The sequence below is a fragment of the Orbicella franksi genome, chromosome 3 (assembly GCF_964199315.1).
Source record: "Orbicella franksi chromosome 3, jaOrbFran1.1, whole genome shotgun sequence".
Lineage (NCBI taxonomy): Eukaryota > Metazoa > Cnidaria > Anthozoa > Scleractinia > Merulinidae > Orbicella > Orbicella franksi.
In genome coordinates this window covers 7,994,239-8,278,108 of record NC_138147.1, presented here as the reverse complement: position 1 = coordinate 8,278,108, position 283,870 = coordinate 7,994,239, and the positions used below count along the sequence as shown (strand labels likewise).

Genomic DNA, 283,870 nt, shown 5'->3' with positions numbered 1-283,870 from the left:
CAAAGCGAAAAGCTAGAAAGCAGCGCTTGAGTTGAAACCCAGACACTAAAGCCTGGAAAGAGACCTTAGAGATCTTAAATAGACTATATAAAGATCTTAGAAATATGATATTGTGCGCAGCGTGGAATCACTATGCCACAAGGACAGCAACGCGTCTCATCGGATCGTGAAAGTTAAGTCCTGTTCGGTGGGATTAATGCTTGGTTAGCTGATCAAATAGAAAATACCTCGTGTTGTAATGATTTCTTTTTTTTTTTTTTCCTTCTCTTTCTAAGCAAATATCGGTAATTGCAGAACTCGCAACCCTGTGAAATGTCTTTTCTTCTTTTGATAAACCTTTTTTTTTTCATTTAAAGGCATTTGTGATTGTTTTCCACAAAAGCACCACGGCTTATGGAATATGAACAAACTATTTGTTCATATCATTTCGCCATGTCCATATTTATTTACTACAGTGCACCCGACCCGCATAAATTGTACAGCGAAACGCAGGGTTCGAATTCGCCTCAATATCCCTGTCCTTTCCCGTCTAAAATTTTCAATCCAGGCTTAACCTAGCATAAGGTTGGCGCGGCTACAAGTTGACCAATCAAGATTCATTAGGCGAGAAAAACTGTGCTGTCGTGAGGTCAATGTTTGTTACAAAAAGGCATTGCAGTTGCGTCACGTTTCTTACTAGATACCGCATTGAATATTAACGAAAAGGGATTTATAATTCCAAAAACCATATCAAATTGCGAAAAGTGAAAAACATGAAACATTTTGTTCCTCGAAGTTTTTAATTTGGCGCCCAAATTGGGTCGCCAGCTTAACTGGTAGTCGAGTGTTGCCAAATGGGATTACAGTTGTGTTATTTCGAACAAATTATGTTGTTCCTCGTGAAATTAAACCCAGAATTCTCGAGTAAAAGTATTATAAAAGGCCAAAGCAACTTAAGCATTGTCTTTATTTTTGTCAGCTACGAAGAAAAAGACTGCTATGGTGTCGTTTCGGTAGGTCAGTTCAGTTTTCGATGTACTGCGGGCGGAGTCGCCATATGCGAGGAAATCGTGTCACCTCCACCTCTGGGGGTTACTCTCTATAATGACCTACACGGGGAGGCTCCGCCCGAAAAGGGTACCTTTTTCAGGCTACAAGTATACAAAAGGGTTGGGATGCCACAAGTGGAGGTATATGAAAGAGTGGGTAAATCTGTCATTTAGTTACTTAAAAGAACCTTTAATGAAAATATATCGAACAGACGCACCTTGTGGCAGTGTCATTTCGTTTATTGGGCACTACATGAAAATGACAAGAAGAATTCCTACGTATAACAGTAGCAATTTCGTTTGCAGTCCCTTGCATCATTTTATTTCCTTTTTTGAAAGGGATACTCTTTTACAATTTAAGGTATACGAAAGGAGTACTTTTTCTGTCAAAATGGTATACGAAAGGGTAAGGGGTTGGAACTCGGGGCGGAGCCTCCCCGTGTAGAACTTTGTATACTAGCTCCCCCACTCCCCACCCCCTCTCTCCGGGCTTCCACTTGAAAAAGCTCAGCAACGACATACCTGCAGGATCAGAACCAGCCATCAACTCACTCAAACTTCGGCGCGACTTTATATTTTTGTACGGAATTTACCTGAGCCTGCTGTGCTACAGCGTTTCGGTACACACTACTGACCTATTTTATCAATATTCTCCTCTAACTTTTATCGTGATTGTAGATGCGGGCGTTTGGAGGTGCGAGCAAATCCCTCAGGCAGCAATAACTCCATTTTTTCATGTTGTTGCTTTTTGTTTGTTTTTGTTTCGTTTTTTTGTCTTTTTCAACGCATGTTTATGTCAAGAAACTATTTACCGAAAGGCAGTGTTTGTCTTTTCGTTTCTTGCGCTTAAAAAACTCATCTGGGGCTTTCTATCTTTCGATAATTTGTCGACCTTTCGATTTCTTTCGAACTCGCTATATGCTAGCCTTCGACACACCCTAAGTTATCACTAGTATCACGTAGGATTGTGAAGGAAAAATCATGGAAACTTTTTCCCGAACAAATGAATCGCGAAGGAAGAAGCAAGAAGTCTTTCCCGTACAATCAATACATTGTTTCACTTTCTACCTCTCGATTAACTTGACACGAATTCAGAGTGCAAGCGACTGTGAAAGCCCTAAAAACACTGGTCAGCGGATGTTCAAAGTATCTAACAGGAAACAAAGGGGTAATGGAGTGATGGTGTGAATGTCCCATCCAAAAATATTATAAAAGATAAAAATGACGATCAATTAATTAACGAACATTTTTGATAGAAAAACAGTCTTATCGGAACACAAGAATTCCGAGATCCGAGATCTGGTAAATTCTCTCCGACATCGTTGAAAAATCCAAAGATTTGTATTCCCGAAGGGAGTGAGTAATTTTTTGGGTTGAATTGAAATAAGCTAATTTGTTGTAATGACCGTTAATCTCTTTTACGAGGGTCCTGAAAGGGGAACTGGGATTGGCCTGTTTTTGCCCTGGCAAACGGGATTTAGGTCTCTGGGAATGGGAAAATATTTCAAACTGGGAATAGGATAAATATTTTGTAACCATAACCAGTAGCGGTTGAGAAACGTCAGAGAATTGTTCAAGCACCTTGTTAGCGTCAATTTTTTAATGAGCTGTAGGTTGTGTAGTTATATCAGGGTGATTAATGAGATGTAGGCTGTGTAGATATATGTGGGGGATTAATGAGATGTAGGCTGTGTAGGTATATGTAGGGAATTAATAAGATGTAGGATGTGTACGTATATGTGGGGGATTAATGAGATGTAGGCTGTGTAGGTATATGCAGGGGATTAATGAAATTTAGGATGTGTAGGTATATGCGGGGATTAATGAGATGTAGGCTGTGTAGTTATATCAGGGTGATTAATGAGATGTAGGCTGTGTAGATATATGTGGGGGATTAATGAGATGTAGGCTGTGTAGGTATATGTAGGGAATTAATAAGATGTAGGATGTGTACGTATATGTGGGGGATTAATGAGATGTAGGCTGTGTAGGTATATGCAGGGGATTAATGAAATTTAGGATGTGTAGGTATATGCGGGGATTAATGAGATGTAGGCTGTGTAGTTATATCAGGGTGATTAATGAGATGTAGGCTGTGTAGATATATGTGGGGGATTAATGAGATGTAGGCTGTGTAGGTATATGTAGGGAATTAATAAGATGTAGGATGTGTACGTATATACGGGGATTAATGCGATGTAGGATGTGTGGGTATATGTGGGGGATTAATAAGATGTAGGCTGTGTAGGTATATGTAGGTAATTAATGAGATGTATGATGTTAAAATTTTTAGAAATAACACAACGTTTTTAAAAACATGTTTCAACAGAATCTTCAGTTTAAATTACAAAGTACAGAGTTGAATATATAGTGTACGCAAAATGCTAATTGACTATAAGAACAAAAGGAGACATGACGATGTAAAATATTACGACGAAAGTTTTAAATTAACATGATAAAGTTCATGATTAAGTGTAGGTATATGTGGGGGATTAATAAGATGGAGGCTGTGTAGGTATATGTACGTAGGGAATTAATGAGGTGTAGGATGTATGATGTGAAGTTTATATGAAATAATTCATATATGAACTGCGGTTGTAGATGAAAGTGAAGGATGATCATCGCAGTAAATTTTCCAATTTAAGCAATTGGAAAGAGCATCGCACCGGTATCGCGGAGGTCACGGGTTCGAGTCCCGTTGAAGCCCTGATTTTTTCAGGCTTCTTCTTTCCAATTGCTTAAATTGGAAAATTTACTGCGATGATCATCCTTCACTTTCATCTACAACCGCAGTTCATATATGAATTATTTCATATAAACTTCACATCATTTCACTCCTCACGGGAAGATATGAACTCAATAAAATGACCTCGCTCCCAATGTGTGGCTTCATAGCTCAATTGGTAGAGCATCGTACCGGTATCGCGGAGGTCACAGGTTCGAGTCCCGTTGAAGCCCTGATTTTTTCAGGCTTCTTCTTTCCAATTGCTTAAATTGGAAAATTTACTGCGATGATCATCCTTCACTTTCATCTACAACCGCAGTTCATATATGAATTATTTCATATAAACTTCACATCATTTCACTCCTCACGGGAAGATATGAATTCAATAAATTGACCTCGCTCCCAATGTGTGGCTTCATAGCTCAATTGGTAGAGCATCGCACCGGTATCGCGGAGGTCACGGGTTCGAGTCCCGTTGAAGCCCTGATTTTTTCAGGCTTCTTCTTTCCAATTGCTTAAATTGGAAAATTTACTGCGATGATCATCCTTCACTTTCGTGTAGGATGTATGATGTGTAGGTATGTAGGGGATTAATAAGATGTAGGATGTGTACGTATATGTGGGGGATTAATAAGATGGAGGATGTGTAGGTATATGTAGGGGATTAATGAGATGTTGGCTTTGTTGCTATATGTAGGGGATTAACGAGATGTAGGATGTGTAGCTATATGTGGGGAATTAATGAGATGTAGGATGTGTAGGTATATGTAGGGGATTAATGAGATGTAGGCTGTATAGGTATATGTAGGGGATTAATGAGATGTAGGCTGTATAGGTATATGTAGGGGATTAATGAGATGTAGGATGTGTACGTATATGTGGGGGATTAACGAGATGTAGTATGTGTAGGTTTATGTGGGGGATTAATGAGATGTAGGCTGTGAAGGTATATGTGGGGGATTAACGAGATGTAGGATGTGTAGGTATATATGGGGGATTAATGAGATGTAGGTTGTGTAGGTATATGTGGGGGATTAATGAGATGTAGGATGTGTAGGTATAAGTAGGGGATTAATGAGATGTAGGCTGTGTAGGTATATGTGGGGGATTAACGAGATGTAGGATGTGTAGGTATATGTGGGGAATTAATGAGATGTAGGATGTGTAGGTATATGTAGGGGATTAATGAGATGTAGGATGTGTAGGTATAAGTAGGGGATTAACGAGATGTAGGCTGTATAGGTATATATGGGGGATTAATGAGATGTAGATGACAGTGAAGAATGATCATCGCAGTTAATTTTCCAATTTAAGCAATTGGAAAGAAGAAGCTGTGTAGGTATATGTGGGGGATTAATGAGATGTAGGCTGTGTAGGTATATGTTGGGGAATAATGAGATGCAGGCTGTGAGGGGATATTGGGGGATATTTAGGGGGTTGGTTAAGGAAGAATACTTGATTACATATCCAGGAGGATATATAATTAAGAGATTAAGAGAGCTGTGTATATTGCGGTGGAGTTAACTGGCCGCCCGACCATCCGGGTGGTGTCGCAGTTATAAAGCGAAAGAACAAAAGACTTGGCTGTGAGCCAATGAGAAAGCACTGACGTCATAGCCAAACTGGACAAGCGAGTTTCTGATAGCGGCTGGATTTGATTATTCAAAATGGCGGACATACCTTAATTTAAGGCTATAATATGCTAATTTGCTGAACATTCTTTATATGCACGCTTATGTTCTGTAACGGCTTTCTAATTTATGCTATACGTACAGTTATATATTAAAATACGCGTTCACTTTGTGTATCTTGAGTTACAGTAGCCAGATTAAGCCTTGATTGATGAGGTTCGTTTAAGGTTCTCTTTGCCATCTTATATTACATGTTGCAGCGAAAGGGTAGTTCAAATTCGTCGACAACGTCTACCGTCTACGGATGCCTACGAGCGAAAAAGCTTCCGGTGCCTCACCGCCTAACGCATCACAATTTTCGGTTATGTCCTGGTGTACCGGTACACAGAGGGAATAACCATTGTACCCCTTTCTTTACGAACCTTTGTTTAGCTGTTGAACATTGTTGGGTCTTTTGTATCGGTTCTTGTGAACCGGTACAAGAGGACAGAACCCAATTTTCAATATCATTCCACCAGATATCATTGTCTCCGCAGCATTTAGATTTGAGGTCAATAGACCATTTTACAGTTATCTGCTCAGTGACCTGGCCTTTGTATGGCAGCGAGGCTAGAGTCGACCTTGTTTTGATACAGACCTCACTGCTTTTGTCATGTAAATGCACCTAGTTAACATCAGAACAACTTGTTTTACACAACAAAAGCAGTGAGGTCTGTATCAAAACAAGGTCAACTCTAGCCTCGCTGCCATACGAAGGCCAGGTCACTGAGCAGACAACTGTAAAATGGTCTATTATGTAGCGAGATCCCTGAGAACTGGAAGCTATGGAAAGCGAAATACTGTAATAATTACTTGATTTGGAGCGGGAAAGGTCCGAGCCAACTCGCCTTGTTCAACTCCGAAGTTATTGATGACGATGGCGTTTAAGTGTTCAAAGCCTTAAGCTATACTGAAGAAGAACTGAAGATGCAAACGATTGCCGTGTAGTGCTGGGGAAGATGAAAAGGTATTGCATCGGCGAAGTAACGTAAACGAGATTGTTTCAGCAGGAGGGAAAAACTTCTTACTGTAATGCTCGACAACTTTATCGCTGAATTAAAAACAACCTTGGCAAAGAGCTGCAATTTATGTGATTTTTTACGCTTTTTAACACGATACTCTCATCTGCGTTCGATTGGTCTTGGGATAAAACATGAGCAAAGCACGAAGCAGCCACTTAGGATGACAGACCCCGCGTTAAACAAGTGTATCGACCTTCCAGCACCCGAGATGGAAATAAAGGGATCTTAACAATGACGACGGCGGTGCCGAGGACAACGCGTTGTAAAATTGAATTTGTCCAGGATACCTATGGATCTAAAACCTCGCTCAGGCTAAATATGTAATGACAGCGTTAAATTTTGAATGAAAACACGAAAAATTAGCTGTTCAACTTATCGTTCGCGTTCGCGGTCATTTTGCGTTGTGTTGTTTTGCAGAGGACGGCTATGTAATATACAAAGGTTTACTGAACACACTTGTACAGCCTTTGTTTTGCTCATTAAACCTTTTGTTTGGTGGTGCTCATTGACGTCGTGGTTTGCTCCAGACTCCGTTCACATTACGCCGGAGGAATTTAAAAACCCATTCAGCTTTATTCCTACGGTTAGGCCTATGGTCCATGTAATATATTCGTAACCGGAAGTTGTGTTAAGCTGTTGTATTACCCAAGATGCTTAGAGAATAAAGTTGTTGTGTTGAGCAAGCCTAGTCAACTTGTGTTGTTATGTCACCGAGCCATACTTTTGCTAGTATGTTTCATTTTGGCGACGAGGATGGGATCCTCTACATGCACGAAGACGCATGAGAAATCCAGTGAAGTTTTGATTTTCTCTGTGTGAGGAAAAAGGTTTGTTTTCGACCGAGGCAACTTGATCAAAGTTTGAGCACGTGCTATCAAAATGGCGGGAATTGGATTGTTTGGTCGTGTCGGCGAGTTCAGCCCTGAGCGAGAGACTTTTCGTTCCTATGTGGAAAGAATGGAAATGTTCTTCATGGCAAATAATATCATAGAAGAAACAGGCGAGGGTAAAGAGGAAGCCAATCTCGCAGTTGCAAATAGAAAACGTGCTATCTTTCTGACTGAGATTGGACCCGAAGCATATTCCACCCTGAGCAATCTGCTGGCACCAGTGAAACCAAAAGACACTCCTTTTGCGGACATTGTCAAAGCATTGGAGAAACATTACAATCCAGCGCCATTGGAGATAGCAGAGAGTTTTCATTTTGGAACTCGCTATCAAAAACAAGACGAATCCATCAGTGACTTTATTGTGGCCTTGAAGAAGTTATCGATTCATTGTAACTATGGAGAGTTTCTCAACCGAGCTCTGAGAGACCGTTTTGTGTGCGGATTGAACAATCCCAAAATACAGAATAAACTTTTGAACACCGAGGATCTTTCTTTTGAGAAAGCGTGCCAGATTGCAAAGTCAATGGAAATGGCAGAGAAGAACACCCAAGAATTCCGTCCTGTCAGTGCAAGTGATGACAGCCAAGGCATAGTAAATAAACTGGAAACTGTAAACACTAAGGAACCCTCATGTTACCGGTGTGGTGGTAAGCATGCTGCACCTAAGTGTAAATTTAAGTCAGCAAAATGCTACAAATGTAGCAAAGTAGGTCACCTTGCATCAGTTTGTCGCAGTAAAGATGTTGAGTCTGGCATGAAAACAAAACAACCAGGAGCTAAAGGTACTGTTCATAGTGTCTTAGAATCAAACACAGAAGGTTGTGATGATAATGATGAGTTAGGTATTCATTCCATGTATGCAGTTGGTACAGATAATCCTACCAACAAAAGTTATACTGTAGAAATGACCATAAATGGTTCACCATGTGCAATGGAAGTAGACACTGCAGCTGATTACTCAATAATGAGTAAGAGCACACATTCTCAGAAATTCAGTAATTTTCCACTTCGTCCGTCAAAAGTTGAATTGAAAACCTATACAGGTGAAACCCTTACAGTGTGTGGTGAAATGCTGTGTGATGTAGTGTACAAGGGCCATGAATATACATTGCCAATTATTGTAGCTGATTATGAGAAGACGCCTACTTTGCTGGGAAGAAATTGGTTAAACCAGATAAGGCTTGAGTGGGGTGAAATATTTAGTTTAACAAGATCCGAGTTGGAAAGTGCCAAAAGTCAACTTGATGGATTACTAGTTAAACACAGTGAGTTGTTCAAAGATAGCTACGAGGGCATGAAAGGGTTGGAAGCACACATCACCATGAAAGATGGTGCAAAGCCCATATTTATTAAGCCACGTAGAGTTCCATATGCACTAAAAGATGAAGTCGAAAAGGAGTTGGATAAGTTAGAGAAAAATGGGGTAATCGTTAAAACTGACAGATCAGACTGGGCAAGCCCAATAGTAGTTGTGCCAAAGGCTGACAAATCGGTTAGAATTTGTGGGGACTACAAAGTAACCATCAACTCAGCTGTTGAAGATGAGCAGTATCCCCTTCCCACCCAACAGGACTTGTATGCTGCCCTCTCGGGATCAAAATTTTTCAGCAAACTTGATTTGTCGCATGCATATGCTCAGCTAAGTGTTGATAAAGCAAGTCGTGAGTACCTGACAATTAGCACACACAAGGGACTCTATTCCTACACCAAATTACCATATGGGGTTAAATCAGCACCTAAAATATTCCGAGCTAAAATGGATATGATTTTGCAAGGAGTAGAAAAATGTGTGTGTAAGCAGGATGACATTCTTATTGGTGGTGTCAGTTGGCAGGAGAATATCAAAATCCTGGCTGAGGTATTGGAGAGGTTGCATAAATATAACCTGCATTTGAAGATGGCAAAGTGTGAATTTCTGAAGAGGGAAGTTGTCTATTTGGGTTTGAAGATAGATGCTGAAGGCTTGCATCCAGTTGAGGAAAAAGTGGCTGCCGTAAAAAGGGCACCAGTACCACAAAACGTCAGTGAGTTGAGATCTTTTTTGGGCATGGTCCAGTACTATCACTCATTTCTTCCAGGTTTAGCAACCACACTAGCACCATTACATGAGCTCCTCAAAAAGGGTGTCCAGTGGACATGGACAAAAGAGTGTCAGGAAGCATACGACGCTTATAAACAAGGTCTCACCAGTGATGCACTGTTGGTGCATTATGATGGAGACCGTGAACTGAGACTTGCTTGTGATGCGTCCAGCTATGGAATTGGAGCAGTTATTAGCCATGTGATGGATGATGGCCAGGAGAGGCCAATAGCCTATGCCTCTCGGACACTGAGTTCAAGTGAAAAGAACTATGCACAAATTGAGCGTGAAGCATTATCAATTGTTTTTGGTGTAAAAAAATTTCACCAGTTTTTGTATGGGCGTAAATTTACCCTGATCACTGATCACAAACTATTGTTGGCAATTTTCAGTCCAAAATCCGCTATCCCCACACTAGCAGCAGCTCGAATGCAGAGGTGGGCTCTAGTACTTTCGGCGTATGACTATGAGATTGAATACAAAAGATCTGAAGACCATGCCAACTGTGATGCTCTCTCAAGGCTACCACATGAGGACTCCACAGTGGGAAGTGAGGGTGTGGTCTACAGTGTGAGGGTAATTGATGATAATTTTCCAATCACTGCAGAAGATATCGGAAAGGCAACCCTTGTAGATCCTGTACTTGGTAAGGTACATCAATTTGTGATGTCAGGTTGGCCAGAAGGGTGTCCTGATGAGACCCTCAAACCCTATCATAATAGAAGAAATGAGCTGTCCTGTGAACAGGACTGTGTCCTTTGGGGCTCTAGGGTGATTATTCCACCAATCTTTAGAGCCAAAATGCTGGGGCAGTTGCATTGGGAACACCCTGGTATATGTGGTATGAAAGCAATTGCTCGTACATGCATGTGGTGGCCAAAAATGGATCAAGAAATCGAGGAAGCAGTGAGAGTATGTACAGTATGCCAAAATGTTAGAAATGCCCCACCCAGTGCACCCCTGATCCCATGGAAGTGGCCAACTAGACCATTTCAACGGATCCATATTGATTTCTGTCAGAAGGGTAATGATTACTTCCTTGTAGTAATCGATAGCCACTCAAAGTGGATTGAAGTGAAACATATGAGCTCTACAACTACTGAACGGACTATTGATGAGCTCCGTTTAATTTTTGCTACTCATGGACCACAGTTTACGTCCATTGAATTTACCGAATTCATGCGCAAAAACGGCATCAAGCACACGTTGGTTCCACCCTATCACCCTCAATCTAATGGGGCAGCGGAGAGGTCTGTGAGAGTTGTTAAGGATGCTTTAGTTAAACAGGTGCTTGAGGGTAAAAAGGGCATCTCTATGAAGCACAGACTTGCTAATTTTCTATTTCGGTATCGCACAACCCCTCACAGTACAACCGGTGTGACCCCCGCTGAGTTGATGGTGAAGCGTTGCCTGAGAACAAGATTAAGTCTGATTAAGCCTAATCTGGCACAAGTTGTAGAGAATAAGCAAGAGAAACAGAAAATGTATAAGGATTTGAAATGTAAGAGGGAAAGATCCTTTGTAAGAAATGACAGGGTGCGGGTACGAAACTCGAGGGCCAATTCTAAGACTGATAAGTGGATTCCAGGCACTATAATTAAAGTTTGTGGGCCCAGAACCTATGTAGTTAGGACAGGACACAAAACCAGATATATGCACACTGATCACATGATAAGAGCACATGATAATGTACCAGATGATGTCAGTGAGCCAGATGTCGTGGTGCCTGAATCAAGTGGTCAGAAAATAAATGATGATAATGTGAATCCTCTCGATAGTACTTCTGAACCACATGTAGATCTGCCTGAAAACGAGGATACTGTTGTATCTCCTTTAGTTGTAAGTAGTCCACCTACAGTTTTGCGAAGATCTCAAAGGATTAGAAAACCAGTTGTTAAACTTAACCTGTAACTGTAGGTTATCACTATGTCTTGAGTATAAGTGCATCCTGAAAATCTGGGGGAAAGCAGTGTAATATATTCGTAACCGGAAGTTGTGTTAAGCTGTTGTATTACCCAAGATGCTTAGAGAATAAAGTTGTTGTGTTGAGCAAGCCTAGTCAACTTGTGTTGTTATGTCACCGAGCCATACTTTTGCTAGTATGTTTCAGTCCAGAGTAATCCGTCACGGAAACGGAGCTTTTCGAAAACGCTTTTCAAACCGGAGGAATTTGAAAACGCCGGCCTTGAGTTTTCGTGTGGACAGAAAACATTTCAGTAAAACGGACCTTTTCGAACACGATAGGATCAGGAGAGCCACGTGATTTCCCTGGCTGAGATTTCCTCAAACAAAAATATAAACCTACCGGTGATTGTTGCGTTTTTAAATTGCTCCGGTGTAGTGTGGACCGTTGGGCCTAAGCTTCCTAGGTTCCTAATGAAGGCAATAGTCAGACAGCGTTCTTCAATGAGTCCAATGAGAAAAAAATCGGAGGAGGTCCCGCGCAAAGGAGAAATACTCCATAAATAAACACCGTAAACAAAACAAATGATTTAGGAGTGAAACTTCTTAAGGACCTCGATCAAGTTTAATATTTTTTACATGTTACCAGCATTATCACGAAGGCTAACCCGGCGGCTAAATAAAGTTTTACTTTACTTACTTTTATTTACTTTCGGATTTATCAGAAGGAACCTGGAACACATTTAAGAAAAGCTCTTGTTATTCATTAGTAAGAGACCACCTGTGTGGGATTCACATACCCAAAAAGAAAATCATGACATCCAGATGTAAGGTGTACAACGACAAGCCGCCGGTTTCGTTAAACATTTTTATTATTCCCCTATAACACAATCGGGAGCCTGTTCACAGGCTGAGTTAGCAGAGATCTTCTATACGAAGTGAAAAGACGCCTGCGCCACCTTTGCCATGCTCTAATACAGGGGTAATATTTGTGTCAGAGCTTTACACCTGCAAATCCTTTTCTGTGTGGCAACGTTTTTATGTCTGTAAAGGATATAACGTGGCTTTTGAATTCAGTTAGGTCTTTATGACGACCTTGACCTTCATTAAGTGGCGCACAAACGTTTCCCCTCAGTCACGGTAGTCTCTCATTGCTTACACAACTGTCTTCTCGACCGGTATAAAATGACGTCAAACTCTAACGTGTGTTATCGTTTCAGCCCTCTTGGACGAAATTCGTTCAGATCTTTTATATACGATAGCCGGATTCGGATATTCTCTTGGTCTGATGCACTGCGAAAAATGAGCGGTCGGCAAAATGAACAAAAATAACACTGAAGCTCTCAGTCCTTGTGCAAAGTTTAACTATAGCTCGTTCCGAGAGGTGCGTACTGCCTCTAATTTGTATCACAATTGTTTGGAAGGGGGTGAATAGGGGTATGCAAATCCGCCGATCCGTGGCTTTTTTTGGCCAAATTTGTCGATCCGCCGATATGTTTGTTCAAATCCGAAAACACAACCACATCCGGAAACAGAAGCATAAAAGTTCAAAGGCAAACTGGTAAATGTGAATGCCATTGTTAATTTCGCCCAAATAGTAAAGAAGGCAACATGCTTGATGACTATAACACAGTACAATTCCAATAACAGTATCACACTTGAATTTAAATGAGCTTCGTTCGAAAAAAGAAATAATTTGGATGAACTCATTAGCATACCGACCAGGGACGAAGAAAGATCTATGATCCAAATTTCGTTTAGGAACATCCAGACAGGCACAATCCGGAATCTGCGTTAAATTTCACGGCTGATCCACGATCCACTGTGTTTTCAAAATCCGCGAATCCGCTCGATTTACCGCAAAAATCCACTATCCGTGCGCTTTTTAAGGCCAAATCCGTCGATCCGAAAACCTATTAACCTCCCTCTTTGGACCTATAGTACCATGAAGATGCGCGAAGATCAAAGATATCAGAGGTCAAGAAAAACGAAAAAGACCAGAAAATCGTGTCACGTCTGCCACGATTTGATGATCTTTTCTAAGACTCTATTTACTATTTACTTTGAATGAATGCTATCCTTCTAGTTCAAAGAAAGTTCACTTATTACGGAAATCTAATTGGTAAATCACGTATCACGTGCTTGTAAAATAGTAAATCACGCATCACATTATGATGTCCTGTCCCGCGTCACGCTGCTAATTTGATCTCAATATAATCCCACATCACGTTGCTAAGTTTGGGGCGATCACGCGTCACGCAAAAACCCTTTGCCACCCTCTGTAGAGCAACGGATGTAATAACACACAACTGCCTCGAAAAAACATTTTTCGATTTTTGTTTTGTAAAAGCAAGACGATTTTGTTTTTGCTTTCCTCAGTTCATTTCCTCGTTAAACAGACGGCAGACAGACTTGCGGCGGGAATATTCCCGCCATGGTTGGGAACTAAGCATTGCCATTGACGGTTTTAACTGGCACATCGAGCAAAGTACACACCATTCCTTTAACAATAGAGTGGTAGAAAAATTCGCTTTCGAGTTCTGGGCATAGGAAATCGTTTGTTTGTTTCAAATTATAAAGGACTTACTATGGAATAAGCTGCTTTGTTCAAGAAAAAGTATTGCTGTAAAGTAATTGCTGACGTGTTTGTCGTAAGTCTGAGTAATTATAAGAAAACACCTGGACATCTTGTGCGAGATTTATCAAGACTTCTTTACAGAAGCCTCTTCGACTGAAGAGGATATAAGATATAGAATTAATTTTCAAATTTTATTACTTACTTTCAAAGCCCTCTATGGCATGGCACCTAGTTACATCATTGATTTAATTCATATTAAGACTATTACACGCTATTCGCTGCGCTCTACTGAAGGTGTTTTATTAAAGCATCCTTCGGGGAGAATGAAAAAGTCATTTGGTGACAGATCCTTCAGTGTGGCTGCGCCCACTCTGTGGAACGCTCTTCCTGTTAGCCTCCGCATGATCAAATGTATTTCCACTTTTAAGTCAAATCTTAAAACTTATCTTTTTAAATTAAAATTTCTTAAATATGTATATATAAATAAATGATGTAGTGTTTTTTATTATTTTTAAGTTTTATTGTAGATTTTTAATACTTGTATAGTTTTAGGTTATTTATTGTTGTAATGCGCTTTTAATCACCTGGTGTGTTAAAAAGCGCACTATAAATCAATAAATTATTATTATTATTATTATTATTATTATTATTATTATTATTATTATTATTAGAGATTCGCACAGCTATTGATGATATTGAAGCTGGTTTCGTCATTGGCTCCGGGCAACAACAAGTTGCCTAGGGAGGCCAAGAAACACCCCTTGTTTGCTTTTTCTCTTCTTTCTACATCTCCAGCACCTTTCTAAGAATTCTTGCCGACCCCAACAATGCACATCTCTGGATCAGTCCAACAGGAATGCCAACCTCTGTGGCTCTCAGATTGTCCTTCAATCTCAGTGGTATTATTATTATTATTATTATTATTATTATTATTATTATTATTATTATTATTATTATTATTTTTATTATTATTGAACTCAAGTGTGCGTTGCGCAAAGTGCAAACCTTGAGCAGTGGATGAACGGATAACATTTTCATGAAACTCGCTCTGAGGTGAAGTTGTGACAAGGCCATAAATGTACCGAGACGAATTTTCTTCGAATCTTCGTGGTTACATACAGTTTAGTGCATCAGGTTACTTACTTTTGTCAAGAGAAGATCAAGGTAAGCACTTTGTGTTTTTTCTCGTTCTTGTATTTTTCGCTCAGGGTGAAGGACGTCGATCCGGGGTTAAAAGGCTAGTTCTCTTTATGTATTTAAATTTCAGTACTGATGGTTTTTCCTTTCATGAAAGTTCGTTGTGTTTGCAAGGTGAAAGATTTTTTTTTCCAGACAATTGTCTAATATATCTGGTAAACCGTACGGTGACGATGTCAATAAATCTGGTTGTTTGGATGCAGTGGGGTCATACTTCAATGTGTCTGTTTTCTCTGTCAGAATTTCTCTCAAGTTTGACATCGTGTTAACCTTCTTGAATTTTGCGAATTTATACCTGGATCTGCGAGATCTTGGCGAGATTCTTGACAAGTTGAAGGCCGCCGAGATTTTGATATCACGTCGGGTTAGATGTCGGCGGCCAAAAACTCACCAAGAATCTCGGCCAAATCTCGTCTAGATTCCTTGAAATCTCGCCGAATTTTTTAACAGTTCTGATCTTTTAAATAATGGCTATCGTTTCGCCCTCCTAGGCATTTAATTATCCAATTATGCTGTTTGTAACTAATTCTGCGAAACGTCGAAAAAAAAAAAAGGTCAAAATGTCGCCACTTTCCAAATAGCTGATGATGAACGATAGCTCAGCCAATCAAATTGAACGGTTTGTATTAGTGTGCGAGTAGAATTATACTAACACTCGATAGATACATGAAAAATGTTTTCTTTTTCTTAAATGTTAGTTTACCGCCGAATTTATCATCATCTTACACACAAATATACCAGCTGCGCGTACCCGATGAGGACAAGACTACCCGGGCGGGGGTGGCGCGGAAGACTCACATATCATAGTAAAAGGGTGGGCATGCGCACCTGAAATTTGAACTAAATCCCTACACGAGACCAATCTGGGCGTTTCCGAATTTGAATCCCAAAACCTTACCAACGGCGGTCAGACTGAGTCTCACAGAGCCTAGCAGGTGGGATTCTCAACGTGTTTCATTACGATGTTTTCTTTCAAGTCATTTGCTTTGACACTCTAGATGAAAAAAGGTAAAGAAAAGTCTTCCTCAGAACAACAACATTTTTCTTTCTCTCTCTTTTATGTTCAAGTGTTTTTCATCTGTTCCAGATGAATTTATTTAAACTGACGTTTACACTTATTTTACAAAAGAAGTTAATCAATTTCAACACAAGCGCAGCAAATAAAGCATTCGCTTACATGAAAAACAAGAACGAAGGCTTAGCACCGAACATTTAATAAACACTGTTGGAAATTTTAATACCTAGAGCGGTCGGAAAGCTGTCTCTCGCTTGTCACAAGCTTGTCACAAGCTTGTCACAAGCTACTTTTACATGTACTACGATTATCAGTTTAGTAAGGCACGACAAAAGTTTGGTGACGAAGTTTTGGCCCTAAAATTCCGGTGTTGTCACGGGCAACTTACCTCGTTTCCATTGGTAACAATATCAACACCCGTGCGTTGCCTGTCGCCTCGCCTACAATTTCGCGCGCTTCGCTGTCAATGACGTCAAAGGCCAACAAGATGCCACTGGAAACGGAGCCAATTGCCCGTCACAACAACACGATTTTCACGTTAAAACATGGTGTCCATCCTTACTTAAGTGATAATCGTAGTGATGTATCTCGCTGCTTACTTTACTTTTACTCAGCACCCACGCCGTTAAACTTAGGAGTTCGGACATTTGGTTTGATAACTTATCCACTGATTTCTGTTAAGACATTTGTCAAAGTGGTTCCTTAAGCATGTTAAGCTGGTTTCCTAATTTATACCTAGCATAAAATTTTGATGAACTGCTAAATCAGTTTTTGTTGTGTATACACTGCGCAGTTGAAAGAAATGACCAAAATTCGCACTTTTATGTCAGATACATGTACATCGCCTGCTAATACGTTGCATCCGATAATTTAAGGATCCAATAAATTTTTTTAAAAATGTTTATTAAAACCAGCAATTAGAATTTGTTTGCTCTGTAGCAAATTTTATGAGTTTAAACGTCGCTAGCCCTTCAACAAAACTTTTGTTACAAAATATTACAATTACAAAATAGTTGAGGCGAGAAAACTAACCGTTTTAACCACTAGCAAGCTGGTGGATGTTTAGATTGTAGTTACTTGCATTTATAATATTAACTTGTCGCATTTCCATAGCTTTTTCTACCCGATTTCTCCTGTAAAATATTTGTTACTAAGTCTGCGTTTCCAACATATCTTTCGCAGCAAAGCAAACTCTTAAAAGCGCGTCGAAAACTTTGGTTCATCAGGCCGTAGATTAAGGAATTCATAGCACTGTTTAACATGGCCAACCAAGTGGTCAATACGTAAAAAGAGTCATTGAAATTACACCTCGGGTCCAGAAGGCAAAATACACCGATCGAATGGGGAAACCAACTAATGAAAAAGGTTCCGACCACAAGGGCTATCATGACCGTAGCCTTGTGTTCCTTCGCTGTCTTTTTGGCGCTATTTAGACCGTTTTTTGCTGACCTTTTTGAACCGGACTCCGCTGTTGTAATCTCCCCAACCTTAATGACCTCGATTCGTCTTCGTTGCTTTATGGCTGTTTGTAGAATAACACAATACAAAAAAACTGTCACAAGAAAAGGCACATACAGAAACACAATCGCGAAGACCAGTGTGTAAGCGATATTACGACCCCAGTCCACTGTGCAGATCGACTCGAATTTTAAGAAGGTGAATTTGGCGAATATGAACGTAGAAGAAGCGCACAGAGCCGCTTGCAGCCAAATGTAACCAATGACAAATTTCACACGTTTTGGCGTGATCAGAGTTTCGTATTTCAGCGGATACACAATCGCTATAAATCTCTCCAAACTTACAAAGGTCAGAGTCATGATAGAAGCCTCGCAGAATACAGAGTTTAAAACACCCACGATTTGGCACATGGCTTTTCCAAAGATCCACTCGTATTTTATGGAGGAAACCAACGTGAACGGCATGGCGAAGACGGCGAGAAACAAATCTGCGATGGCCAGGTTCAGCACAAATGCGTTCGTTTTAGTATGAAGACAGGTGAAACGGTACAGAGAAGCCAGAATTAATGTGTTCCCGATCACGGCTGCGAATATTATCATGCCCAAAGCAGAAGCTTCAAAACATATTGTTAATAAAGAACGCGGGTCTCCTTCTGTTGCCATTGTTGAATTTTTTCCCTGCGAGATGTTCATTTTTTTTCTTTTTCTTGCGTAACCGAGGTCAAAAATTCAAGTATTTCCAATCTCACTGGTAAATAAGTTCAGGTTACGGGACAAATATGGTAAGAAAAGGCTATTGCATTACGCCAGAGCGATCAACCCGTTTGCTTTCTCGTGTTTCGTAAGATGTGAATATGTTAAACGTAATAGTAAATTAATATTTAATTTTGGGGACTTCAATAAATTGAAGCCCGGACGGAAATCAGACGTGTTCTGAATAAAATGAATCAATTTTTGCCAAGATACATTTTATTTTTTTGTTTTTCGCCGCACTTCTTTTGCCCAGTAAAATTACTTGTCGAAAAACACTGATCATGTTTTCAGGCCGTTGCACTCTCTTGACAAAGAACCTTATTGAGATGAATATCTGACATCGTTAGTCCCGAAGTGTTAAATCATGCTTAAATAGAGGAAATTTTGACCCATGGTGTAATTGCATACAATTATGTTGTTTTCAACGAATAACCGTTTCTTTTTCGTTGAGTTTTGTAACAGCCTTACGTGAACAATTATTTACTTTTCTCCATGGCAGGAAAAAATGAAGTCCTCTCGCAATGCTAAATTCCGCTTCTGAAATTAATTATCCGTTCTTAAATCGCTCTATTTGCTCTCAATAATACAGTCAGCTATAGCCCTCTTTGGCAAATGCAACATATAAAATTTGAATAATCTCGAAATTATCTTTCGTAACTTAACGGAAGGTCTAAAATCTCAGTTCAGTATTAAACTAGCCGAGCTTTGACGCGCGATGTTCGAACGCCGCCCTCAGTTTTGTAACCGTTTAAATCGTATGGAATTCTCGCTGGAAGATGTTAATGAATTTTAATATCCCTTTCTTAGAAACGACAGTTCTGTTTTGAAAACCACTATGAAATAAGACTACTGCTGCAGTTAGCCTGGAAAACAGGGCTTTATTGATGGCCAAAATTTTGTTTTGATGCCAAAGTTTAAACGCAACTGAGCAAATTTTTCCTCTTTTCAGACTCTTAAAATTTGAATTCACGTCGTTGGCAGAAATTGCTTTGCTGTGTAAATAAGGCATTGAGATCGAAAATTTTGTTTGGCAAAGATTGCCCAACGTTTTTGATCAAACATACTCATTTAATTTCGATGTTTGGCAAATCAATATTATTGCTTTTACAGAAAAGAAAAAAAATCGCTCTACAAAGCCAGGCGATACTGTAGCGGTCGAAAAAGATTTGCTATGAATTCGTCAAAGCAGCTTTTTTGTCTAGCTTTAAGGAAGTAATCAATTACCTTCGCAAAAATGATACAAATAATATTTAGCAGTGGCTTGCAGCTGGTTATACACCTCTTGTCAAAAATTTGCATTTTGACTTTCGCGGGCGTCGTATTTTGAATCAATCACAAAGCCTTATACACAACCAATGCATTCCAAGGTAATACAAGAACAAATGTGAAATTTTGCTAGCTGCGTTGTGCGAATTGGCAAGAGAGAGAGAGAGAGAGAGAGAGAGAGAGAGAGAGAGAGAGAGCTGACTGTACATATGTATTTCACGGGGTTTTGTCAGTATTTCACAAGTCCCGCATGCGCAAAAGCATGGAGAAAAAACAACAAATGAGTAAAGTAGTAATTGCCTGTGCAATCAAATAAATGATTAATCTTGTGTATCATTTCTCTACATTTTTGTTATTTTAGCTCTGCAGTGGCATACATGTAATAGGCTTCTTCTGTTCTCTTTCACATATATGGTCAAAAGAGGTGGTCATAATGGAATAACGCAAATAAATATATGGCTCCTGATGCTATATGGTAACGGCCTTTTTCACGGTAAGCCTTTCTCATTTGCATTGTAACGTAATCCAACGTGGATGCGAGGCAATTTCGGGCTGAAACTACAAAATAGCGCGAAATTGCTTCACGTACATGCTGGATTAAATTGTAATACAGATGAGAAAACAAGTTAACCGTGAAAAGCTAACGGCCTCTGTTTCAAAACGAGTCTTCGTGCAAAACCATTTATATGAAAATGTGTTCCGCCTACAGGTTCATTTTCAGGCAAATCAAACTCATTTTCGTAAGAAAGATTTTGCATGCACGAAGACTCGTTTTGAAACAGAGGCACAAGGTAACTCGGAAATAACCTATTGTGGTATTTAAACCCCCATTAGTATCGAGTCTAAGAACTGAAACAGGTTCTTATTAGATAAACCAAGTCGCAGTTTGCTGAACATAAAAATCGTGAACTAAATCAAGGGGCCTAGAGCTGGGTTTGTACTGTATGTCTCTCTTTTGGATCCTAACTATGTGTTTCTCATAAATAAGGAAGGACCACCCTCATTTCAAAATCTTGTAATCTAAATCTTAACCGTGCGAGAAACTCCCCAGGTGGAATTTATGGGCACAGGGACAGGGTTAGCAGTTACTTAGTAGCACATATAGTGGTGACTTCTACATCTGCGGTCATTTATGTCTAGTCTGGGGCCCGTATAAAGGAGGCTTTTAAGCATTCTCAATATACGGGGGTAGATGGTTCCACTTTAGGATGGAAGGTGGGAAGAAACATGAACTATAAAAGTTCTTGAGTGTCTGGACGTTGTTAGTGTGGTACTGCCCTGTAAATTGTCAGGTGACCGTATTGGACATGCAGTAAGTACCTTATCCACTTAATGATATTTGAATCCATCTGAGAGCTTAAATATCGAAAATTCTCACTTAAATAATGAACCTTGTAATCTAGCAGTTCTTCTTTTTTTTTTTTTTATGAGTGGATGTTAACTGTACTCCAAGTCACTTTGTAATAGAATAAAAACCGGAGAATAACGCCCATCTGGTTAGCCATGTTAGCTTGTGGGCACTGTAAGGGTCCCTTGCAGTGAATCTCGACCCGTATGTCTGCATTTCATAATTTTATCTGAGAACGAAAAACAAATTTAAAGTAGCTTCAGCATTTGTTTATTTTACATATCAAAGTTGACAAAAAAAATATGATAAGCATCCCACCCCGCCAACAGCAGTTTAGAGGCCGGTGTAATATGTTCATTTTGCAAAGCATGATTTTCCCACACTTTATGAATAATGTGACTGAATATAGTTGATTTGCTCCAAGGGGTTCAATCCCATCACTCCACGCGCACCCACCAAAATTATTTAATTACAGCTAAGAATTTATGACCAATAAAAGGGAAATATTTACATGATTAGAAAATTAAGGCGGCGTTTGTGTATTTAATTAAGTTTTACAATGAAGCGCTCTTTTTAGAACTATGTTATCATTAAAAACAGAACCTAAAAAGTGATCCGATTTTCCCACAACCAAGGTAACACCAAAGGCAATTATTCCAGCAACTGAAAGAACAGCATGAGGATTTGAAACGTGCGACATTGAATTTCTGTACCTGTACCTGTTTTCTGTTCATTTGGACTGGAAAGAGTCTTTTTTCGACTTAGACTTCATTTATGATTCACCGACTAAGCTTTCGTAGAATTCGAGGTAAGAAGGATAATGCAATGGAGTTTGATTGAACCACCCCACCATTTGCCCATTGCTCTTCTTTTTAAAAACTAATTTATAAAGCTTAAGATGTTGCACGTTTCAAATGCCATCATGAGTTTGTGGAGATTTCCAGCCATGCTATTTTTATATCAGTACAGCAATGGATAACATTGAAAATGCTAAACTTTTAGCTGATCCTGGAGGAAAATATCAACTGATGAAGCACTTAGTTCTCATAGTAAGGCCTGGCTCCCACTAGCGACATAAAGGGCATAATGACTTCACGACAGATTCGCTTATGTCGACAATGTGAACATCGACATAAGGACGAAAGGAAAAGATCTTCCTTATGTCGTTATGTTTATGCTGTTATGTTGCTATTATGTCATTACGCCAGGATGTTTACACTGCAAACATAACATCCTTCTTATATCACTATGCATGTTATGTCACTATGTCGTTATGTTGCTAGTGTAAACTAGGCTTAAGACTTAGATTATTTAGAATATGAATTTCAAATGCTATAAAACAGCATATTTGCATAACGCGATAATCTGCCATATACAGCCATACCTTAACAGAGCAATCTGCAAAACTGCAACCATTTATATATTGAATACACTTCTAGATTAGTTCCACAACCCCAGTAGACAAATGTTGTGCAAAATCCTTATTTACTTATCCATTTTTAGAATTTAACTGTTATTTTATTGTCTTTTAGTTAATTCGCCGATGAAATCAACTTACCAATGTGGGAATAAATCTTTTCCTATCCCAGTCGCTACCAAGGTTCCACAGATAAAAAAATTTCTTTAGCAACAAAACTAGCTCTCTTTTGCTTATATATTCTTATTTCTTGCATTGCCTTTCATAAGCTGACTGAATTTATATTTAATTTGGTAACATGAACACATTTGCTTATAATCCAAAATAAAGATTAAATAAAACAACGCGTGGAAAATGCTATGATTAAGAAACAGTTAGTAGGTTAAGACAGACAGTATAAGAAACATTTCAGTTAGAGGGTTTTCCGCCAGTGTGGAGAGAAGCTTTGTGTTTACCAAAGCTTTGTGTTTGCTGCGTTTTCTCATGACAATTGATCTTAAAAAAACGTCAACTTTGGGCGTTAACCAATCAGACAAAACATACCATTTCTGTGATCAACACGGAGAGACTCTTAAACCAGTCGCTGTTTTCCCGCGCTAGCCACTTGTCGCATGCTTTGTCTGATTGGTTGATTAAATTATTTACGTTTCTTCTGACTGACCAGACGATTTGTCCGTCTGAAAACATTCTTGGTGGACAGTTGCCAATAAAGTAAGCATAGGACTCAAACGAATACCCAACGGTAACTCGTGGACTGACCACAAATGCGTTTACAGCGTAAAATAGCATTTGAAGCTGCCACAGGGCATTTCAAACTTACCAAAGAAAGGTAAGTTGGTAAAAATTTATTTTCCACGTTTCATTTTCAGTACATTGCCGCTGATGACCATATCATTTGAGTAATCATGTGTGGTTCTAAACCAATTATTGAAAAACTTGAGTAAATTCTTTCTCATTCAGGGATTATTAAATTTGAAAGTTTATTAGCACTTGATCAGTGCTTTTCGGTGTAATTTTCTCCCAGAAAATTTAACATATTACATGAAAATTAAATTAAGCAACTAGTATTACTGGATCACTCGTTCTTGAACATATCACTCAGCAGTCTCTCTATAGGAACAGTTCCAATCGTTTTCTTGAAGAAAAGGTCCTCGATTTCCTTGGCACTGATTCGTCTCAAGGCTGGTAGGAGAAGCAGAAGGCGGCCAAACCGAGCCAGTTGAGCGGGACACTGGGCACGAACATATTCACCAAGCATGAGCTGAGCCTGGTCCTGAGTGGACTCGACTTGTTCTGGATCCTTGAGCCCGCAAGCAGCTGAAAATCAAACAGTTATCGATTTAAACTAGCTGGCTAGACAGCAGCCCGCTTCCTAGGAATCATTTTAGATTTGTATAAAATAAAATAAGATAAATAAATCACATTATTTTTATTATTAAAAATCCCAAATGGTTGGAGGGTGACCAGTTGCCTATAAACAAGAGTGGTGGACTGAGGGGTTGACGTCGGGACTACCGAGCACAAATCCATCCAGCGGCAGGGAGGAGGATTTGAACTCGGGACCTGCAACGTCCTGACCACCAGGCCGCCTCCCTGAGGCGTGAAGCATGAGTTAAAGTACCAGGAATGCGACTGACATCAGAATCCGAGCCCTTTGACAAATTAAGCCCGAGATTGATGAGAAGACAATTCCTCCCAGATACTGAAAGATTAAGGCAAAGCACTAGCATAGCTTAAGGGAGGCGCGGTGGCCTCATGGTTAGTGCGCTCGTCTCCGGATCGAGCGGTCCGGGTTCGAGCCCTGGCCGGGGACATTGTGTTGTGTTCCTGGGCAAGTCACTTTACTCTCACAGTGCCTCTCTCCATCCAGGTGTATAAATAGGTACCGGCGAACTTAATGCTGGGGGTAACACTGCGATGGACTAGCATCCCATCCAGGGGGGAGTAGAAATACTCCTAGTGGCGTCATGCTACAGAAACCGGGATAAGCTCCGGCCTGATGGGCCACTGGACTCGTATGCAGACTTTACCTTTACTAGCATAGCCTAAGTATTTACCAAAAGTTGGATCCTATAAGAGGAGAACAGTTCAGTTCAGTTGTCTAAAAAACGATAGAATAGCGAGTGACTATTTATTCTGAAAGTTCCTATGATCATTTATCAGAATTTTGATGAATAAATTTCAAAACAGTTATCGGAAAAAAGAACTTGCTACTTACTTGGCTTGAACAGCACAATGGCCTTCAGACATGCGTACTCTGTCGAGTCAACATTAGCGGCTTTAAATTTGTTGACCGTTTCTTGAAGCAGACGCACTGTTGCCATGACGTCAACGATTGTCTCGGGTGGTGTGGTGTCCACGTGCAATCCTGCCGCTGACAAAATTGGCGCGATTTCCAGGGGCATGGACCACTGACTCGCGCCTAACAGAAACAGCTCCCGCCAGCCCTCCTCGAGCAGAATAACCTGGTGGAAAAAACATGATTTTATTGGAATTTAATGGATATCATTTGTAACAATATATATCTAAAAAAGTGGGAAAAAAGAAAAGAAAAGAGAATCATTCTCAAAAGGGAAAGCACGAAGGGACGAGAGTACCCATGCAAGGCGCTCTCAGAATGTTAGATATAATGTATAATAAGATGAGCTATTTACAAGGCATATAAAAAACAATAACAAAAATAAAAAGAGCTTTTTACAAGAATATTAAAGCTATAACAAAAATATAAAATACTGACACTAAACAGAAAGAATAAGAAAAAAAGGAAAATTAGTTTCTGTGACAGGAACAGTCCCTAACTGATGACCAGGTACAGGGATAGTCTATACTCTAAGTTTCAATGAGTGTCTTTCGTTTGCACGTGTGTTGCACCTCTTCTCGCAAAAGCATGATTTACTCGTCAACGAGGAATAAACAGTTCGCGATAAGTAAACTGCTTTAGAGGCTTCACACTAGAAAAGCGACCTGCGCTTATCTGTCCTGACCCCACACACACACAATCAAACAAATTCACCGAGCTTTTAAACCAAAAGAGTGTCAATCTTGGGCAAGACCACTATAAATTTACAATATTCAGAGAAGACGCTTCGTCAGCCTTAGCTGGTTTTCATGCTGGTCCTAGATCTATCCTGGTCGAACTGGAATTTGAAGATGTTGGTTTTTGTGGGAGGAAGAAAACCGGAGAACCTGAGAAAAACCCTCGGAGCAGGGCGAGAACCATTAACAAACTCAACCCACGCTTGACACCGGGCCGGGATCAAATTCGGGCCACATCAGTGGGAGGCGAGCGCTCTCACCACTGCGCCATCCGTGCTCCCCAAATCCCCTATCCTTATTCTATCATCTTTTCGTTTCTTAATTTTCTTTACAGGAAATATTGGTCGACGAAAAAACAAAACAAAAATTCCTCTTGTAGTAAGAAATCACGACAATAAGCCCACGAAAACAGTGTTTGAAATATAAGATCGGTATTTTAAAGTATACAGCGCCTTTACCTGATCTCTGAAAGGCAAACTCATAAACGAAGGAATATTCCTGGCCCACTTGACAGACATGAACAGCAGCTTGGCAGCCGCTTCGCACACAGCCTCCGGATTGGAATAATACATAGACACTGAAATATCAGACTGAAATCTGATTGGCTTAAATTCCAAGCCCAGGTCAAAATCATTGGCTGGCATCTGGCAGCCTTCCATGCAGGTCTCCGCTGCTAGCAAGGTGTTGATGAAACCGCTTGCGTTGTGCTGCACGTGCGCTGCAGTGGTAACAATCTCCATTCTGTCTTGGGCTTCTTTGAGCATCTTTTGCTTGCGTAAAGTGGAGCTTCTAGGCCCACGTTCGTGCTGGACAGCTGCAGAAATTTAATAGACTTGTTAACTCCAAGCGTCAGATCCTGTATGTAAGAACTTGTTCGTCCCCGAGACAATACCTCCCAACTCAAATACATTTTTTCCGATTGGAGGAGAACGTGTCACGTGTCGTGGGTCAAAACTCACTATCTCCCTCGGGCGAACAAAACTGGAAACGACAGCTTGAACTTTCGACTCGCACGTGATCAGGTCGTGTACAAATTTGTCGGCCAGCCGGCGTCAAGCAAACAATTTTTTCGCAGTTTTCACTATTTTTGAGCTGGGAGGTATAACAAAACACTTAATGATTGGTCCGACGGAAATAAGGGTATTTTTTTTCCCCTCCACCCTCAATGTTGAACATTGAGGATCTTGCAGAAACATAATTGCCCCTTGGAGCCAGTCATTAAGGGTTTATTCTTCGCAGAGGTACTTAGAACGAAACTTATAACTTTTCGGGTTTCATTTTTTAAGTTGATTCTGTCAAATGAACCTGTCAGAAAGTGATAGAAAACCTGTCTATTCTCAAGTTCCTCATAAATGCAAAATTACTCACTTTCCCACAGAGACGTCAAGTGACAGATGGCAAACGCGAGAAATTTGCAATTCCGCGTGGGCAGGAGAGGATAAAAAAGAAAATAATTCGTTTGAGTCTTTGATGATTTACAAACTTCACTAAAAAACATTGCCGCCTGCCACAAACATTAAACACGATACGAAAACTTTAATCTTTGCTGTCATCTTTGTAAATGTGATCATCCTTTTACAATTTGAAGAGAACCAATTTGAACTTAGTTGACAAATATTAAGTTATCAATCAGCCACACGTTTTAAAAGTTTATGTAGTAAAATTTTAAGCCGCATGTCCACCAACACTAAATACCTTGGTTTAAAGGACAGTCTTACTTCGTCTTTAATTTCAAAGAGAAGGGAGGGATTAACCGTTATGTTTAGAGTGTGCTATAACATCGTTTAACAATGATATGGACTTAATATTAATGAATTACTGAGCAATTTGGAGTATCTGTCGCATGACGTTTTATACATAATGAAATTGGCTTCTTTTCAGCTAATCTTATTGTTCAAGTCATCATGTCTAAAAATCTAGTTCCATAACGTCTTTTCATATTACAAAATGGCAAAAAATCCTAGGAAAATATGATCTAATTACTTTTCTTGGCTGGCTGGCTGGCTGGCTGTACTCAGTTGAGGCGTAATTCAATTCATTTTTCCCTGATTAAATTTCATGTTGTTTTTAATTCATCTGAAAAAGAAACGAGTCGTAAACCAATCCAAGTGGTTATGTCTCGGTTTCAACCGATAACAAAGTACTCGAATGATCAAAACAACGATGTAATTGCTTTAGAAATAATCGTGTTTTAAAATGAGGAAGCGTGCCTCTGACAAAACCATATGATCAAGGTCATTTTGGGATAAAACCGAAATTAAAAACACCCAAAGAAAAATCACAATGCCTTATTCAGATACAAATGAGTTTTACACGAGCCAAACCCCGCGTGTGTTCAGTCTATGTTATAAAACATTTTTTATCACACCTTTTGATCTTCCACGTGCCCAAGAAATTATCATTAAAAATTCATCTTCTGTCAATTAGGAAGGTCATATCACCACGATAAATCAAATCATAGCCTATAATCTGGAAGAATGATGGAAAAATGCAAGAAAATTACGCTCAATTAAGTACAGATTTTTTTTAATTCCAAAACTGATATTAATAAAATTATACCCGATAAAAGCGTGTTCCCGTAAACTTTCAAAACTTATGTCACCAATTATTATAATTGGAATCTTAGTAAGTTCAGTGTAATAAAATGAAATATTTTTCTTTGCCATACAACTGCGTTCCGAAATTAAAATATGAACTTAAATTAAACAAAAATTATTTGGGATGTTTTGGGAATCCTCTCTTTTTGGTGAAACTGTTTAGCCGGCGGTTCTGAGTTAAATAGAAAGCAGGGATGTTTGTGTTTCTGTGGTCTTGTGGCTTTCTAGCTCGGAGGGTTTTTGACAAAATGATATTTTACTTCACTAAATGATGCCCGCTCTGTTTTCAAGAACCTTCTATTCAAAGGTTGAGTGCAGGTGCTGTGCAAGTTGTTTTGCGTTGAAAGATAGTTTGATCTTCAGCTTGTGAGAACTCACTGCTGTGAGAAATATTCAAACAGTATGAAATATTAATGCGATGTTGACTCCCTGCTGGGAAATCTTCGAAAACTGTTACTTAAATTATCACCTCCGCAATGTGATAATCACGGGTTTGATACCAGTTTTCTGAAGGCAGATTTTTGATAATTGAACTTCAGAATGCATTTAAAGAGGTGTTAGTATCAAGAGGCTAAAACGGCCGAAGAATCTTGCTATCTACATTTCACGTGTATCGATTTAGACTACGAAAAATGTTTACATTCAGGAATGTATAGAATAAAAACTGCTGATGTGGCGCTATTTTGCCGCATGCTAGGGATTTTGAAGATGATCGAAACTGAATCTTTGATATATAGAATCGAATTTAACAGCAAAAATCAAGGGAAAAGTTGATAAAGCAGTCACATAAAAAGAACTTAAGTTTTTTCGCGCCAAACACTGACGAAATTAACAGAAAAAAAGCTAATTCAAAATAAAATCTCAACTCAAGGGAAGTGCTAGCTGAAAGAAAACAATTCGGACTAGGAAACGCCCGTTTACATTGCTACTGGCACTTATCTCGCTGATAATTATTTGTGATAAATCTAGTTCATTGATCGCGCACCATTGATTTGAAGATAACTTGGCCGAAAATTTCCATTTGATTAAATATTTAGGAACGGTTGGCTTCCAAATGTGTTCCGTTTTGTGCAAGAGAGGGTGTCTGGTTTCAGTGAATGTCTGGCGAAAAGTTTATGCCTTGACTAATTCATTGGTGTGTTTGTGGAGATGGCCGGCAAATTCTCAAATCCTGGAAAAACTTTGCTGTCTAGCTTTTACTAAGCGTGACAATTAAATTTGTTGCTTATTATTTAAGTAATAATAAAATTTGCTTGCTTCAAGTCGAACGTCGTTAGCTCATCAGTGCTACAGACTGAAACTCCAGTTTCCTTTCAGCAACTAATAAATGCAGTTTCCTCGATTTATGCTTAACTATTACTTTCTAATACAAGCGTCGACCTTTATCGCTTAAATTCTGAACATTTATTAAATTCAGATTACTAAAAAATTTATCCAATCGGTTTAAAGCTATAACACAGGACACTTTGAACTAATTTTATTCGAAAACAGTATCATAACAATACTTTTATCGACAGGAAAATTTGTTATATCGAAAGCGGTTAGCCAAATTTTATAGGTATCTTCTCTGGTTCTTTCGTTTCATTGCTTCTTAACTTTTTGATCTGTTTTGTAAGCCACAAACCTAAACCTTCATCCATTAAGAGACGGCTCACTCAAGTTAAGTCGCCATGCGACCTTCTCTGGTGTCTATGTTTGTTTTGTGTACCTCTGTGTATCTACATGTCGTGTTGTGAATTATCTCCCTTTTGAGCAAGGAATTTCTTCAGGCCGTCGCGGTGGGAGACTTCCCCATGAAACTTAGACACAGAAACAAAGAAAAACTCATTAAAAATTAAACTATAATATACTTCTGTAGCTGATGTATCATGATTTGCCGGGTAGTAGAAATTCACATGTCGTCATTTTTTCCTCGTAAAAAATTGTTGCCGCAATAGTGATCCAGGGCGTCTTGCAAGGTACAAGTTCACTTCAGTGCAAAGAATTAAGTGTTTGCCATGAACGTGATTTAATTATAGGAGCTTGACTCTTGGAAAATCATTTACCTATCGAACCGTTGGGACGAAGCACGAATTAGGGCGGATAAAAAACTTCCATCGTGCTGAGTAATATCTTTTCTCATTAAAGGGTTTAAAAACAATCTTTTCCCGACGATTTTGTTTGGTTCGTTTCGTTTTTGAGGACGTGAAATGCGAAAGAAAAACTTATCTCCTATGGAGTCAATATCTTTAAATAACAAAGTTTAGACGTTCGTGATGCGATAAATCTTTATTTTAGGGAGAGATTGTTTTCGGGTAATAAGTAAGCCAGTTGAAATCGTAAATCCGTTTTTATGGTTTACTTCACCGAAAACGTTTATTTATTATTATTGTTTTTTTTTTTCGATACTTATATTTGTTTGTTTCTTTTTTTTTTAATTTTCATATTTGTAGCTCGGAGAGTATTTTACTATATGAGATAAGAAAGAAAACGAAGTAGGAAATAGTCACGAAAAATGTTACAATGTTACAACGTTTCTCCGGAATTAGAGGTTAAAAAAATTGAAAATAAGATAATAAAAGCACACGACAGACCCTGCATCCCGCTCTCTAAACAAGTCCAGTTAGTTCCTGCACGAAATCTTTGCAATCGAACTTTAACTTAACGTAACGTTATTCAACAAAATGCAAAAGACCTTAACTGAACCTGATTACAGTGAGCAATGTGTTTTAATACGTTTTAATCAACAGCAAACAGATCTTAATGCTTAGTTTAACCAATTCTTATATTACTGACAAGCATTCATGCACTTTCTACAAAAATAATATTCATTGCACCTTCAGAATTGTTCTTATTTAACCTCGCTAAGCACAGAAATATTTTCGACGTATAAATCCTTATATCAAACCACGTTCATGTTAAATTAAAATAAAATGAAATGTCCTTGGCCATGTAAATTTTGAAAACATTGCACTAATGGGTTTCTTTTTGGAGGGTCGCGCGACATTCTCAATTCCGTTTTTTTGTCTCTACGCGTTTTTGAATTAAACATGAATTTTCAGAATTGTACCAATATCTCACAATTTTGAATGATTGGAAATACCTTGAGTACTTAATCCACTCAAGGTGAACCATTTTAATACAGGTGGATTTTAATTTTTTTTTTTTTTTTTTTTTTTTTTTCTGATTGCATTTATAAAAGCAATAAAGAATCCGCCCAGAAGCTTTCGTTTCATCTTCGCGCTTTTGTTGCTGAAAAAAGTTCAGAAGTTGAAAGCCGAGTGATTTCCTGTGGCTTTCTGGCCTTAATTACACGTTCTTTTACGATTTTGCCAGCTAATGAACTTATTGAAACTCGTTGCTCTGGGCTTCCTGCGTGAAGGAAATTCTCCATACCTGGTTTTCAAAGAGTGTAAAGAAATTCAAATTTAATTTTATCCGGTGTCAAATTTTGGCAGCATTTTCAGCATCGAAGAAAAAGAGAGAATTAGAAGCGAATCCGGGAAGACAGAACTGGTATACATTTTTGAAATCATGAAAGGATTAACTCAAATCCCATTTGAACAAACGAACCGGCTGCACTTGAAAATTTAACTGATTATGTGTGAGAAATAAATGCAGTTTAATTCAGTCCCAAACATTTTATAATTAGACGCTGCTGTTAATTTCTTTCCAGTTTGTTTGTGAAAATATCTTAAACATGTTTGATTAAGGAACCTACCCGAGGCTTTCTCGAGATCCACTGAGGCATTTGAACACATTGAACTTTCGAAATGTAAAACCTTGAAAGAAACCTATTCCGATATAAAATGTCAATCTGCGACAGCGTCCACCTGATTGCCTACTCAAAAAATGAAGTTAAAACGCGATTTTATTGATAGTAAAAAGCTTTTCGACAGCTAAAAAGAAGACGATGTGATAGATATTAGTTTTTGAAAGAGACCCGACGTGAAAATGACTTTTAAATGACTTCTACTTCAGCACCACAACTGCGCGAAGGAGTTAAAAGTTTGCTTCGAAAATCAATCACTTGTTCTTTATGTTGAATACAGAAAAAGTCCTTTTAACGTAATTTTGTTATAATGCTTCGTTTTGCCGTCCGCTCACAGACAAAGAAATCAACCATTACGAAGTAATGTTTTAGCGAAAATTGATTTTATCTGGAAGCAAGCGAGCACAAAAGAGAACCGCAGACAAACACTTTGGCTACTGAATCAGCCACTGAATTTTCTTTTCCGAATTTTTTTTTTTTTCTTAAATTAAATGAAACTGAGGAAAGGTTTACACAAACCTATCTATAAACTTCAGGTTTAACACCATTTTTCAGTTGAGTAAATGAATAAAATTACCATCTAATCTTTGAAAATCGAAGTGATTCGAGGTTGGTTACTTCAAGAAGGATTGTAAGATGGCTAAGACTTCCATTCTTTTCGAACACGAAAGTCAAACGGATTTAAATAACGTGTCCTTGAAGAATCCGATTAACGATTAAACGGTCGACTTTGGTTGCTTTAGAGGGTGTTAATAAGAGAAATGTAAATACGCGAATTAAAGAACCTTGTTGATTTAGAAAATTCGCAGTTCTATAGAGTCGTGTTGACGTTATCAATAAATAAAGCTAACAGTTCATAATATCTCGAGAGGAAAGCTCAAAATCAATTCCATACGAAAAACTATTTGTTTTTCCAAGTCTTAAAATAATTCCCCCACCCAACACCCAAAGCAATTAAGCAGAAAGTATTGATCTGCCTACCATCTTTGTTCATTGTGACCTCGAAGCATTTTTTCAAGCGGCACGATCGACATTGGTTCCTATGGATTTTATCCACTGGACAGTTACCCTTGCCATTTGTTGCCCTGCAAGTATAGGAACGGTTTCTCCGAATGCTTCTCTTGAAAAAACCACTGCAGCCATCGCAGGCGTAGATTCCATAGTGTTTACCCGACGATCGATCGCCGCATACCTTGCAGGGAATATCCAGAAGGCGCCCTTTGAAGACAAAATTCAAAAATGAGTTCGGTGGAAGGTTAGGGGAGTAACTGAAAAACAGACATAGGACCCAAGGTCCCGAATCGACAACTTTTATCATTTAAAAGGAGCGGAAAAGATATCTATACCGTTTGGTTTCGATTTGTCGCATTTGTCAATGTCCATTTCGTCTAGATGAGGATCAGCGTTCATTGCGAAAGAATATACTGTGTTGTCCTTCGTGCACATCCGATTCGTTTGCCTAATAGACGACGTTTTAGAAGAATCGTGCACCTTTCTGCGAGAGGCCAGATTAATAGCAAATGTCAGTAAGCCTTAGTTATAACTCACCGGTGATTGGTCGAGAGAGGCCCATTACTGTTTCATTTTATATTACTCGCGAAACAACAGATAGCTTGTTGATAGCATCTGATTCGTTGAGATACTTATAAGCATTGTTTAGTGGCGATTACTCAGATGTGCGAACAAATCAAGTCCACACAGAGGCACCACTTATTTTGCACAAACTACATAATTTCTTCTGTACTGTAGACGCGATCTCCGAGGCATATTCTGTGCTTCTCGCCTTACGTTCGACGCCGGAATATAAGGACATGCCGTACACACTTAACTTTGAGGTGACTTTCAAAACACTGTTTGAGACGTTGATAAAATATTTAGCAAACGAATACAATCTGAATTATTTAAAAATATATATTACACCCAGAAATATCAGGGTTTTTTTAATCATTTAAAGGTATTAAATCAGAGATAACAACCAGACGGGCAGGAATTTCTTTTTTTTCCCGCCAAGTTACTTTTTCGGGGCTGTGATGAACGACAAGTTGTTGACTCTTGGAAGACGCGGTGCTAAAAAGCAGGCCAGATCTGAAAGGAAACACACAGAAGAATGAGTCAATTTCAAAGGGCTATGACACTTAAGCTTCAACAAGCCAATCGAATTCGCAGCAAGGTTGTGAGTGACACGTGGGATTTGCAACAAAAGAAAATGGGTGGTGAGGCTGTCGATTAATGGGTTTTTTATTCTTTCTATTTTTCTTCATTCCACCCAGCTGTCAATAAAACAGGAATCGTTTGATATCACCTGTCTTTGTCTCCTCGGCCACCTGGCAGGGGAAATATAATGATCGTTTTGAAAAAGCTAGAATATCTCACAAGCTGCCATGGGTTTTAGCATCGCCGGTAAGCCCTCTCTATGCAGCCTGGGAATCCATTAAAAGTCCTCATAGACCCGGTTTAACTTTCGCTCCCATAGCGTCGATTGACCATAAAACTTAACTATTTTCCTTCCTTGTTGAAAGCGTTTTATCTGAAATTAAATCGTTTATAGTTTGCCTATTGTTCGGTCCACAGCAATTAGCAATGGCAAATAATTCAGCGCGTGGTTCTTATTATCACTTAGCAGACGGCAAGCAAACCGAAAAAAAAGTTGTAAATTGATGCACAATCATTCGATGTAAATAATAGGGTTTAAACCGGATGTTATTGGTCCTGAAAAGTACTTTCGTGTTCCGCTTTTCAGCATTGATGTTTCTTCGCCAGCCGAGAAGCTGATAAATTGTTAGGTGTTCAAAGTAGTCTTTCAAATTGCGCCTCAGTGTTATTTACTTCGCGCCAAGTCAAGACATGAAACATAAAAGCTGGCGGGTGATAAGTGATTTATTTCATTAGCAGTGGATAGTAACTGAAGTGCCTTTAGTCAATAGCATTATTTTATATACCTTTAATCTGACTTATCTTTGTAAATATTTACTACTGTAGAGCCATTAGAGAAAAGAGATACCAAATGCAAATATGACTAACTTGTGTCCAAAAAAATTATAGCACTGCCTCTTTGGACTCTTTGATCTTTGATGAGAAATTGCCTTTGGCTTTTCGGTTCCACAATTGCTTTCTATCCTGCGGTCTTTTAAGATCATTAAAGCGTGGAAATTCTTTTTAATCTCTGACTATGGATTGCTGTAATGCGGGCGAGAATAGAAAACAAATCAAACCTGTATAACATTTCTAGATGAATTGCTCTGCGGTAAAATCGTGCGCGTGGAGACCAAATTTAACTCAGCGAGGTTTTGTTCAGAATCAAACTAACTCAAGACTGAGATTTGAGATTGAGCAATGTCAAGAGCCGCAAAAGCCGTCGGCCATTCCGGAGAGGTTCGAGGTTTGATTAATGTTGGTTTTATAGCCAAATCAACCTCGGACTTTCAATCAAGTAAATGGGAAGAAATATTAGTGTTAAAGAAAGAACAAACCAACCTTAGGGCTGTAGACATCATGTCCCCTTAACTGAGTGTAGCTTTGGCATATAAGAACTCCCGTGAGAAATATATCTTGGATAGCGGTTAAGCGATTCTCTGACCCATGCTTTAGGGAAAGGCACTTGGCTGTGATTTTGTCTACATACAGCGTTACTGAAAAGGCTGGGTAATGTTCCTGTTTTCTTTTCGTCGCTAATACTTCCTAAATAGTAACAACAGGAACTTGATTTTAGAAAATTCTTTGAACAAGGGTTTTTTAAAAATTCTAGGTTAGATTCAAATCTTCCACAGGTTTTTCAGAGGGTCTTTAAAGAATTTTAGACAGGAATCCATTGTTACATGAAAAGAAATTCAGGAAATGAAAAAGACGTTTTCAAATTGATTTGAACGCTTTGACATCAAAAATAAATAAATAAAATAAAAAATAAGGGGATCTCTTTATTGCACACAGTTTAGCTCTGTCCCATAATGCCTTGGAGGAAGATAATTTCATATATAAACAACTTTAACATCACTTGGCACGTAATCGCTAAAAAGACGACAAACCTTCTGAGTTTCATGCAAAGCACAAATTTGGCAAATAATCACAAACTTATATTTGACTCCAAACAAGCCAGACGATAGGTAATAGAAAGTGCAGTGAACCAGTGAAAAAAATATAGCAGCTAATGTTTTGGCTACCTGCCTTGTCGCCCCGAAAAATGCCATAGCTATTTGGCATAAAAGCACAAAATATTTGTGTCTCCAAAAGTCAAAGATTAAAACCATCGGCGACAGAAGATATGCGAAAAGGTGAAAAAAAAGACTGCTGCTAATGTTTCGGGTCTTAGCCTCGTCGCTCCTGACAATCAATTCAATTGACAGCATTTTTTTATTCTAATTAAAAATCAAAATGACTAAAGAATTTTTAACTGAATATTCTGATAATGGCAAAGAGAAAGTCATTTGTCCCGGGTAATAAAAAATCCGCCTCCTCAAGGTTTGCCCGAGGGCCAGTTGAATAACACGTTTCTGAGGCAATTTTTGTGTTTTTGAATGTGAGCTTCCAAATCCTCGACGCAAACTTGACACAAGAACTTTTACAATACTTGGTATGTTACGGCTCTAGCAGAAGGAAAATATAGCCACGATTATGCCCTTTTAAGTGTTTTAAATGCCATATTTATGAACAGGCAAACAGGATATCGGAGGAAGTTGAGCTCTTTATTATTTCACATTTCATTTTTTTTCGCCATTTATCCACGGCTAACTAAGGAAGCTTTAGTACAATAACGTTGTGTAAACAAATAAAACACGTGTTGTTTGAAATACCGTGTAGGAATTGTGACGAAACAGAGCCGTTTACTTTAAAAACCGATTATCAGAGTTAAATCACTCTTTTAAATTGATGGCACGGAATCAAACTGCTTATTCCCACGAAAGGATCGAGTTTCTGGCTCTGCAAATGACAAATGAAAGGTAACTGTTGTGGGAATGGTCGAGCACTTAACCGGGCACTTAATGCGCGCGTTTTCCGGAATGAAAAAGGACCGGTCATGATCTAATTTAAAATGCTATGTTAATATAAATTTTTGGCTTTCAATTTCAGGGCATCGTTCCGCCCTTTATGTATAGGGAGATGTGCTCAGTGAAATAAAGAAAAGGAAGTTCTCTATGAGGTTGACAAAACTCACCATCAAAATCAATGAAAAAATTCGCATACAGCAATGATATGCATTGCATTTCTATTGCAAGATAAATAACATGGACCGTATTGTTTTATGTTCCTTTCTACTTTTCTGTACCCTTTCGTTCGTAATCTTTTACGATCTTTATGAATTATAAACTTGATCAGCTTTCCTTTAAGAAGAAAATATTAATACTGGAATCTGTTCAGCTGCGAGTAGCTTGAGAGGTATATAAAAATCTCTGCACAGCGACAAAATAGATTTATTGGACACGAATAAAGCAACAAAACTAAATCTTAAAATGATACGCTTTGTCCTAGCTTTCGTTATCTGAATACAAACTTCCTTTGGGAACTTGGGTTTGATTTTTCATGAAATGACTACAATTGAAATATACAAACGGAATTAACTTGGTTTACAAGCAGGAACAGCTAGACACGGACGCAAACAACTCGTCACGTCTATTTATAACATAAAGTTCGGACAATGTTTTCTCAATGCATCACAAAGTACATGAACTTTACCTGTACATGTGGGCTTTCCTAACCGAATTCCTGTTTATTACGCGATAATTCAAGTGGGACAAGAATTAATCTGCCATTTAGTACCACTAAGTGGTCAAGTTGATGGAATCTAAGGGAAGTCAAAAGTGGGTCAGTTTTGTTCAGTCGTTGTAGGATCACACATCTCCAGCGAAGAATGAACGATGCTTATCAAAGCGTTCAGATTAAGTCTGTCCACTGACTCTAACCTAAGGTACGCTATCATTAACTTCTAGCACATTCACTGCGCTCGACCACATAAACCAGATTCTGTATCCCACACGCTCTGCGAAAGAAGTTACAACAGCATTTGTTTCTTAACTACTTAACTTAGCTGTGTTTTCCAAAAAATTCAAATGTTGTTGTTTATAGTGGTCAATGCGCTTAGCTAAACCTAACTAGTTCACAGGCATGCCACTTTAAGTGAAGGAAACAAATATACCAACTAAACATAATAGGCTTAAAATCCCAACCGGCGGGAGGCAGACCAGTTGGCTATTTACAAGCATGACCGAGGAGTTGAACTAGGGTCTACCGAGAAACAACTCCGGCTAAGTGGTCAGAGCGGGACTTGAACCCGCGACCTCCGGATTTCAAGTCTGGCGCCCTAACCACTCGGCCACGCTGCCGCCTTTTAAGGAATCAGATGCGCAAAAATGCAAACAAATGTGCCCAACATTACTTACCGTATATGCATTGAAGAAACCAAACGCACACTGAAACCAAATGATATTAGTATTTACCTACTAGCGTTCTATGTCGTTCTCTGATTGGCTACGCCATTCACTATCTATTTAACAAATGGATTCCATGTTGCCGTGCGTCTGTTCAGTAATAGATCACAGATGACGTCAAAATGTGGTAAGAACAAAAAGTGGCACACGAGGCGATAGCCGAGTGTGTCACTGACGTTCTTACCACATTTTGACGTCTTCTGTGATCTGTTACTGAACAGACGCACGGCAACATGGAATCTATTTGTTTTATATAATAACGAGACAAACTATTACAGATAAAGCTTTTTTTTATTTCAAAATCTTTCAACATAACTCGAAAGCCGGCCTTTGCCCACTATGGCAAGCCGTTTGTAGCAAAATTAAATCCTTGCAATATATGTTTAATCCTTTAAATAACGGTTTTATTTAAAGATAGAAAAAGGCATTCAATCCAGTGGTAAATAAAATTTTTGGTTCAATTCAATCTTTTAATTTTCACGATTCAATCCAATACATGGAATATTGATTCAATCCAATACCTAAAATATTGATTCAATCCAATACCTAAAATATTGATTCAATCCAATACCTGGAATATTGATTCAATCCAATACCTAAAATATTGATTCAATCCAATACCTGGAATATTGATTCAATCCAATACCTCGAATATTGATGCAATCCAATACCTGAAATATTGATGCAATCTTCCTGGGCCGAGCGCGGCCAACAGGAACGAGAGTAACTGAGCACTAGAGAGCACTGAAAACATGGCGGGCGAGGGAGAACTAGATTTAGAAGTTTAGTTTCCTAAGTTTCTTGCAGACATCTTGGATAAAACGGAAATAATTTTTGAGAATTTTGACTCAGAAGTTGGAATCATGGAAGACCATTTCGTAAAATTCCTGTTGAGGTGCTCGAGGAACTTTGAGGACTAGGATTCATCTGTACAACGATAACAAAGATGATTGGAGTTTGGAGATGGACAATTCACAGAAGATTGACAGAGTATGGCTGAGAAGATATGAGGGGTTTCAACAGCTTACCTGATAAGGAACCGAAATCATTCAAGAGTATGGATATAATTTCATTGCAGGTTTCTTTAAGTCCATTGGGTTACGGGTTCAACGGAGAAGAATAAGAGAAAGGCTAGCAAAATTAGATCCCCAAAATACTGTCTTGAGATGGGGTGCGTAAATTCGCTTTGGCATCTGGATGGACATCACTCTCTGATCCGATGGAAAATACTAATTCGGCTGTATAGACGGATTTTCTCGGAGAATAATGTTTTTGAAATGTAGTGCCAACAATAAAGCAGAAACAGTTCTTGAATTGTTTCTGGATGCCGTTAAGAGAGACGGAGAATTTTGGCCTTCCAGAGTACGAGTAGATCATGGTGTTGAAAACGTTGGTGTGTGCGATACAATGGAGCAGGTTAGAAGAGAGGAGAGGGGCAGCTTCACTGCAGGGCCATCGACACAACCAACGAATTGAAAGATTGTGGAGGGATGTTTCCGTTGTGCTTCCCACTTGAACTTTTACACTTTTTGTAGTATGCAATTGTCAGGCATCCTGGACACTGATAATTCAGTACATCTTTCCACCTTACACTTAGTTTTTCAACCAAGGATAAACCTTGCTCTTTGCCAGTTCACTGAAGCTTTCAACCACCAAAATGTAAGAACAGAAAAAAAACTGGTTGCCATACCAAATGTGGCTTAATCATATGATGCAGCCTGAAAACCCCCTTTCAAATGGAAAGTCATATGATTTTGAATACTATGGTGATGATCCTGATGGTCCAACTCCATTGGACAGTGATAACAATGTTGTAGTTGAAGAAATTGACCTGGGACAACATGATTCAGTGCAGTCATTTGTATTGGAAAGGCTAGATCCCTTAAGATAATCAAGTCAAATAGGAGTAGACATCTTCCAAGAGGTTCTAGAACTAGTGACTGTTAAACTTGGGCAACTGACAATTGCATAATACTACGTATGTGTGGGCTGGGTAAAGAAGATTATGGCCCTTAAAGTATTTTGGCAACTCAGTTCACAACAGAAAACCTCACCCTGTATCAAGTAAATTATTTTCTCATCTTCCTTTTCATTGATATACAAAACTCAGAAACTGCTTGAATTACAGAATGCCTAACTTCTAGCAACACAACTAAACTGAAGAGAAATCAGGGCATTTGATAACTGCCATGTGCACTACTCTGCCTTGTAGATTTTTCAGGTGCTTATCAAAACAGATATTAAAATGTTGCAAGGTTAATTTGTTATCTTATTTTCAAAAGTACCCAGGACACAAGACTAACCTCTTGGTGCACTGGCGTAATGGCTACTAACAGGACTCATGTCACTAGCCAAAACTAACTTTGCACCAGCCAGCCTTTTTCATACACAGCTTCACTGACTTTTTTATAAGAGTGGTCAATCTTGGACATTTCTTGTTGCATCTAAAATGTTAATAATAATCACTAAGAAAATTTCACTCCCACAAACACGAATCCTGCTTTTCTTGAATATGCTTATGTTCAATCTCTGATGTACTTTTATCAGTGTTGCCATTTTCTTTTATCTCCCTTTAATAGTTAAATATTTATCATATGCTTATTAAGGCAATTATTTCCACGAAATCCACTCATAGTTTCCCTGTTTTCATTAGTTTCTATTCTCTTCAGTTTTACTTTGTCAGGATAATTCTCAATTTTGTTTTCATCCAGTAGACCAGTACTCCATTCCATCATGATTGTCACAATGGCTAGTGAAAGTGCAAAATCTACTATTCAAAACTGAAATGTGTGGCTAGTTGGCAGTAGTGTTAGCCTTGAGCCCTTGGTACCCAATATTATTCACAACAAATTGGTGCCATGTTTGTCATAGAATATCAAGAAAAACATCGTTTTTACGAAAGAAGTACCACGTGTGGGTTAAATAATGCAAAACATGAGACAACAACATTGAAAAACTTAAAACACATCCCAATGTTCAATGATTGCTGTCTTGTAAAATGTAAAGGTTCTTATTTCAAAAATAACTTAAAGCCAGGTTTACACAAGCAGTTTTTGTGAGAAACATGTTCGACTGTGCACACGGCACAGCAAAAATTTTGTTTACAGTTCAAAGTTTAGTGTGCCAGTAATGATTGGACAGCAGAAATATGCACAATACCAAAGACCAATGTGGTAGCAAAATTTGCCACAGTTTATGTTATTTGCCACAAAAAGCTAGCACACACAGCTTTTAATAAACAAATATGTTTGTCACATAAAAATTGGTTAACTTACATCTACAAAAGCGGCAGTAATGGAATCTAAATTTTCCGTGTCCCTTGTGTCTCGGTTGTAGCAATGTCTCATTTACCTAAGCACACTAATGGTTTGATCAAGAACTTCGGCGTGCGCTTCTGCAACTTCTGAGTCAAAATTCCCAAACATTATTTCCGTTTTATCCAAGATGTCTGCAAGAAACTTAGGAAACTAAACTTCTAAATCTAGTTCTCCTTCGCCCGCCATGTTTTCAGTGCTCTCTAGTGCTCAGTTACTCTTGTTCCTGTTGGCCGCGCTCGGCCCAGGAAGATTGCATCAATATTTGAGGTACTGGATTGAATCAATATTTCAGGTATTGGATTGCATCAATATTCGAGGTATTGGATTGAATCAATATTCCAGGTATTGGATTGAATCAATATTTTAGGTATTGGATTGAATCAATATTCCAGGTATTGGATTGAATCAATATTTTAGGTATTGGATTGAATCAATATTTTAGGTATTGGATTGAATCAATATTCCAGGTATTGGATTGAATCGTGAAAATTAAAAGATTGAATTGAACCAAAAATTTTATTTACCATTGGATAGAATGCCTTTTTCTATCTTTAAATAAAACCGTTATTTAAAGGATTAAACATATATCGCAAGGATTAAATTTTGCTACAAACGGCTTGCCATAGCCCACTATGGCGAACACGAAAAAAGCCATTTGACGTAATCTACTGTCTATACAAATTGAAGCAATCTCATTGGTTGCTATGCGTGGCAAAGAATTGTGATTGGTCCAGGAAAATCACGCCACTATCAAACTTGACTCGAGCGTTACTTCTCGTGGAATGAAAACTTACAGCGAAAGCTGAATTGAACTGCGAAATCTACAAATCTTAAAGAAAATGCTGGATAAGTCAAGTCAGTTTTTGCCATCAGAGCATCTCTGTGAGCCGAAAAGCTTAGATGTTGCCTCGAATATTGCAGGAGTTGAAAAACTACGCTCGGAAAACTTGCGGTTACGGTCAACCTGGAGGCCATTCGATTCGAGTTTTGAATGAAAGGAGCGTAAGTGATGGTGGAAATTTGTGTCCTCTGTGGTTGGTGATTCTCAAATCAGTTTGAAATAGTGTCGGAGACACCTTTTAGCTGCGATGCAGTTGGCCGTGAGCTCTAGTGAGCTATACTTTGCTCGCTGCTGTGCCATGAAACGGACTGGAACATTCGCATCAGAAAGCAAGGTTATGTGCTTATTTTAACTGATTTTAAGAAGTGGTTTTGATGTTTCATGCCAGACAATCACTGTGGCAACAATTATTTTGAGACTGAGAGAAGTTCAATGTTTTAAATAAATTAATCTCATAAACATTTTGTTTATTGGGGTTGTTAAATTCGAGATAAAGCAATGGTTTTCGGCTTACCAAGACCAATTTTGTGTTTGGTTTAGTCTCGCTCGACTGCCGACTGAGACTGCTGTAGTATTTTTTCTGAGTCATTTTCTAAAACAGAAACGACTTTATCTTTATTCTTCCTGCTAGACTATGCTTCTGGTACCTGTTCAATGCCTAAACAAGACTTTCTTGTACCTTATCTTTTGCCCAGTCATGTAAAATATTATCTAAATTCTCAAAACTTTCCGCCATTTTAAAACACAGAGGGAAAAACTTTGAAATGATGACGTCAATCGTGCGTCTGTCCTCTAATAGATCATAGGCGAGAACCAATCAAAATGCGAGAATAACTTGGGTTATTATATAATCTTTTATAGCGAGTAGCGTAACAGTGTGCAGTTGTTAACAAACTGGCGGCCACTTCTTTGTGTTTTCACGAAGTGACTGTGAAGAGTATTTTGTTCCAGTTTTGAACGACTAGTAGATTTATACTAAAACAATTAAATTATGCGCTCTCGATTTCTATGCGTGATAACATCAGGACTTAATGTCTTGTCAGTTCCCCAACCTGCTTTACCAATAAAAAATAATAAATAAGCTGACTCGGGCGGCGCCCTCGTCAACCGACTATCACGTGATAGCAATCCGGCTATAATCTAATTGTTCAATATAAACTTTACCACCTTGCAGAACTCATATCACCTAAATTACCTGGTATTCTTCTTCTTATCGGCATAGTTTGCATGATATGCTTCTTATCCGAGGCGACGCGAACTGATACATAGTATAACAATGGCTCAGGAAAGCAAAGGAAGTTTAAGGGCGACATAGAGAGGAAACTAGAACAGTATGCTGCAAATATCTTGCTATTGGAACTTAAAAGTTTCAAGCATCTCTAACGTACGTTCTCAGTTTATAGATTTAGCCCGCGTAGAATGTTTGTATTTCAAACCGAAACTAAATAGGTAAGAATAAGTAAGAGTAACAGTACATCAAATTCGGCTGGATAAGTTTTAAAGGATGAAAAAAGTAAAATTAAATAACCTTTATTTATCCTCGGCAATGTTTATAGCACAAGTGCTAGTGGGGCCGAGCAAACAACTGAAACAAATAATTCAAACTGAACATAACATAGAGATTGTGCTGAACATAACATAGAGCTTGTGCTGAACGTTTCTTGGCGTTTAAAAATTTGTCTTTCCATCCCGTCGTCGTAAAAGATGGTCTTATAGATTGTCCGGAAAAAAGCGCCAAGTAAAGTAGAATTGTTCTAATTATTCTGCCAATTTTTACGAACAATTTTGCTATATTTGGTCACGCTGACTTCATAAAATATCAGAAAGTTATTCTGAATTTTCTTGTGAGCGGGTGCAGACAATTAAGTGGAAACAGAAGCCCATGACCCGGAGACTCCGTCTCCCATACTAACCGTTGGAGTCAACCCTTTCCCGTATCGTTTTATTTTTATTTGACCTCCTGCGAGTTTTGAAGCCCCGCCTTTGAGGCCCCCTCCACACTATGCCAGAGAAAATTGAAAACACAGCTTTAATGATTTCTAGGCCTTTTTCTAGGTTAGGCCTACCGTTCACACTAACCCGTCTCGAAAATGGAGCTTTTCGAAAACGCTCTTCAAACCAGAGGAATTTGAAAACCTCCGGTTTTGCATTTTAATGTAGACGGAAAACATTTTGAAAACGGAGCTTTTCGAAAACGATGACGTCACGGTAATCATATGATTTCTCTGTCTGAGTTTTCCTCAAACACAAATCCAAAATGACCGGCGAGTATTGTTGCGTTTTCAAATTTCTCCGGCGTATAGTGTGGACGGAAAACATTCGATGCATTTTCAGAATGAAACCTCCTTTTTCAAATTTCTCCTCGTAGAGTAGACGGGGCCTGAAATGCCCGATGAGAACACAGTTATAGCATTTCATTGTTGTTAGGCAAGCCGCACTCGCGCGTTTAATATAATGAATATCAGGAGCCCATGAGAGCTCTGGTGAAAGATATTCCTAAGAAGGTGTATGTGGTGGCAGGAATTCCTTGCCCACCTGCGCTCCTAACTTAGGTTTGTTCCTGAAACTACAACGTTACATGATAGAAAGAAGTGATTTGCAGTGTTGAATGACTAATGAACAGCTGGACCGAATCGTCTGCCAGTCATGTTAGCCTACTGACCCAGATAAAGTAAATCTTGCCAGTGGTCTCGATATTTTGGTTAAATACAGGAAATCGTTGCTACTGGCAATGCTGTTAAATGTGCCTACCTGTGGCGGCCTAATGAGAGGGTCACGGCACAGGGGTATTCTCATGATGCGTGATTAGCTGGTTTTATTTTCCGAGCAGGTGATTAAAAAGAGAAACTTACTTACTTCGGGAAAATGAAATTTTGATATCCGTGATTCGCTATTTTTTCCGTTCGTGAACCGTGCCAGAGACCCCCTGTGCGAACCTCTAATGGGCTGGCACGGTCAAGGTTACAAAATTTTACAACATGAACTTAACACAGTACAATTTAGCAAAACAATCATCAATTCTGTCTACGGAAACACCAATCTATCGTATTTCAGATGGTAACAAAAGGGTTACGTTTATATTTTCATGGCGGATGCAGTCATAAAACTATAGGGAGCCTTCTTAACATCCACTAAAGAAGCTATCATGGTTCTATTAGCGCGGTGTACATTTACTATAACATAATTACATCTTATAAAATCCGGTTTATGGAATTCCAAGGAAACATAGTTTAACATTGAAAATAGGCTTGAGATCGTCCCTTTTCAAAAAAAAAAACCTATGAAATTTATGTAATATCTTGTACAATTAATATTACTTGTAAATTGAACAACACAGACTCGAACAGAGAGTTAACAATTGATTCATGCTTTCACGTGCATCGATCATCATAGAGTTCTGACGCACATGCACGCAGGAAGTTTGGAGAACACCGAGGAAGATTAGTAAGAATTGCTCGAGGCGCAGCCGGAATTGCCACTCTAGTTTCGTGAGCGCTCTCCAATCTTCCCAAGGATATCATAACATACCACTTGGGCCCCTTGAGCTGCCTTGATTTCTTTTCGGGCATGTTTTTGCAAATACGGTCAGATATGATGTATATCGTGGGCGCCAGTAGTCTAAATGGACACACACTAGGCCCCGACGAACTGTAAGCTTTATCTTTAATGCAAGCGAAATCTCCCCGTAACGAGAACTAGATACAACCAAGATGGCGGACGAATGAGGGCTGATCGCGCGGGCTTTTATACAACAATGAACGCCGCTGACCGACCGACTACAGCGGAGTGCCGCTGGACAACCAGCCTACTGGCGGGGGATTTTTAACTATGTTGCTTTTATTTGAAATATTTGTTTCCTTTGCTGCAGTGGCACGCCTGCAAACTAGCTTAGCCTAGTGCTTGTATAGCTAAGTGCATGACCACTATAAATAAGATTTAGATTTACATTGTAGTGCTTCTCTATTTGGGGGCTTTTTTTTAATCTATCTTAATATTTTTTAATTTTGGCGGTAGCCTTCTAATTCAGCAAACTCTGACAGCTTTTCCGGCGATGTTGAGTGTTTGAATGTTTGAGCTGTGTAATGAACAGTGACAACAAGCCTTATTGTACTCGTACTTGCAATTAAAGTACATTTTGAAAGAAAGAAAAATTACCGGTTGTCTGGCTATTGGAGCCAGACAGCCAATTTAGATATCAAACGAAGAGGGTCGTACAGGTGGGGTCTCTGGCACGGTTCGCGAACGGAAAAAACTTGAGGATCACGGATCAGGGAAATAAAAATTTCATTATCCCGAATCATGAAAATAGGCAAGTAAGATACTCTTTTTAATAACCTGTTCTTACATTAGAAACAGTGTTTGAAGAAAGCAAAATCGCGAATGGTTATTTCAAGGCTCCATATTGCAAATCGCATACCTAAGTCACTCTCGATAGACGACCCTGACCATTCGGAGGACTTACGTCACAAAATCACGTAGAATAGAGTGGTAAAATCACGAATATCGGTTAATAATTCAGGTTCTTCACGGGTCACGCAAAACCTTCAGGTCACGAGTTACGAAGAATAATTTTTTAAATCAAAGTTTCACGGAAAATAAGATCAGCTAATCACGCATCACGAGAATACCCCTGTACGACCCTCAATGAAGGGAATCATTAGTTTGTCAAATAGGGTTTTGCTACTGGCAGCTTACCGGAGACCATCTTATCTAGCTGGACCCTAAATTAAAATTGATGTTCACTTCCGCTACCGGAAGTGTTGTTGCATATACGGGAGTACCCTGGTAGCAGAGCTGCTTCGATCTTTCCTAGATCTAAGAAAGATCGAAGCGGCTCTACTGGCAAGGTAATAGGGGAGTTGTAAGGAAGGCAATTTTTCAAGCGAAAAGGATTTTTTTTTTTTTTGCGATTTTTGCGTTTTAGGAAAATCGTGAAAAATCAAAACTACCGAAAAAAAAAGAGAGGCAAGAGAGCACAAAAAATGAACACCAGAATTTTCATACCAAGAAAGTTATATGTGGATTTTAATGTTATCAATCACTGGGTCGTTGGTAGTTGTTCTATTTCCGTCCTTGAAAATACACAATCTTTATGGTCTTGTTTTAAATTAGTCAGCACTCTTCCCTCGATGTGCTGTTGTCCTCAGCTTGTAGATCCACCAAAACCTCTTTAGTGCAGTCATTAAATTTTCTATTTGTAGGCTCCATGTAGTGAAACGGGGTCCTCGGATCAGGATTTGGGAGACTAAGGTTGTCTGGCTTACCGTATACCTTTAGAGCACCCTTACAGGTGTCTCGCGTGACATCGCGTCTAAGCAAAGGATGTAGGTCGTAGAAAATTCAAAAATTCATTTTATTTCAAAATTCTTGTCATATATAGTTTGATAGCCAGCTCTATGAGTTTTACTTTTATATAGGGGTTTAGGTACCTACAGTTTAAACCGGACGCGCTACATCGCTTGGACGAACGCGCGAAAACTTACCCGTCATTCTTTGGGATATGGAGATGAGTACATCCGGGAAAGCCCAAAATGCAAGACAAAATGGCGGCACCAAACAAGGTGACAGATACCAGAACAGAATTGGCCGAACTCATCAAGAAAAGGGCAGAGATCGCTGTAAGTTGTCGTCAAACTCTCAACTTATTTCTTATGATCAATCCATGTGCTTCCCTTTTGAGTTTTTGTTCGTTTTTTGCGTTGAATCTTAAGAAAGATGGTCGAACGATACATCCATGACGTCAGAGCGATTGGGCGCCCAAAAATATACACGTTTACTGGATTTATCGTCAAATATGTCTTCAAAAATGATCAACACTCACATATGATGTGACGATTATTCCTTGAATATGATTTTTTTTTCAACAGTTTTCGATTCCTGTGTACTTCTATCACTGCGTTAGCCGTTGTAGAGATTTGCAACTTTGATCATTCGGGAAGGGTTTTCCCTTGTAAGATTTATTTTTGAATTGTAAGATATCTTTATGTGGCCTGTCTGGGACTGTTTTGCGGGGTCCAGGAAAGTAGCCAATTCAAAGAGAATGTGGGAATTTCCTTTAAATTTCACTGACTGCTAGATAATTTGTCTAGAATTTCAGTTTAGAATGCAGAAATCTCCAATCCCTATTTGGTAAATGGTACTATATAACCAGGTCGTTTAAGAGTTTGCTCCAATTTTGTGAATAACTCTCTCCAAATTATGCACCTTGTGTTTAATTCTATATTTTCTGTATAATTTTTTTCAGAGACCATAATTTGTCCAACATCCCCCAAAAACCATATTTTTGATTTTTGGTAACTTTTTAAAGGAGTGTAAATTTATATTAAGAAAAAAGGTGGAACAGATGAGGCAGTGTTGATTTAACCTTAAAACCTAGAAAACATCCCATTATAGGCCCTAAAATTGCCCAAATAAATGAAAATAAATGGTAACATACTTTAAGAGATCTAAAGATCTATTCGTTCATCTAGGAGATTTGGCAACATGTCTGGGAGACCATGAGATTTTGAAATATGTCTGGAAAATGTATGTTAGAGCGACAAAATAATTTGAGATTCTGTGATAAATTTTGCACAGTATTTTATTCAGGTAATTGGTAAAGGATAATTTGACTGGTAATTATTTTAGAGACTATATTGTGTTGTCATTACCATTAGTGGGAGTTAACCCTAAACAGCCTAACCTGGTAACTTGCATTTAGCTGTCAATAATGGTTAAGCTAAAACTTTGCAATGTATTCTGAAGGAATTACCAGGTACCTGTTTTCCTTTACCCATTACCTGTTATCTGTTACCTGAAAAAATTTTAAACTGTTTAAATTTTTGGATGTTGATCTATACTTGACTTTTTTGTGTTGAATCTCAGTCACGATACATGTGAGGAATGATCATAGCCAAGAAAAATAGACAATTTTTATCTTTTTGCTACTATTGCTTTAGACTAAGAGGTTTCTTTCCCCATGTTTCTGTTATTGATTACTAGGAAAGTCTTGCCAATCTCGAGCGACAGATATATGCTTTTGAAGGAAGCTATTTGGAGGATACACAGCTCTATGGAAACATAATCAGAGGATGGGACAGACTACTCACAAATAAGTAAGCTAAACTGAGTATTGCTCAGTCCTATACATGTATGTAGTACATAGGTATCAATCAAGCCTGTGGATTTGAACTCAAGCTTAAAATGACTCTATATTTATAGAACTACCAACACAAAAGTTGAAAGAAGAAACAGAAAATTCAAAGATGCAGAGAGACTTTTCTCCAAGTCATCCATAACATCACATGCGGTAAGTGCATTTGTCATCACTATAACTGTGAAATAAGAGGGATTTGTTGGTTGCATGCTTATTTTTCCTTTTTCACTGCCATGCATTAAGCACAGATATAAGCATTTTGTGACATTCTTCAGTGATATAGCTGTCACCAGATCTCAAAATGTCAGCAGATTGTCAGTTTAAACTGATAATCTGCACTGAGCTTGATCCGTTAAGTGTCTAATTATTCTAAATTGCTATATTTTGTTGTTTGTAATATTTCTTGCAACGCTCACAAATATTGTAGGCAACCTCGCACCCTTGTTGGCTTAGTGTATTTCTTGTTCCAGAAAAGGAAGGCTTATTTGACAGGGCAAGGCTGTATAGGGGATTTATAGTCTTTGAACCAGACCTTTCATTGTAATGGTGTTTGTGTTATTAGGCAATTGCAGCTGGAGGAGGCCTGACAGAACCTCTTCCTGAAAAAAGTAAGTAGAATGACACTGCACTGCTTATTAATAGGTAGCCTGTATCACAGCTGCCCTCCTGAAAGACACTCTCTGGTTTTTTCTATTGGGGCGGGGGGCTGTGACATAGACTTATTTGACCGGAGACAAATGTGGTATGTGCATGCCTATACAATTAAGACTTTCGCACCCATTGTATATACCAGTATGCGTCCTTACTGTGCACAAAGCTCATGCTGCAATGTCACAGCATGTCATGTGTGGAGCGCATGCATGCATTAAGGAAGAAATAGACACAATTTAAATGCTTGTACAGGTTGAGTTAACTTTGCCTAAAGTTTACTCTAGTGACCCCTCCCTCCCTCCCCCCCCCCCCTTTTCTTTTTACAGTTTCACAGATCACTTCCTTTACTGATTCTCTCTGTTTTTTTAATGAAGGAAAAAAAAAAAAAAAAAAAAACACGGGATGTGAGCAGTGTTAAATATTCCACTTTTTCTTTTGGCAGTTGAATTTTTGTAATAATTTAGGTGTTCAGGACTAACAACTCTCCTTCTCTAGAACGGTACTACTTAATGTTTCACTGAAAACAGAGGAGGGGTATCCTATTGTACATTATATGACCAAAGCTTCTTGAAACAGTACAATGTACATTCTTCAAAACGCTTTACCCCAAAACAAAATTAGTGACATCCTAATTTTTTTTTTTTTTTGTTCATTTCTGACTTGAGTTGGTCATTATCTAACTAAAGGAAAAGTTTGAAAGAAAATCTGAATATGAGAAGATTTGGGCACAAACACAACAAAGTAATTAACTTTGAACTTGAGTATATGTACTTATTATAGCATGCATGGAATTTGATCCTCCAAAACTGGGAATGATTCTTATCAGGGTGCAAAGAAAACCATTAATGAAGAACAAAATCCAACAGCCTGACTGAAAATCCACTAGCTCCATGCACAACTTTCTGCATGTGATGCTTATTTGTTAATTAGAAATCTTTTAAGGCAAGTTCTCTCTGGTCTGTTTCATTTTGTTTATGTGAGTTACTATAAATACTATAGGCTTTTTTTAAGAAAAGCTCCCTGCAATATCCGTGATATTTGAAATTTCCTTGGTTATGTGTAGGAGTACACAATCATGCATTTACCCTCAAATGTGATCATTATTTTAGAGGAGCCATCTCACTCGGACCAAATCCATCATCAACATGGCCACATTGGGCGTGTTCACAAAGGTGAGATGCTTTAATTAATGCCTACTCCAAGAGAAACAACAAAGAGCTTCAAGCAACAAAATTTATTTTACAAGAGACATTTTCCCAAAGCAAAACACATTTCCTACATGTAGTTGGTGCATATTGCTGTCATCAAAGAACTTGCAGTCTTGTAATTCCTTTATAATTTATTGTTAAACAGTATTCAAACTTTTATCTGTTTGAGCATTAATTTATTCTTATTATTCAATGCTTTAAATTTTTTCTTGTAAAAGTAGAGTGAAAAATACTACCAGGTAGCTTTCCAGTTTTTTTTCCAAGTTACAAGCATATTACACATTTTGGCCATGTTAAACAGCATCAAATTTTCAATGAAAAAATTGTATTTTTCCTTTTAGGTTCCCACAAGAAGAGAAAACATAAAAGACACAGGTAATTTGACTCATGGATTGTCAAAATATTGTGGTGGTTATATCACCGATGGAAAATGAGAGTTGTGATATAAAAAAAATACTAGTGTAGGGCTATAGAGTTAGGTATAAACTAGATGTCTAATGGGAGAGGGAGAGTGTACACTGAGTCCGGAACGAACAGTCAGGCTTTGATCTCTGGGCTGGGCTATGATTTTTTGTTCCTGGATGATGTACTGTGTTCCTGGATGAGGTGCTTCAACACCCCCACCAGGTGGGAAAGTGGGCACCGACAAATAAATAATGGGTGTAACCATATGACAGCCTAGGATCCCATACTTTTCGCTTAATGGAGTGGAAACAGGAAAACCCTGGCATTGTGGGACAAAGACTTCTCTTTAAGAAATTAAGTGTATTTCTTGTTCATTTCTAGGATTGAACTGAGAGTGAAAAAGGCTGCTGGTCATAGATCTAGAGAGCCAAGCTTTGGAGAGGTAAAGAAAAATAGAATATCATTAACAAATCTTTATTTGTCAATTAAAGTGGCAGGGTGCAAAAAAAACCACACAATTTTCTTGCTTGCCTGGACTACTGTATGATGAAGTAGCTCAAAAGTCATTTTCACTAGCCCCCCTAAATTTCGTCTCTTGCGAAACTTCTGTAATTAAATTTCCTTTAAAATTATGCTTAAAACTCCACTTGCCCATCAGGCAGGTGAAAGACAGAATCTACTAGGCCCACTGGAAAATCCACTAGAAAATCCACTAGCCATGGGCTTTCTTTGCACGCCGAGTTGACATTGTTCTTGGGTGAATATCTCAATGCGGTGTAGAATAAATTACAATATTTAGAGAGGAAGCCACATCAGCCTTAGCTGGTTTTCATGCGAGTCCTCTATCCTGGAATTGAAATTTGGAGATGTTGGTTTTTGTGGAGGGAGGAAAATGGGAAAACCTGGAGAAAAACCCTCGGAACAAGGCAAGAACCAACAACAAACTCCTCACACATATGGCACCAGACCAGAATCAAACTCAGGTGACAGTCGTGGGAGGCGCCACCACGCCATCCCTGCTCCCCTGTGTATATGTAGTATATTGGTACATACATTCTAAAGTTGGTCTCCCTTTGTTTTCAGGATGAACATGAAGATTAAGAAAATCCTTCCAGCAATGTTCTTGAGAATTTTCCTGCAGGATATGTACTAGTTTTTAAGGGAGAACTCTGGGCTGAAAGGCAGTGGGGTGGTGGTGGGGGGGGGGGGGGGGGGTGGAATTAAGTTGGACTGGGGTAAGAAAGATTGGTACGTGTAGAGCTTCCCTTCTTCAAACTAATGAAAAACAAGATTTATTAAGAAGTATGCATTAGTGCATATATAGTGTTTTTATGGATGTTAAATGAGAATAGGCATACTGAAGCAAAAATATCCAGCACTCTTCAAGACAATTTTGTCTGCAATTGGTGTATTGTTGCAGTTTTCAACAGGAAATAAATTAACCTGTTATTATTTTTTTTCCACTTCATTGTTACATATTGTTATATATTTGGATTATCCAACTTCATTTAGTAATTTCTTTTTCTCTGTGTTCATAAGAATTAATGAATCAGTACATTGTTTTTTTCCCATCAATTACATGTAAATAATATTGTTATTTTCAATTAATTTTGAGTATAGAGGTAAACATTACCAAGAGTACTCTTGGAAAAATAACTGCACTCGCTTTTCACAAAATATGAGTGTTCATAATGTAAATAGGCAAGTTTCTCTTGTTTTTCAGCTCTTAGTCACTGAGTTGAAGGTACAAACATGTTCTTCCATGGAAGGCATATAGCTAAGAGAGTATGAATTAAAATGGAATTTAGACTTGAAATGTACCCACAATTTGGTAATTTAAGCTCATAAAAATCATGTTTGATAGTCATAATTTGTGCTTACAAATCAGCATTGTAAATTACTGTGAGCTTTCCGTTTATCATGTGCTCTAGTTTTAGTGACATCTTGTAGGTAAACTTAATTTTATGTTCATAAAATAATAACTGTGCTTGCACGATAATGAAATAATAAAAAAGAACATTTTTAAACTGAGGTATGTGTGAATGTGATATTAAGCCTCCCACAGGAGGGCACCCTTGGTCCAATCAAGTGAGATGTCTGTATGAGAGGTTAGTAAGTGTTCCGTTCATCTGGCTGGAATCATACCTGAGTGTTAGGACACTCGGACGCCTACTTCTGTTTCTCTCTAGACCACTGGTAGTCTTTTTCTCTCGAAATCAGGAAGGGAGAGTTTCAGACTAAAAGGGACTGGAACAAGACATAGGCGTGACACTTACAAGGTTCGTTTCTCGCCGCTCTCTCGAGCAGCGCGGGCTCCTTTCCTGAACGTGACGGCGGCTGGTAATCGACTGCTAGGCACCCACAATCCCAGTTTTGTAGTTTCTGCCCGAAATTGCCTGGCATCCAGGTTGAATTACGTTGTAATGCAAATGAGGAAAGTTAACCGTGAAAAGAGCAATTGTTTTTCCCTCGTCTCGCCCCAGTTCCTTCTCATCCATACTGCCCTTTTTGGTTCGCGTTCACTTCACGGATAAATAAGACACCAAGACAAAAGATCGGCCGCCAGCAGTTTAATTTCTCTATTCTACTGATTCCTATACTTAGTCCAACGTCACTGCTAAGAAAAGTGACCGGGTATGGGAGGTGTCCACATGCCCTCAAGTGCTGTTAGTGGGTATTGACTGCACCAAAACTTCAGGTGCCATTCTGAAGTTTGATAATTGCAGGAGGGGTTGATTAGAGGGGTGGAACACACCAGTCATTTCCACTCTCCTAAACGATAATTTTGTCCGGAAAACTAAAAAAAGGCCTTTTCATGGATCATTGGCTAGCGCACCGGCAGATGAAGCAGGAGTATTTTCAGGAGGCTGGCAACAGTTTCCAGCACTTTTTTAACAGCTATATTTTGAAGGATGAACACTACCACTGTTTAACAAGTGATGCTACAATAATGGGAACATGCAAATACCCAATTATTGGTAAACAAGTTGCAATCATCTATTTTACATAACAGATCACCACAGGAATAATATGACCTGCTAAAAACACCCTTAATTTTAGCTTTAAGCGCTTATAACTCAAAAACGAGCTGGGTGACCCCTATTTTTTATTATCGAATTGTGATAAGCATGATAAGATGCAACTTTTTGCAAAGTTTAAAAAAACTTCTGTGGAGTGGGTTCAGAGCCACGTTCGTTTTGCGAAAATTTCGTGCATTAAGGTAATCAGAAAAACATAAATGCCATGTACCAGCCATAAATGTAATAAAAATTGCCCATAAATGTAATAACTTTTAACCACAAATGCAAAATATCCACTAAACATAAATGTGATAAAATTTGACCATAATGATGTAATAAACTGAATAACCATAAATGTAATAAGGCTTAACCATAAATGTAATAAACTGCCCAGTACCTCTGAGAGTCAGGGGGCCACAAACCCATCGAGGGAACGACCGCGCTTGGGGTGAGCAAAAAATAGGGAGAAGTCGAGAGGCGGTGACTGAGAAGGGAGAGGGTAGGGAGGGAGGGAAGGACACCCTTCCCCCTCCACCTGTTCCTTATTTTCTCGCACTCGCTCTCCATTTCGTTGCCTTCGCGTGCTTTTGGAAACGCTTGCTACGTAGGCTAAGATTCAGATAGTCTTTTAAAATTAAAAACATATTTATATCACTGCGTTGAAAGAAGGAAAACGCTTAATTTCGCTAAAAGTCTTCTTCCTAACTATTCTAAAAGCGCGATAAAATCTAAGTATCATATATCATATTAATCAGATAGTGAAAAAAAACGCCAAAAAAAAAAACGAATTTCCTTAAATCTGCTTACATGATTTAAGGTTGTCCATTTGTTGGAGATTTTGAAACAAGCTGATTTCGAGATTTGGGACTGCCTGTCTCCTCCCTACCCCCGACGTGCGAGTCAAGCGGTAACCTATCTGGGGTAGAAAACGCGATTCTTCCAGCCAATCAGTGCCTGTGTTCAGTTGAAGTGTTAACAGCTGTTAACAAACGATTTTATCTTTACCAACTGGGGAAAGCAGACCCAGTGGGGAGTGTTGTTTACAACCTGAACTTCCAGGCCTCTTTGTTTCAAATGGCATGCCATGGCACGAGAGAAAAGAGGAGGGAAAATTGTTGGCGGGCCGCCGTGCACTCCACAGTTGCGCGCCACATTGCTGCAACTTGATTGGTCGAGAGTTGCCTGGCGCGGAACTCAAACTTGTCGAGCAGCACGAAGCACTGCAGTCCACTGCGATGTTTCGTACGAACAGCAAGGTGGCTAGAAATATGGCTTCTTTCTTCGGAAAACATCTGATTTATCCCTCGTCTGGCGTTCCTAAATCCATGGCTGATCTTCGGAGATACGAGGGATTTTTTCCCAACATGAGTGGAGCAACGTATGATCCCATTTCCCTGATGAACGAAGAGAAGAATCTTAGCCGTGAGCCGAACAGTAGCTTTTCTTCAGATTCCACAACTCCATCCCACGATGATGACATCTTTTCGAACGCTACCTTTACGTTTTCAAGGTATTTTTTAAATGTTCATGACATGGAAATTGCATGTTTTGGTCCGACAAAACTGTTGCTGGTTTAGTCGAGCTGTTTACTTGTGTATTTCTATTCTCAAGTATAAACTTGCGACTTGCTTGTCCAAATTCTTAAATATTTGTTTCTTTCCAGCAGTTTGTCTCGACTAGGAAAGCTAGAATTTTTTTTGAGATAACGATTTTAGTTAGTTTTCCACAGCTACTAGAAATATAAACATCCAGCAATATCAACAAGTGCTTTTTCGTGTGTGAGAACTTTTCATTTCTCACCGAGAAAAGCCAAATTGGAATCATTGTGACTAGATGATTTGCATTTGAAAGCATGGAGCAGCGAAACCAAGCGTTCTTTTCTTCTCGCGACAATAAGTGATAATTGCAAGACTTGCAAAAATTTGTGATCATATGTGCAAGGTGAAAAATCAGCTTTTGCATTTGGTTTCCCAGTTTCACCAACGCCAACCGGTCTTGTTTATTTTTGCTGTCAATTTTATCAAAGTTTGTTGTCAATCAGTTTGATATGAATGAAATTATTAAATTAACTCAAAGTTGTAAACGCCACTATCTAATTTGCTGCACAGCCACATATTAGCAAATTCTTCAGCCACCTGTTTTGAAGGATTATTTTGCGCTTGTACCAATGTACTTGTTTTGCACCCTCAGCAGTGGTGATGACAGCACAGGATCGAGTCAAACATCCAATGACGTTTATAATGAAGGTGAGCAAGCAGTGTTGCTGAAGACTCCAAAGAAGAATCTAGGGAAGCGAGTGAGTCCAAGAAAACCTCTCAAGCCCGTGAAAAGCGTAAATCCTTGGGATCCAAGCTTCAAAGGCGTCACTCTTCACATGAAAACGACGCTAAAGAAAGGTAAAAGGGGCCTAAAAACTCGATCCGAGGCGCAACTGGTGATCGATTGTTGCTTTACTTCCAAGAAGAAACGTCGCTGCTCAAATCCAGAGTTCGATTGCAAGACATCGAGAAGAAGGCTTGCTTCGCCAGGGCTTAATCCTTCAGTTTTCAAGCTGCAAAACTCTCCGGAGTCGTTGTTTAATGACAGAAGCCCACTGGACGTGGATTTGGGAACTGCGCCTATCCAAGTCGAGAAGGAATGCGCATCCTGCGGAACTTTCAAGACACCTCTGTGGCGTGATGCGGAGGATGGCACGCATTTGTGTAATGCCTGTGGAATCAGATACAAAAAGTACAGGATCCGTTGTGTCCGTTGCTGGTATATTCCTAAAAAGGAGGAAAAAGCTTTACCCTGCTGTACTAGCTGCGGGCATACCTACAAAATTACTCTTAGTCGCAAAGGAAACCCATTTAGTTGTAGTGAGTAACAAAATCTTTCCCTGTTTGGTTTTAGTCCGCTCACTGTAACGGTTTTGAGTGTTTTACAAAACATTAACATGGTAGCAGTGGAACATGGCGATGGCTTCAACATGGTAACGAAACTATGTACTGTCAGATTTCAGTTGGTGTGAAAATCTGATACCCTCAACCACAGTTCTGTGTTCGGTTTACTTGTATCAACTCTTGTGTTTTAGTGTTTTAGTGTCGCCAAACGAATACTTAGTATAGAACGAAGTTTTGAAGATGTTAGGAAGCAACCAAAGCTTTATGCTAAGAATAATAAGATTTCCTCTTGCACAGAACAAAAGTTTTGTTTATGTTTTGTAGGGTTTTTCCAGGCATAATTTCCATAATCTGCGTAATCTGATGTGGTGCCATTTGAAACTTCCTGTCGGTCACGATGTACAATTACTGCTTAAACAGTTTAAATAACTAACCTATTAGTTTGTCTCTAAAGAAACTTCATTTTACGTGTTTCTAGTTTTTGCAAGGTCATTTCCATTTTATTTACTTTCTAATTTCATAACATGGCTTCACAGTTTACTATATTTCTTTGCCTCATCAACAAGGTTGTAAGTAAATTTAGGTTTTAGGCTTTAAATCAGAGATCAGATAATTTTTGTTCAGACTTCCTTTTTGAAAATTTATTAAAATTTTCAAAATATTATTATTGTATCTACAAGCCAAACTTGGAGGTGTTTTTTTCTAGTCTATATTAGTGGCAGATTATCAGTGTTCCTTTGTGAAAAATTTAAAGGAATATAATTTGCAAAAAAAAACTTTTTTGTGGCGAAAAAAGTTATACTTAGCTTGTCACAATCCTTGATGTTTGCTAATTTTAACTTTTAGTTAATACAGTGCAAGTTGTTTTATGGATGTCTCTCTGACAACACATGCCACAATTTAAAATTCTTCAGCATAATTTTGATAGTGCTTTTAGCGAAACTAAATTTGGTTCATAAGTTCCTGAACAATTTAGCAAGGAGTGAGAGGTTTTTGAGTTTGTGTTCTCATTTTCCATTGCCTTTCTACTAATTGCATTGTCATCAATTGTATATTTTTCCTCAGAGTGCAATATTTCACCTTCACTGAAAATTTAAATTATCTTAGAGGGGCTTTCGGCACTTTCAGGATGTAGAGTCAGAATTGAGGCTGTTTGTTTACCTTATTTATTAGTTGTGTATAGAATCCTGAGAGGTGCCATATGCATGTACAAGCCAGTCGATCTGCCTCAATGTATTAAGTTCCTGTCCTACTTAATAATATATTAGACTAACCTAGGAAGTTAAAAGTTAGTTGTATCATGTATATCTGTTAACAGATGGGCGTAAAGTACTTTCAAACCAGGTTACTCTTGTAAATAGTATATGAAGGTATGTATTAAACTATTAATTACCTCATGTTCCCAGTTATCATGACAAGGACAAAATCAGCAGCATATTGTGGGTTTTAAGGGTACTTCACTCTATACCTCTAAGGGGCTATGTTTGCAAAAAAAACTAACGAACAAGCAAAAACAAAAAACAAACAAAAAAAACAATTTCAGATAGATAAAAAAGTTCACTATTTGATTGAACATATTCAAAAACGAATAAAATCTTAAAACGTGTGTAAGTTGTGGAAAAAAAATTTTTTTCATAAATTTACATAATCCAAAAAGTGATATAACCAGCCAAAGGTTTTCAAAACCTGTAGCAATTGATTGCCTTTTGTTATCTCTTTTTCCTGTTTGATCTTTTATTTTAAACATGTTAAATTTTCAATACCCATTAAGTAAGAAAAAGTTACCAAATTCAGAGTATAGCACGCAATCCAAAAAAAAAACAGCACTTGAAACAAAAATAAACAGCCAACAAAAACACCGCTAAAAACGATAGTCAGAGTCATTGCACGCAAGTGACCTGGAATACTCTGGTCAGAAAATTCTCTTCCACAAATGTACACCGTTCCAAAATGTATTTTACAAAATGAACACTACGAACATCGTAGCGTCAATTTTCTTTTTGCCAACACCTTTTTTAATTTTCGTGGCCCATTGTCCCGAGGGTTTTTTCAGGCGTGGCGGAAATACATCAGGATAAGGTATTAAAATAAGTCGGAGATTTTGCAGTTCTCATTCTTCGTTCAAGGAAGGAGAGCTTTTATTAGCTCTTGAAATGTTCGGTGCTGATTGATATCAAACACACCTTTTCTTCGTGAAACTGTATGCTAATCAAGCAAACTGTAGACAATGATGTCTTCAAAGATTCTTCTAAACAAAAATCCGCGCCCCGTCGTTTCCGACTTTGTTTTTCGCTTGAAAATACGAGCTTCCAGTAAACAGATAAACCTGCAAAATTTTGCGGTTTAAAAATCGCTTTTTTAACCTGTTTGCAGCTGTCATGAGTTGTTATAATTCATGCCCATGCCATTTCGAATAAGTCCACGTGCTCGAGGCAACGCCCCTTGCGCCCACGGTGTGTTGAAACTAATAAATGACTCGATCATTCTGACAAATTTTCGTAAGAAGTTTGGGAGAACTCGAAGAAGCTATGGAAACACTCACCTACGGCTTGTGGTCAGACAGCATTTCTCGTTCTCCAAAACGTCCAATCCCGTCTCTATTTAACAATTACTTTATGAGCTTGAGATTTCTATGAGGTGATCATGATAGTTGTTCTCTGTAACATTTTCAATAACAGAGAAGATGAAAAAATCCTTTACAAGAATTGAAGAAATGGCGTCTCCGTCTGGAATTCCATCCCACTTTCAGTGAAATTACTAATTAAATCTAAACAACGAAATAAAATAAAGGAACTACTCCTCGATGTGTTACAATGTGTAGATGACTATATTGAAGTCTTCCAACTGATACAAAAATTATCAATAATATTATTTTCTAGTCGCTCATGTATTCGCACATTACACCGTTAATTTGTTTTCGGTTACCTGTAGTTTTTCCTATTGTGAAAATCTAATCTAATCTGCTAGGCGTTCAAAACGTTTTATAAATCCTCCTCACAGATACCTCGAAAACGCAAAGAAGTGGCCGTCATTTTTTTAACAAGCGCACACTGCTACGCTACTCACTATCTGTCACAAAATAGCGAGTAAGTAGCGGAGCCACTCAGAGAACAGCATTCGTGATAGAACGCTAGTAGATTTATACTAATTAACAATTAGACCCGAGGCCCTTGGGGGCGAAGGGTCTAATTGTTTTAGTATCACCCAACTAGTCGGACAGAAAAGGCAATAATAAAGTTAGCAAATTCAAGTTGAAGAAATATTTATTTGGGAGTAAAACGAAAGAAAGCGTCGCGCTCGATTGGGCCAAAATGCAGGATTTGCATTAGTCCACTAGTTGGGTGATACTAATCTGTTTTAGTATCACCCAACTAGTGGACTAATGCAAATCCTGCATTCTAATTGACTACGCTACTAGAGGACTGTTAGTAATAGTCCTCGAGTAGCGAAATTGGCCCAATCGAGCGTGACGCTTTCTTTCGTTTTATTCCCAAATAAATATTTCTTCAACTTGCATTTAAATGCGTGTACCTTAGTGCTAAGGGAGGCGCGGTGGCCTCATGGTTAGTGCGCTCGTCTCTCTCGAGCCCTGGCCGGGGACATTGTGTTGTGTTCTTGGGCAAGACACTTGACTCTCACAGTGCCTCTCTCCACCCAGGTGTCACTGACTGTACATACGGAGTTTTGATTTCAACAAATAGCCTAAAACTGTTCAGTTATATTTATAGAAAACTAATATTTACGAATTTTTCAGCCCGCTACAAACCGCATTGAGCTGACTGTTAATAAAAGCCTTCTGTTTAATGGGACTACCACGATATCGATATCAGCAAGGAAATGAAATCATGCGTATACCATCACAAATCACGGAATTAAATGGTTATTTAGGTACCAGTATAATTATAAAGTCAAAAAGTTTCAGTACAAAGGCTTGTCATGATCGATTTGGAACATACAGTCGAACCTCCGATATGGCACCTTCGATATCAACCGATCGGTATAAAACGCAGATTGCGGACTGGAGACTGGGGTAAAATGCAGACTGCAGACTACAGATGACAGAATTTCTAATTATATATATAAGTATATATCGACGGTGTTATTTCCATTATCGATTTCTAACCGGAAACAAGGTTATTCGGGCTAATCGTAGTGAAAGTTTGCAATGCTCCGGTTAGCCTGAATATCACTCAGGTTGGCTTAAATAACGCTTCGGTTTGCCTGTTTACGGTTAGCTCTCAATGATGGAAACGGTAACACGATTCAGTTAAAAAGTCTACAGTCTGCATTTTACCCCAGTCCGCAGTACTTATTTTACACTGACCGGATATCGACTGTTCCATCCGCAACTGACCTTCTCTTCGTGATACTATGCCAACTGGAAAACCTTTTTAAACTTAGCAAACTACTGTGCAGCCCCTTAGTTCGGGTAACGGATCTTGATTACCTCGAGAAGATTTTCATAACTATTATTTTCCTCAGTAAGAAAACGGCGGACAAAGACTTTAACAATTAGACCCTTCGCCCTCAAGGGCCACGGGTCAACAACCCATTCGGCTTCGCCTCAAGGGCTATTGACCCGTAGCCCTTTCGAGATACGGGTCTACTTGTTAAATAGATATATAGTGAGCAGCGTAGCCAGTCAGAGAACGCCATTCGTGATAGAAAGCTAGAAGATTTTTACTAATGACAGATAATTCTACTAAAACTCTACAGAAACATGGAGAATGTTTCCCATTATTTCTCAAACATGACTTCCTACAGGGCCTAGTACGTTCAGAAATGAATCAAACTTGTCTGAAAATCCTTTAATTAGTGGATGATAGTCTTTGCATTGCCTTGTCTTATTCCAGGGTTGTTTTAATCTTACATTGTGGAAACGGTAGCAGACTTCTGACATCAACCCGGGCATATGGTATGGAAACAAATCACAAAATGGAGAATATCTTTGAAAACTATTAGCTACGTGACTGTTTGCACATTCTGAAAAGTTTAGCCTAAATTTTTCAAATTCGCCGTTTGTAATCCGCGTTAATCTTCTCTATCCTTAACCATCCTTGTTCCTTCAGTTTATGGTTTATTATTATCTCTTGAGTGGTTTTCTATCTTAGATAACTATTATTTTTCAGGTTTTCTTCAATTTTAAGGTTATTTCGTACGTCGCCAAAATACCGTGACTGAGCTCCTTTAAAATACATACAACTTTGCACAGATATTGTCTTAAAGTAAGGTAACGAGCAAAGTTTCATGGATTTTGACAAGCCTCTGAGGATAAATGAAGACGTGACTTTCCAGAAAAGGAATTCTATTGTAATACCCTTTTGTACATTCAACAGTAAATGTTAGAAGAATTACAGGCAATGAAATAAATAATATGTACAGAAGTGATGCTTAAAAAAAATTTGCAACCTGTCTTGCAAGGTGATACAAACTCTACAACCGCAAAAAGGTCGTGAAAGTCTTCAACGTATTTGACCTTGGCAAATGTTCTCATCTGTGTAAATACATGTAGAATCTCTTCGACTTTCTAATTTTTCCTATTCTATTGTGTGGCCAATGTTTGCAGCATATTGTTAGTAATCGGCCAATGTCGTGGACTCGTGTAGTTTTCTGGTCTCGATCCGTCTCCGGAGTCTGGTAAAGCGACAAGTTCATTCACTTCTTGGTCTGCATCTAACGGGTGAGGGAGAACTCGTTTCTTTGTTCCGATTACAGATAAAAGCTGTAGTTCCATTGGCCCAAGGCGAGGCGAGTCCTGCAACGAAATTTGATCAACATGCAACTTCAGTTTAATCTAAAGGCCACAAATTTTTTGTTGAAAGTATATATTGTTAGACAATTATGTTCTAGAAATTAACAGTACATTATTAAGAAAACAGGTTATCAGAACAAAGAAAACCAAATGGAAGGCAAACTCAAAATCCAGATCTCTTCGACTCTCCTGGAGCTCCTGTTTTTTTTATTTTATAGATGCTGTCATAGATGGCATATCTTGAAAAATATAGACTAAAATTTTCAGCTTTGATGATTGTAATCTTCCTCAGTCTGTCCAAACCAGGCTTAACAAATTGTGGTCTGTTTTAATTGTTTTTTGTTATTTCAGCTTTGATCTTACTAAGCTACTCCTTGGAGGTTCTCGTCAATTTAAAGGCCACTTCTTTCAGTGATTCCAACTTGAAACTGTGATGTAGTTTACATTACTGACAGTACACCCAGTGTGTAGAGTAGAAGTGATGCTGTACCTCAAAGTCATCTTCCCCAGGAAGGAAGTAATTATCAAGCAGATCATCAGGCTTTTCGTGTTGTTCTGCTAGCACTCCATGTGCCTCAATCAGCTCTTCTTCAAAATCATCTTCAACATTGCCTTCATCTGAACTCTCATCATCATCTATACAACTCAGATAAAACTTCCTGAAAAGAAACGTTCAGATTATTCAAAGCCCACCAATGTATAAAACCTTCTGCACCAGAATTTGCAGCAGCCATGATACTCCTTGGTGGAGAACAATGTTTCTTGCCAAAGAACACAAACTGGTTTGGTTTAATTCTCAATTTACAGACTGAGGGAAATGAAGAGAGGGGGGTGTCTTGCATAAGAACACAACACAATGACCCTGCCCCTATGCACTTATGTCCAGGATTGAACGCTAATGAGATGCATGCTCCTTATAATGAGAAGCACCACAAAGTGTTATTTTCATATTTGAAATTATTATGTGTTTTGGTGGCTTTCTTACAAATGAGGAGGACACATTGTGATGCTTATCATAAAGAGCACGCATCCCATCAGCGTGCATTCCTGGACATATCTGTCTTATCTTGGAGTGTACAATGGCTATTATCTTCCCAGACTAACCATAAAAACCATCAGAATTTAGCTTGGACAAAAAGGTCCAAGGTATTATAGGGGTATGTAATCATCCAAGATGGATAACAAAATACTGACCTGGTGAACTTGAGGTCTTCAACTTTACAGTCAAACATTTCACTCATAATTTCCAAGTTTCTCTTTTCTAAGTCTTCTACACTTTCTGAGAGGTCAGCATGGCCTTCACGATGAATAGAGACCTGAAACAAAAATAAGCATTTCCAAAGTAGTTCTTACTGTGTGTCAGAATTGGCTTTTTCTGACTGGAGTTTTTGTTAAGCCTCTATCAGTGTGCTAATTAATCATCACTACAGGTAGGACAGATACTTAAACCAAAAGAATATGCATGGTAAACAATAACAAATCAATGAATATGAGTTTTAATATCATAATGTTACAACTGAATTTACAGACATAGCATCCCACGTGTTAAAACACTTGCCATCTCTGTTTTGAACAACCAACAAAAGTCTCTGAATACTAACATGTTAGGAAAGCAGTAATTGTTGCAAGGATAGAAAAAGGTGTCAAATTCATCATTTATACTGCTGTCACTTTGCAAACTTATCTCTGTCATCAGTCATGTGATGTTATTTAGGGCTTTTTTTACACACTGGGTTGTTAGACAATGTTATTTGGTGTACCTACTCACACAATACTTCCCCCACTATAAGAAGGATGAAACACTGTGGCAACAAAATTTTAGCTTGGTAGCAGAAGAATCTCCATGATACTGTACCTCTTTTTTGAGCCATCTGTTGTCCAGAATTTCACCACAGCTATCCTTGTCCAAGTTATTGGTGGCTTTCTGGGAATACAAATTTTTCAAATAGTTTTTTTTCAAAACAAAAGCTAATAAAAATATATTATTTAATTAATACAAAATGTTACTCTATAAAGCCTACTAAGCATTTACTATCAAATAAAATGAATTTAAAGTGAAATTCTTAAAGTTAATAAGTCAAGTAAAATGTTCAATTAAACATAGCATGCTAACATTGTTTGTAATTTCTTGTCAGATAATTTTTTTAGGGGGAGGCATGGTGTTATACTGTACACATGGAATCAATGAAGAGAAGAAAAGCAAGGGTTTTTTGGCTGTACCTCATTTGCTATGTCCTTCTGTTTTGATATTGTTGATTCAGTATAAGTTTCGATTTCATCTCTAGCTATCTTCAAGCTTCTTTCTAAATGAGCTGTAAGTGGTAAACAGTGTCAGAAAAGAAAATAACATATTTATTAAAATTACTAAAACAGTAGCTGCAAATACACACAAGACCTCCGCCCTTTAACATCTACAAAATTATAATTATAACTAGTGACAACAATTCTCCTGGGATTCACGGGCAATACAGTACTCACTGATCACACTTAAGAATTTTATCCTTTGACGTGTTTCTTAGTTCTATTGACACACAACTGTAGATCTTATAAGTGCAGACTGATCCAAAAATTCCAATATGTAAAATATAATGAAAAGGAATGCCAATGAGGAGCAAGAGGGGTTGGAATAAACGAACACTGTCAGGAAATTACCAAATTATCTTTGGTTATTTGTTATAAATGCATGCCATTTTAAATTAATACTTACTGACAGAATTTGGTGTTGCTTTTATGTAGCCCTTTGATGTTGACATATAAAATAATTATTTTTACTGGTGTCCATTTGTTTTCCTACAGCACCAGCTGAGAGAATTCTAATAATTTATGGACATATCAAACAATAAGAAAAGCAGCATTTGGCATTTCTTTCCTTCACTCTGACCTGCGTGTTCTAAAATTAAGCTGCCAAATAGTCACTCCTTACCTGCAATGTCATCATGGGAATCCTGCATTTCTTTCAGATCTTGTTTTAGTATTACTATTTGCTTTGCATGTTCCTCAGCACCTCTGTCCTAACATTACAAGAAATATGCAAAAAGGAACAACAAATTAATTTTCTTGGTCAAGATTTATTCAAAAGTGCTAACTAAAAGTGTACATGACTGTATAAATTTGTATGATTACACTGTCTTATCTGTATAAATGAAATGGTCTCTGGGGCCGATACAGGATTTTAGAGAAGGAGTTCGAGAGCATCCTCCCTCGGAAAATTTTCAAAATTGAGGTCCTTGGAAAAGGGATAATTTCCAGCATTCTGAGGCCAAGTCAGTTATTTGCCTTTATTCACAAAACATGGTCAGTAGTTTCATTCCATTTAGGATCAAATGCATTTTTTCATATTAATTTTTTACAAGTCCTATGACATTTTGCCTAGCTGTTTTAATTTAGGGGGTTCGACTGGTCCCCCCAAATCCCCTAGGTCCGCCCCAGGATCTCTTCACTGGTCGGGTATTGACCTACAGTAGGTAGAATACAAAAATTTGACGCTTTACGTTCATGAGTTTATTAGTGCATGATTTAGTAAAAGCTAGCAAATGTGGACTATTCAAAACTTTAAGAGGCTGATTTTTTATTAGTGTGTGGTTCTAGCAATAGCCTACATGGAAAAATTAGTGCATTGAACTCCAGACTGAGTAATGCTGGGGATACCTCTGTGATGGACTAGTTAGCAACCTGACTAGGTGGAGCTGAAATACCCTTACTTGATCACTTCATGCTGCCGAATAGACACAGTTCAAGGCTATTATTTAGTATTATTAATAATACTGTACCCGATACTCTTCAAGCTTCTTTATATTTCTTCTCACATCTGCTATTTCAGCTTCCTTCTTTTCAATTTGATCATTGAGTACTAGAGATGAAAACCATTAATAAAAACCTTTAAACCAGAATTTGTTCTTAGCTACCTTATACCTTATTCAAATGTTAAATTATACATGTTATTGTAAACATTATTATATCAAATAATATAGATAATATTTACCAATAATTTTTGATTGTGCAATTTGATTCAAGTAATTGCAAATGGAAATGAGAAGATCAAACTCAAATATAAATTATTTAAATCAGTTTACACATTGTAAGATTTATGTTATTAGAGTATAAGAATCATCATTTTTAAGAACATTAATTTAATTTGTTTGCTTAGCCACTTATTTCAATCTAATGTTGTGGGAACTCAAGGAAATGGCTAGTATCCTTTTCAGTACACATTTCCTATGCAGTAAAATAAATAAATAAATAAATAACTTACAATAATTTCCAATGTGGAAAAAAAAAATTATTTCAGTGTACCTTGAACTTCAGCTTCTTCAGCCTTCATTGTATCAAACTTTCCCAGCAGTGCAACCTCGACTTGTTCATGTCCCACCTCAGCTGTTTTCTCAACTTCCTTGTCTTTCTCCTTTACTTGCTTTAACAAAGTTTTGATGTGTAGAAGCTGCTCTTCCTTCAGTCTTTGGTTCTTTAAAATTATTGAAAGAGACAATAAATACAATGGAAAAAGGATTACATTTTACAGTTAACTGGAGTCCTAGAATTATTGAGACTTAAGTTCTTAAAACTTTGCTGTTTCTCATAAATATTTGACAATAATCTATGATAAACAAGTGGACATGTGGTGGCCTCACAGTTAGTGTGGTCGCCTCCAGATCGAGCAGTCGACCTTGTTCAAGCCCTGGCCTGGACACATTGTGTTGTGTTCTTGGGAAAAATGCTTTACTCTTGCAGTGGCTCTCTCCACCCAGGTGCATCTTAAAAAAAATCCCTTAGATGGAGGAGGTATGAATATTTTCTAGAACTACACATTGGATGTTAGAACCCTTCTTGCTGACAAAATAGCTAAAACTAACTAGATCATTCTATACCCTAACTGGCTACAGGAAAGCAGAGACAGAGATTTGTCCAGGTCAACCCACCAAACATTGTCAGCCTCCCAACCCCCTAAAAAAATTATGGCAAAGTGTCACGTGCCAGGGGGAGGGGGACCGCTTGCCCCTCTAGTATACATTTCTTTATAACAATTGGCTAGACTATGAGTAGTCCCTCTTTCGCTTAGTCCGTCGTGTGTGACGCGAAAGAAAACCGCGAGAAAAAAATGGCCGCACGAAATCCTGGAGGCGAGGAGCATGTGAAAGGAGGGACTACCGCCTAAGCCCAAGAGTTTGAATTATGCGTTTCTCTCACAACGCAAAAATATGATTGGCTTATGTTAGGAGCGTTGACAATGTGTTGTCAACATTCGAGATACCTGTGACGTCTTACAGGAATGTTTTGGAACCAGAGCAAATTGAAGCAGTACCAGAGCAAATCGAAGCGTTGGAATCGTGCTTCGCAAGCCGTGATGTTCTTGCGAATCTGCCAACAGGCGATTTGGAAAGATTTAAATTTATCCAGTGTTTTGTTTGGCAAAGCTTTCTGCCTCCAACCCGACTGCGAGCGTGTTAGTGATTTCGCCGCTCAACAGCATCGTCTAAGTCAGCGAATATAAATTCACTCAGCTTGGCCTTTCTGCCGTCCATTTGAAAGATTGAACCGGACTCTCACTTGACACTGGACATTCACCTGAAATTTTCCGCTGCTATCAGCAAACATTTCACCGCAGTTGGATGATCTCCTATGTATAATGTATAATGTAAATTTTCGGTTGAAACTCTGTTGAAATTTTCGCAATAAATTTTAGACGTAGCAAAAATCGTTACAAGAGGCCTCATTCGTCGTCTTCTTTTTAAAACTTCTTGGACAGTTTCGCTGAACGAATACTGAACGAAGATATACTTCTCACGGCATATGTTTTTGCCTGGCTACTTGAAGAGTGGAGTAGAGCAATTTTATTCAGATCTCCCAGAGGACGTCAAGATGAGAAATCCTACACCAAAAAATCACTCGGCCGTGAAAGGGCAAACTCTTGGGCTTAGGCAGTAGTCCCTCCTTTCGCGCGCTCCTAACCCCCAGGATTTCGCGCGGCCATTTTTTTCTGGCGAATTTCTTTCGCGTCACACACGACGGACTAAGCGAAAGAGGGACTACTTGTAGTCTAACAATTGGCAAATTTGGCATCCCATATTTCCATGCATTTGCATTGTCAGATTCTTACGAAACTTTGCAAGTTTATTAAATTCAGCATGATAAATTGATCTACGGGTTTTTTTTCTTTGTTTATGAAAAATATGAAAAACTGTACTTTGAGATATTTGTATGAAATTATGGAAGTGGTTCATATATCCCTTACCCTGTCTTTAAGTCTTTCATTCTTTTCCTTGAGGGATTGCAAATCATACATTAGATCATCAAAATTCCTTTGTTTTACTTCTATCCTGTAATTTAAACACAAAAATAATTGCATTACTTTCTGCAAGCACATATGGGTCACTGACCCTCCATATGCCTTTTGTCAATAAAGGAATATAACTTGATTACTGTAAATACTTAAAACATAGCTGAGCATGTTATTACAGCCAGATTTAAGCTTGTGTTGTTAAGATTCAGGAAATCTATAAAAAGCTCTTAGAGCTTGATTAATTTTTTAAACAGCATGGTGTTTGTTGCTTAGCAATTTATTTATATGAGGATAAATAAATCCACCTCTACAAAGAACTGTTTTGCAAATACCGTCCCCAAAAATGTGCAAAGGATTCCCAAATAAAACCAAAAGCAAGGTAGAGTAATTCGTCGCAGTCTACCAACTATGAAAGTGAACTCACTGAAAAGCAACGATGGCTTCTTCTACCGTCAGCTTGGGCTCCTTCGACGCGCCACTTTTCTTTCCTTTCTTTTTCTTTCCAGAAGCTTTCTTCTTTCCAGATTTCTTTTTAGGAGGCATATTTAAGTATTTTCAATGTAAATGGGGGTAGAAATGCGTTTCCCCGGGTTGTAAGTTGTGCATTTTCCCCACTCAAATTACTGTAACTACCTCTTACAGCAAAATGACAACATTGGCGCTGAAGTTGATCGCCAGGAGTCTGGTTCTAGTTGATGCGAAAAGGCCACTGGGAGTTACTTGATTGAGCGGACATCTTGCTTTGGTAGCGATGATGGCGACGTCTACCGAAACTGGAGACAGACAAGACACCAAGAGGCTTGAATCAAAGAAGCAAACCTTAGATGATGCTTACGCAGCACCAGCGAACTTTTTAGAGATCGATGTTGTCAATCCCGAGACACACGGAGTCGGTAAAAAACGTTACACCGACTACGAAGTCCGCATGAGGGTTGGTACATTTGTAAATCTGCGCTTAGTTAAAAATATTTATCTGCCGGAATTTGTTTTAACACATTCGATGAAATCATTTGTTAGTCATCCTTGTTTTAGTGATCTTATTCTATTATTCTGCGTACGAAAAAGTCATTGGCATATGCCCTTGTTGTTACGGGGATCGATTGGTCACCGGGAAATACGAGTTCATTTAATTGACGCCTACTTACTCACACTGTAAGGGTTTGATTTACGTTTACAATCACTTTTACTAACCGATCGTGATTAACTTTGGTAGCGCTACAGATTACACTGCCAGATAAGAGCACATGGTGCACACCGGAAATTTTCGACCTGATTTAATACCAAATCATTTTGTTTGTTATGGAGTCTTTCCTAGAACGAGGCGTAGAACAGTAGACACTTCTTACTCAGTGAGATACACTTAACAAGGCCTGTATTCTGGAATTTAGCTGAAATCTAGAATACTTACATATGCAACAACAAGGGTACCAGACAGCACCTGCCTCATCCAGGGCAGCACTGCAGGAGAGGTACATCACTACAGCTTCTACATGTATACTTCACACAGATAATAAATGACGGCTTTCATGCAAAAAGGGCATATGTACCATTTTGGGTCGATTTTTACTTTTTGCAAGATCGAGCTTATTTTTGGCAGACTGACTTGTTTTGAAATGAAAAGCATCTTTGGGTAATTGTTTTTGTTGATTTGCGTTTCATTTTCGAGAAACAACATTTGCAAAAAAACTCAGTTTTCCAAGGATATCTTTTGGAGATCTTTTGTTGAGCGAAAATCAAAAGAAACCTTTGTTTTGTTAAACGATGAAGTCACTGAAGCGTGGTATTTGCCGCTAGTTTTATTATTTATGTAATTACGCAATTCTCTTACTGTTGCTTCGTTAGCACAAGCGGATAAGGCACTGAACGGGCCGCAGCTGAGTTTGTTTTGTCGTGACACCGGTTCAACATGAGGTTGGGCGGTACTTTTTTCCGGTCTATTTCTCTACTTCTTTCAAAAATCAAAACATCTATATAAAAAAAATCGTGCTGTCGAAGCTGCTAAACGTAACCCTTTAAGTTCGCGCTGCGTCAAAATCCACCTTTGAAGGACTTGCTCCAAAAGATGCCGCTCAGAAAATTGAGTTTTTTTTACATACATTAGTTCTCAAAAAGGAAGGGCAAATCAACAAAAACAATTATGCAACAATGCTTTTCATGTCAAAATGAGTCAGTCTGCCAAAAATTAGCTTGATCCTGCAAAAAATAAAAATTGACCCAAAATGGTACATACACCCTTTTTGCACGAAAGCCTTAAAAATATTAGGGGTTGGAATGCACTACCACTGCCACCTGGACATTAGATGTTGCAAAACAGTAAACATTTTAAGTCTGCACTCTTTGAATGACTGAGGACCTATTTTACTTACCTATTTGTTTGTTTTTCATTGTCCAGTTACTTTGTACACCGCACAATTTTAGTAGTTTGCAAACCTGGGTTGCACTCGGGATGAGATGGGAAACAGTTGTCCTGTAGTAATTGTTAGATCTGTTGCTGGGCGACATGTATATAACAATATCCCTACCTTATTTGCATTATGCAGACCTGTCACAATTTCAATATTTTTCTCCTATGGCAGACAAATCTCCCAGTTTTTAAGGTCAAAGAGTCATCTGTAAGGAGACGGTACAGTGACTTCAAATGGCTAAGAAGCGAATTAGAAAGGGACAGCAAGGTAATAACAAACTTACTTTAGAACTTCATTTATGGTTTTTCCTTCTCCCTTCACTCCTCCTTCCCTCCACTGCCCTGAAAAGGAATTAAAGCTCTCAAACAACTAGATGATTGATTTATGATTGCTTTTACTTTTGCTTAGTACTGTAGTTGGTTGGAAAGATTCTTGCAGGCTATATTATCCAACAAATGAATGTTAACTGCAACCTTGTGACCTAAACTACCAAAAAGAAGTTGATTGTCTCCAGAAGGTCACAAATTCTGCTCCAGCTGCGAGGTTGATCTACCAGAACTGCCGCTTGATTTGGCTTGGGGGCAAGTAACGATTATGTGCTTACCTTTTCAGATTGTGGTACCTCCTCTTCCTGGCGATGCATTAAAGAAACAATTACCATTCAGAGGAGATGATGGTAAGGGGCTGTTGTTTTCTCTTGAGATTAGAGATTTATAACATAATATGACCTGCCTTGGTCATTTAAGACATTTAACTCAGGGGTTTCATTAATGTTTACAGCAGGATCGGAGGGCAACTGGTTTTCACTGGCAGGCAAAACATCTTGAACAGAACATCTTTATAAGAAAAACTTTCCTCTTGATGGTCAAACCAGGCAGGCAAAATCATCCTCACAGCTGGTCAATTTGCCCAGTGCCTGGCCCTTAATGAAACATGTCTTCTTATTTGTTACTTTAAGAGTTTCATTCATTTTCCTTCTAGGAATTTTTGAAGATGATTTTATTGAAGAAAGAAGGCAGGGCCTAGAAGCATTTGTCAATAGGTATGAACAAGTTTATAACTCTTGTATATTAGACTCAAAATATTTGTATGCAGCATTTGAAACACAACAGACATTATCACATCTCCAAATAGTGTGGAGGGATAACAATGTCATGCATGGCAGAGCAATTTTGACAAACTTTGAAGTGACAGTTTGGAAATGTGATGATACACTTTTTGAGTCATTTAGATATAAATCTTGTCCATAAAAACTAAGGTAAACATAAACAATCCAAAAATATCAATGCTAACTGAGAACACAGTTCTAATTAGTACTCTTGGCTCTCTTAGTCATGTAAAGGTAAAGGCAGAGTCTGTATATGAGCAAAAAGGCCCATCAGGTCATCGCTCAGCTCTGGTTCTAGTGGCATGAAACAACTAGGAGTATTTCAACTCCCCCCTGGCTGGGATGCTAGTGCATTGTGGGGTTACCCCACAGCATTAAATTTGCCAGTACCCATTTATACACTTGGGTGGATAGAGACACTGCGAGAGTGACGTGTCTTGTCCAGGAACACAACACAATGTCCCTGGCCAGAACTCGAACCCAGACCACTTGATCTGGAGTCAAGCGCACTAACCACAAGGCCACCACACCTCCACGTCTTAGTCACATACTAAGTTAGTTATCATATTAAGTCATTTTTAACTCATATCTTTGTTTATTTCCAGGGTGTCTGGACATCCCCTTGCTCAGAATGAACGCTGTCTGCATATGTTCCTCACAGAACCCATTATAGATAAAAGTTATGTGCCAGGAAAAGTTCGAACCACATAAAATAGGATACAATATTGATTAGGAAAGCCCAGATGTGAACAATGCCTTGGGACTATTTCAACAATCAAACATTATCAATGGCTTTAACCCTTTCGGCCCAAGCAGATTAGGATATAATTTCTTGTAAAACTTTAAGTACAAAATGAGACATTTAGGTCAGGAGAATACAATGAGTAATCACCGATAATCAAAGTTACTGCTCTAAGAATTGTATGTACACCATTTGTATGCAGGTATCAGGTGCGACTTAGAGGGTTCAAGTTTATATTATATATATTATTTTTTTTAGGAAAAAGCCAAACGATTTGATTGCAAGTGGTTTGGTCCGCAACATGAAATTACTGGCGTGCTAATTTGGTTACAAAATTTAATAATGAAACATTACACTCCTGATTGAAAACATTGTTTCTTATATTTTTATATAAGAACGCTTAGTATAACCAACAAACCTTTTGCAATTACTTCAAGTGGGCATGCCCAGATGTACACAAAGCCTAAGAGAATTTTATGCAGGCCACTGTGACCATATTTGCAATTAGGCAATTCGAAGCCATGTCTGTGCTAATATCCTGCGATTTGAAATAACTGACCTGATGTGGCTACAATGTCGTGGTCACTTGGCTGAATTTGGGTATGGTAAATATGTCATTGTACCTTTTTTGGTACACTTTGGCAGCGTATCAGGCTTGTTTGGCCTTGCCATGAGTATTTTGGCTCAATGATGTATCGCCAAAGTAAAACCCATGGCTCTACCAAACTCCCCTAATATGCCGCCAAAGATTATCAAAAAGGTGATCGTACTTTCCAAACGAATGTTTGATTTTATTTGTGCATGGTTAGTTCGTGCCTGTGCTGTGATGAATAGCTCAGAAACTAGCGATGTACATGTAGGCGTGTTTTCCAATGTTGTGCATTTGACAATTCAAGGTTACCAAGTGATATTAGCATTAAGAAACTAATTGTTCGGTAAAGCCAAATAAATGTAGCATTTTGTAGCCCCAGAACGGTAATGATCAGAATAAACTGGACTGTACATTTAACAATCTTTTAAGAAATTGATAAGAGTAGGCAGTGACAGCATCATTGAAGTTACTAAGTTCCCATTGAACCTAGACAACCAAGCCTTTATCATTACCACTACAGTAAACTGTTGCAGCAAACACAGGCACAGACACACCTAGTTGCTTAATAATTATGCATCAGTCTTATTGTTTTGGTTGTCAGTACCACGTAATCACTTATTGGGCAAGTCCAGTTATCCAAAAAAGAAAGGGGCATTACTCATAGAAACCTGTTAACACTGGCTAGCTTTCCCAAAAAGTTACTGTCAAGCTCTTTCATGAATCTGTTGATTCGATACAATTGCTTTTATTGCAATTATCAGTGGTTTGACATACAAACCAGGCAGAAGGGTCAATACTGCTTTGTGCTGACCCTCATGCCTCATTTCTAAACCTTCTAAACAAAGAATATTTGACCACAGACTCAACTACAATAACAGCTACTCCTCAAAATTTATCTGGGACCTTTATGTTTGTCATAACAACGAACACAATAGAATTGTTGCTTTTGTACAATTTGTTAGTGTGTGGATTGCAGAAAGAAAAATTAATTTTTACATATGGTAGTGTGAGCTTTTGTCCTGGATGCATTGCTACTTTTTATTAGTCTTAAAGCTCCATGTGTCGTATTACAAAGAAATTTTCTGGGCCATGTGCAAATGGTGACAGAGCAGTAATTTCAAATGCCTATTAGCAAAACAAGACTGTTTCTTTCTTAGAATTTACTGTTAACTTTTTAAACAGAGGATAATAAAATTGAGTAATGTAGTAGTTTACTTCTGTTCAGTAATACCACAGCAGTTATATCTAGCTTACAGTTTTTTAATAAATCAATTTTGCTATAAAACCTTGAAGAGTTTTGTGAACTACCACAATGGGGAATTCTTTACAGCAAAGACATGTAATTAAGTTAAATAAAAATAATGTCCTAACACCCAGAGCATTTGAATAGGCCTAAGTGAGGAAAATTCAACCCTGGGCAACATGGCCACATTTGCTTCTGGATGCGAAATTCAAATTGTCTTGTCTGGTCAACTAATGTATTATTTCATTTAATTTCATTTTTTTATCTTTTTTTGCTGCAAGCAGACACTTGTACATGACTTCAGCTATCAAGAATACTAACAGTACTTTCAATTTCTGAGAAACCTGAAAGTGAACACCCTTAGGACTTGACCTACTGACTGTTAACAGAGACTTCTCTTATGTGAGGTTACAAAATAATTCGGTGTTTGCATGTAGCTGGGACAATGACTAAGTGTCCAGACATTGGCAGTACCTTTTCCTAGGAAACTGGTCCATTAGCTGCAGTTCAACTGTATTCTCATAGCCTAAAAAAACTGAATTGCTTGAGAGCAGGAGAGAGAGATTTAAGACTCGTCCAAGAATATTTCACACTGATAAATGTAGCTGTTCTGATATTATTACAAAAACAGGATCAAAGCCATTTAATGGACAAAACAGTGGCCTATTCAGATTAAGATCAGTTCAAAATATTTCAGGTAAGATCTCAACTCTTGCATTTCCGAAAACAGATGCCTGCTAACACCTGGCTAATTTTTTGCACAAAGCTTATTTAATTAAAAAGTCATTTACAAAATGATCTGTTCAAAGGGTAACTGAAGCCTGCGATATTCCAGTTTCATCCTTATCTCTTCTCTTGGGTCTTTTGTGGATACCAATGTCGTAGCAGTGCCAGGCCTCCCCTGCCGTCCTACCCTCCCAGCAAGATGTAAATACTCATCAATATTCTTTGCGACTTCCGTCAAATAAACATGGTTCAGCTCTTTAAAATCCAGACCCCTGACAGTTTCCTCTGTGCCAACCACAACATTTATTTTCCCAGTCCGAAAGTCAGTAAGGAATTTTTTATACTCTTCATGATCTTGATTAGCAACTTGTTTGTAGAGAGCGACGGCATTTATGCCTAGCTCTTTTAACTCCCAGACAAAACTGTCGACTGATTGGAGACGATGAATAAACACCAGGGCTGACTTCTGGCCTGAATCCATGAAAATTCTAATAAAAACAGATTTAATGTTGACCATCAGTGAAAAAGGCACTGTGAGAGTTAACCCCAGCAAGTGCTTTGTCCCATAACAACACAATGGCCCTGGCTGGGGCATAAACCCAGACCTCTCAATCCAGAGCTATCCAACAGGCCACTGAATCTCCCACAAATTTTTTGATATTCACATTATATTACCATAGTTTCTTTCATTGATGCCAAACCAATAAAATTAATTATAAATTAAGTTTTCAATCATAACAAACTGAATTTATGGTGAACTTAAATATAAAAAGTCTGAAGATAACTAGGCTCGATTTCCAGCCACTGTTGGGGAAATGAGCCTGTGCTCCTCTCCTGAACTCACAGCATTTTTCTTGAGGAGGAACAAAGACCAGATGCAGGAGACTAGTAGAAATTGAGCCTAGACGGTAACACGTTTTTAGCTTGTAAATAACAGGACTCACCTGGCGAGAGCCTCAGCTTTGGTAATACCAAGTGAGTGATCACAAATGACATACTGGTGCTTAATGCATGGCGGAACATTACGATGTTTTCCTTCAAGAGACGGAGACTGTATGACTGTCACATGGTCTCCCCAACCAAGTTCTATTAGGTCTTCTTTGAGTTCATCATTCACAGTTGCAGAAGCTCCAATAAGCTGAATTGGTTTGACCTTAAAAACATTCATTAAATTATACATTGAGTATATTTTTTCAAGGTTTTCCTGAACTGATCTGTTTTTCTGTTCTGTTCAATAACAGACTTCATCATTACAAATGCAAGAAACAGGTCCACTTTCTTTTCCTTTAAGTTCATGCATGTTACAATTTCCAGATCTATATATTCAGTGGTAGAGCCCGCCTTCATGTGCAAAATCTCTTCTTTTTCATTCATTTTGCAATTGGCATGCTCTTTGTGAAAGATGTAAATTTTCCAGGGACTACACGACCAGAAGATTTGCACATTCTGTTTCAATTTGGGGACAAACTTAACAGTTCCGATTTTTAATACACAAGACAGGTTATGCTACTGTTTATATGCACATATGTAGCACAGTGTTACAATTAAATAAATTGTCCCCCTCCCTAAGTTCAATAAGCACCATCTGCCTTATGCTAAATTTGAATTAAACCCTCTTGGTACATTAAGCTTTTAATAATAATTATTAATAGTACCTGGATGTGCAGAACAGTGTTGGAATAAAAAAAGTCTGCTTACTTTAGAGGTCTTAAGGATCTTCTCCACTAACAATTTTGCTGGTCTGGGATGGTTCTCTCGGTGGGTTAGCTTCTTAAATGGAGTCTTTCTATGAAGCGGCAAAAGAACTTTGTCTACTTCATCAATCACAATAGTTTTTGTGTGCCGTACAAGAGAGGGATCCTTGTCGACGATTTCAAGGATCTTCTTTGCAGTCCCAATGACTATCAAAGGTTTTCTTTTGTTATCTTTCAATCTTGCTTCCTGTTTACTCAGATCAATACCACTCACCTAAACAGAAATTAAAACAACAGAAAATGAGTGAATTTAAATTACTTATGCATTAATAACAAACTAATCCTGTATCAAAGCCCTATCCCCCACTCGGGGGCAAGGAACTAAGCTAAGCTAATCCTGTATCAACGAGGAATCTACTAAGAAAGTACCGTAGTTTCTCGGTTATAAGGCGCACTCGGCTATAAGACGCACCCCAAACTTGGCAACTTAATCATGCAAAGTTCCCAAACTGAAAATTATGTGAAAATACTCGGTTATAAGACGCACCAAGAAATGAAGAGTTCATAAAGATAAAATTTTATTCTCTTGGCACAATTAGCACGCGAACTCTCTGTAAACGTGAACAAAAGTGAAAAAGTCACACAGTTAATGATATACACGAAAACAAAAGCTAAAAGTTCGCACCTCTAATGATAAACTTGAGTGTAAACAAACAACGCATACACGTTAATTTCAGCTTCCCTGCTCAGGAAACATATTTCGTTTTTTATAAAGATTCTATTAAATATTCAACGATCCGAGTTTGTATTATAAAAACATCAACAAGCCGAACTTAAACACAGTTGCAAAACTTACTGATACGTTCTCATCGTAAACAGTCAAATCTCAATCGTAAATATGCCAAGCTCTCGCCGTCATTCGTATGACCTCAACTTCAAGTTGAAAATCGTTGCAGAGGCCGAGGCGGTAAACAACAACCGTGAAATCGCAGGATGCAGGTCTCCGTTCACAAGAAGGGCTGGATGGACGAAGAAGGTAAGCTAAAACACTGTTTATTCTGAGCAGCATCTTTTCGACAAGCGAGCGAGACGAGTAAACTTCTTGTTTCTCAGAAACGAGATTCGAATTTCATTGTTACCTAGCACGTGCTGTTTAGCACGTACGCGCGTATGCAAATTTCAGTTTGTTAGCTTTTCTCGTGCAGTTGTTTAACACAATGCGGCCTTGATAATAAAGCTTTCTAGCATTCTAAGACTGTATTTCTTATTAATTTCTAGGAGTAATGGAGTGGATTCGACGCAATCTTCGGTACACCCCAGACCAAAGAGCTCTCCTCGTGTGGGATTCATTCCGTGGGCATTTGACAAACGCCGTCAAAGATCTTCTGGCGAGGCGAAACGTAGAAGTCGCAGTTATTCCTGGTGGACTTACGCCCGTGTTGCAGCCCCTGGACAAGTGTATCAACAAACCTTTTAAGACCAAGGTGCGATCCCAATACCAGACTTGGATGGTGAACGGTCCGTTCACTTACACTCCGTCGGGGAAGAAGCGTGCGCCGAGCAAAGAACTGGTTTTGCATTGGATCCAAAAGGCATGGCAAGAGATACCCGCTGATTTGATCGCGAACTCATTCAAGTGCTGTGGAATATCAAATGCTCTGGACGGCACCGAGGACGAAGCTGTGTGGGACGAAGAAGAAGCTGGAGAGGAGGAAGCAGATGATGAACTGGAGAACGAGTTTGACACGGATAGCGAGGAGGAAGACTAGACATCACAAATTTCAAAACAACAACAACGGCTCTTTTCAGAGCCACCCGGTTCTTTTCAGAACCACCAAATCTTAAAAAAGTCAATGACCAATGTTTAGTGTCTTTTATTTGTCTAGTTTTAACTGTAAGTTCCGGTAAAATTGCTGTCGTTAGATTTTTTTGCGCGAAAATATTCGACTATAAGGCGCACCCCAATTTTGGCAAAAACTTCCCACGAAAAAACAGATTTTCCTCGAAAAAACCGTGCGCCTTATAACCGAGAAACTACGGTAAGAAAAAATTCTAATGTGCTAGAATGTATCATATCTATTGTAGTTGTTAATGATCACATTATACAGATCACAATTTAAACCACTAAACAAGAATAAAAACTTGCTAATCCTCAGTAATACTTAGGGTGATAAATATGTAGATATATGCAAGCCCTAGATCCTTATAATGCCCTGGTGTCCACAGAGTACCAAATAATGCCAACAGAGACTCCACCTGACCAGTAAATTATTACATTATCACATGGAATTGAAATAGTCTTGGTCACAGGAAAGGTATATATTTAACACCTACATATGTCTTTTCTTGTGTTCAAAGGTATAAATTAAAACCAATTTCTACAGGATTATTGTTTTACTCCAAGGGGAGAACAGGAGGACGGGGTGGGGGTTCACCAGCTAGACAGGTATGAAATTCATAGGGAAAAGCAAAGGATTTTTCAGAGGGCTCGAAAAGAGTGACTTTGGTTATAAATTCTCATTGGTATTTTTCAGTTGAGTCATGCTGTTAGGTTGAGTTTGGATCACATCTTTGTTAGTAAGTTTCATTTTGAGAAATTTTAATTGCCAGGGGGCACTCCCATATAAAAGACAGGGATGCTCTCCAGAAACTTTGAAAAGAAGTACCAAGACCCTGAGCGTGGCTTGAAAATTTTTCTCCCCTAAAAGGTATTCTAAAGCAACATATTAACTGACACTGGTCTTATTTCGGCTCAATACCCTTTAAGATACAGCAAAAGCTCCTGCTATAGACCCTTAGAGGTACCAAATCCGCTTTGTTAACCCCTTAAAGGTATGACAAGCAGCCCATCCTTTTAATACGGAAGTCCCCCCTGGGATTTTAACCCTAAGGGGGTGACACTCACAAAAGACTCCACAATAGTTTTGTCTCCAAGAAGACGACGTGTCTCAAACAGCAATTGACTGGCCAATTCTCTAGTGGGTACAATAATCACTGTACCAAATGCCTTTCCAGGAAATTGAAGAGCAGGCAACAAAAACACCAGTGTTTTACCAGATCCTGTCTCTGACTGAATTAGGAGACTCTTTCTTTTAAAGATCAGTGGAATTGCTTGTTTCTGGATGGCTGTTGGCATGGTAATACCATCTCTATTTAGTTTCTCAACAAGTTTTGGATGAAGATCAAAGTCTTGAAAGGATACGATTTTTGAAGTGTCAACAACATCAGATTCTTTCTTTGCATACTTGTCTTCTTCCCTCTCAAGTTCATTACCTTTTCTTTCCAGAATTTGTTCACTTTCCTCTTCTGTCAATGACTTGTACACTGGGGTTAAACTTGCAAAATCCCCCGCTTCGGGGATTCTGAAATCCACTGACCAGTCATCTTCAAGAAGTTCCTCTCTTTCTTCCTCCGTCAGTTCACTGGCTAGGGGTAGTGTGCTTACATTTTGAGTCCAAAATGTACTTCGCATGGGTTTTTTCGTTCCTGTCTTTGCTTCCTTGTACATAGTTTGAATGTAGCCTTCTGAAGTACTCCACAACTGCATAAAATCAATATCTGGGCCATGTTTCTTTGTTTTCTTCCTAAGCTTAAAATGTGTCCTTTTAACATCTGATAAACCATTGAGAGTTTCGTCCTCTTTGGGTTGCTTTGAGCTATTTGAGGCAAAACAACGCGCGCAATTTACATGTCTTAGATGTAAGTTGTTCCGTAAGAGCTGCTGGATACCGAATCTTTTTAAAATGACAGATTGCATCAAGGAATGTAAAGCGATTACTCTCACTGAAAAGCCGAAAAAGATTCACCCGGATTCAGGCGAGCACACACACATGTGTAATTTTCTACCAGGCGTTGCTACCCTCCAGGCTACAAAGCGGAGGTAAGCTGGTGACTATTGAACATTTGACCTCCCTGGGGAGGTGTAAGTGTTAGCAAATTATGTATTAAATGGGACTGTGTTAAATAATAAAATAGCTTCTCTTCTATTCTGCGATTATTAAAAGATCAGTAAAGGTACATTTTAAAGAATAAATATTTTTAAAGAAGAAGCTTTGAGGGAGAATGTAATCTTTATGAAAATATTTGATTTCTTTTTTTTTTTTGTCCCACTACCCACACAGTTAACATGTGCGAGCAATCTTGACATACTTGACCCCTTTTCCGTTGTGTTTCCCGCTTGTTCTGTCATGCAAAACACAGCATCAGCATACATGCGGAACCTCCAGCACAATATATGCGGCGTCCACAGTGAACGGTCTTTAACCTTGTTGCTCTACACGACTTCGCAGTGGGTAAGTATGCCTTTTTGATCCATATGACTACAGACTGAGCTCTACTGTAAGAATTGAATACTGTTAGCTTTTTGTGGTACTGTGTTTGCGGCCCTAAGCTTATAAACAAAGTGACAGATTTCACGCAATCCAATCGAATTTCGAGCAGGTAAGCTCACCAGTTTTGCGCAATTTTTGTACATAAGAATATTCATTTACGGTCTCTCTCTCTCTCTCCATGCCTATCTAGGTCAAGTATCAAAGTGAAAGGTACAGTTGTAAAGAGTAAGGTTGTACAGGGGAACAATGGCTTTTTCGCGAAACGACATCGCAAGATACCTCTTTGTGGTATGTACGGCGGTATCAAAGTTGTGTTGTCTTCTCTGTTAAAAACGCAGTAGCTAATAGATTTATTGTCTCTGCAAAATGTCGTTAGTAAAGCTTAAAGTTGTTGATCGTGTATGATGTCAAGCTTTGTTTAAATATAAGCGCTATGTAGTTTTACTGAACCTTGCAATCAAGGGATTAATTCGTTTTCTAAGGACTAGCACCCTCTACACAAAAGATTATTCTTGATTTTTTTTTCTTTGTTTGTTTGAGTTGTTTCATTATTGAAGATATTTTTGTGAAGGTGAATCATTGATTTAAGGTTTCACTTTCTGGGTAAAGAAAATACTTCATTTGGTGGAAGGGAAGTTAATTTTTTCCGGGAAGTCTTAACGTCAGATTTTAGATGACGTGTGTGTTGTTTGGTGATTCACTCCATTATTCAAGAGGCTCTTATAAACAAGAGGCTTTTATAAACAATTGTATTGATGCGATTGGAAAATTCATTCTGACATCACTAATGAGGTATGACGTCAATGTTTTGTTCCAAAGCACTCAGCCGTCTATAAAAGAGATAATTTGTTTTGAACACGAATTACTTAAGAATGATAATGCAGATTTTTATATCCAACTTTATTGTTAGTCAGATTTTTGGAGCTGAAATATCCAATATATAATTACATTATATAACAGTTCCAATTGAGGACTCAATATTTTTTTGTTAAAAATCCAGACCATGCTCTGTGAAACAATATTCCTAAATGGTGTTAATGATGTTGACATCTTTCTTTTACGTCATTAATTTATAACTGCTTTTTTAATGTACAAAACTGTAGCCTGTGTACAGCCATCTAATCTCCGGAAGAAAAATTCAATGAGGAAGGGCATCCCTGATTACAAGTATAATCAATAATCCTGTTCAAGGTCACACGATTTTTCCCGAAGTGTCCGGAAGACAACGTGATTGGTTCATTGATCATGCATGGGTTAATAAAGTGTTACTAACATTTGTCGGTTTTACTGACGGATATGATGTAGAAATCTCAACGGAAGTCTTGTTACATTTTTGAGAGAGATTCACATAAGTTTTAGAATTTTGTAGCTTTAACCAGTTTAATGGAGTTATCACATTTTTATGTCAACAAAATTATTCCATGAGTGATCTATTTTTGATCTGCAATTGTAGCAAAGGTCTTATATTGTCTCATGATCATGCAGTGATCACGTGCAGAGAATTAATTTCTTTTGTTGTCTCCACTTGTTATGATAAATATTGTGACATGGAACGTGCTTTAATGCGTGGATAACTTATACTAGGAAGATGATCATAAACTTCAATGCAAAGACCTCTCTTCCTTGAATTTTTTGATTGGAACAGGTGGCTGTACACAGGCTATCAAAGCTGTTGCTCTAGGCAATGTTTCAGCCTACTCCATGCATGCCTTTAATTGATTTCTATAACATAGATAATATAAGACCATATTCTTTTTTATAAGTAATTTATGAATAATTTCTTTATAGATAATTTGCTTATAGTGTGAATAAACTGTGTGACTTTTCCAATACCATGAATTTTAATTGTGATTGCATAATATTCAATGTTGTTTTTTTATTGATGATGTTTAAATTATTGATTCACTAATAAAAATATCATATTAATATTTAACAATTTTCAGATAATATGGATGTCTATAAATGTTGCCCTGTTTGTATCTACATATTTAAATTATGGGACAACAAAGAAGTACCATTACTTGAGAACAATTATCAAGGTATGGTTAAAATCATTTACGAAATAAATTAACTTGTCAATAAGCAATATTCAAAATGGAGGGTAGGTGCCAATTGACAGCAAAGCAGGCAATGAGCAAGCAAGTGAGGGCAAAATGCAAGTAAAGGGGGGTAACTGTGGCAACCTCCCACGGGTCACATCCCCCTGGTACCTGTCACACTGAACTCTCATTGGAGAATAAGTATGCTTACCTGGACACAAGGGCTCACCATGAACCAAGAGGTGGGTGGGAGGGGGTAAACCAAAGGCAAAGCGGCAAAGCTAGGCAGAGCAAGACCACGAGGGCAAAACTACACAGCAATGGCACAACCACACATGCCCGCGACGATCATCCCCTGGTCAACAGCAGATCTCCAATATCAATAACTCTGATTATTGATAATCTCATTCAAATGTGTTTATGACCACTTTTAAATTATCAATTTGGCAAGCCTCATTTTTCATGAACATGAAGGAACAGCAGGGAAAGAAAGGCAAAGTTTTTTGGGAACAATTTGCTTGTTCATATGAGTCACGTGAAAAACTTCAAGCCCTTGTGTGAAAACATTGACCTGAAGACATCAATGTTACAGTCCTCTTAAATCATTGTAATATTAATAAATTATGCTGATGTATAATCATGTATCCCCTATATGCTATGAATGGACCATTACATAAAGGTGTTGGGGGGAGGAAGCAGGCTAAGAAACCATGTTTTGACTTTCAAGGTCATTAAGCAATTTTGGCGAAGTTCAGTTAATAAATCCATAGTTCAGACGTTTCAGCATTATACATGTCACTATTTAGGCTGCTCATAGCATGAGGCTATTTGCCTTGTGTAGACAGAGCTAAATATCCTAGTTTTCTAACAGTGAAGTGATTCTAGAGTAGTACCACCCTTCCTGTGAGGAATGCAAGCTACCCTATCCTTTGCAGTTTTGTCAGGATGGCATTTGCACTGTATAATAATATTCATTTGGTAACAATTATACACCTAGCTGATACATTGAGGGGTACTGAGAGGTTGGCACATCTTCCTTGTCTGCATTAGGCTAGGGAAAATATTTAGTCCTGTTCTACTGATTAAAACATTCTTATTGTTGTTTTTTACTACTTAGGGTGGATTACCTTTTGCTCGAGGTGCAGCAATGGTGTTGAACTTCAACTGTATGTTAGTCCTACTGTCCATGTGTCGTAACATCATCTCTCTCATCAGAAGCAATCTCAAAGTACGTATTCCAGACAGTACATGCCTTGTAGAAGTTATATAGAATCATTGGTCACTAAGTACTTTCAACTGATTAAATTAAATGGTTGTCATTAGTAAAGAAACACAGATTCCAAAATAGTGAGTTTACTGCAAACAGGTAATATTGCTAGTTTTTAATAACTATTGTCCATTTTGATTGTTATTTTCTTTAAGTGCGGCTGGTGTGGAAGTATAATAAGCCTGTTGGACAAGAACATAACTTTCCATAAATACTGTGCTTACACCATTTGTTTTTTCACTGGTAAGTAAATTGTTTCCAAACAACATATGACTGAGTGGTGTTTAAATTAATTGCTAGTGAGGGGTTTCCTTGCTGTCCTAGCTTGCAGTTGCTACAGTATTATAAGCAGTAGGATCATCTCTGCTAATATATAGTGTCATCTCGTAGAAAGATATGTCCTGTAAGCTTCTCTCTCAACCATATGGAAACGTGTAGTTCAAGTTTTAAATGTTGCTTGATGTTTTAGGCAAAGTTTGACTTGAGCCAATTTTCAGGGCAACCATGCTCGGAGGGGTCTTATACGGGGTTTTGTAGGGCTTACGTGTTTTGCTTCCCAGCTGTGTGAGAACATGCAGTTTGCTTTGAGTGCCATTTGTGCTTGTAGCTCCCTCATCTCCCACCCTTTTGCTGGTGATGATAAGTACTTCAGGTGATAAGTATCTCCACTGACTCTATCCATGTGATGGTGCCTGGTGTTTGCTGCTCTCAGGGTTGCCATGGATACCTGCATGCTCTGCACAAGGCTCATATCTTGGCTCCACCATCCCAAAGGCAACTTCCCGAAACTCATCAATTGGCATTGAGTTTAACCTCCTATAGTATGACTGTCCAGACACCTCTCCTAGGAGACTGTCCTCTCTAAGTCCTAAGGGCAGTTCTCATGAGAAGGTTGACTCTATTTATATGCACAATAGTACATCTGTGCTGTTACCAGTGATTAATTGTGGCCAGAAGACGATCTTGGTGCCAGAACTCAGTGGTCTTTTGCTAATTTGTAAAGGATAATAAACAGCTATATGTTCTTTCCCTGCTTGAGGCCATTACAGGCAATTTCCTATTAAAAGTGTTTTAAGTGTGTGCTTGCTCTTGTTTTTAGTGATTCACATAGCCGGTCACTGCTTCAACCTAACAAACCTTACAGAGAGCAGCTCGAAAGCTGAAACAGAGATTGAGCAGCATCTGAGTCAGCTGGATAATCCATGGCTCAATCCTATCAGAGAGTCTGGAGTTGTGAGTATAAACACTTCTTGAAAAAGAGTTTTGCTAAAAAAAAATTGTCAAATAGTTAGCTAGCTAGCCTGTTGTTTGTAATTGGAATTTTTGACAACTTTTCCATTGCAAAAAAACTAGCTGTATCATGGGATATGATGATTCCTAATTATTTCTAATCTGAGATATATATACATGTATTGATTCAATTTAGTTATTTTTGCAGTTGACAATAGTCACCACAAACGGGTTTACACTGAGGATCAGTGAGCTTTCCTTGTATGTGGTACATGTAACTGTAATTTCTTTTTTAAACTAAAAGTATATATTTATTATATTATTCATTTGATCTTTCACTAATAGGATCCTGTAACTGGTCTCTTTAAGACAGGTGAGAGGAAATGTTTGTTGTTCAACAGTCATAAACTAATGTTGCTACAAATTTACAGTGATGTAATATTGTTATTGGAGGAGGCATAGTGGCCTAATGGTATAGCAGGGGTGGGGTGTACTCCCTTATATGGGCTATGTAGGTATGTGTTGTCCCAAAGGGTATGGTTTTCAGCTGTTTTGGTCATAAATAGGTTATTGATCAATTTTGGCCATTTTGGTCATAAATAGGGTATGGTTTTAGCACTCTAGTCTTGAATTGGGTATGTTTCTTAGAAGAAGTTACTTTTTCATCATTATCAATAAGACCGTTGCCAACAAAAACCCTTGATAACTCCTGTTTAGGGCAATTGTGTCAGCCGCATCAGTCATAAAGAGGGTATCAAATTTTTGGTCAGGTCATAAATAGCCAAGGGTTGTAAAAATCACAGATTTTGGTCATAAACAGGATAAGGATTTTAGGAAGTGGGCCGCACACCCCCACCCAACTTTGATGGGAGTACCCGGGCCCACCCACCCCAGGACCTAATGGTTAGTGCATTGGACACTGGATCAGTGTCCAGGTTCTAGTGCTGGCTGGGGTCATTGTGTCAAATGCGTTCTCTCCACCCATGTATAAACATGGGCACATCCGATTTAATGCTGGGGATAGTTCCGTGATAAAGTAATATCCCATCCAGGGAGACATAGCAATAGTCACTTCATGCTGGGTCATTAGGCTCAAGGTAGACTTAACCTACCTTGTAAACCCTATCTGTTGCTGGCTAAGCCTAGACTTATGGGTTATTGAACAAGTCTGAGGTCAAGATGTCTGGGTATTGGTTAAGATCTTTTTTTTCGCATGTTTATAGACTGAGACATATATAGTTGAGGTGCTAAACATGCAATACACAACTACTTTGTGTTCACAGTGGCTGGTGTGACAGGTGTATTCATGACATTATCATTAATTCTCATGGTATCATCAGCAACAGAACTTATCAGGTATGAATGCGATCATTTTTATCGTGTCTTCTCCTTCATGTCGGGTTGGGTAGCAGCTTTTGTGAGGTCTCATGTGAATGGCTCGATACCCTTTGACAGGACAATAGAATAAACAACAGAAACAATACCTGTTAAGAAGACAGTTCCGAAGTGGCGTGACACGCGAATAGCGCACGCGCATGGAAACATTTTGAATTTAAGTTACGCAAACGTTAGTTACGCTTACAAATTTAAGTTTCGTGGACGTTTATCGGCAGAGTTTTAGACAGTTTCTAGTGAGCAGTTGTTGTGCCTATTAGAGAGTTTTGTGCCGTTTAGAGTTTACCGTTTTACTGATTTTGAAGTGTTTTGGTCGAGTACCATTTCCGTATACCGCTCATGAACAATACCCCTAGCCCCAAAACAACAGCTGAGAGCAAACAAAAGAATTACAAGCTTACAAGAGCTGCTACACCTATGCCCAGAACATCTGTAATCTAACATGCTGTTCATCTTGCCTGCAGGAGATCATACTTTGAGACATTTTGGTTTACCCACCATCTATTTGTCATATTCTTTGGCTGTCTTGTTGTGCATGGTATTGGGTAAGAAATGTTTAAAAATAGTTATTTCTTTACTGAGAGTAAATTAAATTAGCGTGAACTTTTTCTATCTAGTATTATAGACACGTAATGGGTTCAATGTGCCATCAATGATGTTGTAGCCCAGGGCTTTGTACACAAGTATTGAACGCCTCTGATGTGAGGTGGCTCTCGCTATCATTCAGAAAAAACTCCATGATTTTAGCAAACTTTAGTTTACGGTCTGCAGTTTCATCAAGACTTTGTCTCAGTTACGTCTGCATAATCATTAACTGCATGCTTCTACATATCTGTGTCTTAGTTACATTACTTCATCTCCTTTTATTTATGAACTGTACACTTCTACTGTTCTATATTTTACTCTTGACTTTGTGTGTAAAACTGCATACCTCTACAGCTCTATGTTTTAGTATCAACTTTATCTGCAATATGTAGGATTGTATGCTTGGTAATCATGTGAACACAAGTGTAATATTATTAAGGATTTACACCACTCATGGAATTTGAAAATTCTCTCTAAATTTGAAACTTTTTCATTTTCATGAGTAGTGTAAACTGCTCTTGTTTACTGTCTATAGGTAGTGGTGGTCAACACTATCGACTGATACATTGACCAACACTCAGTCAATACATCGGCCATGTAATGGCGTAGCATTAACCGATACACAGCTGATATATCAGGTGACAGTCAGTTGAGTGTCAGTTGAGTATCTGTCCAGTGTCGGTCGAGTGTTGATTGAGTATCAGTTGAGTATCGGTTGATATGTCGGGTGATATCATATCAACTGATACTTGATCGACATTCAAGGGATACTCCACCAAGACTTGACCAACTGTTGGCTGATATATCGGCTGTGTATTGACCAAGTGCTGACCGATACTTGGCCGATGTATTGACTGACTATCAGTCTATATATCGGTCCATATTGTCGGCTGACACTACCTACAGTAAACATGATCCTTGTAAACTTTACTTACAGATGAGCTAGTGATATTTACTCCTAATTTTATTCTCCTGATTAGGGATTTATTACGTTATCAAACCAACATGGATGAACATGACCCTGAGATCTGTGATGACGTCAATCTTTGGAGGAATAAATCAACTAACTGTTACAAAATCAGGCCGGAGCTCACAGCGCCAGGGGCAATGGTAAATTGCATGTAGATAAGCCCCTCTCCCACCCACTAAAAAAGCCTGCCCCCCCCCCCAGTCCACCTGCTGAAAATTTATTAGTTTTTGATTTAGCTTGAATTGAAGATTATACTGCAGTATAGTTACTTCAGTCTCCATTTGTTGAATTTCACTAGTTTTGCACTTTGTATATTAGTTTCTTCAGTCTCCATTTGTTGAGTTTCACTAGTTTTGTACTTTGTTTACAATGTACATTGTAGTTTAAGCAAGTGTGATAATAATAATCAGTGTATAATAATTAATAGTGTATCTTTACTTCCTTTTTTTCTCACACAAATTCATAGGCTGAGGCTGAAGTACAGCTTTATATTTTGATATTAATAAAGTCTATCTAATTCATTTTTTAGACATGGAAGTTTGTGATTGCTCCTATGATCTTTTATTGTTTTGAACGCCTGTTAAGGATATACAGATCTTTCCAGAAGGTGACAATTTTGAAGGTGAGATATTAAAATATTATGGGTTTTTTGAAAAATTTCAACTGATGCTTTGGTCAACATGATATTTTAGATGAATTAGCCAGTAAGTGCAGCCAGGGAATCAGGGATCAAAATATCACTAACAGAATAGTGATGTTTCATTCCTGGGGGATCAGAATTGGTATTAACAGTACAAGCATGTAGTAAATAAATGTAATAAATATTTATTTGTGCTTCAGGTAATAAAACATCCTTCAAAAGTACTTGAGATTCAAATGAAGAAAGAAGGCTTTAGATGTGAAGCAGGACAGGTAAGGCCATAGAAATTCAGTTTCTTATTATTGATTTTTTAGTACACTTTGTAGGCTAGTTGTCCATTTAATTATTTTTAAACTTACCATGATAATCATTCTGTATTTTTTCAGTACATTTTCCTGAAGTGCCCCAAGATCTCACATCTGGAGTGGCACCCTTTCACACTGACATCAGTAAGTCTTTTAAATATCAAGCAATTGCTCAAATTTATGTTTAAGGTAAAATTAATTAAGCAGTATTTTCTTGTTGCTCATTAGAGTAGGTTTTTTTTCTAAGGCTGAAGAGGTCTAGAGAGTAAAATTGGGTATTTTTTTTCTAAGTGACTAAATTACTCTCCATTCCAGGCCCCAGAGGAGTCATATTTCAGTGTTCACATCAGAGCAGCAGGAGACTGGACAGGTATTAAATTTAGTTTAAAATTGCAGCAGTTACAGGTCAAGTTAGCATTAATTAATAAGCTAGAATTGCTGACACTGTCGGGGCTTGTGATAGTATCCAGCATGAAGTAGAGGTATACAAGACAGTATCGCTATTCTCTTGCATGAGATGTAAGTCTTTTTATTTGGTGGCTTCCCAGCCCAGCTGTTCGTTTGCACTAGAGGAAAGCATTTGGGAAAGACTATAGTATTGGCCAAGTGTATCGAGCAAGGACACCCGGACAAAAAACCTGGGAGACAGACATAAACTTTCATAGCTGAGTACTTACTTATATTAGCTAGGAGATTGATTATTGATGCTGCAAGTCACTCCATACTACATGCTTTATGCTGGACACAGTTCATTGCAGGCATCCAAATTTTATGTGTTAAGGATTGTACAGTTTTTACAATGTATGTAAAACTAACGATTAACTTGTTACTTTAATTTATATACTTATTCTATTAGCGGCTTTGCATAAAGAGTTTGGAGTAAATGACAGTGGAATGAAAGATATCGGTGACTGTCCAAGGTAACTGTTTGTTAGATAATAATAATACCAGAAGTAGATTTAATTTCCTATTTTTTGAACCTCCCAATTATTCAATGCTGCAATATTTTATTCCTTTGACGAAAAAATTAGAAGAAATTAATCACCCGTAAGAATGAAAACATGATGTTCAAACCTTACTCAGTCTGTTTTAAGGCCATGCCAGAAATTCCAGAACAGTTTTCCTCTTTGACATGAATTTGTCTTAAGTTTCAATATTTTATACAAAAGTGATTAAAATGCTTAGACAGTATTTAATTTGGTTTGGAAGTCTCAATATATGATATGACTAGATTAAAAAATTGGTTGAGTCTCACACTTTATAGGAACTGCTATCACAAGATGGATTAACAAATTGGAAGTAAATGGGATATTTTAGCTGTTTTAACACTAACATTTCATGCAACTGAACATACAAGCTGTTTTCTGAGATATCTATCTTCAAGCATTATTTTTTTCTTTTCTAGGCTGGCTGTAGATGGGCCTTTTGGTACATCAAGCACTGTAAGTACCTTGTAAATCATTCAGTTCAAATTTCAAAATGAGCAATTCTCTTGAACTGATGGCCATTCATTCCTGCTCTAAAAAATATATTGATGTCTCTATGGGTTTAGTTGTGCAGTACTTACATTAGGGGGAGGAGTGGAGGGGGGAGGGGGGGGAGTCTGAATGTCTCACATCCGGTTAGTTTTTGGTCTAAATATGATCTGTATCCCGTTATTTACAGTTGCAAAAATTAACAATAATTTTTTTACTTGATATTCTGTTTTATCTCATCTTAAAACCCCACATCCCATTTATTTTTCCTCGGAATATTCTGTATATATCCAGTTAATTTCTTATCCCGCTTCCCAAAAACTCGTTATAGGGCCTCACTATACTGAGTCTTGTCTTTTTCCAGGATGTGTTCAAGTACAATGTCATTATGTGTATTGGTGCTGGTATTGGAGTAACTCCATTCGCATCCATCCTGAAGTCTGTCTGGTAAGCATTGTGTTTGAGAATAAACATCTGTTATTTGCTGGCTGGTGAGAATAAACATGTTATTTGCTGGCTGGGTGGTCCGTAAAGTTAAAACCTGTGACTGTGGTCTTGAAAAATGCAGCATTTTGAAGTCTAAGTTCACAGTTTTTCAGCAAATGGACCAGCTCTAGTATAGCTGGTAAATAACTTATATTTATTTTTTCTATTTCTCCCAAATCACTTGTTAACCTTAAATTTCCACACACATTTTGTTTGCGTTACCGTGACTGTGGACAGAGATAGGAAAACCTGGACCGCGCTAAGAACCAATCAGATTGGAGGATTCGTTGCCGTGCCCACTTGGAAAAAATAAATGAATATATTTTCTGTTTATTTGTTTGTTTGTTTGCTGGTCCATCTGTTCATCCATCCACAAGACTTTTTACACCGTTCCTTTTTGTGTCAGGTATCGCCACAACCAACGTTATGGTGACCTGGCAATCAAGAAAGTGTACTTTTTCTGGATCTGCCGGGACACAAATGCGTTTGAGTGGTTCACAGACCTCTTGAAGCATTTGGAAATTCAGGTAAAAATGGTGCACCGTTAGTACTGATTTGTATTTCCCTTGGCTTGGCAGCCTCAAAATTTACCCAAGTCTGTTTTCTTTTGAAATTTCTACCAGATTTTTCTTTTAAATAAAACAAGTAGGCAGCCAGCCCTTAGATACATTTAACATGATCCTGTGTCAGAAAATTAAATGCAACACCTAATGTAACTGCATATGCATGTTGAATATATTGAAAGCAAAACGTTTTCAGGAATGTCCTGTTGTTCAAAACAAATTAATGGATTGTTTTGGAAACCTTTGTGTGTATATCCAATTTTGTCAATTAGATAATATAATTATGGTACGGCAAATGATTATATCGACCTCAGTTTATTATATACATGGTCATCTTAAAGTTTTAAATTATTCATGTAAATCGGTGCTCAAAAAGCCACTGCAGGGCTCGAATTAGGCCTTGTTCACTAACTGATCAAATAAGAGATCAACACAGATTTGAGTAGATGTTCTCAAAATTAGAAAAAAGTCATCCTTGGTTGAAATTCTATGTTTACAAGATCCTGTATGAACTCATAGGATCCCTCTGGAATGGAATTAAATTCTAAAGAATGTATAGGATCCTTGAAAAAATCCTATAGGATATGGTGCAGAATATCCTTGTTTGTATAGGATCATGTAGATTCTTATTATGCAGGATCCTACAAGGAAAAATTTCTGTTGTGGACAGGCTTTTAGCCAGACAGGTATCCAGACGTCCTGTGGACGCTCACTTTTCAAAGAAAATTGCTTTATTTTTTCACATGTTGCCTTCTCAATAGTTCATTTGGGAAGAGCTTGAAGCACATTTTTGACACTCCATTTTCAAATCTGGGCTCTGGCCATGGATCCTTTCATTAAAGTTACTAAAGGTTAGGAAATTACTAATTTCAATTCAGATGGCTGAGATGAACATGACTGACCTTGTGGAGTACAATATCTACCTCACTGGATGGGACACTAAACTGGTGAGCCTTGGTACTCATAACATAGAAGATAACTTCCAGTTAAAATGTATACAAAAGTTGTGGAGAGGTGGCCATTGAAGAGACGTTAAATTAAGAGTGAATATATGAACTGTGTGCCAGGACAGAAAAAAATGTGGCTGATGTAGAGAGGTAGCATTAGTGGGGGTTTGACTGTAGTGTTTCTAATGTGAACAGGCCTAGGTATAGTCAGTAGAATATTTATTCATAGTGTTTCCTGTAATTTCCGAGCTCCAAACTATGTTAACCACAGTGAAGAGTACTTCATTGTCATGTTTATTATATATTAATTATAAGTTAAAGTATGTGTTACACTAGTGCATATCCAGGACCTTACTTGTTTTTTAAATAATATTACATGTTTACCGTTTTATTTCAGGCTATTCAAACCACCATGCACCAGGGTGCAGCAGATAACATCACACATTTGGAAGCTAAGACACAATATGGCAGACCAGCATGGAACAAGATTTTTAAAGACATTGCTGACAAACACAAAGGGTGGGTAGGACTGTAAAGATAAACAGTCAGGGCATCATTAAGCAATTTACAGCAGCTTTTGTGTAAAGTTTTCCTATATTTTCTTCCTCTGTTTAGGACTGAAATTGGAGTATTCTTCTGTGGACCAAGTGTTTTGTCTCATGTGTTGCACAAAACCGCCAACCAATGCAGTGATCAGAGCACTGGAGTGAAGTTTTCCTACAACAAGGAGAACTTCTAATCAACCATGGCCAGCGAAGACGGTGTTAGTCATGCATATGACTAATTTGAAAATCTTTGTGTTGTCAGTATTCAGTCTTCATAGACTGAAACTAATGTTTCCGCACAAGGCATAATTAGGATAAAAATATTGAGCTATCTGATGTACTTCAGGCTCCAGTTGTTTTCGAAGGATATTAGCTGAATAAATTGCGATCCAATGGATAAGTGCTGATAAAACAAACTAGTGTGTTTATCATCTAAAATAATAGTGATTTATCAGTTGGATAGCGTTATCCAGCCTTTGAACAACGGGAGCCTGTTTACTTGACTAGTTACTGACAGTAGTTTTTTTACACCATGCAAGTCCATACATTACACATTCATACTATGTACTGCTTACTTTTTCAAGTTACATTGCACCTTTGTTTTTTCAGCATAATTCTCTTTTTTTTTTTGGAACCCTTTTGAGCAATATGGTGTATTAGTTATATGATTATCTTTCATGTACACACATTTTATCTCTTGTATTTTGTGATCAATGTCTTGAGCAGTGAATATTTTTTGTTTTACACCACTGGTGATCACAACACCAAGAATTGTCCCAGGCTTCTTCTTTCCACAGTACCTGCAGTCTGCAGTAAAAGCTATTTTCATGCTGGGATTAATTATTTTGTACGCCATTTAGGATTTTGAGCATCACAAAACTAGTAATGTAAAGAGGAAACAAAATGCAGGGAAGTATGAATGGGAGTCAAAATTAGTGTTGATTTTACTTCTAATTAGACAGCAAAGTGGCACAAGTTTTTAAGTCAATCACTTATAGCATGATAACTTAAAACCAAAGCTAAATGAAAATTACTTTAGACACTCAATTGAGACCAGTGGCCCTGTGGCCACTATTATTTTGGTCTTAATATAATTATAGTTAAGGTCATTCCCCAGTATTGCATTGCGCATCCCTACTGTGCATAATTTCGCGCATGATTAGTGCGCGTGCATTAAAAAATGGTGGCTTTTTGTTTACAGCTGGACCTCGCCATAGAGGTAAATCGTCATTTTCTCGCAAGTGAGTATGGGGACCTATCATTTTTTTCTGTTGTTTTGAATTGAGTAATAAATTTCTCTGTGTAAGATAAATATGGACCAATTCTCAGTGTAGAACAAAAAGCAATCATTGGAAACGTGAATTTAGCAAGCAATCGTGACTACAATCATGGTGCTATTATAAGGATTTATATGGGTATAAACAAGGTGCTGTTGCTCCTAAACAAACATGGGGACCCCTCATTTTTATTCCAGAATTTAAGTTCCTATAATATAGACAATCAACAGGTAAAGTTTCACAAAAATCTCAGTGCAGGTTCTATTTCAGTGGAATGACCTTAAAAGAGTAAAAGGAAATTGTCATTGCTATACCAGGGAAATGTAATTATTTTATCACTGTTATAACTTTTAAGAATTTAAGTTTGCACGTTAAAAAATAGCTAGGTATTTGAATTTGAAAAGGTGAAATTAAAAATAAAAATTAAAAATGTTCAACATACAGTTAGAGTGCCATTTTTCAGCAACTTGTGAATTTTGTATTACTATAATAAATTGCAAGAGCTGTTCTTCTTTATAGAGTGTTAAACTTGTAAATAAAATAAATAAATAAATAAATTTTGTTACCACTGGACAATGAAGTGGAATCTCAATTTTTTGAACCTCCAAGGGGGAATAATCAGTTAGTGTGAGAAATCAGGGGTAAAAGTTAAGTTTTCAACAGAGTTGGGGGGGGGGGGGGGGAGGCAGCTTTTAGTTCGAGTTATCAGGATGTTGGAAAAATCGAGGGTTCGAGAAATAGGGATTCCGCTGTAGGTATTTTTCATATTGGTAGTTATTCTCACTACTGGGCCTAAGTGAAGTGGTTAAGTATCCCAGGAATTGGTGGAGCCAGCTTCATTCCGATTTCTGTGGTAATATGTGACTTGGAGTTTTCCATGAATGGATATTCACAGAACTTGTAATCCATTGAAGAATCTTTTTTTTTTTTTTAATTTATCCATTATCCATTGAAGGATCTTATTTTTTAATTTATTGATGCCATGTACAGTTATCTCAGTTTCTGTTCAAATTGAAACTACTAAACTTGTGGTGGGCTTGACCAACTAAAGATAAATGAGCAAGGCATTCCAACTTTGGATCACTTGTTGTTACTGTGATCTACTCTATCACTGCTTCAGTCTATCCACCCATACCCTGAGAAGGGAAGAGCAGATATTGTGATAACCTGTCAAAAAGGCCAATGTAGTGTGATGGCCTGATATATCCCATTTAGAAAATTAGACCTTACTCACTTCACACTTTGGAAAGTGTAGTGAAGGAATGACAGTGGTAAGTGCTCAGGCTCTTCCAATCCCTAGGATTAGAACTAAAGCACCAGAAACCACAAGACATTAACCTTGGTCAGTGCTCACACTGTGGAGCTTTTGATTCAAAGTTTGTAGCACTAGCCTTAGAACCTAACAATCAGTCCTGAGTTTAAAACATCGGCAATAGAACTAGCATTTCAGCTTGGCCTAGTAAGAATGCTTTGTTTTTGTTCTATGTTAGTGGCTTTTGTGAGCAGTATTTAGGATAGAATATTGTAATCTAATTGGAGAGCTCTTCACAAAATGAGCATTGACTACTGTAAAAGAGCACTTTGCTATGCTGTTATGGTGCGTCTCAAGACACTTGCCGTCTGAAGTATGATGTGCAGTTATGTTATTTAGTCAGAAATTACATTAATTTTTGGTAACTTAAAGATAGATAAGTTTAGCTAACAATAAAATTTCAGTTAAAAGTGTTCACCGTCTCTTGTTTTGTGAAAAAACCCACTTTCATCCTCCATGCATTTCACACCAGGTGAATTTTACCTATACTACAAACAATGCACCACAGTATAAAATGTGAGCTGGTGGAATTCTGTTCCTCCAAGGATTTTAAATTGTGATGCATAATTCTTTATGGTATGAAAATATTAATTTTGTTTCATATAATGTTATATGATATAAGGCATTGGTTTGGACACTGACCAGAACATTTTAGTTGTTCAAGTTTTTATCTTGAGTGGATTAAGATGAAATATCATTCAGATGTGGGTAAGATTTTAGGACCAAGCAGATCACATGTAAAACAATGAAATTTGAAAACAAAAACAGGTGACTGCAAAGAATGCAAGATGAAAGTCAGTCTGTCTGTTTAAAACACAGCAGAGGAAGAATATTTTGTGTTATGGTAACTCCCCAAGTGGGCTAGATAAACCAAATCCCATTCTGTGATTGGTTACCAAAGTGGCAAAGATGGGGGCTCTCTCCTCCACCATGCCAGTTATCCTTACCACAGTGTATAATAACAACCAAGCTTGTACAGTCAACATGACTGGATATCGGCATCGCTCTCACTTTTAAGTGATGATGGATTTTGACATTTTACGGACTTCAGCCATGCAAGGAATTGGCCAACCAGCCACTTTGACTTCACACTACCAAGGCTACCAAGGCCCAATTTCCCTCAGTTATGCCTGCAGGGGTTACAAGTGATTTCTTGCTGGTGAAAAAAAGATATATAACAATTTCAGCCATTTACTAATTTTGGACAAAAGTGACCAAAACCTGTTTAAAATTTGAAGCAGGCAATATTTACATTACAGTGTAAAAAGTTAAATAGCTCCAAACACTTGGTTTCTTTTATGGTGAGACACAGCTCGAGACACGCATTAGCTTGATATAATGTTCTTTCCTTGTCAGCAGATCTGCAACCCTTAATGCAGTATCATTTGTGTAAGTTTACTTAATTGTCTGAAATTTCTTCAAAATGAGTAGTGTCTGAAAATTAAAACATTCAAAATTTGCTAGACCAGGTTCAGAGACATCATTACATTTTGTTAATTAACAGCTCAGCTTCATTGCAAGTTTTGGAGGATTTGCAGACAAATAAAAAGCTGGATAATGCAATGACCCTATAGGGAAGAACTGCTATATTGAGGGTGAAGTCTTTATGCCAGTGCCAAGTCAATTATTAAGGCCAGGTGATTTTGGCACATGAACACCACTGAATGCAAATTCTAACTTCAAATTAAGACATCTTTTGCCCAAACAGAAAAATTGGCAGGATTTTGTAGCCTTCTTTACATTTGGGAGAGAATTTCATTGCCCTTAAGGACATTAATGAAAATGTACCATCAAGGTAAGTTCTCAGGAATGGATACAATCTTTGGCCAAAAATACTACCATCACATGTAAAAATTTGTTGCCAAACTTAAGTGCACTTTGAAAATAATCAAATGAAATGTCCCATCTAAAAATTAACTCTAAAATCTGTGCAAGACATTACAACACATTTCAACAGCAAATCTTTAATTAAACAATTCCAGTATTCCTTTTACAATAACTGCAAAGTCTCACGAGGTCAAAGGAAAAAAGAACAAAACGAAAGAATCCTCTAACAATTTTTAAACATAATTTTGCCTTAAGTGTTACATAGTTCCTGTTTTACTCTTTAAACTAATTAAGTCCATTAGCAAAGTCGTTTTACTGTCCACCACGCAGACGCAGCACAAGATGAAGGGTCGACTCCTTCTGGATATTATAGTCGCTGAGAGTGCGACCATCCTCCAACTGCTTTCCAGCGAAGATCAGCCTCTGTTGGTCTGGTGGGATGCCTTCTTTGTCCTGGATCTTGGTCTTCACGTTCTCAATGGAATCACTGGGTTCTACTTCTAGGGTGATGGTTTTGCCGGTCAAGGTTTTGACGAAGATCTGCATGCCACCACGGAGACGCAGCACAAGATGAAGGGTAGACTCCTTCTGGATATTGTAGTCGCTGAGAGTGCGACCATCTTCCAACTGCTTTCCAGCGAAGATCAACCTCTGCTGGTCTGGGGGGATACCTTCTTTGTCCTGGATCTTCGTCTTCACATTTTCAATGGAGTCGCTTGGCTCGACTTCAAGCGTGATGGTTTTACCAGTCAGGGTTTTTACGAAGATCTGCATACCGCCACGGAGACGCAAAACCAGATGAAGGGTCGACTCCTTCTGAATATTGTAGTCGCTAAGAGTGCGACCATCTTCCAACTGCTTTCCGGCGAAGATCAGCCTCTGTTGGTCTGGGGGAATGCCTTCTTTGTCTTGAATCTTTGTCTTCACATTTTCAATGGAGTCGCTCGGCTCGACTTCGAGCGTGATGGTCTTTCCGGTCAGAGTCTTCACGAAAATCTGCATTCCACCTCTCAGACGAAGAACAAGGTGAAGAGTGGACTCTTTTTGAATGTTGTAGTCGCTGAGAGTGCGACCATCTTCCAACTGCTTTCCGGCGAAGATCAACCTCTGCTGGTCTGGGGGGATACCTTCTTTGTCCTGGATCTTCGTCTTCACATTTTCAATGGAGTCGCTTGGCTCGACTTCAAGCGTGATGGTTTTGCCGGTCAGGGTTTTCACGAAGATCTGCATACCGCCACGGAGACGCAACACCAGATGAAGGGTCGACTCCTTCTGAATATTGTAGTCGCTAAGAGTGCGACCATCTTCCAATTGCTTGCCAGCGAAGATCAGTCTCTGTTGGTCGGGAGGGATGCCTTCTTTGTCTTGGATCTTTGTCTTCACATTCTCAATGGAGTCGCTCGGCTCAACTTCAAGCGTGATGGTCTTTCCGGTCAAAGTCTTAACGAAAATCTGCATTCCACCCCTCAAGCGAAGAACAAGGTGAAGAGTGGACTCTTTCTGAATGTTATAATCACTCAGAGTACGGCCATCTTCAAGTTGTTTGCCAGCGAAAATGAGACGCTGTTGATCGGGTGGGATGCCTTCTTTGTCTTGAATCTTCGTCTTCACATTCTCGATACTGTCGCTTGGTTCAACTTCAAGAGTGATAGTTTTACCGGTCAGAGTCTTCACGAAGATCTGCATGATGAATTTCGATGTGTAAGCGGGCTTTTTTCGCCGAATAAACGACGTAAACTCTAGTGCTGTTGAATTTCTCAAACGCAATGGCGTCGAAGGCAAAGGGCGCTTTCTTTATCGCTCCTGCGGTCATCTGATTGGCTAAAATCTCGCCAAGTCATACATCACGTGATTAGATTTTATGATGTCATAATTACGAAGATGAGAAAATTGAAATCAATCAATCACGATTACTGTCGTTTTTTCGTCAATCCTGCCTTTCAATGAAATGGTAAAGATTATTTTCAACCGCGATTGATGAATATCACTATTCTTCACTACCAGTGACTTGAAACTTTTCATTTGTCTCAGTGTACGTGATTTTATAGTTCAACTTATCATGCGCTATTTTTAGCATCACTTCATTTTCATTTTTCCGCCTGTTTCTGCTTATGTCAGCCGACTCAGCGTATTGACAACTTACCGCTATGAGAAATATGCCTGTATCATGCCTTCCAAGCGTGTTGTATGTCTGATGATCGTGTCAAACGTGTTTATTTTTTGCTGACATGTATTGTCTCTGTTTTTTCTCTCCAAGGATTAGAGAACTTTTCTCTAATCATATTTTATTTACTCTGCTTTTTACAGACGATAAGTTTCAGCTCAAGCGGATGTCGATTACTTACTCGCGGATGTGGATCGATACTTCTCGAACGTGCGAGATGCAAATCATAATTGCACTAGTTTCGAAAGTGTTTGACGCATATTGACACGGTACCGGCACTCACGGAATTGCTTATTCCAATACGCTTTGCGGAGTACGTGCCTTTAAATCGATACGAGCCTTAACAAACCCTACAATTCTTGCAAAGCCACTTATTGACCTTACAGTTTCTCTAGTGATAATCAACCTCAAAAAGTCTTCTTAAATAAAACAAGCTTTGTTTGTGGTAATCAGAGGAAAAAAATATGCAAATGTTTGCATGTTGTTGACTTGCTCACAGTCCGTTTCCAGTGTTTTGTTAGTCGGGCGAAAAACGGTCGACTTCTTGCGACCTCGTGGCTCCTTTTTGAGAATTTGACTTGTCACAAGCCAACACTATACAGATCCTGTACATGATAGTATGTCTTTAGCCATGATAAAGTCGAATTTGTGAAGTCGGATGTTATTATTTTTTTTGTCTGAGATCTCGAGACTCGAGAGGTTGAGATGGCTGCGAAAAGACTGGGCTTCGTGGTTTTTTATCCCAACCTGAACTATGGGATATCTGAAGAACCAAGATGGCGGCAACTGTGGCTGGTTTGCCTCAAGCGCAAAATCAAGTAAAACAACAAGCTGGTAGTGCGTCAGATAGGTCATTACGTTCAGTTTTCGGTACGTTACGTTTAAGAGCTCATATTTTCTCTTAGATCTTCAACGACTATGGTGTGGTTGATTCTTGATTCACGATCAAGTTTGGCGGGTCTGGCCAAGCATCCTTGAGCCGGTTTCTGTACGTGTACTTGATTAGAGACGCTTTTAACTTTTACTCTGTGCTTTTCTTAACCTTTAAATGTTACTTATTTAGTAGTTTAGTCAGATTATTAAACAAACAGATTAAAACTCGTATCGAGTATTTATACCCCCCCGTTTGAAGCCCCAAACAGTTCATTAAATTAACATTATTGTAAATGCCTTAAGTGATAGTTGCCAAAGATTATATTTCTACCACATGCAGTTCTAAAGTTTGCAACCCTGGTTGACAATTCACCATATTCTTGTCAGTTCGTCTGTTTGTTGGACAATGTAAGAATACGGTAGCTAATTCTTGGATACGTTAAAGTGATACCATAGTTGCTAGTAAGAATTGCCACTAGTAATACTTTTTAGGACATATTTCCAATAGGAAACCTGCATCCACTGATGTCAATGCACATCTAGTAGCATTGTGCACTGACAACAGGTGTGTTATTACAGATCTTTGCCAATGGCATACCTCCTAATTTGGGTTACACTCAGCTTTGATTTGTTTTGTAATCATGTGCACATTTTGATGTATATGTGGTCTAAGATCCATACCTGGTTTTTTTTAATACTCACAGTTGGAAATATTCCTTATGAAGCTTCAGAGGAGCAACTCAAGGAGATCTTCTCTGAAGTCGGACCTGTTGTCAGCTTTAGGTCAGTTTATTTGCAGTGATACACTCCAATGTGGAGGCGTGGTGTCCTCATGGTTAGTGCGCTTGTCTCCAGATTAAGCGGTCCAAATTTGAGCCCTCGCCAGGGACATTGTGTTGTGTTCTTGGGCAAGACACTTTACTCTCACAGTGCCTCTTTGCACACAGGTGTATGAATGGGTAGTGGTGAATTTGCTGCTGTGGGATAACCCTGTGATGGTCTAGCATCCCATCCAGGAGGGGGAGTACATGTAGAAATACTCACTTCATGCTACAGAAACTGGGATAAGCTCTGGTATCATGGCTCACTTGGCTTGTATGCATACCTTTGAATACACTGTAATATACTGTCAGTTCTTAATCAAGTTATGATTCAAATTCCTGTTTTCTTGTTCACTGGAAAGAAAATTAACAGAAATCAAACATTTTCTACAAAACTCTTTTTCTGTTACAATACATAATTTGTATTGATTATTTTTTCAATGAAAATGGTAAGACAGTATCAGAAATTGTGTTGAAATGTTTTTTTCATGAATGACTGTCAGGTGAGGTGTTTATAAAAGCAATCAAGGTTTAAGACAGAGGTGTTTGCTAATTTTCTGTGGCATTCTAGGGGGGCAGCTTGGGCGAGTGGTCAGCATGTCGGACTTGCAATCCAGCGGTACTGGGTTTGAGTCACGCTCTGACCACTAGTCACCTGGATTTGTTTCACAGTGCCTCTGAGTTCGAATCCTGGGCTACACTTTTAAATAGCCAACTGGGTTGCCTCCAGCCAGTTGGGATTCTTAACAATGTTATGTTCAATTTGAGTTATTTGTTTCAATTGTTTGCTTGGCGCCACTAGCCCTTCTGCTATAAACACTGCCAAGGGTAAATGAATGTTATTTATTACTTCTTCTATTGGTTTTCAGACTGGTGTTCGATCGTGAGACTGGAAAGCCTAAAGGATATGGCTTTTGTGAGTATAAGGACCAAGAAACAGCCTTGAGTGCTATGAGAAACTTGAATGGATATGAGCTGAATGGAAGAGCCTTACGAGTCGACAGTGCTGCTTCAGAAAAGAACAGGGAGGAAATGAAGGGTAAATGCACTTATTTGACTACAGCGAAAATGAAATGAATTTGTGACATGGAATTATCATCTTCATCTATCATATCAGTGCCTAGTTGGCACACAGGGCTCCAGTGTTTCTTCGCCACTTGATCTAGTGAACGGCCACTTGGCAGGCACCTAAAATGTTATTTCTACATGTATGTTTAAGTATTAGGTATGGTGTTAACATTGATGGATGTTCCATTTCTTATAGAGGGCTTGTACTAACAAGGTACTTCCCTTTCCTTGTACTAGGTATAGAAGGCAGCAGTCGTCCTGAGGCAAACCCTTATGGACCAACTGTCAACCCCGAGGAAGCACCTGAAGCCATTACACAAGCTGTGGCAAGTTTACCTCCTGAGCAAATGTTTGAACTTATGAAGCAGATGAAGGTAAATGTCCTTGAGACTGATAAAATAGACTCTTGGTTACTAGGAATGATTATTTTGGGAAGGAGATGTTTTTCCCTTTAAAAATTCAAGTAGAAAAATTTGAAGCATTGGAGAGATTATGTTTTCATAATTTGGTTTATTGCTGTGGCAGGCATATATTAGGGCATCTTCTGAATAAACAAATCTGCTAAATATCCTGGTGGAAGCTCTTTCATAATCGTATATTTCAATAAGAACTTATTAAGAATGTTCTGTATGATTTGATTCATTACCCTGGCATATAGTTTATTTTAGGAGCTCAGGGAAGGGAATTTGTTGGCAACATTGTGCTTATTGCACACAGGATGCTTATTTCTTTTTTGATGTAAAGCATCTCACGATGTAAAATGAAAGACAGATCTGAAAGGAGGGGTGATTTTTACAAAGGAGGCATTTCTTAGAAGGAAGGCACTATAATCAAATTGTTACCACAGTAATTACCATTTTCAAAAGTTTACAAGTTGAGTTTTTTTTCAAACGATCACTAGGGATACCTTCCAGCAGGTCTTGTCTTCAGTTAACCCTTACATTGCCAAGCTTTCTCTTTCACGATTTGAGGTAGTTCTGGGTAGTATATCAAGTCATGAACCTTAAGTGAAGATTTTCTTTACTTTCAACACCTGTCTGCTTTATGTTGTACTGATATTGTTTGGAGAGGTCAGATGTTATTAAATCACAAGTCTTAAATTATTGATGACATGGTTGTGATCCAGATCTTTATAATATTATGACAAAATAGTTAATAGTATATAATTTTATTGTGTTAAACTCTAATTTTTATTATCTTATGTTTGGTATGTCTCTATTTCAGATTTGCATCCAGAACAATCCTGAAGAAGCTCGGCAGATGTTACTCCAAAACCCACAGCTTGCTTATGCTTTACTGCAGGCTCAGGTCGTCATGAAAATTGTTGATCCTGTGATTGCTCAGGTTGGCTAATTCACTGCTAAATGATTTTTTTGTGTGTGTCTTACTAATAAATTTTATTTTCAGCTGATAATTGGTTGCCATGATTTTCTTGCACTGCCTAGGCATTCTATTTGAAAAAGATTATTTTTTTTGGATGTTGCAGGGCATCTTGCACAGACCTGCTGATCCAGTGGCGCCGATACAACCAGCAGGTACCCAGCAGCCACCACCATTGATGGGATCAGGACCCAACAATCAGGGCCCTTCTGGACCCTTCCAGTCAGGCCCTGGACCAGCACCAGAAATGAGAGGCCCTCCAGACATGAGAGGTCCATCAGACATGAGAGGTCCTCCTGACATGAGAGGCCCAGGTGATATGAGGGGACCACCTGATATGAGGGGCCCAGGAGACATGAGGGGCCCACCAGATATGAGGGGCCCACAAGACATGAGAGGACCAGGTAGGGGTTTTATTTGCAGTATAATTAACAGTTATTCCATGAGCACGCATTGAATATTAGATGGTAGCTAGCCAACGAGGCGCGTTGCGTCGAGTTGGCCATAACCAACAAGCATGAGTGGAATAATTGTTTTATTAGAATGCCCCCAGAATATAGAAAACTAACAATAAAAAATAAAAACGCTCCTAAAAATTTTGTGTCCACTTACCATATTTGTAGAGCATGGTATAATGGCTCATATACCGAGATGGCTAAGCCAGTGAAAACTCTTGAATTGCATTATTCAATTTACCAGTTTCTAATAATGTCCACTATAATTTATAGTTATAATATTATAAACTTAACAACATGCACACAAAAATCTCTCAATCAGATTTCTTTGAATTTTTTTACTGTCACAGTCAAGTAACAAGTTACTTACAAGTGTCAAAAGTGCAAAAGTGTTACACAATACAAGTAAATGCATATTTTTCATTGTTTATTTCTTTTGTTCCAAAAACTTCTCTAGGTCCTGAAGGGCGAGGTCCTCTAGACATGAGAGGAATGCCCCCAGACATGCGTGGTCCTCCAGATAGAGGTCCAGTTGACATGAGGGGGCCACCTAATCGAGGACCAGGTGACATGAGAGGTCCCCCTGACCGAGGACCAGGGGATATGAGAGGCCCCCCAGATAGAGGTCCAGGTGACATGAGAGGTCCCCCAGATAGAGGCCCAGGTGATATGAGAGGTCCCCCAGATAGAGGCCCAGGTGATATGAGAGGTCCCCCAGATAGGGGTCCAGGAGATATGAGAGGTCCCCCAGACAGGGGACCAGGAGATATGAGAGGTCCTCCTGACAGAGGTCCTGGAGAAATAAGGAGCCTTCTTGGAGACATGCATGGGCCAGGGCCAGATCCAAGGGACTTCAGAGGTCCCCATCCAAATGGGTCTAGAATGGCACCAGACATGAGAGGACCTGATGGCAGAGGTATATAATGTTAAGTGCTCTTGAACATTATCAATCTACTACCAATACCATGGGCAGAAAAATTTTTCCATATCAATGGATTCTTAAATGTTAGGAAAATGACTGTCTAAGCTGTTGTTCAGGACCAGAAAGGGTAGGAAATGGGAAAACCAAACCTTTTTGACTTAAAATCAAGTCACAAAGTAAGTGATTGGCCTGATGACAACTTGATTTTTAGTTTAAAAAACCCCTTTGTTTTTTTTTCCCTATTTTAGTGTAGCCTTGTAAATAGCATATTTTTTTAAATATGAAGCTTGTCTGAGGATTTTTTCCCAAAGGTTTGTCATTGTGATGAAAACTGATCAAAATTGTGTCGTAACAAATTGCACACCTTCCCAATAAAGTATAACAGGGTTGCCACAGGCCAGGAAATGGTCAGGGAAAAAAAAAATTCTTCAAGGTCAGGGAAAAGTCAGGGAATTTTATTCTGAGTCAGGGAAAATTGAAAAATTTTAACATGGCTGATTTAATGCCATTGAAGGCTGGAAGAAACATTTGGAGTCACCATGAGCTCAATGATACTTTTCCTTACGAAGAAGAAATATTTGTTGCAAACGTATTAGTCTAAATGAATGAGTAGAAAGGAGTTGACGTCAGAAGCCGATCTGACATATTTTTGTATTTATTTGGTCAGGGAAATCTTATTTTTATCAGGGATAAGTCAGGTAATTTTGAATAGTGAGGCCTGTGGCAACCATGTATAAATTTGGCGCAATGTTTGTTGCATATGACTAAAATCAGGCTAAAGCTGCATGGCCACCAGTAAAGGGACACAATATTATTGTAGCAATTTTTCTGCTTTTCTGTTCAAAACAATGCTAAACATTAGGGATGAGTACCTTCACTGGTACACAAAGTGTTCTTAGAATGCCAAGATGAAGGTATCAAGTGAATTGTTGAAGGAAGATGAATAATTTAGTTTTAGTGATTTTTCAAAGACCCACTGACAGGACTTGAAAAAGTCTGCCAGACTTATGCCATTTTTCAGCTTGACATCACAACATTGAGCATGTGTAACACATTATTTCACTCCTTTTATACCTTCAGTGCTTTTACATGTACATGTAACAACTCTAAACCAGTGAATTTGGATCAATGAGAATATGTCTGTAGGATTCTAAATTTTTTTGAGTCCCAGTTTCAATTTCTGCACAGATGTTTTGAGGTCATGGTTACATGTATTATAGTTCAAAGTGCCATTAACAGCTGTCAAACACAATAAATAGTAATTTATTTAGTAAACAGGCAGCTATATATTTCTGTAACTTAACAGCTCCAAGTAAGGAGAATTCATGTATTAGTCTAATCCTGTTGATTTCTAGGGCCCCAGGGTCCTGACTTTAGAGGCCCTCCACAGGACCAGTTTGGAGACCCAAGAGATCGCCGCATGCCATTTGATCCCAGAGATCCGAGGAATAGAGAGCCGCCGAGAGGTATTTTTAATTAGTACTCCTTGTGTTTAAAGTTCCAGTTAGATCCCACTCTTTCAAACTCCCATGGGATACGTTTGCGATTGCTTGGGAAAGCAGGATTATTCTCTCATGACTAAAAACATGGATTCTAAATATGCAAAGAAAATGACAGTATTTTTTTTGTCAAGATAAGTAAGTTCAAGATGGCAGGTTCATACATGTAGACATTGTGTCGTGGATTAGGCACATGTTTTTTTTTTTTTTGATCAAAAAAGAGGAACATTCAACATGCCAAACCCTTAATATTTACATTGCAAGTCTTTTTGTACAACCACTTTGTTTATTTACTCTAGATGATAGGCGAGGTCCATCAGGAGACCCAAGAGATCAACCAAGGGATCCCAGAGGGCCTCCCCCAGATCAGCGATTTGGAGCTGGTGGCCCAAGGGATCCACGTGCTGAACGTGGTCCACCAGGCCCCCCATCTGATGGACGATTTTCAGGGCCTACCCATTCTCCACAGCAGCAATGGGCACCCAACCAAGGGGGACCTCCTCCAAGGGGGCCGCCAGGTGAGATAAGTGATCTCAAAGAATGCAAAATGTATATGTAACACCATTTCCATGCTCATTGTCTGGATTGTCTCTCTTACCATAAAAATGGATTGTCTCTTGCCATAAAAATGCTTTTGAGTTGTTTTATTTTGTCTTGTTTCTAACATTGCTTAGAACCAACCTTGAATGAAAGATTATGCCTTGTATTTTGTGTGACACATATGACTAGATTCTTCATTCAGACTGTACCTTTTGTGTTTCTAACATGCAATACCTTTCTACAGGCTTTAATCCTCCCCAAGCAGGGCCCGTTCAACAGGGTGCTGATGTCACAGCACAGGATCAAGAAAAGGTAAAAACAGACTTTCCTTTGTTTTAACTTGATTTTTGCAATCTGCTTGTCCTGGGAGGGGGGGGGGTACTCTGTAAATCATCGGTAGGGGTGTGCCACTGGGACACTCACCCTATACTAGACCATGATCAGCTTGATTTTGCAAGCCTATTCTAGACTATCAAAGACTAGCTATTTTCCATGCGGAAACTTTATCACTCTTGTAGTCCAACATACACTATAAAAACTAAGCCAATATCTTACAAGCTAAGGTCACTTTTGAGTTTCAATTTTGTATTTTAAACCCTGGGTAAAGAACCCTGTTCTAGACTTAATGATTCATACACTGACCACTTTTGCGGTAAATTATACCCTGATCTAGACCAAAACCATCTGATTTCTATACCCATCCCTGACTAAACTGCCCTTAACAGCAGCACATACCATATAACTTATATATGGGAGTATTCCCCCACCCCCACCCCCAGCTGCTTGTCAAAAGTTACATAGGAATGATCTTCAGAGTATTCTACTGGTTTATCAGCTTACAAAGAAAGTATAAACGTTATTTGTTTCCTTCACAGGCCGCCCTTATCATGCAGGTGTTGAGCCTCACTGATCAACAGATTTCGCTGCTGCCTGCTGATCAGCGACAGAGTATCATGGTACTGAAGGAACAGATAGCTCACAGCACGCAGCCCAATTAATTTATGATGGCAATAGCATTCGATTTGTTCTCTCTGCTTTATAAGCTTCATTAAACTTGTCAAAGATGCTGTTTGTGAAATTTCATTTCCAGGCTTGTATGGCTTCCTTTTAAAAGAGCGTGCGAACAATGACGTCACTGGACGGTCACTCGCCCCATGTTTCACACTGCTGGCTGTCTTGGGCGCTTTCCGATTATATGGGAAAACTTTCTTTCCGCCTGGAGTAACCGAATAGCAGGCTGGAGTTTTTTTCTGTCGCCTACTTCCGGTGGAAGTGGAAAGAAATTTTAAGAGCTGGTTTTTTAGTGTAATTTTATGACGAACTGGTGGTAAAGAAGCGCTGAAATGTGTGTAGGGGAAAACAAACTAAGCCGTTGTGGTAACTTATATTTTCTTCCTTGTTTCCCCTTCTTTTTGTGCGGTTTTTGAGGTTACGGGCTCAAGCCAGTCACCACTATGTCATCGGATATGTAAAGATAGTCCGTCACTTATCAGAAGCTTTCGGTGAGACCGAAATTCCTCGAGATTTACTCGAGTTCTTTTTATCTATTTTCGCCTTTAATTAAGATGCGGGTTGTTTTATCGTTTATAGTTGGTTCCGTTTCATTGGATATCACATTTCGAGTAAAAAATTCGAGTTTACCAGCAGAAACATGGCGCTATGAATGTCTTCAATGACAAATTATGTAACCCAATTATACTGGCCTTCGAACCCAGGAGAACGCCAACCTCGTTCCTAGGGTCCTGTCAAGTTGGGAGAAGGCAAACCTCATGGTGTCCTGTGTACGCGTAATACTGGGGAAATGCTTTAGTCGAAGCAAATTATGCCCCCGAAAGTTTTTTCAGGTTTCATTAGATCCCTCCGTCGAGACCATTGTATTTTTACTAAAATTCCCCCTTTTTCCCCATGTAGGCGTTAGCTCTTTTGACAACTTTTAACACTCTTATTGGATCAATAACAAATCATACAATCCTTCAATTTTCAGTCACTCTTGACACTTTTCACTTGAAACTGGAGATTTCAATATTGGCAACCTTAAAAAGTTATCACACCAAGAACCGCACTCACGTCACTCCATCTCAACAGAATGAACTTCTTAAAATATTACTTATTTTCTGAGCAAAACTTTTTTTATTTCTGATACGTGCCAATGTTGTACAAGATTGCAAAAATATCTGTAGTTACAATCTGATCCGGCCTGAATTTTGAAATATTAATTCCTGATGATGGTACAGTGCGTCAAAACGAAAAATAAAATAAATTTGATGAATAGCTATTGAGCAACACAAGTAATGATGACCACAACCTTGTCATTCAAAAAAATGTTCCCACATAAAAAAGTCGAAACCCCAGTTCGTAAAATGTAGAGTACTTTTTCACTGGTGTTTGTATGGAGCGGTTTTCATTTGAGTGAGTAAAATTAATCGGTTTTGCATCAACTACGCGACACGATTGGCTTAAAAAACTCGCGCCACTTTTTCTTCCAATTAGAAGTGAAACCCAAACCCAACCGTGATTCACATGCACTTGTTTTCCCGCGCTTTGCGTTAGCTATATGTCATTACTTCGAGTTTTGATTGGTTCACTGTATTGTCTGAGTCCTTTGTGATTAGTCAGTGATTACTTTGGTTTTGGTTTTACGACACTCAACTGAAAACAGCTCTAGTAGAGGAAGGTAAAAAATATTTAAAATTATACTACAAACAAAGTTCTGAACAGGTTAATAATTATAATAGATAAATTCGACCCTTTGCCTGTAAGTGGCCATTAACAGAACAACCATATATTACACAATAAATATTACAATATTTCCATTTCTTGTGAAACATTCTTATCACCAATTAACATGAAATAACGTTTTGTATTGTAAAATGCATACATTATAATCCCGGTTTCTCGAACCCTCGATTTTTCGAACCTTCCGATAACTCGAACCAAAAGTCATATTTTTCCCCAAGTCAAACACTGTTATTTTACCTCCGATTTCAAGAACTACTTGATTTTTCAAACCAATTTTCGTTACCTTTTGAGGTTTCAAAAATCGGCGTTGCACTCTACAGTATTCTTACCGTTTAAATATGTTTCAAGATCGAAAAACTTTAATGTAAAAAGCGAAGTTTCCCTCAGTAATAACCTTATCTTACGTAAACCTGTTACGAAATATCAACGTTAAAAAATATGATCCAGCATCACGAAATATAGACATGCATGGAACATTTCCATAAATATCTTAATAATATTCATTCTAACTAATGAGAACATGGTGGGTCCACCAATACTTGTACCCATGTCTCCTTGAAAAATATGTCTAGTTCAGACAAGAAAATATATTAATTTAAATAATTTAAATTGATTTTGTATATTTTGAAGGCCAGTGGCGAGGTGACTGACTTTGGCCAGTCCATAAATCTAAAATTCATACCAAAGAACAGTGGCGGAGCTTTCCAATTAAATGTGCAAAAGTGTGAGGTAAAAGAAGATTAAATTAAAGCGATTTAACAATGTCCAAAATAGATGTAAGTTGCCAATGAATTTGGCGAAAAGCGAGGGAAAGTTCTCCCGCGCGAGTTTTGGCTTTGAAATCGTCAAAAGAATCTTATATGACATTTAATATTAAGCTCAAAAAATTGAATAGAACTGTTGGATTATAAAACTTTTAAGTTTTAAAACTGCATTGATTTATGACAAGAGACGCTTTGTTCAAAACAGATCTTCAAAAAAGGCTTTAACTATTAATCCGTCTATTTGACTTTCCGCCACACAGTCAAACTACCCCTTTCCTAAAATTGCATTAAACTATAAAATATTTCCCCGTGTCAACTGCTAAACACTTCCCACGATTTACGGAAGCCTTGCCATTTCCAGTACTGCTCGGTTTGCATCTCAGTCAGGCGAGAAATGGTGCGTTCAAACGCGAAGATTTCTTCCTCGGCCGTGAATATGGCGCTTGAATGAGCATCGGACTGTAAAATACAAAACGGAGAAGAACAGTCATAGCTACATACTGCGATCGTCCCCACAGATATCATATGCCGTAAACACTTTCGAAGGCAGCAGATTTATTAGCAGAGTCGTATCTTTTGGGTGTGGTTAATGGTTAAAAGGAATTAAAGGCGGGAAAAGATGGTTTGTGATTGGAGAGTGATCATCTTCTCATTCACTTTCGTGTAGTTCTCCCCTCCCCTGTCTGTCGCGCAACGCTACACTCTCGGGAGGGAGGCTTGGAACCTCTCCCGAGAGCGTAGCGTTGCGTGACAATGGAAGGGAGTGCAAAACTGGGCTACGTTCACTGTGGTAGTACGGTTTGTTTGCTGCTAGAAGAGAGTCATTGCTTACAAAGGGTCGCTAGTTTTATGAAATTACTAGGGAGAAGTGTGCCAGTCTCTCTATCCTGCAGTAAATCTTCTAGGAAAACACACACGTTATTTAATGTGGACTTTCAGACACCCGTCAGTTCAACTTCTCCTCGACCCTCCAACATGTACCCTGTGTGCAAGTGGAGTTTTCCCCAAGGTCTAAGAGAACGCCGCGGTGGCGAGGTCAGGGCCGTGTTAGCTCAGGCCTTGAAAAACATTCCTCTAGCAGCCCCCTGCTAGTAGTAGTTGTTGCCACAGCAACCATCTTCACCTGTCGCTTCGTTTATACCACAATAAAAGTCAGTCAAAAATCAAATTATCTTACATAGGAGTAAAAGAGACATAAAAATACCAACAAACAAACGGAGATGCTTACAGCTGATAAGTCCAGGTCGTCCATTAGTTTTCGTTTGAAATCATCATCATTCGTGGCTAGAGGAGTTGCAAGGAAAAGATCTCCGACTGAGGTCGCGGCTGAACATATAAGACGAATCTAGGCAAATTAAAGGACACTTTAGTTACAGCAAACAAATTTAACTACAAAAGACAACACTGTCATAAAATTTAATGTAAAATTTCAGCACTGCTCAAACACTTTTATCCAGACTAAACCACTGAAAAAAAATATAGGGCTTGTAGTCAGTGCTTATATAAAATAATGCATCGACTTCAGGAGTAAATACAAACAAAATGTTTATATCTAAACAAACCACCACGCATACACACGATCAGATCAGTGCAATGAAAGAGAAGAGGTTAGGGCGCAAATAAACTCATAGCTTTAAAGCGGGAAAACAGCACATAGGATGTAACCAAATCTACAAGGCAGTCTAAATATTTGCCTCACCCTGTTGTCATAGAGAGCGTCAATGAGGGTGATGAATCTCCTGGCCTCTGTCTTTTGAAACAATGTCATTCTGGGAATGTCTCGTAAAATGATAACATCGAAGTTCTCACACAAAGCCAAATAATCCGCTGCTCCTAAAGGCTAAGGGAAAAGGAAAAAATTAAAGTTTGTCAGAGGTTAGAGTCCTAAGAATTTTTCTGTCGGATTATTTTGATCAGAATTGGTCACGTGGTCTAAACGCGATTAATCCCTAGTTTCCAATCAATTGTCCAATCATAAATCAAGCTAACTGCTCTCCGGGGAAATAGCGCCTGTGTGCAGCAACTGTGCGATGCCAATAAAATGCATGTGATTCCTTACCGCTTGACTGGCTAAGCACTTCAGAAAACCAAGAAAAAGACTTTAAAAGTTGTATGTTATCGTATTGCCCGCGTTGAAGGACTGGAAAATATGTTAACTACGGTCAACAGTAGCCAAAACACAAGTGATATCCGTTTTAATTAGTGGTTACCTGGGCACAAAGCTCTTCAAACATGAAATCAGCGACTCTTCCACAAGTTCGCGGTGCGGTTAGCTTTCTTGTGCCAAGCACTTGTATTGTTTTAGGACCTGGATTGCATTCAGCGTCTTCTGTTTGTGAAACAATACAAACCACATTGGTAAGGTTACGGTGGCTTTTTTTCTACAAAGATTGCTTTTCCAGTGAATCAACCCTGCTTCACCGACACAGAACAACAATATAAGTCAAGCTGGCCTGAATAAATGGACTTTCTCTTCACATGCTAAATCAAATTTCCTCCTTAGTTTGACAGTCCTCTGGGATTGCAGCCAACATACCGGGTATTCCATACTGACGATCTACTCTATTCTAATTGGAATGCCTGGTGTCTGACTCGTCCCCAGTCGTTTTGATACAACACGTGGCACAGTGCAAGGTTGGGGAGCAATGGATGATGGGAAGGGAAAATAGAAAAAGACACTGTCTTGCTCTCTCACTTTCTCTCTACCCATCCCACCCTGCACTCCCACCTCGCCCCATGCTGCACACCGTATGAAGTTGAAGACTGGGGACCAGTCAGGACGAGTGTCACAACCCCTTAAAAAGTGTGCACTGTGACAAAGTTAATACTTGCTTTCAGCAAAAGGTCATCTAAGGCTTTGAAGTAACGTACCTTGCGTTTGTTGTTGAGCCAATGTAGCAAATATCCAGTCCAATTCACCAGTTGTTTCTGGAGTAAGAGAGCTGATGTACAAAAAAAAAAAGCTTTCTGTTGATGTATGATTTATTAAGCTTTAGTTGTATATATCTATATTAAAAGAAAAATGTCACAACAGAGTGGGATCGTACACTGTAAATGTGGCAGGGTACATTGGCAGTATTTAAGCAAGAATTTAATATACACCAGACAGAAAGGGAAAACTATTACACATACCTAAAGAATACTTTGCCGATGAAAGCCATATCTGTAAATTCAAAAAAAAATCAAAGTAATAGTTTAGAATTCAATTTATTGCTGAGAAAGGCAGAATTGCTCTTTTTTTTTAAATTGGTTAAAAAATCCTATTTTGGGATGTATTTAACAGATATTATGACCTCACCCGTTCTGCGATAATCTATTCCAGAGTCAAGGCTGAGAACTTTGCAGTGTTTCTGAAAAGACCAAATACTTAGTTATTTATTAAGTGTTCACAATATTTTCTGTCATGATAATGTACATACATATAATTTATTAAGTTTACCAAACATTTAACCCATGATCAGTCCAGTCGATATTAGCGTTGTACTGCAAGAAACATTAGTTGAATACACATGAGCTCGCTCCTCACCATTTTCCATCATTGTACTTGCAACTGGAAGCGGAATGCGAACTGACGTCTGTCTACTCAGGTGAGCTTAGTTTTCAGTACAAAAGATTGCTACAAACTGATTTTGCTCTTGTAACTGGCTATAATTTCCTTGAGGTTTAATTTTGTTAAGGCAAGTTCAAGAAAACGGTTGGTCTGCCTTTTGAATTTCTTCTATCTTCTTGAATTTTCTCTGATCATGTACAAGTAGTAAAAGAGGTTTGTAACCATTTACCTAATGTTATGATTGGACCAGTTTCTCACCTTTAGAATAGGTATAAAGGGCAGGAAGTTACTTCTTTGAAGACCATTTTTGTACAAATCTAAACAACAATTAAATTATGCAACAAAGTGAATCATTCAGATGTTATGTGTTCATGTTAAAACAATGCAACATTATTTTTTTAAGCAACAGAGCACTTTTTCCGTGTTTACATAGCCTCATCTAAACAAGAGAAGGGTCGGGAGAATTCGAGACAGTTATCTAAAGCCGAGACATAGTTGAGGGTTTGCATAACTTTGAAGAATTCTCCCAGCCCCCAAGTTTTTAGATGAGGCTAATGTAAACATGGAAAAAGTGCTCCTGACTATTGCTTTTATAAAATAATTCTCAAAAATATGGGCAAATCCAAAACGTCACAACCGTGTTTATATTCGATCAATAAGAGAGTGCGTAGTAGCTCAGTTATTTTATAAAACCTGTTCAGCAACACAAAACCAAAGTTGGAAGTTGGGTGCAACTTTACCCTTTCCGTTACAAGTTCAAACTGTAAATTCTCAATACTGACTGCCATACATTTCTTCTAATACTAGTTCTGAAAATTTGATAGTACATAAACACAATATCTAAATTGATGATTTTTTTGTACTAATTAATATCTGATCTGTATCAGTTGGGAACTAAGACTGAGTTTGGAGATCTGCATACCGTCTGGATGTCTATTTGATGTAGCAATCATTACAACTCCTTGTTCAAACAGTGCAGTGAATAATCTCTTGAGTATCATTGCATCAGCAATGTCTGTTACCTGCAAAAAAAAAAAAAAGAATGCTGATGCAATCAAAGTAAATAACATAGCACATACAAAACAGCACCAGATGACACCTATTTAAGTGTGTGTAGCTTGCTACATTTTGTAGGAGAACGAAGTTCTGACTTCTCACAAAACTAATTTCTGTACACATTTTTTTTTACAAAAAAATCATTCTACGAAATTTGACAATTCGAAGAAATATAATAAACTTGCAAATGTAAGCCTTTAGAATTTTCATGTTTCTCGATGGTACACTTCATTAAAATGTCCACATCCTCATCAGTTTGCTACTACAACTTTTGTATTAATTTCCTGTTAATTTTCTTACAATCAATTATCTAGTAGCAGAAATATAGGCACACAATGCATTAGGGGCTATTTCAATTATCTTTAACATGCAATGTTCCTATAACGGCTGTCATTAAATTTTGAGTCAATTCTAGCCTTGATCTTCACACTCCGTAACTTGCTACCTTTTAGGTGAATTAATTGTTTCATTAAAATGTCCACATCCTCATCAGTTTGCTAGTGCAATTTTTGTATTAATTTCTTATTAATTTTCTTACAATCAATTATCTAGTAGCAGAAATATAGGCATGCAAATATGCATTAGGTTCACCCTTCTTAACATGAAGGGCCTATCAAACATACTCCAGCGGTTGTTATGGGTTACTGCCCTTATTGACAGCCCTGCCTGTGATGTTACATATTAATTAAGGTCATTCCCCAGTATTGCATTGCGCATCCTTACTGCGCATAATTTCACGCGTGATTAGTGCGCGCGCATTAAAATATGGCGGCTTTTTGTTTACAGCTGGACCTCGCCATAGAGGTAAATCGTCATTTTCTCACAAGCGAGTATGGTGACCTATCATTTTTTTCTGTTGTTTTGAGTTGAGTAATAAATTTCTCTGTGGAAAATAAATATGGACCAATTCTCAGTGTGGAACAAAAAGCAATCGTCGGAAACGTGAATTTAGCAAGCAATTGTGACGACAATCATGGTGCTATTATAAGGATTTATATGGGTATAAACAAGGTGCTGTTGCTCCTAAACAAACATGGAGACCCCTCATTTTTATTTCAGAATATAAGTCCCTATAATATAAACAATCAATAGGTAAAGTTTCACAAAAATCTCAGTGCAGGTTCCATTTCAGTGGAATGACTTTAAAATGTTACCTGGAACTCATCAAAACATAAAAGCCACCACTTAGAGCTGATCTGTTCAGCAACTGGAGGAATAGGATCATATGGCTGGGCTCTTATGGACTTAGGGTCTCGTGGAGGAAGTCTGGCTTTAAACTTGTGGATACCTGCACAAGACAAAGCTCTTTGAACAAGATCTCCTAAATAAAATTCTTGGTTATTTACAACACAGCCCATATAAAAAAAATATTTGCTCCAATTGACCGTTCACAGATTGACGATATAACACCAAGAAAATAGCCAAGTAAAATTTGGTTCAGAGCATATTTAAGCAAACTGCTGGACGGTATAACATAGAATGATAGTATCATGTAGAGGAACTCAACAAAAACTGAAGAGAAATATTTATAAATAAATTGGAACCTCGCACTGATATTACAGTTTCCAAGTCAAAGGTTTTCACTTTTAGCACTCATAACTGTTTTACTCATTTCTTGTTGGCAATTAAGACACTTTACTCTCACAGTGCCTCTCTCCACCCAGGTGCATAAATGGGTACCGGCAAAATTAATGCTGGGGGTAACCCTGTGATGGACTTTCATCCCGTCCAGGGGGGGGGGGGGGGAATGGAATTACTGCTAGTTGCTTCATGCTACAGAAACCAGAGATACTGTAAGCGCAGGCCTGATTGGCCACTTGGCTCGTATGCAGACTTTACCTGCATGTTTAATATTGTATAACAAAATATAGAAATAAATACTCAAAGACTAATGAAATGTTTCACAGAAATAATTATTATTAATATTAAAAACTGGATCACTGTATAATGCAATTCGAGAGTTTTCATTGGCTTAGCCATCATGGATTATACCATGCTCTACAAATGTGGTAAGCGTACGCATAATTTTTGGGGCATCTTTACTTTTATTTTAGTTAAGTTTTCTCTATTTTGGGGTGTTTTTAAGAAAAAAAAATTATTCCACTTGCGTTTGCTGGATATGAGATGATTATAGCCAATGTAACGTCTGCAGCGACTGGCAAATTCCAAAACGAGACGAAACAAAACAAGCTCTAGGCGTGTCGCGACAAACTAGTGGGTGGGACTACTTTACAGGTCGTCTTCAAGGGTAGACAAGTAAACCACAGAAAACCAAAGTTGACGGTTATCGGCGATTTATTACATCAACATAAACGATCGTAAACTGAAATAACAATATGTAACGAATTTCTTTCAATTTAGCAGAAAAGTTGCATAACAAATAGTCAAAACTTACACGAGACAAACTAACGATTTGGAATCGACAACATAACGAAATTGAATAACAATACATCAAAAATAGCCAGCGTAAATACTACGCTAAGATACTAAATAAGATTCAATCACAGAAGTAAACAACAAAAGGGACTAATTAACAGCTCAATGCTTTCGAGCCTAAAAGGTGGGTGTTCACTCTAGTAACGTTCCGAACACTTTCTAATTTAGACAATTATAAATCAATTAATATTGTACAAATCTTTCTATGTATTCCTTCACCCATAGCTATAAAAAACGTAACCTAACCAAAATGACAAAGGTACTCACATATTGGTCCCGCTTGAGCCAAGGGTTAGGAAATCAAAAAACATCAAGAGTTCAAGGTTGACAAGACCAAACGAGATGGAAAGAAAAACTACTTTAAAGGGACGCTAACTCAGCTTTTATATGCGCGTGGTGACGCTTAAAGGTCCGATTACAAAACCAATAAAAAAGAAGTCAACATTGTAACTACGTTCGTAACTAAGATAAAGAGACAATTATTAACTAATCAAAATTGACCTTTGTCTAGTGTCCTTAACAGCCAACTTGGTGCTACGCACATTGGCTGTCTACAATCTCATATCCAACACACGCTTGTTGAATAATTGTTAATGAAACATTTGTCAAAACAGGAATATAGCTGAAGACTGAATTTCTACATACTTGAGTGAACATCCAACATGAATGAATGAAAGTGAACTCTTTGTTTCTTTTCCACAGGAATTTCATCATAAAATAAATCCATCAACATTGTCTTGCCACAGCCTTAAACAAATACAATTTATGCAATATTTTAAAACCTTCAGGTGGGACATGCATTTCTCTAAGTGGGCCATATATTGAAATTGCTTTCAAGACACACAATCCATAAAAAAGGTCCCTGCCATAGGGATTGGGGGGAGTACAACTTATAAAAGAATATTTCCCACATGGGAACATCCTCCTGCTATAGGACACATTTCATAAGACTAGTACTCAGGGGGCATCACCTATGACTCTTCAAACACCTCCCATTTTAGGGTACTACCACCAACAGTACACCTCCCATGAGGGTAACAGGCCACTTCCTATGCCTAAGGGGTACAGAGTTGCAACTAATCTTTAGGTGGCACTAGTCATTAGTTTGGATAATGCCTTGTAAGTGATCATCTCCCAAAAAATATTGAGTTTACCATCAAGGGTGAGCAGTTCAAGTAGGAGGAAACTTAGAGGGACAGAAAGAAGGAGAGAGGGAGGGAAGACGAGCCAAAAGGAGGAAGAGAGAATTACAAAGCTTTAGAGGAAGAATACACATTATTACCTACCTACACTGCCATGAAGATAAAGACCAACAGGGGCTTTTTGTTTGCTATTGACTCTAAAAAACTAACAAACAAAATAAAGAAAAATTACCATGATGATGTACAGTTCATGGGTAATTTAAAAGGCCACCCTAAGTTGAAAAAATTGTCATTGATATTGCTTCGCCCTAGCTGATTTGCGTGAAAGAAAAATCTGTCTAAGTAGAGATCATCAGGCATAATGTAAATTCAGAATTTTTTTAAAAAAGTACCAAGCTCCCTACCTTACTAAAAAACCCAGAACTAGTTGGCTGATAGTTAACTACATCATCATGCAATCTTTGTAGATGCTCAACAATCTGCCGTTGATATCTGTCAAGTTTCAGCTTTCCGCTCCTGACTGTTTCATCATACTTTTTAAGAGGGCCTGCCTCTTGGCTAACAGTATGTGAACTTTGAGTACCAAGGAAGTCATCTGAAAGTAGGTAATCCAGTGTAACGTGACAAGCTTACAGACCATAACCAATTGACCATTATAACAAGTCCTAGTTAACTGTACATTTTCTGTTGTTGTTCAAAAATGGTCATGCATCACTCCTTAACTAGACAATGAATTATTGATTACAGTGAAGCCATAAACTATTAATTCACAGCTACCACTCATAAGAATCAACTATGCCCAATTCTTCAATGGCCAATACAATTACACTGACAATAAATAGCTACATAACTGCACACTGGAACCTCATCAATATGATGTTGACCATGTCACAAGGGGTTTACGCCAGCTTCACTACTTCTCAAGTTCACTATATCCGAGTTCACTACATGTTCGCTATCCATAGGCTGAGTTTGCTCCCTCACCTAACCAAGTATGGCTTGGGAGTAGATGAAAGAATGAGGAATAATCTTGCACAAAATCTTACGTCTATATATTTTTGTTTTGTGAAGTTTTAGTTTTATCAATAGTAGCGAATGAGCATGAAATAGGTAGCGAACTGGCAGTTGTGGGTAGTGAACTCGAACGTAGTGAACTCAACAGGTAGTGAAATTGGCATGTTACCTGTCACAACAGTAGGTTCCCAGCACTACAGAACTTCCAAAGTGGATTTTGAAGAAAGAAAACTTATCATGGTATGATATGATTCATGTACAATTCACCAAGTAACAAACTAAACAAATTTTTTCGTGTGAAAGAACTATTTTTGCAAGTGTTGATTTTTGAATGACTACATGTACAGCAGGTCAGTCCTGAATCTGTACTGAATAGAAGGAATATTTATTTATTTATTTATTTATTACAATTTAATGGCAGATATACAAAACAACAAACAACAAAAAAACAAGCAATAAGGATAACTTCTAAAAGAGTTATGTGACCCCATATAAAAACAAATCACCTCGTAAAATTATAAAAATTACAATAATTTGATGTTGTCGCTATTACCAAGACCTGGCTTGATAGTAACTTTGGTGATCATGAGCTTTTGATGGATGGCTAACTTAACTAAACTAACTTAATCATCCCCCACAGGACACAGGTCACAGGTCACAGGTCACAGGTCGCACTTAATTAAAACTTTGATTATTAAACAGTGAATCTTGTTACAGAAAAATGTAAGAAAAGGAAATACAATTCTAGGAAGCACTGAGAAACGCTGTTCTTGTGCAAAGAATTATCTGCGAAAATCTTGAGACTCTAACCCGGCAGTTGAAGTGGAAATATCCGGGAACTGCGGGAAATATGCAATTTCGTTATGGACCCTGCGTACAAATGCGCAATACCAGGCAATACCAGAGCAAGTTTAAAAGGAATTTCGATCTTATTATCACGCATAGACGTATAATAACCAATATACTTACTAGATGTTCCGGTTAACGTCGAAGATCTCCTACAAATCTTGATCGAAACACGGACAAAATTTCGTCTAAAACTACATCTCGAAGCCGCCATTTCTTGTATGACGTCAACCTATGTAGTTTCCGGTCCTCTGCGGTTGCGATTGCGTTGCGCGTGGTTACAAAGAGCTCGTTTAGTTTCCAAAAACAATTATTTTTGAGCGTCGAGCTGCAAATATAGGCGATCATGGGGTTTTTCGACAGGCTGGGGAGGTTGTTGGGCTTAAAAAAGAAGGAACTTAATGTCCTTTGTATAGGACTCGATAACAGTGGAAAAACCTCAATCATAAATAAGCTTAAACCTGACAAGGTAAGTGAAGAACTTATGGCATGGCCGCTGGCAGACATGAATTGATGTGGTTGCAGTAAATCAATTCTCTCATTAACGCACGGCAATCTTTACATGGTTAATGTACCTCTCTTTACTAAGTGTCAGGCGCAAGATATTGTTCCTACTGTTGGGTTCACAGTAGAAAAGTTTATATCTCAAAGGTCAGTGTTATTTTAATTTAAAGACGCTTAATATATATTTTTCAGTCTGCTATAAGTTTATTTCCTGTTTAAGCTTAATTTCTGAAATGTACTTGATCATTCTTAGATCTGAAATACTTAGATCTTCTTTGTTGTAACTTAAAAAACAAAAAAAATGAACCTGGGATACATGCATGTATATTTCTTGGTTTTAACCTGATCTTGTCGAGCTACACTGTGGGAAGGAGGGGGCGTATAATGTGTGTTTGCTAAAAGGCTGTTTAAGGCGGGATGCGACAGTATTACCATCTGCATCTGCTAGGGGTAATTAAAGGGCGATCTCTGTGGCAAACAATTAAACAGGAAAGTGTGAGCACACGGATGGGCCAATCAGGGCGAGCAGGTGCAAGCCAGTTGGCTGATCATATATTCAGTCGCTGGTTCACTGGTAGAGTTAATTAACTTGCAACTTATCATGCATGCACCTTCCATGTTGACGCTACATCCATGATGTTATTCAAAGTAGAATTAACTAAGTTCATCTTCTTATACTTATAAAATTATGATACAATATTTGTGGTATATTTGAACTCTGTGTGAGCTGTAATTAATTGAGTTTCAAATATTTGCAGTCTTCGCTGAAATTTTTCACTCATGATTATAGGAAATATATTTTAAAATTCAACCAATCAAAATCTCTGTGTAACCTGCATTAATAGCTTTTGAATTTCAGACATCTCTTCCGGGTGAATTTGTGATTGGGGGAGACCGCCATTTTTAAGATTAACTAAAATAGCTCTATGTTTATTTACAATTATACTGTTATACAACACCTGTACCAATATTCATTGTACTTATCTTTTCTTCCTTTTTTTAGTCTTAACTTTACTGTATTTGACATGTCTGGTCAAGGAAGATATAGAAATCTATGGGAACATTACTATCAGTAAGTTTAGGAATAAAATGATGTATATTGTGCAATGTAAATTTCAAATATATAGTTTTTGTTTGTTTACTAAATAGTTAGTATGTATGTCTTGTTCCAGAAAATATGGACCATGCCCCTCTCATGGGAGGTTTTTTACTTTGAACTCCCTCACCCCTATGGAAGTTCCCGTTTAGCTCCATACTGTCCTTCGAAAATATTTGCTTTTAACCCCTCCCCCCCCCCCCCACCCTCTTGGGATTTCTATTCACCTTCCATGGGATGGGCATGGATATTTCCTAGAACTGCACTATACACAGTAGTTGGCAATTAACTCACTCAAGAACTGACAAGTTTAATTTTAAATAAAGCAAAAGATAGTGAAATAAACAGAATTGAAGTCAATGTTAACTTTATCTCTCTGACTTCCATTGATTAGAAATGCTCAAGCTGTAATATTTGTACTGGACAGTAGCGATCGACTACGAATAGCAGTAGCAAGAGAAGAGTTAGAACTTTTATTAAAGCATTCAGGTATGATTTATCAGAAAAGAGTGAATTAATGTATATATATGTTGTAGCATATTCATAAACCAGTTGAGCATTTATAATTGTCTCTGTTGTTGTGTTCATTGTAACAGCCTAGTGATTCTGTGGCAACACAAAACATCAGATGTTGTTCGCTGGAAATGACAACATTTCTGCATGAACTTGAACAATCTTTTTCACCTTAAGATTAGTAACCTTAGTTAATTTTGTTCCCTCAGCACACAGCAGTATGTAATCAATTTTTTTCAAATAACCTTTTAATAATAAATGAACATTCAGTTTTCATGGGAAAACAGTACAGGGTACACTTTACATTGTGTACTGGTATATTATGACACACCATCTGTCAGTAAACTTTATAAATGGCATGGAGCGCACACCAAACTCTGTTGTAAAGCTTGTCTCCTACTGTTCAACTCCTGCAGTTTGTGACATTTACATTTGCCATTTTATTTTGAATTTCGATCTTGTTTTTTAGTTTTATGCTTCACATTTGTTTTTGAAGGGCTGTGGTTTACCGTGTTAGGAGGACTTTAAAGTAGAGTAGAGCCATTTGACCGAGCAGCGTGAAACTGCTTTCAGCTGTTATCTGTTGCACTTTTTAGAGTATGACACCTCAGTCTGTAGTTTATCATCAGATGTGTCTTAGTTTGCTTAACCCTATTTTCTATTTAACAATTAGATTATGAGCTCGCTATTTCTATGAAGTGATAGTTGATGAGGCCAAAGGCCAGTTATTTCTTGATGTATTAGTAAACTTTGCACCTGAAAAAGATCGCTCGGATGGACTGTTTACAATTGAAGTTGTGTGTGCGTACACATCAGTATTTTCAATAATTTCAACTTTTTAAAAGTCAATAAACTGTAAATGTCCTTTGTTTAGACTTCTCAGGAATTTAATTATTCATTTGCATCAAAATTTCCCTCCAAAACTTTGAAAAAACGAAAAAAACGTCAACATTTCCTAGGCGACCTCCAGGCACTGCACACTAATGGCTGATAGTGTTCAATGGCTCAGCCAATCAGATTACAGCATTTGCATTAGTATACTAGTAGAATTCTACTAATACAACATAGATTCGGTATTAAACAAGTTGGTTCCAAGTTGGTTACTAGAGAGACTGCCCACAGTCTGATCCATACCCACCCCAAGGGGGGTTCCTAAGAATTGCAAGGGGGAAGGGAGTCTCAAGAGCCAAAATTTTTAAAAGAAATTAAATATGAAACCAAACTGGAATTTCCAGGGGTATGGGGGAAGGGGGAGGGGGTTCAAACAAAAAAAAAACCTTGTGGGAGGGGTAATGATAACTTCTGAAACAACATGTTGTAGCAGTAGGTGTTTTGACACTGCATGTGTATGTGTATGTCTTATGTCTACATTAATTTCTCTCCAGAGATTGAAAAGAAGAGGATACCTATTCTATTTTTTGCCAATAAAATGGATTGCGCTGATGCTATCACTCCTGTTGAGGTAGGATATTAAAGGAAGTCCAGTAATAGAGTAATTGACCACTGTAAGTTATTCAATCATATTCATTAATACATTGCATAGTATGTTGTTATTTTTTATACGTGTAATTTAGGCTTGTTTTGCCACTTGAATCAGATACATTTTGTACAAATCAAAACAAATTAATATGTTCATGATTTTTAAGGAACTATCAGAATATTGATCTAACAGTCAAGGCTTAAAAATGATATTTTGATTTATATTATATTGATTAGTCAAGAAATCAGTTGAGGAGTACAGTACAATGAAATCAAATTTATATTTAATTAAACTCATCAACAATAGATGAACTTGGGGAAGGTGCCTGGAAAGGTAGTGGAGCCTCGAGCACAAGAGCCGGGTGCATAGGGTAACCATGACAACCCTGTGAGTGGCAAACACCAGGCACCGTCACACTGCAAAAAACAGTGGAACCATGATACCTACCTCATACTTACCAGAAAGGGAGGGAGGGCAGGGAGCGAAGTCGCCAAGCACAGTCAAAAAGGCAAGAATGCACGTGAGAATGAGCTGACCTCAAAAGCCGAGCTGTAAAACCACGCGACTCCCTGCAAACCCCAACCACTGTGCATGTCCACAACAGGGGACGCCGCTGACCAGCATTGTTTCACATTTAACTTAGCTTAAATTGCATTTAACCACATTTCCTTATTAGATATATAATTTTTTTAATAGCTGAAATATTTGATAGCTTTGATATTAATAAAATTATACCTTTATTTCATTTCTAGTGTACCCAACTAATGCATTTAGATTCCATAAAAAATAAACCTTGGCATATATGGTAAGTTGCGCTTGTATACAGGCAGCATGGGTATTACCATCAGATAGTAGCAGATTGTCTATTAATTAATTAAAGGAACAGTGAAAGTTCTGTTCCTAAACATGTTGTATTGATAAATGTTACCAAATATACAAATAAATTGAACAAGAATATTCCACAGAGGTAAATAGAACAGTTTATTTTTGGGAAGAGGTGCAGGATTTAAAGGACAGAAGTGGATAGCTTTTCATCAAATTTGATGAAATTTGATACTAAACCATTTCCTCCATTTGGCACAAAAATATGCTCAGACGTTATCTTTTCTGAGAATAGGACAGTTTTTCCAAGAGTGCAGTTCGAGGAAAACTGTGAGCTTTGTGGAACAGATAATGTCCAACAGAAAATTGTTTCAAGAATTAAAATTGTCATGTGAAGTTTATATGAAATAATTCATATATGAACTGCGGTTGTAGATGAAAGTGAAGAATGATCATCGCAGTTAATTTTCCAATTTAAGCAATTGGAAAGAAGAAGCCTGAAAAAATCAGGGCTTCAATGGGATTCGAACCCGTGTCCTCCGCGATACCGGTGCGATGCTCTACCAACTGAGCTATGAAGCCACACATTGGGAGCGAGGTCAATTAGTTGAGTTCATATCTTCTGAAGAATGATCATCGCAGTTAATTTTCCAGCTTCATAGCTCAGTTGGTAGAGCATCGCATCGGCATCGCGGAGGTCACGGGTTCGAATCCCGTTGAAGCCCTGATTTTTTCAGGCTTCTTCTTTCCAATTGCTTAAATTGGAAAATTAACTGTGATGATCATTCTTCACTTTCAATTAAAATTGTGTCACCTAGTAGTATTCGTCATAATCAGACAGGTCACGATAAAGATTGCTTTATAGGTGAAACAATTCGATCTCTCTATAATGTAATGATTTTAACATTTTAATTTTATTACAGTTTGAGCTATAAAAGGGTTGTAAATAAAATGACTTTTAAGAGAATAATCCAAGCGAGGTAGATTTTCCCATTGGCACTTAACTCACCTGTAGTGTGTTTCTTATAATAGTGCTAGCAATGCACTTACTGGAGAAGGACTCGAAGCTGGAGTTAACTGGCTTACAGGTAAGAAGTTACTGTAGTGCATTTTACTGATTTCTGTGTAAATGATTCGGCACCCTCCTTCCAAGTTCAAATAATTAAGTATAGTTTTTATGATAAATAATAGTAATTGGACTGAGTGGAGTAACAATTCAGGGAGTAATCACACAAGTAATTTCAAAATCGGACGAGCATGAAGCGCCAGGCCAATTTGAAATTACAAGCGTGATTACTCCCTGAATTGTGTGACAAGAGGTCCAACTACTAATTAATTGTATCTATGACAAATTTTGGAATTAGAACTTTTTTTGAGCGAAAAAGTCTGTAGAGCTTTTCATAAGTTTTTAAAAATGTACAAAACATTGCGAAGAAAGCCATTAAAGCATGCGTAATTGATGTGCGAATCATGTGGGTATCCAATTACAGGTATCCAGTTACAAAAAGTTCAAATTGGATACCTGTAATTGGACACCCACATGATTGCGCACCAATTACATGACTAATCAAAACTATAACAAAATTCTTGAACGTGATTGGCTATCAGCAGCCCGATTTGAGCATTGATTGGACAGTGTATACGTGTCATGCTTGTAATTGGACAGTACGCGTCATTTTGCACGCGCTGTTGCGGTGCACTTTGTTGAGTACACTGCTGTGTTTTTCAGCATTCATAACGACGTTTAATCAGTCAGCGCTCAATTGATGGTTTGTTCGTTTCTCGAATTTTGTCATAGTTTTGATTAATTGGTAACAGGACATCGTGTCGTCCAATTCGGTCTGTAATCATACTCGTGATTAACAAATCAGACTCCCGCTTTGCGGCTGTCCGATTTTGTTTATCACTCGTATGATTACAGACCAAATTGGACTCCACTCAGTCCAATTACCATTACAAATAGGCGCACGGAGAACTAACCACGATGGAGAATTTTGTTATAGATACGATTAGTTCTCTTACTGCAACAAGTGCAGTCAAAACATTGACATAGAATAAACTGATTTGACAAGTGGATAAATGTAGAGTGAGGTCCTTACAGGAAAACCTCAAACTGAGACCATTGCTCAGTCAATACGGCAAGGCTGAGGTTTGAGATTTCCTGTAAAGACCGATCGTTCAAGGTTAATTAAGTTGTTTATTATATGGCTTTTTACTTTGTTTTTGCAGGCCTGTAATAGGCCTGTGGGCAAATTACGAGAACTTAATGCCTAGGTAGAATAAGCCGATCAGAGCACGCATTATATTGGTTACAATCACCAGCAATATAATAAATATTAATGATAGTGCACCACTAATGATTCCCCCTAAATTAGATGATCCTACCAACAATCCAAAATAATGATCCCAGTGCTTTAAGGTATAATCCTTCACCTGTAAATAGAATGAAACATTTGTGAGATCCTTTAAATTTCAGAAGGGCAACCTCTTCTCCCTTACATTGTCTGTCCATGGAGTCTCTCTTTCCCTATCCCCAAGAGGGTGGTAAAGGATTTTTGCATGACACCTAACAAGGATAAAAATTAGTGTGTGACCATTAAAAGCAATGAAACGTTTAATCCAGCCAAGATTGTAATGTACTTTTAGAGTGGTTTTCATTTGAGTGTCGAAAGTAACCAGAAAATTACATGTACTTTGGTTTTGGTTTTACTACGGTTTGAGATTGACTGAGTAGTCTAATTGGTAAGTAACTGGTTTGGTTTTGGTTTTATGACACTCAATTGAAAACTGATCTAGCTGTTTTTAACAATGTGACGTGTAGCTTTTGTTAAAATTCAGCTGTGAAATGGAATCACCCTCCCCAACCCCCTTTGCTACCCACCCTAACATTGAACATTCCAAGGGTTTCTTTTTGGGAGAGGAGTGACTCAGGGAATGAGGTTGTGCGTCCCCCAGAGAGTAGGGGGAATGCAAATGCTAAAGCCTGTAAGTTAGAGTGGTTTTCAATTGAGTGTTGTAAAACCAAAACCAAACCAATTACTTACCAATAGACTACTCAGCCAGTCTCAAACCGAAGTAAAACCAAAACCAAAACCAAAGTAATTGTCTAAATACTTTCGACACTCAATTGAAAACCACTCTATAGCAGCAATTAAGTTAATTTTTAGTTTCTTTTGTTTTCCAGATCAGATCAGCTCCTCGTGAAATAATGCCGCACATCACAATACGATTGTCTTTGAACAGAGTTTAATAGCACACCATTTTGTTTTTATCATAGTCTTAGCCTAATATTTATGTGACTTCAATGTAAATGTGCAATTAGTCACCTAGACAGGCATCCTTTCAGCTCACTATCCGTTCAAATTTCCCTCCTGAAGCTGTGTGATAAAAATTCTGACGAGCTAAAAGAATTTGAGAGACTCTTAATGATTTAAACTAAACAGTTTACCACCATCTGACAAACTGTAAAGGGTCACTGTTGAGCAATATTGTATAGTGTACATACATGACTGTATGATAAAAACTCATAACACCTGCCACGGGTGGCAGCTAGCTTAAGTACAGGACTTTTGTCCTCTTCTGGGACCCTTTCCATTCAAAATTTCCAAAAAAATTAAAATAGGGAAAAATGGTTCAGACATTTTCCTGGAAAGTTTCCAGAAAATCTAGAAATTGTTTAATTCCGAAAAGCATTTAAGCTACCGATTCAACCGAAAATTCCAGGAGGAAGATTAAATGGAACAGAAGTTTCACGTTAGAAATGTCTGAAAATTTGGGTATAGCTTGCAAAGTTGACCTCTTTTCTGGGAATTCTAGAAAACATGCTGTTCCATTTGTCACTGGAAATTCTGGAAATTCAAATTTTTCATCGGGTGGAAAGCGCTCCTGGCCTGAACTTTTTAACCTGTGTATGCTACAGTGTAAATGTTTACTAGATATCAGGTCACATTGTGCGTAGTAGCACAGTTATTCAGGAGACTGGGACCTATCATTCTGTCTCTGTCAGTTGAGATTCCGTGAGAGCTGTTGCTAAGCAACTTGATCGAATGTGACATCATTCTGATGACGCTATCGGACAGGTGTGCCTGCAACTGGTTGTGCAAGAATTTTACGGCGCAAGGTACCCTGGTAACTGGAAGCAGTGTAAAAAGAGCGTGTAACACTGTCATGCGCATTTGCTGTTGCGATTCACGGGGAAGGTTTTAAGTTGTAAACCAAGCGCCAGAAGACTTGAAAGAAAGTAAATGTAAAAAGTAAATTTTTAACGTGCTGTAGTGTATTATAAATCAGTGAATTAGCTTGGCCATACCATCGTTTACAGTTCACTATTTATAGACGATGAGCTCAATGTTTCTATCATAGAAAAAATAAATGAAATTAAAATTAGTTTTTCTTCACCTACGCGTATTTTTGCTATTTTCTCTTCAATTCGCCGATGTTTCAGTCAAAAGCTAGTTTTTCGTTCTACCCTCTAACTAAAATCCACATAGGTAAGAATATAAATTTGGCGCTTTCCCTGGATAAGCGTTGTTTTGTAAAATTTGTATTTCTTGATCGTGGCTCTTACGAGCAGGCTTAAATTTACACATATTTGACAGCCATAAATCTTAGCTCGCTTTAAAACCTGTATTCGAAAAAATGATCGAGGGACCAATATTTACAACTTTATCTTGAAGAACTAGCGATTAATCGAGAAAATACACTAAATATGGTTAGCAAGATTAAACTCTTGCCTTTTGCAAATAAGAAAAAGACAGTTTGATTTTTAAAAATTCGTTTTAATTGGCATATTAAATAAGTGGTACATCAATTGAAATAAGATTAGTGGACATGAAATAAATGTACGATAAATACAAACATGTCCCATGTCTTATATTGTAGCAGCTGGGCGATTAAATAGAGAGTGCAATCATTATTTCATACAGCGCTAACCATTTAGCATTATTACATAAATAATAACACTTTCCAGACTATTTTTTCACTGGACGTTTCAAAAAGAACATCAAGCCTTTATCAGTTTATCTGAGATGTACATATTTACGTTTACATCGAGTGACGTCTCAATATAACAGTTTCCTAGGCTGATCACGTGAGTAAGATTGGCTTATTGTAAACCCTATCTAAGAGTAATTTCTTGGTAACAATAAACCAAAAAGCAACGACGATGGTTAAGATGGTCAGTTATTTACAGAAATTCTCAAATATCTACCTGCCAGACATGTAGCCAAGGAAAAAAAGTAATAATAAGTAGCTTATTAACAAGCTTAGCTGGCTTTTCTAACCAGTACACACTAAGAATTACCCAAAGTGAAGTGAAATTTCAGCTGCCGACATTACAGCCGGGTAAGCTCTTTTTCTGCCGCAAATTAGCTAATAGTGGCTCTACGCTACATCCATGTTTGTCCTGTTTGCGCGTCAGTGTTTGGAGTTCAAATCCCAGTTATACTTCATGAAGACGACTTTAAAATTGCCGCTGATCAGGAGCTCTTCCAGCTGATTTTTCTTCTGTCCTTGTCCCATATGAGCCAGGACAAATTGAACAAGCTGAAATGAGAAAAATACAAAATATGCTGTAAAAACCCTTCACAAATGGAGAATAATTTCTTGAATACCGTTACAATAACTTTGAAAGGAACCACTATTCTATGGAAAAAGATTTTCCTCTCCGAAGTTTGCTTTGAAAAATCAATTCGCTTTATTTCTGCGGTCAGGCCTACCGTCCACACTAATCCGTCACAAAAACGGAGCTTTCGAAAACGCTCTTCAAACCGGAGGAATTTGAAAAAGCCGTCTTTTCGTTTTCGAGTGGACGGAAAACACTTTGAAAACGGAGCTTTCCGAAAATGATGGCATCACGGTGCCCCCCCCCCCCCCCCCCCCATCACGGTAATCACGTGATTTCCCTGACCAAGTTTTCCTCAAACACAAATCCAATATGACCAGCGATTGTTGCGTTTTTAAATTTCTTCGGCGGCGTGCGGTATGGGCGGAAAACATTTGATGCGTTTTTAGAGTGGAACCTCCGTTTCCAAATTTCTCCGGCGTAGTGTGGACTTTCGTCTCGCTCGAATTAACAGCCACTGAGACTCTGACGATAGTTCCGGTATCGGTCGATAAGCGTTCTGAATACAGTTGTTTTTGAGATCTTTTTTAAAAGATCTTTTAAAAGTTGGCTTCCCGTTGCGAACCAAACCAGTAGAAAACGGATTCTACATGCGGCTCACGGCCCAGACCCCTATTCTGACCCCATATTAGTCAGCCTCGCTTCTACGCACATCGACAGGGACAGACAAAGCAAACACCAATGGTGTATACGAAGTAACTCGCTAAACTCCAACGATGTTTGAGGTTTCTGAGATTCTATTTATCATTTTACCCTAGGCCCCCAAATGAAAGGTTCTTGGATAAAAAAAAAAACCGCTTTACCTCTTCGTTGTCTGAGCCAAAATCTTCCTTGTACCACTGGAAAATCTTGCTCAGTCGAATCTGCAGATAAAATAGGTGCCCTCAAGTTAACCACACCTTTCATATTTCATTCGTTTTTATAGCTTCCTGGCTTTAATGGAAACTGTTTGTGTTTCCAGATTAGTCTGTGTTGTGCCAAAGTGTCCCATACTGCCGGAGTTTATTCCAGTGTTCGTGGCATTAAGCGGATGGGAGTATTTGCACTCCCCCTTCGATGGAATGCTAGTCCATCGTAGTGTTACCCCCAGCATTTAATTCGCCGGTACCCATCTATACACCGGGTGGAGAGAGGCACTGTGAGAGTATTCAGAGTTAAGTATCTTGTCCAAGAACACAACCCAATAACCCCAGGGCAAGGCTCGAACCCAGACCGCTTTAACCGGAGTCGAGCGCGCTAACATGAAAGACAACAAACTAAGCTCAATTTATTTTGAAGTATTTGCACAACTACAGAAAGATTTACCTCTCTTTTTGGCATATTAAGCACGCAGCCGTCTTCCCCTTCCAAGAATGCCTCAGCAGCGAGGGACAACTCCTCGTCAATTCCCTGTGAAATCCGGAAATACATTAAGCTATAGATCTCAGTGAAAAAAATAAAGCCAAGTCCCGCCCAAGCCTGCGAACAGGCTCCCCGCGAGGACGGAAAAAACAAAATTCGGCGAGCAAAGCGAGCTATTCCGGCCCTTGACCAATGAAAGGCCAAATCCTGTCTAGAAACTGACGATAAATTCTAATGAGATTGCAAGTGTGATTGGTTAATCTGAAACCGGGCTCGAACACTTAAAAGATGATTTATTTTATCGAAAAAAATTGCTCCGCAATTCACCTCAGAACTACTCTGGAAAAACTTCATGCAATCCTGGTCGATGTTTCTTGGAAAACTTCAACTTCAACTAGCAATGTCGTTTGCGTAGATTTCAACAATCGAGGGGATCGAAGAACATTGAAAGGGGGTGCGAAGTGTCCAAATTGAGAAGTTTTCTAAGGCTTATGATTAGAATTGTAACTTAAAAGCCTGGCGAAAGGATAAATAAACGTAATAAAAAAAATATTACCGCCGATGTATAGGTCTTTATCGGTGGACAACTTTTCGCTCCGCACACGAGAGCAAAGTGAATCTTGGGCTCTGGCGCCGGTAAGGCAACTTTTAATCTTGGATCACTCTTTGAGAATGGTTTTGTCACAGCACCAATGGCTTTACGGTTTGAGCGAAGGACGCCATTTTCGATCTCGTTGAGAGCAAACGAGTAACCTCCGATGGTGTAGGATATGGTGTTGAAAAACTGCAAGAAAAATAATGAAAATTTTCAGAAGAAAAATTCATCTTTATCCCGACACAAAAAGTCAGCGAATGCAAACGTATTGCCGGAAGTCGCTTAACTCGGTCGAAAATAAGACTAGCGACAGCCGGAAAAACGTCTGCGTTCGTAGCAGGCTAAACACAACACTACTGAAACAAACTGCACTACCTTAAAGCTACGTCACTGTTCTTGCCGGCTGAAAACACAGAGGTTAAGCATGACGTTAACGGCAGGCGGCAAACGGCAAAGATAACTTCTGATTTTGAGTTCTTTTCTTCTAATCCGTAAATAAAGCACACAAAAATGGAATAACGTCTCCTACTATTCATTGCAAATACAAATAATTTCACTCTACTGTGCAGCTGAAGACAGACGGCAAAAGTTGCATTTTTGCCGTTTGCCGTTTGCTGAAAACGTCATGCTTAACCTCTCGGCTAAATTTAAAATTTAGCTTAAAGTTTACACGTGTGTCGTTCCGGCAATCCGTGCCAATCTTTTCGAATCTTAGCGGCAATCCATATTTCTTTCTAGCTTATTGTTTTTCCTAACCTTGCTCGTTCTTCTGTCTCTGTAAATCGTTCATTTTTTATTTCCCCGGCCCTTTGATTTAAAGGTGATCTTGCAGAACGTGAAATATACCACGTAAAGTCATTTCTTTATGTCGCGTTGGGGTTATCTTTTAGAAGCCGAGATTGCTACTTTCATTCTTGATATCGCTTTATTTCACGTGGAATTTGACAAATTTTTTTGTAGGGCAATCTGCTTTGCCGCGCCTCTAGCCTTTTTAACTTTACCTTATATCTCTGCCAGAGGTTAACCGGGGGTCCTCTCACCACATTAGCATGGATAACCAAAGCATTGTAAATATTAATAAAAAAAGCAAGAGTCTCCTCCCGTGTCATTCCTTCCAGTTTAACGCGCTGTAGTTCAGCAGTGTGCTTGATGTACGCCAGGAATTCTTGGCTCTGTGCCATGGACCCATAGTCCACACCCTGTCCGAAATAACATAAGGATTGTTACTATTCTTAAAGTAAAGCATGTCCTATGTATTTTAAATTCTTTGGAGTCTTCGTTCACTCCGTATTCGCATTAAGCTGTTAGAAACTAAAAGCTCAAAAGATGGATGACTTTTCTTTTTTGCGTTTTCTTGTTTGTTTGTTTGTTTGTTTTTTCTGCGAAAGAGTTTAATGCTGAACAATTTCTTTCTCCTTTCTCCAAACCACTCGTCTCTCATAACAGCAGAATGGTTTGCTTTTTTTAAACTTTATTACCGCGTAGAAATGTTTAGCCGAGAAGAAACACCCCTGCACTAATTGGGGACACTTAATGTAATTAAAAACCTACTAACTATTGTCTAATAAATTATCTTTTGTTTTCCTTCCACGGCTATCCTGGATAAACACCGAATCTTCCGGATATGATGAAAAAGAAACGAGATTTCAAAGACAACGATTCTCTTCTCTTTCTGCTCACCAAGCAAGTACATTCACGGAGTAACTAACAAGTCAGTTTCTGATGGGATCAGCGACGGATAAGCACCTTTCACTTTATGAGTCCATAACACCTTTCATTTTATGAGTCCATTAGCACATTAGATCCTTTATTAAACGACCCCACAAGTTTTGTAGCTTTGAATATAACTATCGTTTTAAAATAAAAGTTGATTGATTGATTGATTGATTGACTTGACGCTAAAGATGATTTACTTTTACTGAGATGTCAGTCAATTTAAGCTCTACCATAGCTTACTATTTATAATCGTGATTACCTTTCCATCTTTCGACAAGAATTGGCTGTATAGCTTAAGAATCAACCGCCTCAACTCTTCGGCAATTTGGGGGGCTGGGCGTGGTTCACACAGGGAGCTCATCCCAGAGTTCAATGCGGTGGATTCGTCATCTTCAAGAAGACGATAAATGCTGTCATCATCCCTGAACTCTGTGTCCTTTCCTTTTTCCAAACTATGACCAAAGTTGCGCTCGACAAGCTCACGGCACATCTCTATCGCTCTTTCTCTTTCTAATGAAGACATTTTGAGAGAGAAATACATTGTAATCAATGTGGATTGAGCACGTGATCCATTTAGGCATGTGATAAGTTGTATACAGGGACCACCGCAAGTTTGCAAAGCCCCATGTTCAGCTCAACCTGCAAACAATCTGCAGATCTGATCCAAAATAGATACATCATCTGTACATTACTTCAGACAATACAGTAATATGCTATGTTTAAAAGTAGCTCCTTATACCTGTCAAGGGCAAACAGTGGATAGAAGAAAATTTTTTACACTGCCTTGTGTGGGCTTGAATCAGTGGAAACTTGCTTAGAACGTAGGCACAGATTAATGTAATGTCCAATTGGACAAAAATCCATTCCAAGCAAATGTTTGCGCCAAATAGAGCCTATTGCTTAACATGCAGTTTAGTTAAACAAAAGTTGCCCAAGGCCTAGTTTGCAGAATAATACTTGCCTACTTTCTTTGATGAGACAAGCCAATCTACAGCTTCCTTGCCAATGAAGGAGTTCTTGTAACTGTGTATGAGACCTTTACGGCGATCTTTTATAAGACCACTTTCTTTGAAGTCCTTGACAAGCTGAGCATATTCATCCAGCTCACAGGTGAAATCGATTTCTTCCCCCTCTTTTGCTATGAATAACAAAACATATTCAATATTACATAGAATACTATTATATATATGACTGGATTGAAAACCGTGTCAAGACTGCACCAAAACAGCCATCAAATGCACTTTGATTTCACAACTCCTAAAGGCCTTAAAATCACTCCAAGCAATGAAAAATACAACTATAGAGAGAGAAGAGCAAGAAAAGGAAGATAAGAGAGTGGAGAAAAAAAAGACTGACATTCATTTTAAATTTTATACCGTCTACTTCGGAGATGCTTAAGCAGGGCATGATTTCTTTAACCCTGAATTGATAAATCCAGACATAAATATAATAATTTGAAGATATCAAATGCTTAAGTCAATTAAACTCCATTATTGATCAATGTCTAAGTTTCCCATGCAATATCAATCGGCATTTTGAAAATCAAAATGTTGACAAAGTGTTGCTTGAAGCCAGAGTGTCCATATTTATTCTAATTTCACAATATTCAAGTTTTTGCACCCTTGCATTGTTTTCCGTCCCACCCCCAACCCCCACTTCGTGATTGTTGTCACATTGCACTTGCCTCGTTGCTGTTATTTTGAGACTGTTGTAAGTATATCAGCTTATATCACCACTCAACCCAGGAACAGAAAATTTGCATGACCATGTTGAGTACTTGTGTGTGCAATATCACAAATGACAATTATGCCAAGTTTGATCTTCAAAAGGCAGTGTAAGAATACCTGTCTTTTTACTGACAGTACAGGTCAAAGGGATTGCAGCTTACACGCTTATTACATGCATTGACAACACATTTTACATGCACCAAACATGCAAATGCATGTAACTTAAACTGGTTACATGCCGTGGATTTGATATTGCATGTAAAATTGCACGCAGTTGTTCAACTGGAAATCATTAGGTGCGTGTAAAGAAGATAGTACAAAATTATACAAAACCTACAAGTCAAGTCTGGATTTTTTACTCGTCTTAGCCTAGCTGGCTACTCTTAGTCAGGAGAACCTTTCACACATAATGATCACAATCTGTTCTTAAGTATTATTCATTGCACAGTCTCAGAGTATCTCTTACCATTTCCTGAGTCTCCTGGGGAGGGTGGTTGAGGAGCATTTGCAGGTGCTGGATTCTCCTCCACTTCTTTGATTAACTCTTGAAGTTCAGCCTCCGTCTTGGAACAAAGCAGAAACAGACAGGTGGTTCAATAAATAACGAATAAATTGCCAGACGAGATGCAGACAATAAAAATTCATATACTTATGAAACTCCATTAAAAAAATGCTTAATGTTTTAAGTCACATACATGCATTCTAATGTCACCCCAATACAGTAACAGTTACTCTTTGCTTTGAGAATGATGGTAGAAATATTTTCGAAACAGTGGATAACTGTTATTAAGCTTATTAAATAATTATAATTTTAACACAAAATTAGCGAAAGTAATAAAAAACATTTTGACATTGTCGGGACGTCATTGTCAAGTAAACATGTAGGTCAGTTTGCATTATAAATAGATCTACAATTAAATGACAAGAAAACAGGAACAGGCTAGGTGACTAATAGGAAACTATGTTAATTAAAAAATTACACAATTTTGTTCTGTTTGAGCCTGACTGAGTACTGGCTTATTTAGTTCTCTGATATATATTACATTTCATATATCAGACAGTCAAGTTCACTGCTGCATTTCCTCAAGATGGTAAAATGGTCTTTGATATTCCTTTTCACACGTAAAATTACAAAATTGCTATGGCAACATTTAGCACAAAATTTCTGGATACAATAAACTAGTCAAAAACCCACAATAATAACAATTTTGTGCTAAATGTTACCATAGCAATTTTGTAATTATTGTAATTATTGTAAGCGTAATTTGTCACCTATGACATTAAAAGGTGATCAAATGGTTTATTCATGAAATTAGGAAATAATTTCACTTGCGCTTTGTCAAAATTTTAATAATATCCTACACCTTTTAGAAAGGCTTGGGAAATTATAGGAATTTCCAGAAAATGCACGTGAAATTGTTTCCTTCACTCATCACCATTTGATTACCCATACCAATCGGCAAAGAAAGTAAGAAGTGTATTTAATGGCATTTCAATTTGTGTTGAATCATGACTAGGGGAAATTATATCCAGGGAGGAGGGGGCAGGCAGAGGATGGGGGGAGATGGAGTGGGGGGGTTATAAGTGGTCAAACAGAATGTTTAGAAATGAGCAAAGAAGAATGAACAAATTTTACCAGATGTGGGATTTTTTAATTTGCATTGATTCAAAGCTGCACTGTTTCTAATTGAAGTTTGGTGTTGCTAATATGCTAGTAAGTAAACGGGAGCAGGGTTCATATCTATGGTTGCCAGGGAGGGGACATATAACCAGATTTCGTTCAAGGAGGGGGAGCGGCTGAAGGGGGTTATTGAAGGGCATTTGTAACTACAGCATTAGCTGGGTGACGTTTAATGAACTCTAGTTTGTCACGCTCGAATGATCATTGTTTGTTTAAGGTGATATAAAATAAATGCACTGTCACCATGATATTAGTGTTGACTAACATTTTAGCTCGTATTTTGATAAACTACCAAAGAAAGTTAGCAAGCGGATTATTTTAAACTTTTTTCTGTACATTAAGGAAGAAACTACGTTCCAAAATTCATCAAAAACCCAGAATAATCCGTAAAACTCCATGTTTGATAAGCTTACAGCAAATTATAGAATGAGCAGAACTTCATCGGCTTATGTTTATTTAAGTTATTTATTCGCACGAAGTGTTCTGGCAGCGTTTCTAATTATTAGCGGGTGGTGTATATTTTAAGCCTCGGCAATATTTCAAAAATGCAGATCATTCAAAGACGCCGAGAAAAAAGTTAAAAATTAAAATTACAAATTCAAGTGCAAACTAAACTTTTTCCGTGTTGATATGCTCTACTGGAAAATCTTGACTTAACGGGACTTGAGTCTATTTTATTGAAGCCACAAACGGCAGTTAACCCTAACCGTGGTTTTTTAAACTTGATAGTACAAACTAAGAAAAAAGTCTTCCCTTACCAATTTATCAAAGTCGTCGAAGCCGCCGATGTGTCGGTTGTTGAAGAATATCTGCGGCACGGTGTTCCTGCCCGATCGTTCCTTCGCTTCTGCTCGCCGCTCGGGATAGTTGTCCAAATTGATGTCGATGTAATCTATGCCAAGTTTCTGCATTTTGTCCTTGGCTCGCATACAAAACGGACAGCCAGTGATCGAGAAAATAATGACTCGTCCTTTCATGGTTGATGGGTGGGCAAAATAATGTAGCCAGTAAGTTCTCTTTTGACAGGATATATTGAAGTCTCGAGTCTTGTGAAAAACACGACGGTCGACCCCAGGCCTGGGTCGGCTCGGTCTGCGCACTCTAGGGTGACGATGGAACACAGTGAAACTTCCGGAGCAAAAACCCGTGTGACCTACATGGACCTACATTTTTTGAAGTCTGGCATAATGGTTCTTGTATTTTGGGATAGTTATTGGTAATTTAGCCCAAGTAGGAGATAGATAAACTTTGGTTTGGTCCTTACAGCATACACTCAGTATACTGTCCACAATATTTATTCACAACTCGTGACAACGGCATTATATGACAAGTCTAACACAACTGATTACCGAATGTATGTGTAGTTTTGCCTCTATAACAACAGTTCATAATCTAACTGTAATTCACATATAAGGACCTGCTCGGATCTTGTTTGGCTAAACGGGTTCTTCCATCTTTGGGTTTTAAATGGCATATTTCTGCCAACCAACGTTACCAAAATTGCAGTGGTCGATGAGTTTGAGCCTTTTACCGATGTCATACACTATCAACAATTTTTCGTATTTTTCAAATATCCAAAAAAAAAAACCACCTCCGTGGTTCAAATCATCACGCCGGGTGTAGTAAATCTGCGAAGGTTTGTAATAATCCGTTGCGAACTCAGGGACCCCAAACTTAAAAGGTAATGTGTGCCAGGGGGAAGCGTTGTCCCCCTGGCATACATTTCTTTGTAAAAATTGGCAAGTTAGGGATCCCGTATACATATTTTTTTGCTTTTGCAACGAATTATTATTAAACTTCACATATTTACTTAAGTCGGCATGATAAATTGAACGGTGCGGTATATTTTTTTGTTTGAATGAAAAAAAAAATTGGAAAAGCATAACATCGGTAAAACATAGTGCAATGTTTCAACAGTGGACCGATTACCGGACAATAAACAAGAACAAAATTAAGACTACAAAAACTAACCCGAGCGAAAAATAGAAATATATGATCATAGGAAGAGAGCGTTAGGCGCACGGGAGGGCTCTTGGTAAGAGCTTACACCTCCTCCGAGACTGTAGCCTGCACATCACTGAAAAGCGCATCACTGTAAAGGTTGTTACTTTAATAAACCGCTTTTCAAGTTCAAAAAGGCGGGTAATTTCCTTAGACTGCACGCGAAAACAAATTAAAATATTTCATAGTCAGTGCGTTCACAAAGCTGTCGCTCGTGTCAAAGTCATTTGCATAACCCTTGAACTCGGTGAAAACCCTTCTTCTGCCGTTCAAATTCATTTTTTGACCTCCTGGATAGTGCAAAATAGCTTCACTTAACATATACTTGTCTGCAATACAGGTCCATTGCCGAGGTAAAAATTGCGTTGACGTCGATCAGTTTCCATGGCGTGCAGGACTCAAAAGGCGAAGTTTTCTCGTTTTTGCGAATTTTTGGAGGAACATTTGGATGCTGAAATGGATAATTGAATTGCTGAGAAGACTAAAGGAAGACATTCATGGACTTGTTGTTAAAAAACTGATGAAAGCACGTCTGCTAATCTGACAGTTCAGTTCGCGCGATTATTCTAAAGCTGCTCTGGGGAGCAGGGATGGCGCAGAGGTGAGAGCGCTCGCCTCCCACCAATGCGGCTGGGTTCGATTCCGGCCCGGTGCCATATGTGGGTTGGGTTTCTCGTTGGTTCTCCCCTTGCTCCGAGTGCCCCTGTTTTCCTCCCTCCACAAAAGCTAGCATCTCCAAATTTCGTATTCGACCAGGATAGAGGCCTCGCGTGAAAACTGGCTCCTCTCTAAATATTGTAATTTATTTATTTATTTATTTATTTATTTATTTTATTTTATTTATTTATCTATTTATTTATATTACGAGAGAAACAATTGGAAACCGTCATGTGAAGTTAAGTTCACTTAAATCATTTTCTCTCGATGTCTATATGGTGATACCTGATTCGTCCTTCGGCCTCACCAACTATCGCCTCGTACAAAAGTAGAAATCTTGAGCTTGTTATCTAACATCTAATTACAATCCCGGGGGGACTCCCATATAGAAAGGACAGGGGTGCTCGTCGTACTTTTTAGAGGTTAAAAAGGCGGTTTTGGTACCTCTTGGGAAATCATGCATGCATGTCCCGTATGTTGTGTTGTGCATGTTGCCAGCGCAACCACCACCTCTTCTCAGATGGAAATATTTTAGCTTTTTCAATCTAAATTCTAAACCAAATAGAACATGATGTTCCTCTATGTTTTCCGGAAAATGATGCACTTTTGAGGTCTAGAAAAACTAGCGTTCTTCTCAAGCGTGCATGAATTTCTTAGAGAAAATGGAACACCATCTTCTTTTATTGGGTGAATAGAACATGGCTTTCCATGAATGCAAAGTATTATAGAGTGTTACAGAAACCGCTGCAGAAAAGGGTATGAAAATCAACCTTGCATCTTTTTAAAGCTTATTTGTTAAGCTCGAGAGACAGCGTGTCCGAGTGGTTAGGGCGCCAGACTTGAAATCCGGAAGTCGCCGGTTTAAGTCGTGCTCTGACCACTAAGCTGGAGTTGTTTCTCAGTAGACTCTAATTCCACTCTTCGGTCATGCTTGTAATTAAATAGCCAACTGGTCTGCCTCCCACCAGTTGGGACTTTAAAGCCTATTGCGTGTATTTGAAATATTACTTTCTGTCAGTTTAAGTGGCATGCCTGAGAACTAGCTAGTTGTAGCTAAGTGCATCGACCACTATAAACAACAACACTCAACAAGCTCATTGCTGATCCCGATCAACAACAGCTTTGCTTGTTCCATGTATCCAGGTGGTTTTCTTTCTTGGTTAGACACCTTAGATGTCACATTTCACAGCACTTTAATACACCATCAGTGCTTAAGGTAAAGATGGGATAAACCTATCGACTTTTCTTAATTTATTTCTGGTGTTCTGTTTGGTCTATAAACGTTTCTAAACCATCAGGTTTTTAGCTGTGTTCTCCGATTTCTCCTGATAACGAGCTCGAAGGATGTTGAACACGAGCCATTGAACGTCCTGCAGATGTATTGCATTCCTTCCTGGTTTCAGAGATAAGTACCATAGTGTACACTCATGATTAAAAATGTGCGTTCCCTAACTCGGCCACTTTGTGCAAGATAAATGAATGACTAGCACGAAGATTGACATGGCCGCTGACCTCTTGCCAGTTGATAACCTGTGCCCCATCCTTGGCCTTAAAGGGAAGAAAAGGCAGTGGAAAGATTAAAATGTGCGGCTGTTAGATTATATCTTTTCTAGAACTTTGTTGCGTGGAAATACTTTGCTTATAGCGAAAATGTTCAGGCAGCTCTTCTGTGTTAAAAATGGATGATAATTCCTTTATCGCCTCTCCTTCGTATTATTTTCATTTGCAGGATTGTATGGTCTTTAGGAGCATTACAACCTACAAAAAGCTTCTCCACATGTCCGTACCTCTACATACCTGAATCGTTTATACCGTAATGCCCATATACCACCCATCCAAACCCCAGTGCCTATTCTACACCCCTTGCCTCTCTACTTTCACATCTTTATAGCTCTGAACGTACATCCAGACTTCCGTGGCCTTGCTCTTCCAATCTTTACCCACCAACTTCGTCCCCAAAGGCGGTCTGTCGTTTCTCCGCCCACTGTTGTGGGAAGAAGAAGATCTGGAAACCAGTAGGTTGCTGCCAGTCTATTGCCGAATTACTAGCCCTCCCCCCACCCCTCCCCCCTCGCCGTTTCAGAATTTTTGTAACGTTTCCAATCTGCCACGAAACATTTGTGCTTCCATACGCATGCCGGGGAGTTGGGGGGGGGGGGGGACTTTCCAGCTCCATACAATACGGTATCCCCATAGCTATGTAAGATCGTAATAAGCGAAGGCATTTTAAACAAGGGTTCGCTACTGTACCTCAAATTCAATATCACCGAGTATCTCTCTAGTTTCATCATGAAAATGCAGTGTTGTTGTTTCCATCCAGGCATTATCTGTATTTCTAAGGGTATCCATGTATCCTTTATAAACCTAGAAGGATAAATGTGAAGTCAACGGTTTAGGATCGAAAACATCATTTACTTGGAAAGGGCGGCGCTATTTATTCCATATCGTAACTCATTCAGCTGTCCCATCCCCATTTGAGTTAAAAGCGCGTCTCGTCCAAGTGATAAAGGTTAAGTGTCATCGATAAAACTGCGTTTTCTCTCACTGGGCATTACTGGAGAATAATACCCTAGAATTAGCCAATCGGATCTCGCGTTATATCGGCTACAAACACAAGCCATACAATAAAATGCTTTATAGCAGTCTGCATTTTTCGGTGGGTTATTTAGGGAAAACAACCTAAAACATGAGGCTCTGGAAAGATCGTGAAAATTTCGAAGGCCCACAAAGAACAGGAATCATAGTGAAATTTCAAGACTTGCTAACTGCATAACGTGCTACTAAAACGACGCGTAACAAGACGCACCTCTGTAGCATTTTGAATGATTGCGTCGACTCGTTCGCCTAAGTTTCCTATTTCCTCCGCGATAGCGGGTTTTACAGCCGCCAGAACTTCTTTAGTGAGAATTCTTCGTAACGAGCTCGGCACTGATTCGCCAACTTCCATCAGGCCCTGAAAAAAAAAAGCAATCAAATTATGCGCAGGAAGGGAAAAATGAAAGAAAAACAACAACGAAAATAAATGAGATGATTTAAGTGGAACAATGGCAGAGGAAAACTCGGATAAAATTTAGCCCAGACTGATTCAAAACTGAATTTTGAAACCAAGGCAGACGGTAGAATTGCAACCTTAAGGCCAAGCAATGTGAGAGGGGTGGGAGTGGGGGGTTAATTAGATAACAGTTGCACAGTATAGTTATAGCTATCCTTTTCAGTGAAATGGAATATATTTAAAAAGAAAGATTCGTATATACAGCGCACCCCAGGCATGGCCCACTTCAAGCTTTGAGGACTTTTAACAGCCACGAATTCCAGAACGTTCTTATCTTGCTTTTGTACAATCAGTCCATCTTCACCAATCTTCCACCTGCACAAAAAAAACAAAACAAAACAAAACAAAACAAAACAAACAAACAAAAAATAAAGATTAAGCAAGGAGTTAATCCTACTCAAAAAAGAGGGAGCTTTAAGGGGGTGCATTGTTTACACAACGTCTTAAATATTTAAGTAAAAGCTGCCAAACTGCAAAAGAAGTCTAGAAATAGAAAAAAACATGTTCCGACCATGAATCAACACTCATACAGTCAAACAGACACAAGCTCTTTGCTGTTGAATAACATAGAGCTTAATTGATCTTAAAAGACAGAGACTGGTTCTCCGCTTATTTCCATAGAGTTCTGGTAACACAACTGGATAATGAATTACCTTGTAGCAACAATATGAGTTGCGTGATTGGGCCCCCATCGAGCAAGCAGTCCGCGACCTGCGACGCCAGTCCTGCCAACAGGATTTCTATAATGATAAAGACAGAGTTCACATGAAAATCATACTTAAGTCATTGTGAATGGTTGATAACTCCAGTCTGATAGAGCGGTTTTCATTTGGGTGCCGCAAAACCAAAACCGAAGTATTCACTCTGGCCAATCACGAATCATACAGACAATGCAGAGAACCTATCAGACTCGAAGAAAATATATGTAGCTGACGCAAAGCGCGGGAAAACGTGTGCAAGCGAGTCACGTCACGATTGGTTTTGGTTTTACTTCGATCTGATTGGATGACAGCGAAAGTGGTGTAATTTTTTAATCCACACTCTTTGCGCGGTAATGCAAAACCAGACAAAAGAAAATACGAATCTCTTTTGACACTCAAGTGAAAACCATTTTAATTCACAATAGCTGTGGGGTGCTCACGCATCTTTGGTATATAGAGTAAGTTCAACTTGAGTTCAAAAAAAAAAAATTCACTCGAAGAAAAAGGAAGACTCTATATTATCGTTACCTAGGCAATTGATCGACTACGTCAATCACCCCAGTATGACTTCTCCTGTTTATCCCTTCGTCAAGGCAGTTAAAGTTGATGAGTACACTTGTGTTGCTAGGACTTGAAATAAAAACAAGTAAACATAACATGAGACAGCGATGTCTGTACTGTCAAGATGACGCATAAGACAAATAGAGCAAGTTTCTATCTTCTTCCATATTACGTGTGCCATCGGACGAGGAAAACAACAGTTGGTTAGGCATGTTAGAAAAGAGTCCGCCTGCTTATTTTTTTGTTTTTCTTTTGGCACTGTGATTTCACCATAATCCGAAACAACAGCAAAGCTAGGACTCATCAACATTGTAGTGATTTGAGAAGCATTATGTGAGATTTTACAAAATGAACACAAGACATCTGTGGTTATGGATTCGTACTGTATCATTGGCTTAAGTATTTGCCGTTTGCCTCACGTTTGTTCCAGAATTTGAATCATCCCAGTTTAGAGTGTCAGGCGCTTTTACGCATTATTTAGATTCCCCCTTTCCAACGAGTTTTTTTAGGCTATCGGCTACCGATTGGATCTGGTCTCTCGAACTGAAGTAACAAACATTATTTCGATCTTGCAATGATAGATGATCAATAATAATGATGAAACACGTTGTGAGAACAGCAGCAGAACGTTATCACCCACTCAAGTATGTCAGGGTCTGCCCCAGGTGGTGAAGCTCGAACTTCTTGCGCGGTATACAGAGGTGGATCGTAGCCTGGGAACGACTCCTACAGTGAATAAAACGAAACAGTTATGTAGAAATCATGTAGAATATCTTTTGTTGTCTTATATTTCACCTTCTTACTTGCCTTAGGGATAATTGCCTTAACAGTAAGACGAGGTTTAAAAAACAGAGTGAATTATGGCGTTTTCCTTTCACTATCATTTTAATTCAACTGATTGAAAAGACTCGAAAATAACAGGCCAATAGACCAATTTCGATATACTAAAATTCAGCCTAACACAACGGAACTCCGTACGAGGCTCTGGGGAATAAACCCCACAAACTCTGTAGTTATTCCCCAGAGCCTCGTACTGAGATCTACTGTTTTAGGCTGAATTTTGATATATCGAAATTGGTCTATTTCAATGTATTGAAATTCTCACTTGGCTCAGAGGTGTGGGGGAATAAAAAAAGAGAAACCACATCGAGGTTGAGGGATGAACAATAAAATTTCCTTTGTTTTGGTCCCCCAAGCCTTGAAGTCAAGTTAAAATTTTGATATATTGAAAATGGCCTATTTCGACATAACGTCGAAGTCCAAGTTGGGAGCTGGGACTAGTTTAACTTCTTTGGAAAATGAGCTCTTTCCCTTCTGTTTGGCAACACCAATATGGCCGCCAAGAAAACGCTCTTTATAGATTTTCGTTATTTTTCTGCGCCACATACCTCCCAATCAACAAGGAAGTCTGGTACAGGGTATCTCTGTTGATTGCTCTTGGGATACGGTGACTGCCTTGCGAGCTCGTGCATGATCTTCTCACGTGCACGAGCGTTCTTCTTGGCACGTGCGGCAGCAGTTGACAGACGCCGTCTCGTGAACCGGAATTCCTCTGTTTTGAATTAAAATTCACTCTGTTAGCAGTTGATAGGGAGTTCAAGAAAACCACAACGACAATGACAACAGGGACGTCACTAAAGAAAAGGTATAATGAGCAGAATAATGGCAGTGCACGTGTGTTATAATTCCTGGTAGATTTCTTTACCGTCCTCTGCAAAACTTCTGCATTGTGTGGAGAGCGTGAACCACCGGGGCTAATGTTTAAAATTTATGTTTCAAATTTACCGCTGTGTTCCAGATTCAATATCGAGATAGTTTTGACAGTGATAAACAAAGTAAATGACTTTATAGTATCGCGAGTTTCGGAGGCAAAATATGAAAATATCTCCTAATGTGGACATAGTGGGTCGCCCACCCGATAAACAAATAAAGGAATGGGGAAGGAAAGATTTTGCTTTTTCTATCCTCCCCATTTTTCTCTCGTTTTTCTCAGCTTTGATAGATATTGCACAGGCTACAGTCAGACTTATTTTTTTGAAAAAAAAAAGGTCGTTTTGTGGAAGTGAAGGAAAGATGGGTGTGATCTGATGAAGTTCGTAAATGATTTCATTCGCGTATACCACTCGATCAGGATGGCATAAGTCAAGTTGAAAACCTGATTATTGTAAAAGTCATTTCTTAGTCGAGTATTCTCAACTGCAAGTAATGTAAGCTTATAGGCTTCTCATCCTATGGTACTCTGTCATTACTATATACTAACCTGGAAGTTCTTTGTGGCCCACATTCTTTCTACTCGTCAGAGCCCCTTCGTAAGACAACCTTTGAGAAAGGGGCCTGTGTCTACCAGAACCTGAAATGAATCCCACGTAAACACTGTAATGAATTTGATATGTTCAAGAACTCTCAATTCTTTTCCTCGCTCCAAGGATTCAATTAAGTCAGCGATAACAAGCTTCAAACAAATGTAAATTGGGTACAGGCTTGATCAGAAATTTCATGTCAAGTGAAAAACGAACGAAACTTTGATTGATTTCAGAACATGCCCTAGACATTTTGATGTGAAACAAATAATAAGTTATGATGAACCACGTATCATTAATATGTTGGAACAATTTTTATGACCATTAAGTTCTTCGTTAAATTCTTAAAGGTCTCTGAAGAGTGTCATGGACGAGACGAAATGCCGGGTCAGAATTGCCACGAGCATTTTACAAGTATTTGTCAATCCCTTTCATTACGTTTTCCCAAAAATAACAACAAGAAATGTTTATGGGGACACGGTATGTTCATGTTTCACCTGTAAGTTCAACGTCTGATAAAGATACAGTTCTTCCAGACCTCGCGGGCTCTACATCACTCGGCGTTGTTTTTGGTTTTGGCGCCGCCAACTCGTGCAGTATGTCAACAATTTTGTGCATGTGTTCTTCCAGTCTAGTAAGTCGGATATCCAGAGAGGAAATCGACTTCTTGCCCGAGTTGGATTGGCTGACGGTCTCTTTGTACATATCGTGGAGTTGACAGGAAACTGATTCCATCCTGTGAGTTTCAGTAATATAGAAAATACCATCAGTAAAATTGGATTAATTAAGCAAGAAATACAAGCAGTCAAGCAAACACTAATTCAGGTTGACAGTCAAGCTTTCAAGCCGCTACACAGCCAAGCCGTCAGTCAGGCAGGCAATCAGTCAGTGAGTCAGTCCCTCCATCCGTCCATAATTCAGTCAGCCAGTTAGTTCGTTTCTCCGTCTGTCCGTCCGTCTGTCCGTCTGTCCTCCGTCCGTCCGTCCGTCTGTCTGTCTGTCTGTCCATCCGTTCGTCCGTCAGCCAGTCAGCCACTCAGACAGACTGAGAGACAGACAGTCAGCCATTCAACCAGTCAGTCAGTCACTCATTAGGTCAGTCATTCGATCCCTTCGTTAGTCCGTTAACATTTAATGTTAACAACTGAAGAGGAACATGCACTAAGTTACCATTCAGTTTTAAAATTGAGCACCTAATAATAGGGAGTTTAAGAAAATCACGACGGCGACGGCAACGGGAACGTCGCTAAACAAAAGGTTTAATGAGTAGAACAATGGTTGTGGACGTGCGTTATAATTCTTGGTACATTTCTTTGCCGTCCTCTGCAAAACAACAACGTGAAACGACCAAATTCTACGTTGTTCGGAGAACGTGAGCCACGACGGCTAATTTTTTTATTTTTATTGCAAATGTTTCGCCCTGTCCGAGGTTCAATTTCGCGATGGTTTTGACGCTAAAACAAAAGAAAATGACTTTAGAGTATCGCGAGATTCGTAGGTAAAATATAAAATAATTTTTTAATCGACGTTGTCCTCGGCGTCGCGTCCTAGATTATTAAACTCCCTAATACTGAATAACAAGCGCAATCCGCACATTAGCACGTGATCACTTACCTGTCTCCCATCACTCTGATTTTCTCCTCTTGAGAAGCGTGAAGTAATGTGTCTTTCTCTCTCAAGTAGGAATCTACACATCGCTCTTCAAACATCATAATCTTCTGAAGATCGTTCGTTTCTAGGAAAAGCTCTGCCAAAGCAGAAACAGATAATTTATATAACGCGTGGCTAGTCACAATTTTGTTAACAAAACACTAAAGTAAGAAAATAAGTTGTTTCTCAACTACGCTAAACTAAAAGAAAAACGGCAATCTTACGTACTTAGTCCAAAACTAGAACTTTCTTGGTTTCTGTGTCCTCGACCTCGACAGCGTTTTAGCCAACGATATAAGCCCTTTATCGCGTGGATCACGTGATTAAGGATGATAAAAGGTGGTATTAAGACCGGTCTCTGTGCGTACTCCATCACCAAATAATATCGTTGAAACTTCCATATCTGATTTGCGTTGGCCTGCACACTGGAAAACGTGTTGCTGAGAAGGAAAAGACAAAATTATTATAAAAATATCTGTGATTCGAGTGGCAAATTCAGGTGATTTTTAGAGTGCAGTTAACTTTTGTCACATTAGTGAACACCAGTTGACCTGTTGAACATGTTATTTCGCCTTGTTGTCTCGGGGTGCGCTCTAAACTTTTAGATGAAGTTGTGAGCATTACCACCGAATAAAGTTGAAAATTTACAAAAATTGAAATTTGTGACCAAGATCTTACAGCAAAGTTGGAATTTTCAGCATATTAGCGGGAAAAAAAAATCAAATTCAACACTCACTTGAAAATGGCTATGAGGAGATTTAGAAGCAGAATATTGGCGACCAGCAGATAAAACGCCATGATAAACAGCACGATAGTGTCTCCATGCTCGTCATTTCGTGGAGTATCAAAAGCAGTGCTTGTCTTGCTAACTGTTAAGAAATGGCAATTCACAATTTACTGCAGTCACAGTCTATTTCAACTTAATTTCAGTTTTATTTGGTTGCTGCTGTAAATGGTTATTTAATCAGATCATTCTTCTCTCGGAATCCGTGACTCGTACTTAATGATGCCTTTTTGGTAACAATAATACCACATGATCATGTTTGCAGAGGTATCTCAGGCAAGTTTGAAAGAGCGATTGTTTGTAGTTAAAAATACATACTCATGGCGAGACCAAATTAGCTCAGGTACGATTAGGTAGTTAGACTTGAATATACACCGCATGATCACAGGACAGAAGTCAAAGCCTCTGTTTGGTGAATTCTAAATTTCGGTACGCGTTGCTCTATTTTAAATTTTCGCGCGTAGGTGACAACCACTGGCATGCAATCATAGACTCTGCAAGGATTTCTGAGGAGTTACGTTATTGTCACTGGCGGTGAACGGTAGAAGAGTCTTTACATTAAGCCCAAAGAGGGTGATATCCTGCTTGCACTTTATAATGCAGGAGCCCATCACACCATTCAGGTCATTTCTAACTTACAGCATTGTAAAACGAAAAGACTGAGAGTTACAACATAATTCCTGGTTAACTCTTTTCGCGCCTTGACGAGTCTTGCACACTTTAAGACTTGTTTGTTCCTTACCCAAGCGTGACTTCCAGGAGCCCTAACCTGTTAAATGTTTTTAACCAATTCATCTTTTGTGTATTAAGAAAAAGAAAATAGTTACGTGTATCTGGTGGATCCACGAACAGCTCTCCATAAACTTGGAAATAAGGTCTGAAGAAGATCCGGGACAACATGGACCAGGAAGCAGTCTCGTTAGGATACAGGATAGCTTGCTGAGCTACTCCATAAGCCAACAGGAATATGACCATGATCAGAAGAAAATACAGCATATCTACAGTCTGAGAAAAGAACGAAAAGGTCTTTTAGTACCACTAAGAAAACAAACAATTTTATTTTATGGGCCGATGCGGTTATCTTTTTTAAACATTCGCAAATTTTGCAGTAGGCGCAAACATAAACTAACAGAAACTATTGTACAAATATTATAATTACATTGTTAAGTTTTAAAGTTATGAAAAAAACTGATAAAACGGGATTTGTTGACTTAAAACGTCTTATTGTTTAGGTATCATTGTTTCAACAATAGACCATTTTACAGCTGTCTGTTCAGTGACCTGGCCTTTGAATGGCAGCGAGACTGCAGGTGACCTTGTTTAATAAAGACCTCACTGCTTTTGCTGTGTAAATCAAGTTGTTTTTATGCTAACTAGCTGGCATTTAAATGAGAAAAGCAGAGAGGTCTGTATAAAAGCAAGGTCACCTCCAACCTCCTTTGCATTCATAGGCCAGGTAACTAAGCACACAACTATAAAATGGCTTCTTAACGAAAACTGGCTGGCAGTGCTAATAAATACAATACTATACTACATTACCATTCGTCCAATCATCACCACGTACGGCCCCAAATGTTTGCTGACAGAAAATATGTCCAACAAGCGAATAATCCACAGCATCACGTCGAGGCAATAGACCACGTGACCAGCACTACGCGTGGTTGGGTGAAGCCTGAGTGCGAGACCAACAAAAAATGATACGACAGCGAAACCGTCAAGAAGATTCCATTTACTGGATGCCCAGTCTTTGAATTTGTTTCCCAGCGTTGGTGGTTCAGAGTGCAGAATCTGATACGAGAAAAATCAAGGTTTATCAGAAGCAAGTACATTACTTGCAAAAAAAATTTCGGACTCTTCTTATCTCATTTCGGACAAATTTCGAACAAAAATTTCTAACACTTTGCTGAAACAAAGCTAACGTAAATTTACCCCTACAAGACACGTTTTAGACTGAAACAACATCTGTGAAAATGACAGCTTTACTGCACCCTCAAGGTTTTACAGATACACCGACGAGAAAATAAGAAAAATTATATCTAGCACTTACGCCTATCAAGCAGTATCAACTAGAGTTCGCTCCATAAAGGAAACTAAGAGCTTTGGATCTATTTTTAACGTTCTATACTGTATTGTAAATATTTCGGACGGTTTTTTTTCAGTTCGGACCCTTTTTTGTCCTAAGTTAAAATCGTCCGAAATTTTTTGCAAGTAATGCACTTAAGTGATGTTTTGCAACGCTATGAGCGAAAGTTGCTGGAAAATCCTTATATGTGTCGTTACCTGTCTAATTTCCTCAGTAAATAATGTACAAACAAAGATGATGAGTATGACTTCACTGATTGAGGGAATGTTCTCTTGACGCACAAGAATGACGTAACTGAACAAGACCAAGAACGCCAGGTAGGCAAACTGTAATACAAAAAACAAAACTCCGCCTTTAAATTAGTAACTGCGCAATCTTATTTACATCAGTATAATCAAAGCTGTGGATAAATCCCTAGTGCGAATGAAATCTATTGAGCAGCACTTTCATGTGACAGTTTTTACTCTGCTACACAAGGTACAATAGTTCTTATAAATTTTGACTTACTTCAGTGGATGAAATTAAAGCCCCGAATTTGAACGTCGAGGCTCTTAGAGTCCAAAGGTATATTTTTTCTCAAGAACAGAGTGAAAACAAGCTGCTTACCACGTTAGACCAGAATTTAGTGACAGGCGCCTTGTAAAACTCTAAGATCTTTCTTCCCCATTTTAGTTTCACGACACGAGTTTGCTGTGTCCACACCTGGTAGGTAGGAATTCTGTGCAGTTCACGTGATACAGAGAGCGTTCTGATTGGTGAGAAAAAAAGCCGTGATTAAACTCCTTTTTCAATAGTGCGAAAACTACTATGCTTATTCAGAGATCGATTATCACTAGTTAAGAGCATGTTACGGTCGAAGCCTAGAATTTAGTCATCAGTGAAACTTGAAAGAAACTTGAAACTTCAAAACTTTGAAAGACGTCCTTTTGCCAATTTTAACTCAATTTTCGATCGGCCAGTCTTTGCGTGACGCGGCTAATCAACCCTGCCTTGAGTCCCTTCTACAAAACTGCAAGCGCGTGATTTCACACAATGTTGTACGATGATTGATTATGTACAGTAAGTGATTTGCCCTTGTCCAAGACCTCCTAACCGTGCGTCAAAGATAACACAGTAAAAGGCTAGATTATGGCCAGTAATGGCCAATTTCCTCTATTAGATGCGCCTGCAGGGAATCATGGTAGTTGTACTCATCATCCTGGTCTGGATATTTGTTTTGATGAACACAACTACCATAATTCCCTGCAGGCGCTTCTCATAGAAGCTCACAGAGCAAATTGGCCATTAGTGTTAAGCGGATAACAAATCTTTCTTCTAGTAAACCTTTATAATTTCCATCGTTTGTCAATTGCACTTTTTCAGTCGTGGTGGCCTATCGGGCTCTTTCAAACCCGACTCTTGCTAAAATATACATCACTACTGCATGGTGTGCTGCGAAAAAAGAGTTAATTTAGGCACCTTAGCTCTATATCCCCATTCTGTCCTGTCATGGCTCGGCAGGACCCGTCGAAGGTGCGGTTTTCCTGTACGTGTTCAGCTTCCTCTTCGTCATCCTCCTCCTCCGTTTCCACTTCCTCGGTGGCTAGCTCCTGCTCGTGTTCCTCAGATGTTACTGGCATCGACAAGAGTTCTTGTTTTGTTTTGAATTCCAGCAAAAATATCGTTGGTGGTATAAGGAGACCGAGCATGGTCTAATGACATAAAGAAAAGTATAGCATTATTACTCGCGGGAGTGAAGGCATCTATAATGGTTGCAGTTTTAGTCAGCCTCAGCCTTCAAACACCTGTCTGTAAATGGCCGGTGGAGTTTCTCTACAGAGAGTCTGTATGGCCAATTGAGTTTAGGAAAAAGAAAACAGAATCTATTCTTGGAGTTATTTATCTCAGCCCCAGCCTTACACATTTTTTTGTAACCGGACGAGTTTCTTTACAGAAAGTCGGTATGGCTAACTGAGTTTAGAAAAAGCAAGCAGAATATGTTCTTGGAGCTATTTATTGATATTTATTCCAGAAGTGTTCACTGAGAAGCAATAAATTTCCTATTAACCCCAGTCTGCTCTCTTCTGCAATGTTTTTTGTAAACTTCATATATAGTATGGTAACTTGGAGACCACAAAGTTGATCTTTGCACCGTAGAATGTTCCGGCCTGCAAGCAGGCTTTTCGCGTGGAAATATAGAAGGAGAGGAAAATGGAAATCTCGAACAAGCAGTAATTTGGTCGCGCCATTCAGAATTGTAAACGGTGCTGGCAGGCTCTTTATCCGTTTTCTTCTCCTTGTTTCTTACCATATCCCTGAGAAAAAACTTCTCTTGAGCTAAGAACGTTCTTAAATACGTTTACGCAGGTAAATACGTTTACCCAGCTGCTGCTAGAGCCCTAATAATAAGCACTAGAGTTTTATCTCGTTAAAACTGCGTCTCATTCTCTCACCTTAATAGAAGACCTGTGCGCATTCTTCATTGCTCCCGTCCATATATCGGTGAGAAGAGCCTGGCAACTAGCATGAGCTAGAAATTCCTCGTATTCAATGGCGACAGCAAGTGCCAGACATGTTTGTTCTCCCCAGTTCTCCAAGTGATAAGTCAGCAGCTGCTGAGTGAGCTCTTCGTTTGTTTGAAAGCATTGATCTAACACCCCCAAAGCCAGTCGTTTAAACTCTCTAAGTATAAACACGAATTGCAAATGTGGTAAGAAATTTAGTCGGATTCGTAGTACGGTGCAGCACGCACGCTTGTGTAGTACTGTGTGGCCTTATTGTGAAGTGCATCGTTGAGAGGTGGGGTGCAGTATGGTATAGAATAGTCCGGCGTTGTATGGTATGGCAATGCTTGACTGCAGAGCTGTTCTATTCAAATATTCTTAATATGGACAGAGGTTCCCTTCATACAAGAAATTTCAGGCGTATACACTTCTCCGTTTTTAGATACAAATGAACAAAAAATTGGCTTTGCGGGCCCAAAATTTTCCCCCGGCTTTCGAGAAAGGGTCCCAGGAGTAAGACTTTTCACCCCTAAGAAATCAAAATAACTGATGGGGATCGCTAAAAACGCCTATGACAACCATAAACGCCAACGGAAATATCAGGACTGACCAGCGGCCAAGAAAACTCACTCGACATGCGCGTAAAGCTCGTCAGTGATATCCGTCTTCGCCTCGTCACGCTCAGTCAACTTAGCCATGACGTAGTATAATTTTCCCGCCACTAGTGCCCGCGCCAGATTCTCGTCCCCTCGCTCCCACATAAAGAGCGCCATTTTCTGCATATTGCACAGCACTGACCACATCAGCAACTCGTTGTATGGGTTGATCACGTGAACTGCGTTCGCCATGTGGTCTCGGTGTCCATCCACAAACATGGTCGAGTTAGCCATATCAAAAGCCTTTAAAAGAAACAACTGTAAGAAACTGAGGCTTTCGACAACAAACTGTGCTTATGAGTGGATCAGAAACTTAGCTAGAGAGCACTGAATAAATTCTGATGCCACTGCGTGAAGATGTTTAAAGGTTTAAAATGAATTTTCTGATGTTTGAGACTTAATTCGTTTAATGATAAAATCTTAGCTAATAACAAACAAAATGAAGTTTTGGGCATTGTAACGACAAATGAACTTATTTTCGTGAGATACCACGGTCATGGACTGTACGCCGATAGATTTGATTTTACGCCAAAATAAAAATACGCGACTTACCCTTGTGATCGTGTTAAAGTTCTCTCCGTGTCCTTTGTATGTGCTTCCTAGCAATCGCCGAATGACATGGTTTACATCGGAAAGGGTAATCCGACAGGAATCTACCTGCAGAAAAACTAACATTTTAGTGCTGTTCCTTACTCGATAATTACACCACAAGCAAAGGATTTCTTCCCCAGACCTACCTTTTCCATGCCGATCAATTGTCTGAATACAGCACTTGAAGAAGACTTCCTCCTCTAAAGAGAAACCGAATAGTTTAACGGAAAATCACATTGGAAGGTTTCAGAATTAAACATGGACTTGGAATTTTGATGGAAGTAAAATAGCGTGAAAGCAAAATAACGCGGAGGCAGCGTGGCCAAGTGGTTAGGGCGTCGGACTTGAAATCTGGAGGTCGCCGGTTCAAGTCCCGCTCTGACCACCAAGCTGGAGTTGTTTCTCGGTAGACCCTAGTTCAACTCTTCCGTCATGCTTGTAAATAGCCAACTGGTCTGCCTCCCGCCAGCTGGGACTTTTAAGTCTATTATGTTTATTTTGAAATGTTTCTCTCTTTCAGCGGTGAAAGTCGCCCTGTAAGCCAAGCTACACGATATCGACTTTTAACCCAACAATGTTGCGTTAAAAGTCGGCTCCTTGAATCTTGCACTCACCGCTTTGTATAGTTCCTCTAGTCGAGTTGACGTCAGAAATTTGTTCATACTGACACCATTCTCCAACAGCAGATTAACAAACTCCACTCGATTGTTAACTAGAGCATCCATCATCGCATCCTCCAAAGCATCCATCTGATAAAACGATTAAAAAAAATAAATACTACTTTTCTTGGCATTGAGAATTACTTTCACCTTGGGCACATATATAGACTGCTGAAAGAAGTTGTTTTGACCAATAAAAATCGCCGAGAGTTCTGCTCACGCAAAGCAGACGTAGATTAGTCCACTGATTTCACTTAATAGCAATCTTGGCGGTTTCCTCAAAATAATGTTTCGGTACCTCTCCTCAGAAATACAACGGAAACGAAACTTTACGTCTCAAGTTAACTTTGTTTTTTCAATAGGCAAAAAAAATTCATCCAAACGACACCAAAACGACACGACATGACACCAGATCGCATGATAAGCAAGTCTAATGTTTAAAGGGAGAGTTTATCACTCTTATAGGTTTCCTGACCAGCTTAAAATGCAAAATGTATCCATTTATTTCACTTATCCATACCTCCCACTTTTGATCTTCTGTGAAGATTTCTGTTCGGGCAATATCGGCTCGGTTCCATATCAGGGCCAAACTCAACTGGTCTGCGGCGGATGCGTGCTGTGCTATAAACAACAAGACAAAACCCCACTAACAACTAACAATATGGTAGGAACTGCACACAGTGTGCTGAATCCCTGAATCTCTCCAGTTTATTGTTTTCACGAGGAGAGCCTTGAAACCCTACTTTAGATATCTTTCTTATGAGACTATAAACAAACAAAGCCTCACTGCAAAGTCTTAGTCTTAAAACGCTTTTGTTATGAAATAAAATTTAGAGTGGAATGGCACAAGGCTTTCAAGTTGGCAGTCATTTCATGTATCGGTTCACTAGCCCGTTGTTCCTTTTACTTGGTTGGTTAGGTTTGTTGTTCTTCTTTTTGCCTCTTTGCTTAGATTTGTTGCTTCCTCGTGCACGACGCCTCATGAGCAAACTTTAGTACAACAAATCATCTCTTAATTAACTAATTAATTAATTAATTAATTAATTAATCAATTAATTATTATAAGGAATAATAAATGTACGAATGACTTCCACTCGGGAAAAAATCCGAGTCCCAGATGGGATTTGAACCCACGACTCTCCGTGATCTAGCCGGACGCTCATGGGTTAGTGCCTCTGGCTAGATCACGGAGGGTTGTGGGTTCAAATTCCATCTGGAACTCGGATTTTTTTTCCGAGAGGATGTCGATTAATTAATTAAACAGTATTAACAGGTGGCGCATTTTATCCATAAACACGCAAAGAAAGGAACACCTTGACCGAACAAGCTTGGTCATTAACCCAAATATGGTTTCGGTAAAAACGGACGTTTTTTCAAACCTTTCAATAGAGCTCTCAGTATCGCTCTGTCGATCTCGATACCATCCTCGTCCATTCGGAATATTGTTATCTAGAAGAGAACAAGTCAAAACAAATATAGGATATAGCGTTCTCTGGTAAAAAGTACCAGAGAACGCTATATCCTATATCATCATGATCAATCCTGGTAACGGATCCGCGATATTTTTACAAAACAAATAGTCTATATCCACACCGAAAATGACATGGTCGCAACTATCGAATAGTTAACTGTCAAAAAGTTAGTAGTTTTGCATCAACTACGCTACACGAGTGGCTTAAACAATTCGTGCCCCTTTTTCATCCAATCAGAAAGTAAGACCAAAACCATTGTAACTCACTCGCACTCGTTTTCCCGCGCTTTGCGTTGCTACATGTAACTACCTCGAGTTTTGATTGGTTCTCTGTGTCGTCTGTGTACTTTGTGATTGGCTAGAGCTATTACTTTGGTTTTGGTTTTGCGACACTCAACCGAAACCTGCTCTAATGCTACCTGGATAAACATCAACATGAAGATATCTTAAAATAATTAACTGACAATACTACTTCTGTACTTTCTGTTTCATAGATTGTTATGTGTATTTTACCCAACTATAAGCATTACTACAGTTTTAACAACTGAATAGGTAATGTTTCTTTCAAACTATAACCTCGTTGTCAACTTACATATCTCTTGTTCCCCACACATTTAAGCACGTCATGGTAAATTGCATAACATTTCGTCTCGTTGCATTCTGGGAAGGCTTTTTGAATTCTCATAAGAAGCTGTCTGTGTTCAACAACCTCGGACATGTCTTCCATGTCGGTTCTGTGAACATGCAAAAATGTGTGCAACCCTTTAATTAAAAAAAAAAAATGAAAAACATTTTACTTGTTTCTGTAAATTTAACCTCAAACACGCACCCATCATTTGATGTGACAAGGCCATGAGCATGCGCTAAGATATCGGCAGCCCTTCCGCTGCCCTCGGCAATGACGACAGGCACAGCTGGGGTACTCGTTACAGATTCCAACACCGTCAGGATTGTGTTTGGGCCTCCCTCAAGAACAAGTAGAACCACTGGGATACCATGAGATTTGCCTGAAAGACATGAAAATTGGGGCGTTAATGTTTGATAAACAACGTCGCCAAGCACCGATCTAAACATTACCAGAGACCCAAATTTGCTTTCGTAGCTTTGCTCTTTTCTAGGTCTTACTGAAATTTAGACGTTTGGTCTCATCTCTACTACAAATGACATACGTGATTTCACTGCGGTAGCCGTGTACCTCGCTTTTGTATCTCACATAAAAACAATAGCATCTTAATGTCGTTGTTCCTAGCGAAAGTAAGTTAACCGTGGCGACTTGCGATTGAACCAGAGCTATTACTCAAATACAAACAACTCGTGATGGCGTTAATGGGGGAACACTGCCTTGCGTTTGGTTAGCCCATGCGACTTCCGGCGATAGCGTGACAAAACAACCTCACTTATCTCCCCAGCACTACGAGCTGAATGACAGACAGCACGTGCTGGATCGGACAAGAGTATCGGTTGGCAAGCGATGTTCAAAGGCGATGAAAAAACAACAAGCTTGGGGGAAGTCGCTGCGCAGACTTAACCGCACCACACAGGAGTGACCCCTTGTTTATTATGCAGGCAGACATGACCAACCTCGTCTCCAAAGGGAGGGAGGGAGGGAAAATTAAACGATAGATTTACAATAAGTAATAGCTACGTTGCTTAGACGAACTCAGAATGGACTCCGAATAGTTTTCCGAGCTTTTATACGGAGACGTTCGTCTGTTTGTAAGCCAGTAGAAAAGGCTGTACTACCGAACAGCTTACCCTAACACGTGTAACATCTTAAACATGAATAGTGCTTTAATGCTTTGCACCAATGCTATGGTACGTTATAACGTTCAGAAGATAACAAAGGTACGATGTTTTAGGTTTAGCTACAATAACGCTTACAGTTTGTTGACCTTTGGAATATAACTGCTCAATAGCTCTATAGAAAGTGATGCCGCCATGAACGGCTCATTCAGAACGTACGTCACGCTCCATTAACTATATTTTACTGGCGTGACAGTAAAATCTCATTTATATTACTCACTTCTAGCAATCTTCTTTGTTGTGATGCAGTTTTGCAGACTTGCACGAAATGGGATTTCTCCGCCATATTTTCCAGCCGTTCCATCATCCACCAGGATGAAATGTGAATGATTGTTATCGAGGCACGCTCCCTGTGACAGTAGACTGGAGGTCATGTGGTACGTGACAACTCCCTAGGTGGACAATTCAAATTGGTTATTTTCAGTTTCATTCTCGTGAGCGTTTTGAAACATAAACAAACAACCTATGGATTCTATGTGCTAACCTTGCTGTCGATTAAGTCTGTCCTGTGGTCCACTATCCCCCAGGTAGCGATACCAATCAAATGCAGCTGCGATTCTTTATCCTTCAGCGGCTGTGCCCCGCGTGACATGACGGTGTGACCCTTAACAGCTTCACCCACGTGACGCATCACGCCAGTGTTTGTCCCGCCTGTGATAATCCACGCGCCTGTTGTCTGGGCAGCCTGTGGAACATCATCATCTCTATAAGAAGTGTTACAATTCTCTAAAGAGGAAAGCTTGAGCGGCTCCAGAGTGTAACCGCCCTGAAGAGAGCTCACTCTACTCCCTCCTTGTTTTTAGTTGATTAGTTTTGAGAACAAAAAGTACAAGAAATACCTTTAGCAGCCCCTGTCGTAACACGTGCTTCAACTTGGGATGTAGGACAAAGTTTTTAGCTCCACCGGTGACAGAGATGAGCAGCTTGGGTAATTCTAACTTCCATTGATCTCTTAAAAGGCGTAGAACTTTTTCGGGATCAGTATCATGAGAAATACGGATGAACTACAAAAAGAGGACAGCCTTATCAGTTGAATGATTAGATCAATCGAGATGGACGTAAAAATGTAATAGTCTTATTCATTCTACTTTCGTTGGCATATAATTGATTTTTGCTGTTCAGTCGTGGCAGTGCTCTACTTCGGTATTTAGCTGTCGCGTTCTGTCAAAAGGAATGGGAAGTTTAAGAAAACCACGACGGCAACGGCAACGGAAACGGGAACGATAATGGGAACGTCGCTAAACAAAAGGTATAATAAGTAGAACAATGGCTGTGCACGTGCGTTATAATTCTTGGTACATATCTTTTCCGACGTCTGTGAAACAACATCGTGAAATGACTAAATTTTTGGGTTGTGTGGAGAACGTGAACCATGACAGATGATTATTAAAATTTATATTTCGAATTTTACGCTGTGATTCACAATCAGTTTCTGGTAAATAACTTTTAAAAAGCCTGGTTTTTACTAGCTACGCACGCACAAGCGCAAGCACAAGCGCAAGCGATAGGGATGACCCAAGTGAAAAAGAAATTCGACGCAGACACAAGCACAAGCAAAATCATCCCAACATTCCAAACTGTTTAGGCGCAAGGTAATCTGGATCCAGTGTTTTCATTGGCCAAACTTAACCGCTTGTAGTAAATATTGTTGTGCTTGTGTTATGCCTGAGCGGTATTTCGTGTCTACGTGTTGAAGCGCAAACGCAAGCATAAGCGCACGCACAAGAAAAAGGAAAAATGTTTATCCTTGCGCTTGTGCTTATGCCTGCGTCAAGGCCGTTTTCACGGTGAAATAAGAATTATTATGTTGGCGCTTGTGCTTACGCTTGTGCCTACGTCCCGAGATTCGTAGGTAAAATACATCAGTTTACAGCAAGTCTAAACTCAAGTACACGTATTACACTAGGGCTTTGTTCTGCGCTTAGCACTACTGACCTTAGCTCTACTCGTCTGTCCAGCACCAGTGAATTCCAGTTCACCATAAGCGTTCGTTGGTTGTTCTTTCGTATGTCTGCTCACCTCCCACGTAACATCACTACCTAGAATATTTCGTGTAGCTTCTTGTTTGTGATCCTTATCTAAGCGACCGCAGCAGCAACTGAAACGATAATTATTATCATTCATTGGATGCATTTTGTCTTCCTTTTAATTGGCCGAAAGCTCACCAAGAGGCCTGCAAACAACTGCCTACAAATAATGGTCAGGCACAAGATGCAAATAATATTCTGGCCATGTGTAATAGTAACTACGCTCTTGTGTGGAAAACGACTGATCGCCTTACCTGAGCTGTCAGAGAGTGATTTAAATATGAAAACAAACTCGGAGATCAAATGATAAAACAATTATTGGTTTTCGTAAAATCTCGTGATTTGTCAATGTCTCGCAGATCAATTAGCCACTGACAAATCACGATATTTTTCTCAATCCCGTCCAATAATTGTTAATTTTTTAAAATATTTTATTCATTTATTTACACTACATATATTACATTACGATTACAGAATACTTACATTAAAAAGCTTATAATTAACAACACAGTAGTAAAATCTACTTATGATTTGCTAGATTACTAGTTTACAATTATCGCGTACAAAATGTTATTTTACATTACCTAGTTATACAGTACGCCATATTACTTAGTCTACTCAGAAACATTGCTTACTACATACGACATTACTTACTTACAAAACGTTGCATAAAATTACTGAGTTACTTATAATATGCTATATTACTTACGTACATCACTTACAATACATTATGTTACATTACTCACTTACAATACGCTGTATAGCTTACTTACAGGAATCACTTGCACTATAGGTTACAGAACGACGCACGACATTTGGAACAACTACAATAACTAATTTAAACTTACAAATTAAATGTGTGACTACGTACTACATGCATTAATTTATGAAACTTGACCACTTCTTTAAAAGGTATTATGTTTGTTTGACATAAGAGCTATACAATATTCAATTTCTATTTTGTCATGTACCAGATTTATGTGCTATTTAATGCTCTGCAATAAAGGAAGTACTTACGGATGAGAATAAAGTGGTTAAGGGTTGAACAAGAAAGCCAATTCTTAAGTAGGCCGTTAATGATTTCAGTTTTGGAAAGGCTCAGGGTCTTTTTTAGAAACAGACTGATACCATTTAATAAAATCCGACCAGAAAGGACTAGTAAAGGGACAAGATAAAACGAATAAATGACTGACTGTTTGATCGACGTTTGTGCAGAAGGGACAATGAGGGTTTTCATTATGTACAGACTGTAATTGGTGTAAAGAAATTGTGAATAATCTTGTACTGGAAAATTGAAAGTTTGATTTCTTTAGTCACGGGAAAGGGTAAAGAATATATTTGTATATAATTGTTAATTAAGGCGCGATTTGTACGAGGTAGTTTGCTTTCGGACATTTATCTTTCCTAGCTTTTCTTTACGGCTGTCTATCCCTTTGCCGTGACTACTCTCTCTCTCTGGTGTTACACCAATTATGATCGCACCGTCCCTGAGTCATCAAATATTGTTGTGAGGGTTCATAATCGCTATATTAGCACTGATGTATAGTATTGAAACCGTGGGTACTCACCGCCTGACCTCTTTCTTGGACGGGATGAACTGGGTACACGTTCTCTTCTTGAATGTGTTGTATATCCAAGAATCGTTTCCATGTGAGGGCTGGTAAAGATTTAAAATAAAATGATCATAAAAGTCATCACAGAATTTTCATAGGTGACCTATCAAAAACTAATTTAATAAAAAAATGATTCTCTATTGGAAAAATGAAGTTTCAAATATGCTTTTTCAATAAGTTTCTCGAAAACGAAAAATGTCAAAAATGAAGGGCATGCACTCTTCAACCACGTTTAGAAAATGAAGCATTGGAAAATCCAGCTGGAGGCTGTATTTTAATTTAATTGTTATCGTTTTTTAAGAAACTAAAATACAAGGGAATATTTCAATCTTTCTTCATCTCATTCAGTTGAAACAGCATGAATTAGCGGTAAAAACTGTTATTTATGATTGGTTTTATTCTTGCATGTAAAGATGTATTTGCCGTCAGATTCCCTTATCCCTGCACAGTGACACTATTTCGAGGTATGCCTGCATGAACCTATTTTTGTTATTTGAGATTTTTTTGTTGCGAGAGGCTGCATATCAAGGGAATGATGTCATTTATTCCGTTTGGGGAATATGACATGGCAAAGCTGCATTGCGTCTGGATCGCTGTTTGCGTGCTTGCATGAACGCAGACTAAATTTGTTAACAGAAGCGTGACTTTTCCTTTGTTATATATTGTTACCACTCCGGCGCAATTCAAATTACACCATCATACAAAATAATCTGAAACAAAAATGAATCCATTCAGTCATTTATCATAGGATGAAAGTTCTTCTGTTAGACTTTCACTAATATTTTCCTAACATATATATTACAAACCAAAAATAGTTTGCGTAAATTGTTTTACTTTTGGTCTGAGCTAAATAATTCAAATAACAACTTCTAGCAAGGTCAATGACGTGTTAAGAGTGGTTAAATCAAATAAACGAGTAATTTAAATATTTGAGATAGCACATGTCAAAATTAGTTAATCGAAGAAAACTTTTTCCTTGATCAAGGGCATTTCTTAGACTGAAAATTAAAACTATAGCAACAAGGACGCCTTCGCTGGTTGGTTTCGTAAAACTTCAAAATATCTGTTCAGTTAAATTTTGGTAAGTGTTCAAGGCTTCAAAGTCCAAGTGGACACCAAGTTGAACTTGAAAACCTTCAATTGCAAACGTCCTTGCGAAAGAGCTTTATCTATTCTTCTTTGAGGCCTTGCTTGATTTCAATCAGTATTTTGTTTATAATATGAAGAGGAGTCCGCCAAAATGGTAGAGTAAATAATTTTAAAATGTTCGAACATTTATATTCCATTTAATCACGCAATGCCTTTGAATAGGCTGATTAATCTGAATTATTGCCAGCTAGTTTAATAAGAGTGCTGTGGGCTTCGGTCGAAAGTATGAAAAACCTGAAAGTTGTTGAAAATAATCGAGTGGTTTGCAAAGCTGAGCAAACACACATTCAAGCTTCAAATTGTTCTTCGTCGAGCAATATATACGCACCATACTCAGCCCGAGCATGAACCAGACTGTCCACGCAGTCGAACAACTAAACGTTAAATCGTTGCTAGTATTAGCTAGTGTTAATTGACTAACCTGATTTAACGGTTTCTGTTTATATCCAGTTCTGTCTTGTTTAGTGGCGCTTTGACTGTTCTTATAAGGACCAGTCCCTTCCATGCCATTCGATGCCATTTTACCGTTTCATTATCATAGAAGGCTACACGAAGTCACGGCGAGGAGGAAACTTTGAGAATCAGAGAGAAAACGTTTTAAAAAGAACTTCCTTGGTTCCACAACTCGGTCAAATGGGGCAAATCAACGCAAAACGGAAGTTTAAAGCTGAATTCCGGTTACATTAAAAACCACGCACGGTTGGTAATTATGTAGACTTCTAACTGGAGGTCTTCTATTGTTACGTAGCGACCGAGTACAGCGTATTTAACAACCAGATTTCTCTCCAATCACCTCCGACTGCCTGTAATTTGAGAAAGTGGCAATCACGTCAGTAAAATTTAGAATTTTGTTTCTTAGAAGCTGAAGTCAAATGCGGTCAAATGCGGCAAATCAACGCAAAACGGAAGTTTAAAGCTGAATTCCGGTTACATTAAAAACCACGCACGGTTGGTAATTATGTAGACTTCTAACTGGAGATCTTCTATTGTAACGTAGCGACCGAGTACAGAGTATTTAACAACCAGATTTCTATCCAATCACCTCCGACTGCCTGTAATTTGAGAAAGTGGCAATCACGTCAATAAAATTTAGAATTTTATTATTTGGTCCTTTCTTTCACTCCGCTCAGGTTAAATATTACCTGATCGACGAGTTAGACACCAAGCCCTTCCTCGTTTCTCTACTGAGGCGCCGACCAATAAAGAATCGGAGACTGGGAACGTTCTCGTCCCCAGTGTTCCTTTTAGCCGACGGGGCGTTGGCATGAGGAAAAGGTGGCTCTAGATACTCCACTCTCGCCTCCATAGCCCTTTTCGCTTCTCGTATTATTCTCGGGCCAAGGCCCCGCCGGCTAACAGAAGCGAAAGGGGCTATGGGGACGAGAATATGGATACTCATAATTTGATAGACTAGATTCTTGGACAGCAGAGATATCATTAGTTTCCATGCCAGAAATATCACTGGTTGTTATGCAACAAAAGAATCGATCGATCACAACACCTAACGACCTTTAGAGAGTTCAAAGTGCAAAAAACTAGCCAATCAAATCAAGTGCCTCGAGAGCCTCCTTTTACTCGTGATAAGGCCCCGCCGTTCCTGAAGGACAGGTAGGTCTGAGGACAAGATTGAAACAGGAGCAGAAACTTGAAAATGAGGAAAAGCTCAAGATCTAGAAACTGTAGGAGAGGAAAATCTGTCATTACTAAAAAAACGTCTTCTCCGGGACCTTCGTCCCTAAGTGCAAAATAAAGAGAAGTTGAAGTTCGTTCAAAATTAAAAACCAAAGCGAAAGTACTGTAAACAATTAGCGAGCTCTCTTTGTTTGACGAACCAATAAGAACCATTGTGCAGTCGATCAAACATTGATAACATTTTTAAAGTAAATAAACAAAGATGACAGTGCCTCGATTCAGCAAAACATACTTATAACGTTTCTGTTTGACAGCGAGCACAGCCCGCTTGGTCGAACAGCATTGACGGGGACCTCACATCGTCGCGTATGTCCGGGGCAATGGCCTAATGGCAGCTAGATGTCTGACAGATAGGTATTCAAACTGAGTGGGGAAGGATGAGTACAAGGTCCTTTCTTTTTCCAGCTGCTAAGATACCTAAGATACAGCTTCTTAAGTCATTAAGTTAAATTTCTTTGCATGTGCGGGTCTGTAGTTAGTTTCTAACACAATTCGTTTTATTTTCAACTTTATCCATTCAACCGAGGAACAGCCGATTAAAAGGAATGTTCGTCATATCCAGCAACGTCCATGCACTTGTGAGGCAATGGCGCGGGAGGGGCCAGAGGTTTCGTAACAACCTCGAGTGTTTTCTTTTTTCTGTGGCTCTCTTTTTCCAATTTACGTCATGCTTATACAATTTGTTCTAAGGACGCCGCGGGAAAAGCTTCCAATATATAAATTTTTTACGAACATACTGTGGCCAGATAATGAGCTACTTGTCAGAAATGCAAAATAATGGGATTTACCGACTTCGCTTTTGAGATAAAGCGCGAGGAATCAAAAAGTGTTTTTTTTTCCACTGTATTAAGCTAAATATATTAAAGAGGGGTCAACAAAGGCAACCTAGCTTGTCAAATATTTTTAAAAAGGGTCTTTTGCGTGATAATTTCAATTAATAAAACTTCAATTGATCATCACTTGAAGAGGCATTTGTAACCGTCGTCCAGCTGAACGAACAGCTCGAAGGGACAGAATTCGACATTTCATGGGGAAAAATATCAAACTGAGTGTTTTTTCTTTTTTCCCCTCATTTTCGAACGGACAACTTGGGGGAAAGGAATGAAAGAACGGCAAATCGTTATAGCAAATCTTCGATCAACACTGAACTTATCTTGTTTTGCCTTTTAATTCCTCCCAAGTTAACTGGCCTAAAAAGAGATTACTTTTCTTTAAAAGAAATGAATCCCGGAGAGGACGATCTAAAATTGCATCAATAAGGTTGAAAGCACGATGCGCTCGGCTACCAAACAACTTGAAGCATGCGCACGACTAACTTATACACTCGCCCCATCCACACTACACCGGAGAAATTTGAAAACGCAGCTTTATTTCTACGGTTAGGTCTACCGTCCACACTAATCCGTTACGAAAACGGAGCTTTTCGAAAAAGCTCTTCAAACCGGAGGAATTTCAAAACGCTGGTTTTGCGTTTCAGCGTGGAAGGAAAACATTTTCCGGAAAACGGAGATTTTTGAAAACGATGGCGTCACGATAATCATGAGATTTCTGTACGGGACCGGAAATGATCCCGGACCGGAAATGATCCCCATATTGGACCGCAAATGATCCCGATCAAAAAATAAGAATGGCATGGATTTATATCAGAGGAAGGTGAGAATATGTACAAAAATTATAAACTAAAAAACATGTTTTCTCATTTTACAAAAAAATATTCCACAGTTGCTGTTTTGTTCTTCGAAGGGTACAGATCGTTTTCACTGTCACGTAATAAAAAAATTAATAATAAATTGAAAACCAACCAATGGAAAAAAGCTAAGAAATTGTGATGTACGCTATAGAAGATAACTAAATAAGACACTTTCCAAGTTTTAGGCCTGTGCGTTTCCCCAAACTTCAGATATTCGTCGTAAATGCTTCCCAGAAATTTACAGAGCCCAGTAAGAAAACGCCTTGTTGGTGTACATCCGTGGTACACCAATATGGTGGCCGGAATATAGTGTAAACATCTGGAACTTACTTTGGCTTTCTAGGCGACTGATTGTCAGTACTAAAAAAACAAACATTTACACAACTACTTTCCCTAATGCTCTAACTTCTAAAAAGGCTCAAAATCATGAGATAAGTATATATTTTTCAACAAACTCGACTGTAGCCTTGTGTCACGCAACCTCCATAACCCTGAAATTCAAAATGCTCTGGTTTCCAAACGAAGCACGCTAATTGTAAACAGATATTAATATACCGCCTGTTATACCTGATGAGGATAAAAACACGTCACGTGAAGACGATCTATTGAATTAGAAGTCTTAGAAAAACACATACTTGTAAATATTCTCGAAATCGCGGTGGCGATAGTATCAAACATCTATCAAACAGCTAATTGTCAAAACGAAGCTCAAGCCTTGGCCTTGCTTGCATGGTCATGAAGCTGATCTTCATAACTATAGCTTGGAATTTTGGCTTCTTATAAGACTCAAATAGTCATTTCCGAGGAATTAAAGCCAAAATACGACCAAGGAAAAATTACAAAATAAATTTGTTCAAATTTCCAGTGCTGCACACCACGTGTTTTACAGAGTGATGAAGCGTTATAGGCTTGTGGGTCTACAGGTGACAGCGTCTTCTGTAATAGTTGCTTCATGGTTAGAGTTTAGTTTAAAACTTTAGACGAGTGGCGCTAATGGGTGATAAAATGTGATTTAACTATAACACCGAAATATCAATGTTTAACAAAGGAGGATATGTAGCGTAGGTTGCACTGATCATAATTTTACTGAGAATTGCAAAGAAATGCAAGCCAAGTCGCGTTTTGATGATTGAGTGGTGATATTCACAACATCGTAGTTAGAAACAAAATTTAGTCGAACGTATGAAAAAAAGAGCAAGTTGTAAGCCATTATAATTATAAGATGGCTTTAATAAAAACATCGGTATTAACGTAGGCCAATTCCCTATCCACACCTTCCCACCATCCATGCCATTCCTTATCTTTTTGTCGGGATCATTTACGGTCCCTATTGGGGATCATTTCCGGTCCGGGATCATTTGCGGTCCAATTTCGGGATCATTTGCGGTCCGGGATCATTTGCGGACCCGTACATTTCGCTAACCAACTTTTCCTCAAACGCAAATCCAAAATGACCGATTATTATTGCGTTTTCAAATTTCTCTGGTGTACTGCGGACGGGGTCTAAAAACACGTTCTCGAACTTTTCGTGAGTTTTCCGAAAATAGTGTTCGCTAAATCAACGGAGAGCATTGGGTTTGCATTGAGTAACTGTCAGTTCAGTGTTCAGCTGAAAATTGTTCTCCGAATTCAAGTTCCAACATCTCGTCACATAAACAATGTTTCGTTAGGCCGATGCCTCAGCAAGAGTCGTCTTTTGGCCTCAGATAATACTCTTGATCCAGGTACTCAAGCGCGGGACCATGCAGCCGAACTCGTGTGGTCGTCTTTGGAAGAATTCTCATTTCACATCGTTCGTGTTTTTTTCCCCTCATTTGCCTTCTTTGCATGAAAAAGGAAACCACTCGATTTTTAATCTTCGGGCGTGCGTTCCTGACATCCCTCTTATTAAGCGATATATTTAATAACATAAATTAAGAACCAGTTTCATTGCATACAGCTAAACTACGAACGATGTTGATGATTCCTTCCTTTCTAACAGACTTTCTCAGTCCTTCGCGGTTGTAGGTACGTAATTCCGACGCGAAGGAGCGTCTCAGAAATTTTTCGCTCTCCCGGCCAGCTCGGCTTTCGCAGCTCGACTTGTGGGCAGGTCTACACTCCTGAATGAATCTCCCATTCACCTGAAAAAATGCCTCAAGTCTTTTCTTGTTTTCCATTTTTCAGACGCCTTCACTGCCTTATAAGTTTCTGTTACCAGACACGGAAAGCGCTTAAGAAAAACAAACGTTTCCAGCAAAAGCTCTTTGTTTCTCTCGGATGAAAGACTGTAGACATGCGCATATGAATTTCTGATGAACCTAACTAGCTCAACAGCCGATTTAGTGTAGTAGTTCCTCCTCGAATATCCACTTGTAACATCGTCGTATATTTCCTTGATTACAGTGTCCCAACCATTAGTCACCCAGGCACGCTTTTTGGAGTAAAAACTTTCCAGCTTCTTTTCTACATCGCTCAATTGGCGGGTGAGTTTTTGCCTGGGCTCTTCGAATTCCAGTTGACTTCCCACTAATTTGAGGAATTCAACCTTCTTACGATCATCCCAAAAGAAAGGAAAATGCTGTAGGGAAGCCGCTGCCGGTCGTTTCTTTGACTCTGGTGAAAGCATGTTTTTGAGAAGATCAGAAGCTTCTGGTGAAAGAGAGGGACAGAAGCATCTTTTGTTCTTTAAAATATTCTTTTCTGTTTGTTGAGGATTTTTCATAAATGCCCCACCAGAAGTTAAGTTGAAGGGATGCTTCTTCTTCGACAGGACATAGTGGAAAAGGAGACCGCAGCTGAAAATATCAGAGGCTTCGCTATGGTTCTGAGGAGCCTTTCCCAAAAGTTCAGGGGCCATCCAACACCTTGTTCCAGCTTTGGAGTGCATCACAGACTGGCTTCCCCCTCTAGTTTTGGATGTCTGCAGGATCTTACTGAGCCCAAAAACACTAATTTTAACGGAAAAACTTGGATTCGTTTTATACAAAATGTTTTGTGGTTTCAAATCCCTGTGGAGAACACCTTTCTTATGTAAAAACGCTATGCCAGAGGCAACGCTTAGACAGATGGTAAACGCCTCCTCGCATTCTTGATCACAACGGAGATACGCATCTAAAGAACCTTCCATGAGTTCTACAACTATGTACTCAAAATTAGCATCACTAGTGCAAGTGATGTAATTGATCACCATAGGGCAATTCGATAACTCTTGCAAGCACCTGACCTCTCTTTCAAGCACAACACCTTTCTCCACTAAACGTACCTTTTCCAGGCGTTTTAGGGCTACTTCTCTGCCATCTTTGCCATTCACACCAGGAAAAACGACCGAAAATGAACCTTCTCCGATTGGATTCTCGTGGTGGTAATAATTTTCCACTTTCCGAAACTTCGTGCCCCGCACAACTTGGGACAAGACAGCATTATGCTTGACCGATCGCTGAAACCATTTTATTTTGCTGGGAATGTTTACCTTTTCGATGTCTTCATCAATAAGTTTCTGCAGGCACTCATTCCCATTGAGAAACGCCTTACATGAGTCTCCATTGACATCAAGTAACTTCACATCAGCATGGTACCTCCGGAAAAGACGAATGCAATTTTCAATGTGCTTGGAAGTCAAGAAGCCACTTCGTCCTGCCGTACGGCATATCTTATGCAATGGTGTTTCCTTACACTCGTTTTGAACATCAACGTCACATCCCTTTTGCAGCAAATACTCACAGATCGAAAGGGCACTTTCGTTGTCTTGAATGCACAGGATATGTAGAAGTGAGTCTCCTTTCAGATCTTTGTAACACCTTGCAGATTCGGCCAAGGTTCTATAACGGTCGTCTTCAAAAATTACCTTCAGGAGATTAAAAGCACTTTCAAAAAACTCTTCCTCTAAAAGGACTTTAAATGGGCATTTTCCGTCATTGCTTACGCACCAAGGATCCATTTGCAAAGCAAGGAAGTTCTTCCAATGATTTTCCTCGACGTCATCTCCAATTAGGGAACCTTCTCCAATGAACTTATGAAAGGGTGTTTCTCCATTAAGATCTTGCACATTTAACTCTGCGCCACTTTCCACCAAGACCTCCACCTGTCCCCAACACTGTGCAAGATGCAGTGGAGTTTTGCCTTTGTCATTTCTTGCATTGACAGCTCCTCCGCAGGAGATGATTTCCTTACCAATTGCAACTGCCTCGGCACTGACTGCCTCGCTCGGCAAGCTTGCCCATAGATGTAGGGCAGTGTTCCCCTCGGCATCTCTTGAGTTGATTTCAAATCCACTTTTCTGCAAGAAGTAGAGACCTTCACAAACCATGGCAAGACATTTTGGAGCCTGGACTGAGTCTCCGTCTTTCAAAAACTTGAAGAGCAAATGAAGGAGCGATCTGTCCATTTCGTCTTTGGCGTTTGCCCTTGCTTTAGCGTCCAAAAGAAGACGCCAGACTTCTATAGCTTGGGTCCCATTGTGAAGCGTAGACGTCGAGGGAAGTAAGTCATGACACATCACCTTGGAACAGAATTCACAAGACTGAAACTGCGATGACAAACTAAATAAAAGTGGAGTTTCACTACGATCATTTCTAGCGTTTGGGTTAGCATTGCTGCAGAGCAGGAAGTTAATGAATTCATTCCAGTTCTGTGGTGAGGCGCTCATAAGAGCTTTTTCTACCGCGTGGAAGAGGCCAGTACAACCTAACTGATCTTTTTCGTCAATTTTGGCTCCCTCTTGCATTAATAATGCCGCCATCTGTATACTTGGCATGGAAAACATGAGGTATGGATAACCACCAATTCTTCCGTTAGCTGGACACTGGGTTTCTTCCATCAAAATTTGCACTGCCTGGCGAATTACGTTCTCGTCCCAGCAAGGAAAAGCTAAAAGAACGCCTCGTTCCGTACACTCTGGCAATTTCTGCAAAAGACCTTCCAGAAGTTCCTTCTTAAAGACATTGTCGTTGTTTTCATAAAATGTTCGCAGAAGCGCCATCAGATTGCAAACTTGTGCTTTGTGTGAGTTCCTCACCTTCTGCAGTACATCTTTGTTAGATGTTAGAGCTTCTATAGGGTGGTCAAAATTCTTTAAACCACTTTTTGGCAGGATGAGAAGTTGAATCAGGCGTGAGGGACTTATGAACAGGTTGCTTTCGCTTCTAAACAGCTCTGCAATTTCAATGCGGTGCAGTACAATGGTCAACTCTAGCGAAGTTTGAAGAAAGTCATTGTAGATGTTGTTGCCATCACCAATTTCTTTGTATGCAAGCAGCTGTTTTACCATCTCTTTGTCCCCAAGGAGTGTAGCGGAATGCAGAGGAGACCAGCCATGACAATTAGTATAAGGTGAAATTGAATTGCTGGCCAGAAGTTCTCGGATTTTTGCAACAGCATCTGTACAGTTCAAAATAAACGAAGGATCTAGATAATCAATTACTTTAACCTTGGATTGGTAATTACTTATGTTCGTGAGATTGTTCCCGAACAAATCTACGCAGCCCGTTAAGTCCACATGGCGAAGTTCAGGACAAAACCAGCAAAGGATATCCAGTACTCCGAAACGCCACGTCGTCACCGTATCGTCACTGATGGTACTCCTTCTGAGAACGGCTGTGGAAACATTCCTTGCTTGCAAACACTCTGCAACTAGATCCTGACAAGATGTTATGCGTGTGTTCGAAAGATCAAGGTCACGGTGTTGTACTTCATGTGGAGAGATAGTAAAACCGGCCCCCACGACCAATTCAAGGTCCACCTGAAAAATTTTGGAGTCGTTATCAATGAACTCTTCGATGCCATGTGATCCGTATTCTGTTTCCTTGACAATGTCATGTAGAGTGCTGAAACTGCAACCTGTTCTTTCTTTAAATAAGTTCTCCATTTCTTCAACTGTCATCGACTGTTTACCGGAGGCTTTTAAGATATCCAACAACAGTTCGTCAAGTATGAAGAGAAAACTATTTTCCTGCAAGCAATTTACAAATACCAGAACAGTGTATAGACAATATATAGCGATATTTTATCAGCAAATGATGCATGTTCAGATTTGCTGAGTATTTAAGCCATACAGGGGATGTTTAAATTTTTTAAGCTGAATCAGAGTATTTTCGACGGGAAAGAACTTATTTTCGGGTAGAAGTTTCCGTCCAAAAACCTCAGAACCATCATTAACAACTGGATAACTGTTGAAATGTTGTCTGAAAGAAATTCAAGACAATTAAAGCCGATTGCTGCATTATAGACTCCACCCTTTGTATTCCAGCGATCTACTTTCCTGTAGAGCTCGCATTAAATAAATACTTTTCGCATCCACATATCGGATTAAATTTTACTGTACTTACTGCTGTATCTCGATCACCGGAAAAAAGCTCTTCCTGTTCTCCTGCAATTAACGATTAAAAGAATCACTTCAAATCTGTATTGTTTTGCAAATCGTGATTAAGATATTTTTTTCCAAAAGTAAGCGATTTATCTTGGAGGGGCATGATAGACGTTGAACTACCATAACGTCAGCACTTCTCACACCATGGCACCACAATGATAAGTTGCTTAACAACCAATTCAAAGAATTCCTCAGAGATTGGATTTCGATTAGGAAAGGTACATACCTGACACTTCCAATCCCATTTCCAATTCGTCGCACAAGTTTTCAAGATCAAATAGCTCATCATTTTCCACTTCAAAAAGTGAAGAGGAACTCTCTGAGTCATCATCTCTTGCAAGTCCTGTGTTAAAAAAAGTTTATGTCAGAGACAAAATTAGCAAAGCATATAATAAGTACTCTAATAGAAATCGGTAGCTTAATATCAATTGTTATAAGGCTGGCTCAGCACTTCTCGAACCATGCATGGCACCCAAGATGATGTAATGCCAACAACTTCTTCAATGAAACAATTCCCAGGAATAAGATTTCGATAAGAAAAGTGAATGTTCCCTGAATAAGGAATGATGAAGCCTACCTGAAACTTCCAATTCGTCGTAAGAGTTTTCATGAGCAGATGACTTATCACTTTCCAGCTCAAAAAGTGAAGAGGAACTCTGTACGTTATCACCTCCTCCGAGTACTGTGTTAACAAATAATATGTAAGACTTCCCTTATTTAAACAATTAAAGATATCTTTCTTTCAGAGATAATATTCACGGAGCATCAGTAATCTCTCACAAATTAGTAGCTTAATATCATGCATTGTTTTTAAAACTTCTTACCTATTTCTGATTGAAACCAATCAACATCCACTAAAAGCAGAATGTAGTACATTGATAGTAGAAAAGTATGAAGACATAGCTTCAGTCAATAAAAGTAACAACCGGGGAAGAGGTGGGGGGAGTTTTACAGCCAGGTACGTTTTCAGTGGTGTATCCAGACCTTGAGCTAAAGAGGGGGTTGGGGACGGTTTTGCTTTGCTTACCCTGCCGGCTTTTCTTCCTTCTGTGATTTTTTTTCTTTTTTTACCCAAAATAAAGGGAGGGCCGGGCCTTCGGGCCCCTCCCCTAGATCCGTCGCTGGTTTTAATAAGAGTTGAATCTTTCACAAGATCAGCAGGAGCATCCACTACATGCAGAGTAAAATTTCTTCTGGAAAAACGTCTTACGTTTATTGAAAAAGCATTCTATTCAACTGCATGGGCCTTCCTCATCGGCGGATTCATGGGAGAGTTCCGGGAGGAGGGAAGTCAGTTTCAGCGAAACGTTTCATCTGCAATCCGGGAACGTTTTTAATAACAATGGAATCTTTCAGGGATTAGATAATTGAAGAAACGGAAATCTATTACAAAACATAGGTCAACCGACATAGCTTAATATCATGGAGTGAGTTGCCAAACTGTTACCTGATTCCGATTGAAACCAATCAACTTGGTCCTCGACATCGGTGACCTCTTCTTCATCGCCATCCACTAAAGTAGAGGATAGTTACTTTTGTAAAACGTCTTACATTTTTTGGAGAAAATTAAGACATCTTATTTTTGGTGATTGTGCAGTGGCACACGAGGGTCTTTTACAACGAACTCAGTGGATGAATTCATGCGAAAGTTTCTTTTGTCAGGTAGACATTTTTGATAAATGTGGAAACTTTCAGAGATACAATTACGGAACCAACAGCAATCTATAAGAAACTAGGAGCTTTATGTTATGCATGAAATCACTTGTAGGACATTTTCACCAGATTTCTGAGTTGAGACCAATCAACTCGGCCCTCGCTCTTTGTGGCTTATTCTTCCTAACCGTCTACTAGAACAGAGGAGAATCGCTACTCAGGCAAAAAGGAAAGGCCTCACACTGGTTTTTGGCAGAATAGTACCACGACATATTTTTAATCAGTCGTTGTTCCACAGACCTTTCCAAGGTATCGTTTGCAACCAGAGTGGATCTATTTGAGTATGAGGGTTGGGGTGAAACTTTTAACCATTTATTACGAGACTCCTCCTGCATAGAAGCAAGTCTGAACGGGTTATGGGTAGAAATGTTTTGTCATCAACAGCGTTTGGGTGAAATAGATTAAATTCTCTTTGGCAGTACTTAGTGCTGGATCATCATGGTAGTCTTATTAAGCCGGCTACTAAGCCGACCAAATCACACCGGACCCATTGCATTCAGCGAATGACAAACTGCCAATCCATGTCCACTCATCCATTCCGCTGTAAGAAACCCAAATTGATTTTACTTTTACTCACTGTTTGGTTCGTCTTCGTCTTTGTCTCTTGAACTGCTTGCTGTCGGAGTATTTTCCTCTGACGTTCTGTTCTGACTTTCTTCGTTGACAAGCTACAATTGAACAGAAAAGGAAAACATAGCCTATAATAAGCTTAAGAAACAAAGCAAGGATTACAAAAGAATGGTCTGCATACGAGCCATAATCAACCCTGGATGGGATCCAAGTCCATCGCAGGGTTACCTCCAGCATTAAATTCGCCGGTACCCATTTATACACCTGGGTGGAGAGAGGCACTGTGATATTAAATTGTCTTACACAATGTCCCCGTCCAGGCCTTGAATCCGGATATGATTTCCCGCCCTTATTTTACTAGTCCATTTTAATGTCGACAAGCATGAAACAAAACCATTCAGGCACATGTACGGGTCCAGAGGTCAAAAGTACATACAAGTTTTGATCGCATATTAAAATAAGGTCTACGATATAAAAGTTAAAAAACTAAATAGAATAGCGCGCATAATTTCAATACAGGGCTACCTACAGCTGTACTGGCATCCGCATCGTCATCGTTTGCATTGCTAGCTTGCACGGTCTGCTTTTTCTTCTTTTTCTTCTTTTTCTTTTTACAGGAAGGTGCCTTTTCTACGACAGTGGTTTTTGCTGAGCCATTTTCCTTAAACAGACAAGTACCACGTGTAAGGTGAACCAACTCTGAGTCTGTGGCAGATCAATATATAAACTAACTGTATCTACACAGGCATGAATGAGTTTTGCATTGCAGCATTACATCTCCAATTAACTATTCACGCATGTGGTCTTAATTCGGTCTTATTTGTTTAAGTAACGATACCTCATCGTTTGCTTCTGTTGTAGGTAAGGGATGCTTCTCTTTACTGTGTTCAGATCGCATGTGTTCAGCCATTTTCTGATACTACATAAACATACAGAAAAGCATAGGCCGTAAGTAGGCTACTGGTATGAATATTAACTTTGCCAGTCACAAACACGTTGAGTCCCAGTGAAGACACTGCTGATACAAGCACGAATTACAAATCATTAAGAACCCTATAGATGAGTCTGTTAATCGGGCCTTTTGTACACCATTCACGTCTCCCTCGCCAACACCACCTTATCAAATTCAATCCCACACCCAAAGCAATTGGCAAAACATTCTGAGAGTCTTTCTCGCCATAATACGATAATACGAGAGCTGAGATTTCCATCTTGATTGTGTTGAAACTTTTTCTGTTCTTTTTTGTAGCCCAGATTAATTTTTTTTTGGGTAGAACTCTCCATTGCACGCAGATGTCTCGCTACTACACACATGAAGAAGCTGAAGCCTGTAGCGGAACGTAATGAGGAAACATGACAGTGGCGGATCCAGACCTTGAACCAAGAGGGGGGGGGGGAGTTTTGTTTTTCGTGCCCCTCAAGCTTTTCTTCCTTCTGTGATTTCCTCTTTTTTTTACCAAAGTAAGGGGGCGGGGGGGCCCTCCCCTAGATCCGCCACTGCATGAAAACGTATTGAGTGAATTGCAATTGATAATAAAGTACAAAAATACTAAATTGCCGAGTTATCCTGTCTAACTATGATGTTTTATCTTAAGTGACCCTGATAAATAGTTTTCAAACGATCAAGACCCACCTTAAAGGCGACAAATTTACAGTTGTCGCAGTGATAGTGATTTATTAGTTTTGCTCCCAGGGTGCATTCTTCGAATGGACAGTTAAGATAATGCTGCGGCTGCTTCTGTACGTTGCTCATTGTCGTGAAGCGTATTCTGTGGAAGCAGATGAATGCACCTCTAAATTATAAATAACAGGAAAAGGAAGCTAGCACCTCTTTCAAATCATCAAGTAAACTAGTTAACCTAACAACAGATCGTGCAAGTCTACTGAGGTATGGGTCACAATGGCTGCAGATTGGCGATATTGGCCTTAATCGTTCTTTGTATGTTTATGGACCGAGACGCTATCGAGGTCTATTGCACGCCAAAACATGGCTGGGAAAGTGGTCAAAGCAAAGGTCTATTAACTAAAATAACAAAATAACAACTTACAGATTCAAAATTTCACCAGGATGGCTTGAAAAACATCTACTTATTTCTTCCGAAAAATTTTTTTACATCCTGTTACAAAATCAAATTTGATTAACTGTAATCCATTTCCATCCTTGTAATCCTGTACCTCTTCCACAAAATATCTGTTACATATTGCTCTGTGGAATTGTTTTATAACATTCATGCCATGTTGCAGTATGACACGGAATTTAGGTAAGGAAACGTTCAGTAACTAGCTCGGACACTTGAAATCCTCTACATAGTTCTGCAATGACCGAATGATGGCAATGGTATCTAGAGAGTAAATAGTCCGGGGGGGGGGGACTCCCATATAAAAAGACGAGGGTGCTCGTCGGAAATTTTGAAAAGAACCCCTAAGAGGTACCAAGATCCTGTTTTGTGGGCGTGGTTTGAGATGTTTTTCACCCCTAAGGGGCACCGATTCTAATACAAAACACTACCTCCGGTCATAATGATTTCGGTTCAATAACCTAAAAGGAACCGCAAAAGCTCCTGGTGGGGGACCTTTTGAGGCTGAACACTCTAAGAAGTACCAAAACCGCTTTTTTTAACCCCTAAGAGGTGCGACAAGCACCCTCGCCCTTTTTACATGGGTTCCCCCGCCCGGAATGTTCTACCGTCACCGCGAAGCTTTGAAATTAAATTTGGCCCTCAAAAACGCCTTTTCAGTTCTTAACTATAGAGAAACGTTTTCGTTACAATTTCCATTGAATGTCATGGTAAATGAGCCGCTTCTAAGCGGGTAAATCCACGCATAAAGATGGCTCTATTACTGTACTTGAGAATGAACCGAATCTAACGCACCGCGGATTTTTGCGAACCATGTTATTGATTTCACTATTACGAGAGGTTGCGCCTTTCTACTTCCGGGTCTTGGTTCATTATCAGTCATAGCTGATTGCATCCTTTGCAGTGACAGGATCTGAAACCTCTATTTTGTTTCACTTGAGAATGAATTTACGATGTAAATAGTTTGGCCAGCTCGCGCCGAGGCTAAAATTTATTAACGAACCGGTTCTGGCTCGATTCGATCGATCGATCGACTCGACACAGTAGTAAAATTTGCAGCCACTTTATAGCTATATTATCTATATACAGACTTTACGAAAAACAGAACTGGTTTCACACAATCTTAGGAGTGCTCGATACAAATACAAGCAGAGCAAACCTTAAATACGAATTAAGTTAAAAACTACAGTTACTCGAGTTTCACACTTGAAGCGATCATCAGACTGATGATCGCTTTAAGTGTGAAACGCGAGTAACTGTAGTGTCTATCTTAATTCGTATGTACAGACTTAAATTGTCTATCGGGAAACTGACTAAAATTATGTCTGCCTCCCTATACTGGTCCAAAGAACCCACACAAATGAAATCACTGATCAAACCATATACTTCTAAATGTTCATTCTAGGCGTCGAGATTATAAAGATCTTTGGCAACATGTAAGAAACAAATTCAAGTTAATGAATCTTCAAGTTGATTACACACTTACCAGCACGACGGTTTCTTTCAAACTTGAAGAAATCTATCTTCTGATACATCCTTATAGAAAAACCTTTACAATTTTCGTTGATTTTCAGAAGAATTGTCATTTATCACTAATAATTCCGAGAACTCGGATTTCTTAGAATTTTAAAGGGCATGCGCTTTCAACCTTTGCGTGTTCAGATCGTGTGTCTCGAAAGACTCCGCCAAACGACTGGGCTCTAGGTCGTAATCACGCGATTTGTCACATGACCAGGTGCTCAAGATTCATTCACGCTTAAATTTGAGCGGGAATTTTAACACGAGCTAACGGATTTTCAGTTATCTTGATCTGAATTCAATTTTATAGGTCTTTTCTTTGCATAATAGTGTCAATATAGTGTGCAATTAACTTCTAACTGAAGACTGGAGGCGAGGGTCTTTTAGAAATACGCGTGCCGATTGCCATCCGCAGTGAAGCTTCCATCATTCACTGGGGACACTAGAAGGTAGGCACTGAAAGACTTTATTTCGTTGTGTTTTACAGATGAGTTCCCTTAATTTACGGAAAAATAAAAGCCGAAATTGAGGATGGCTTTGTCGCAAGCCAATTGTTTTCCTTAGGGCGCTTCCGCCCAAAGGGATTAATTGACAACCGCACGCGACACACTTCCTATTCACTGGCATTACTTATTTTGAGGGTATGTCGTATTGTACTTCAGTTTCTATCAATCTCGTAGCGGTCACATCGTTTTTCTACCTCGTGTAGTTTTTATCCCACCCACCCTCCCTGTTTTCTGTATTTCTTAGCGACAGGGTAGGCGGCAGAGGTTTATTTCTCAGTTTTATGTTCCATGATTTATCTCGTGGCTTCGGATGTGGAAATAAACTTCTATCTTAGCTTGGCGCAGTGCCAAACACAAACGGTGTTGTTTATGTGTTATTGGCGGGGACAATTGCGGACTAAATAAGGAGAGCGAGAGCCAAGTTGGCCGTGGTGACTGTCAATCTTCATTTCGTGCTGCTCGATCTACTGTAAAGTGTTGTTTTAATATTATATATATAAGCTTAACTAAATGCATTTTAGAAGCTTCATGTTATTGAGCTGTCTCTATCACTTTGCCCCCACTACCATTTAGATTGTTGGGATTCGAGGCTGCTCTCAAGGTGATAGAGGTGATACCATAACGGAGAAAGGTGAGTCAAATATTAGTTCTATAGATATTCTCGTGTATCCTAGAACCCGGGGAGGGGGGATACTCCCAGAAAAATTGGGTGGGGGTGTGCAGCCCGCTTAACAAAACCCTTACCCTTCTTATGACCCAAATCTGTGATATTCCCTACCCTATTTATGACCTGACCAAAAATTTGAAACCTTATTTATGACCTGACCATTAAATCCAAACCCTGCTTCAGACCTGAGTTATAATTATTCCCTAGTTCAGACCAATGTTAAATTACCATAAAGATAGTTTGTGAAGGGCTTTTGTTGATTTTCTTTTCGATAGTGATGAAAAAGTGGCTTCTTCTTAAAACCATTAACCCATATTTGGCCTAGAGTGTAAAAACCATACCCTGTTTATGACCAAAATGGCCAAAATCAGCTAAAATTGATACCCTATTTATGACCAAAATGGCTGAAAAGCCATACCCTTTGGGGCTGCACATACTTATATAGCCCATATAAGGGAGTAACCCCCCGGACCTAGAACATCAATATTTATGACTCTGCAATCTTGACTGGGTTTCTTTTTCTTTCACCATTTGTCTGGCCATGTAGCGAAATCCGTTGATACTGCTGCAAAAGGCACCTCAGTTTGCGACATTCGCAATTTTGGTAGATTTTATGCCCAGGGGGGAGGGACTCTCCTATACGGGCTATATAGGTATGTGCTGCCTCAAAGGGTGTGGTTTTTCAGCCGTTTTAGTCATAAACAGGGTATTGACTTTGTCAATTATGGTCATAACCAGGGCATGGTTTTTACAAGTTCTACTCTGTATATGGGTATGTTTTTAAGAAGAAGCTACTTTGCCATCATTATCGAAAGCCCTTCACAAATTATGGTTAAGGGACAATTTAACATTGGTCTAAACTAGGGAACTTATCATAAGGCCTGTCTGAAAGAGGGTTTTTACAATAACTGTCTAATTTCTCGCATGCTGATTGGCTCATTTTTATCATCAATAAGAGTACAGATGGATAAAATTTTAATTTATGCAACCTTTCAAGCTCAACTTTCAGCTGTCAAACTGTCAACTTTTTAACCAATGAGATTTTATGGACTTTTTTAAGAAGCCAATCAAAAAGCGAGAAAAGCTTTTGACAATGTTCCCATCATTTTGAATAAAATTCACTTATCTTTGTTTACCACAAGTTTACGGCATCTTTTCACCCCATTTATTCCTGGCATTTGACCATTTTCAGGTCTTGTTATTGTAAAAAAACAAACTGAAGTCACTTAGTTTTTTGTGCATCTGTCGTCTTATTGATGATAAAGTTCATCATAACATGGTCAAAGTTTACTGCAAAATTAATTGCCTGTGGCTCGTGGTTCCACGGCCACTTTGACAAAGTTATGATGCAATTTATCATCAGTAAGAGGACAGACACAAAAAAAACTCACGTCAATTTGTTAAATTGATTTAAATTTTAATTTGATTTTGCTTGATTTAAGGGTCAGCTCATAAACGGGGTATCAAATTTTTGGTCAGATCATAAATAGTGTAGGGAAAATCACAGATTTTGTTCATAAATAGGGTAAGGGTTTTGGGAAGCAAGCTGCACACCCCCACCCAATTTTTCTGGGAGTACCCCCTTGGGATTTTATGGGCGCTTGAATGCTGTTGGGGTACCCCTCCACCTATATACGTCTGTGAAATGTCTCAGCTGTCTTGAATTTGGTAAACTATATTTTTGCTGTTTTGGTCAAGGTGTGACTGTCAAACTTGTTTTTTTGCTAAGTTTAAAGTCTTCTTTCCAGCAGTGTCCTTAGACAGGTCTATATTAAATTTAGACCTGATTATTTGTTTGGAAAGTTTTAACAATACCTCTAGAGCACTGTTTTACCATTGACAACACAAGATTAGTTTGAACAACCTGTGTATTTGAAAATATTTATTTAACAACCCTTGTCTGTTGTGATAAATGGCCTAACTGTTCAGTTGAGGACCATCCTACTATTCTCTGGGTTTGTTTGACCAACTGCTAATAACATATATTTAAACTGTGAATTACAAGTAAATTATGGCTGACTCTTAAAAGCCATCTGCTTTCAATTATATATACAATTTTGAAGTTCAACCAAATGATAAAATTATATACTGCCGAGAGCCTCCACCAGTTGAGAATGATTTTATGCAAATTGTCTCATGTATATGCAAATCATGTAAATTTCAATTCAATGTGGAACACAGTGGATTTTCTTATTCATTTATTCATTTATTTATTTATTTGTTATCCCAGGGTGCCCAATCCATGATTGGAAAAACATTTTATCAATCAATTGTTATCAATTAAGAAAATTACTTAATTGGTATTGATAGGTATTGGTCAATTGATGATCAACACATGGTCACACATTAAAAGCCATTCACTGATCGCTATTACTTGGCAAAACAGTCACACCCAGACTTCTTGACACAAAGCATATACATGTACCATGTTGCACAGTCACTCTTACCACTGTACAGATGTTTGTAGCCTGGCCGTAACTATTTTTACCATGTTGATTGAAGTAGAACTCTCTGCAAAGGATACCATCTTTGCCATTTCAAAGTAAATGTTGGTGAGTGGTTCACTGCTCATAACAAAATGTGAGAATGAAAATGCGTTTACAGTGACCAGCAAATGTGGCTAGCTTGGCCACCTTCAGTTTGAACTTGTGGATCCTCTCTGCCCACTACACACAAAAATTTCAGTGTTGGTCAAACCTGGGCAAAACTAGAGAGACATGTTTGTTATCTCCACCTCACATTCCCATATTCCAGCCAATCGATACCAATTACAATAGGCCATCAATTACCATTGGAAATCCATGACATTCGATAAAAGGTCACACAAATCCCCTTCATTGATTGATTATTTATTATCAATATCAATTGATTTGTTGATATCAATAGGTATTGATTGCTATATCGATTGTCATCGATCATTGACTTGATTGACTGATTGACTGTAATATCTGCATGATTTTTGCGTGTACGTCTTAATTTATTTTCTTGTTTATTGTCACATGGGATGGAGAAAATGAATTTTGAATATCAAACTGAAGTCCATTATTTTGTGTAGGGTAATAAAATTGTTATAAACTTCTTAATCATTAAATAATTAAAAAAACTGATCTGTGTAGTGTTTTACACAGTCCTTAACATATTTAACATCTGATTACAAAGATCAATTAGTCAGAAACTAATTTAACTAATTAATTAGAGATATTCACATTTTTGTATTATGCAGATGGAAGGTGATGACGTTGTAGGTGGTTCCACTAAAACAGCACAACACTCAATCGGGAATAACTCTAGAAATATTAAAGCAGTGTTCTTCAAACTTGACACCAGCAATGTACATCACAAAACAAACAGAATGACACCTACTACGTTGTTGCCATGGCAACACTCTTGGCTCCAGTCTCTTTCTGTGAAAAACCAAATATCCCCATTTGCAACCTTTTAAAGTGGGACAGAGGGTCTTGCTCAGAACACACATGGTTACCATATTGTCTTAACTCTTCCCATCAGATTGTTGCGAGTGGATGATCCTTGTTTCAGATAAATCTGGGAATTTTAGTGTTAATTAACACAGAACCAGCGGCACAACTGTTGTCATGGCAACAGCATGACGGATGTCATTATGTTTCTTTTGTGATGTACATTTCTGGTGCCAAGTTTTAAGAACACTGCTTTAATATTTCTAGAGTTATTCTCGATTGAGTGTTGTGCTGTTTAAGTGGAACCACCTATGACATCATAATACAAAAACCTGAATATCTCTAAAACGAAAAAATATATTTGAAAAAGGAAAATGCCATTCTTCTTTACTTTGAAAAGCCTTTGAAATAAGCAGCAATTCTTTTTTACTTCATAGGCACTTGCATATGAAAGGGGTGGAGATGCTCGTCATCTCGCTTAGGGGTGTAAATTTCAGATTTTGGTCTCACTTGGGTGTTCTGGGCAAAACGCCATCATATGTAGCCCATATGTAGCCCACATGTAGCCCATATGTAGCAGTGAAGGTCTCGTTTAGGGTTTCACGCGAAGAAATATAAGAATATATATTTAATGTATTAAATATGGTCTCTTTTAGGGGTCAAAAAATCCTGGGCCATGCCATGATTGGTCTCCCTCAGGGGTTTAATTCAAAATTTCCGACGAGCATCCCCACTGTTCATGTGCAAAGTCCCCCCCGGAATCCAATCTCTATTTAACAGTCTGTATTTTACTGGCATTATCGGACAATCTAGTCCATAATTTTAGCGTGTGTTAGTCTAACAGTCTAACAGTTTAACAGTCTAATTCAATAATAACAGTAGGTGAGCGCTTACGAATTGGACATCTTGCGTTGCAGAGCTGTTGAGGCTTTTTTCCCCACCCTGGAAAGATTGGAATAAGCAATAGAACCCGAAAGAAGGAAGAAGGACCCGGAGTGGCGCTCGCGTTCACTGGGAAAAGTGCAGGACACCAACAAGGTAAATCAACAGTTTTTACACGTTTTGTTAGCCTCTTCCAGGAGTTCAGTTGGTTGGGGCGCAGCGTGAAAAACGTCGCGCGAAAAAAAAAAAAAAAAAAAAACAGCAAGAGGAAGCGAAAGAATGCCTGTGGGCAAACTAAATTCCTTCCGCCCACTTATAGACCGTCTACAGGGACCCGTAACATGACTGCCGGTTGTGGTTTCAGTTGTCAACCTTATTTTGAATGCAAGTTAGCAACATGTTCGCGGAATATTAGCCAATATTTCAAACTTTGTCCCTCAAAAGCCAATACTAGAGACTTCAAAACATATCAAGTCACAGAGGTGTCAAATTCTGCGAAGCCAGAGGTCGAGAGACCGAAAACAGAACGGCAAATGTACAGATGTCACAAACCGTACATTATGGCTGTGAGAGCTAGACAAACCACCATGATCGTGGAGATCGCGACATCTTTTACATTCATCAAAGATATTGCTCGTGGAAAGAGTTGAAAGATTAAACTCTTTCCAGGAAACCAGTGGGAAGGATTGCAAAGATATCTTTGCCATTGACCATATTTTTCATGCAATACTTTCTTCGCAAAGACATTCCACATGGTGTAACTCTTTTAGAGCGTTGTTTATCACTGATTTGAACACGCGTCACTAGTTGAAAGATCTCTGACCGCCGCCATATCGCATTTCTCATCTGTGTCAGTAACACTGGAGTGGTGACAAAACCTGTCAAAATTGACCAATCAGAGGGTGTACCAGATCCTGGCATACCGGAACGACATTTTGTTAAGGTTGCCCACGGGCGTTCTTTCCCTTCCTCTCGCCACGCTTTTTTAATTTTTTTGCGTGCCGTTTTTTGCGTTGCACCCCAGCTAACTGAACGCCTTGAAGAGGCTAATGTTCTGTTTAATTTTAAGAGTGATTAGGCAATTTAAGAATGCACAACGAAAGATGTACAGGATGTGCACATTTTACAATGCCCCACATCCGGGCTGACCTGTCAGAAGATACCCTACCTTGTGACGAGAAAAGGTGCCATAAGCTCGAAAAATGCCCGGGGCGATGAAGGTGCTTGACCCTTGATGTCATCTTAAAGTTCGTCATTTTGGTACATCACACCTGAGCGAGATCATCCCATAATATACAGTATATGACTCTCTTCTCTGATTGTTTTTCCCTTGAGTTTTCTATTTAGTTTTTTGCATTTTGGAAATGTCAATCTATCAGATTAACTGTAACCCTGTATTTAAGAATCGTGAGATCTGCCAACAATCTGTCTTTCTTCTCTCTATGCAACCCCTCCCGCTTCTCCTTGTTTTGTTCTCGACTCAATTTGTATGTGCCCAAAATATGCAGGAACGCTACTCATTCTCTCTCATTTGTTTAGCGTACAGTTAGCGTTGCGCATGAAACCCCAAACTGAGTCTCACCGTTGACAAGACCTCACAATACAGTAATGCCAGGAGCAACAGCTTTTTTCTTATTATTTTAAAATTCCATCTTTTGGCAACATTGCAGAGGTGTAAATGGAGGAAAACATCCCCAACACAAGGACTTTTTCCTCAAGGGATGGAAGTACATGCAACAGACCCCGTATGATGAGCGAAATTGAACAACTTCTTGTTCACATCGTAACGACGACTGGCGGTGGAGGAAAGCTTCATTTGGAACTGGTGGACCGCATTGTTCAACATCTAACGGGTCGTAAATTGTCGGCCTTGGTAGATGATGCTGAAGAAGAGGTAAATATACTGGAGTATATAAACAGCAACCTTCCTCCAGACAGTCCGTTGGTGGTGAATATTGAAGAAGAAAGTCTTCATCTCAGGTGCGAGTCGTCAACACTTGACTGCAGCGCAGAATTGGGAGGTTCGTTGGTTCAGGTTAAAAATCAAATTATGGTATCTCGGGATATCACAGAACTCGACCTCTCAAGACGTTCTTTTTCGTCTAAGACTGAGCTCCGTGAAGTCTGCGAATGTGCAAGAATGCTAAAGAAGCTGATCGTACGAGATATCCAAATCGTGGTTTGTAGCGAGGAAACACCTCTACATTCGTCACTAATAGAGAGGATCAAGTGGTTTTGTCCTTCTCTGGAAGAAGTTGATGTCACTGGTTGTTCTCAGTCTGTCCTGGATGTGCTTTTTCAAACAAGGAGAAATCCTAGTGGGCGTACATTTGGTGTCAATGTTGTAGACTTATTGTCCAATAAACCCGAAGCTAAGGAGCTTCTCATGCCACCACCAATTACCAGTGATGTTTCAGACGTTGCCAACAGAATAAAAGTACTCGTTCAGGAAGGTCTTCCAGCTAACATTAGCTACGACGGCTGGTCTCTCCTCCATACAGCCTCAATTATTGGAGATGCAGACCTCGTGAGATGGCTATTGGATGAAAGTGGCTGTCATAAATACCATACATTGAATTCCCGAAGCCTAACAGCTTTACATGTGGCTATACGGTGTCACAATGCGCCAATTGTAAAACAACTGCTTCACGAAACAGATCATGTTGACCCAGCGAAGCTTGTGGACCTGTGTTTCCTGTCCCAGTTACTGCCAAACGAGGAGCATGATGTTTTACACACGAATCATTCCAGTGACTGTAATCCATTACAAGTTGTGCAGTTGTTTATTGAAAACAGCCCTTTGGATTACAACGCTTCTCTTGTCGTTGAATTCATTAAAGGATTTCGAAGAACAGTGCCAAGAGAACTGAGAGAAAAGACGTGCTGGACGGAAGAATCCATATCTGAGATATTCAACGCTTTGGTTTCATCGGGAGTTTCGCCTGATATTCCCATTAAAGATATTGGTGGTAAGACCCCACTGATGTGCGCTGTGTCAAGCTCGGTGCTGGTAGAGACGTTATTGAATCTTGGATCGAACATCCATGCAGTTGACGAAATGGGTAACACAGCGTTGTTTTACGCCGTAACCGAAGCTACGGTGGAAACAGAAGATAATCACTTTCAGTCTTCAAAAACTCTTATTGAATCTAGTGCTGATGTAAACTTCAAAAACAAATATGGAGAGACACCACTTCTCTACGACGCATCCAATGGTAAACCATGGTCCGAAGAACGCAATTTAAAAATCTGGGATCTGCTTGTCCAATCGGGAGCTGACATCGCTGCAAAGAACAAAGAACGAAGATCTTTGATGCATCTCGTAATAGATCGCACCAAACGTTATCTGGAGAATTGTCCAAAATCCAATCCCGTCCAAGAAACCTGGGCGTTATCCCAAACTGCTGTTGCCCATTGCATTCAACAAATCAAGTTTGTTTTCAAACAAAACAGTAAGCTTGCGATGTCAAGAGACAGTATGGGTAACACGCCCCTCCATCTGCTGGCAGATCATAACTCCTCTTGCACGGATGAAATGTTGAGCATTGCAGAAGCTCTTATCGACACTGGCAGAGAGGTGAAAGTGGCCAACGATCAAGGGAGAACTCCGTTACATTTAGCCACATCGTGGAGCATGGCCGAATTTCTTTTGAAGAAAGGAGCCAAACCTAATGTAACTGATGACGCGGGCTACACTCCCATGCTGTGCAGGGCGAAAGAGACCAACGTTGAACAAACGCTCAGCAAGTGGTCAGAAGGCGTGAAGTTTGGGATGGACCCGTGGGTGGAAAATAACGATAGCCAAAACGTCTTCCAAGTCTTGATGGAGAGAGGTAAATTCCATGATTTGAAAACTGTGATCGACGCAAGCATTAACAACGACAGAGAATCTATTCTTACAACTGACAGTAAGGGTAACAGCCTTTTACACAGTTTGTGTAATCACAACGACTCTAGGGTGATTCCATTGATTGATGTTCTACTTAAACGCGGTGCTTTGGTGAATGGACAGAATATGAATGGTGACACCGCCCTTCATATTACCTGTAGGAGAATAGTTAGTCTACCCCAGCGAAAGAGCGACAATTGTGTGCTTCGAAAAGCTGTTTCCAAGCTTCTTGCTTATGGAGCAGACTGTAACTTAACAGACAGAAGAAAGGTTACAGCAAAAAACATTGCTCGGCTGGACAAGAAGTTATGGAAGGCCCTTGGTAGAGATGTACGCCAACAAGAGCCACAACCTATTTACCCATGGAAGGAGCAATCGCAAAACCATCATGGGCTGCTGTCTGCCGCTGCCAGGGGACAGAACTGCCAGAAAATTTGGAACTACAGCTACAATCTTCAGCCAATTGGCTCGGGTTCATTTAGTAACGTATTCGCAGGAATTAATGTCGAGGACGGTCGAGAGGTCGCCCTGAAAAGAACTGACCCGTACCGATTGAAAACTCGGCAAGACGATAGAGAAGTAAGCAGTCTTCTCGAGCTGGCAGATTGTCCTCATGTTGTGAGGTACATCCATTTTAAAAGAGAGGTTGATTTCACTTGAATCGTTTTAGAACTGATGGAGGGTACGTTGGACGACCTTCTACTTCAGGGAATCGCTCAAGATGTATTTCCAACGCTTTGCATGGATCTCCTGCAGGGAGTCGCGTATCTCCACCGCCACAAAATCTTGCACCGAGATCTCAAGCCCAGCAATGTCCTGTACTCAGGTGTACCCAAGCCATGTCTCAAGATTGCTGACTTTGGACTCAGCAAAAAGCTCGGCGCTGTCCAGGGATCAAGTGTTCTCCACAGCAATGCTGGCTCCAGATTCTGGATGGCCCCTGAGCTGCTGTTGTCAACGGGACACTTACAGCACACCTATGCTTCCGATGTGTTTGCTTGCGGTCTCATAATCCATTACATGCTGGCTGAGAGGCGTCACCCATTTCAAGGAAGTACCTCTCATGGCTGCCTTTCAATTGCTGATTGGAATGCGGTTGAGGCTAACATCTTAACCGGTAGCAAAACGCTGGGTCCAGATCTTTCTGATGAAGGTAAGGACGTACTGGCACGTTTACTAAGTCATGACAGCAAGGACCGGCCAAAGGCATCAGACGTTCTGAAGCGTCCTTTCTTTTGGTCCCAGGACAAAAAGGTTCGGTTCGTTCGTGCAGTGGCTAATCAAAGTGAAATTGGCACTTTTGGGGCATGGGGAACTACGCCTTCTCCAGTAGAGTGGGAAATCGAAACCAACTTGGCGTCTTTGTTCCATCCTAGATGGGATTCCCTTTTTCCAGCCTTGTAGGCCGAAATGACATTAAGCTCAAAAGGACGCCCCTATAACACATCATCAGGTGTACATCTTGTGAGATTCATCCGGAATGCCTATGCCCACGTTTCAGATCGATCCCGACCGACCAGTTTTCAGAAACTCCTTCTGGAAGATCGGATCTTCTTTAACAAATTGCCGAGTCTTTTTATGGTGATCTTTAAGGCCGTGGAAAACGGTAACTGGCAAACATCTCGAGAAGAGATTAAATCCGTCATAAATTCAGATGACTAGATTCTTTGTAGCGTCACGGGGAAGTTTGGCTTACAGAGACCGAGTTCATTAAACAATTAAACAGTTGTGTACATTCAGTGAAGGGGAATGCTCAGTAACAGTCTTCATGTCCACTGCCACTAAACTTCTATAACGGGATTTTAAGAACTCTCTGATCAAGCAACCCAGAATTGATTGATGATATAATGATGGTGGTTGTTGCTAACGGTCTTCACGTCTTCTTGAAAGCCTGTAACAATACTTGTGTGACGTGCGTTACGTTACAGCCTCATCTTCAAACACGAGGGGAGGTACGAAGTTGAATTTGTTGTAGTCGTCTCACGGAATATGGCAAATATCACCTCGACCTTGCTATATAGTGGCACTGTAATGGAGGAAACGTCGAACAGTGACTTTTGCCCTAGTTGTTTTCCCTTCAGACCATCAGGAACAGCGCCTTACGTTGAACAGTGTACTGCAGTGTGCTCGACCAAGTGTTTACTTTGAATGTTCACTGACGCTGAATCAGTTTATCTGTCTGTGAAACTCCCCTTATCCCTCAATGTGCTGCTTGACCTTCTCAAGTTGTGAAGTATGCCTTCCGACGACGAGGCTTCAGCTTCTTTAACTCCAGCTTTGCTGAGAACAGCTCATGTGACCCAGCAGAGGGGAAGCGTTCCCTGTCAGGCTGCATACTAACGAAACCGGCCAAATTGAAGGACTACATCCTAACCTGAACAGTTTTGCTCTAGTTTGTGATCAAAGGCTCCATACCAGATCTATCATAGACTGAAACACCATTTTAGTTTGTACTCAAAAACATACTTTTCATTAATATTTGACATTAACAGATGGCTATAGTGGAAGTCTTTTTTTGTTTTTTCCCTTTGTTACTACTTGTTCATCAACTTGTGTTTCTAGTTTTTATTTCAAAAATTGGAGAGCATTTAGTTGCGGCTTGTTACGTGTTTATGTTTTACACCAAGTCTTCTCAAACTTGTTACATGTATTAAACATGCAATGATGAAATAGTGTTACTGTCGCCTCTATTAAAATCTTGGCTTTAGTCTTGAATTATAAATGCCCAAACAAATGCGTTTTTAATCGTTTATGTGGCTTTCTTGTGATTTTCTTGAATTTCACAGTTCAACGAATCCAGCGGGATACAAATTTTAAACGCGAAAAAGGTAGGATTTGAACAAGCAGTTTCGTTCGACAAAACAATCCGTGAACGAAAGAAATATTTATGGAAGGTCATTGTGTAGCAAGGGAAAAGGAAAACTAGGAAAAGTAGAACGGCAGACAGCAAAAGTATTTTGCATTGTGATTTTGAGGTTTCCTCGCGTGCCCTGGTCGTTATTGTGATTCGTTAGTACACAATTCACCTGTCAAAATCAAATCAAAGTGTTCATATTTTTTTGACTCGCGCAGTAAAGTACGGTTACTTTATCGTGGCCGTCTAACATTTTTCTGACCCTTTAGACAATTATGGTTATGGGAAGGTGAATTTCTTGAAACCATCTGGGTCCAGCCGAAGACTCAGATTTTTTAAAACTTTTTTTCGATCTTGCGATCATGAAAATTTCGAACTTCTCCATTGGGTTGGGAGAAACAAGAATGCGTGTAATAGAAGTCTTATTCGACTTTGTTGCCACACATCGGGTAGCCACCGCTTCATGAAAAAAACAAAAACAAAAACCAACAACAACAAAAAAAGAAACAAATTAGCGATTCGACATTGCGATCCCTGTCGTTTTATGAACGTTATGTTGCATTTCTAGCCCATCCTTGTTCTATGAGCAAGAATGGAACAATTTTGTCAAATCGCTCCCGAACCTTACATAGGCAGTATGGAAATAAAACAGTTGTCACCGAGAGCAGACCATGAGACTTAAATTGATAGATTCTTCTCTATATCATCCTCGAAATTCATCTAATTCGGATGCCTCAGTAGCGTCTTAGACCCAGTCCAAATGTTGTGCTTCTGCCGTGCTTAACTAAAGTCAATTTGGCCGGCAGTGGCATGACAAAAGACCAGCGGTGGTTTCAAACGTTGAATTTAATTCAGTCGTGCTGAAGATCGGAAGATGTTTGCTTTGCTGAAGACCATTTTAAATGCTAGAAAGCAACGGTAGTTGATGCATCAGGCTATGAATTGAGTTCTGCACGGCAAGAGCACGCCGTTCAAAGCCAAGTCACCCTACTGCCGTGTGGCACGGCAAGGTCTGCTGTGCTAAGTTCTTAATTTTGCCTGCCGAACTGCATGGTTTCAAACGTCGTGCTACTGTCTGTTAATTCGGCACGGCAGTAGTACAACGTTTGGAGTAGGCCCTAGGAACCCGTCTCCTGATCATGACTTGACGATAATAATGACGCCACAAAATGTCCAACACATTGCGGTAAAAAACTTCTCGTCCCGAGAGCTCACATTTCAAGAACGCGGACTCCCCTAAGTTTGACATTTTAAAGCATGCGCAAAGTATTCATTTTTAAATGTGATCTAATCACCTTTGAGAACGAAACAACTGAAAGTCCGGCAAAGGAGGACTTTCATGTAGGACTTCGCCAGAGCTCGCGTTCTTGGAAGTGACCAAGAGGAAATAAGTTATGGTTTGAGTGGCATTTGAGTTTTGAACATTTTCTGACGCCTCCCTCATGTACAAAAAAAAAAAAGAAAGAAAGAAAAAAAAAGTTTGAGGAAATTTTTGAGGTATGAATGATAAGCCTGCAAAATTGGAGAAAGCCTAGTGTGATCAGGTGAGAGTATTCCTGAAAAGGACTGATGCTAGTGGCTGACATCTCGACAACCTGACCGGCAGTAATTATCATGCCAGCGAATAAAACCGTTCTTCTTTGTCAGTGTTACGTTTCTGGTCCTTGAAATATGCCTAATCTGCAAGTACATTTATGATGAATTCTTCATTTCCCACCCTATCTGCAGTTCATATGTGATCTCATTCATATACGTAAGTCCGCATTTCTTTTATTAGGGAAACAATAATATACTCTAAATCTTTCTATAAAATCTTATGTTGTTAAACAAACACACAGTGTACTTTTACCTCGCGAAGTTATTCTTCATAAAATTTCTCAGATTTATTTTGAACCATGAGCACTAACCTTCGGAGCGATCACAAAAATAAACAAAGGCCCGAAATGCAGGGGAGGGGAGGGATGTACACGAGGATATCACATGGGGGGTACATTCCGTAAGGAAAACTCGCGCCCTTTGTATTCTATTTCGGCTTCTTAGGCGGAAAGAAAACTTTCAAGAAAAGCATGAACTTCACCAAACTTAGTTTCAAGTTTAGAACGAGGTATCGTTAAAAGTCAGAAAACATAACAATAACTTTGCAACTGGAGCCAATAATCGGTGGTTATTTAAACGCAGAACTTGAATACAAATCAATGGATTTACATTACAGCATAGAAGCTTGTAATTTTTGAAGAGGGCGGAGGGAGGGTGGGGGCAAGAAATTCAGAAGAGCTCAGTGCTTGCATAGCCTGCGAACGCAGACGTATTTCCGGCTGTCGCCTATCTCCGCCGAAAATAACGTCTGCGAACCCGAGCCAGGAAACGATTTCTGTGACGTAATGACTTGTTTCTCCTTCGCCAATCAGATTCGATGATAGAATGAAACTTGAGTGCTCCTCGCAGCGAATACCTCGCGCAGTAGTTCTGGGGCTACTTGAGCTAAACTGTGATTGGCTTAAAATTCCTACGTCACAGAAATCGTTTCCTGGCCGGGTTCGCAGACGTTATTTTCGGCGGAGACAAGCGACAGCCGGAAATACGTCTGCGTTCGCAGGCTAAGTGCTTGCAATGTTCATTGAAATTTTCTAACCACCAAAGTAGCCTCAAATACCATTGCAAAAAAAAAAAAAAAAAAATCCACCACGATTAATCAACTGAACTGGAATTACTTCAGTTTAACTAGAACAATTTTAGCGCGTTAAGCTTCTTGAGTGCCAAGTTCAGAGTTGTCTGAGTTCTCATGCCGATTTCTGGACTGGAAAGGTTAGGCATCATTTGCCAAGCATACAGCGAGACCACACCCATCAATGCCTATTTTTGAAGGTGTTAGGCAGTAATACAAGTATCTGAGTGACAGTGGAGATGGAGCACGTCAGTTTACACCCATGGCTGCCACCCAGGAAAGAGGCGACACAGATTCTTAGGGTCCATGGCTTCGCGTATGAGGTGATTCACTTGTCCTGACACACTCAAATGCACACCATCTTCAACACCATCTAGTTTCTGCTTGAGTCTTAACAGCATTCTCTTCGCCATCTTATTTACATTGTCCTCGACGGCGAGATTTTCAGTGGCTGTCGTTGAATCCAGGCAGTCCCCAACAGCACTGACGGAAGGTAGATCATCTTCTTCGGCCTTCTGTTGGAGAGCTTTTCTCTTTTCTGGACCCAGTGTCCATGATGATAACGGGTCATAGAGCAAAACCTAGCCAAACAGAATTGAATGTTTATGTTCTATATGAATTTCGGAATGCAATAATTTTGGCTGCGGCCGCACTAAGAAAGTTCACTGGGTTAACTTTTTAGAAACCTTGTTAAAATGCTCAAATAACTTAACTCGGTTAGAGGTTGGTTATGATGGAACAGCGGGGTTATATTTTAGGAGCAGCCGCACTGAAATAGGTTATGGGTGAACTCAAATGACGCCATTGACAGACTTCGAGGACTAAGGTCTCATTTTCTAGATTCTCTTTCGTTGTTTTCGTTTCATTTCTCTACATTCACGGCTAAGGCAGCCCCCCTTCCTTCTAATGCGCAATACACAAATTTCCAAGGCAGTTTTTTCGAATATGATGTTGACTTCGCGTAGACGTCGGAGTGTTCTCCATCGCCGTCGAATTAATAGCCTGAGTATCAGTCTTTTCTTACTCGCGGGGTAGGAGGAGGAAGCACCTACCCTCTTGATAAGAAAGGCCTGATACTCAGGTTGTCGAATGAATCGTCCTCGAATTTGGGTCTATCCGAGAAATCAGCGATCTACAGGAATCCGGCCATGCATGACTTTCATACAGAGCACGTCCAAATGAATATCGAGTCATTTCAAGCACATTGTGTATTCTTTCACCATTTATAACAAATAGAAACACTCGCTTCCGGGCAGCGGCACCGATAGAGTAGCGCGTGGCAATTAGATTGTGGCGTCTTGGGACTGGAGAAAGTTATCGCTCCAATTTTATGTGAGGATGATGCCCTGCACTGAACATTGTGTTCACGAATTCATTCATTCATCTACATTTCTTGCCATTTTTACGAACTGCCGTTTCCATTTAACGTCCTTTTGTGTTCTCAGCAGAGGTTGATTAAAACGTCCTCTTCGCATTTGTCCAAACGCTTCTCTTCCTCTTAGCGATGCTTCCTGTTGACGAGCTGTCGCTCCTTTCAGAGCAGCTTGCGGTGAATGTAGTGAATAGTATAGCGCTTACTGTTCAGGCCATGGTTCAGGCCTGAAGGTTCCTTGCAAACTTGACTCATATGGAGCAGGCGACGCATAGGTATTGGCAAGAAAACCAGAAACCCGCTTGAGTAATATAACTGTTTCTATACCTGTTGTTACCACTTGCTATGTTCAGTAGAAGATTATGCACTTGTTTGTGCCACGGAGAATAACATCTTACACACAGACCGTTATGACTGACACATTCCACTAGAAAGCCAATACACGGCACCGATAAGAGATCACTAACCTGGGTTAAACATTAACCACGCACAAAGGTGGTTAATCTTGCTCGGTTAAAAAATCTATTGCTCTTCAAATAATTTCCACTTAAACCGTTAACCCAGTTTAAGTTCAGTGAACAGCCGAAACGGATTTTTCGGTAACCCAGTTAACCTTGAATTATTTTAAATAAGAAATAACCCGGTTAAATCTCAAAGTGCGGCCGCGGCCATTGTTAAAAGTGTGTAGGATTTAACTGCTTCATTTAATATCAGAGCCAACTATATTATAAGTGACCGACACTAGGCATTGTTAAGCAAATAGCGAAAAACCCTCCGTATGTTTGAAGAGGAATGTGAGTTTACATTCAAATTTCCCAGACCAAATAAATACAAAATATCAGATCTAGTAGCGGCTTCTGGCCTCAGCTTACAGCCGTCCCTTCCGCATATTCATGAAGACTCATAAGATTTCAACAAATTTTCCTTCTTCATTAAGGAAAAATATCATTGAGATCACAGTGAGCCCAAATTTTTTGCCGAGCCCTCAATAGTATAAAATCAGCCGTGTTAAACTATTTCAATTTTCCCTGACTTTTGATCAAAATGTTAATTTTCCCTGACTCAAAGTAAAATTTCCTGACTTTTCCCTGACCTTGAAGAATTTTTTCTCTGACCATTTCCTGGTCTGTGGCAACCATGCCAGACCGACCGACCGATTTGCATGTATTCTGCGGGCCCCATAAATTAAATTAATCAGGGCAAATAACTGCAGCCTACTAATGAGCTAACCTCCACAACAGTCATAAGGGATTCCTGTGACGTTCTCATGACCTCCATTGTCTTCTCACAGCAGCGCCTGTACACCCCCTCCACACCTGTCAACCCCATCCCATCCACCATGTCACGCGTCAAGCGAAACGGCACAGTCTCAGGAGTGGGTAGAAACTTCCCTTGCTCAAATGCCACTCCTAGGATAGAAAAAAAAAAAAAAAAAACGAGGGACAGTTTTGGACTGAAGTATAATCCCGGTTAGCATCCCATCCAGGGGAAGAACTATTCTCTTAGCTTAATTTTCGAAAATCTTCGGAAACGTTCGTGTGGCCTTCGGAAAATTTTTGGAGAATCTTCAGAGATCTTCGGAAAGTGGCAGGAAATCTTCAGAAAATGGTCAAAACCATCGTTTTCAGTATGTTTATAAAATAAACAAAATAATACATGGTTGCTTGTAGATATGGAATTTCTCTTCTCAATCGCTGCATTCACTCGTGAGATATTGAGCTGAACACTCGATAACTACACGCGCCCATGTCTTAATCTCTATTGACCATTATTTAAACCAACTTACGAAAACTCGAGAACGCATTGCTAGCAGGATACTACACGTTTGAAAGCCTGAGTTGAAGCTAAACTGTGTAGCACTGTCAAAGGGGCTATGCCACGGTATTTTAAATAATTTACTGATGCTATTATTGTGTCCAACTACTTTCAAATTGAACCACTTGTAACCTCGAAATGATAATTTCTTCGGTAGAAAAACACCAAAGAAGTAAATATGCGACAATAAACAAGGATTACGACTGAACGAGGTAACCATGGATTAGATATGGCAAGTTTGAAAAAAAAACGGCTATTTTTTCAAGTTTCTCTGTCTGTGACGTAGTCTTTAAAGATAAAACTATGTTTCCTATTGCTCCTTACCCAAATCAATGTGAACAAGTTCCGCTGTGTTGCAGTCAACAAGGATGTTCTGCACGTGACGGTCGCCAAGACCAACCACATAACCAACTACAGAGAAACAAATTATGACAAACCAGAATTACAACAGCATTCTAGGTGTTTTATCAGCACGTTGCGGAGAATTTCCTGTAATCTATGAGCATGCATTCGAGTTTCGCTACAAACGCGCTACAAACGAAACACAGGTCTTTTAAAACTGTGCAACAAAATGTATTACAATACCAATAGACGATGTTGCCACTCCTCGAGTGTAACTTAGTCTCCTCTCGAACCACACGGCAGGGTCTGGGAACCTCTCCAGAAAGAAGTGCCGAAATACAGGATGAAAATGCTCCATGAGCTCCTGTAAAAACAAAGGAACATAATCAATAAAAAATTCTGCAAGTTTAATGGCCGAGTGGTTAGAGCGCCGGATTTGAAATCCGAAGGTACCGGGTTCAAATCCCGTTCTGACCGCTAGCTGAGGTTGTTCCGGTAGGCCCGGGCGGAAGCCCCGAGTTCAACTTCTCGGCTACGCTAGTAAATAGCCAACTGGTCTGCCTACCCCCAGTTGGGATTCTTAACCTAGTTATGTTTATTTGAATATTTATTTATCATTGTTTGTTTACATTGGTCCTAAAAAGCCCCAATGGGAGTGGCCAATTAAGTATACATTTTTTTTAATGGCTGAATTAGGGTTTACACTAGACCCTCTAACCATGACCAGGAGGTTAAATTGATGAGTTGAAGTCTGCATTTACACGTGGTGTAACTTGTGTAGTTATTGGCAGGATTTTTCTCTTCACTGAGCTCTTAGTAATGATATGACGAGGAGACAGACTGGGATTTTTGCACAAACGACTGTTCAGCGAATTTGTCTTGTAACTGTTTCGTTTAGTTGAAGCAAATTCCAGTTACCTGATAAACCACATCTCTTGGTCTTCCACTGTTGTCACCTGCCTGAGGAAAATGAAATCAAAACTGCATGAATTTTCTGCTTACGGAGTTTTTAACGTTCCTCTTTCGGAGGAATTGGATTTTTTTCTGAATCGATTACGTTACTAAATCACGTAACCTACTTTCTTGAATTTGTTTCAAAACTCTAACTGGAGGTTGGGAGGAGAGAGGCTTTGTTTTGTTTGACGAGCAAGCTCTCTAACTGATTTAAATACCTTGTCCTGTTCTCAATCAGGGCAAGGGTGTTTCGTTTCTGTTCCTTTTGTTTCTACGATGTCCGATATGCCTTCTCTGCTTGACATTGAAAGAAATGGGATAATAAGCACTAGAGTTTTGTGAGGGGAAGCAAAACTCACTGTTGCCCGTGGGGCCAGTCATTTGCGGTTTCAAGGTGCACGACCTGATCACGTGCAAGTCGAGAGTTCAAGCTGTTGTTTCCCTAGGGAGTTACTGAGTTTTGACCCATGACACGTGACACGTTCTCCTCCAATCGGACAACGTAATTGATTTGAGGGTGTAACAATATTTGTTGGAATATTTTTGGAACATTGTCGCACCTGGATCTTTTTCCGACAGTCGAGTGATGTCCAGTCTCCTGGATAGTATCTCGGATGAGCGCCCGTCTTAGTCCCTGGCCGACCAATCAGATACTCTCCCAAAGGAACTGTGTCCTCGCACCATTCCACTATACCACTACGCTGAGACAATGGGATAACCTGGTGAAGAAAAAGAAGGTGGAAATTCAAAGTAGGTTACCGTCAACAATTACTGACAAAAAGAGAGATGTAACAGGATACCGATGGGAGAGGAAGAAAACGGAAGACGCACATGGGATTTCTGCATAGTTTTGGTGAAGTAGTGTCTTAGTTGTACAGTGCATAGAAAGCAAGGAAAAGAAATCGTTCTTGGAGAAAAAAAAGAACGGTTTGGTATTTTCCAGGAATTCCAGCGACCCTTAGAGCAATCTAGTCGTGTAGGATGGATTGACCAACGATCAAAGCAAGGACTTGTATAGAAATGACACAGAATCTCAGGGAAACGTCCAGTAAGGGCCTTCACAAACTAGACATTTAGTTGTCAACAACTAAATGTTATCGGCAACTAAAAAAACGTAGTGTGTGAGATGAGTTGTCGACAACTAAATGCTAAATTTTTAGTTCCTAAATTTTTAGTTTTGGTTCCCACACACGCGAGAAACGATCGAAAGGTAGTTGTCGACAACTAAGCAGTTTCCCGTTTCGAAAAGGGAAACTGCTTTAGTTGTTGACAACTACCTTTCGATCATTTCTCGCGTGTGTGGGAACCATTGGTTTAGTTGTCGACAACTATCGAAACATGACACACATTTGAGCATGCGTGTTATTTTTCGAGCATGCGTAGCAAACGTTATTCCCCAAGCACTCGCTGACCTGACTTAGTTATCGACAACTAACACTCCAATGTGTGGAATACTTACATCTGACACAATTAATTGTCGGTAATATTTAGTGGTCGATAACAAATTGTTGTCAAATTGTTGTCTATTCTCTGGACGCCCTACTTATTTCTACGGTTCAGTACGACTAATAGGACAAAGATTGTCTCTGCTCAAACCTTGTAAGTTTTCATCTTTAGTTTCCTTTTCCTTGTTTCAGAGTTCTTTATCAGTAGCTGGTTCACCATACCGAACACTTGCTCCATGACAGCGTCCTGGCGTAAATCGTCTCTACCCTACACAGGCGCAATTCGACACAATGAGAGTTAGGTAAAACCTGCGGGTGTCAATGTCGATGTGGTCCTACACGGGTGGGGTGGGGAGGAAATGCATAAAGGCAAAGCGCAATTAAGAGGTTTTCTTCGGCTTTAAGTTATAATAAACTAAAAAAACAAAGAACAAAGATAGATTAGACTGAAGAAATTTGAGTCAGGATTTAGAAACTGTGAATCTGGTGGCTGTTTATGATTGATTTTAAGAGGTACAGGAGGCATTGCTCGTAGGAAGGCAGTGTGGCCGAGTGGTCAGCGCGTCGTACTCGCAATCCAGCGGTCCCGGGTTCGAGTCCTGTTCTGACCACTACCTGGATTTGTTTCACGACAGCCCCGAGTTCAAATCCTCGGCCACGCTTGTAAATAGCCAACTGGGTTGCCTCTGGGTTGCCTCCAGCCAGTTGAGTGCTATGTTCAATTTGAATTATTTGTGTTAGTTGTTTTTTCGGCCCCATTAGACTTTGTGCTATCAACACTGGCGAGGGTAAATGAAGGTTATTTACCCTACTAAGTTATTTTTTGATTGGCGTTCATAATCCTTATCTTTCCTTGTTCCTTGTCAAATTCCATTCCATCTGGGAGTATCCCTCAAGGTGTGTCGAAACACTTCGGCTTCTTTTTACTGTTTCGCTAGTACTAGTGCTGTTCAACGCTAGTAAAGTACTACATCGTAATATTATATATTTCCATACACTGAGTGAATGATACACCGCATGAGGTCACTGTACCTTCACCAGCTGCCGTCGTTTGATTCCATCAGATCCGACACAAAAGATGATCTTAGGAAGGTTAACCCCTCCGGCAAGACAAAACTTGGAGTCAAATCCCACAACATGAACAAGGTCATCATACCGACACAATGGGTCCACCTAATGAATGAACAGAACCTTAAGAGCCGATCAAAGAAAACTGGTTCTCACTGCCCTTGAAGGAGAGGTAAAAGGTCAGTCACCTGCCATTTTCCTAATTCGCGATGTTAACTTCACGGCGACAAATCTCCGCCCTTTCCACGTTCTGCGCAGAAATCTCTGGTCAGTGAGTAAGGACACTTTGACAAGAGCTAATTCTAGCACAGACTGTTCCGGAGCATTAAGTAACCGATCGGTCTAGCCGGCCAGATCTTAAAGATACAGAGACTACCATCAATTAGGCACCACCTTCGCGCTACTTAGAACATCCTTCTTTAAAACTCTAACCCAATTGATTTGAAGTATTGGTGGACAGGTGCTGTAAACAGAGGAGGGCAGCAATCACCTCAGCAGCAAGGTCACCATGGTAACCGAGCCACAGCCCAAAGCAACGCACATGGCAGTGCCTCTGCAAACCTCTCTAGAATGCCCCACACAATATTAGTGAAGCCGTTGCATTGGCTTAGTTTTAACCTTGCCTAAATTCCATTTAGCGTCATTGAAATTACAACAAACAGAAAAACAACAATACCGAAACTTAATTTTTACCTTAACTTCCAAAGTGGGAACAGGTACTTCTTTGAGGTTTGAGATCCTTTTAATCGTGGCATCTGGCAGGTTAAAAGGACCTGAAATACAGATACAATGTAATAAAGTTTTCGTAATCAAACCTACTATGTCATTCCCAAAGTACAAATGCACTGTTACAACTTTCCAAAGTGTGCAGACCATGTCCCTAACTTTTCCCAGAATTTGTAAATATATTTGAGTTTTTTAACCTGCTACTTAATGCCTTGACCTTAAAAAAGACTATTTTGAATTGAAGCTCTCCTGCATTGTCCAATAAAGTAAGCGTCCGCTTAAAGATCCTATTGAACTACTTAAAGTACTAAAGTATCCATGCCGTACATTATAACGGGAATATCTTTTCTGTACTTTTTTTAAAATGGAAACATGGCGTAGGACAGTGGAGAAAGAGCAAATGGTGATTGGCTACTGTTCTTGTGTAAAGGCAGGGCTGGCAGCAGCTGACAGAGTGTGTTGGAGAAGTCAAATTTCTGTCCCCATACGGAGAAATGGAAATGGTAAGATGATGATGATGATTTTTTCTTTAATACTTAAATACTAACCTGCAATCAAGCGTTCGTTATTGTTGGGCGAGTAGGGGAATGGGTAAAAAAGAACCCCCGTTAGACCCAAAAAAGAACGCCTGATCGCAGGTCACTTTTGTGTCAACTTCTTAGCTACTGGTTGAGTGACTAACAAAGGTGTACCTCTCTCGTTCTTGAGATGTGTGACATTGACATAGGCAAGTTCAATGTAAGCTTCACACAATAACTGCATGTGCTTTACAAGTTCTCGCTTCTTCTGTCCAATCCTTTCGATCAATGTGGAAGCTGTTTGTATACGGGCCTGAAAATGAAACATTGAGCGAGTTGTGACCAGCAAGGTTAACGGTATTGAAACTTGGACAGGGTTAGGAGACTTTTAGTCCATTTGAAAGGGGATCTGCAGCATCAACTAAGATCACTTACTTCTGTGAATCCCTTTGCTCCTCCTTTGGAGTTATTCCTCGTCAGCCTTGAAGTGTTTTTCTTGCCAGCAGTGAGATACTTGTCGTCTTTCTCGGCGTTTGCGAGCGCCAGTAAGATGAACAACGTGTGGTGAGGATGATCCACTGCGGTCCGTTCAATCAGCTGAAAAACAATTAGTATACAGTTAGTCCAGATAAAACAAACTACTACACAAATACAAAATGACATGCGTCTTGGCAAAAGAGCTGAAGGAATGGTGCGGTTTGCTTTTAGCTTGGTGCTACCTGTGGTGTAGTAACAGTGTAATGTGGTTTACTCCAACCTCAATTTCCGTTTCGTTTATAGACCACATGAAAAGCAGCTATTACTTCAACAGAATGTACATAAGCTAAAAGGAAGGGAAAGGGGTGTATGGGAAAATAGCTAATCTTCAAAGTGAAAACAGTTTCCCGCAGCAACATTGTAGTAAAAGACGTAAATCACGTAACATGGAGTAAGCCTGTTGACAGCCATTGTCTGTTTCTGTGGAACGTTAAAACCTTACAGATGGTTCACAGCCTTTCTCCACATTTACTTAGATCGATAAATGCTCGTCATACCTCGTTAAGAATTCCCTGGAACAAGCGATTATCGTGTGACTTTGTCCCGAGTCTGGCTGCCAGCTGGTACATCAAAGGAAGAAACTTGCGCGACTGAATCTTCATCAGCCCTCTCTATAAGGTGTACAGATTACAATTACCTTGATTATTTGAGTAATTAAAACTCTGACACTTTGAACAAAATGTCTTTGTGACTATAAAATTCTTTTAACGTTAGCATTGGTAACATGGTGGAACATCATTACGATAATGCTCTTTCTTTTTCTCTTGTCTGACTGGCAAGCTAACTCCTGCTCTATCTCTTCGCCGGCCCTCTCAAAATTTCACACACTCTTTTAATCAACAAAATTTTCACCAACCTTTATCATCTCGGAGACATCCTCCTCGTTGGCATTGTCGAACCACAGAGAGCATAGTCTGAATACCCTCATGTCATACTTATCCTACAACAATTAAGAAGAAGATTGCATTAAAATAGTGAGGACGTAATGGAATGGGATCAGATTTTGATCTCGTTTAATTCCAGTCTTGGACAGGAAAGGAATCGGTTTTGAGTTGCAGTTTGTACGTCCGAGCAGAGAGCCCTCTTCAATGCTGAGATAGGGTGGTCTTAAGTCCAGAGGTCGAAATCGTAAATAATTTTAACTTTATGTAGACGGTGTAAATAGTGTCCACAATTAGTTTTTTTCTAAAGCTAAATAATCTTTGACGCTTACAGTCAGCCGGTCGGTCGGTCGGTCTGTCAGTCAGTTGGTCAGAAGTAAAATGTGTTTTGCTTAGCAATTTCTAACGTACCCCAGTTTCCAGCGTTTTGATGTAATATTCCACAGCAGTCTTCAAAAACGTCCGCTTATCCTCAGCTACTTGCTGAAGCTCTCTCTCATCCATTTGCGCCTGTAGATTCAGCGTTCTAGTGTACCTGTCTTTACCGGATTCATACATCTGCTGCAGCTTTTCTGACTCCACCTTTCAACAAGAGAGTATCACAGGCCGTGTTTTAATTAGCTTCCGACGAAGACGCAGATCTCTGGGATGGTCACACAATCGTGCGCGTGACGCCCAAAGAGAGTGTACTTAAGTGGCTATGTTCTATCAGGATGATGCTTGGTTGTTGTTCTTGTCATGAGTAGTATTTATTTAAGTGCCTGAAAGTAGGCTTATCTTCAAACAGGCCGTTTCCGAGTAGCCTTTTGCCTTAGTTTGAAAACTGTGTTCCGCCTACAGGTTCATTTTCATGCAAATGAAACTCATCTTCACATGAATAGTTTTGAAACAGAGGCACAAGGTAACTCGGAAATGGTCCATCGGCTTTAACTGTGAAACACCTTAACAATCCTTTAAAACGGCAGGACAAATGAAAAGTATGCATAAAAATTAAAGCAGATTTTGAATACATCATGAATTCAAACTAAGATAACTTAGTTCCAACGCGAGGAAGATCAATAGCTGTTGGGACTGAACTTTTAAAGTACTAATGGATTCCTCTCTTACTTCATTCACAGATTTTCCACTTTTGCTATTGGGAATTTTGCAAGGGTTAAAGGTAGAATTGAACCCTGACCTTGGATTTCTTCATCAAGTTCTCCTTATTTTCGTAAATACTCGAACTCATGAAGTCCACCTTCTTCTGGTATTGAGTATCAGCAAACCAGGCAAGCGACAGGAAGGCCTGCAACACAAATCAACAATAACTGATCCACAGCCAGTTTCTCTTTAAATATCAACCCAATGTCATGCAAAATGGTAACAAGAATAAGTAAGTCATCAATTAGATTACGACGTACAGTCATATGTATGGAGAATTGATATTTCGTAATAATAATATAGTATATAGTTTGTCTGTGGGAGACGCGGTGGCCTCGTGGTTAGGGCATTCGCCTCCTGATCGAGCGGTCTGGGTTCGAGCCCTGACCGGGAACATTGCGTTGTGTTACTGGGAAAGACACTTTACTTTCACAGTACCTCTCTCCACCCAGGAGTATAACCGGATAACGGCGAACTAAATGCTGGGGGTAACCCTGCGACGGACTAGCATCCCATCCAGGGGGGAGTAGAAATACTCCTAGTCGCTTCATGCTACAGAAACCGGGATAAGCTCCGGCCTGATGGGCCACTTGGCTTGTGCAGCCTTTACCTTTACCTATATAGTTTGTCTAATGCAGTCGTTTGAAAGAATCTTGAAATGTAGATCGCGACGTTTTAACTGCTTACTGCTAGCCTTAATCAGGCGTTGATAGGATGATCACGAGGTAACATTTATATCACAGGAGTGGGCTGTGATTAACTGCCACCAATGAAATACTTTACTTGTATCCTTCCACGATGAATGACAATAACCTTTCACAATATAATTTATTGCTATTTCTCCGATTCATCCAACTTAACGGGGCATTGGGCGGAAACATTTTTATGAGTGTCCTAGGAGATGCTACACTAAGCAATGTTTCGTGTTAGTTGTCTCGAGAGTCGCGTGAAAGAGACCTCTCTTAATTCCGCAATCTTGTCCTAGAAACCTTAGAACCACATTCGAATACTGATATCTGAAACATGGTTCTTTGGTACAATGGAATTAAGAAACTAATTTCTGACTATTCAGTGTGTCATGGGTACAGGTAATGAGTGGGTTTGAAATCACATGCAGTATCAAGCAATACATCTCGTCTTTGGGAAAGTCTATTAAAAACACGGATGAATCAAATCAACTATTTTCTTGTATAAAAAACCGAATGCTTTACTTGACCCCCATACTCTAACTTTAATATTTATAAATTCTGGCCAACATATACTGTAAACATTAAAAAGCAGTAACTTAATTTGTAAATGTAATCTGTGAGAATAAAGCGTGTTTAAGTTGTTATAATGAAACACAATCTTCATTGCCAGAAAAAGATGTACATTACATAGACAAGACAAACTATTAACGTGTAAAAAAGAAGAATATATAAACAGTGGAGGAGAGGCGTTTTAATAGATTACAATCCACCGAGTGTGAACAAAAATACACACCTCGATTTTGGAGGCTTGATTAGTCCCTTCCATGCAATCCATTAGACAAGCGGCCTAGTAAAGCAAAAGATAGTTTTAAAGATGTAATTCACTGAGGCACGATCAAGGAAGTTCCACGTTCATCCAGCCTCCTTGTTACAAAAGCGAAGACGTTTCTTCCGGCACTGAAACGTTGTCTCGTTAATCCCGAGATAATGGAGTCTAGTTTGGTAACCGAGAGTTCACGTTTTTCTGCTTACCTTCTCTAAGTACTTTTCGATTATAGTGTTTGGATTCTCAGATTTTGATTCTGCCAGCCAGGTACCATACAGTCCCAATGCTTGCGGATAAAGATTAATCACCTCCGCGCTCTGATCCTGAACCTGAAATACCAGCCAAGCAGTAACTTAAGCTACACAGAAATGTCAGTGCTTACCATGCACAACCGTGAACAAGCTGTAAAAGTGCTTGTTAAGCAGCTACTTAACATCTGCATTTTACACCCTCGCATCAAGTGGGCGATTACTCTTTACAATCAACATTGTCTTGAGGTAAATCCTTTTAAGATACTCGGAAAGAGCTATTTCAAGGCAGATATATAGGCCGGGTAATTCGAAGGTTGGTTAACGTTAAACCAGGATTTAAAAGTTAAATGAAGTATTAATTTTTGTTGCGTACAAAACGTTTTTGCTGCTTATGTTTCGTGTAGGTTGAGATTATTCACAATCAAAACAAACTGAAGGACAAACAACACAAACAGAAACCTCACCGAATAGTTATAAAACTGCAATCGAAATTCTCGCTAATCCTGGGTTAGCTTTAAAAAACCCAACCCTGGGTAATACTATAACCTGTACGTTTTCAAGATGGCTGCAGTGTTCTAAAAAGCTCTATGTCTGGATAAACGTTGTACAAGTGTTTCTTCAAGGTACATGCAAAGAACGTTTCCGAGGCACATTGTCTGGGTATTGCTGTAAATGGTACCTGTTCAAGGTTCCTGGTTAGGGACTTCAGTAGGTACATAGCTGTGTCCTGTTCACCTCGTGCCCAACGTAATTTTGCTTCCTCCATTTTCCAGGACCAAGACACCCCAAGGTCCCTCCCTCCAAGCCGACTTTGTATCTCGGTGATATCACCTTGTAGTTGTCTTAATCGAAACAGCGCTTTCTCAGCAACCTGTGAATGATATATAATGTTGACTACTAATGCAGATGGTGGCTGTGGGAGTGAGGGTGATAATTTCTTGCCAGAGGGAAAGAAAGGGAGATCCTGCCTACGTCCTTGGTCTTAAATCCCTCACGTAGTAAATAAACAATTTCCGAATTGCTTTTACCTCTTTTTCGAAACGAGTCCTGGTGCATAACCTTTCATCTGGAAATCAGATTGATTTGCAAGACAATGAACGTACAAGAAATATTCATTTCCATATAAAATGTTGCGCACCAAGAATCGTTTTGAAACAGAGGTAAAATGCAATTTGGAAATTGCTTATTGATTTGGCAAACTTTTAGATAGGACTGCGCCTTTGCTAGGTGGTAGCTCTTGGCAATACCACTGTTATACGTGCAAAATTAAACGAGATATGCACTTTTTGAGAAAACGTCCAATTTAGGATACAGGCCTAGCAGTCCCATGCGACAGAGGAATACCAACATGAAGAGTAAACAACTATTACAACTGAAGAATAATTGTTTGAAGCAGGCTAAAACTCGTTCTCTTTTAAATTTTCAAACTAAATTTGGATGTTCCCTGTATTCGACGAGTGAATTCCAAATTAGCAATCACAAGGGTAAAGAGTAAAGATTGCCCTGTACTTGCCAGTATAATTGCAGTAAAATCTGGCGTTCTCAAACTCATTAATGATTGATCAAGTTTAAACAAAGGAAATCATGATTGTGACGGTGTTTGGATATCTGATCTTAATCAGCATAGATTTTTACGATTTTATTGCTCCATTTTCTCCTTAGTTTTAGTTTCGATTGAGAGGATATATCAAGCACGCAAGACAGTGTTTGACCACATTACCAAACAACTCAAAGTTTGTCAGAAATGCTCTGCTACGCGTTGCATTTTGAACTCTCTTCTCGGTGTTTGGAAATGTGGTCAAACACGGTCTTTCGTATTTGACATATTACTTCTCATCTCGTTAGATCTTACCTGTGGATTGTGCGACCAGCGCGCTCTCTTTGCCTGCATCTCTAGATGAATGGCAAGATCCTTGTAAGCTTGTGCCAATTTTTCTGGACTGTGGCTTTTAACCTTTCTCAGTGTAACCAGAGTTTGCAGCATGGAGGTACGTAAAGCAAGCACAGGCTCCAAGAATTCAAAATCATTGTCAGGAAGTGGAAAGCGCTCATTCCAAATATCGACCAAGCTGTCTTCCGTGCTAAACAAAAAGGACAATAGTTTACATAAGCGTACAGTTATTGATTATGGAGAAAAAGTTGATTCATGGAGTATTTGTCTTGTTTAAAAAATATACAGTGGAACCTCCAATAACGGCCACCTCTCCACAACGGCTACTTTTTTCGGTCTCGGCGGACAGTCCATACATTCACCCTCATTATAACCTGTCTACCACAGCCACCTCCCCACAACAACAGCGGCCGCTAAAATGCGTCCCGACTTCCAAAATAACCTCTCGACAACGGCCAGTTCACCAGTGACTGACAAACGGTGTACACAAAACCCCATTTTTTATTGTAAAAGGTCACCAAACTTGATCCGTACCGCGCTTCCGGCATTGGTCTATATTTTAGTGTAGTTTCTGTTTTATTGAAATATTTCGATTGTGTTACGTAGTTTATTGCTAAAATAAGCATTTTTTCAAGAAAAGAAATGTTGCACCCCCGAAAAAACAGGTATCGTGTTACACTCGTACTTCCTCATAACGGCCACCTCTCTACAAGGGCCACTTTCCTCTGTCCCCAAGGTGGCCTTTGTGGAGAGGTTCGACTGTATAACAATATCTGTCCGAAAGCCAAGTGGCGCATTGAGGCATCCTTTAATAATATGGAATGACAAGAAGTATGGCCAGTAACGTCTGGATGCTAGTCATAACATTTTGTCACGTTACCTCACTAATTCACCAGTACCAATTTATGCAAGTGTATTTAGACAGTCAGCCTGCTTAAGCCTGTAAAATAGCTGACTTACCCGTTAATTATGCTCCCAAAATTCTCCAATTCCACAATGCACTGCAGCCGTGACAATGAGGGATACACACTGCGCACACTCTCCAGACTGACATGCGCTATGTCGTCCATGACATGTGATCTACAACCACAAACAAATGCTTTGAAGGTTGCCGGGAATTACAACTGACAGGATACGCCATTTTGCAGTTGTGCGCTTAGTTACTGGAGGTGGCCTTGCTTTAATACAGACCTCTCTGCTTTTCTCATTAAATGCCAACTAGTTAGCATAAGAACTTAATTTACACAACATAAGCAGTGAGGTCTGTATCAAAACTAGGTCACCTCCAGCCTCGCTGCCATTCAAAAGCCAGGACACTGAACAATCAACTGGAAAGTGGTCTATCATAGAATTTAAATCTTAAGCCCTGGTCAAACGGACTCGCAAGTAGTCGCAAGTAGTCGCAAGTAGCCACAAGTTGAACTTGCGTAGAGACTTGCGTTGGGTGGCCAAACGGACTGGCAAGTTTCCTTACAAGTACATGCAAGTCGCAAAAAAACCCATTTCAAGGCAGACATATTCTGTATTTCATTGGCTAATAATAGGTTAATGGACGTCACTCAACTTGCGCCGACTTGGCTTGGGTGGCCAAACGGTGAAAAACGTGCGTCGACTTGCGTGCAAATTTGATCTCGACCAAAGTGAGCGCAAGTCATCGCAAGTCAACGCAAGTGCACGCAAGGGCCTGGCCAAACGGAGTCGCAAGTAGACGCAAGTTGAGAACTTGCGTCTACTTGCGACTCCGTTTGACCAGGGCTTTCATCGTATATGTCATAGTTTATAGAGGGAATGGTTATGAAATCTGGCAAAGTTCCTTGCTGTTTGTTTTTGTTGGCTATTTTAGGGTTTAACCCCGCACAAAACCTGGCAAACTCCAAAAGGTGGTTATGTGTGCTAATACAACTAACCAACAGAAGCATTGCGATTATGTTACCCCTGCATAGTCAATGAGCATAAAACAAAAGATGTGCAGGGTCAAGAACCTTCCAACATAAATCTTAGCCCATTTGTTCGCATCTTTGATGTTTACCGGGCTTCTTAACCATTCCCTCTATTACCTACATGTATGTATATACGGAGTAATTCGAAGTAAGAGAGAAGGAAATTTGAATTGAGTGACGGTAATGTAGGGAAATATTTACACAGCAACCTACATTCCGCAGTCGGCGACCAGTTTTGGGAAGGGAACATTCTTCACGGAAAAAAAAACAATAGGAAATTCAACCGATAAACACAAGCAGATAGACGATACTTTATTTAACTATTACATACTTTGCATTGTCCAGTGTGCACTGAAAGAGTTCCCATTCTTCTTCTTGCAAGGCACACAAGCAGCTGTACAAGGACTGGTGAAATCCTTGAGTTGTATCCGAGCCAACACTTTGAACGTAAGATTGAAAAATGTTTACACACCCTTGCACACGCATCTGTTTCTTATCGGACTAAGCAATTCGTACAGTTAGAGGCTGGGTGGGTAGAGAGAAACACTGTAAGCGTTGTGTCTCGCCCAAAAACCTAATGCAGTTACTTTGACCAGCGCTTGAACAAAGACTACTCTGTGCCCAGGACACTGAGCTTTAGGCCATTGTACATGTACATCTCTCGTTACAGAATAGTTTATACTCTTGAACAGAATTAATGGATTTCTGAATCAAGAAAGCTCTCTACAAACGTTTTCAAACCCACGTTTTGGGAAAATGTCTCAATTAAATGAAAGAAACACCTTGTTCAGTCTCCTTCATAACAAGAAGATCTCCAACCACTGGCCGTCTCAAACTGCCATGCAATTACATAGAAGACGAGAAATACCTGGTACTTGTGTCCAAATCCCACACACAATTCTGCCAAGCAGACTCATACTGTAACTCTGCTACCTGGGGAAAGTCGGATGAATGGGAGTTGACAGAAATGCAGCCCTGGGAATCACTGACAACATGTGCGCTTTACAAGGATGGTGTGGAGATCAAGAATAAGAAGGACGTGGAGGAAGATGTAGATGGAGAGGAGAAGGTGCTTGTGCCGTCTAGAAAGTGTTATAATCGAACTATTCAAATTCTGTGTTCTAAAATTCATAACCCCTGTTTTTGCTATACATATCTATACATTTACTATACATTTCATTTACTTCTGACCAATTTCCTTACCTCGGCTGTTGCCTGTGGGTTCTCAGATGACAGACCCTTTAGGTACATCCTCATTACATGATCTAGACCAAAGTTCTTCATTGACTGAAAAATGGAGACAAGCGTTAAAGAACATTACCCTACGCTGTAGAATATTGTAGCTACATCTCTCACCTGCAATAGTCCAGTTTGTGATGAACCAGAAATGTTCTGCATTCGAAGGTCACAAGCACCTTAAAAGAAAGAAAACCATTACTATAACACTGCAACACAAGACAAGCAGCAATTGCAGGAAAGGGTGGGAAGAGGGCTTGTTCCAGTTCAGTAAGCTGCAAACAGTGCTAAGCAGTAATTCCATGATGTCTTGCTGTAATCATCTAGTATCCGGAGTTATTTCCCTTTGTAAAGCATCAAGCTTAAACTGGACAGGCCTTTATGAGCTACATTAATTTGTAGAAAAGTTAGAAAGACGGAAGATAATTTTGGCCACTTTGTGGTGGTCCTTTTTCCTTTGGTAAGGCAACCTGACAAACATAGAGTATGCAACGCATGGTGGACTAGCAACACATATTCAGGGAATTGAACAAAACCAGAGGCCTAGGAAAAACTTAACGTTTGGGTTTACAGCTCAACATTGTATTACCAGTGCCATGATTGAATAGTGTTTAGTACATATGAGTTTTCTAACAAGTGCTATCAACACACAGAGTTAGATCTACCTGAGATACACTTTCATGAGCTCCTGGTAACATTTATTACACACACTGCTCGCTAAAACTACATTGGAATATATTAAAGTAGTTGATTCGAGACTAAAATGTCACATCAGCAGTCTTCCTACCAAGTGCCTTATCCCAAGCTTGCTCATGCATGTATGTCCGAACCCTGGAATCTATATCAGCCAGTCGGCCTGCTCCGGCACCATACACGCTGTCCGGTTCGCCGATAGATCCATACGCCTCAAGAACAAGGGTCTGATAACTAGTACTCAGGCTCTCATCACTGCTTTGACTCGTAGCAATTTCCATTTCTAAATTCTGACTGTTAGATGGCAGCGAAATGGACACTGGGGAATCCGGATTGGATCTGAAAATAACAACAGATGAACATCGGTTGGGGAGTAAATGGAGGTATTGTGGTTGAGACGTGAGTCCTTAATCGTGCATGTTGATCGTCAAACGAACGTTTTCTTTTCACGTTAGATTTGAATTTGGATGTTTCATAAAGGTAGGCGATCCTCTAGAAGTTAAACGTTGTTGAAGCACTATGATAATAGTATTGGTAATTGTTATGCGTACTGCGGATAAGCAACCGAAGCCGAAAGTAATCCTTGCAGTTGTCAAGCATCTTGAGCAATGTAAAGATCTTTTGCTGGATGGGATCTAAATCTAAGACTTCTGTGACATCAGTTTCAATCGAGTTGAAAGAAGACACTGTAGCCATTCTTTGGGACTCCCTTTGCAACTGTGCAAGTTGTCTTCTTATTATAGAATGTTTATCATTTTGCTTTCAAATAAAAAAAACGTATTCAACTTACTTTTGTATGTCGGCCCATATTTCAGTGTAAAGGAGAGCTGTGAAATATGCAGAACATCTCTGAGCTGCTGAGGCAACTTCCAAGTAATCCAAGTCCAGCCAGAAATTGTTGTCCCACAAAGTGCCCTGGCCACGTCCCTTTTTAGGTACATTCTGTGTACGTAGATACGTAACAACGGCCAGCATTGTTCGCACACTTTCCTTCTTCACTGCACAAAACACAAAGCAGACAGCATATCAAAAGAAGGATCCATTCCTCATTTATACTTCGCCAACCAACCAGTAGCTAAGCTTCTCAAGCTAAGCAAGTCTCTATAACTTAATGAAATAGCATTTGCATCTTTCTACTACATTCTATTCCTTTGAACTGAAAAGGTAATCTACATCGTCCTTTGATATTCTGTCATCGCATTTCAGTATCAGCTGAAGAATGGCCCAAATAAACATGAAGTAACATTTCAAAAACATTCCTTTCCAAGGAATCTCTCTTACACCGTGGTTGTAACAATATGCCATGGACGGGTCTGTTACCTCCACTGGAGCTTGAAGATGACACCACTGTTGGTAATGGGGAGTTGGCCCTACTTGGAGAGACACTTGATCCATTGCAGTGGCTGAAGAAATTTCTGAACTGTCCAGACAAAGTTGTCCTGATGGCATCATTACCACATTCTAGCATGTTATGGATCAGGTACGGAAATACATGTTCTGTAAACTCTACCTACAGGTAGGTAGAGTGGAACGTCGTTAGCATTTCTGTCGTTTAAGAATTATGCCCAAATGTGAGTTACTACCCAAGTCGACGCATTGTTGACTACCTATTTAGGCCCTAGATACAGAACCCTAACAATCACCATTTAAATATGTCTACTGGCCAACAATCTACACACATACTCAATACAAAACGGGTGAAGTTTGCTCATCCTATACTACTTTCAGCTTCAGTATGGAGCATAGCCCTTGTAGTTAATTCAAAGCTGTTTTCCCAAGTCAAAAGGCAGTGAAACCTCACAGCTGGTTTGTGCGGTCGTCTGCTACCTCAAATGGTGAATACAGTTTACTCCTCAGAGTTTGAACCTTGCCTTAGCGCCGCAGCATCGAATTAGTAAATGTTTCAAATTATTTGTATCCTTTATCTTTTTTTTGAAATGATCACAGATCGAAAAATGTAGTTCCTCCTCATAACGAGATTTCCACTAGAACCAAATTAATTCAGATGCACAAGAGGACGTTATATAAAGAAACCTTACTGAATCACTGGTTACCTTTGTTTTACACATGGGAGATAATATAAGAAGAATTTCATCCTGGACAAAACCACTTTCGATCAATGTGCAGGCTAGTCTGGTCAACCACTGTTCATGATTGTATTCCTGACCGTCAAACCCTGGTATCCATAAATCTGCAGCTTCTAACTGGACATCAGATAAACCAAGGCCCGTCTCCATAGCTGATGTAGTACCTAACGACTGTGGCTAAACAGAGCAAACAATTACAATCATTACGCTTTTTCAAGAACGTGCAACAAGGTAGGAAAATGTTCTGTTGTTCCATAAGTGTGCAGTTTTGTAGTTGTGTAAACTTATGATAGTCGCGAATTCAGTCTTACTTTTAATCGCCTTTGCCTAGTGTTTCACAGCCTGAATAAGCTAATCCAGGATAAAGGCGAATGTTTATTGCATGTTTGCACGTTTTCAGTAAGGAGATTTTCCTTTGAATCATACTCCATCACATTTCTCTTGACTGATGCCCAACGCCCAAAGTACGACTGGTAAAAAACATTTTTAGACAGAAGATTTGGACACGATTCTTCACTTTGTATTCTGGATTAGCATTAAATTGAACAAACAGTTTGAGGAATACTGAGCAGAATTTACCAATGCATTCAGTGAATTATAACATAAACTAAAACATTTCTGGCTGAGCAATTGAACCACAGTTGCCTTAATCGAAACTTGCCCGTTTCTTCCTGGATGGCCTGAAAGGCTCCAGGTAGTACAAAAGCTGTTCTTGTTTAGCATCGTCAAATTTCTTTAGGAGATCAGAGCCAGACACTGTGGCGAGAATTTTCTTCAAACAGGATGCAGCAGCTATGACGACGCCAACACTGTATTGTGAAGAAAAGTACTGTTATGAGGTAGTCTCTTGACATGCAAGAACATTTATCTCACTTATGATTGAATTTCTTGTCTCTGAGCGACAGACACCCACTTCCTATTATCATTCCAGTAGGTTATCTTTGTTATAAAAGATATTATCTGCAAAGACATCTTACTATTAAGCAAGATAACCGTACCAATGCACCATAGGCTGTCTCTTATTTCTTTTCTTTCAAGGTAGATGAGTTAATTAAAAATGAGCTATTTCTTTAGCACAGTGGATACACGAGGTCTGAATGCTAGTACGCCATATTTACACACTTGCAAGCCCACTAAAAGAGGTAATATAAACGTAAAACAGCACAAGGCAGCAACAGTGAGGCAGAAACATATAATTTAAGAGAAATCATATGGAATTCACAAGTAAGTGCCAATGGCACTAGTAATTCTTGTACAGAAGAAAAAATATAAATTAGCTATCACTTACTCTTTGTCTACAAGGTAAGAATTGAGGAGAATGACAATGGCAGCATTTCTTTGGCTCCCGGAGTCTCCTGCATATTTCGTAGACATCACAGAAAGAGAATCTAAAAAATAAAGACAAACCTTCAGCTTTATTCATGAATATACACTACACTGATTTAAAGTTGGTAGTATATATTATCTGTACCTGGTTTATTTCTGCAGCCCAGAGAAACAGTCGAGAGGTCTACCGCTCCAATTTCACCCAAAACGTTTGCCACTTCACAAAGCACTACCTTGGTCTGGTCCCCTTCACACGATTTTAGCATAGAACCAAGCTTGATCAGATCATGGACGAGGTCGGCGACAGGACCACTGGTTGACTTGCTTTGTGCAACTATAATGCACATTGTGCATACAGAAAGAATGTATCAGTGCTTTAAAGTCTTTATTTGTTACATGTTAATGCTGCAAACTGGGAGGCGCGGTGGCCTCATGGTTAGTGCGCTCGTCTCCGGATCGAGCGGTCCGGATTCGAGCCCTGGCCGGGGACATTGTGTTGTGTTCTTGGGCAAGACACTTTACTCTCACAGTGCCTCTCTCCACCCAGGTGTATAAATGGGTAACGGCGAACTTAATGCTGGGGGTAACCCTGCGATGGACTAGCATCCCATCCAGGGGGGAGTAGAAATACTCCTAGTCCCTTCATGCTACAGAAACCGGGATACGCTCCGGCCTGATGGGCCACTTGGCTTGCATGCAGACTTTACCAATGTTGCAAACTTCTCATTTACATAGCACGAGCCAAAACTTTGTTGGGAAGTGAAAAACTTAGTTTGAAAGTTGCAGCGTTCCATTCAGATTGTGACCTTTTCCTCTTATAACAAGGTACACAGAATGATGTTGAGATTGAGTCAACTAGTTCGAAATGTTTCAAATATGAGGCAAGATAACAACAGATTAAGTTAAACGTTCATAATGATAGTACCAGAATACACTAGCCACTTTCTCATCTTGCCTTCAAACAAGTAAAGCTGATAATAAAAGGCTTTTACCTTCCGCCCCGTTAACAAGATCCACAAGTTGGTGCTTGTTTTCAATTGACTGCCTAAGAAGCCTGAGTCCTTCGAGTCTACTCAGAGGTGATGAGCTAGAATCAGTCATTAGGAAGTGAGTAATTTCCTGTAAAAAAGAAAAGAATTTATAACCTGGAGCCGAGTATACGTAAAGTACTGTTTTACCTGGTAACAAAAATATATCTACCTTGTGATGCAAAATATGAAACATAACCATTAACATTGAATTGAATACAACTTAAACATAACTAGCACAACAAGAAACAAAGCATGAATAAAAGAAACACGGTCCATCGACAAAGGAAAGAAACTAACATAATACTCCATAACAAAGAAGTCAAATGGACGTAAAATGTGATATCCAATTGACTTCTGTAAAATATTGAGTTAGTGATGCAGGGATCAGCAGAACCTTCTTCAAGCTTTGCAGGTGTTACATCAAAACGTTCAAAATCGAGCTAGCAGGAAAACCCACTACTACTAACTGCTAGTCCATTAGCTCATTTGACTATTGTTAAAAGAGAGTACCTCTCTTAATGAAATACCTCTCTTAGTGAAGTTCTGTCTTTACGTATTTGCTTGTAACACTTGTTGATTTGCTTGAACTTTGCAGTGTCTGGAAACGGATCCAGACAACCAATTGCTTCGCGTAGGTTGTCACTACAGTCCACTATTAAAAAATTCAGCAACTGCAATGCCTGTAAGAATGACAAAATGCAGATTTACTTCTTTCTGATCGGCCAGTTAAGCAGTATCTGTGCATACTTCCAAAATAAAGATGCATGGCATACATGTAATCATCTTTAGGAGTTAAAAGCTTTTGATGATCAAGATTGATAGCCTCCACTAGGAAGAGATGTTAAACATATCTGACAACAATCTTACATGGGGATCAGATCACATCAGAGAACAACTGACTCGATGGAGACTTTCCTAATACTGCAATAGAGCGCTTTTCATTTGAGTGTCGTGAAACCAACACCAAATTACCAATTAGACTATTCAGTCAATCTCAAACCATAGTAAAACCAAAACCAAAATAATTCCCTGATTACTTTTCACATTCAATTGAAATCCGCTCTATTGCTTAACTGGAATTGAATTAAATACTATTTCTATAATCAATAGTACCTTTTCAGCTCGTTCATCATCCCCTAAGGCATATGGAGTTAAGGTGCTTGTGATGACAGGAAGGTGGCTCCCAAATTCCTGTTTAAGAAACTTTATCTCAGGTTACCTTACAAACTCGACAGCCCAGGATTAAAGCATCTTGACTAACATCCTCTTAATAAATTTTACATTCCATTCTTTGTAATGATATTTCATTATCTTGTAAATTTTTTATTACAAATTTCCTGCTACTGACCTAGATCATCGGAACAACATTTGACCAAAGAAAATGTTCTGTATTCCATGCCATCAAGCCCGGGGAGTGGCGCCCTCATAACGATCCATTAGGATGCACATGGTAAATCGCTTTGTAATAACATGGGAAAAGGGTAACTCTAAAAAACGCTTTGCTTTAATTTATCTCACCTGGCTACAACACTCCACAGCTGCTTTACAAACATAGTAAATCAGATTGCAACACGGTAAGAATAAGTCATCATCCACTACAAGGTTAACTTGCTGTTGCCTGGGCTGTTTCTTGGATTGTGTTTCATCACTGATAATTCTTAGCAGAGAATAAATCACATCTCGGATAAAGAAGGCCCATGTGTCCCCTAATCCACTTGGCAAGTCTTTCAGGAGGAGCAGAACAAAAAGCCTGTACATGGACAAGATTCTTCTCTTCTCGTGGATAAGGTGAGTTTCAGCAATGCGAAATGTAAGGGACAACAAGATCTTCTGAATACTATCCTGTTGAACAGAGAACAATACAGGTACATAAAGAACATGTAACGATGAATAAAATTCTGTAATGTCTCAAAACGAGAGAAGGTGTTTCATTACAGTAACAGACAATGAGAGGACATGAAGACAAGATTGATCATCGCAGTTATATAAACAGCCTAAGCAGCTGTGAAATTGAAGCCTGGAAAAAAAATTCAAGCTTGAACGGGATTTGAACCCATGACCTCTACGGTACCGGTGCAGTGCTCTACCCACTGAGCTATCAAGCCAACTGCACGCTGGTCACGTTGTGAGTTCGTAATATACTCGTAGATGGTTAAGTCATAAGTAAATACGAAGATCATATATTTGAACTGTGGAGAAAGACATGAAGACATATATTCACTTGTATCTTCGCAATCTACGGGTATATTACGAACTCACAACGTGACCAGCTCTGCAGTTGGATTAATAGCTCAGTTGATAGAGCACTCCCCCAGTATCGCGAGGTCACGGGTTCCAACCCCATTCAAGCCCGAATTTTCTTCAAATGATCTGACTAACCTTTACAAACTACCATCTTAGTTATAAGCAAGATGAGCAGTAAACTTAGATTCTTCCTATTTCACAATAATTAAAAACAACGAGTGGAATGAGAATTGTCTACTCTGGAGTAATCTCATTCTTACACTCAACTAACCACTGCTTTAGTCATTAGATATTGCAAAATAAGCAACAATTTGCAAATCCCTTGAGATTTAAATAAAAACCACATAACTGCGGATACCTTGTTATTACAGAGCACTGAGATCAGGGACTTCCCTCCAGTATGGCAGCTTATAAAGTAGTCAAATGTTGCCGTGATGGCATGTGACGTGAAGTAAGGAGGATCCGGTTCTGGGTCACTGTCCCTGTCAGTGCAAGAAGAACAAACATTCCAGGATCAGAGCCACCCCTACATGGTTAGCTGAGGTACGCCTACTTTCTTGCGAAAATGGTACAAAATTACGGGTAAACTAACCACCATTACAAGTTAGTGAAGCTGACGTTTCGAATGTCTGCCCTACGCAAGAGCAAAAAGAAATTTGAATAATTACACAATTGCAAAATAGTACTTACTTAGTAAACTGGGAAATGTCGGATCCCTCTGATGTTGGTTCATACATCCTTAAGAGTAGGCTTACTATCTGCTCACTAAACTTCTTTGCCAAAATCCTGTCAAAAACCTGCAAGACACTTCTCTGGATTAATGTGGTACAGTTACGTTTTTATCCGGTCATAGCTGCTGTAATGCCGTTTTAAAGTGAACTTTAAAGGCTACAATAGCATGTGTACAGGGGGGCGATGTAACCGTCCTTTGAGACAGAAACCTCAGCTGCATTTTCATTCTTGATAGTTGTCTACTGCACCATAGTTCGCGATATTAACTCCCTTATAGAATAAATGAACCTGCTATGTGAATGAAATCCTAAGGTGCCACCCTTCTAATATCATCTACTTGAGGACTTGCCTGTGGTACTGTTTGTTTTTCAAACTGGTGGGTGAAGATCTTTCGCGTTACAAAGAAACAAAATGTCAAAGAGCACATTAGGTTGCTATGGGTGTCTTTGAGTATTTTAGGTCAGCGCAAATTATTCTCGATAGCAAGCAACCACTCTAGTAATGTATGGGTTGCTACGCTATGTCATGTTACAAAGTGTTGTTGCCGCTGGTTGCTGTTGGTGTTCAAAATGAGAACTCTGGGAGACCCCATTTTGAAATAACCGAATTCTGTCCATCCGGTTTCACTGTGCAGTCTGCATCTATGGCGCACGCCTGAAATGGTTGCTCCCAGAGCTCTTGTTTTCCGACCGCTGGTCAAGGGGAACGAAGACTCTGGGAATGAGATTGGTTGGTGTTATATTACAAGTCGCTGTTGGTGAATTAGTTAAATTCAAAGAAAGAAGTAACAAGCCATTATTCTCACCTCTTGGGTGAGGGTGCCCACAAGAAATGCATGGCTCTTTTTGGCTTGCTCGACATTAACCAGCTGTTCACGTGAAATTGAGTTATCTACATCTGTTCTACTTTGCGCAGCAAACGATGGAAAGAGAAATGAAGTGATGGTGCAGAAGCTGTCTTTGATGAACTCAGTGCAGTCACCTCTTGGGTTCACTTGTCTGGTTAACAACTCAATGGACTGATGCACAGTATCTGGTCTCGATATGAGATTGGCCAAAATTGATGAATAATGATCCCTTTGGATAATAATATATACGGAAAGATCTTATTTGTTAAAAAATAAATAAATTGGTGGTATGGATATCTGGGGTGGGCACTCCGTAAATCATTGGGTAGGGGTGTGCCGCTTGGTCACTGAAATCCTTATCCTATACTAGACCATGATCAACTTGATTTTGCAACCCTATTCTAGACTAGGCACCAAAACCCCCTACCCTATCTCAGACGAGCTATTTTCCATGCAGAAACGTGATAACTATCGTAGTCCAACATATTTTTACTAAACCAATATCTTACAAAGTCACTTCCGAGTTTTAATTTCTATTACAGAACCCCAGGTAACAAACTCGTATTCCGGACTAAATTAGTTTTACACCGTCCACTTTCCCAGTAAATTATACCCTAATCTAGACCAAACCTGTCTGATTTCTATACCCTATCCCAGACTAAACTGCCTGAAAACCATATCCTTCACAGCCCCACATACCCATATAGCTTACATATGGGAGTATTCCCCACCCCCTACCCCCTGGGAATCAAGAAAAAAAAAAAGTTAATACTCACTGGAAGAAATCAGGAATTTTCTTGTAGTCCATCAACTGGCAGGGGAATTCAGTGATCTTTAAGCCGTTATTTAGCCAGTTATCAATGACGAATTGCAGATGACTCGTTATATAGGAACCCCTAGAAGAGTAACCCAATTCCATAGCCAGCTGTGCAAGAACCTGGTGAGAGACAAATATAAGCAGCTAGTAAAGCAAACCTTCGCAGCTTTTTCTATTTCAACATTTCAACCATTTTAAATTGCAATATATTTCAGAACTATGGAATGTGCATGATATCAACAACAACGACAACAATAGAACTTTGTTTCACCCCGGAGTTAGAAGAGAAGAATTTACAATGCAGAAAATTGTCGGTACATTGTTATGGCTGGGTCTGGTCACTGTACCTTCTTGACCAAATCCTTGTCCAGAAACTGCTCCTTAACAGCTTGGAAAAGCAACGCAATTGCTCTCTTCTCACAGATGGGGCTTATAAGGGCAATCTGCTTCAGGCAGGCCAACATAGAACTTGACCTGTTCACTCCTTCATCTTCACTCTCTTCATCACTGAGTGACGGCTTTATACAATACAATAGAACACTTGTTAAATGAGTTTCGTAACACTAGTTTCTCACCTGGTCAGGGTCAAGCTACTTACTTTAAGACGTCTTAAAGAACCTGGATTTTAATATATTTGACCCATGACCTCCCACAATTATACACCGAACCAATTACTTGTGCGGTGTGGTCAGGTGGGGCGCTATTGAAGGTCACAAAAAGCTTGGTTTTCAACAATGTTAACAATCCTCGAACTTGTCCTGGTTATATTACATTTCAGTTAGTTATGAGAAAGCCTGGGGATTACCCAAGAGAGAGAACCATCACGCAATAAATCCTAATGGGAACATCCTACACACTGACAGATGCAGCTGGAAGGATAAGTATGATTGGACACATCTTATCTATCAGCATCCACTTACTGCCACTGAGCCAGTTACAGACTGCACCAGGATCTGTGAGATTTTATTGAATATCTTGTACTGATGCTCTCGAGGGGCCGGCACAGCACAATCTTCTGAGATGTATCTAACAAACAGCACACCAACAGCAGATGCCATGTGCATCCTCAATGAATGACTTGAGTCACTAAGGAGCTTGGGAAATTCCGAACTCAGAGAAAGAGATACGGATTCTTGTACAACTGAAAAGAGAAGGAAGTAGTCAAGACTAAAAGGAAGAGATTGGAAACCACATCTGTTATAACAGTGCTAAGAAATGTTTTCGTATTACCTCCTGCCTTATCTTTCTTAAGTTGTTTCATCCCACACCATTTCTCCTCAGGATCAACCTATAAATCAACAATTGCAAATATTTATTATCCTTGCATGGAAATAAGGGGCTAAGCATGCATCTTATTAGCACTTACAGCTAGTTAAACTGGTAAGTTTAGCGAGTTGTTTGTTTCTATTGATTGTTATACACCCTTTGGTAAGTATTACTCCACAGAATCTCTGTGAACTTTGGATTGAATGTTTCTAAACTTATGTTAAGGTTAGTTGAAATGAGATTATTTTTGTGAATAAATGGTTTTGTTTAAATCCAAACTTCAGGTTTGTACGCATCATAAGAAAACAAATAAATGAATGGAAGACAAACCATCCACTAATAATTTGGCCTCTCATAAGTTGTCACAGTAATTGCTCCTTTACAAACATTATGGTAATAATTGAGAACGAGAAAATGTAATTTGTGATAACTGGTATTGACATAAACTAATATTTTGCTGGCATGGAAGAGAAAACTGGGTGCGAGCGTAGTACACAAGGGTTCGTGGTTTTTTTTTGCTCTAGTGTTGTGTAAATAGCATTATCTGATTTATCTTTCATTCTGTTGTTGATACGATAACTTAAACCCCGAAAGGTGGCACCACTGCATTTAGTTGGGGGTACACGGTCTCTATTTTTTCTAGTAAGAGGTTTTGGGGGCTTACGTATCCGGCTTTGGTGCACGTAGGATATTATTTGGTGTAATTTTTATCCACTTTGTTGTAACCTTATTGTGTCAAATACCAGTAAAACATATCTTGGGCCTTGCTGACAAACACACCCATGCCTTTTAACCTTTGAGTGTGATTGGTTGTGTAGTGAAGGCAAAATATGGAAATCTGTGCATCCATTGCAGTAAAAAAAAATAACATAACGCAAGACAGTTATCTTTAAGACATCAATGTGACTACCTTTAAGAAGGTTTCCATGCATTTTGCAAGTTGCAGCCTTACAAATGGAGAATACTGCGTGTCCTTCAAGGTCCTGCAAAAAATTGTTACAGAAACACCTTGAATGTCAGAGCTTTTCTCTTTTAAGTGAATTTTATTCCTTTGACTTCAATTTAATGATGTGTATTACTTAAGAAATAGAAAACATGTACCGTGTTTCTATCGAGTTATAGAAGCAGGAGTGAAAGTTTGGGAGAACGAGAAATGCTGTTGGAACGCGAGCCGCAGGCGAGTGTTTCCACAGCTTTTTCGAGTTCTCCCAAACTTTCACGAGTGTTTCTATAACTCGATAGAAACACGGAGAACTTGTTTTCTATTTCTTTTAGAAAACACCGTGACGAAAAAAAGGAAAACAACTTATTAACTTTGATTATCAAAATGTAAATTCTCTTTGCTCGCGCCATCATTACGTCAACAACTCACGCTAGTTCTCTGTTTCTATCGAGTTTTAGTATAAATCTACTAGCGTTCTATCACGAATGCCGTCCTCTGATTGGCTACGCTACTCACGTTCTATTCTGTGAGAGATAGCGAGTAGTGTAGCAGCATGCGCTGGTGGCCGCTTCTTTGTGTTTTCGAACTGTCTGTGAAGAGGATTTAGATGAAAGTTTCGAACGACTAGTAGATTTATACTAAAACAATTAGATTATTCGCGCTCGATTTCTATGTGTGATAGTTGACGAGGGCGCAGCCCTCGTCAACTATCACGCAATAGAAATGTCGAGCTCATAATCTAATTGTCTAACAGAAACACGATTTTTAACCAACCAGCGCGCGTATTTTCTTAGGACTGTTTTCTAAATGTCTATAACATGATCAGAAGTCTACGATGAATTCATGAGACTCGCCAACTTCACGTTAAATGAAGAATCTTGTCTTACCAAAATGCATTTAAGATGTGTGATGCAAAATCCCTCGATTTCTGAAGACTTGGACCAGGGTTGGCCCGTTCATCCAGATGACGAATGAACTTCATCAAAAGCATAAGTCCTTGAGAACACACCTTCTGATCCTTTCTAAACTTTGACATGGCTTGGCTGAAAATTCAGGAAATAAGAACGTACAGAATAAATAAATTAGTTTCTTTGTACTATTCAACACAATTGTGACCAAAGGATACACATTACACAAAACAAAATAATCCTGGCAGATTTTGTCTTATCTCAATGCTGGGAAAATGTTCCTCATTTAACCTAGTAAAATCGTCACAAACACGTATTGTTCTAGTGTTTCCTACTCTCCTCTATGAACGCTGACACGGGAGAGAGTTTGTAAGACCATCACGGTTGCATTTCCGTTAGTTTACGCTTGATCAATTTTTATGAGTCTGACAGGCACTTTCTCTCTCACGATTATTTCCATAATCTAAATTTTGGTGACCAGATCCTCAGTTAAAAGAACTCAGATGAAGAGATACACATGAAATGCTTAAGTTAGCAGAAAAGAGTAAAACAACTGAACAGTAAGGTATGCATTGCATACCCCGATAAAACCACTATTGTGTATTTGTATCTTAGCAACCATTCTAGACATTTATTTATACCACTGTTGAACTGTTCTGATATCAAAATGACGATTGGGACTAAACCAACTAGACATCAAAACACGAAGCACTCTTAAATGCAGTACGTACCTCAACACATCCAAGAGAACCTCCAAGTAAACGCTTGGCAGAGGGTTGATGCTCGATGCCAAGGCAAAAGCTACAGTAAAATACTGAGGAAAAAAAGAGGAAAAAAAATATTGGCAAGTCTTGTATGCTTACATTAAATAACCTTAAGAGAAACTAGAATTAATTTGACAAGTTCTGGAATGTAGGACCCTTTTGGAGCAGCATTCCGGGAATTGAATTGATGAGATTGCGGTATGAAAGTGTTCAAGCACTTCAAGCATGACCAGTTTCATGTTCTAAACAGATAACTTGTTTGCTCCTTCTTAATTAGAATGTACATACCAACTTTAGATCTCCATCACTGGACACATTAAAGTCCTACAAATAAAGAATAATAAACCTTAAAGCACCTGGGTGAAGACAAACATGACCTTCCAAAATTACAAGTAAAGCCACCCACAAACCCATCTGGTAGAGGCTATGGCTTACAAAAAAAATATGACATAAAAGCATAACATGACTAAAACAATACTCCTCTTAGCCTGAAAAACCAGGCAGTGTTTGTGGTGAGACTTGTTATAAATCTGCTTGCAAACAATTCTGATTTTCTTTAGGTTTTGTATGGATATAATGTACAAAGCAAACTACTTTATCTGCATATTATTTACAGCTTAACAAGCACAATGCCGATGACAGAAATTACAAATAATTCAGTTAATCATATTTTCACGTCGAACCTTACCTCTAATCTCAGGAATTCAACAATCCTTTCTTTAACTTCATTTGGATGAGGATCAGAAGAGGGTATAGCAACATCATCACAATCATGCATGACCCAGCTACACAGAAACCTTGCACAACAGTCTCTAAGTGTGGAATGCACTAGAAAGAATATTTCAATAGTAAGTGCCCATGGTATGAGATCATAATTTGACTTTCGTCATGTGTCAAGATCCCCATGATGTTTTCCTAAGGTGCCCCAAACTTACCGGATTTGACGTTTTTCTGTTGTGACTGGCTGTGTGTTCTTTGAACTGCTGTGGTCTCCTCACTCGAGGATACTTCAGACTCAAAATCATCAAAACCATCCATCTCATCAAGAGACCTCATACTTGTGCTTTGGTTGAGGAAACTCATACTTGTGCTTTGACTGAGGAAACTCTTTTCTGTGATATCAAGCCGACTACAGTTGGCTGATGCACACTGTCCCCACTACAGAATACATGATGGAAAAGAATTCTTTAAAAGCCTTGAAAATGCTGGGGTTCAATCTTGTGTTAGGTTTGAAAATTTTCAAGCAGTTCAGTTTTTGTGTCCCTTTCTTTCATTTATAAATATTAGGCAAAGGATACAAAGTCTCTTATGAGCAATCCAAAACCACCACAGTACACAGGTACACTTACAGTGACACATACATCTTAAAGTTACCTTGTTACACTATGTAATCAAAAGAAAAGATCATAACAGAAAGGGACTGATGCTGGACTGCAAACAAAAGGTTTTTATAGTAAATCCTCCTCTACATTCAAGTATTAAACAACACAATTGTGTGTAATTCTCCAAAGTTTAAGATGTGGCAATTTTAAAAAAGTTTGAAAATGACTCAAGACCATCAAAATCAACCAAAACTTCATTATTGCCAACACTTAACACATTGAAAGGAATTCCAATTCTTGGAAACAAAATGCTTCTACCTCTCCACTGTAAATCCTGTAAACATCATTTATGAATGAGCCTGAAATTTTTTCTCTTAATATAATCCCAACAAACTGCTCAGGAGAATTCACTTCTGTCTGCAAACAAAGAAATAAACAAACGCCACTAACATGATGCAAACATAAGCACATGTAGATCATTATGTGCAAGCAAATGAGCAATGAACAAAAAATTGTTGTTTATCCATTGGAGCAATGCAAGTTTAAGCACAAACATAAATGCAGACACAAGAAAAGGACCTTTCCTTTGCTTTTGATCATGCTTGCATCACAGCCCCATCCCTGCACAATGGAATGAATCAAGGACAAGCTATTCTCATTCAAGCCTCTCGGCAGCACACCATGGGCGCCTGCGTATTTATGTCACCCAGGGATTCTGCTTACTTTAAACCCTTCTTCAACTTATAAATACTAACCTACTTACTTATAAATTTGCATACATGATGTGAAATATTACTTAAGGCCAATTTTATCAACTGTGGAATTATTGTCTGATGACCAACTATTTTTTCTCAACGTGGGGTTTAGCACCAGACTGGAGGCCGCCGTTGCCACAGATGACAGAGAAGAGAGAAGACTGGTGACATTACAGTGAATGAGGTAAACTTCTCAAAGCCTACAAGTACGCACTTAAAAGGTGAACGAAATGAGAGTAGTACTTACAGATAATGTAGTGAACATCTTTTCCATTTCTGTAATGACACCTGAAAAGACTTCCATTCTTGTTATTATGTCCGCCTCATCAGATACAATGATCCCACTGACATCTTTTACTACCTTCTTCAACAAGTTCTACAACAATTATATAATAATACGAAAAATTAAGCCATGATCTAGGAAGTGGTGAAAATTTGCAGGAGTGATTTGTTTCAGTGATTTAATTTCTAACAAAAGTGGTCAAACTGCTAGCATAATGGGGACTAGTTACATTGAGATCTGCTTGCTCTAACTCTTGGATTGTTTGAATTACCTATTCTCCCTTTTCTCTTTTCTCTTTGAAATAACAATGTTCGATTGACTACAAACAGTGACCATGCAGAGGCAATCAAATCTAATCAAATTCAGTCCATAATCAATGGCTGCTTTTAATTTAACATTGAAAAATGGTGATACAATTCAAAGAAAGCAAAGAAAAAGCTTGATTCATAAGAGAGGTAGAGAGAAATATTGTACAGGACAGACTGCAACAGGCCTAAACTCATTCAGAATTTAATTTCGATAGTGTCGGAAACATTTGGTGTTTTTTACTTTTTAACCTTTTTTAGCCTTGTAAATAGAAATTAATTTTGTTAAAGACACCACAAAAAGATTCCTTTGCTTTAATCCCATTGCAATTTTATCTCTTCTTTTGCATGGAAAAGTAATAAGCAGAATTAAAAATAACAACTTTCAATGCCTTCACTTCACATTAATGATGTTGCATTACCATAATGCTTAGAACATACAAAGTCAAGAATACAGCATACTCACACTAAGCTTTCTGATCACAGGTAGGGTTAGAACCTGTTCTTGAGTGAGAGAGTTGCTCTTCAATAAATAAACCACCCCTTGACATACCAAACTACAGAACCTGACAACACTCTCAATTTTGCCTCCAAATGACACCAATCGATCTTTGGACATACCCCCTAAAGACTGGAGGAGAAACAACACCAAACCACACACATGATGCAATTATCAATGATTGTCCATTAGCTTACCACAACAGCTCAAAACAAGTAATTCTTGCAGGAAAGCTCAATTACAAGTATTATTAAAATGCCTAATTATAAAACAAGACAGGACTGATATAAACCCAAGTCTAAAAATGACACACTTTTACAACATGGCTGTAAGACATGTACCAAGAAAAGGACTGTGTTTCTTTAATTTTACCTGGGCCTCTAGTGTCTCACAAAACAGGGAAGCTGTATGGGCTAGTCTGTCACACAACAAACTGCAAAGGGATTCAATCTTTCTATTGTGCTTCACTTCTCTTGATAATGTCCTTTCTGTTTTCTCCCCATTCCATGACTGCCAATTCGCCTTGAGAAAAAAATGTTTTAGCAGTTATGAGAATGAGAGCAAGATTCGTTGACTATTAGGCCTTCAGCAATATAACAATAAACTTGTGAAGAACTTATCTCAATATTTTATAAGAAATAAACATTCTGCTCAATGTCAGCTTCATTTGTTGAAGAGTTCCTTGAGGTCAGTAATGCAACTTTGACACTACATCTACTCCTTACAAATTCAAAGAACTAGCCTGGGTTCTCAGTAACTAAGTAACACTAAAAATCAAAGGAACATGCAGGGAGGAAATGAACTTTCTACCTACTGTACCCTGTTTCAGTCTTCCAATGAAGGAAGAGAAATGATGCAAAGATAGGCAAACAAGAAATCATCAGATGGTACCCTATTAAGGCTAAGAAAAGGCTCCACTGCATGAATGACAATGAATTAAAAAAAAACAAGAATCTTTCAATGCATAGTTACCTAGCCAATCAGGAAGGCTATATATGTTAATTATACATGAGAGAATTTATGTATAGAAATTAATAAATATTTGCAAAACCTCATCAAATGTTGACTTCAAGTACACCTTTTCCATCTGGACCAGCATTCCATCAGTGTCGTGAGGGAATGTATTATGTGACTTGTTCCTGAGAGAAGACAAACTGTTTCTGTCCAGTAGCTCTGTTATTTAGTTATACAGTCAAGTCTATAACATAACTTAAAATGTGCTTGCTACTTGTAGCTGTTATTAATGCTGATTGCTGAGCCTCTCTCCTCGAATTAAATGCTAAAAATTACTTTAAATTTCCGTTTTGTGTACAAAAGCTGACTTCTCTGTGGAGCTTACTCATCTGCCCTTGTATTTCTGACCATTGATGGGAACAAAAGGGAATTGCATCCATGGAATTTTCATCCCTGGCTGAGAGAAGAGCATTTCGAGAAAAGGGCCAGGTCAAGTTAGGAATTACATGTAAGAGAAGGTGCCTCTCAAGGAAAACGTAAGCAAACCAGGAGACTGCTCGTGAGATTCCCTACCCTAGGGTAAAACACTTAATAGATTGCCTAATGGTTTTCACCAATCCCCCAGTTGGACCATGCATCCATTCCAAGGGAATGCTGCTTATATATGTATCAATAATTACTGGGTATTATGGAGACAAATTACAATTCTCTATGATGTTTACAATTGTAAAGCAAGGTTCAATGTACCGTAAGGTTACGCCCTATTTAAAATTCAAGTCACTTACACAGCAGGCTCCATTCCATTGATCACTATTGCTGTGGAGAATTTCTGTGTCAAAGACACAAAGATACCAGCTATCATTTGCATGTTTGCAAGCCTACAACATAAAATAGTAAAGCAGAAATGATTATGTTGCAATGCACCAAAAATGAGGTGGAAGAGAAACAGACAAGAGTAGATGCCTCTTGAACTAGTGCCAGCATGACTAACATCAAATCATTCCTCCAAAAAAATAATAATTGGGTGAGCTCCAACCTGATCAGGTTTAATCTCTTTCTCTTTCATGGAAAATTTTGACAGGAAAGGTTTCCCTTCCCTATACCTTCAACAGAAACTGGTACATCTTTCATGATCACATATTTAGAACATCAAAAAATGTTTCAGTGAATAAGCCACTTGGTGATTTTATTCAAGATATTTAATAAAACCCTTTTGAAAACCCAAATGGCAATCTTCCCTTTCCATTTTGTGTATGTCATATTGTGAACTCCCAACCCTTTTTACTCCAGCCTGAAAAAGGTATCCCGTTAGGGTGGACCCTTTCGGTAGTGTCCACTATTGGGTGTACTCCCAAGCCATAGTACTGCTTTTTACCTTGGAAATGCAGTACAGTACCTTTAAAATCTCATTAAATACCTGCTTGTGGTTCTACTAGCCCAAAATGCCAGTGGCTCATTAGTACTATCGCCTTCCTCATTTATGGGCATCAGCCAGTTAAAAAGCTGATGACGCAGAGGATATGACCCTATATTTGGCTCAGCAATTCCTAATGGTGATACAGGCTGGAACTTTTCTGGCAAAGTGTACAGTTGCAAATAGGTGGCTAAGAATTCAAGAGATGACCTGTGCAAAACAAAAATAAAATGCTTGTATATTGATTAGAGAAGTCGACTTAGTAAATTCAGATGGTCCAGATGGTGCAGTGAAGGAATTATCTTTTTCAGGCTTAATGTTTTTTTCTATACACCCTTGCTTTATCAGTGGGGCACAAATACATACTACATACTTGACGACTATAACTGAAATTCTACAGGGAAGTACCCTTATACATGCATGGATGTCGCTAGGGTGGCCGCCAGCTTGTTCACCAGCAAAGAGAGAACTAGAACACAGCTTATATTTCACATGAAAGCACAGAATTGGATAAACTTTGGAGCTGTAAAGGTGAGAATAGCCAGTCAAACTTTTTAATGAGGCAGCTCTGTGTTGTCTTAGTTACATCACTGTATGCAAGCCATAAACATGTACTACCTTGATGGAACACCACTGCCCAAAATAACACAAAATATTTCTGGGTCTGGTGGAACAACATGCCCCTGTAGACAAACAAATCAAGAATCAAAATGAAGTGAAGAACAGCATTCTGTTTAAGTGGAGGAGCCAGCTACATTCAACACGACATTAAACTCATTTATCTCCGGAAGTTCCTCCGATAGATCAGGAATTCGTAATCAACTAGCCCTGGTTTTGTTAATTGAATCTCAAAGGTTAGATACTTAATTCAAAGATAGAGTTGGCCTGTACTTTAAATGCTATCAAATAGTTAGGGCTAAAGAAGCTACTAATGTGAATTTCAATTTCCAGAAAGGTTGCCCAAGTTAAGTAAGTCAATGTTCAGCGATATAGAAAGACCCCTATGGACCACACTGGCAGTAAGATTTTACCTAATAAATCCCAACCTATTATAAACATTTTCCACCAACACCCCACCACATCCCTTAGAGGTATTATTTATTCCAGCATAGTTTGAAGTCTTCCTCACATGAGAAGTAAAGGTAGAGTTAGAAAGAGCTTCAACTGATGCCATTTGGTCACTGCACTACCCCCATTACCTTTCAGCACTTCAAAGAACTTACCACTAACCCCTTATGTCTGATATTTCCCTCCAACTCTAATTCTAGACCATTTAACATCATTTATGACATTTTAAGGATTTTTGAATTCTTCTAGTGCATGGCTAGTACCCATTACAATTATTGAGAAATAACCGTACACAGGCTACACATTGCACTTTTCAGGCTAACATTTGCATTATTCAGGCTAATCTTTGCACTATTCAAGCTAACCTTTGCACTATTCAGGCAAACAAGAATGCCATTCAGGCCAGCTAGACATAATGTTTTTTAAAAATACTGTCAAGCTGCCAGACAGCTTGACACAGCCAAAAAATACCAGCCACACAGACATTACCGAACTGAACTAGGATGAGTTCAAACTAACCTAGTTTGGAACAAACTGACCTAGAACAGATATACCTTAAAAAGTATTACCTGAAGTAAAGTGGTAAGAAGAGAAAACCCACAATCAGTTAGATGTTTCATCCCAACAACACGCAGTGTAGATGTCCAAATCTGTTTCAGGATTGGATTAACTGAGCCAACAACCCCAGTGTCCAATGTCACTTTTCTTTTTGAAAAGCACTGCACAAGAGCCTCAATACATCTCAGCAAGGATATCATGGTTTCATGTCTGAGAACAATATTGAAAGAGACAAAATAAAAAGACCTCTCTGAAAGTACAATGCTGCAAGGTTCTTGTGGGGTACGATATGCAACAAAATGAAAACAAATAAAGCCCTGATCTTGCCGAGAATTCAGTGAAAACGGCAAAGCCAAGGCAATAACACATCATACTATCACTGTGTATATTAAATATCTATGGATATTTATCAATGTTACAGTAAAGCACTTTACTTGAAAATGGTATGAGTGACCCTTAGGTCTGTAACATTTGTGTAATCAACACTAGACCTGCAATGTGGTGTTGGCATCTTGCTAAATATAAGAACCCCATTTCAAAAGATTCTGAAAGAAACTCTTAAATCTATCACAAAGCAACTCATACCTTTTGTGTTTGGTTTGCAGCTGATGTAATATTGAAAAGAAAGGATGAAATTCAGTTGCAGGGAGACTTGATGGATGTTTCACGAATAATGCAGCTAGGACCTGCAACCTAAGGGGAAAATAGTAATGTCTCTATTGCTTTGGACATCTAAGAGAGTTCTTTAGTACAAGTTGCTGTGTCAAACAACAAGTTAATTTAAATGTAAGTTTAAATCATCATTACATCACAGACTTTAAACAGTTTAAGCTTGAGAATAACTTTGGGTTTTCCCTAAAATTGATTAAGAGACTTTAAGACAGAGAAAACTTGTCACTTTCGTTTGCACTATCCAGCTGCATTTTCCATATTCTTGTCAAAATCTCACTTTGTTATACTATTTATTGCATATTTTCATTTTATTTCTCACTGTACAACTGCCAATGGATGATGTCTCATCCGAAACAAACTTATAAACTTACCATGACAGTAAAACCAAGTTTTCAGAATTGCTTTCGAGTGTGTCTCTTGCCACATGCCAGCCAAGTTCAATTTTCTGACGTTTGGCTCCTTAACCAAACAAATATGTGATGTTAATGATGAAACTCTTGTTCAAGTATATCCTCCCAAATTAACTCTACACTGTTCAACAACCTTCATTGCAATGCTCACACACAAAGGTTTAATAGCTAAAGGTAAAGTCTGGATAGGAGCCGAGTGCCCCATCAGACCACCCCTTACCTCTGTTTTAAGTAGCCTGAAGTGACCAGTAACTTTCATTTGAATGGTTACACACTGCATTTTAATCTACAGAATTGCTTACTAGTTAACAATTTGTACTTTTTCATGAGTAAAGCTAAACCAACCTGGTTCAGCTGTAACATCTTGTGTAGAGTTCACAGAGTGGTATGCTGTTTGTGCCCAGAACACCTAGAATATAAAAACTACCATGTACCAACATGCACAAGGTTCATCTAGAGCTCTACTAAACACTGGAAAATGATCGACGGCATACTTAGAAATGATATCCAAACTTGATCTGAAACATCCCTCTGACACATCCCTCTGACACATATTTATTTGTTGGCCTTTTCAGGCCATAAGTCAACTACTTACGTGTAGGCTTGTTACAGTATTAGTTTCATATCTTTTAGAGCAGTTGTCACTTGAATGTTGTAGGTAATTCACTTCTGCTTTGGTTGCACATTACTGCGCTGTGTAATTGCCTCAAAAACTATGTCATCCACTCAAAATTAAAACCAAGAACAAAACCAATGGCGATTTGCTGATTTCATGCACTTTTCATGAGCTACATGTGTTTACTTTGAGTTTTAATCGTTTCTTGTTTATGAATCGTTTGTGTCCTTTGATTGGCAAGAGTGATTATTTTGGTTTAGGCATTGAAAACTGCACTAATCTGACTTCAACCTGGATTCCTTATAATCCCAAGGTACTACTCCAGTTTTCATAGCTGAAGGGATGGGGGTGTGCTCAATTGTATACCCCCAACATTTTTGTAAGAATTTCCCAAACAATTTAAAGATAATACCGCTAGCTATAATGTTGACAGTTTAGAAACCATTGCCCTCTAAAGGATGTTGTCACGAGCCTCTCCTTATATTGCTCCTTGAAGGGTGCTGCACCAATTGAAAAACAGCCACAAACTTCAAATGTAATTGAAAACACTGTACACACTTATACTCTCATTTGGTGAGAGTTATTGTAAGTCGTAACACTGTCTTGTGCAAGGTCTGGAGATGAGTCACCAATCATTTGTCCAACACTGACCAATTGCATGCAACATAATAACATTCTGTGTTTAAAGTTTTACTCTTTTTGGAGGGGGAGGGGTGTGGGTTGTCATGTAGAACTCACCAATTAACAAGACAAGTCTGATCTACTTTTACTTTCAGGACAAAAAGTATGATTACAAATGGCAACATTGTGACTATCAAAATATATCATACCTGATTTAAAACATCAGCTGCAAGTTCAATAAATTGTGGGGTATGTCCAGGATCCAGTTTAGCACTGTAGACAGAAAATTCGCTATCACTAATGGCAACAGATAATGTAGGTAGGTCTTTCAAAAAAACAAAAACTAACAACTTTTTATAATCTGAGCTTGCCCCTTATAGTTGGTGAAAACTTTCCCCAACACATCAAAGAACAAGGAACCAAGGAAGATTTGAACTGCGTCATCTATTTCAGTGACAAATCTTTAACCATCGAAGAAACCTTCTAACATTCAACACTTAAATTCCATACAATATGCACATGCTAAAAGAACATTTAGGTACTATTAAGGATTACAAACCCCCCAAAACATATGGTCAATTGTTACAATAGAGACAATAGTTTTATTTATTTGATAATGTCAGTTACATACCTGGAAGCTCGTGAAACCTTGTTCTTTAACTGATCAATATCAGCAACAATTGCATCATACAATCTTAGGAGACATTTCTAATGAAAAAAATTAAATAATAGAAATGGCTGCTGAAGCCAAAACTTAAATTCTAAAATTTAACTTAATTTCAAAGTGCGAGGATGAGAGATCTAAGCCATAGGAGGTGAAGTGGGGGGTTCAAAATTCGACATGACAGGTCTGATCTATTAATGATAGATTTAAACTTTTTAATGGTTCCGCTGCTTTTAACAAGGGATGTGGTCATAACCTGTTCATAGTAACTATATAAAAATTCTTCTGGTTCTCTTCAAGTTTCCACAACAATAATTATTGTTGCATCTTGACAATTTTGGCCTTAATTTCTCAAGCATCAGCTTTAGTTCATCTCCACCTTCCCAACTCTTAACCAGTACTGTTCCTTTTAGATCGTTTTAAACCATATCTGATACCTTCCAGTGATTAATGTTGTTGCTCCAGCTGCCTTTGTCATCTTCATGAGCTCCCAAAGGATGATGAGCGCAAATTTGAAGACTCATAAACTTCATCAGATGATTCTGCAAGTGCGATTTTGCAACATTAGAAACATGTCATCCATTACAAACACTATAACAGACAAATAAATTAAGAAATAGAAAACAAAAATTTTGTTTCTATTGAGTTTTAGTATAAATCTACTAGCGTTCTATCACAAGTATTGTTTTCTGATTATATTGGCTTAGTATAGAAACAGAAGTGGATGTGGAGAACAAGAAATGCTGTGGGAACACAAACTGACAGGCATGTGTTTCCACAGCTTTTGGAGTTCTCCCAAACTTTCATGAGTGTTTCTATAGTTCAATAGAAACACGTCGCATAGAGCATGATTTCTATTTCCTTTGGAAAACACCACAACAAAAAAGATACAGATAAAAGACCTGTTCTCTTTGACCATTAGAATGCGAATTCTCTTTGCTTGCGTCATCATTACGCCAACAGCTTGTGCTATTTCTGTGTTTCCGTTGAGTTACAGAAATACAGCTTTTAGCATACGTTTTCTCACAGTGTGTTTTCTAATGTAAAATTGAATACATTAATTTTTTACAATCATTGTGTTATTCAGTTTCAAAACATATACCTTGACAAGGGGATTTTTCTTCCACATTTGCAGAAGAAGTGGGAAGAGCGATTCACCAAGGTGACACACCTGACCACGACAGTCCTCCGCACTTGACTTGACAAATGCATTCAGAGCATCAAGAAGGCATTCAACTTGACGGCTGGTACTCTCACCCCTTCATCAAGGAAAAGGTAAGTGGACTATTGTCAAAGTGACATTGGATATTTAAGAGTCTCCTTAAGTTCACAATATTAATCTTATCAATTGGGTATTCACTGGTCTTCCATTTGAAAGCCAGATGAAAATTGTTGCCAATATATCAAACTGACAGTAGTTGCTCTGAACCTATGGTCAATTAACCCTCTGCACACTAAAAATTTGGACACTAAAGCTGAGCTACATGAGATGCAATGAAGCTATGCCAGGTCTAACTTGACAAAGTTGTAATCTAACAAACTACCCAGGCAGGCAAATACTACAACGGGCTATACCTTTGGAAACAATGTTGATCAGTATATGTTAACTTAGGTAGATACACAATGACAAAGCTATTAATTAATCAATAATTATTATTAATAATTGACACAAGCTGCTTGAAAAATGTATTCTGAGTCCTTAAAAGTATTCCTCCACTCTCACAAGTCTCATAGTTAAGTGTCCTAAATTTTACACAGTCAAAGAGATGGCCTGGAAACAAGAAGTTTCAGGTAACAAATCTAGCAATAGTTAAATTACATTCCACTTTCTATAGTTACTGTAATACATGTACTCACTTGATTGTTATCATGAAAAACGTACCTGATATCTTTGAATATTTTTTCAAAAAATTTAAAGAGTGTGCTTCCTTTTACAGTGTACAGAGCTGCAGCACCCTCAATTGAGACATGAATTAGGTTTGCCAGTAAATGCTGTTCATTCAACAACCATGATGGTTTCTCCACGACAAATGACACAAAGGTAGTAATCAAATCTGGAAAGCAAGAAACCAAAGTAGAAATATTTTTTCATGAAATTCTAAAGCATAAAATCATTGAGTCCAACATGAAGGGACATTTGCCCATCAGAAAAGTATAATAATAATAATAATAATAATAATAATAATAATAATAATAATAATAATAATAATAATAATAATATCTCAAAAAACTTGGCAATGATATTGTGTTACGGTTATCAATTCTTAATCATGTTCAAACTGGACAGGACAGGTATCAATCTTTGGTACTGCTGTATATCAATCCGTCAGTATTTTGACTTAGACTTTGATAAATCAAAATTATCATCTGATCCCAGGAACAGGGTATTCATGGAAACTTAGACACAAAGAAACCAGATCAAACATGGTTGTTTGTCCAGTTACATGTAGTCTGGCAATTACATGTATAAGAATCTGATTTATAACCAATAGGCAGTGGTTTCATAAACGTTTTCAGCAGGAGGACAACTGGTTTTCATAGGAGGGCAAAAATTATTTGTTCAAACAGAACTTCTAATACAGTTGAACCTTGATTATCCGTAGCTCGATTATCTGAATTTCTCGATTATCCGGACTTTTTCTCTAGTCCCAATTTTGTCATGAATATTTATTAGTCATGATCAAGATCCGTAGCAATATTCTTTTTAAAACTATAGCATTGAAAAGTGCAGTCAAAAGCGAATTTGTTTTGCTTTTAAAGAGCAAAAGCAGCACTTGCACGCGTCGTAACTAATGAAGAACACTTGAAAGAGTTCTGATTAGCTCAGAGTTGAGTGGTTCAAGATATACACTAATAGACCATATTGTTTTCCAAACGATTTGTTAAAGTGTTGTTTCACGATTAAATGTTGCTTTATTTAAACAGTTTTGTTCTTCATTAACATTCATATTTACGATTATCCAGACTATTTCGTCTAGTCCCAACAAGTCCGGATAATTGAGGTTCAACTGTATAAGAAAAACTTTCCTCTAGATGGTCATATTAGGTGGGCAAAATCATCCCCACACCAATCCGATACAGTAGTGTAGCAGCTCTCATAAGCTTGTAATTCTATTTGTTGTCATTGCAGCAGCTGTTTATTGTTTTGGGGCTAGGGGTCATTGTTTGTGTTGTTTGTTCTATTGTCCTCTCAACGGGTTTCAAGCCATTCATGTGAGACCTTACGATAGCTGCTACATGCCCCATCCGCTAAGCTACCAGTAATGGTATGCAATACTTATTAGGCAATACCTTGCCAAGTCTTGACGGTTATTTCACACTGATAGACTTGAACTGTCAGGATGCTCTTCAAAAGCTTGCAGTATTCCACACAAACATGTACATATCCATGATATTTGGGTTCCTTAATTATTGACATTAAGTGAAGGACTACATCCTCTGCTTTCAAACGAGGCCCACCTGGCAGGGAAAATAAATATCTGCCTCTAAGTTTCAAAGAGCACATGTACTCATTACTCATTAAGTGTTTAAACTCTTAATGTTTTTTACCTACAAGCGAGAGTCATACATTTATACTGTAACTTGTACATTTACCTCCAAATGTCTGCTTTTACAATTTGTTACAAATATGGTGTATTTATTATCCAACTGCAGCGAATACTGTCCAAATAACAGTACAAATATACAGCAATATATTGTACAGTTATTTGTACAGTAGAAAACCTGTTTGCTGGACAGGTTGGTCAATGCACGCAAAACTGTCACACTCTCCCTCTTTCACTGATAAATTTATTGACTACAGCAGTTGGATAATAAATCTCTTATTACTGTATATGTTTTGGTGTGTAGTATCACTTTGTATTTTTACTCGGTGTTTGTATTTTGACTCGCGGGTTTGTCAAAATACGGCACAACTGAAAAATATACAGCGATACTACCCACCAAAACATCTAGTAAGATATATATATGTCATGAACATACAGATTAGGACACAAAGCGTACTTACGCTCATCCACCTTCCTTAACAAATCCCTCACAAATTTAACAATATCCTACCAAAGGACAAAGGACAAATACGTTGAAGTCAATTTTCTAACATTAGTGATAGCATTGACAAACTGTGGTGGTATTACATTCCCTATGGTATAAAACTGTACGCTACACATAAAGAAATATACAGAATTAGTATAGATCTACTAGCGTTCTATCAGGAATGCCATCCTCCATCTTCTATTCTGTTTTAATTGTATAAATCTACTAGCGTTCTATCACGAATGCCGTTCTCTGATTGGCTACACTACTGACTATCTATTCTGTAATAGATAGTGAGCAACGTAGCAGTGTACTCTTTTTAACAAATGACAGCTGCTTCTTTGTGTTTTCTCAGTGTCTGTGAAGAGGATTTAGATAAAGTCTTGAATGACTAAAACTACTAAAACAATCAGATTATTCGCTCTCGATTTCTATCCATAATAGTTGACTCAGGCTGTGCCTTCGTCAACTATCACGCGATAGAAATCTTGAGCTCATAATCTAATTGCTTAATAGGTAGAGAGTAAGTAGTCTAACACTGTGCAGTTGTTAACAAAATGGCTGCCCCTATGGATATGGATCAGTTCGTGAGGGCACAATTACACATTTAGAAATCTCCAGCTCATAATTTCATTACTTTAATCAATCACAGTCCCCACAACAAAGATTGAGACTCACAAGTACATGTCTTAAGGCAATTAATTTTGCCACACTTCTAATTTATCGTTATAATACATGCAATTATTATGGACGCCATATCAAAACTGCAAGTACCTGTTGTCTCTTGTGGACATTTGAACGTTGTAGCTCAGCAATACTTTCCAACTCCAAGTCAACAAAGCGTTCTAGTTTCTTGAAGATCGCGTCCCATGTCAGAGCTTTCTTTCTCCTCAAGTCAGTGTTCTCATCAAGGGTGTTCAATACTTCAGGCGACCTCAGTTGTAAAAGGAAATTATTGGATGCTCTCTACATCAAAACCAAAAAGTATATGTTAAAATGAAGTCTCAACTCCAACGACGCTACATGAGATGTGAGTTCTCATGCATAAATGTACACTAATGCTTCTGGGCCAACTGAAGGAATTACTAAGAAAACACTTTGAACAGATGATGCCAGATATTTGAACAGGTGAAGAGAAGTATTAAACAGATGGCTATAAACAGCTCTGCTCAGCAGCTGAATAACCTATTTTAATACTGGGCTAGAAGGAGATCATGTTGTTTGTAGCCTCAGAGCTACAACTGTAGGGGTACGTATTCTTTACTTCAAGTTCTGCACTTGTGATAACTAAATTTATATTTTTCTCATTTTATTTACCGAGTTTAACATATAGCATATTTCTTCATCTTGATCAACCCAGGACCCTTTGATATTGCTGATCCCTGTGGCATGCAGCGCACGTGTCAAATATGAGCCTAGTTAATAGCCTACACAGTAGCCTGCTTAAGCCTGGATCACACTTGTGAGATAAGCAAAAGCTTATGCACAGGCATAAGCACATGAAAACGTTAGTATCCACAAAGGTGAAATGAGCGAAAACATTTAATAAGCACAAGAAAAAAGTGCATTCCTTTTTCTTTTGCTTGCACTTATGCTTATTTCATAAGAGTTATGCTTATTTCACAAGTGGGAACTGTTGTGAAATTAGCCTGAGCATAAGTGCAAAAATTGAACTGATCAAAATGGCACTATTCTAGATCTCCTCTGGGATCTCCTTGTGCTTGTGCTTATGCTTTTGCTTGTACTTATCTCACAAGTGTGAAGCAAGCTTTAGAAACTTCTGGAGTGTAATGGTTAGAACATTTCACCAGTGTATTGTATGGTCATCTGTTCTCCTTCCACAGGGACTCCCAGGATGCCTAATGCTAAGTTAGAAAATTTTTGTTACAAATGCTGTTTCAGCATTGCCCTTGAGATATCATTTTTGTATTTTTGTCAAATTTTGACAAAAAAAATTTAAAAAAATTGAAAATTTGGTCGAATTTTGAATTTTTAAAAGGGCGAAAATAACCAGTCAGTGCAAAACACAGACTCTGGACTGTGGAGTGCAGACTGCAGACAGGGGGTAGACTGCAAACTGAGGGTAAACTGCAGACTGCAGACCAGGAGTAAAGTGCAGACTACAGACTACAGACTACAGATTTTTAAAGTATATATCGTGCTGTTTCCACTATCAAGTGCAAACTATAAATAGGGTTATTCTAGCTATAGTGAAACCTCTATTAAGCGGACAACCTAAGGACCTTCCCAAGTGTCCGCTTAATAAAGGGTGTCCAGTTAATAAAGGTTTATAACAATTGTGCAATGTTTGTTAACAGTTAACATTCAACGGTTCCTCTGTACTGTTATAAAGTTCCAGGTTGTTAACTAAGCTATCCTGAGTTCAAGTTAATCAACTTTCATTACCAATTTTAATTTGTTTGTAATAATGCCCTTTCAATACAGCAACGATAATACAGGTACATTTAATTGACTATTTAATCAACTATTTTAAGGACATAGCCCAATACCACATTGTTAATTCAGTTCAGTGTCTGCTTAATAAAGGTTTTTAACACTAGAAATTAGCCAAATACAAGATACTTTAGTGTCCTTGTCCACTTAAAAGAGGTGTCCGCTGAATAGGGGTTCACTATAAAGGGAAATATAGGACGTTAATTTTGGGACCAGGCTAAGTGTCCGCTTCATAGAGGGTGTCCGCTTAATTGGGGGTCCACTTAATAGAGGTTTCACTGTAATTGCATTTGACAGTCTGTACTCTGGTTAGCCTAAATAGCTCATTGATTAATGATGGTATTAGGACTGAGTGGAGTCCAATTCGGTCTGTAATCATAAGAGTGATCAACAAAATTGGACGACCGCGAAGCGGGAGTCTGCTTTGTTAATCACGAGTATGATTATAGACTGAATTGGACGACACGATGTCCTGTTACCAATTAATCAAAACTATGACAAAATTCGAGAAACGAACAAACCATCGATTGAGCGCTGAACAATTTTAAAACGTTGTTATGAATGCTGAAAAACCCAGCAGTTTACTCAACAAAGTGCACTGCAACAGCGCATGCAAAATGACACGCACTGTCCAATTAATGCTCAAATCGGGCTGCTGATAGCCAATCACATTCGAGAATTTTGTTATAGTTTTGATTAGCCTGAATATCACTCAGGTTAGCCTTAATAACACCCCAGTTAGCCTGTTTACAGTTAGCTCTCAGTGATGGAAATGGTAACCCCGATTCAGTAAAAAGTCTACAGTCAGCAGTCTGCATTTCACCCCTGCAGTCTGCATTATACCTTCAGTCTGCATTTTAGCGGTTTAGCCCCGGTTTGTAGTCTGCAGTCTACAGTCTACGTTTTACACTGACCACTACAATAACACTTCCCCTAAGTTTTCGCTATCAAAAATACCATCGTTCCTTTTTCTTGTGCTATATGCCTATATGCTGTACTATTATAGCAAAACGAGGAACCGATAGGAGCCCGCCTCAAGTGTGACACATCTTTACAATATCAAACATCACACCAATCTATATGATGAAAATTAGTTGCTCAAAGGGTGTGAAACGTCATCAATCGCAAAAATCAATATCGAGTAGATAAGTGTTAACAGAATAAACTACGCTATCCACTAGACAGCCAATTATCAAATAGGTTACTAGCGCTATCCACCCTCTGGACTACCAAAAACGAAGCCAGCTGAAAAAAAAGAACATCACCTTTCTTTCGGTGACAAGTCTCGAGTCCAAGAGGTTGTATTGGCCAAAAAGTCCTCGTAATATCTCTCCAGACATTGTCAACACTGTTAAAAAGAACTTGACACTTCATCTGACTTGAAGCGTGGTCATTTTCTCCCTAAAATACCACGAAATTCCAGCTGAACTCTTCCTCACATGGTCACCTCCGCGCGAGACTTCCAAGGCGCAAAATGTTTGTAGTTCCCAGACCTCGGAAGTGTCACATGAGCTCTTGGGGTAATTTGCGCGCGAAAATCCAGATACCTACATAGCCCTACATGACTAATAGAGTATTGGTCTCTACCACTCCATGTTATCGGCAACTGATGAGATCCAGAAGGATCGAAACCGCGGTCTTGCCTGATCTACAAGGCTACGAGCCTCCTAACAAAAGAGGGACTATTAACAGTCTCCAGAAAACCTGACAACATCGCAAATAAAAGCAATGACAACCACAACGTGGAGCTGGATGAACAATCATAGGAAGAACTCCTAAATTCAGAGCTTTTGCCTGAACAAAACCACACAATATCATAAGCAACACGCAAAACGGTCCACAGACTTGCGCGTGAACACCTACTTTTGCAGTTCCAGAACGAACAAACTGGAAGGACAAAAAGCTCGATGAAATTGATGCAAGAGGCATAAGAACGTCTCTCTAAGACAGACTCATAGCTTTCAACAAGGAAAGCTACAGCTATCTTTGGCGAAGCCGGACAAAGATAAATATGACACCCGTGATAACAAGCAGCATAACTTGCAACAGTAAATCAAACAGCCGGGCCCGGCGAAGTAATACAAAATGCAAGTAACCAACATGCTCACGGAATATTTCAAACTTTGGCCCTAGAGAGCTAATATTTAGAGAGCTTAAAACATATCTTGCAATCAAATGAGCCAAAAAAAAATAGCACGTGGCCAAAAACAGAGGTGTCAAACTCAACAAATTACACGCGGATAGCAGCGGAAACCACGCAGACCTATGACCTCTAACGGCTCTACTCTTGTGAAATGTCCTCCTAAAAACAGGATTATTGCTTAGCGAAATATTCAAAGATCCCCCTATCGTACAATACAAAAGGGGCAGATCCTCAAAGATATACTAGTTCGAGCAAAACTCTCAAAGCGGCTATTACACGTGGATAGGAGTTGTGTAGGCCTGTCACCCCATTGTTATCACTCAGGGAGTAATTGGTCACGTTACAACTTGCGTGACATTCTGACCAAGCCGGTCACAGTGATATGTGTATCCCCGTGATATGTGTATCCCCGCACACATATCACTAGTAGATAGATAGATAGATAGATAGATAAACTTTATTTAAACACGATAATAATTAAAGCTAAAAGCTTGTGGGGTCGTGTATTTAAATTTAACTTTGCCAAAAATTTAAAATTACGATTAAAATGTGTGATATGTGTATCCCCCGTGGGGATACACAAAACACTGATGCGTGCCTGGGCATTCAACGAACAAAATGGCCACTCGGTTGCGAGGTTCCAACGAGCGCTGTAAAGAGTAAGAGAAACCAGAAATGAATTCGCGCCCAACGGAGCAGATTAGGATTTCTTGAATTTGGGTGAGTTCCAACCGACTCGATTGTATATCTGACTAAAACTTCGAACAGCGGATACACATATCACTAATTATTTTATGGCGCAGTGATCTCAGTGTGTATCCCCTAAACACAGCCGTTAGATTGGCTATCTACCTGATCGACGAAAATGGCCAATTATTGACGAAACGTGCTGGCTGCTTACTCGCTACGACGTTTATACCCAGGTTGAGGTTTGCAGAGTTTGCAACTCCTATGTCTAAATATCTAAACTGAAATCGCGTGCAGGGGATACACATATCACTAATTATTTCATGGCGATGTGATATGTATATCCCCATAAACACAACTGTTATAATATAGCGCATCAACCTTGTCAAAACTTAGCACCCGACGTTTTTACACGGCTTGGGTTTACTGGAGTTTGAAACTCGATAATTCCACCAAAAACGCGTGCACGCGTGCACGGGATAATAAGGGATACACATATCACTGATTATTTCATGAACTAGTGATATGTGTATCCCCATGGACACAGCTGTTATATTGGCTTTCTACCCAAGAAGAAAAATCCCCATTACATTTGCATTGTCAAAACTGGCTTGCTAGAAATATTGACACCCGGCGTTTATTCATAGCTTGGGATTTCTGGAGTTTCACTGACCTCGGTTGTACACGACCGCATGCAGGGGATACACATATCACTAATTACTACATGGCGCAGTGATATGTGTATCCCCTGAAGACAGCCCTTCTCTAGGCCAACTGCCGAACAATAAACGTCGAATATTATGAAACGCACTAGCAATATTCGCAGTATAGCAACGTATACAGCTTGAGACTTAACATATCTTACAAAAAGTCGAACTCAAAAGCGGGTGCAGGGGATACACGAGTGCCACCAATCATTTTATGGCGAGCGGGTCGAAGAAGTGATATGTGTTTCACTCCACGAATAATTCAGATGCAAACAAGGCGATCAACAGTGGAGAATATGCGTTACTCGAGGGGTGAGAATGCACCGCGCAATTAATATCGTCCTAGAAATCCCGTGCCGTGAAACTCAAATTGAAATATATCTAGATCCATTTGGTGTTCAACTTTAAATTCATTATATCCTGCTCGCAAAAAACCAGTTAGGATCAAGAACACAATTCCAGCAGCAGATACGTAAGCTTTTTCAACTACAAAAATTGAGATTTGCGTTTTAAGTCAGTTTCGGTTGGTCGTTCGTCCAGTAAGCGACCGGACGACAAGAGCGATATTAAAGACAAGATATTAAAGTATAGGGGAGGAGGGTGGGGGATACACATATCACTGGTCGCCATTTTGGAGGGGATACACATATCACTAGTGATATGTGTGCGGGGTATGTGGCTCGTAGCAAAGCAAAAATAAGGAATTGGAAAATAATAAATTGCTTTTTTATATATGTGTGTCAAAGCCTTTTCACTGACAAAAAATGAAGGAAAATTAGTTTTGGTCCCGAAGTCGAGTGGACCGCTTTTAGCGGGACTGCCACTTAAGAGATGGATGAATTAAAAGAAATAGTGCCTTGTGCTGATGTAGAGATGGATGAATCAAAAGAAATAGTGCCTTGTAGTGATGTAGAGATGGATGAATGTCTCATGCGTGAGACACATGTTAATTTTATTGGCGAAATATGTAGTAAGCTAAGGCACCTACACATACAATAATCAACGCTAAATTTAATTCATGTTTAGTGTCGAAACCATTGGAGTGTTTAGGTGCACTTCTTGTTTGTAGTTTTGCTACTGAAGGCTTTACGCTTTCATTTTCGTCAGACATTTGAGGTTTTTATGGTTTTGGCTTTTAGATTTTTAGATTTCCCTCGATCGAGATACTTGTTAAAAGGGGCTTTCCCCAGGAAATGACGCAAATGAAAGGGAGTGTAAATTCCTGTTTAGACAAATATTTCTCATTTGAAAGCAGTTATGGAAGAGCAAAGGTCTATTGAATGTCGAAAATATTTCATTTACAAAATGAACAATTTTATAGATAGTGAATCAATTGAAGATCTTCGATTTGAGTTTCTTTTGTTGTTCCCAGAATTCGATGAAAACTATGTATTGCCAGATTTGGTTTTAAAAGAAAAAGTGGCTTGTGCTGATGTAGAGATGGATGAATTAAAAGAAATAGTGTCTTGTAGTGATGTAGAGATGGATGAATTAAAAGAAATAGTGTCTTGTAGTGATGTAGAGATGGATGAATGTCTCACGCGTGAGACAAATCTTAATTTTATTGGCGAAATATGTAGTAAGCTAAGGCACCTACACATACAATAATCAATGCTAAATTTAATTCATGTTTAGTGTCGAAACCATTGGAGCGTTTAGGTGCACTTCTTGTTTGTAGTTTTGCTACTGAAGGCTTTACGCTTTCATTTTCGTCAGACATTTGAGGTTTTTATGATTTTGGCTTTTAGATTTTTAAATTTTCCTCGATCGAGATATTTGTCAAAAGGGGCTTTCCCCAGGAAATGACGCAAATGAAAGAGAGTATAAATTCCTGTTTAGACAAATATTTCTCATTTGAAAGCAGTTATGGAAAAGCAAAGGTTTATTGAATGTCGAAAATATTTCATTTACAAAATGAACAATTTTAAAGATGGTGAATCAATTGAAGATCTTCGATCTGAGTTGGTTTTGTTGTTCCCAGAATTCGATGAAAACTATGTATTGCCAGATTTGGTTTTAAAAGAAATAGTGCCTTGTCCTGATGTAGAGATGGATGAATCAAAAGAAATAGTGTCTTGTAGTGATGTAGAGATGGATGAATGTCTCACGCGTGAGACAAATCTTAATTTTATTGACGAAATATGTAGTAAGCTAAGGCACCTACACATACAATAATCAATGCTAAATTTAATTCATGTTTAGTGTCGAAACCATTGGAGTGTTTAGGTGCACTTCTTGTTTGTAGTTTTGCTACTGAAGGCTTTACGCTTTCATTTTCGTCAGACATTTGAGGTTTTTATGATTTTGGCTTTTAGATTTTTAGATTTCCCTCGATCGAGATACTTGTTAAAAGGGGCTTTCCCCAGGAAATGACGCAAATGAAAGGGAGTGTAAATTCCTGTTTAGACAAATATTTCTCATTTGAAAGCAGTTATGGAAGAGCAAAGGTCTATTGAATGTCGAAAATATTTCATTTACAAAATGAACAATTTTATAGATAGTGAATCAATTGAAGATCTTCGATTTGAGTTTCTTTTGTTGTTCCCAGAATTCGATGAAAACTATGTATTGCCAGATTTGGTTTTAAAAGAAAAAGTGGCTTGTGCTGATGTAGAGATGGATGAATTAAAAGAAATAGTGTCTTGTAGTGATGTAGAGATGGATGAATTAAAAGAAATAGTGTCTTGTAGTGATGTAGAGATGGATGAATGTCTCACGCGTGAGACAAATCTTAATTTTATTGGCGAAATATGTAGTAAGCTAAGGCACCTACACATACAATAATCAATGCTAAATTTAATTCATGTTTAGTGTCGAAACCATTGGAGCGTTTAGGTGCACTTCTTGTTTGTAGTTTTGCTACTGAAGGCTTTACGCTTTCATTTTCGTCAGACATTTGAGGTTTTTATGATTTTGGCTTTTAGATTTTTAAATTTTCCTCGATCGAGATATTTGTCAAAAGGGGCTTTCCCCAGGAAATGACGCAAATGAAAGAGAGTATAAATTCCTGTTTAGACAAATATTTCTCATTTGAAAGCAGTTATGGAAAAGCAAAGGTTTATTGAATGTCGAAAATATTTCATTTACAAAATGAACAATTTTAAAGATGGTGAATCAATTGAAGATCTTCGATCTGAGTTGGTTTTGTTGTTCCCAGAATTCGATGAAAACTATGTATTGCCAGATTTGGTTTTAAAAGAAATAGTGCCTTGTCCTGATGTAGAGATGGATGAATCAAAAGAAATAGTGTCTTGTAGTGATGTAGAGATGGATGAATGTCTCACGCGTGAGACAAATCTTAATTTTATTGACGAAATATGTAGTAAGCTAAGGCACCTACACATACAATAATCAATGCTAAATTTAATTCATGTTTAGTGTCGAAACCATTGGAGCGTTTAGGTGCACTTCTTGTTTGTAGTTTTGCTACTGAAGGCTTTACGCTTTCATTTTCGTCAGACATTTGAGGTTTTTATGATTTTGGCTTTTAGATTTTTAGATTTCCCTCGATCGAGATACTTGTTAAAAGGGGCTTTCCCCAGGAAATGACGCAAATGAAAGGGAGTGTAAATTCCTGTTTAGACAAATATTTCTCATTTGAAAGCAGTTATGGAAGAGCAAAGGTCTATTGAATGTCGAAAATATTTCATTTACAAAATGAACAATTTTATAGATAGTGAATCAATTGAAGATCTTCGATTTGAGTTTCTTTTGTTGTTCCCAGAATTCGATGAAAACTATGTATTGCCAGATTTGGTTTTAAAAGAAAAAGTGGCTTGTGCTGATGTAGAGATGGATGAATTAAAAGAAATATTGTCTTGTAGTGATGTAGAGATGGATGAATTAAAAGAAATAGTGTCTTGTAGTGATGTAGAGATGGATGAATGTCTCACGCGTGAGACAAATCTTAATTTTATTGGCGAAATATGTAGTAAGCTAAGGCACCTACACATACAATAATCAATGCTAAATTTAATTCATGTTTAGTGTCGAAACCATTGGAGCGTTTAGGTGCACTTCTTGTTTGTAGTTTTGCTACTGAAGGCTTTACGCTTTCATTTTCGTCAGACATTTGAGGTTTTTATGATTTTGGCTTTTAGATTTTTAAATTTTCCTCGATCGAGATATTTGTCAAAAGGGGCTTTCCCCAGGAAATGACGCAAATGAAAGAGAGTATAAATTCCTGTTTAGACAAATATTTCTCATTTGAAAGCAGTTATGGAAAAGCAAAGGTTTATTGAATGTCGAAAATATTTCATTTACAAAATGAACAATTTTAAAGATGGTGAATCAATTGAAGATCTTCGATCTGAGTTGGTTTTGTTGTTCCCAGAATTCGATGAAAACTATGTATTGCCAGATTTGGTTTTAAAAGAAATAGTGCCTTGTCCTGATGTAGAGATGGATGAATCAAAAGAAATAGTGTCTTGTAGTGATGTAGAGATGGATGAATGTCTCACGCGTGAGACAAATCTTAATTTTATTGACGAAATATGTAGTAAGCTAAGGCACCTACACATACAATAATCAATGCTAAATTTAATTCATGTTTAGTGTCGAAACCATTGGAGTGTTTAGGTGCACTTCTTGTTTGTAGTTTTGCTACTGAAGGCTTTACGCTTTCATTTTCGTCAGACATTTGAGGTTTTTATGATTTTGGCTTTTAGATTTTTAGATTTCCCTCGATCGAGATACTTGTTAAAAGGGGCTTTCCCCAGGAAATGACGCAAATGAAAGGGAGTGTAAATTCCTGTTTAGACAAATATTTCTCATTTGAAAGCAGTTATGGAAGAGCAAAGGTCTATTGAATGTCGAAAATATTTCATTTACAAAATGAACAATTTTATAGATAGTGAATCAATTGAAGATCTTCGATTTGAGTTTCTTTTGTTGTTCCCAGAATTCGATGAAAACTATGTATTGCCAGATTTGGTTTTAAAAGAAAAAGTGGCTTGTGCTGATGTAGAGATGGATGAATTAAAAGAAATAGTGTCTTGTAGTGATGTAGAGATGGATGAATTAAAAGAAATAGTGTCTTGTAGTGATGTAGAGATGGATGAATGTCTCACGCGTGAGACAAATCTTAATTTTATTGGCGAAATATGTAGTAAGCTAAGGCACCTACACATACAATAATCAATGCTAAATTTAATTCATGTTTAGTGTCGAAACCATTGGAGCGTTTAGGTGCACTTCTTGTTTGTAGTTTTGCTACTGAAGGCTTTACGCTTTCATTTTCGTCAGACATTTGAGGTTTTTATGATTTTGGCTTTTAGATTTTTAAATTTTCCTCGATCGAGATATTTGTCAAAAGGGGCTTTCCCCAGGAAATGACGCAAATGAAAGAGAGTATAAATTCCTGTTTAGACAAATATTTCTCATTTGAAAGCAGTTATGGAAAAGCAAAGGTTTATTGAATGTCGAAAATATTTCATTTACAAAATGAACAATTTTAAAGATGGTGAATCAATTGAAGATCTTCGATCTGAGTTGGTTTTGTTGTTCCCAGAATTCGATGAAAACTATGTATTGCCAGATTTGGTTTTAAAAGAAATAGTGCCTTGTCCTGATGTAGAGATGGATGAATCAAAAGAAATAGTGTCTTGTAGTGATGTAGAGATGGATGAATGTCTCACGCGTGAGACAAATCTTAATTTTATTGACGAAATATGTAGTAAGCTAAGGCACCTACACATACAATAATCAATGCTAAATTTAATTCATGTTTAGTGTCGAAACCATTGGAGCGTTTAGGTGCACTTCTTGTTTGTAGTTTTGCTACTGAAGGCTTTACGCTTTCATTTTCGTCAGACATTTGAGGTTTTTATGATTTTGGCTTTTAGATTTTTAGATTTCCCTCGATCGAGATACTTGTTAAAAGGGGCTTTCCCCAGGAAATGACGCAAATGAAAGGGAGTGTAAATTCCTGTTTAGACAAATATTTCTCATTTGAAAGCAGTTATGGAAGAGCAAAGGTCTATTGAATGTCGAAAATATTTCATTTACAAAATGAACAATTTTATAGATAGTGAATCAATTGAAGATCTTCGATTTGAGTTTCTTTTGTTGTTCCCAGAATTCGATGAAAACTATGTATTGCCAGATTTGGTTTTAAAAGAAAAAGTGGCTTGTGCTGATGTAGAGATGGATGAATTAAAAGAAATAGTGTCTTGTAGTGATGTAGAGATGGATGAATTAAAAGAAATAGTGTCTTGTAGTGATGTAGAGATGGATGAATGTCTCACGCGTGAGACAAATCTTAATTTTATTGGCGAAATATGTAGTAAGCTAAGGCACCTACACATACAATAATCAATGCTAAATTTAATTCATGTTTAGTGTCGAAACCATTGGAGCGTTTAGGTGCACTTCTTGTTTGTAGTTTTGCTACTGAAGGCTTTACGCTTTCATTTTCGTCAGACATTTGAGGTTTTTATGATTTTGGCTTTTAGATTTTTAAATTTTCCTCGATCGAGATATTTGTCAAAAGGGGCTTTCCCCAGGAAATGACGCAAATGAAAGAGAGTATAAATTCCTGTTTAGACAAATATTTCTCATTTGAAAGCAGTTATGGAAAAGCAAAGGTTTATTGAATGTCGAAAATATTTCATTTACAAAATGAACAATTTTAAAGATGGTGAATCAATTGAAGATCTTCGATCTGAGTTGGTTTTGTTGTTCCCAGAATTCGATGAAAACTATGTATTGCCAGATTTGGTTTTAAAAGAAATAGTGCCTTGTCCTGATGTAGAGATGGATGAATCAAAAGAAATAGTGTCTTGTAGTGATGTAGAGATGGATGAATGTCTCACGCGTGAGACAAATCTTAATTTTATTGACGAAATATGTAGTAAGCTAAGGCACCTACACATACAATAATCAATGCTAAATTTAATTCATGTTTAGTGTCGAAACCATTGGAGCGTTTAGGTGCACTTCTTGTTTGTAGTTTTGCTACTGAAGGCTTTACGCTTTCATTTTCGTCAGACATTTGAGGTTTTTATGATTTTGGCTTTTAGATTTTTAGATTTCCCTCGATCGAGATACTTGTTAAAAGGGGCTTTCCCCAGGAAATGACGCAAATGAAAGGGAGTGTAAATTCCTGTTTAGACAAATATTTCTCATTTGAAAGCAGTTATGGAAGAGCAAAGGTCTATTGAATGTCGAAAATATTTCATTTACAAAATGAACAATTTTATAGATAGTGAATCAATTGAAGATCTTCGATTTGAGTTTCTTTTGTTGTTCCCAGAATTCGATGAAAACTATGTATTGCCAGATTTGGTTTTAAAAGAAAAAGTGGCTTGTGCTGATGTAGAGATGGATGAATTAAAAGAAATAGTGTCTTGTAGTGATGTAGAGATGGATGAATTAAAAGAAATAGTGTCTTGTAGTGATGTAGAGATGGATGAATGTCTCACGCGTGAGACAAATCTTAATTTTATTGGCGAAATATGTAGTAAGCTAAGGCACCTACACATACAATAATCAATGCTAAATTTAATTCATGTTTAGTGTCGAAACCATTGGAGCGTTTAGGTGCACTTCTTGTTTGTAGTTTTGCTACTGAAGGCTTTACGCTTTCATTTTCGTCAGACATTTGAGGTTTTTATGATTTTGGCTTTTAGATTTTTAAATTTTCCTCGATCGAGATATTTGTCAAAAGGGGCTTTCCCCAGGAAATGACGCAAATGAAAGAGAGTATAAATTCCTGTTTAGACAAATATTTCTCATTTGAAAGCAGTTATGGAAAAGCAAAGGTTTATTGAATGTCGAAAATATTTCATTTACAAAATGAACAATTTTAAAGATGGTGAATCAATTGAAGATCTTCGATCTGAGTTGGTTTTGTTGTTCCCAGAATTCGATGAAAACTATGTATTGCCAGATTTGGTTTTAAAAGAAATAGTGCCTTGTCCTGATGTAGAGATGGATGAATCAAAAGAAATAGTGTCTTGTAGTGATGTAGAGATGGATGAATGTCTCACGCGTGAGACAAATCTTAATTTTATTGACGAAATATGTAGTAAGCTAAGGCACCTACACATACAATAATCAATGCTAAATTTAATTCATGTTTAGTGTCGAAACCATTGGAGTGTTTAGGTGCACTTCTTGTTTGTAGTTTTGCTACTGAAGGCTTTACGCTTTCATTTTCGTCAGACATTTGAGGTTTTTATGATTTTGGCTTTTAGATTTTTAGATTTCCCTCGATCGAGATACTTGTTAAAAGGGGCTTTCCCCAGGAAATGACGCAAATGAAAGGGAGTGTAAATTCCTGTTTAGACAAATATTTCTCATTTGAAAGCAGTTATGGAAGAGCAAAGGTCTATTGAATGTCGAAAATATTTCATTTACAAAATGAACAATTTTATAGATAGTGAATCAATTGAAGATCTTCGATTTGAGTTTCTTTTGTTGTTCCCAGAATTCGATGAAAACTATGTATTGCCAGATTTGGTTTTAAAAGAAAAAGTGGCTTGTGCTGATGTAGAGATGGATGAATTAAAAGAAATAGTGTCTTGTAGTGATGTAGAGATGGATGAATTAAAAGAAATAGTGTCTTGTAGTGATGTAGAGATGGATGAATGTCTCACGCGTGAGACAAATCTTAATTTTATTGGCGAAATATGTAGTAAGCTAAGGCACCTACACATACAATAATCAATGCTAAATTTAATTCATGTTTAGTGTCGAAACCATTGGAGCGTTTAGGTGCACTTCTTGTTTGTAGTTTTGCTACTGAAGGCTTTACGCTTTCATTTTCGTCAGACATTTGAGGTTTTTATGATTTTGGCTTTTAGATTTTTAAATTTTCCTCGATCGAGATATTTGTCAAAAGGGGCTTTCCCCAGGAAATGACGCAAATGAAAGAGAGTATAAATTCCTGTTTAGACAAATATTTCTCATTTGAAAGCAGTTATGGAAAAGCAAAGGTTTATTGAATGTCGAAAATATTTCATTTACAAAATGAACAATTTTAAAGATGGTGAATCAATTGAAGATCTTCGATCTGAGTTGGTTTTGTTGTTCCCAGAATTCGATGAAAACTATGTATTGCCAGATTTGGTTTTAAAAGAAATAGTGCCTTGTCCTGATGTAGAGATGGATGAATCAAAAGAAATAGTGTCTTGTAGTGATGTAGAGATGGATGAATGTCTCACGCGTGAGACAAATCTTAATTTTATTGACGAAATATGTAGTAAGCTAAGGCACCTACACATACAATAATCAATGCTAAATTTAATTCATGTTTAGTGTCGAAACCATTGGAGCGTTTAGGTGCACTTCTTGTTTGTAGTTTTGCTACTGAAGGCTTTACGCTTTCATTTTCGTCAGACATTTGAGGTTTTTATGATTTTGGCTTTTAGATTTTTAGATTTCCCTCGATCGAGATACTTGTTAAAAGGGGCTTTCCCCAGGAAATGACGCAAATGAAAGGGAGTGTAAATTCCTGTTTAGACAAATATTTCTCATTTGAAAGCAGTTATGGAAGAGCAAAGGTCTATTGAATGTCGAAAATATTTCATTTACAAAATGAACAATTTTATAGATAGTGAATCAATTGAAGATCTTCGATTTGAGTTTCTTTTGTTGTTCCCAGAATTCGATGAAAACTATGTATTGCCAGATTTGGTTTTAAAAGAAAAAGTGGCTTGTGCTGATGTAGAGATGGATGAATTAAAAGAAATAGTGTCTTGTAGTGATGTAGAGATGGATGAATTAAAAGAAATAGTGTCTTGTAGTGATGTAGAGATGGATGAATGTCTCACGCGTGAGACAAATCTTAATTTTATTGGCGAAATATGTAGTAAGCTAAGGCACCTACACATACAATAATCAATGCTAAATTTAATTCATGTTTAGTGTCGAAACCATTGGAGCGTTTAGGTGCACTTCTTGTTTGTAGTTTTGCTACTGAAGGCTTTACGCTTTCATTTTCGTCAGACATTTGAGGTTTTTATGATTTTGGCTTTTAGATTTTTAAATTTTCCTCGATCGAGATATTTGTCAAAAGGGGCTTTCCCCAGGAAATGACGCAAATGAAAGAGAGTATAAATTCCTGTTTAGACAAATATTTCTCATTTGAAAGCAGTTATGGAAAAGCAAAGGTTTATTGAATGTCGAAAATATTTCATTTACAAAATGAACAATTTTAAAGATGGTGAATCAATTGAAGATCTTCGATCTGAGTTGGTTTTGTTGTTCCCAGAATTCGATGAAAACTATGTATTGCCAGATTTGGTTTTAAAAGAAATAGTGCCTTGTCCTGATGTAGAGATGGATGAATCAAAAGAAATAGTGTCTTGTAGTGATGTAGAGATGGATGAATGTCTCACGCGTGAGACAAATCTTAATTTTATTGACGAAATATGTAGTAAGCTAAGGCACCTACACATACAATAATCAATGCTAAATTTAATTCATGTTTAGTGTCGAAACCATTGGAGCGTTTAGGTGCACTTCTTGTTTGTAGTTTTGCTACTGAAGGCTTTACGCTTTCATTTTCGTCAGACATTTGAGGTTTTTATGATTTTGGCTTTTAGATTTTTAGATTTCCCTCGATCGAGATACTTGTTAAAAGGGGCTTTCCCCAGGAAATGACGCAAATGAAAGGGAGTGTAAATTCCTGTTTAGACAAATATTTCTCATTTGAAAGCAGTTATGGAAGAGCAAAGGTCTATTGAATGTCGAAAATATTTCATTTACAAAATGAACAATTTTATAGATAGTGAATCAATTGAAGATCTTCGATTTGAGTTTCTTTTGTTGTTCCCAGAATTCGATGAAAACTATGTATTGCCAGATTTGGTTTTAAAAGAAAAAGTGGCTTGTGCTGATGTAGAGATGGATGAATTAAAAGAAATAGTGTCTTGTAGTGATGTAGAGATGGATGAATTAAAAGAAATAGTGTCTTGTAGTGATGTAGAGATGGATGAATGTCTCACGCGTGAGACAAATCTTAATTTTATTGGCGAAATATGTAGTAAGCTAAGGCACCTACACATACAATAATCAATGCTAAATTTAATTCATGTTTAGTGTCGAAACCATTGGAGCGTTTAGGTGCACTTCTTGTTTGTAGTTTTGCTACTGAAGGCTTTACGCTTTCATTTTCGTCAGACATTTGAGGTTTTTATGATTTTGGCTTTTAGATTTTTAAATTTTCCTCGATCGAGATATTTGTCAAAAGGGGCTTTCCCCAGGAAATGACGCAAATGAAAGAGAGTATAAATTCCTGTTTAGACAAATATTTCTCATTTGAAAGCAGTTATGGAAAAGCAAAGGTTTATTGAATGTCGAAAATATTTCATTTACAAAATGAACAATTTTAAAGATGGTGAATCAATTGAAGATCTTCGATCTGAGTTGGTTTTGTTGTTCCCAGAATTCGATGAAAACTATGTATTGCCAGATTTGGTTTTAAAAGAAATAGTGCCTTGTCCTGATGTAGAGATGGATGAATCAAAAGAAATAGTGTCTTGTAGTGATGTAGAGATGGATGAATGTCTCACGCGTGAGACAAATCTTAATTTTATTGACGAAATATGTAGTAAGCTAAGGCACCTACACATACAATAATCAATGCTAAATTTAATTCATGTTTAGTGTCGAAACCATTGGAGCGTTTAGGTGCACTTCTTGTTTGTAGTTTTGCTACTGAAGGCTTTACGCTTTCATTTTCGTCAGACATTTGAGGTTTTTATGATTTTGGCTTTTAGATTTTTAGATTTCCCTCGATCGAGATACTTGTTAAAAGGGGCTTTCCCCAGGAAATGACGCAAATGAAAGGGAGTGTAAATTCCTGTTTAGACAAATATTTCTCATTTGAAAGCAGTTATGGAAGAGCAAAGGTCTATTGAATGTCGAAAATATTTCATTTACAAAATGAACAATTTTATAGATAGTGAATCAATTGAAGATCTTCGATTTGAGTTTCTTTTGTTGTTCCCAGAATTCGATGAAAACTATGTATTGCCAGATTTGGTTTTAAAAGAAAAAGTGGCTTGTGCTGATGTAGAGATGGATGAATTAAAAGAAATAGTGTCTTGTAGTGATGTAGAGATGGATGAATTAAAAGAAATAGTGTCTTGTAGTGATGTAGAGATGGATGAATGTCTCACGCGTGAGACAAATCTTAATTTTATTGGCGAAATATGTAGTAAGCTAAGGCACCTACACATACAATAATCAATGCTAAATTTAATTCATGTTTAGTGTCGAAACCATTGGAGCGTTTAGGTGCACTTCTTGTTTGTAGTTTTGCTACTGAAGGCTTTACGCTTTCATTTTCGTCAGACATTTGAGGTTTTTATGATTTTGGCTTTTAGATTTTTAAATTTTCCTCGATCGAGATATTTGTCAAAAGGGGCTTTCCCCAGGAAATGACGCAAATGAAAGAGAGTATAAATTCCTGTTTAGACAAATATTTCTCATTTGAAAGCAGTTATGGAAAAGCAAAGGTTTATTGAATGTCGAAAATATTTCATTTACAAAATGAACAATTTTAAAGATGGTGAATCAATTGAAGATCTTCGATCTGAGTTGGTTTTGTTGTTCCCAGAATTCGATGAAAACTATGTATTGCCAGATTTGGTTTTAAAAGAAATAGTGCCTTGTCCTGATGTAGAGATGGATGAATCAAAAGAAATAGTGTCTTGTAGTGATGTAGAGATGGATGAATGTCTCACGCGTGAGACAAATCTTAATTTTATTGACGAAATATGTAGTAAGCTAAGGCACCTACACATACAATAATCAATGCTAAATTTAATTCATGTTTAGTGTCGAAACCATTGGAGCGTTTAGGTGCACTTCTTGTTTGTAGTTTTGCTACTGAAGGCTTTACGCTTTCATTTTCGTCAGACATTTGAGGTTTTTATGATTTTGGCTTTTAGATTTTTAGATTTCCCTCGATCGAGATACTTGTTAAAAGGGGCTTTCCCCAGGAAATGACGCAAATGAAAGGGAGTGTAAATTCCTGTTTAGACAAATATTTCTCATTTGAAAGCAGTTATGGAAGAGCAAAGGTCTATTGAATGTCGAAAATATTTCATTTACAAAATGAACAATTTTATAGATAGTGAATCAATTGAAGATCTTCGATTTGAGTTTCTTTTGTTGTTCCCAGAATTCGATGAAAACTATGTATTGCCAGATTTGGTTTTAAAAGAAAAAGTGGCTTGTGCTGATGTAGAGATGGATGAATTAAAAGAAATAGTGTCTTGTAGTGATGTAGAGATGGATGAATTAAAAGAAATAGTGTCTTGTAGTGATGTAGAGATGGATGAATGTCTCACGCGTGAGACAAATCTTAATTTTATTGGCGAAATATGTAGTAAGCTAAGGCACCTACACATACAATAATCAATGCTAAATTTAATTCATGTTTAGTGTCGAAACCATTGGAGCGTTTAGGTGCACTTCTTGTTTGTAGTTTTGCTACTGAAGGCTTTACGCTTTCATTTTCGTCAGACATTTGAGGTTTTTATGATTTTGGCTTTTAGATTTTTAAATTTTCCTCGATCGAGATATTTGTCAAAAGGGGCTTTCCCCAGGAAATGACGCAAATGAAAGAGAGTATAAATTCCTGTTTAGACAAATATTTCTCATTTGAAAGCAGTTATGGAAAAGCAAAGGTTTATTGAATGTCGAAAATATTTCATTTACAAAATGAACAATTTTAAAGATGGTGAATCAATTGAAGATCTTCGATCTGAGTTGGTTTTGTTGTTCCCAGAATTCGATGAAAACTATGTATTGCCAGATTTGGTTTTAAAAGAAATAGTGCCTTGTCCTGATGTAGAGATGGATGAATCAAAAGAAATAGTGTCTTGTAGTGATGTAGAGATGGATGAATGTCTCACGCGTGAGACAAATCTTAATTTTATTGACGAAATATGTAGTAAGCTAAGGCACCTACACATACAATAATCAATGCTAAATTTAATTCATGTTTAGTGCCGAAACCATTGGAGTGTTTAGGTGCACTTCTTGTTTGTAGTTTTGCTACTGAAGGCTTTACGCTTTCATTTTCGTCAGACATTTGAGGTTTTTATGATTTTGGCTTTTAGATTTTTAGATTTCCCTCGATCGAGATACTTGTTAAAAGGGGCTTTCCCCAGGAAATGACGCAAATGAAAGGGAGTGTAAATTCCTGTTTAGACAAATATTTCTCATTTGAAAGCAGTTATGGAAGAGCAAAGGTCTATTGAATGTCGAAAATATTTCATTTACAAAATGAACAATTTTATAGATAGTGAATCAATTGAAGATCTTCGATTTGAGTTTCTTTTGTTGTTCCCAGAATTCGATGAAAACTATGTATTGCCAGATTTGGTTTTAAAAGAAAAAGTGGCTTGTGCTGATGTAGAGATGGATGAATTAAAAGAAATAGTGTCTTGTAGTGATGTAGAGATGGATGAATTAAAAGAAATAGTGTCTTGTAGTGATGTAGAGATGGATGAATGTCTCACGCGTGAGACAAATCTTAATTTTATTGGCGAAATATGTAGTAAGCTAAGGCACCTACACATACAATAATCAATGCTAAATTTAATTCATGTTTAGTGTCGAAACCATTGGAGCGTTTAGGTGCACTTCTTGTTTGTAGTTTTGCTACTGAAGGCTTTACGCTTTCATTTTCGTCAGACATTTGAGGTTTTTATGATTTTGGCTTTTAGATTTTTAAATTTTCCTCGATCGAGATATTTGTCAAAAGGGGCTTTCCCCAGGAAATGACGCAAATGAAAGAGAGTATAAATTCCTGTTTAGACAAATATTTCTCATTTGAAAGCAGTTATGGAAAAGCAAAGGTTTATTGAATGTCGAAAATATTTCATTTACAAAATGAACAATTTTAAAGATGGTGAATCAATTGAAGATCTTCGATCTGAGTTGGTTTTGTTGTTCCCAGAATTCGATGAAAACTATGTATTGCCAGATTTGGTTTTAAAAGAAATAGTGCCTTGTCCTGATGTAGAGATGGATGAATCAAAAGAAATAGTGTCTTGTAGTGATGTAGAGATGGATGAATGTCTCACGCGTGAGACAAATCTTAATTTTATTGACGAAATATGTAGTAAGCTAAGGCACCTACACATACAATAATCAATGCTAAATTTAATTCATGTTTAGTGTCGAAACCATTGGAGCGTTTAGGTGCACTTCTTGTTTGTAGTTTTGCTACTGAAGGCTTTACGCTTTCATTTTCGTCAGACATTTGAGGTTTTTATGATTTTGGCTTTTAGATTTTTAGATTTCCCTCGATCGAGATACTTGTTAAAAGGGGCTTTCCCCAGGAAATGACGCAAATGAAAGGGAGTGTAAATTCCTGTTTAGACAAATATTTCTCATTTGAAAGCAGTTATGGAAGAGCAAAGGTCTATTGAATGTCGAAAATATTTCATTTACAAAATGAACAATTTTATAGATAGTGAATCAATTGAAGATCTTCGATTTGAGTTTCTTTTGTTGTTCCCAGAATTCGATGAAAACTATGTATTGCCAGATTTGGTTTTAAAAGAAAAAGTGGCTTGTGCTGATGTAGAGATGGATGAATTAAAAGAAATAGTGTCTTGTAGTGATGTAGAGATGGATGAATTAAAAGAAATAGTGTCTTGTAGTGATGTAGAGATGGATGAATGTCTCACGCGTGAGACAAATCTTAATTTTATTGGCGAAATATGTAGTAAGCTAAGGCACCTACACATACAATAATCAATGCTAAATTTAATTCATGTTTAGTGTCGAAACCATTGGAGCGTTTAGGTGCACTTCTTGTTTGTAGTTTTGCTACTGAAGGCTTTACGCTTTCATTTTCGTCAGACATTTGAGGTTTTTATGATTTTGGCTTTTAGATTTTTAAATTTTCCTCGATCGAGATATTTGTCAAAAGGGGCTTTCCCCAGGAAATGACGCAAATGAAAGAGAGTATAAATTCCTGTTTAGACAAATATTTCTCATTTGAAAGCAGTTATGGAAAAGCAAAGGTTTATTGAATGTCGAAAATATTTCATTTACAAAATGAACAATTTTAAAGATGGTGAATCAATTGAAGATCTTCGATCTGAGTTGGTTTTGTTGTTCCCAGAATTCGATGAAAACTATGTATTGCCAGATTTGGTTTTAAAAGAAATAGTGCCTTGTCCTGATGTAGAGATGGATGAATCAAAAGAAATAGTGTCTTGTAGTGATGTAGAGATGGATGAATGTCTCACGCGTGAGACAAATCTTAATTTTATTGACGAAATATGTAGTAAGCTAAGGCACCTACACATACAATAATCAATGCTAAATTTAATTCATGTTTAGTGTCGAAACCATTGGAGTGTTTAGGTGCACTTCTTGTTTGTAGTTTTGCTACTGAAGGCTTTACGCTTTCATTTTCGTCAGACATTTGAGGTTTTTATGATTTTGGCTTTTAGATTTTTAGATTTCCCTCGATCGAGATACTTGTTAAAAGGGGCTTTCCCCAGGAAATGACGCAAATGAAAGGGAGTGTAAATTCCTGTTTAGACAAATATTTCTCATTTGAAAGCAGTTATGGAAGAGCAAAGGTCTATTGAATGTCGAAAATATTTCATTTACAAAATGAACAATTTTATAGATAGTGAATCAATTGAAGATCTTCGATTTGAGTTTCTTTTGTTGTTCCCAGAATTCGATGAAAACTATGTATTGCCAGATTTGGTTTTAAAAGAAAAAGTGGCTTGTGCTGATGTAGAGATGGATGAATTAAAAGAAATAGTGTCTTGTAGTGATGTAGAGATGGATGAATTAAAAGAAATAGTGTCTTGTAGTGATGTAGAGATGGATGAATGTCTCACGCGTGAGACAAATCTTAATTTTATTGGCGAAATATGTAGTAAGCTAAGGCACCTACACATACAATAATCAATGCTAAATTTAATTCATGTTTAGTGTCGAAACCATTGGAGCGTTTAGGTGCACTTCTTGTTTGTAGTTTTGCTACTGAAGGCTTTACGCTTTCATTTTCGTCAGACATTTGAGGTTTTTATGATTTTGGCTTTTAGATTTTTAAATTTTCCTCGATCGAGATATTTGTCAAAAGGGGCTTTCCCCAGGAAATGACGCAAATGAAAGAGAGTATAAATTCCTGTTTAGACAAATATTTCTCATTTGAAAGCAGTTATGGAAAAGCAAAGGTTTATTGAATGTCGAAAATATTTCATTTACAAAATGAACAATTTTAAAGATGGTGAATCAATTGAAGATCTTCGATCTGAGTTGGTTTTGTTGTTCCCAGAATTCGATGAAAACTATGTATTGCCAGATTTGGTTTTAAAAGAAATAGTGCCTTGTCCTGATGTAGAGATGGATGAATCAAAAGAAATAGTGTCTTGTAGTGATGTAGAGATGGATGAATGTCTCACGCGTGAGACAAATCTTAATTTTATTGACGAAATATGTAGTAAGCTAAGGCACCTACACATACAATAATCAATGCTAAATTTAATTCATGTTTAGTGTCGAAACCATTGGAGTGTTTAGGTGCACTTCTTGTTTGTAGTTTTGCTACTGAAGGCTTTACGCTTTCATTTTCGTCAGACATTTGAGGTTTTTATGATTTTGGCTTTTAGATTTTTAGATTTCCCTCGATCGAGATACTTGTTAAAAGGGGCTTTCCCCAGGAAATGACGCAAATGAAAGGGAGTGTAAATTCCTGTTTAGACAAATATTTCTCATTTGAAAGCAGTTATGGAAGAGCAAAGGTCTATTGAATGTCGAAAATATTTCATTTACAAAATGAACAATTTTATAGATAGTGAATCAATTGAAGATCTTCGATTTGAGTTTCTTTTGTTGTTCCCAGAATTCGATGAAAACTATGTATTGCCAGATTTGGTTTTAAAAGAAAAAGTGGCTTGTGCTGATGTAGAGATGGATGAATTAAAAGAAATAGTGTCTTGTAGTGATGTAGAGATGGATGAATTAAAAGAAATAGTGTCTTGTAGTGATGTAGAGATGGATGAATGTCTCACGCGTGAGACAAATCTTAATTTTATTGGCGAAATATGTAGTAAGCTAAGGCACCTACACATACAATAATCAATGCTAAATTTAATTCATGTTTAGTGTCGAAACCATTGGAGCGTTTAGGTGCACTTCTTGTTTGTAGTTTTGCTACTGAAGGCTTTACGCTTTCATTTTCGTCAGACATTTGAGGTTTTTATGATTTTGGCTTTTAGATTTTTAAATTTTCCTCGATCGAGATATTTGTCAAAAGGGGCTTTCCCCAGGAAATGACGCAAATGAAAGAGAGTATAAATTCCTGTTTAGACAAATATTTCTCATTTGAAAGCAGTTATGGAAAAGCAAAGGTTTATTGAATGTCGAAAATATTTCATTTACAAAATGAACAATTTTAAAGATGGTGAATCAATTGAAGATCTTCGATCTGAGTTGGTTTTGTTGTTCCCAGAATTCGATGAAAACTATGTATTGCCAGATTTGGTTTTAAAAGAAATAGTGCCTTGTCCTGATGTAGAGATGGATGAATCAAAAGAAATAGTGTCTTGTAGTGATGTAGAGATGGATGAATGTCTCACGCGTGAGACAAATCTTAATTTTATTGACGAAATATGTAGTAAGCTAAGGCACCTACACATACAATAATCAATGCTAAATTTAATTCATGTTTAGTGTCGAAACCATTGGAGTGTTTAGGTGCACTTCTTGTTTGTAGTTTTGCTACTGAAGGCTTTACGCTTTCATTTTCGTCAGACATTTGAGGTTTTTATGATTTTGGCTTTTAGATTTTTGAATCTACGGCCGGAGGGCCGTAGATTCTATGTCATCGAGCGTGTCCGTCAACCAAAAATGTGTAAGAAAAGAATATTCGTACTTAACCAAACTTCGCATGTGCGAAGATCGCTTCCCGATTAGTGCCCGAATGACCGACTGTACGATTGAAAGGAACAAAATATGTGTAGAATAGTCACGAAGAATGAAGAAGAAGAAGAAGAAGAAGAAGAAGAAGAAGAAGAAGAAGAAGAAGAAGAAGAAGAAGAAGAAGAAGAATAGTCAAACCTGTGAAGAATAGTCAAACCTGTCAATGTTCGTAAGAAGGAGTTGGTTGTCAAAACGGAGAAAAAAAATGCGAATTTACCAGCAGAAGTACAGCGTTGCGGTACAGGAGCATTATCAATGACTACAATGTCTAACCGCTGACCGGGCGTATGACATTGCAGACTTGCAGTTTTCCCACGCTCTTCGAAGTGACGCGAATTGGGGGGTAGACAAAGTTTTCTATTTTTTTTTTTCTGATATAACCAGGTACAGCTATGAGCGAATGTGCCGAAACATTGTTCTCGACTGATCTTGCATGATTTTGAGTGGTTTCCGAAAGGTTTTGATTGGAAATACGATTGTTACGTGTCTTCAAAGCAGCTATCGAGCAAATAAAATGCACATTTGCAAATTGGTGTTTATTTCATGTCTTCATACAACCCGCAACTCAACGTAATGTTTGTTTTATTATAAATATTTGTTTCAGCTACAGGCAGGATCGATTCTAAAACGCTCTGCTGACAAAAAGCATTTTGAACCAGGTCGATACAAAGATCGTTCACATAAATTCTTCATACGGAAATTCTGGACTCTTTCAAGATTAAATACCGACAGATTAGGAAGGTTTGCTTTACATATATACACAAGAGTAAGTTCCGTGTCGTCTGTTCACCATCGTTTAAGCTTAACTAGATAATATTTCTATACTATCTTAAAGGGATGTCATTGGTTTTATGAAAAGCTTTTATGAAGCTAGAGCTACTGACGTCGCCGTCCTATACGAAAATTACACAACTTAAAGTATTTTGTCTTTGGCGACACGGCACGCGAAAGTTTATTTCCCGCGTCCATTGCCGTTCCCGTCTTGGCCTTCCCGTCCTTGCATCGTATAAAGGTCCCTAATGTTGCTTGTGATGTAGAGGACATTAATGCCACGCACTCAAATTTTAAACAATATTTCGCAATGTAGAACAGAATCTGCAATCAGGCCGATTATATCGATCACTGGATGACTCAAATGGCACAGAAATCACGAATTCACCGTTGGCGGTAATTCATTCCTCTCGAGGAAACTCAAATCCCTTTCGAGGGATTATTCAGCCCTTTTAAGGGATAATTCGACCCTTTCAAGGGATTATGCAGTTCTTTCGAGGGAGCATGCATCCCTTTCGAAGGATGATGCAGTCAGAGCACTGCAACGCAGTCAATGGCACCGCGATTACGTGAGAGTTCCTCTTGAGGACATATGACTCTCTTAGCAGAGTGCAAACAAAAAGCTTTAGTTGACGAAATTATGACCATGGAAAACACATCCACAGAAGCTATGCCTGGTCATTATGTAACTAGTATTTTTCCTGCAAATACTCGGAGGGAAAGGCAATCTTTCCAGTGTTTACACTTAGGCAAGGTACATGTAAGAGTAAATCTTTCATTTTTAATCAGTAAACTTATCAGTTGCTCCATGTAGGAAAAGAGACAGAGAACCATCTAGGTTACCTCGTGAAGTTCTAAAATCAGTTAAACGCAGAAAAGTAAGAGGCAGAATTAAACATTTCTTGAAGAAAAGTGTTCCCGTTTCATCTGTTTTATTCACTGTGGCTACCAGTTGTGAACTATGAATTGTCAAGCTTGCTCATGAAGAAGAGTCTGTTTTTACTCGATTTTGTTTAACAAAATTTGAACAAGAAAAGTGTTGGTCTTCTGGTAGGAATTATAAATGTTATCCAGAATTTTTGTCCGAGTTAAGTTTGATAATAAAAACAACCTCTTGTCAGAAACGAAGTTTTTGTTATCTGGAGACATTGAATTAAACTCAGGTCCTGCAGAGATTCCTAATCCACTTACCTACGGCCGTGGATTCATGTGCTTATCGAACACCTATTTTTAGATTTTCCTCGATCGAACTGCCGAAAATGACCTTGGAGTTTGGCCGTCGGAGTTTTTCGTTTTTAGGGGCTGCAATTTTTAACAGTTTACCGGCGGGCATAAGATTCTGAACTCTAGGCTTTTATTTAGGCAAAAGGCCAACGAACATTTTCACTTGTAATTTTTTATCGTGAGTTTTTATATGTTTTCCAATGTACGTAGTTTTGCCTTTTAACTTTTTACCTTTTTAAATCTTACAGGACCCCTTTGATAACAGTACTTTATAGTACTTTTTAGTACTGATGGGTTAATCCTGTCTAAAGATTCGTTTATTATTATTATTATTATTATTATTATTATTATTATTATTATTATTATTATTATTATTAGAGCGAACTAACCTTCAGTTTGATGCCGACTGTCGCGCGAACTGTGCCCAAATTTGAACGTTTCTGACATCACAAGTGGAAAATTCAGATATCGTGGTCGATCAGAACCAGGGTAACAGAGATAAGACGGAAACGTGTTCTCAGAACTGCACAGTCGTCAGACAGAAACAGAGTGCCACTGCAGTAAACAGGAATGTGCTACTTGGATACTGAACGAATACGAACGAAACTTCTATAGTGTCCACAGCCCCTTCAGTAAACCTCAAGTACCTTTTTCACTGTGTTTTCTTATTTTCAGAGGTTTTTCTTTTTTTAATACCCTTCTAATAACGTCATTAGTGACGTCTTGTTTCTTCTCAATGAGCATGAAACTTATTTTGATTCTGAGCCGAAGGTGTTGATCGAGGACGCCCTCTAACACTAAAGATGGATTGACGTCAATACAGTTAACCTCTGACTGTTCAGTAACGGGAAGGAAGCAAAAGCTTTTCACTGATTTGCCAATAAGTCCGTAGAATCCTCCATATAACATTTCGTTGAGGTACAATTTTAGTTTTGGCGAAACATCATATCAGGAACACCACCGAGCAGAGTTTTTGTGTTTTACTCAGGTAACAATGTCATTTATATCAAAACAGTTTTAACGGAACTTGGCATCAAGACAAGCATATTATCCCTTTTGCCTTTTAAGGATATCACTATAAGTATATTTTTTTAACTTACATGTAGGTCAACATAATTTGGTTTCACAATTTACCTCAAAAGAAAACAACACAGAAAGGAGAATTATGGTTGTGGCATCTGAGCTACATTTTTAAATGGAAACATTTCCCATGAAAAAATTTCCAAATTATATTCTTACCAGTACAACAACATACCAAATATATTTTGCAGAGAAGTATACTTAATTAATAAAATTGATGTAGTGAAATTTTCTATTTAATTTTTGTACACCTGATCTTACAGAGTGCAACCTTTGGTTTAACTGGTTTACTTTACTGTTAAGGAATAATTAAATAAATCACACCAGAGTGGCTTTGTATCTTTATTATAATTCTCATTATCAGTAGAGAAATCACACTAATCTTGTACACTGGTCCACTGATACTCTTACGTGTATGTTAAACATGGGAAAGCAGGTTGCATCATCTAAATCATAGCATTGTATGCATGTGTGGGGTGTATATGCCAGGAGGTAACCACCTAAGAAAAGACAAACATAAATTATGTCATTGTTTCAATGACTCACATAGGTTGGTATTTACTAATTTACCACCTTAATAAACAAGATATATTAAAGTATAATTTTTACCTCCGGTTTAAACTTTTCAAACCTACAGTTTGTTTTCACTTTCAGAGAGGTTCTTAAATTCACAAGCACACCACCCACCCCCCTCAGCCCCAATTCCTACTCTCCCATAGCCAGGATCCCATTTCAACCCTCCAACATTTCCATAATCACATTAAATCAGTGATTTTTTTTCTAAGTTTGGTCTGACTTAGATTCATCTCCACTCAGCCATGTCAAAGCAATGGTGGCAGATTTCCGTATCTTTGTTAGTCTAGTTTACTATTGCTCTCAGATTCCCACCTCCCTTTTGACAATTAAATTCAGTTAAAAAATAAACTAGGACATACAGTATAGGCTGAGTAAAGCTAGACAGGCTTTTTATAGGATGCGAAGAATATGGGGCACCAGTGAGATTGGCAGAAAGACGAAGGTACAATTGTTTAAAACAATTGTTAGGTCAGTTTTGATGTATGGCTGTGAGGCTTGGAAACTTACCAAAACAGAAGCAAAGAAGCTGGACGGTTTCCAATACAAGTGCATGAAAAGGATTTTAAGAATAAGGTGGCCTCAGACCATCTCCCACCAACAAATTCAGGAGAACACAGGAGTGAACAGAATGAGTGATGAAATCAGACGTAGAAGATGGAGATTGGATTGGACATATAATGAGGAAAGACAAAGAGGAACATTGCATCACAGCTCTGGAATGGAGGCCAGAAGGGAAAAGAAGGCCTGGTCGACCCAAAACAACATGGAGGAGAATGGTTGAAGATGAAAGGAAAACAGCTGAGTGGCAGTCATGGGCGAATGTCAGAAACCTTGCAGCAAACCGTAGTGGTTGGAAAGAGAATGTCAAAGCTTTATGTGCCTTATGGCATAAAGAGATATAGGATAGGATAGGAAAAAATAAACTACAGTAGTTTAATCAATAAGAGTTACGAATAATCATGCAGGGTCAACTTTTACTCGGCCTACAGGGGTTACATTTTCACATACAAACACTTGATAAAGTTGCCTCAGGGGGAAGGTTATCTCGGGTACCCGAGACCATATAAATGGGACCTGTGTTAACTCAAAGAACACCCCCACGATTTTCAAAGGGGAAGGTCCTTAAACAGGACCTTAACTTAGGGCAGCTTCAATGGCAGATTCCCTCCGATGGCTTGGATTTGAATAATTGATTTAACTACTTTTAAAGAGGACTAGAACTTAAAAATCTTGCTCGAATTTCGATCCAGCGAGACATAAGTTTCCATGCCGTGAATCAAGTTTTTACTGGGCGTTTTAAAAGCACTCACCAGAGAAAGAGACTGATGACCCCAACGTACCAATATATATGTACTGTATCTTACTGAAAACAACAATCTTCAACGAGAGATGTGGGAATGTGGGATACTGACCTTCAGCATACGATCCAGCTTGTCTCTTCTATCAATACACGTGAGCCAAGAGGAACAGAAGCTCTGGTGACAGCGACTTTCGGAGCCAAACGGCTTCTGTTAATTATGTTCCTGTAGTACACAGTGCAAACTATGGCCAGCAATACTTCATCCAGGTTGTTGTTAACATTATAGGCTATTGCACTTATTGTTATCACTAAATCACGAACAACAAGAACCAAAAGTCGAAACAACACAAGTTTTGCAAATGTGTAAAATTTGCCCGACCACTGCGGAAGGCTCTCCGTTATTTTCCTTCAAAACAATAATAAACTTTTCTCTTTTCCCGAAATTTTTGCTTAAAAAGTCGAAGTAATGTGTCTGCAACATCTTTCCTTCCTCAATATAAAATGACACGAAACTGATGGTTTACAAATAGAGGGAAATCGTGAGTAATCGAAACGCCATTTTCTCGCTTTGTGAAACGAGCCGCGAAGCGCAGTTTAAACCGGATGTGACGTCATTTTTTGTTGGATGATGCCTATAAGAAAATTTCAGGAGTCTTCTGCCCCGCCCCTGCGAAAATCCTACATCCGGTTGTCTAGCCTGTTTTTCCCGGAAAAATAAAGGCTACAGCCAAGGCTGCATTTTAAAATGGGGCAAACGTAAGGTAAGGAAACCTCCTTTTCCGAAGAACTGCACTTGGGAGGTGAAGGAAGGGAGAGTAAAGCATAAGTCAGCGTTTTAATTTGAGGAGAATCTCTTTTGTAAATCTATACCTCTTAAAATGTGGCTTAATACATTATTTAGGGTCTGCTTGATGACAGTTCAAGCCAGTTCAGGGATATGAGGCTCTCGCGACAACAGGTAAGTCTCGGATTTATACACAGTTTAAAGATAGTAAATACCTCCCCTCCCCCCCCCCCCCCCCACTCCCCACTTCCCGCCTCCTGGCACCACCAACACCCAACCGGCCTCATCCACCTGCGCGGTCGTCACGCAAATTCGTCACGCAACGTTTCGCCCGTAATAAGCAATGCCCATGTCCTCCCCTCTCGGGAACTTTTTCGACTTTTTCTTGTCCGTTATCTTTCCTTTCCAGTTGCGATCTAGAGAACAACTTGTTCCCATACCTAAGCTGCTCAAACCCTCCAGAGTTGCCGTAATTTTGTCATTTTTTTCCTGAATATTGTTGAGGCGGACGAGTTTTGAAGGGGGAAGGAGTCGGGAAGAATTCACCTGGCTTCGCGATCTCCCTGCAAACCGATTGGCTGTGAACGGGCCGTATGAAAGTGAATACTTCAGGGCTATTTGATTGCTCCAGGCAACTGTTTACCTTTTGTTTGGTGTCATCCACGTAGACAATTTCCAATTATACAAATGGTTTCAGAAGCTAATGTTGGGATGCCTCGATTATTGACACAAAGTTGACGGAATTTCGCCGTTTATCCTGGACGCGCACGCAGTTGCTTTCTAATTGTTTCTGCAAGAATATGAAGCCTTCCGAACTGGGGTTAATCATCTGTTGTTTATTGTTATTTTACTTCATCCATGGGCCGTCTTGTGGACAAGCTAGTGCAGAAATACCAATTGAAGACACTCCGCAGTTTCACAGCCAAAACCATGAACGAAGGTGAGCGAGATCGATGCACTTTTAGGGACCTTGTTGATTAAACTTTCAAACACAAGTAAGCTTGCAAGTTATTCACGGTGTAAACTTACAAATCTGAAGCACAGAATGCGATACTATACAACAAGCTTTTAAGGAAATCAATTTACTCATAAAATTGATTTTCATTAGGCTGTTAAAATGCTACTTGATTCAAATCTTGAAGGTTTCTTTGGAAGAGTTCAAAATATGATTTTATTATGCTTGGAAATTAAGAAGTTAAGATCTTAGCTGTTACTGGTATAACTTTATCCTACATGAACAAACCTGTTGTGATTTAAATTCACGTAATGAAGAATTTGATCTATTGGTACAGGAGTGGATAATGACAGGTTGATATAAGCTTATTTTAAATATTAGGAAAGGTTTCAATGAAAGTGTTTTTTTTCGTTCTTAAGAAAACTATATCCTAGTAATAACGGCATCCATGCAGAAAGTTGTAAATAATTTATAATTTAAGGGACCATTGAAGATTCTTATTAACACAGAGGATGCTTTCCACATTTGAAACAGTTCAGTTAATGTATGGAAGAAACATTCTTCAAATGATTGAAGAGGCATGGGTCAACTAGTGCACATGCTTATGCCACTGCAGAGACTTCAGAGCACCTCTAAATGTTTCATGGACAGATCATAGAACCTATGTAGAACTTTATCCCCAGGGGAGGGGTACTCCCTCCCTATATGGGCTATGTAGGTACATGTGCCACCCCAAGGGGTATGGTTGTTTAGCCGTTTTGGTCAGAAATAGGGTATTGATTTTGACCATTTTGGTCTCAAAAAGGGTTTGATTTTTGCACTCTAGTCTTGAATTGGGCATGTTTTTTGGAAGAAGCTACTTTTTTTATTAATATCAATAAGATCATTAACAAAAGCCCTTCACAATGCCTCTAACATTGGTCTGAACTAGTGAATTAACTATAAGGCAGGTCTGAAACAGGGTATTGATCAAGGGTCAGGTCATAAATAGGGTGTTGAATTTTTGGTCAGATCATAAGTAGGGTGGAGAAAATTGCAGATTTTGGTCATAAATAGGGTACGTAAGGGTTTTGGGAAGTGGGCTGCACACCCCTCCCCAATTTATCTAGGAGTATCCCCATCTCCCGGAACTTTATTGAGATAAACCACAATTCTCTTTGACTTCAAGAACACAGATTCAGATTCAGCAGTCGCATCTTAATTAAGACACAAAAATTAAGTTGGTTTAATGCTCAGGGCTAAAAAAGTTACTTGTTTTGCCTTCTCATCATGGTATTGGTAGTGCTTTTACAGGTCTTCTTTATTTTGAAAAAAAATTGTTCCAGTGGCTGTAGGTGTTCAGATGGGATCTGTTTGAAAATCTATTTGTTTAGCCTGCAAGTAGCCTCTCCACCAGGATTCAAGGGTGGAGATCCTACTTGCAGGCTACAACAACATTTGAACGTGGCACACAAAATCAATTTATTTAATTTGTTGTGTTGCTCATTTCAGCCATTTACTTGCACACTTAGCTGACAGAATGGATCTAGATGGGGAAGGATTAAGGTACATTGTATTTTGCTAGTCTGTACCTCACATATAATCCTAAATAGGTATATACTGATACTTTTACTAACGGTAATTTATGGAGAATACAAGATTGATTGAAAGAGGCTCACTGAGGTTATTCATCCTTGCACGGAAGCTCATTTATAAGGTTAAGTTCAAGTTTGATCTTTTAGCTTGAATCAACAACCACTTAGGCAACACATTTGCTACTGTAACTAAGAAGTAGCGAAATGAGGCTGGCTGTTCCTCAACCTCATACCAATTACATTTCAGGGTTTTCTCTACAATTTTTCCTTTGGGAGTCCCTTGAACTCCTTCAACCTAAGGTTGAGGGTCCAGAAGAAAAAAGTGGGGGTCCACGGTTAGAGTTTTAAATTCCAGGAGAACAATCTAATCTTTTGGCCTTCCCCTTTTAGTGAAGTTTCTTCCCAAGGCAATAACAGACTGGTACATGTATGTAGTGGTTTGGGAAATACAGCACTGTACTGTATTCCCTAATTTCTTTTCAATGGAGACGTCACATGTTTCATCAAGCATCAGTCCAATAAAAGGTGTGCGAGAATCATTTAGTTTTTTTATCAAGTTATCTTCAACACATTTGGCCAAAACAGATTCCATCTCTGAAACAATTTCAGGTTTCTTATAAAAAACAGAAGCATCACTACATCCAGTAGCAGCCTGAAGTTCCATTATTGGAATAAAGTTATCAGCAGCAATGTTGTTCTTCATCATAACATATACCGTTCTAAGCTGGACAACGTGTCTTCTTGTGATTTCCTGTGTTTCATACTCAATGTTCTTCTTTGCATTTGCAACTGTCACTTGAAAGCTTTTTCAGAGCTTGAGATCACTGATACTCGTAATGTGATCTTTCGAATTTTGGTGCCTTTTCCAGGGCCAACTTCTAATAATTGTTACAGCCAGTTGTTGTGAAAGGGTTTTTCTTACCTGTCATCTTACAGATATCACAATACATTTTTTCGTTTTCTTCTTTCAACCACGTGAATTCTTCCATCCAAGCTGGAAAGAAACGCCTCTTGTTTTTTGCAGGCTGTAATTCTGAATCCGCTATTTTGCATTGTGTGCCACAATGCCTCACAATCGCACATTAGTTCTCGAGCCTCTGCGAGGAGTTCACAGCAAGAGCAAGCTTGAGAACGAAAAAAACAAAAGGTGGCGCTGCAATAGTTGATTCAAAGGAGTGAATGTGCCAGATTTGGGAGTTGAAAGATGGACTAAGAAAACAGAACAAAGATTCCAAATTCTAATTTTGTTCTCAAGAGAATTTTTCGCAGATCTACTCAGGTTTAAATTAAGTCAGTAGTAAACTACCATCCTGAACCATGTGCGTCCGAGAGGACCCGTTCTCCTTGCCATTTTGCGTTCCTTTTCCATTTTTCAGCCAAACAGTGCGTCTCAGACGTGCATTTGCACGTAAGGGAAAACCCTGATGTTCGTTAAAAGTTTCTCTTATAGCAGTGCCGCGATGTGTAATAGCCTTCTAACTGATATCAGAGTATCTAAAACATTAGGTGAATTTAAGACAAAGCTAAGTAACTTCAGTTTTGAGTGAATTAATGACACAGCGTCCCTGAAAAGCAGTACTTTTGTTTTCATTAATTTCTATTGAAATAGGTAGTTAGCTCAGTTTGTTTAGATTAGGCTTTTATTCTGTGTAATTACTTTTATAATGATTCTATTGTTTAATTTTTACATTTGTTGATATTTTTGCTTGTATACAACTGAGTGGAATTTACCATGTATAAATAAAGTCATCTATCTATCTATCTATCTATCTATCTATCTATCTGTCTGTCTGTCTGTCTGTCTGTCTGTCTGTCTGTCTGTCTATCTATCTATCTAGCTGCATTTAACCTAAATGTGGCTTAGTTACTTGCCCTCATGTATCTCTGTATGGGAAAATCTGTAACAGATTGACATTTTCCATTTCCTGTTAAATGCCTGAGCTTATCCCAGTTCACGTGATGTCAAATGACTTTAAGACTATTTCCCCTCGCCCTGGATGCATGCAATGTTTGTGCATAATTAACAGGTTTCTCTGAACAACAAATTTGCAATTTCCCTATTATATTGCCTGGTTGAAAAGAGGCACATGCACTCGGAGACTGATTTTTCCAAGAGTCAAAATAAATGCACTAGCTTCCACACTGATGGACTGTTTTGGTCCAGTGTCTCAAGTGTGCTAACCATTAAACCAAAAACAACAACAACAACAACAACAACATTTTGCAATACAAACATAAAGTAATATGGTCACAATGGTCACTGTCCCCCAGGGAAGGGGCTTCAGCAGGCTGTTGTGCCGTTCCCATTAATGTAACTCGATTTTATGAGGCTTCAGTTTGCTTATAAGCAAATGGCCCATTACACTTTAAATATTTCTCCAATGCCCTGTAAATAGTGCCAAAGGAAATACTTTGTTATACATCTACAACTGTATTATTTAGCAACTTGCTTCCATACAGTGCAAAGATATCTCGAGGTCAATAACCAAATCAGAAAAACAAGAAAGAACAGTTCTGTAGTGTACATGCATGGTAATTTGCTCCTTTTAAATCATTTCCTAACACTGTGTATTGTAACATCTGTACTTGTAGACATATTCAGAAACACCTTAGTGAAGTAGCTGGAGAATCTGAAAAAGATGTAGAAGATGTTGCAGCTGGTGACAATGCTAAAGGTGCATTTTTTATTTCATTACTTCATATTTGTTACTTTTATTTGTGGATGTCTAAAATGTTAAATAATTTATTTATACATACCGTAAATGATCTAACAATCGCCCCCTCTTATATAAAGGCCTCTTATCCATTAAACGCCCCTGGTGTGGTGTTAAGAGTTTGAAATAGACGCTCCTCTCTACTAAATGCCCTGTTTCTAATAGATGCCCCCCTCCCCAAATAAAAAAAAACTCATCTAAAAATCAAGAGAACACTCTGTAATGCAAAATCATTCAATTTATTTAACACCTTGGTTGCTTGGACAGCAATGGCTTCAAATTGTATCCTGTTTGATCTCAAGTTCAAAGTACGGATTTCTTTTGGTTTGTTCTGGCTCGATAGCATCCAGGAACAACAAGGCCCACTTCACATTTTCATTTTCCATAAACTGCGACAGTGACCGTCACAAAGGAAGACTATCTTCCAAGCACAAGCACAGCTCTCTGTGCTGAGTGAGCCCAGCATCCCAAATGATGAAGCCAATTGTGAAAACACTGTTGACCCAGATGATGACGAAAACATTCATTTACAGTGTCTGGCATGTTGTTTTTTCCTGTCTAGGGTTAGCATGATCTTCACAGCACATGGAAAATTCAACCCTTCTAATGGGAAGAATTTTTTGGAAGACCTTTTGATAGAAATTATGAGATAGATTTTCTATTTTTATTGATGCAAGGTCCCCTCTAGTCTAGAATTATTCCCTTTTAAAATTGTTTGAAGAAAGGCACTCTCAGGACAACAAAATGTTAGGAAACAAGGACAAAGAAATCTATCAGTTGAAGCAGGTCTTACACATTTAAATGTAGCTTGTATATTCTTAGTTTATTAATTAATTTATTAATTGATCAACTAATTAATTAATTTATTATTTATTTATCAACAGGTATATTTTATTTCTTCAAGTTACATGATTATGATGATAACCAAAAACTTGATGGACTAGAATGGCTGAAGGCTCTAACAGATTTTCACCAAGAGGATAATGACAAGGGGGAATTTAAGGAAGGAGGTCGTGTGTTCCTTGAGCATGAGGCAGAAGCTATCATAGATGAACTACTAACAAAACATGACATGGATGATGATGGTATGATTGACTTTTTGGAACTCATGAACTCAAGAGTCGAGTCTTTCATGACAGATTTGGACAAGCCTGCACCAGGAGGAGATGGAGGTGAACAGCAACAGCAGTATGTTGAAGAACAGTCATCACTGGAGCAAGAATTCAAACAACTTCAACAAGGTCAACAGCCTTCGGAGCACGATCAGCCACAACATGAAAGTGAACCACAGGACACCCGACAACGACAAGACCAACAAGAAGAACAAAGTCAACAAGAGACCAATTCTGAGGAACTGAAAGGTGATCAAGAACAGCAAGACAATCAGCGGCAGCATGAACCTTCTTTAGATGATGAATATAAACAACAACAACAGCAACATGAACAGGAAGACCAACAAGAAGAGCAAAATCAACAAGAACATAATCCTGATGAACCTGATCAAGAGGAGCAAGACAATCAGCAGCAACATGAACTTTCTTTAGATGATGAATATAAACAACAACAACAGGAAGCCCAACAGCAAGAACATAATCCTGATGCAACACAGGGTGATCAAGATCAACAACACAATCAAGAACAAAGAGAACCTTTGTTAGAAGATGAATATAATCAGCAACAACAACAGCAGTAGCAATAACATAAGATAATTATGACAATTTGAGAAAATTAATCAATAAGTGTGTAATAATAACATCTGAATTTAGCCTCCAACGCTGTTGTCCTTAATGGGCTCACCAAGCAATCTTTTCTTGCATGACAAACCCAAAGATTGTCGCCAAACAAACTTACTACATGGTCTTGTTAAATTATGCACCCAGTGCCATACTCTTTCTAATAAAACTCAAATGCTTAGCTAGAATAGTGAATTATTTTTATGGGGTATTTTTCAGCCTTTTTAGGGGAATTTCTCTACTTCCATCTGACCATCCTTGCTTGCTTTTTAAAAAGCTATTAACTACCTTTTTAAAATTTAAATTTTCACTCGACGTGGTATTATGCCCAATCTTAACTTAATCCCAGGTCTCTTCCCAATCACTGGAGCTGGAAGAGAATAGAGATGGGCTGGGGGTGGGGTTGAATTTCTTTATGTAATTAACTGGCAACAGTTTCCAGCACTTTCTAAGACTTAGATTTTGATGGGTCATTTATAACCTTTTTATCAGTTGTTGCTACAATAATGGTATCAAAAAAACTGCCCAATTGTTATCGTTTTTGTGACACAAAAGGTTACCATAGCAACAGTGTAACCAGCTGAAACCCTCATTATGTACACTTTGACTGCCAATAAATGAGCTCAGTGACCTCCATTTTATATTGTTGAATTTCGATTTGCAGCATAAAAGATGTAACTTTTGGCAACTTTTGAAAAAATTATGTCTAACGGATTAGAGCCATAAAGATTACCATTATTGGTTCATCAATGGGTAGGCATTTTTATGTGATACCAATATTGTAGCATCACTTGATAAACAGGGGTAGACTGTATCGTCAAAGTATAGCTGTTGAGAAAGTGCTGGAAACTGTTGAAACAAAATTGCTACTTATCACAGTAATGTGGTCATGATATAAAAATAATGTTTTAATATATAATACGGGAATAAACCAATGATTCAATAAAAACTCTGATATTATACAAAAAAAGGGGGGAAGATGGTTGAATCTCCGAATTAGACCCCCAACACTGGTCTTAGTCAGTATAGACCCAATATTCCAATATGGGAAACGTACCACTCAGATGTGGTTTTGTATGAATTTTCTGAGTGGTGTATTTTCCAGTTAACACTTGTGTCTCTCATACCTGTCAACCCCCAGAGTACAAAAACCTGGAGACGGCTAGAAATCTTTGCATTGTAAAAATATAATTTTCGACAATGTCTGAATACTCTACGAAAATCACCCGAAGGCCTTCCGAACGTTCCCGACGTCTCGAAAATAACGAAATTAATGAAAAAAAATTTAAAAGAGCCACAGTAGGTAGTTCCCGGGAGATTTGGTGCTCTAACCGGGAGACCGGGAGATTTGATGAAAAACTTGGAGACATATAAGCTTCCGGGAAGCTTACATTATCAAAACGTTTAAATGTGGCATGGCTGGCATGACCTAGGGAGGTCTTGGTACCCCCAAACAAATTTGAAGAAGCCACAACTTTGCAGGCTGTAAAACGAATACACAGCAGTTTGTTGAGCAGCCAGCTGAGGGCAGAAAAAAATTTTTTTCTCCCACCTACTTTCCAGATATGGCTTTCGTGATGGCTCTATACCAGTCCCTAACGTGCCTTGAGCTAAATCCGGGACATGGGAAATGGAGGAAACGCGTTCGGCGCGAAGTACGAAAAAGCAACAACGAAACACGTCCTCAAATACCAAATATATCTTGCTGCTCTTTCTAAAAGCAGTATCCTTGTTACTAAAACGATGAAAAGGGTAATTCACCTTTTTTTGCTGTGTTACCTAGCAGAAGTAACTGGTAAAATTCACGTAGAGGTAAGAATGGCGTAAGTTAACCTTTTCCGGTCACTAATTAGATCGTTTCGTAGATTTTCGTTGGCTCTTGTTCCTGATAACTGAGGGAAACCACACTAATCGACTTTTAAATAGTATGCTAAGCTGTTTGTTAATTTTTTTTTTTTAAATTTTAGCGTTCAGGAATCTTACCAGTAAATTCAAAAAGTTTTGGAATCCAGTTCTGTGAGTATCAAGCTTTATATTAAAGCTTTTCAATGCGAAGGACTCTTGCACTTGCACTCTTACGTAATCAATAAGCTTGAATTTGTGCTTCGTTTTTCGTTTCACAGACATCACACTTGCTAATGATGCGGGGAAAACACTAACAATAACGCCGAAAAAATCGAGATGCTGTTGGAGGGTTGACAAAAATGATCTGGATTGTAAGGTTGGAATAGATCGAATATTGATAGGATTTTATGTCGACATAATTTTTTTTTCGAATTTTAATAGTATCGTTTAATAATAAGCTAATCTAATATTTATACAAATATTTAAGATATCAATTACGCTTACATGTAATTTTTATTGTGCTTTTTTTTTTTTTTTTTTGCAGTCAATGGAACTAATTGGTGGAAATGAAATGAGACTGCCACCGTTAAAAAAGGAGAATATGACTTACGTATTTCTAAACAAAGTAAGCTTGTATGGCGTACTAGCCATATTCTTGTTGGAGATATTTTTCGTTGGTATATGAAACATGAGAAGCAAAAAACAATTGTGCAGACAATTGAAATGAGATATAGTTTGCTTGTTTGCTTGCTTTTGCATCCCAAAAACCAAAACTATACCCGAGTAATAGAGGCATTCAAAAATATTCAACTTTTTTAACATCTACCACTGAGTTGGCTTGAAATTGGCTTGAAATGGCTTTTCCGCCTGCATTACGTTCCTGACACAAAAGCTGCGACTGAGTTTTCCGCTAAAGAATTCGTTTTTCCTAAAAGGTCAACACGTTCGCGTTTGGGTTATAGAAAGGTATTTGAAGTCGTTTCCCACATTTTTACTACATGGTGCGATATAGAGGTGTTTTTGTTTGTCTTGCTGCAGTACCTAATGGACAGAGCAGGAAATTGCGATTTCACGTTTGTGGCGGGAGAGAAGCAGCTTCGTCACAGGGTGCATTTTAACACCACAGAACCAAAAAAGACATCGTGGCTTGATGGTAAATACAACGTCTGAATATAATTTATTCTCTCCGAGAAACGTGGTATAAAATTGGTATTAGCGTATTATGGATGCATGGCCATTATACGGATAAATGTGGCCAGTATTGATCATTGGTTTAGAGCCTGCATTTGTTTTTTAGACCAACCAAATGAATGTTAAATAAAGATGTACTCAGAGAGAATTATTTATTTTCCAGTCGTCGGATTTGGAGGAGATAGTTACAAGAAATGCCGAGGGGTTGATAGGGTAGGTATATACTCGCCATAAAATACAAAAATGTGTGTACGACATATTTCACATTCTTATGCCAAAGTCTACTCGCATTTTGATTGGCTCTTACTTATGATCAATTGAAGGACAGACGTGTAGATGTCGTCATAAGATAAGATAAGATAAGATAAGAACTTTATTAACGTGTCGAAGTCGTTAGCATACAATGTATGCTAATTGGGGACACCTAACTACGATTACTTATCTAATAATTAATAATCTTTCTTTTCTACATTTCTTTATTACATAAAACAAACAGCCTCTAAATTGCCGTGCGTGTGTCAAGTAATAGATCACAGATGACATCAAAATGTGGTGAGGACATCAGTGACACACTCAGCCATCGCCTCGCGTGCCACCTTTGTTGTCCTTACTTCATATTAACGTCATCTGTGATCTGTTACTGAACAAACGCACGGCAACATGGAATCTGTCGGCTGTACACCATTGCCAGGCTGTGGGCATTAATAACGGCCTCTGCACTGATTACGTTTCGTTGGATTTCTATTTTCAGGATCCCCAGAAGGACTGTCGGCCTGTAGACTGTGTGGAGAAGTATAATGGCTGGAGAAACTATTTCAGGGACTCCACTGGAAAGTGTGAAGTTGTGCACGAATGTTACACAAAAGGCAAGAAAGGAGAACTTCCAGAAATTGTAAGAACGGTTATATTTAATCCTTATATGCTACAGCATAGTTAATAGAGGAAAATGGTTAGGAAGGCCGGTAAACATCAAAGACGCAAACAAACAGGCTAAGATTTCTGTTGGAGGGTCTCTTGACCAGCTCATCTTTTTGTTTACGCTCATTGGCTATGCATGAATTACATAATCGCAATGATTCTAAACATTTATTGGATGAGGTTTTTGTGATATTCAGAATGTGAGATGTCGAGGTAAGGGTTACCGACCGAAGCCGAAGGATGAGGCTGATAACCCTTACCGAGACCTTGATTATTCTAGATATTACAAAAACCGAATCTAATAATTGTTTTATTATACATTGAACGAAAGAAAAATGGAAGTCATGTTTTTGCTTCTTCACAGACGGCAAGCAACTCAAAGCGCGCGAACTTGACACGA

The 283,870-nt window shown here is 38.6% G+C and overlaps 18 protein-coding genes, 1 non-coding gene and 1 pseudogene across 25 annotated transcripts in view; 10 read left to right on the top strand and 10 right to left on the bottom strand.

Moving 5' to 3' along the window:
• Nucleotides 1–17,173: 17,173 nt before the first annotated feature.
• Nucleotides 17,174–18,360, bottom strand: LOC145482999 (G protein-coupled receptor 161-like). The gene has a single exon (XM_081461623.1). The coding sequence runs from the start codon at nucleotides 18,255–18,257 to the stop codon at nucleotides 17,199–17,201; it is 1,059 nt and encodes a 352-aa protein (XP_081317749.1). The 5' UTR covers nucleotides 18,258–18,360; the 3' UTR covers nucleotides 17,174–17,198.
• Nucleotides 18,361–23,423: 5,063 nt separating this feature from the next.
• LOC145481060 (nuclear receptor subfamily 2 group E member 1-like) lies at nucleotides 23,424–33,519 on the bottom strand. The gene is made up of 5 exons (XM_081459449.1): nucleotides 33,079–33,519; nucleotides 32,714–32,950; nucleotides 25,843–26,198; nucleotides 24,567–24,813; nucleotides 23,424–23,665 (listed from the first exon to the last, which is right to left on the bottom strand). The coding sequence occupies exons 1-5, from the start codon at nucleotides 33,176–33,178 to the stop codon at nucleotides 23,424–23,426; spliced, it is 1,182 nt and encodes a 393-aa protein (XP_081315575.1). The 5' UTR covers nucleotides 33,179–33,519.
• Nucleotides 33,520–47,840: 14,321 nt separating this feature from the next.
• LOC145481059 (chromatin modification-related protein MEAF6-like) lies at nucleotides 47,841–53,297 on the top strand. Its single transcript, XM_081459448.1, has 8 exons — nucleotides 47,841–47,927; nucleotides 49,291–49,403; nucleotides 49,510–49,597; nucleotides 50,007–50,052; nucleotides 51,205–51,267; nucleotides 51,645–51,678; nucleotides 52,090–52,150; nucleotides 52,792–53,297. Exons 1-8 carry the CDS (start codon nucleotides 47,841–47,843, stop codon nucleotides 52,807–52,809), a joined length of 510 nt encoding a protein of 169 aa, XP_081315574.1. The 3' UTR covers nucleotides 52,810–53,297.
• A 2,118-nt stretch (nucleotides 53,298–55,415) lies between these two features.
• LOC145482998 (uncharacterized) lies at nucleotides 55,416–57,695 on the top strand. The gene is made up of 2 exons (XM_081461622.1): nucleotides 55,416–56,238; nucleotides 56,919–57,695. The coding sequence occupies exons 1-2, from the start codon at nucleotides 55,808–55,810 to the stop codon at nucleotides 57,592–57,594; spliced, it is 1,107 nt and encodes a 368-aa protein (XP_081317748.1). The 5' UTR covers nucleotides 55,416–55,807; the 3' UTR covers nucleotides 57,595–57,695.
• A 3,698-nt stretch (nucleotides 57,696–61,393) lies between these two features.
• LOC145481050 (coiled-coil domain-containing protein 83-like) lies at nucleotides 61,394–70,306 on the bottom strand. The gene is made up of 10 exons (XM_081459439.1): nucleotides 70,064–70,306; nucleotides 69,592–69,676; nucleotides 67,656–67,824; nucleotides 67,133–67,212; nucleotides 66,286–66,373; nucleotides 65,583–65,674; nucleotides 65,218–65,286; nucleotides 64,557–64,678; nucleotides 63,853–64,021; nucleotides 61,394–63,365 (listed from the first exon to the last, which is right to left on the bottom strand). Exons 1-10 carry the CDS (start codon nucleotides 70,180–70,182, stop codon nucleotides 63,153–63,155), a joined length of 1,206 nt encoding a protein of 401 aa, XP_081315565.1. The 5' UTR covers nucleotides 70,183–70,306; the 3' UTR covers nucleotides 61,394–63,152.
• A 79-nt stretch (nucleotides 70,307–70,385) lies between these two features.
• Nucleotides 70,386–75,700, top strand: LOC145481051 (sorting nexin-12-like). The gene is made up of 5 exons (XM_081459440.1): nucleotides 70,386–70,570; nucleotides 72,216–72,311; nucleotides 72,657–72,720; nucleotides 73,026–73,086; nucleotides 73,758–75,700. The coding sequence occupies exons 1-5, from the start codon at nucleotides 70,391–70,393 to the stop codon at nucleotides 73,861–73,863; spliced, it is 507 nt and encodes a 168-aa protein (XP_081315566.1). The 5' UTR covers nucleotides 70,386–70,390; the 3' UTR covers nucleotides 73,864–75,700.
• Nucleotides 75,701–75,836: 136 nt separating this feature from the next.
• LOC145481049 (DEAD-box ATP-dependent RNA helicase CshC-like) lies at nucleotides 75,837–82,072 on the bottom strand. Its single transcript, XM_081459438.1, has 4 exons — nucleotides 81,055–82,072; nucleotides 78,154–78,423; nucleotides 77,400–77,608; nucleotides 75,837–76,943 (listed from the first exon to the last, which is right to left on the bottom strand). Exons 1-4 carry the CDS (start codon nucleotides 81,904–81,906, stop codon nucleotides 76,517–76,519), a joined length of 1,758 nt encoding a protein of 585 aa, XP_081315564.1. The 5' UTR covers nucleotides 81,907–82,072; the 3' UTR covers nucleotides 75,837–76,516.
• Nucleotides 82,073–82,312: 240 nt separating this feature from the next.
• On the top strand, nucleotides 82,313–96,881 carry LOC145481047 (NADPH oxidase 2-like). 3 transcript variants are annotated; one of them, XM_081459436.1, is made up of 21 exons: nucleotides 82,313–82,437; nucleotides 82,671–82,768; nucleotides 84,424–84,519; nucleotides 85,637–85,747; nucleotides 85,942–86,029; nucleotides 86,886–87,019; nucleotides 87,362–87,389; nucleotides 88,300–88,372; nucleotides 88,876–88,956; nucleotides 89,977–90,106; nucleotides 90,496–90,588; nucleotides 90,807–90,878; nucleotides 90,993–91,055; nucleotides 91,227–91,281; nucleotides 91,768–91,831; nucleotides 92,317–92,353; nucleotides 92,751–92,833; nucleotides 93,279–93,399; nucleotides 94,314–94,382; nucleotides 94,780–94,901; nucleotides 94,998–96,881. In XM_081459436.1, exons 2-21 carry the CDS (start codon nucleotides 82,727–82,729, stop codon nucleotides 95,119–95,121), a joined length of 1,686 nt encoding a protein of 561 aa, XP_081315562.1. In that variant the 5' UTR covers nucleotides 82,313–82,437; nucleotides 82,671–82,726; the 3' UTR covers nucleotides 95,122–96,881. The 3 variants fall into 3 exon arrangements, with proteins under 3 accessions (XP_081315562.1, XP_081315561.1, XP_081315560.1); XM_081459435.1 differs by having other exon boundaries at nucleotides 82,313–82,441; XM_081459434.1 differs by having other exon boundaries at nucleotides 82,313–82,589.
• A 2,583-nt stretch (nucleotides 96,882–99,464) lies between these two features.
• Nucleotides 99,465–101,121, bottom strand: LOC145481048 (polyubiquitin-C). The gene has a single exon (XM_081459437.1). The coding sequence runs from the start codon at nucleotides 101,027–101,029 to the stop codon at nucleotides 99,656–99,658; it is 1,374 nt and encodes a 457-aa protein (XP_081315563.1). The 5' UTR covers nucleotides 101,030–101,121; the 3' UTR covers nucleotides 99,465–99,655.
• A 410-nt stretch (nucleotides 101,122–101,531) lies between these two features.
• On the top strand, nucleotides 101,532–110,159 carry LOC145481055 (uncharacterized). The gene is made up of 11 exons (XM_081459443.1): nucleotides 101,532–102,377; nucleotides 103,085–103,163; nucleotides 104,071–104,240; nucleotides 104,507–104,643; nucleotides 105,494–105,613; nucleotides 105,756–106,053; nucleotides 106,562–107,020; nucleotides 108,382–108,492; nucleotides 108,825–109,043; nucleotides 109,310–109,377; nucleotides 109,941–110,159. Exons 1-11 carry the CDS (start codon nucleotides 102,284–102,286, stop codon nucleotides 110,061–110,063), a joined length of 1,878 nt encoding a protein of 625 aa, XP_081315569.1. The 5' UTR covers nucleotides 101,532–102,283; the 3' UTR covers nucleotides 110,064–110,159.
• A 1,544-nt stretch (nucleotides 110,160–111,703) lies between these two features.
• Nucleotides 111,704–122,856, bottom strand: LOC145481057 (AFG1-like ATPase). Of its 3 annotated transcripts, none has more exons than XM_081459446.1 (14): nucleotides 122,736–122,851; nucleotides 121,157–121,347; nucleotides 120,897–120,957; nucleotides 120,256–120,357; nucleotides 118,329–118,462; nucleotides 117,041–117,140; nucleotides 116,377–116,435; nucleotides 115,867–115,918; nucleotides 115,701–115,731; nucleotides 115,440–115,510; nucleotides 114,779–114,894; nucleotides 114,268–114,408; nucleotides 113,797–113,913; nucleotides 111,704–113,027 (listed from the first exon to the last, which is right to left on the bottom strand). In XM_081459446.1, the coding sequence occupies exons 1-14, from the start codon at nucleotides 122,824–122,826 to the stop codon at nucleotides 112,881–112,883; spliced, it is 1,413 nt and encodes a 470-aa protein (XP_081315572.1). In that variant the 5' UTR covers nucleotides 122,827–122,851; the 3' UTR covers nucleotides 111,704–112,880. The 3 variants fall into 3 exon arrangements, 2 of the variants coding, with proteins under 2 accessions (XP_081315572.1, XP_081315571.1); XM_081459445.1 differs by having other exon boundaries at nucleotides 114,779–114,897; nucleotides 122,736–122,850; XR_014048582.1 differs by lacking the exon at nucleotides 111,704–113,027 and adding an exon at nucleotides 113,102–113,292 and having other exon boundaries at nucleotides 113,349–113,913; nucleotides 114,779–114,897; nucleotides 122,736–122,856.
• Nucleotides 122,857–122,876: 20 nt separating this feature from the next.
• LOC145481058 (ADP-ribosylation factor-like protein 6) lies at nucleotides 122,877–131,428 on the top strand. The gene is made up of 8 exons (XM_081459447.1): nucleotides 122,877–123,081; nucleotides 123,202–123,263; nucleotides 124,120–124,188; nucleotides 124,607–124,701; nucleotides 126,111–126,187; nucleotides 126,958–127,010; nucleotides 128,060–128,115; nucleotides 130,212–131,428. Exons 1-8 carry the CDS (start codon nucleotides 122,959–122,961, stop codon nucleotides 130,229–130,231), a joined length of 555 nt encoding a protein of 184 aa, XP_081315573.1. The 5' UTR covers nucleotides 122,877–122,958; the 3' UTR covers nucleotides 130,232–131,428.
• On the top strand, nucleotides 127,680–127,752 carry Trnaa-ggc (transfer RNA alanine (anticodon GGC)). The gene has a single exon. It is a non-coding gene; the product is annotated as a tRNA-Ala (tRNA).
• Nucleotides 131,429–131,524: 96 nt separating the features above from the next.
• On the bottom strand, nucleotides 131,525–140,887 carry LOC145481056 (uncharacterized). Its single transcript, XM_081459444.1, has 9 exons — nucleotides 140,469–140,887; nucleotides 138,496–138,592; nucleotides 137,260–137,440; nucleotides 136,562–136,808; nucleotides 135,588–135,785; nucleotides 134,548–134,775; nucleotides 133,956–134,039; nucleotides 133,454–133,513; nucleotides 131,525–132,571 (listed from the first exon to the last, which is right to left on the bottom strand). Exons 1-9 carry the CDS (start codon nucleotides 140,685–140,687, stop codon nucleotides 132,443–132,445), a joined length of 1,443 nt encoding a protein of 480 aa, XP_081315570.1. The 5' UTR covers nucleotides 140,688–140,887; the 3' UTR covers nucleotides 131,525–132,442.
• Nucleotides 140,888–141,592: 705 nt separating this feature from the next.
• On the bottom strand, nucleotides 141,593–166,754 carry LOC145481052 (transient receptor potential cation channel subfamily M member-like 2). Its single transcript, XM_081459441.1, has 33 exons — nucleotides 166,373–166,754; nucleotides 164,758–164,846; nucleotides 163,098–163,260; nucleotides 162,002–162,166; nucleotides 161,647–161,847; nucleotides 161,383–161,554; nucleotides 160,189–160,366; nucleotides 159,952–160,093; nucleotides 159,268–159,337; nucleotides 158,409–158,509; nucleotides 157,844–157,978; nucleotides 157,376–157,429; nucleotides 157,191–157,295; nucleotides 156,613–156,881; nucleotides 155,932–156,160; nucleotides 154,958–155,190; nucleotides 154,106–154,247; nucleotides 153,697–153,825; nucleotides 152,956–153,204; nucleotides 152,244–152,421; nucleotides 151,369–151,501; nucleotides 150,861–151,072; nucleotides 150,597–150,729; nucleotides 149,480–149,718; nucleotides 148,943–149,032; nucleotides 148,071–148,234; nucleotides 147,323–147,408; nucleotides 146,650–146,751; nucleotides 146,074–146,160; nucleotides 145,630–145,735; nucleotides 145,175–145,321; nucleotides 144,619–144,732; nucleotides 141,593–143,916 (listed from the first exon to the last, which is right to left on the bottom strand). Exons 1-33 carry the CDS (start codon nucleotides 166,469–166,471, stop codon nucleotides 143,800–143,802), a joined length of 4,833 nt encoding a protein of 1,610 aa, XP_081315567.1. The 5' UTR covers nucleotides 166,472–166,754; the 3' UTR covers nucleotides 141,593–143,799.
• A 1,842-nt stretch (nucleotides 166,755–168,596) lies between these two features.
• LOC145481053 (uncharacterized) lies at nucleotides 168,597–183,228 on the bottom strand. Its single transcript, XM_081459442.1, has 10 exons — nucleotides 181,527–183,228; nucleotides 179,596–179,731; nucleotides 178,801–178,881; nucleotides 178,492–178,623; nucleotides 177,970–178,060; nucleotides 177,127–177,192; nucleotides 176,257–176,361; nucleotides 175,906–176,022; nucleotides 175,639–175,679; nucleotides 168,597–175,262 (listed from the first exon to the last, which is right to left on the bottom strand). Exons 2-10 carry the CDS (start codon nucleotides 179,713–179,715, stop codon nucleotides 171,453–171,455), a joined length of 4,563 nt encoding a protein of 1,520 aa, XP_081315568.1. The 5' UTR covers nucleotides 179,716–179,731; nucleotides 181,527–183,228; the 3' UTR covers nucleotides 168,597–171,452.
• A 2,656-nt stretch (nucleotides 183,229–185,884) lies between these two features.
• On the top strand, nucleotides 185,885–193,409 carry LOC145481054 (uncharacterized; annotated as a pseudogene). The gene is made up of 2 exons (XR_014048581.1): nucleotides 185,885–187,185; nucleotides 188,700–193,409. The product of XR_014048581.1 is annotated as an uncharacterized LOC145481054 (transcript).
• A 2,117-nt stretch (nucleotides 193,410–195,526) lies between these two features.
• On the bottom strand, nucleotides 195,527–246,989 carry LOC145481042 (serine-protein kinase ATM-like). The gene is made up of 69 exons (XM_081459427.1): nucleotides 245,619–246,989; nucleotides 242,674–242,865; nucleotides 241,874–241,919; nucleotides 241,159–241,326; nucleotides 239,750–239,921; nucleotides 238,970–239,126; nucleotides 238,305–238,409; nucleotides 237,835–237,911; nucleotides 237,413–237,476; nucleotides 236,312–236,375; nucleotides 235,928–236,015; nucleotides 235,470–235,577; nucleotides 234,896–235,094; nucleotides 233,877–233,941; nucleotides 233,262–233,468; nucleotides 232,630–232,722; nucleotides 231,942–232,029; nucleotides 231,263–231,412; nucleotides 230,858–231,022; nucleotides 230,051–230,179; nucleotides 229,367–229,465; nucleotides 228,662–228,884; nucleotides 228,415–228,554; nucleotides 228,015–228,050; nucleotides 227,694–227,776; nucleotides 226,942–227,097; nucleotides 226,022–226,094; nucleotides 225,076–225,133; nucleotides 224,766–224,986; nucleotides 224,193–224,363; nucleotides 223,805–223,965; nucleotides 222,987–223,257; nucleotides 222,140–222,246; nucleotides 221,808–221,931; nucleotides 220,724–221,047; nucleotides 220,319–220,396; nucleotides 219,733–219,885; nucleotides 219,167–219,293; nucleotides 218,320–218,508; nucleotides 218,137–218,236; nucleotides 217,510–217,657; nucleotides 216,816–217,025; nucleotides 216,082–216,271; nucleotides 215,552–215,759; nucleotides 214,856–215,100; nucleotides 214,189–214,247; nucleotides 214,036–214,119; nucleotides 213,701–213,765; nucleotides 213,164–213,271; nucleotides 211,853–211,972; nucleotides 210,854–211,082; nucleotides 209,681–209,872; nucleotides 208,957–209,079; nucleotides 208,718–208,771; nucleotides 207,273–207,380; nucleotides 206,507–206,677; nucleotides 206,071–206,154; nucleotides 205,712–205,825; nucleotides 205,113–205,274; nucleotides 204,852–204,990; nucleotides 204,127–204,206; nucleotides 203,398–203,538; nucleotides 202,517–202,633; nucleotides 201,481–201,639; nucleotides 200,885–200,926; nucleotides 200,210–200,330; nucleotides 199,949–200,035; nucleotides 199,040–199,218; nucleotides 195,527–197,018 (listed from the first exon to the last, which is right to left on the bottom strand). The coding sequence occupies exons 1-69, from the start codon at nucleotides 245,691–245,693 to the stop codon at nucleotides 196,692–196,694; spliced, it is 9,372 nt and encodes a 3,123-aa protein (XP_081315553.1). The 5' UTR covers nucleotides 245,694–246,989; the 3' UTR covers nucleotides 195,527–196,691.
• A 25,668-nt stretch (nucleotides 246,990–272,657) lies between these two features.
• Nucleotides 272,658–280,454, top strand: LOC145481046 (uncharacterized). 2 transcript variants are annotated; one of them, XM_081459433.1, is made up of 5 exons: nucleotides 272,658–272,714; nucleotides 273,420–273,480; nucleotides 274,987–275,040; nucleotides 277,662–277,744; nucleotides 278,668–280,454. In XM_081459433.1, the coding sequence occupies exons 3-5, from the start codon at nucleotides 275,015–275,017 to the stop codon at nucleotides 279,474–279,476; spliced, it is 918 nt and encodes a 305-aa protein (XP_081315559.1). In that variant the 5' UTR covers nucleotides 272,658–272,714; nucleotides 273,420–273,480; nucleotides 274,987–275,014; the 3' UTR covers nucleotides 279,477–280,454. The 2 variants fall into 2 exon arrangements, with proteins under 2 accessions (XP_081315559.1, XP_081315558.1); XM_081459432.1 differs by lacking the exon at nucleotides 272,658–272,714 and having other exon boundaries at nucleotides 273,080–273,480.
• A 431-nt stretch (nucleotides 280,455–280,885) lies between these two features.
• Nucleotides 280,886–283,870, top strand: part of LOC145481045 (uncharacterized) — a 10,193-nt gene continuing 7,208 nt past the window's right edge. Inside the window, exons 1-7 of the mRNA XM_081459431.1 lie at nucleotides 280,886–281,328; nucleotides 281,484–281,532; nucleotides 281,640–281,737; nucleotides 281,906–281,986; nucleotides 282,400–282,514; nucleotides 282,716–282,765; nucleotides 283,304–283,444. Coding sequence (XP_081315557.1) covers nucleotides 281,140–281,328; nucleotides 281,484–281,532; nucleotides 281,640–281,737; nucleotides 281,906–281,986; nucleotides 282,400–282,514; nucleotides 282,716–282,765; nucleotides 283,304–283,444 — 723 coding nt within the window. The 5' untranslated portion in view covers nucleotides 280,886–281,139. The remainder of the gene's footprint in view (nucleotides 281,329–281,483; nucleotides 281,533–281,639; nucleotides 281,738–281,905; nucleotides 281,987–282,399; nucleotides 282,515–282,715; nucleotides 282,766–283,303; nucleotides 283,445–283,870) is intronic.

What these genes read in the sequence shown, in the direction of transcription:
- LOC145482999 (XM_081461623.1), bottom strand. Translation starts at nt 18,257, where the DNA reads ATGAACATCTCGCAGGGAAAAAATTCAACAATGGCAACAGAAGGAGAC.
- LOC145481060 (XM_081459449.1), bottom strand. Translation starts at nt 33,178, where the DNA reads ATGTGCACGAAGGACAACACAGTATATTCTTTCGCAATGAACGCTGAT. An exon ending in GGTCACAATGAACAAAGATG is followed by an intron (nt 26,199 to 32,713) that starts GTAGGCAGATCA and finishes AAATTTCTGCAG; the next exon opens with CTGTCCAGCACGAACGTGGG. An exon ending in CATTGTGCTGTTCAAGCCAA is followed by an intron (nt 23,666 to 24,566) that starts GTAAGTAGCAAG and finishes TTTGATTTTCAG; the next exon opens with CTGCTTGCGGGCTCAAGGAT.
- LOC145481059 (XM_081459448.1), top strand. Translation starts at nt 47,841, where the DNA reads ATGCAAGACAAAATGGCGGCACCAAACAAGGTGACAGATACCAGAACA. An exon ending in AGAACCTCTTCCTGAAAAAA is followed by an intron (nt 50,053 to 51,204) that starts GTAAGTAGAATG and finishes TCATTATTTTAG; the next exon opens with AGGAGCCATCTCACTCGGAC. An exon ending in AGAAAACATAAAAGACACAG is followed by an intron (nt 51,679 to 52,089) that starts GTAATTTGACTC and finishes GTTCATTTCTAG; the next exon opens with GATTGAACTGAGAGTGAAAA.
- LOC145482998 (XM_081461622.1), top strand. Translation starts at nt 55,808, where the DNA reads ATGCCATGGCACGAGAGAAAAGAGGAGGGAAAATTGTTGGCGGGCCGC. An exon ending in GCTACCTTTACGTTTTCAAG is followed by an intron (nt 56,239 to 56,918) that starts GTATTTTTTAAA and finishes TTGCACCCTCAG; the next exon opens with CAGTGGTGATGACAGCACAG.
- LOC145481050 (XM_081459439.1), bottom strand. Translation starts at nt 70,182, where the DNA reads ATGCCTCCTAAAAAGAAATCTGGAAAGAAGAAAGCTTCTGGAAAGAAA. An exon ending in TTCCCATGATGACATTGCAG is followed by an intron (nt 65,675 to 66,285) that starts GTAAGGAGTGAC and finishes TACCACTTACAG; the next exon opens with CTCATTTAGAAAGAAGCTTG. An exon ending in AGAAGGACATAGCAAATGAG is followed by an intron (nt 65,287 to 65,582) that starts GTACAGCCAAAA and finishes TTGTATTCCCAG; the next exon opens with AAAGCCACCAATAACTTGGA.
- LOC145481051 (XM_081459440.1), top strand. Translation starts at nt 70,391, where the DNA reads ATGATGGCGACGTCTACCGAAACTGGAGACAGACAAGACACCAAGAGG. An exon ending in AATTAGAAAGGGACAGCAAG is followed by an intron (nt 72,312 to 72,656) that starts GTAATAACAAAC and finishes TTACCTTTTCAG; the next exon opens with ATTGTGGTACCTCCTCTTCC. An exon ending in ACCATTCAGAGGAGATGATG is followed by an intron (nt 72,721 to 73,025) that starts GTAAGGGGCTGT and finishes TTTTCCTTCTAG; the next exon opens with GAATTTTTGAAGATGATTTT.
- LOC145481049 (XM_081459438.1), bottom strand. Translation starts at nt 81,906, where the DNA reads ATGCAATCTGTCATTTTAAAAAGATTCGGTATCCAGCAGCTCTTACGG. An exon ending in AAACTATTGTGGAGTCTTTT is followed by an intron (nt 78,424 to 81,054) that starts GTGAGTGTCACC and finishes ATTTCTGTTTAG; the next exon opens with GTGAGTGGTATTGATCTGAG. An exon ending in AGATCCTTAAGACCTCTAAA is followed by an intron (nt 77,609 to 78,153) that starts GTAAGCAGACTT and finishes AATGTTTTTAAG; the next exon opens with GTCAAACCAATTCAGCTTAT.
- LOC145481047 (XM_081459436.1), top strand. Translation starts at nt 82,727, where the DNA reads ATGGCTTTTTCGCGAAACGACATCGCAAGATACCTCTTTGTG. An exon ending in AACTGGTCTCTTTAAGACAG is followed by an intron (nt 87,390 to 88,299) that starts GTGAGAGGAAAT and finishes TTGTGTTCACAG; the next exon opens with TGGCTGGTGTGACAGGTGTA. An exon ending in CTTGTTGTGCATGGTATTGG is followed by an intron (nt 88,957 to 89,976) that starts GTAAGAAATGTT and finishes TCTCCTGATTAG; the next exon opens with GGATTTATTACGTTATCAAA.
- LOC145481048 (XM_081459437.1), bottom strand. Translation starts at nt 101,029, where the DNA reads ATGCAGATCTTCGTGAAGACTCTGACCGGTAAAACTATCACTCTTGAA.
- LOC145481055 (XM_081459443.1), top strand. Translation starts at nt 102,284, where the DNA reads ATGGCGGCAACTGTGGCTGGTTTGCCTCAAGCGCAAAATCAAGTAAAA. An exon ending in GTCATTACGTTCAGTTTTCG is followed by an intron (nt 102,378 to 103,084) that starts GTACGTTACGTT and finishes TAATACTCACAG; the next exon opens with TTGGAAATATTCCTTATGAA. An exon ending in GAACAGGGAGGAAATGAAGG is followed by an intron (nt 104,241 to 104,506) that starts GTAAATGCACTT and finishes TCCTTGTACTAG; the next exon opens with GTATAGAAGGCAGCAGTCGT.
- LOC145481057 (XM_081459445.1), bottom strand. Translation starts at nt 122,826, where the DNA reads ATGGCGGCTTCGAGATGTAGTTTTAGACGAAATTTTGTCCGTGTTTCG. An exon ending in GACGTTAACCGGAACATCTA is followed by an intron (nt 121,348 to 122,735) that starts GTAAGTATATTG and finishes ACCTACTTTCAG; the next exon opens with ATGACTTCCTTGGTACTCAA. An exon ending in AATAGATTATCGCAGAACGG is followed by an intron (nt 115,732 to 115,866) that starts GTGAGGTCATAA and finishes TTGAATTTACAG; the next exon opens with ATATGGCTTTCATCGGCAAA.
- LOC145481058 (XM_081459447.1), top strand. Translation starts at nt 122,959, where the DNA reads ATGGGGTTTTTCGACAGGCTGGGGAGGTTGTTGGGCTTAAAAAAGAAG. An exon ending in ATAAGCTTAAACCTGACAAG is followed by an intron (nt 123,082 to 123,201) that starts GTAAGTGAAGAA and finishes CTCTTTACTAAG; the next exon opens with TGTCAGGCGCAAGATATTGT. An exon ending in ATGCTATCACTCCTGTTGAG is followed by an intron (nt 126,188 to 126,957) that starts GTAGGATATTAA and finishes TTTCATTTCTAG; the next exon opens with TGTACCCAACTAATGCATTT.
- LOC145481056 (XM_081459444.1), bottom strand. Translation starts at nt 140,687, where the DNA reads ATGAAAGGACGAGTCATTATTTTCTCGATCACTGGCTGTCCGTTTTGT. An exon ending in TAAAGACCTATACATCGGCG is followed by an intron (nt 134,040 to 134,547) that starts GTAATATTTTTT and finishes CGGATTTCACAG; the next exon opens with GGAATTGACGAGGAGTTGTC. An exon ending in TTAATATGCCAAAAAGAGAG is followed by an intron (nt 133,514 to 133,955) that starts GTAAATCTTTCT and finishes TTTTATCTGCAG; the next exon opens with ATTCGACTGAGCAAGATTTT.
- LOC145481052 (XM_081459441.1), bottom strand. Translation starts at nt 166,471, where the DNA reads ATGGCATCGAATGGCATGGAAGGGACTGGTCCTTATAAGAACAGTCAA. An exon ending in AACAAAGAAGATTGCTAGAA is followed by an intron (nt 160,367 to 161,382) that starts GTGAGTAATATA and finishes CATGTCTTTCAG; the next exon opens with GCAAATCTCATGGTATCCCA. An exon ending in TTACTGAGGAAATTAGACAG is followed by an intron (nt 153,205 to 153,696) that starts GTAACGACACAT and finishes TTCTCGTATCAG; the next exon opens with ATTCTGCACTCTGAACCACC.
- LOC145481053 (XM_081459442.1), bottom strand. Translation starts at nt 179,715, where the DNA reads ATGAGCAACGTACAGAAGCAGCCGCAGCATTATCTTAACTGTCCATTC. An exon ending in ATGCGGATGCCAGTACAGCT is followed by an intron (nt 178,061 to 178,491) that starts GTAGGTAGCCCT and finishes GTTCAATTGTAG; the next exon opens with CTTGTCAACGAAGAAAGTCA. An exon ending in AGACGAAGACGAACCAAACA is followed by an intron (nt 177,193 to 177,969) that starts GTGAGTAAAAGT and finishes CCTCTACTTTAG; the next exon opens with TGGATGGCGATGAAGAAGAG.
- LOC145481042 (XM_081459427.1), bottom strand. Translation starts at nt 245,693, where the DNA reads ATGTCTGGAGAGATATTACGAGGACTTTTTGGCCAATACAACCTCTTG. An exon ending in CTGCAAACCAAACACAAAAG is followed by an intron (nt 235,095 to 235,469) that starts GTATGAGTTGCT and finishes TATTGTTCTCAG; the next exon opens with ACATGAAACCATGATATCCT. An exon ending in GCATGGAAACCTTCTTAAAG is followed by an intron (nt 225,134 to 226,021) that starts GTAGTCACATTG and finishes GTTGATTTATAG; the next exon opens with GTTGATCCTGAGGAGAAATG.
- LOC145481046 (XM_081459432.1), top strand. Translation starts at nt 273,341, where the DNA reads ATGAAGCCTTCCGAACTGGGGTTAATCATCTGTTGTTTATTGTTATTT. An exon ending in AGCCAAAACCATGAACGAAG is followed by an intron (nt 273,481 to 274,986) that starts GTGAGCGAGATC and finishes TGCTCATTTCAG; the next exon opens with CCATTTACTTGCACACTTAG. An exon ending in AGCTGGTGACAATGCTAAAG is followed by an intron (nt 277,745 to 278,667) that starts GTGCATTTTTTA and finishes ATTTATCAACAG; the next exon opens with GTATATTTTATTTCTTCAAG.